The 273,727-nt window shown below is 39.0% G+C and overlaps 6 protein-coding genes and 1 pseudogene across 20 annotated transcripts in view; 2 read left to right on the top strand and 5 right to left on the bottom strand.

The window, feature by feature from the left end:
* Nucleotides 1-24,347, bottom strand: part of DCK (deoxycytidine kinase) — a 24,668-nt gene extending 321 nt beyond the window's left edge. Inside the window, exons 1-7 of the mRNA XM_037529867.2 lie at nucleotides 24,099-24,347; nucleotides 19,924-20,039; nucleotides 11,494-11,687; nucleotides 10,353-10,500; nucleotides 6,252-6,367; nucleotides 5,137-5,227; nucleotides 1-2,423 (exon numbers count right to left, since the gene is read on the bottom strand). The exon at nucleotides 1-2,423 is cut by the window's left edge and continues 321 nt beyond it. Coding sequence (XP_037385764.1) covers nucleotides 2,397-2,423; nucleotides 5,137-5,227; nucleotides 6,252-6,367; nucleotides 10,353-10,500; nucleotides 11,494-11,687; nucleotides 19,924-20,039; nucleotides 24,099-24,189 — 783 coding nt within the window. The 5' untranslated portion in view covers nucleotides 24,190-24,347 and the 3' untranslated portion in view covers nucleotides 1-2,396. The remainder of the gene's footprint in view (nucleotides 2,424-5,136; nucleotides 5,228-6,251; nucleotides 6,368-10,352; nucleotides 10,501-11,493; nucleotides 11,688-19,923; nucleotides 20,040-24,098) is intronic.
* A 13,429-nt stretch (nucleotides 24,348-37,776) lies between these two features.
* MOB1B (MOB kinase activator 1B) lies at nucleotides 37,777-67,024 on the bottom strand. Its single transcript, XM_037529593.2, has 6 exons — nucleotides 66,830-67,024; nucleotides 54,374-54,540; nucleotides 50,911-51,004; nucleotides 42,347-42,480; nucleotides 41,604-41,767; nucleotides 37,777-38,768 (listed from the first exon to the last, which is right to left on the bottom strand). The coding sequence occupies exons 1-6, from the start codon at nucleotides 66,841-66,843 to the stop codon at nucleotides 38,691-38,693; spliced, it is 651 nt and encodes a 216-aa protein (XP_037385490.1). The 5' UTR covers nucleotides 66,844-67,024; the 3' UTR covers nucleotides 37,777-38,690.
* A 26,976-nt stretch (nucleotides 67,025-94,000) lies between these two features.
* On the bottom strand, nucleotides 94,001-94,467 carry LOC119260322 (60S ribosomal protein L32-like; annotated as a pseudogene).
* A 14,162-nt stretch (nucleotides 94,468-108,629) lies between these two features.
* GRSF1 (G-rich RNA sequence binding factor 1) lies at nucleotides 108,630-126,089 on the top strand. Of its 3 annotated transcripts, none has more exons than XM_037529698.2 (10): nucleotides 108,630-108,998; nucleotides 112,474-112,627; nucleotides 114,271-114,426; nucleotides 114,832-114,975; nucleotides 115,850-115,985; nucleotides 117,996-118,180; nucleotides 119,755-119,876; nucleotides 120,894-121,029; nucleotides 121,367-121,442; nucleotides 122,331-126,089. In XM_037529698.2, exons 1-9 carry the CDS (start codon nucleotides 108,645-108,647, stop codon nucleotides 121,414-121,416), a joined length of 1,437 nt encoding a protein of 478 aa, XP_037385595.1. In that variant the 5' UTR covers nucleotides 108,630-108,644; the 3' UTR covers nucleotides 121,417-121,442; nucleotides 122,331-126,089. The 3 variants fall into 3 exon arrangements, with proteins under 3 accessions (XP_037385595.1, XP_054544016.1, XP_037385596.1); XM_054688041.1 differs by lacking the exon at nucleotides 108,630-108,998 and adding an exon at nucleotides 109,022-109,214 and having other exon boundaries at nucleotides 122,331-126,088; XM_037529699.2 differs by lacking the exon at nucleotides 108,630-108,998 and adding an exon at nucleotides 109,126-109,264 and having other exon boundaries at nucleotides 122,331-126,082.
* A 3,197-nt stretch (nucleotides 126,090-129,286) lies between these two features.
* RUFY3 (RUN and FYVE domain containing 3) lies at nucleotides 129,287-209,353 on the bottom strand. 9 transcript variants are annotated; one of them, XM_037529898.2, is made up of 19 exons: nucleotides 195,348-196,132; nucleotides 178,030-178,083; nucleotides 165,374-165,547; nucleotides 163,850-163,967; nucleotides 162,949-163,050; nucleotides 158,921-159,044; nucleotides 157,405-157,466; nucleotides 155,500-155,565; nucleotides 155,161-155,230; nucleotides 151,813-151,905; nucleotides 149,488-149,571; nucleotides 146,125-146,292; nucleotides 145,548-145,645; nucleotides 141,026-141,145; nucleotides 139,644-139,743; nucleotides 136,574-136,638; nucleotides 133,769-133,796; nucleotides 133,005-133,070; nucleotides 129,287-130,564 (listed from the first exon to the last, which is right to left on the bottom strand). In XM_037529898.2, the coding sequence occupies exons 1-19, from the start codon at nucleotides 195,523-195,525 to the stop codon at nucleotides 130,421-130,423; spliced, it is 1,914 nt and encodes a 637-aa protein (XP_037385795.1). In that variant the 5' UTR covers nucleotides 195,526-196,132; the 3' UTR covers nucleotides 129,287-130,420. The 9 variants fall into 9 exon arrangements, with proteins under 9 accessions (XP_037385795.1, XP_054544169.1, XP_054544171.1 ...); XM_054688196.1 differs by lacking the exons at nucleotides 178,030-178,083; nucleotides 195,348-196,132 and adding an exon at nucleotides 209,008-209,127 and having other exon boundaries at nucleotides 129,288-130,564; XM_037529899.2 differs by lacking the exon at nucleotides 178,030-178,083 and having other exon boundaries at nucleotides 129,288-130,564; nucleotides 195,348-196,129.
* On the top strand, nucleotides 208,757-260,946 carry JCHAIN (joining chain of multimeric IgA and IgM). Of its 5 annotated transcripts, none has more exons than XM_037529907.2 (6): nucleotides 208,757-208,861; nucleotides 236,883-236,976; nucleotides 241,653-241,776; nucleotides 245,446-245,526; nucleotides 246,162-246,307; nucleotides 260,751-260,946. In XM_037529907.2, the coding sequence occupies exons 2-6, from the start codon at nucleotides 236,913-236,915 to the stop codon at nucleotides 260,867-260,869; spliced, it is 534 nt and encodes a 177-aa protein (XP_037385804.1). In that variant the 5' UTR covers nucleotides 208,757-208,861; nucleotides 236,883-236,912; the 3' UTR covers nucleotides 260,870-260,946. The 5 variants fall into 5 exon arrangements, with proteins under 5 accessions (XP_037385804.1, XP_037385803.1, XP_037385806.1 ...); XM_037529906.2 differs by lacking the exon at nucleotides 208,757-208,861 and adding an exon at nucleotides 236,127-236,285; XM_037529909.2 differs by lacking the exons at nucleotides 208,757-208,861; nucleotides 260,751-260,946 and adding exons at nucleotides 236,134-236,285; nucleotides 253,507-253,711.
* Nucleotides 256,502-272,011, bottom strand: ENAM (enamelin). The gene is made up of 8 exons (XM_037529897.1): nucleotides 271,958-272,011; nucleotides 268,602-268,670; nucleotides 268,436-268,480; nucleotides 267,370-267,411; nucleotides 264,904-265,179; nucleotides 263,857-263,919; nucleotides 262,075-262,125; nucleotides 256,502-259,369 (listed from the first exon to the last, which is right to left on the bottom strand). Exons 1-8 carry the CDS (start codon nucleotides 272,009-272,011, stop codon nucleotides 256,502-256,504), a joined length of 3,468 nt encoding a protein of 1,155 aa, XP_037385794.1.
* Between the last annotated feature and the right edge of the window lie 1,716 nt (nucleotides 272,012-273,727).

Genomic DNA, 273,727 nt, shown 5'->3' with positions numbered 1-273,727 from the left:
GACAGGGAAAAATAAAGTAGTCACTCTTTCAAAGGTGCATTCTGCTTCCTACAACACTTTCCTCTCACCAATTTTCCACCCATTTGGGGACAAATGGTCATCTTACATTCAAACTGCACTTAAAATTAAGTTTTAGCATCTAATCAGTTGGGCAACAGGAGAAAGTACAGCATACAGCCTGTTGGCTGGGTTTATGGATCCAAGTGCATACACTTAAAAAAAAATTAGGGTATATAGTTCAGAAAAACACCTTTAGGGAACTGTGTTCAAAACTCATTGAAATGGCAATCACACATAATTTACTAAAGTGCTAGAAAAATGTAACCTCTTCGTTCCTCTCACTTGACATACTTATGGCAGAGTAAAATAACCTGATGCACAATTCAAATGTGTTCAAAATTATAATCTCAATGTAGAAAGTATCAAGTACATTAATGTGTCTCTTTCTGATAGTAATGTTTAAATATTGGAGGATTTTGCATATTTGTTCAGTGTTTTTTGGAGTTTGAAAAGTATACTCAAGAGGTTATTGAAAAATGATGTAACTTTTCTAAAGATGAATTCATATGCTTATTTATTAAGCAAATATACAAACAAATGCATTAATATCAAATAAAAACAAAAACCCATACAATACTGAATATAAATATTCTTGGCGGTTACAGATTTGAAACAAAATCTCTTATTCTACGATCAGTGCATGCAGTTTAACCCACTAAATTATCACCTTTGAATATCAAGAAACCAGAAACAAAAGATGATGTTTTAAAGAGGATAATAAGTTTCAAAGTAAAAGTGACTATTTCCCTTATTTGAAAAGCATAGAATTTTTCTAAAATGTCAAGTGAAAAGGTAAACACATTGGAAAAAACATTGCAGATCTAATTAAATAAAATTGAAAAAACTGTTCAATTATACACAGACCTAAAATGAATCTGTGAGATTTTAAGAATTAAAACTATTCACATAAGCACTTAGAGATGAATAATTAAGAGTACCTAATTAATGGAAACTTTCTACCCCCTTCTCTTCTTTATATATATACATTTCCTAACATCATTCAACAAAAAAAAGATAATGCTTTCAAGATACATAACAAATAAAGCAAGACCATTTCTATAAGCAACCTTTCTTAAAGGGAGGTTAACTTAAGAGAAACAAAGTAAACTATGAAATGAAGAGTGATTATGATGTTCACATAATAAAACAGGTGCCCCTTAATCAAACTTTAAAATATCAGACTGCTTAATTAATCATAGGAAAAGAGGACAAAAAATGGAAATAAGAGCTGAGACTAAATAAACTAAACTGCCAAGAAAATAATCTACCTTGTCTTCAGTTGCTCAAGTATAAAGGTAAACTACTCATTCCCATTCAGGGTGAATAGAGAATAAAATGGAAAAACTTATCCCTCATTATTCTATTAAAATTACCTATAAAAATGGGGAGAAAGTTAGGGAAAACTATACTTCCATCTCAAATCATTTAAAGACAAATACAGTTTAAACCAATCTTTTAACCACAATGACATATTCAATTTTGAAAGAATGGTCGGAAAAGGGAGAAAGCAAGTAGTTATTTTAAATTCCATGTAAACGGAATCTTTATACTCATGTATTAACTATTACCTTTTAAGTATAGACTCATTTCTTCTTTAATTCTCAAAAATACCCTGCCAAAGGCCGACTAAAATTTCATCCATACCACAGATGTAGAAACAAAGGGAGAAAAAAATGTTAAATGATCCATCAATATGTTATTACAAACTAGGAACAAAGTCTAACCTGTTCCTCTATAAATGTGTTATAGAAACATTAATAAATATCAGTGAAGTGATTAAATACTAAACCTGGTATTATCTTTCATATAAATTAAGATAGAAACAAAAGTACTGGATCAAAAATACTTAAAATTTTAAAATACTTTTCTAGGGAATCTTTTAAACTTTTAACAGGTGCACTAACTTACACAGGCAACATCACCAAACTATGTAACATTAAAGTTTCCAGTTAAGAAACTGGTCATCCATTGAGAAATACCAGGGAAAAAAATGCAAACCTGCTGAGAATGACAGAGCAAGAGGACAAGAAGATACTGGGTCCTTTATGGTGTAGTTTAGTCTTTACACTGATCCTGGAAATATGTACATTTCCAGAGTTCTTGTTGTGAAAAATAATTCAATGCCTTTGTTTTTAGAGACACCCCCCCAAAAAAAAAAATTCAGAAAATAGGTTATAAACTTTTGTAAAAGATTCATTAAAAAAAAATTTTTTAATAAACAAAAATGGCTAAAAACTTAGACTTCCTAATAAGACCTGTATGAATATGGAGCTGTGAAGACACATAAATCTGAAGTATCTGGAAGTATTTTGCTGTCTATATAGTCTTCAGCAAGATCACAAAGTGCTCAAAAATTCTTTGACCTAGAGGGAGGGAAAAATATGTTAATACAATTTCTTAACTAATTTGAGATACCTAATAATCATCTTCATTTAAAAGCAGATCAGTTGAAGAATTATTACAAAGCCATAGCAATTACATTTAAAAGAAATATTACATAAATACTTCATTACTCAAACATGAATGACCTAAAACGTCATTACAAAAGTTTACAACTAAGATTGATAGTATTCTACAACAGCTATAAGGCTAATTCTATAAACTTTTACTTAAATGCCATAGACTATTGACACATAAAGCTTTGACCTTGATAACATTAATAAATGCAATGGTTCAAGCAACATCGAAGGTCCAGACATGCAGATTTGTAATTTTTCTGAAACACAAATGTGAATCATAAACACTAATATAAATGAGAGAAAGTCATGTAAGCAGTGAATGAACCTAGTCAATTCACCAATATCACAATGTATTAAGACTGTTCTCTATATATCCTAGACTGCACAGTAATTCTAGAGACAATGAGTAAAGTCTTGTAAAAATAACTAAAATAGAAAGTCAATTATAAGCATTTATTAATGGAGATAAAAATAAGTAATATATATATGAAATGATGATTTTTTTAGTCAAAACACAAAAGTGTTATATAAAATTTAAAAAGTGGTTTTACATTCAGTTAAAATGATGGCTGAAGGAGACAGGGAACAAGAAATAAGATGATTTACATCTTGAATTGACAACTGTTGGATAGCCAGAGTCAATCCCCATGGAAATTATCTTTCATAACAGATTTGATCTGGGGAATAGCTGAGTTTGTGGTTTTAATGTTAAAACTTTACTTCAACAAGATATGAAAAATGAAAAGGATACAGAAATTTTTTTGATTCTAGCTATAACAGGAGAATACCAAAAACCTCCCCAGAAGATCAGGTCAATTAATCATTTATGTGGCCCTAGTCCTCCTCCAATGGCGAGTAGATGAGAAAGATAAATGTCTACTCTAAGAAGCAGACAACTAGAGATGCACATTCACAGAGAAACCATCACAAAGTGGAGGGTTGACCATGCTGGACTAGTGGATGAATATGTATGTCTTAACAAGAATTGCTGTGTCCTCACAGATGAAAGAGGTCATGCTGCAAATTCCCCGCACAGGGATCGGGCATGACTGACATGCAGTTCTATAAATGCACATGTTAGATTCGTCTTTTTTGCATTGTTTATGAAAGTTTTAACATAGTTATAATAAGTAAATATTTTTAGGTTATAAAAATTATCTTGTTTTAATAATTAAAACAAGAAAACTGGGTCCTCTCCTGGTGGCACAGCGGTTGAGTGCTGGGTTGCAAAGCTGCCCACAGCCTCTGCAGCACCGGTTCAATCCCCAGCCACCGGCGAGGGTCCCACATGGCGCACAGACCTCTCCTGCCATGCCCACTGCTCCCCTCAGCAGTGTATTTCATCGGTCTGCCTGTTTGTTCCCCGCTCTGGTTCTGGTGAATTCTCTCACCCTCCAGCGCTTCCGACTATACCCAATACTTGTATAAATAAATAAATAAATCTTGAAAAAAAAAAAAAAAAACAAGAAAACTGAATTGTAAGAGAAATAAGTGTATTCATACTATGCCATCTTTTTCAACTTCGAAATACTGTGCACTGTTAATATTTGTTCTCATTTATAAATGAGAAAATAAAATTTAAAAATTAAATAAAGTTATGGTTTACAGTAATACTGAAAAGGCTGATTTAATATTATTCAATTACTTTAATAGTACCATAAGTGAATTCTATTTTTATCATTAATAGTATTAAATGCTCATTTGAATATTTCAGATATGGTTTGATGTACACCAAGGGAAAAACAAATAGTGCTATAGTTGTTCTCTATAAATGTTAAGATTTTCAAACTTCTTGAGATATTTATCTAATTAGTGCCAAGTACTTGTTATAGTAAATAGCAGACATTTTCTGAAAGGAGAAAAGATCAAATTTCTTTCAAAAGTATACAAACAAAAATATGGCTATTTCTTTAGACCTTAGAGCCCCTAATTAATATGGGCACAGGATTTTTTTTTATATAATTACTGCTACCATTCTCTCTCAAGTGAGCATCAATATGTTACCTCCCAGTACCTTTATCAATATGGGTTACACTCACTCAACAGAATATCATTGACTCCCAAGTATCTGCGGAACAGATTAACTATAACCTACACAATGACTCAATGATCAGGCATCACCAATTCTTCATTGACAAAGCCCCAAATAAAACTTAAAACTAAAACTCCTTTAATCTCAACTTCAGCTAATAGAAAAATGAATGAAATCCATATCCCACAACGTCAAATATCGTCGATACTGAATTTAGCTTAAAAAGTTAAATTTAGTTTCACAAGCTATTAATCATTAAAATATCTAAAAAATCGGTGTTATAGGAAAGAAAAAGGACAAAGCAGAGGAAAAGAGGTAATCAAGAACTTCTGTCAATGTGCTTACTATATCACACACTACATTACAAACAAAGGAAGTAAAAGATAAAAGAAGGTTCATATTTTAACTAAGACCACAAAGCTAGAATATGAAGTTAGGATTGGAATCTGAACAATATAAATCCCTTGAAAGCTCTTACTGTCTCTTACTATAATTTTATGTTATCTTTTTTTTAGACAATGCCTTTCCAACAAGTTAGTTTACAGACAAAACAAGTGTTAGCTTATAGTCTTTGTATAAATCTACCTTTTCAACCAGACTATCATGTTTGTCCTTAAAGTCTTCATTAACATCCAGTGTTAATATAGGCACTTCTTGTAGATAATCAAAGTTGGTTCTGTTTAACAATGGAAAGATGAATAAAATTAGAAAAGCAATAAATAAAAGAGAAACACTAAAAACCCATTCCTATATTATCACTGAAAAATGCTGTCTTTTTTTTAATGACCAAAAAGGGCAGGTTTATTAGGGGAAAAAGGAAAGGAGAGGAAGATAGTTGCAGATACAAGCAGAAAGAAAGAGCTGCTGCTTTCAAAGGTAGAGGTCTGTTAAAAAGGGACATCTGCATAGACACAGGCAGTCTTGAGATGCTATCTACATTAAAGTGATACTGAAAGTGGGCCTCCCCTGGTGGCACAGCAGTTGAGCGCTAGGTTGCGAGGCTGCCTGCAGCCTCTGCAGCGCCAGTTCGATCCCAGGCCACCGGTGAGAGTCCCACCAAAAAAAAAAAAGTTATACTGAAAGTACTTCATCAGACAGCCCCATCTTTCTCACCTACATTTACTATATATAGCTTTAAAATCTCAGTTATAAAATATATAGAATTAGGCACTGTGACATGTAAAATACTCAAAACCAAAAACATACCCTGAAGTAGGCATTTTTTTGCATTTTAAAGATAAGAAAACTAAAGTTCAGGGAGGTCACTCTCCAGTCCTGAGATTATCTTAGATTGAACACCAATGAGACTAAATTTGAATTAAGATTTTACTAATGACAAAGTCCATGCTCTTAACAATTATGCTATACTATTTCCTAAGCCTTGATTGAACAAACAAATTTAATCTTATCTTATAATTCCCTCTGAAAAAGAGAAGCTAAGTAATATACACAGATGTAATTCCTACTCTATCACTTAATGTGCAATTCTACAGATCATGCCATCATTATCAGTGGGGGAGATTAGTTATAAAACTTATATACGGGATCTTTTTATAATAAAAAGAATCAAAACTCACACCAAACACTGTAAGATCCTAAAATACCAATAAATAAAATGGCTGAAAATGAAAAACTGTACATGTTCTGGATTAAAATCTGATGATTACTTCTAAAATATTAGTAAGAATAAAAAGTCTTACTTCAGTGTTCTATGCAGAAGCCAGCTTTCATGTTTGTAGTGAAGTTTTTCTAAATATTCAAGAGGAATTCCTTGTTCTTCATCTCTTCCCCGTAAATATATTCTATTCAAGCATTTCTAAAAGTAAGCAATAAGAAAGGTAGGACCATACTCTTGTCTGCTGCCACTAAAATTTTCTTCTTAGTGTCTTTTTAGTTATGCTAGCCAAAATCTCTATATATTGTTTCAAGAAAGTAAGTAAAAATAGTTCATTTAGAAAGTAAAGAAAGTAAAATAGTTCGTTTCCCCTCCTTGTGCTTTTCAACCATTTAGTGGCTCTAAACCATGGAGTGCTTTCAAAACTAAGTCAAAGTAAATCTACAAACTTCTGGCCTCCATATTTACAAAACACTCTAAAAGTTTGTTAAGAAGAAAAAAGGTTCAGGGGCCTCCCTGGTGGTGCAAGGGGCTAAGTGTCACACTATGAAGCAATCTGCAGCCTCTGCAGCACAAGTTTGATCCCAGCTGGCCAGGAAGCAACCCACATGGCGAAGCAGACCTCGCCTGTCCCGCCTGCTGCTCCCCTCAGCAGTGTATTTCAGTCAGACTGCCTGTTCTATTGCACATTATGTCTCTGGTGGATCCTCTCACCCCCCTAACCCCACATCTCTGGCCTGTACCCCAGCTCTTGTATGCATAAATAAATAAATTAAAAAAAAAAAGTTCAAAATATAAACTGCTTCAAAGTTTATTAAAAGTTCTCTTTCAAATAATTAGTGACTCTAATCAAAGAAATCATAAACAACATTGATAAAATAAAGTTCTGAGTTAAACTTTAGAAAGTCTTCACTAGGAATGTTCCTAGTAGAATGAAATTGGGCCTCCCTGGTGGCACAAGGGGTTAAGCACAGCACTGTGAAGCTATCTGCAGCCTCTGTAGCATAAGTTCGATCCCTGGCTGGCCAGGGAGATATCCATATGACACAGCAGACTCTCCTATCTTGCCCACTGCTCCCCTAGTAGAATGAAATTATTAGTAATCTTTATGTTCTTTTTCTTCTTTAAAAAAAGATTTATTTTTATTTATTTATGCATACAAGAACTGGGGTGTAGGACAATGGTATGGGGGAGTAAGAGGATTCACCAGAGACAGAGTGGGAAGCAGAACAGGCAGGTCTACTGAAATACACTGCTGAGGGGAGCAACAGGTGAGACAGGAGAGGTTTGCTGTGTCATGTGGGTTAGCTCCTTGCCCGGGTATCAAATTCATGCCACAATAGCTGGCAACAGCTTGACGGTACTGAGACTTTAATCCTTGTGCCACCAGGGATGCCTATGTTTTTTGTCTATATTTGCGTTAAAGACAGAAAAAAATTTTCATTTGACATCATTAAAATAATCATCTTGTAAAATAAAAACATTCAATATAAATAATCCCTATCAAAGTTTTTTTTGTTGTTTGTTTGTTTTGCATAGAAGAACTGAGGTGTAGGCCAGCGGTGCAGGGGATGAGAGGATTCACCAGAAACACAGTGGGGAGCAGAACAAGCAGATTTACTAAAATACACTGCTAAGGAGAGCAGCGGGCAAGATAGGAGATGTCTGCTGTGTCACGTGAGTTAGTTCCTTGACCAGGGATCAAACGTAGACCTAGCAGTGATAGCGTTAAGACAACCCCTAGGCCACAAGAGAGGTCCCCTGTCAAAGTTTCAATGGCATTCTTCAAAGACATAGACTATTATTGAAATTTATACGGAAATACAAGACTCCAAATATCCAAAGCAACTGTGACCAAAAAACTAAGAATGGTAGTATCACACTCCCATACTTTAAACTATATTACAAAGTTTTAACAATCAAAAACTGTGATGCTGAAACAAAAATAGACATATAGACCAATGGAACATAATTACAAACCCAGAAATAATCCCACACCTATATGGACAGTCTATCACAAAGGAGCCAAGGACATACTTTAGACAAAGGAAAGTCTCATCAACAAATGGTGTTGGAAAAACTGGATAGCCTCATGCAAAAGAATGAAACTAGACCACTATCTCACACCATCACAAAAATTAACTCAAAATGCTGATAAAAGACTGGGATATAAGGCCTGAAACCATAAAATGCTGCAAGAAAATATAAGCTAAACACTCCATAGCATAGGCATAAGTGATATCTTTATGGATTCATCTCCAACAGCAAGAAAAACAAGAAATATAAACAACTGGGACTACATCAAACTAAAAAGCTTCTGCACAGCAGGGAAAAAATCTATAGTGTAAACAAAGATAGCATACTGAATGGGAGAAAATATTTGCACACATATATCTGACAAGGGGCTGAAACCCAGGATCTACAAAAAACTCATACACTTAAGTAGGCACCTGTTCAAAGAAATTATACACATGGTTAACAGGAACATGTAAAAATGTTCATCATACCACCTCACACCTGTGAAAATGGCCCACATCAAAAAGACCAGAAACAGCAAATGTTGGCAAGGTTATAGAGAAAAAGGAATCCTCAGACAGTATGGGTGAGAATGTAGATTGTTTCAGGCCCTGTCAAAAACAGTATAGAGATTTCTCAAAATATTAAAAATAGATCTACCATTTAATCCAGCAATTTCTACTTGTAGGTATATACCTAAAGAACACGAAAACACTAAGTGGAAGATATATATACACCCCTATGTTCACTACAGCACTATTTGAAATAGGCAAGAAACAACCTAAGAACCCAAAGGCAGATGAATGGATAAGGAAGATGTGGTACATATACAAAATGGAATACTACTCAGCTATAAAAAATATGTACTTTTACCATTTGCAACAACATGGATGGAACTACAGAAGATTATGTTAAACAAAATAAGTCAAAAGAAGAAAGACAATACTGGATAGTGTCATTTTGATATGAAATATAAAGAAACCAAAGGGTCAGATAAAGTCAAACCAATAATAAATACTAGAAACCTGACTGGAGAACTGAGACTATCAGAAGGGGAGAGGGAAGTACACAGTGGGGGATAGGGGAGCACAATGAACTATAGTGAAGGACTATGGGTATTCTTGAGCTAGGTGTGGTGTGGCAACAACAGAGATTATCCAATAGGATCACACAAAGGTGATCCTATACCTCTAAACCATATACAATGTATAAACCAATATTACATCAATAAAAAGTATTAGTGAATCAAAAAAATATATTTCCAAAATAAATTTAAAAATTATTGTTAAATTCTGGCTTACTTGACACATTAGAAAATAAACAAAAATCATTACTTGGAATCAGAAACAATTTTTTTTTAAATTCAGTCTCAAGAACGACATAACACTCTTTCAGGTTAGAAGTCACAGTATTTACATTCATCAGAGCCTAATTTGTGACTTAGGGAAGTAACAGGAATGAAAAAGAGAAAAGTGAAAATACAAACACCAAAATCAGAAATTTCTTAATAATTTCATATGGAACTAATTTCATATGTAAACTAATTTCATATGTAGGACTAATTTTATATGTAAACAAAAATACCTGTTACAACTTATTACAAAGACATATCTTCAAGCAAGCTCCCATAACTGAAAATAGCAAGGATCCTCTTAGTCTCATCTCAACTGTAGCTGCTATTACCCACTCATTCCGAGCCACCAGCAACCATAAGAGATTTTTTGCAATGGACCTCCATCAACTTTGCCATTCATTCAGCAAATATGAGCTACTACTACATACCCAGGTCCTATTCTATGCACTGGAAATTCAATTGCAATAAACATACTCAAAATTCACCTCATTGAATACTATATTCTAGGAGTTACTTGAGCAATTATCTTAGTCTAGCTGTAACATATAAGAGAGTCTGCAAAAGTAAGAAAGTAATATTGATGAACAGAACTGAAAAGAACAGAGAAGGACCTGAGTTACTTGCCAAACCTGGGGTTATTGTTTGCAGAGATCATAGAATACTTCTGTGTATACAACTATGACTTTCTAGTTTGTGGGTGGGTAGTAGTAGGATTGAGAGCAGAATTAAACTAAACTGCCTTCAGAAACTATATACTACCAAAAATATTTCTACACATTAAATTTCCAATGCAAACAAATTTTTATTGCATCTTACCTCTGGAGTGGCTCGAAGATAAATGATTCCATCCAGTTCAAGGCTTTGGCCAAAGTGTTTATTCATCCAGTCATGCCAGTCTTGATAAATTGTCCACTCTGTTTCATTCATGCAGTCAGATTCATACAAATTAGATGCAAAAATATACCTGAAAAAGAATTTACATCAACACAATAATCCGTCTCAAAAAAAAAAAATCACAAAGAAATATAAGAGAGAAAATGGTTCTACTAAATGGACATGGAACATTTACCTAAAACCTCTGGGAGAAAAAGCCTTAAAGGGCAGAGAAAGACAGTATTTCCAACTCTAAGAAATATGTTCTTGGCTAGTAGTTTCCAAAAATATGGTGTGAGAAGACCCATCCAGGGGTTCCATGAGAAATTACATTACATCATATACTATAATTCAACCAAAAGAACCTATTATAGAGACTGAATAAAGAAACATAAATGATAATAGTTATTTCAAGTTAAACATTAAAAAGATTTGCAAAAACATGAAATAATGCTTTCTCACTTGTTTTTTAAAATATCTTAAGTACATAATTTATGCATACATAATGGCTATAATATACTCAATTTTATATAGGTAAATAATATCTTTATGTTTCTCAATCTTAATTTTTAATAACATAAATACCAATAAGACACACAAAGCTGGAGAAAGCTGGACAAACCTCTTCAGCCTCCACAGTATTTATTAAGTATGGAAAGGGGTCCTAAGACCAGGAAGTGTGAGAGTCTCTTTTGTGAGCCAACTCTAGAAGTTAAAAGAATCCTTGCACAATAGGTAGGGTGATTCTAAGGCCCCTTTAGGAATATTGGATCTCCTTAATGCAGGCACAAGTACAGATCCAGATTTAATCACAGTAAATAAGAATTTTAAGGTTAAAGGAGAAAAAAAAACCTCCTCTGTAAATTTAAATGTAAATTTGAATGAGCCGCCACATTCCTTACAGTTTACAGGGAAGGGATTATAAGTGCTAGAACATCCCTCACATCATCAGTACCAAACTGCTGAAGATACTGTCATTTTCATCTCAAATCCCCAACTCAGCCTTTTTGATTCCCAGGAAACAGGAAAAAAAAAGTTCTAAGCCAAGATTCCAAACTGACAAGTACAAATAATTTGTATGTACCTGTCACTATACACAGATCGCTCAAAAAATAATACAGGTTCCTCTGCATCTTTGAGCTTGCCATTGAGAGAGGCAAGTTGAGCTCTTATTCTACTGAGGCAGGCATATGACTGGAAGGTAAAAGACCATCGTTCAGGCTTCTGATACATCATCTGAAGAACATTCCCACCACTCTTCTGAGATGTCGTCAGTTCCTATTTTGAATTTGAAAAAAGAAACAAAGTCAATGATAAATAATTTTTTAAGAAGTTCAAAAAGAGAAGATGAATCATTAAATGCATCAGGATGAGCAAAACTATGATGATGAGGTCATTTTCTCCTACTTTTTCCCCACTGTATTTTTCAGGTTAAAGCTAGTTTAACCACTAATTTCTTAGATCTTTTTCACAAGGAGCCACAAACTAACAGCCTATGGCAGAAATTTCTTCTTTGATCCCAACAACTTTTTTTTTTTGTTTTAAAGATTTATTTATTTATGCGTACAAGAACTGGGCTAGGCCAGAGGTGGAGGGTGAGAGGATTCACCAGAGACAGAGTGGGGAGCAGAACAGGCAAATTGACTGAAATACACTGCTGAGGGGAGCAGCGGATAAGACAGGAGAAGTCTGCTGCAAAAAGTGGGTCACCTCCTCGGTGGGGAATCAAACTCCTGCTGCAGTGGCTGCGGATTGCTTCATAGTGCTGATGCTTCACCCCTTGTGCCACCAGGGAGGCCCCCTGAGCCTAACAATACTTTTTAAAAATGTAGTTGCGTGCCTCCCCTGGTGGCGCAGCAGTTGAGAACTGGGCTGCGAAGCTGTCCTCAGCCTCTGCAGCTGCCAGTTTGATCCCCGGTCACTGGAGAGGGTCCCACATGGCGCACAGACCTCTCCTGCCACGCCCACTGCTCCCCTAAGCAATGTATTTCATCATTCTGCTTGTTCTGTTCCCCACTCTGGCTCTGGTGAATTCTCTCACCCTCCCGCGCTTCTGACTGTACCCAGCGCTTCTATAAATAAATAAATGAATTTAAAAAAAAAAAAAATGTAGTTGCTGGCCTCCCTGGTGGCCTAGGAGTGCTACCACCACTACGGCTCACCCACAACAGCCTGTGATAGCCTGAGTTCAATCACCAGCCAGGGAGCTAACTCACACGGCCCAGCAGACTTCTCCTTTTTCACCTGCAGCTCCCCTTGGCAGTGTACTTCAGTCAGTCTGCCTGTTCTGCTCCCCACTCTGTCTCTGGTGAATCCTCTCACCCCTCCGCACCTCTGGCCTGTACCCCAGTTCTTGTATGCATAAATAAATAAATCTTAAAGCTTTTTTTTTAATTTTTTTTATTAAGGCATGTTTCATTTATTTATTTGTATGTTTGTTTTTTTATACATGCACTGGGTACAGTCAGAAGCGTGGGAGGGTGAGAGAATTCACCAGAGCCAGAGCGAGAAGCAGAGCAGGCAGAAGGACCAAAGCACACCGCTGAGGGGAGCAGCGGGCGGCAGGAGAGGTCTGCGCGCCATGCGGGACCCTCCTCCAGTGGCCGGGGAGCAGCCGGGGATCGAACCAGCGCTGCAGAGTCTGTGGGCAGCTTCGCAACCCAGCGCTCAACCGCTGCGCCACCGGGGAGGCCCAATAAATAAATCTTTTAAAAAATATATGAGACAATGGGGATTACGAACACAGACTGAATAACACAAAAGAAATACTCATCTTTTAGATGCTATTTTTTTAAATAATATTTCTGGAGTTATTTTTAATGAGTCTTTAAGTTCCACAGACGAAGTACATATTATCTAGAACAGATTCTTACATTGTGGGAAAGGAACCCCTGAGTCTTTCAGGGAATCTGCAAGGGAAAACAAAAATTTGTTTTCACAATAAATCCAACTTTTGCTATTAAGTCAGATGTTAAAGAGATTACAAAATGTAAAACAATGCCACTTTCCTCACAATTTTTTGTTCTGTGTAAGTTTTTTTTTTTCATAAAAATATTATTTATGTAAGCATGTAGTTCATTGTAATTTTTTTAACATCTTTTTTTTTATAGAGGCATGTTTTATTTATTTATTTGTTTGTTTGTTTGTTTGTTTGTTTGTTTTTGTTCATACATGCACTGGGTACAGTCAGAAGCGCGGGAGGGTGAGAGAATTCACCAGAGCCAGAGCGGGGAGCAGAGCAGGCAGAAGGACTGAAGTACACTGCTGAGGGGAGCAGCGGGCGGCAGGAGAGGTCTGCGCGCCATGTGGGACCCTCCTCTAGTGGCAGGGGAGCAGCCGGGGATTGAACCGGCGCCGCAGAGGTCGCGGGCAGCTTCCCAACCCAGCGCTCAACGGCTGCGCCACCGGGGAGGCCCTCATTGTAATTTTAAAAGAAGTAACTGACACATCTTTAAAGTGTTTCAAATTAAATTCTAACAGTAAATTTGATAGTTCTAACTTAACATAAAGGTTCTTTGATTCTTTAGTAATTACAGACTACCTTATAAATTTGTTTAGTTAAATAAAGTAACATTAGTTATTGAATGATGCTGTCTTATGTCTTAAAGTTATTAAGGACTCACAGGATTAATCTACTCAATAAGAACCAGTTTACCTCCTAAAAACTTCACATATACAGTATCTGCTTTAAGTATTTTTATTAAATATAGTTATATATAATAACATATAAACCCAAATAACTTAAGTCAAACCCGATTTAAAGCACTTAATATTATTGTGAGAATATTTATAAAAATTATAAAAATGGCACTTAGTCAATATAATCAATGAACGTGAAAAATACATATTAAGGTTATTCAAACTATACTGCCCTCTGAAAATTGAGCCAACTTCTTGACAAGTGATTTAAACAGCAAATTCACATAACTAATTTACTCTATAAGAAAAAAAGGCAATGTAGAATAACTGTAAGAAAGAAAAAATCAACAAACAACAAACAACTATGAACCAGAGACACACTATTGGGGGGAGTGGGGAAAGGAGGGGTTGTGGTCAAAATAAGGGGGGTGCAATTGTATGGGGAATATAAAAATAAAAAGAAAGAAAAAAGAAAGAAAAAATGGCAAATGTAGATTAAAGGTCCAGAAATGCTTAACTAAAATGAACATGACTAACTATAATAAGAAAAGAGGTGGGCCAGGATCCTGAAGAATATTTATATAGACTTATTCAACAATTCCATAAATATTAGCTTCAGGATCAACTACATTTAGATCCAAATTTTAAAGTGTTATTTTGGTCCATAATCTATGAATATTCATCCCTTAAGCAAGTTCTCAGAAATGTCTGATTCATGTCAATAAATGTAAAATATGCACTTGGTGTAACCCTAAACTTTTGAGGAAAGGCAATCATACCTTTAAACATAATATTCTGATCATAACTCAATGAAAAATATAGGAAAGAGCAGAGATATATACCAAACAGTCTTTCTCAAAAGTACACTAAAAATAAAATCAAGGCTTTGAGCCCAAATAATAACAAAAATCACAAAGTAATACACATTATTATTTGAAATAAACCTACAATACAAAGTTGGATAATCATCTGGATGGTATGTTAAAGATGATCTTACCATGGGAGTAGAAGGGAGGGAAGACTACATAATATTCTTAAGTACTCTGCCGCACTATTTTGCAGCTTATGAACGGTACAGCAACATTTCAACCACTAGGTGGCAGGTAAAAAAAAATAAAACAGCTTGAAAAAAAAACCATGCTAACCATGCAGGTGCAAAATTAGTTACTAAGTACCAATAACCCCAGTTACCATCAACTGCCAAGAAGTGTGATTAAATGGTGAAATTCAAAGTAGAACTATCCCTGTGTGGGTTGGGTTTGAAACTGTGTTCTCACTACTGACAGTATTCTATGAAAGGACAGTGGATGATACAAAGTATAACCCCAAGGAATGTATCAGAGATGGAACTGGGGAAGAAGGGCTCCAGAATGAAGAAAGAAAAGCCCCTATCTTGAATTTAGTGGCAGTCCAGAAAAAAAAGAAAACATCCAGCTATATTAGGGAACCCACCCATACAATACCAGTGTCACACTCCACAACTTTATCTTCAAAATATTATCCCCACACTATCTGAAACTTCACCTAAAAATATAAGTCCTTATCACACACACACATAGTTCTGAGAATGTGTACAAAAATCCAATGAAGGTAACATCATAGAGACATGACTGGATTACAGTAAACAGTCTCATAAAAGTATGTTAATGGTAGTTCTAATAAAATTATATTCTGACTCTAGCATATGGGAAGAAAACATGTGAGTCTATAGACATGAGTATGAGACCCATGAATCCACTTTTTTTTTTTTGCATAGAAGAACTGGGGTGAATTATCATCACAAGAATTTTTTATGTGAGTTTCTACCCCTGGTGGAGATATTATCTTAGGCAAAGTTACTGAAACCTGAGAAGAACAAACAGGAACTTCTAAAATGAGTAAAGTTCTGTTTCTTAAGCTGGACAATATTTACAAAGATGTTAGCCATAAAAATTATTCTTCAAATTGTATGCAGGTTTCACGTATTTTTCTGCAGTTACATCAAGTTAGTAAAAAATATTGAAAGCAGCAAATAAACAAATTTACCCACTTTCAAACTCTATTTAAGGCTAACACTGTCTTTCCCTAAACACTAGACTAAAAAATATCAATTCTTAAGAAAATGGAGACCATCGTACTGAAAGGGAGAAGATATTTGTACATCATACATTTAACAAAGGAGTAACACACAAGATCTACAAAGAAATCATGCAACTCAACAAAAAGAAACAACCCAATCAAAAAATGAGTAGAACAGCTAAAGAGACACTTTCTCGAAGACATATACAAAGCCATGACACGTGAAAAAATGCTCACGATCATTTATCATCAAAGAAACGCAGACCAAAATCACAATGAGATACCACCTCATTCCTATAAGAATGGCCAATAATAATTAAAACTAGAAACAAGTGCTGGTTAGAGTATAGAGGAAAAAGACCCTTGTACAATGTTGGTGGAGCGTAGACTAGTCCAGCCTCCGTGGAGGTTTCTCAAAATATTAAAAGTAGATCTATCATATGATCCAGAATTCCATTCCTAGTTATCTACCCAAAGGATACAAAAACTCTAATTCAAAGGGATATATACACTCCTATGTTCACCACAGCACTATTTACATTAGCCAAGTTATGGAAAAAATCCAAGTGCCCAAGGATAGATGAGTGGATTAAGATTTGGTATATATGGAATACTACTGACTGATAAAAAAGATCGACTCTTGCCGTTTACAACAACATAGGTGTAACTATAGAGGGTTATGTTAAGCAAAATAAGTCAGAAGGAAAAGACAAATACCAGATGATTTCACTTATATGTGGACTATAAATAACAAAGAAATAAATAAAAACAAATCCTTAAAATGTGACAACAGAACTGAGGCTATCAAAAGAGAGTAGGGCCTCCCCTGGTGGCGCAGTGGTTGAGCGCCGGGCTGCAAGGCTGCCCGCAGCCTCTGCAGAGCCGGTTCGATCCCCGGCTGCTGCCAGGCAAGGGTACCACCTGGCACACAGACCTGCCCTGCCGCCCACTGCTCCCCTCAGCAGTGTATTTTGTTGGTCTACCTGTTCTGTTCCCTGCTCTGGATCTGGTGAATTCTCTCACCCTCCTGTGCTTCTGACTGTACCCAGTGCTTGTATAGATAAATAAATAAATCTTTAAAAAAAAAAAAGAAAAAAAAGTGGAGAGTAAAGGGGAGAATAAAGAGAGGAGGGGGCTCAATGGAACCATGGTGGAAGTATTTTGGTAGTGAATGAGGCATGACAACATATATGTGCAGAGGTGTGTGAACCTACACCGCTGAAACATATACACTATTATAAATCAAAATTATCTCAATAAACATAGTTAAAAAACAGAAAAAGAAAATGGGAGTCCATATAGGAAAATATTTCTTCAAAATTTAGTCAAAGAATTGTGGTACACTAAGCAGGGCCCCATACCTAAAGTTAACTCACTAGCAAATAGATGTGTGATAAAAATATTTTTGGTTATTTAAAACTATATATCCTCAAAGTCTTCAGAGTATCTTACTAGTGAGTCTTTTTTGTATATGTGATTTACATTTTAAGTACTCTTATTCCCATATTTTTCTTGAAAAATATTTTTTTTCAATCCCCTGTCCTCAATTATGTTTTTTTTTAAAGATTTATTTATTTGTTTATACAAGCACTGGGTACAGTCAGAAGTGCGGGAGGGTGAGAGAATTCACCGGAGCCAGAACGAGAGCCAGAACAGACAGACTCTCTCACCAGAGCCAGAACAGACAGACTGATGAAGTACACTGCTGAGGGGAGTAGCGGGCGGCAGGAGTGGTCTGCGCACTATGTGGGACCCTCACCCGGTGACCGGGGATCAAACCGGCGCTACAAAGGCTGCGGGCAGCTTCGCAATCCAGCGCTCAACCGCTGCGCCACCAGGGAGGCCCACCCCGGCCCTCAATTCTAACAAATAAATTTTCAACATATTATTTCCATTTTGAAGATTTCTGTTAAGCTTTTAATTTCAAATTTTAGTTCTTTAGAAAGAAAAATTTTAATAATTATGTCCCCTCATACACAAACAATAAAAAAATTTCTGTAAAAATATGAAATTTCATGGGCCTCCTTGGGGGCGCAAAGGGTTGAGACACAACCTATGAAGCTATCTGCAGCCACTGCAGCACAAGTTCGATCCCCAGCCAGGGAGGTACCCACAGCAGTGGCGCAGCAGACCTCTCCTGAGTCACCCGTTGCTCACCTCAGCAATGTATTTCAGTCAGTCTGCTTGTTCTGTTCCCTACTCTGTCTTGGTGAATCTTCTCACTTCCCACACTTCTGGCCTGTACCCCAGTTCTTGTATGCATAAAATAAACAAATCTTTAAAAAAAATGAAACTTTACTGTTATTCCCTTTTCACTTTCAATGGGGAATGAAAAAGTGCTAAAAAATTGGAATTTGTGTTCAGGGTAAAAATCTGACAAGAATGAAAGTACAAAAAAAAAAGAGGTAAATAAATGGTTTTAAGACAAAAGCCTTGAACAATACTAATAAAATTTAGTTATTGGGTAAGTTTTTGTTTTATTTTTTGTTTGGTTGTTTTTAAAAAAATGCAAAAATCTGCTCAAGGAATTCAATGTGCTATTATTTCTTTTTAATTTTTGATTTTTAAAAGCTGTTTATTTCTAAAATATTTTATTTATATATATTTTTTACATCATTGTTCATTTTTGTACATTTGCATTCTCCTCTCAGGTACAGTCCCCACAGAATTTCCACCACCAATTTACCCGTGCACCATCAGCACAGTCCCTTGTGCTTTGCTCTTCCTGCCCTCCCTCCCCCTCCCTTGCAGAACAACTCTGATTTACAGTTGCCTGCTTTGTTTTGTTGTGTTTTTTTAATGTTGTTATTTTTTTCCCCTGATCCCTTACTTGGTTCCCCTATATTCCTCCTCTAAGTGAAACCATCAGATAATTTTCTTTATCCTTCTGAGTTGTTTCACTGAGCATAATCCCTTCTAACTCCATGTTGCTGCAAATGGCATTGTTTTATCTTTTTTTGATTGCTGAATAGTATTCCATTGTGTATATATACTACATCTTCTTGATCCACTCATCTATTTTAGGCATTTGGGCTGTTTCCAAGTCTTACCTATTATAAATAGTGCTGCAATAACCATGGGGTACAGGTATCCTTTGAGTTGATGTTTTTGTGTCCTTTGGGTATATGTCCTATGAGTGGAATTGCTGAGTCATATGGTAGCTCCATTTTTAGCAGTCTAAGGAACTTCCACACTTTCCATGGTGGTTGAACCAGTTCCCACCAGCAGTGTAAGAGTTCCTTTTTCACCACATCCTCACCAACATTTGCTGTTGCTAGTGTTTTAAATATGTGCCATTCTCACTGGTGTAAGGTGATATCTCATTGTGGTTTTGATTTGCATTTCCCTGAGTATAAGGGATGTTAAACATTTTTTCATATGCCTGTTGGCCATTTGCATTTCCTCTTTGGAGAAGTGTCTTTTAAGTTCTTCTGTCCATTTTTGGACTAGATTCTTTATTTTTGTTGTATCCTGTGAGTTCTTTGTATATCTTTGTTATCAGTCCCTTATCAGTTGCGTGGAGAGTGCAAAAATTTTCTCCCAATCAGTATGGTGTCTCTTTGTTTTGGTTAATGTCTCTTTTGCTGTATAGAAGAAAAGCTTTTAACTTCTTAGATACAATAAAGTACAGAGATCTTAAATAACAGCTCAATGAATATTTACATATATATCCCTCCACTACCTAGGTGAAGATATAGACAAAGGTAGATTTGAACCTTTTTTGGAAAAGGAAAAACAGAAAATGCAAGAGATTAAATACTACTGATCCTCTAAATCAAAGATTTTTATTTTACTTAGTTAAATTTTATTTTCGTACCTCAAATTCATCTTGAGTACTTTGAACATTGCACCACCTAGCAACAGGTTCAGGAACCACTTCCCAGTCCTCACAGACTTGCTTAAGAATATTCACAAATGTTGATTTCCCTGCAGCTATGGTGAAAGAAAAATAAAATTGAAGAAGAAAACATATAAGGAAAAAAAAGTCAAAATAATTATCAGCTTTTACAAAATTTATAACACAATGTCTGTAATAAAAAAGTTAGTAAATAATACAAACCCAAAAACATTCAATTTCTAAATGTTCTCACTTGATTTTTAAAAATCAAAACCAAGAGGGTCCTGCCCACTGTATTAAGCATATTTATTTCCTATCTTTTTTAGCTTAGCAAATTCATGGAACTTGGTACAAGTTTTAGGCAAGATGCTATGGGGGGGGAATAAAACCCTAGACCTAGACTCACTTTCCTTAACCAGACAATCAGAGAGAACTTTGTAGGGAAGTATTTAAATGTGTATATGTTTGTGGATAAGTCACTGAACCAGTCCAAGCCTGCTGCACCATAATGGAGACAATATACAAATAACGCCCTCCTGGAAACTTATTGTAATAAACAAGGAAATTATTACTACAGTGATAATGATTCCAGCCTCTTGCATTTTCAAATTTTTTCTCTCTTTTGGCTCTGTTCTCCCAGCTTATAAAAGTTCCGGTCTTTCCTATCCAAAACCAAAACCAATTTAGAATCCACCAAATAAACTACAAAATACTCATCCAATGCCTTTACTTGAAGACTTTTTTAGAATAGGAAATAATATGGTTATTATATGACACTAATTATTACATGGTACTACAGCTAACAGAAATTATAGAAATGTTTTTGCAAAGTACTTCCTACAAAGTTATAGTGGTATTTTCCCTGCTTTCATTTTACTTTCATGATTCTGTGCACTCTATCCAACCCTTTGGGGAAAAAAAAGCTATATTATGACTTTACTTCTCCCTGATCATTCATTTTTGTAATATGGGGAAGGTGGGGTGGGGAGAAGGAGTAGTTAAGGTGTAATCAGTACATATTAAATTCACTACTTAGTAGATCTGCCTGTTCTGCTCCTCACTGTCTCTGGTGAATCCACTCACTCCCCACACCATTGGCCTGCACTCCAGTTCTTGTATGATAAATAAAAATAAATCTTTATTAAAAACAATTACTCAGAAATGCAGTCCACTTAATGGCAGGAAAAGTACTGAGTTAAAGGTTAACAAGGTGTAGCAATACTCCTAATGACCGCCACACCCTAAAGTCACCAAATGTAGTTGTATTAGACATCTCTGGTTTGCATAATTTATGTGCTGGGAGAGAGAAATACACACACATAAATATACATTTTTTAAAAAAGCAACTTAAGTATGATTAAGAAAAAGTGTCCTCTTCCTTACAAATTGGATCCAAAGAAGACAAAAATAACCTACCTTTGACTTGCAGAATTATATTCAAACTTAGAATATTAAATAGAGCAACAGAAAAGAAGAACCTGGAAGAACTTTAAAGTATCACACTGGGGTGAAGAATGGGAAGACGGGCAGTTAACAAGAATGTAACAGAATGAACAGAGAACAACTGAGAAGCAAAACATAAGTCATACCATCACCACAGAATAGGATAAAAACTTTAAAGCATAAAGTAGGTGGCTATCAGATTTAATCACAAATTTTGTGTGGAGAGGGTAAACATAAGAGATGAAATGCATTCAGGAAAATGGTAAGGTCGAAACACATAAAATCTAAAATCATCACGAGGCATTTCACTAAGCTAGACTGAGGAATCAAAGACAATATGATGTTCAAAAGAACACCCAAGGAACACACTAAAAAAATCCCACATCAGCTACATTCTGAAAGTTCTTAACCCTAGAGCATTCAGCTTTCTTCTGACACTGCTACAAAAAGAAAAAGTTCATACAGTAATAACAGTTACACTTAGTTCAAGCAGAGTAACAACAATTACCTATAATTCCCATTCCTTAACTTTTTGGGGGTTTTTCATACCAACACCTTAAGCTGGAGCAATAAAACAAACAATTCCTCTTTGAGGGTGTGTGTACTTTCATTTCTATTTATTTTACTATTATATTTATCTGTTATAAATATATTACTTTTTTATTATAAATAATAAACATATAAATATATTGTAATATATAATTATAAATAGAATATATTATATATTTCTATTTCTATTATCTTTATTTCTATTCCCTGTAATGCTACCAAACAATGCTCTGTTTGTCTTGCCTTTTTAAATAAGGTACAAGTGCTTTGGATGTGGTATGAATTTTAGAACATTTGCTATACGCATGAATGGACAATACCCAAGTTGGAGCCAAAAAAATTCTATCAAAACAGGAAATGTCAGGCACATACTAGGTTTCCTGTGGTAGGAAACAGAATAATTGTAAGTTCAGGTGTATCTTTCAAAAATGACATGCATGGTATGGTCTGCGCCCACCTGGGTTAAGAACAGAAATTGTAGTGGTCTGTGAAGCAACCCAATGTTTACTTAGATGTGGGGTTGGGAGTGAGGAACTCCAAACCGTCAAGATGGTTTAAACACTCTTTCCTAGTACCCAAATATTTATGAGTTATATTCAAAATCACTAAAAAATTAGAGACAGCACCAGTGTCCACAATTGGGGAATAAACTGTGATATAGCCATGCAAAGGAACATTATACCTAGTCAAAAAAAAAAAAAAAAAGAACAAACAACATAAACATAAAAGTCCTTCATATGGTGGATTGGTTCTTGCAAATTTGGACTTTAAGCAAAACTAAGTCTAAGGAAGGCTGGTACTTAAATAACTTTAGTTGAAATGCAGGATTTCGCATCAATTTTATCACTAACGGACTTTGAATTAAATTACATTATTTAAGCACTTGCTATGCAAGCAACAGGAATGAATCAAAAAGCATGATAAATTTATTTTTTTTAAAGATTTATTTATGCATATAAGATCTGGGGTACAGGCCAGAGGTGTGAGAGGTGAGAGGATTCACCAGAGACAGAGCGGGGAGCAGAACAGGCAGATTGACCGAAGGACAATGCTGAGGGGAGCAGCAGCGAGTCAGGAGAGGTTTGCTTCACCATGTGGGTAGCTCCCTGGCCGGGGATCGAACTCATGCTGCAGTGGCTGCAGACAGCCTCATAGGTTGTGTCTTAACCCCCTGCACCACCAGGGAGGCCCAGCATGATAAATATAAAAGATACAACAAGCTAAATGTTCTGATTCTGTTTATATGACATTCTTGTATTGCAAAATTCACAGGGGCTGACCATAAAGGAGAACAAAGAAACTATGAGTTTTATTCAAAATCATCATCGGAGGTGATGGATATTTATTTGCCAGTTATTTACATATCTTTTTAACTTTGGGGGTACATTTCACACCGCCATATGTGCATAATCAGCTCCACTCATCTGCCACCATCCTCCCTCTCCAATTCCCTCTGGTACAATCTAACAACTATTTTTGCTGTGCTTTGCCAATGTGCTGTTGGCTATCTGTGTTCCACAAATAAGTGAGACCATCATGTCTTTCACTCTCTGACTTATTTCACTTAAGATAATCAAGGCTGCTGGAAATGTTTTGAATTTTGATAGTGGTGACAGTAAAGCATGAAGTCTGTCAAAGCTCAAGGCGGAGGACACCTAAAATGGGATACTTTCTCTTCATTATCAAACGTCTTCTTTTATTTCAGGGAATTCCCCCGTTTTGAATTCCACTTGTCTGACATTAATATACTCACTCCAGCTTTTGCATGTTTACATTTGCACTGTACAGCTTCTATCATTTTCAAAAGGAGCAATTTAACATATGGAATTTACACCTAAAGAAATGACACACACCCCTCAAAAAAAAAAAAGGTAAAACCTCTCCGCTTCGAGCGATTTCATCAAAAAGGATGAAACAGGCCCAAAGCGCGCCTCACAAAGCGGGTAGGCCTAGGTGCGGGCCCAGCCGCCCGCTCGCCGCCTCCACCGAGGGAGGCCCGGGAGGGAGGGCGGATGCTCTGGGCGGGAAGGGATCGCGTCCGCGGCGGCCTCCGCCCCGCAGGGCTGGGCGACGAGTCCCCCAAGAAAAGCAGGCGAGAGGCAGCGAGGTCAGCCGCCGCGACCCCCTCGGCCTCGGGCCCAACATTCCCCGGGGCTCCTTACCGATGTTCCCTTCGATGGAAATTTTCTTGATGCGGGTTCCCTCAGAGCTCGTCGCGGGCGAAGGGCAGCTCCTCTTGGGTGGGGTGGCCATGGCTCCTGCGGCGGCCTCGAGCGCGTCGGGAGGGAGGGCGGTGCGGTGCCTCAGGTGTGCGCGCTGGGCTCGACCCCCGGCTGGACGCCACCCGTCGCAGGCTCTGGCGCTGCCGGGCTGGAGTTTGATTTTGGCGCGCAGAGGTAGCTACAGACGGGGCGGGCCTGTGGAGTGCCCGCCCGCCCGCGCAGAAGGACCGCCCCAGCCCCCGCCGCCCGGCCGCCCGGCCGCCCCGCCGCCCGCGAGCCTTCAGCGGGCCCGCCGGGAGTTCGCGCGCGCGAAAGGCGGGGCTCCTGCGTGCGCTCCCTGGACGTAGGGTCACGCGGGGCAGTGGGCGGGGCCGCGGGGCAGTGGGCGGGGCCGCGGGGCAGTGGGCGGGGCCGCGGGGTAGTGGGCGGGGCCGCGGGGCAGTGGGCGGGGCCGCGCGCGCGCAGGGGCGTGTCTCTTCCCTGGACCCGGGGCAGGAGGAGTTTTTGGTTCCAGAATCTTGTGCACACCCAGGTCAGCGCCTGACAGCGCGCGAGGACGGAGGATGTGGTCTGCCGGGTCTTTCGTAGTGAGGCGGGCCGGGTTTCGGGATCGCATCGCTCCAGGGTGGAGTGTGGAGGTAGACAGAGCCTTGCCTGGGACTGTCGCTGGGATCTGACTCAACGCCTCCGGACGGAAGCATTGTGTAGTGGAAGAATCGAACTTACGACCCTGCGTGCTCGGTCTGTTAGGGGGAAAGGATGTCCTGAGCTAATCCCAGGCAGGCTTTGTGGACCCCACCCCGACTCCAGACCAAAGCCATCAGGACATTGGGAAAGACAAATCCCGTCACCACCAAAGGGAAGGTGGCTGGGACCTGAGGGTGGAGTTAAGCAGCCAGGTGTGGTATAAAAACCAAACACGTGGGCCTTGGGGTTGCTCTCTCGCCTCCTGGCTTCACGGCTCCTGGCTTGCCGCCAGCTCTCAGAGCGCCATTTGGGATTCCAGATCGGCGGATCGGGTAGGACGCATTTAAAACTTTGTCTCCCACTTTTCTCCCTGAGCTGTACATTTCCTCATTTCCCCTTCCCTTGTAAATAAACCTTTATTAACCTTTCATGTGTGCCTGCAGTAGAGCATTGATAAGTCCTTTTAAGCGCGGGTGAGAATCCACATTCAGGCAACCTGTTTTGTATCGGGGCTGCCCTATAACAGTTCTAGAGGGAGACCGTGGGGCCGTCCAGTCGTCAGGAAAAGTCTTGCACTCTTATTGTGTGCCAGGCACTATTTCGAGCACTTTCCAAGAATTATCTAGCAATCCACTGCCCCAGCTGTCACCATTACCACTATGAGTGAGCACAGACATTGAGAGGCTACTTGTTCAGAGTCTCAGTAAGTGGAACTTGAATGGGAATTCAGGTAGGAATTTAGATGCTATGTACCACAGAAATTATTTTTTTTTTTTTTTTGGTGGGACTCTCTCGGGTGGCAGGGGATCGAACTGGCACTGCAGAGGCTGCGGGCAGCCTCACAACCCAGCGCTCAACTGCTGCGCCACCGGGGAGGCCCACACAGAAACTTTTGGTTGGTTTTTTTTTTCCTGCGTATAAGAACTAGAGTGTAGGGCAGAAGTGCAGGGAGTGAAAGGATTCATCAGAGACAGAGTGGGGAGCAAAACAGGCAGATCTACTGAAATACACTGCTGAGGGGAGCACAGGGGAGACAGGAGAGGTCTGCAGTGCCAGGTGATGATTGGCCCCCTGGCAGGGGATCCAGCTGAGGCAGTTGTGGTGACAGCGCTAAGACTTAACCCCGAGGCCACCAGATAGGCCCAGAAAGCATTTCTTTTTTTTTTTTTTTTTTAAGATTTATTTATTTATTTTATACAAGAGCTGGGTACAGGTCAGAAGCGCAGGAGGGTGAGAGAATTCACCAGAGCCAGAGCAGGGAGCAGAGCAGGCAGATGGAGTGAAGACACTGCTGAGGGGAGCAGTGGGCGCGGCAGGAGAGGTCTGCTGCACCATGTGGGGTTCTCCCTGGCCGGCGGGGAATCGAACCGGCGCTGCAGTTGCTGTGGACAGCTTCACAGCACAGCGCTCGACCGCTGTGCCACCAGGGAGGCCCCCCGGAAAGCATTTCTTGATTCTCAATACCCCTCTCTAGTTAATTTGCCCATTTATGCTCTAGGGCAGCATAACTTGACACCCTAAAATACCCCTCTTTGATCATTGATTATTTTGAGTTAAAATTACTTGAGAAACTTGGGGTTCAGATGATGGGGTTCAATGCGTGGGGCTCTTGGGTTCCCTCTGCAAAAGAATTCGGTAGAGGTTCCCATTCATCAACACAGGACAAGTTCAAGGAAAAGAGAAAAAGGAAAAAGATGCCTGCATAGACACAGGCAAGCACTCTTAAGACAAGAACTGCATCTCACCAGAGCAAAGGGTGTCTGTTTATATTGTTCTTTGATGGAATTATTGTGGAAATTATTCACTTGGGGTTAGGTTGGGATGATAATCCTCTCTGTCCTGGGCTGGCTGATGATTTCTGACCCCATGTCAGATTCCTGGTAACTTCAATAACCAGTATAAGAATCATTAATTGGGGCCTCCCTGGTGGCACAAGGGGTTAAGACACAACCTATGAAGCTATCAGCAGCAGCAACCTATGAAGCTATCAGCAGCCAGGAGCTGGATCCCCGGCCAGGGAGGTGACCCACATGATGCAGCAGACCTCTCCTGTCTCACGCGCATCTCCCCTCAGCAGTGTATTTCAGTAAATCTGCCTGTTCTGTTCCCACTCTCTCTGGTGAATTCTCTCACCCTCTACACCTCTGGCCTGTACCCCAGTTCTTGTATGCATACATAAATAAATCTTAAAAAAAAAAATCATTAATCATCCCTACCCCTACCTCTGGTGTTTGTCCTTGTGTGACCTTTCATCCTAGTTTTTTCTACTCTAAATTTTCATCAAAACCATTGGTATGGGCCTCCCCCGTGGCGCAGTGGTTGAGCGCTGGGTTGCGAAGCTGCCCGCAGCCTCTGCTGTGCCGGTTCAATCCCTTGCTCTCCGCTCTGGCTCTGGTGAATTCGCTCACCCTCCCGCACTTCTGACTGTACCCAGTGCTTGTGTAAATAAATAAATAAATCTTTAAAAAAAAAAAAAAACAAAAAATGGGTACAAGAACATCTGACCTTTCCCCTTAGTCTCTCTGGAACAGGAGATAAATCACCCTGATGAAAGATACTCTCTTTGGATAGTGTAAAAGGAGGAGACAGGGAGTATAAAAGGTTTCCTTATCATCAGAGATAGAGAATTGAGGGCCAAGAGGCTGAGTAAACAAACCATGTTTTTTTACTAATTTACTTACTAAACCCTTTGTCAATTCTTTGAAAATTTTTTTGTCTAAAATGTGTAGAAGTTTCTTGCTTTGGTCACTTCTTTTGAATCTCACATTTATATGGGCCTTCTGTATGGATGTGATGAAATTTTTCTCCTGATAATCTCTCATGTCAATTTAATTTTTAGGCCAAGAACCTACAAGGGAAGGGAAATTTTTTTCTGCTCTCTATAATCCATGTAGAACTTCACACTGGAAAGGTTCTTAAAGCAAAATTAAATTTTCATGCCTGTGCAGCTGATACAGTTAATAAATGCAGTGTGAAAAATGCCTAGAGAAATTCATTCTTAATCATTGTAAAGACCTAATAAACCAGACAATAGCCAGTTGTCTAGAATTTCTTATTGTCTATAGAAACCAACATCCCTGTTACTCATTTTTGGAACTACCATCTAATCTGAAATTCATCTAAAGGTGGAGGCAGAAAAAGGGGGATAAATAGTGAATCCATTCTCAGTAATAAAGTGTAGAAATCAAATGTTGATTCCATAAGGAATGCTAGGACAAAAACAGCAATAATCATTCTCTGTAGCTATTCTACAAATATTGCTATTCTATTTTATGTATATTACTTTTGTTTAATGATTAGCAGCAGGCTCATGGAAATGAAAAGGGCCTGAATATTTGTCATCAGCAATGTCAAGGAGTTGGAAAAAGAAGATGGGAAAACTTTCAAATGTTGTATTCCCTACCCAAGCTTGAGGGGAAAAAAACCTATGAATTGGTAAGGGTATTGGCAGTTAGTGAGAGAGGAATTAGTCAGGGTGAGTCTCTGAGACCTTCAGAATGCCAAAAGTGGAACTGAAGCACCTGATCAAGATTTTAGGAGTTGAGGATCCCTAAATGTGGTTTCCACAAATGACAATACAATAAAAAATAACACACAACACACATACACAAAGTAGAATAGTGATTAAGAGTTTTAGCACTGGAAATGAAAGACTAGTTTTACATCTACCAGTCTCTGACTATGAGAACTTTAGTTCCTCTAAAGCTTAAGAATATACCTCAAAAATACAAATAAAATAAATGGAGGAAGCAGGGATGACATCAAGTTAAGCATAATTTCCTATTTTCCTACATAACATGCAGATAAGACAGGAAAGGGTTCAGAGAAAGGCACTTTAAAATGCACCTTCCTAGTTTTTGTTCACAATCCCTTACCTGAAAACCCTAGTAGACAGTTCCCTTTCACAATTCAAAACGTTTGGATTTTTGAAAGGAAATAGTCATGTTACAGGGCAGCCCCAATACAAAACGGGTAGCCTGACTGTGGGTCCTCACCTGCACACTTGAAAGGACTTATTAATACTCTACTGCAGGCACACACAAAGGTTAATAAAAGATTTATTCACAAGGGAAGGGGAAATGAAGAAATGTACAACTCAGGGAGAAAAGAGGGAAATAAAGTCTTAAATGCATCCTACCCTTTCTGCTGATCTGGAATCCCAAATGGCACTCTGAGATCTGGCTGCAAGCCACAAGCCGTGAAGCCAGGAGGCGAGGGAGCGAGAGAGCCCCAAAGCCCACGTGTTTGGTTTTTATACCAAACCTGGCTGCTTAACTCCACCCTCAGGTTCTAGCCACCTTCCCTTTGGTGGTGATGGGATTTGTCTTTCCCAATGTCTTGATGGCTTTGGTCTGGAGTGGGGGTGGATTCCACAAAACCTGTATGAAATTAGCTCTGGACATCCTTACCCCTAACAGTCATATTACATATATTATGTAACTACAGAACCTATTTTAAATGAAACAGACTCCACTTTGTCTCTGCTATAAAACTTCTAGGTGAAAAGTAGACTCAGCAGCCTGACTCAACTCCCTATCAGCAACTGAAGATCCACTCGCTGACTACTCCTTATTGAGTGTATCAGCTCCCTATCTCTCCCTACTGATAATTAAAAAAGAAACAGTAAAGCCACCTGCTCATGATTAATTAAAAAAGAAACAGGAAAGCCACCTGCTCATTGTTAAAAGGCCCCCTCATTGCCAGTCTAACGGGACTCCTGCCAACCAACTAAAAATTCAAAGAAATAACCTACCTGAGCTGAGGCTACTCCCAGCTTAAATCCTCCCTCCCATTGCCTTTCCTGATGGAACACACCTAGAGACCTGCTCCTTGGTTATGTACACAGATCATGATTCTTATTCACAAGTAAACGCTTTATTACAATCTTGATTATTTTTTAGTTACATAACCATCTGTTAAATACACTAATATTTTGCAGTGAAACTTAGTAAGAGTTTTCACACTCAGTGGGCTATAAAGACTACTAACCTGTTAGGTTAGTGTGCATTGAATTCAAGAAAATACTTAATTTTCTGAGCTTTCAGATTTGGAGGTTGCAGATAAAAAGGGTACTGGAGCACCCAGCCAGTCATGAGCACATAACCTTTCATTGCCAGAAATTTTACTACTTCTTCAATTTAGGAATTGCTTTTTTCCTGTTGGTATGCTAGTGTAACTGAAAAATAAGACAATGTCCTGACTGATAACATGCAAGTTTATTATAGAAATGCTAAACGAACTCAGAAAATGAGAACAAAGACAGAAAAACAATGTCCTGCTCTAAGTTATGGTTACATAGCTTATGCATTTGTGCACATCAAACCAATGACATTCTATATATAATGTCGTTAATCAACTTAATAAGCTTAGTTATAATTTTCTCTTTGCAACCTTCATTTACTGCTTAGAAAATAGAAGGATACAGAAGCCATAATAAAAGCAAGAGTGGAGAGTCGGGATGCTCCCAGCAAATCTGTACAATTGAGTGTCTATCTTGAAATTCTTCTGCCAGTTTAATTCTATTTAAAGCACTTTCTATATTTATCTGCATTTCAGCATCTTTTTTGCAACCTTTTATTTTCATTCTCTTTGGTGAAGAACTCTGTCCTGGCTCTCTTAAGATTTTTCACCTGTCTATCTGCCTTTGACTGGACTTCTAGTACTTCCATTTTTAATTTTTAATATTGCTATTTTGAAGTCTTTGTCTGATAGGTCCTCTATTTCTATATTGTTTAAATTTGTCCCAGAACTTGTTCTTCTCATTTTGCTCTTTCATCTTATGTTCAGGTGTTCCCTGTTTCCTCAGGCATACATGTTGCCTTACTTGTTTTTTTTTTTGTGGTTGGGGCTCTGGGGTTTTAGTTTTGTTTCTCAGTATACATTGGCATGAGGTAGAGAAATGGAGCATGGAGCTTAAATACTTCTGCCTTCTGTCCTTTCTCTCCACAGCAAGCTCTATTCGGAGTTTCAGTTGTCTTAACTTCCCACCCCTCCTCCCTGATGCTCCTTACTGCTGGGGATCTTGATCCACAAAGTTAAGAGTCTCCCAGTAAGAGGAGCTATCTCTGGTCACAAGGTTCATGCTCTGGGACTCAGCACCTGAGCATCATCATGTGCTCCATTGTGTGGTTAAGGTTGCAACCAGTGGCTGTCACACCTCCCCCCACCCCCACCCATGCCACTCTGCTTGCGGGGCCAAAACTGCAAGCGCTGCTTAATACTTAATACAGGGGATTCATTATCTTACCAGTCCTTTCCTCTGTTCTTGGGCCCAGGATGAAACCCAGCATGGCTCAGTCAGGCATCTCTTTGGTGACGGGGAGAGCTTTCCTTGCTTGCCAGTCTCAGGCTCCCAATGTCCTGGGTCTGACCTGTACCCAAGCCTGTATGAGTGAAGTTCCTTCAAGTAAATTCAATCCTCCAGATTGCCCCATCATGCACTGGATAACTGACTCCCAGCCCATTCTTGCAACTGGGTTATCCTCTCCTATTCACACCACCCTTCGATTTCTCCTACTCCTTCCCTCAGCAGCAACCAACCTTGTTCCAGTTCTTCATAGGAAGGTTGTGGGACTCTACTGGGGAATTTGAGTCTTCCTTTGAGCAAACTTTTCTTTTAATAGTTGTTTTTGGGGAAAAGGTGACCCCAACCTCTATGCTGCCATGTTGTGGGTGAAGAGTTTCCAGCAAATCTGAAATGTGATAGTAAAGTAACATGAAGGAGCACAGGAGCAAGTCATCAGCCCCAACTAGCACCTTAGCAAAGGAAACTTATTTTAGTGCATACCTGTAAGCGAATAAGGTCAAGAAAATGTGATGCTACTGAGTAAGCTGTTTAGAATAGGTTGTACATCTTTTAGCAAAGATTTCCATCAAATATGATTAAGCCTTAAAAGGAAATTACTTTAGAACCTTTGTGTTAGCAAAATTCACCATTCTACTGCTATATGGTGAGGAATTAACTATTTTAATTTAGTACAATAGAGGCAAAGGCATCTATTGAAATACAATTTTGAATATTTCTTTACACACAACACGTGCTTAGCACATACTGTTTGTGCAGAATAACAGTGTATTTTTATTAAAGCACCCAGTCATAATGCATACCCGCATGGACTCACATTTCTACTCTTAGTCTTTTTCTTCAAATACCAATTAGTGACACTAGGCTGGGCAACAGTAGTTATTACCATCAAAATATTCTCAACCTGATGGCCCACACACAAATACCTCTAAATACAAGCACTTCTAAATAATGATACTCTAAATATACACTATATTCTATAAAATAAACACTTCCTTTTAGAATTTAGGCATCAAGATAAGAAGTCTCCAGTACTTTAATGATATATAATGAAGTCAAAATATTGGGTAATACCTCAGTTCAACAAATAATTTAACTATTTTCACAGTAATAGTATATTTAAAAACAAATAGACTTCAAAGTCAAGCAATGTGGAGTTTTTAAACCCTAATCCTAATCAGTAACTTACACAATTTCTGAGCTTTACTTCTCTAGTATGTAAGACACCGAGTTGCTAACGTCCAAAGTTGTTGTCACATATACCTTCAATATTTCTCTAGGAATATGTTCAGTGGGGAATACCAATACCAAAAAAAACAATAATGCAAAATCAGGATTCATGGCCAAACATAACTATTTATTTTTAAATAAGCATTTAGTTTCTTCCTTTAAAAAAAAACTAGAATTTAAATATTTCCCATCCCATCACATACAAGTCTGTACACATTATTTACATCTCTCAATTAAAACATATTACAGATTTTCTAACATTCAGTTCTTCTTTTAAAATACAATGAAGCAGTTAAATTTTATCAATGATAACTACAATTTGAATAATTTTGGCACAGTTCACAATATAGCGCCTAAGATACAATTCATAAGTCATTTTTCCCCTTCCCTAATTTAATATAGAAATTATCTGAGAGCAGGATCCCTGTCTTTACTTTCTCTGCAAATTCACGCAAGATGAGTGCTGCTCCTAAGCTTCCATTATCTAGCACCAGCAATATTTTTCTGCCTTTGTCCTCAGAAATAATTTCTATTCAAACTTTAAATGTTCACCTCTTTAATGTATTCTCTTTCAGACTACATCTAATGCACTGTTCTGAGATAATTTTAAGTAATAATGTATACAAAAAGTTCAAATAAAAGTGTTCCTGATAAGATTAGTGCCCTCACTGCCCTAGTTATGCATGTACAAAAATAACAAATACAATTTAGTGGCTGTAAAAAACTATTTCCCCTAAAAATAGTTATCTCTGCAGAATAATTTAAGGAGAAAGTGTTCTTAAAATGAAAATGCACTAATCTATTCAACAACCAGCATAATTATTTCAGAAACAAAAATGAAAACATGTACAAACTTGTAATAATATATAAAAATTAAACATTAACAAAATTTTAACTTATCACTAATAATCTGTTTCAGTGACATAACTTAAAAAAGCTATCAACCAAAAATGTTTATGTTTGCCACATCTTCCAAAACTTCAGCTAAAATTTACGTATTTACAGCAGGTATTTCAGAATCACAACAAAGGCCTGCACAATCACCCTAACTGTTATGTTTTCAGAGAGAGAGAGAGGTGTGTGTGTGTGTGTGTGTGTGTGTGCAGGAAGAGAGGAAGATTGGAAATAAGAGTCAGTGTTAATAAGGAATTTACCTCCAAAGGAGGAGGAGATGACAGGCAGGTAAACACGCTGGAAAAGGGTCAGTGATTTTATTATTATCTTTAAGAACTATAATCCAAAGTCTTCTTTTGTTATATAGTATTATAGTATTATAACTGTAAGAAAAAGAACCTTGCATCACATTAGTATAACAGTACTCAATATGTTAATCTTTATTTTCTCTCATCAAAATTTCTGTATCAGTTCAGATACAAATGGCAGACGTGGAACAGCTTTTTATCTTCAAAATGAATTTTTCTCTAGAGCTAGCTTCATTATGAAGGCCTTAAAATTCAAATTGTATACAGTCAGAATTGTTATTCTATCTTAAAATTAAACTTTTCCATTAAATCTTGAAGTAGCTTTACCTCTAAATATCTGGGACCATATGACAGTAATCATATGGTCAATATTAACATTATGACAAAACTCTTGTTTAAATTATTTTAGAAGTATAAAGTATAGATCTAGAATCATAGCATGTTTAAGAACTGGTATATTCTTTAATATCACAGATAAGTTTCAAAATAAGTTGTCTTCCTCTTAGTATTCAGTCACATTTTCAAATTACAAATATACATCTGGTCCCATATTAAAAAAGACACTCAAAAACTTAAAAGTTATAGGTAATACATGGAATGGTTTTACAATTTTAAATATCTGTGATATATAGGCTTTAAATTAAGCATAATAAAATTTGTTTTTATTTCTCTTTCTATAATCGCCAGTCTTTAAATTGTTCATGAGTAAAAATATGTTTTAAAAGGAAAAAAGATGAAGACAAAGGCTGTTGTTTTCTTAAGCAACCACTATTTTCTAACTTAAATTGGCACCATTTCTTACTATTCCTTCAAACTAAAACTACCCTACACCAATCAAGACAGAATTCTGAAATTAGGGGCTTCCCTGGTAGCGCAAGGAGTTAAGCACCGCACTATGAAGCAATCCGCAGCCTCTGCAGCACGAGTTCAATCCCCAGCCCTCCAGGGAGCATCCCACATGGTGAAGCAGACCTCTCCTGTCTCGCCCACTGCTCCCCCCAGCACTGAATTTCAGTTTGCCTGTTCTGTTCCCCAATCTGTCTCTGGTGAATCCTCTCACCCCCTGCATCTCTGGGCTGTACCCCAGCTCTTGTATGCATAAATAAATACATCTTAAAAAAAAAAAGTTCTGAAATTACCAGAAAAGGGTTAAAAATAACATGAGACAGGTGCTTTTTTAATTATATTTAACTGTAAGATAATTAAATTCAAATAAAGTCTATACATCCAAATCATACTATCTACTTCAAAGTAGTGACATCAGGAAACTACTCATTTGTAACTGATGTTACCAATGCTCAAACCATTCTCTTCTGCAAATCTGGAAGCTATGGCATATTCTTTTGACCTTCTCTAACAGTTGAGTTCCAAGAAAACAGCATATTCTTTTGACCTTCTCTAACAGTTCAGTTCTAAGAAAACAGCTAAGTAAAGCTGGCTTGGTGATTGAGACAGGTGGTATCAAACTGTCAAAAGCATTTTTAATGCAACTGAAAGGATGAAATGGGTTTTCTTGCATAGTCATAAACTGATTTTAAAGGCATCTCTGAAAGCTTTCAAAAATACTACACTTTTACAGCATAGCTGGAATAAGTAATGCTTCCAAAGGAACCATTCTGAAGATCAATTCATTTGGATGTTTAAGGTATGACATTTATTTTAAAAGAAAGTCCTACAACTTAATTATATCTCACATTATTTACCATAGCAGTGGTTATCAAAACCTCTCTTAGAGAGGGTGTAGACAAAGGTATAAATCACAAGGAAAATGCTAATATGAAAAATGGAGTTTGATGATTACATGTAAAATATAAATATCCACATCATTTGTACTTCCTAAATATAAGAGATTGTAGTGCTTTATCTTTCCTGATAAGCCATGCCAGTATTCAGTCTGAGATATGCATATCTGTTCCTAGATATGCCTTCTACCTAATATATTTTATGTTTGCCATTTAGAACTTAGAAATAACAAACGTAAAAGGAGACAGTAATCTAAAAGTCTTTCAATTTAAGGTAAACTGACCTCTAAAGCTTCTACCAGCTCATACATGCTTACTGTTTTAGTGCAGTCTAATGCCAGTCTTTGTGGGAAAGAGATTAAGTCAGCAAATGAAAACCAATGGCACCATCTACTGCTACTAAAAGAGTTCCACTGTTACTAATTTCTCTCTACCATCATTATTCCAGCATTTAAAATTATTCCTAAAATTTGCTTCTATCAACATTTAGCCAAGGAATTGTGACAGTAATTCAGTGTTAACTTACTACTTTATATTTTATAGGATGCTTTTATTAGCAGATGAGAAAACTAACTTCTGCTTTATAACTCTATAAAGAGCAAGACAGATCTTTTATCTTGGCTATTTATAAATTAAAGGTATCAGACATTTATAAGAAAGTTCTACTACAAAACTTGTTTGTAGTAGATCCTATTTTATACAGGGCATCTTAATAACACTCATGGGAACCAAATGAATTAAAGCAACATTTTATTAAGTCAGATATTTTTCACAAGCTCTGTGCTTCCTTATAGTCATGTAATACCATGTACCATGCGAGGCCTTGCCCTTGGAGAACTTCTCTACTTCGTTACCATATGTACACATACATATCTCCTTATTTCCTGATACTTCTGTTGAAAGGATACTCCAAACAGGCACCTGAGATTCTAGCACAATGACAACAAAAGCCTGTCTACATGCAGTTGGAAAGTAGGTTCTACTACGAAAGATTATCTTAGAGAGATATTTTTCCATTTTTTACAGTGTATTACTGCATAAGGCTTAAAAGAGCAAGAATAATTTTTCTCTGTTCTCTCTACACTTGGCTGTTACAATCCACTATTAGGTTGATATGAAGTCAGATGCAGTATGGAAGACTTGAGTAATCATGTGCTTCATTTTCCTATATAGACTGGACCCCAAATCACTTGATATCAAGTTTTCTTTTGAATCACCATAGCGGCTAATATTATCAATTTCAATACTAAAAGATTCGTTTTAAGAAAATCAGCTAGTTCTCACTTGAGTTTATAATCATTAACAATGAATGTCCAATATATTTCTCTCTGCCAGGTTACTTCAACAGTAACAGGTTACTGTTACTTCCACTAGTTGGTACTTGTCAAATGATTGCTAGAAAAAAATGGAGAAAAAGGCAGTTCCTAATGATCATTAGTGTAATGGCATTAAATTTGTCACTACTATACTTGCTAATGGAATCAAATGAAAATAGGGCCTCCCTGGTGGCGCAAGGAGTTAAGACACAATCTATGAAGCAGTCCACAGCTTCTGCAGCACTAGTTCGAAATCCCTGGCAGCCGTCCAGGGAGCAACACACATGGCACAGCAGACCTCTCCCCTCTCGCCCACTGCTCCCCTGAGCAGTGTACTTCGGTCAATCTGCCTGTTCTGTTCCCCACTCTGTGTGGTGAATCCTCTCACCTCCCACACTTCTAGCCTGTACCCCAGCTCTTGTATGCATAAATAAATCTTTAAAAAAAAATGAAGTCAGAAACTGATTCCATTTTAGATTCTTTTTTAGTAAATGTTTTTAGTCTGTACAATTTCAGAGCAAGATTTCTACACTATAAGGAAAAAAATATTTATTTCTAACTGAAGGAATTTACAAAATTTACATTGGAAGTCTGAAAAGGCTGTTTCTCAATAAAATCCAAGTGAGAAATGATCATATTTACTTTAAAAACTAAGTTTCTGAAGGCAAGGCAAATAAAATGTGAAAGTTACTACTGAATTAGCACTTTCATTGTTTGATATCACTGCAAAGAAAAAGATTTCCTTTCACAGTAGAAAAATCAGAAGTCATACTGCTTCAAATTGGGCCTATAATAAGTAAAGAAGGTACTGTATCATTTTAAAATGACAGGCAAATACCAGCTCCATTCATTGAATGGAATTGCTGAAAAGTGATCAATTTCCCAAAACAGTCTTTAAATTCCTCATTTAATGTCTATATCCAAAATTAATAACTTATTTTTAACTTCTCATGGAAGCTGATTCCTAAAAGGAAGTCATAAGACTTGTTTATAAGCAATTCATTAAAATCTTTATGTCATTCTATCCAAGCTTTTAAGATAGGACTTTCTTGAACTTGATTCACCATACTTAATCCCATCCCTAACTCCCCAAATTAATAACACACACACATCCCTGCCCCCAAATCAACACAAATCAAACACAAACACAAACTCCTATCCCTTCTCTTCAAAGAAGGGGACTCTGCAGACTTATGGCTCATTTGGCAATTGCTAAGAAACCTCACAGTTCAGCATCACCTCTAAAGATGGCAAACCTATATATAACCTGAATTTTTACACCTACAGTGCAGTTAACATACAGAAAGAAGCTAAAATGCAAAACATATTACATTTCAACATCCTTAAGTTTCAATATCACAGATATAGAGATGGAAAAAAAACCTGCTTGTAAAACTTTAATTTGTTGAACAGAATTATCAATATCAAAAATAATTAAGATACTAATTTTTTTTTTTTGTTCTACATGCACAACTTTACAAATGGTGTTTGTTCCATGTAGTAAAAGATGGAGATCACTGATTTAGGTAAACTATGGCTTTTATCATAGATATTTTAAAACATGCATCAATAAGTGCCCTGGGTAATACTCCTAATAATTATTTCAAGCCCTGTTCAGTTCTATGTCTGTGCTTTGCACCTCAGAAGTGAGCCTGCCAAGGCACTTTTTGAAAACATAAGTCTTTCGGGGACTTCAAAAATCCACCACAATTTATACAACACAGAAACCCCTTCCATCAGCAGTCTAATTAATAAGTATATTCTTTCCACTCACAATGGTATTGTAAATTCCACAAGTAACAAAACCAAGGTAAAGTATATATATGTTCTGTATGCCACTAAGACAAAATTTACTCCTATCCAATGTATTAAGAATGATTCTTGGCTATCTGTAGCAATAGAATATGGCTTAAATTATTCAGATTAAAGGAAAAGGAACCCAAGCAAGTCCCCCAAAACCTAAAACAAAAACAACTGAGATAAAAAACAAAAATCCAAATACACTCCACACAGCTTCATTCGAGGAACAATTTGCACAGCTCTGCATCCTTTTATCTGTCCTTTGAGGTGAGTTTTTCAATCAATTCTTGGAGTGGGGCAAGTTCTCGTCTATCGATAAGGTTGAATTCCTGTGCATGTTAAAGGCAGAAGAAATTGCAAACATGTATTGTTTAATCTCATTCCAAAGCATATTTTCATTAACTTTTTTTTAATTAGCTTTTACATAAACAGTCAAAATTTTTTCAAAAACATTTTTTTTCTATTCCCTAGCTCTGTGACTTAGGCAAATAACCACTTCTGATGTTATATTTTCGTATCTATAATAATATCAGGATAAATCCCCCTACTTCATGGAATTACTGTGGGGACTAAATGTAATACATTAACACTTCACTTCATGTACTCCCTGACACAAGTAAACATTTAGGCACCATTTAAATATATAGTCAACCAAGTAGGGACCAAGATATCTAGCATTCAGGCAAATATCAATATTCTATGAGAACAAAAGAATGGCTATAAACCCAAACATCTGCAAAGTTAGCATGAAAAGTGGTATGAAAATAAATAGGGCCTCCCTGGTGGCATAAGAGGTTAAGCACTGCACTGGAAAGCTGTCTGCAGCCTCTGAAGCATGAGTTCGATCCCCAGCTGGCCAGGGAGTTGCCCGCATGGTGCGACAGACCTCCCCTGTCTCACTTGCTGCTCCCCTGAGCAGTGTATTTCAGTCAGTCTCCCTGTTCTGTTCCCCACTCTGTCTCTGATGAATCTTCTCCCCCCTCCCACCCTCTGGCCTACCCCAGTTCTTGTATGCATACATAAATAAATCTTTAAAGAAAAAAACATAAATAATGTGGAGTTCACATGTGATAAATGAAAATCCTGTAAAGAACCAATAAGAAAGCCTAGATTTAATGTGCCCTTCCTTTAGATATTCTACCTCCTTAATTCTGAAGATCGATTCTGAATAGATTTCCCTAAACTATAAATTATAAGACTAATAAATACAGATTGCCTATATTTCTGATCTGATATTGTGCCATGGTAGGGTATTTTGAAGTCCCGACTTCATTCATTTATTAATGTCCATTATGTTCCAAGAACACTGTAAGTAATAAAGAGAAGCATCTGAAGGTATTTAACAGCAAGCCTAACCTTAAGATTTGTGGGGTCAGAACCAAGAACACAAATGAATACTTATCATATGACTAAACTGTCAAATTTATATTAAGCTAATATATTGTTAAATATAACAAATTCCATTCTCCTACCGAAATGAATATACTTTCATAGGAAAACCGATTCAAATTCAAAATTCTCAAGACTCCTCAGTATTCTGCTTTGGAAAATAGTGACATAGGTACCTGGCCCTCCCTAATCTTCCAACTCCCAGCTCCATGCTGCACTTCAAGGGGTGGATATCATGACTGGCTTACAAATATAAACAATGTCCACATACCCTCACAAAGAACTGCTATCTGGCTACCCCCTTAGTCTAGAGGTATACATACCAGAAATAGGACTGTCCCTTAAAAGAATGAGCCCAAAACATCCATTCAGGACCTGGAAATATACTATGGGGAGGGAATTCTGAGGTCTCAGGTACCCAAACATACACCAGTAAGGGATCTGGATAGGATATGTTCTTGGTTCTATAGATCCCTCACTCTGTGGGGAGGACAGAGCTAAAAGAAGTGTCAAAGCAGGATTCTCTAAATCATGAGGGCCAGGGGAGAGACCCCTCTTACTCAGTCAAGGGGTAATACTGTGGACTACCTTTAAGATTACAGTGTACTGAGTGAAATAGGATCAGATGTGATAAATGCCAGGAATAATCCCCTACTCTTTGGGAGTTGGGAGATACAGTACACTTTAACATCATATAGTAAGGTAAAACTAACCCTTATGGTGCAAGAGTATCCTCTCCTAAACCACCAAAACCTGAACCTGACCCATCATATTCGGCCTAAACTAAAGAACACACAAATGCAAACTTTAGGATAACATCATCTTTGTTTCTACAGGTAACTATAGATGAGACACTATAGTAAAGTAACTGCTCAGACCAATCTTTTCCAAGTTACAATTTCTCCTAAAATGATCGATGCCCTCAGTGTGAGTAGTGTGAACAGAGAGAAAATAGACACATTTTTCTTTAGTGGAGAGGGACATGGGGAAGGCAATTGAAAGTATAAGCCCATATATATATGAAAACAACAGATTCAACCCTTTTATTTCCCCTGCCTACCATCCCCCAACCTCTACCCCCCCAAAAAAGTTGATTAGCTTATCTATTCCACCTCATTTGCAATCATGCTTGTTACTTCTCCAATTATCATATAGCAAGAAAAAAATATCCTCATTCCCCTTAATCTGTATCTCTAAGGCCAATTCTCTAAGGGTTAGAGTGTGAAGAAAGAGAAGGTCAACTAAGAAATCAAAACAAAGACTAATGGAGCTCTGGAATAACAACACTCTTTAAGACACTTTTCCCCCCTTCAGAAATAATGGACAATTCTTTAAGTAAACAATTATTCAGAACATGATTTTTAAAAGGAGGGAGAGTCAGGAAGGTACTATACAAAGCCCATTTCCAGGCCAGGGTAGACACATATTGAGGATTAAGAGAGGTAGGAGGAGTGCTAAAATGCTTAAACCAAATTCATCTACAAGTCTACCAAACTAGCAGGTTTTTTCATTCAACCTCTCCATTATACCCTGTTTAACTGAAGCTAATCTTAAGTCCTCTCAGAGATCTAATTTAGATTTTTATGCTATCAGCTTGGAGGTGAATGGTATTCAGAAATAAAAGGTCAGTCCTTACCATCACAGCAAGTATGGAGAAGGACAAAAACTAGAGAGATAAAGCAAATCTTATTCTGAAAGTATGAATGTAATTTTTACCTCAGAACCCTGTGGATAATTACTTTTACTGAGCGAAAAAGAACTCCCAATCCACTCACCTGTACAAAAAAAATAAAGTGCTTGAAAGATGTGTTGAGATGTGCTTCCTCCTGAAGCTGGATCACAGGATCAAAATGCTGATGATAAATGTGAGCATAAACCCTAAAGAGGCGCTTGAGTATAGTTTTTGCCACAGACATGAAATTCTTTGGGAACGGGACACCTGGTAAAAAGAAAAACAACCTTTATATTAACAAGAAAAGGGAACAAGGCAATAACAGTTCACTGAGAAATGGCAGCATACATTACCAAGACAAGACTGAAAAGAAATACTTATGAATTACTATTTAATATATTTATTGCACTTTTCAGAAATTCTCATCATGAATGAAAATAAACTTTAAAGTGTCTATGGAATAAGAACTGGTCTTCATTATAGCCTTTCATGCCACTGATATACCACTACTTTACTAAAATGAAACAAATAATACCTAAGATAGTAGTAGAGTTAAAACTTACATCTATTGTTTCTAATAACTTTTGGTTGAGTCTTAGGATTTTCTACAAATAATATCATATTGTCTGCAAATAGTTGTAGTTTTTCTTTTCTGACTCTCTTAACACAGGTCAGATTTTGTTACTATCCTAGATACTCTGATCTTCTTGCTGCTTAAAATTATAGGGAGGTTAATCTTAATGTTCATGATAAACTTGGTATGAAAAAGTCAAGACCCTTTGAAATAAGATTAGAAGCATCTTAATAGGTATAGTAATGGATTCCACTTATACAAAGCAATTTTACCAATTTTTGATGGAAACAGGGTCTCATCATCCAACTGGTCTTGAACCCAAGTCATCAGGTAATCAATATACTTTGGTGCAGAGCACTTAATAGGCTTCTTTATGTTTGTTCCATCTGCCCAATGATATTCATATCTGCATTGGAAAGATTAAAAAACAGATTTTTTTATATTATATAAAAATATTTTATATTTTTATATATGTATGTATATTATGAATGTATACACTTTTGTTGATTGATTTTATGGAAGCTACTCCTCCAAATAAAGAGTCTTTGCATTGAGCATTTAAATTTATGCTTTTAAAATGCTACTGCTCAGAGCCACCCAGGTGGCGCAAGGGGTTAAGATGTAATCTATGAAGTGATCTGCAACCACTGCAGCACGAGTTCAATCCCCAGCCAGGGAGCAACCCACATGGCACAGCAGACCTCTCCTATCTCGCCTGCTGCTCCCCTCAGCAGTGTATTTCAGTCAGTTTGCCTGTTCTCTTCCCACTTTGTTCCTGGGGTGAATTCTCTCACCCCACCTCTGGCCTGTACCCCAGTTCTTGTACACATAAATAAATAAATCTTTAAAAAATAATAAAATGCTACTGTTCTATTTTGCATCTATCACAATCCAAACTAAGCAGATTTCATCAAACTCATTTATTGTGTTTCTATGTTCTCTTTATGTTTAATTTTCTTACAGAGTTTTCCTTCATATATGATTTATTTCAAATCATACACTGCCATAGTAGAAAAATAGCTTACTTCCAACTTCTGTGATGATTATCTTTAATTTCTATGGTTGGTTGGTTGATTTCTCTCTTGAAAAACATTTCTCCTTATTCTTTTTAACTTGGGGGTATTAAATTTTGAGTTAAGGGTAGAGACTTACAGGGAAGCGCCAAAGTAACACGAATGAAAAGAATGATTCAGTTTTTTAGTACATTTGGTTGAGGAACTAAACATGCTTTTGAAGAAAACTGGTAATACCCAGTTGGGAATTAACAAAACACTAGCCAAATAAAAATGTCTATAGGATTTGGATGTTAACAGAATATTATCCTTTTGGGATAATATGAAGTGGATCTATTATCCTTTTGGGATAATATGCATTTAATGCACCTACCATGTGAGAAGTACTGTGTCAAGAACAAGGGACACCAAAATGAAAGACACTTTCCCTACTTCTAAGGAGAATAGACTAGCAGAGAAGACAGTCTTCTAAGTAAGCAAAAAATATATAACAAGAATGAAAATGGAGTTATATACACATACACAGACAAACTGAACTTTTAAGGTAAGGAATGTACGACCAAACTCCAAAACATAAAAATCTCTAAACTGAATTAGCATTTAGTTTTTTAGTTTCTGAAGTTACTTCTGCCACTTAGCTTGTCTATTTGAATCAACGGTGTTTTTTATAACTTTGTCCCAGAGTTTGGGCTGACAAAATAATAGATCAGTTGGACTAGCAAAGGGACAACAGAAAATATAGTGGAAAAATACTAAATAGTGTATTTTTTTCATGCATTCAGGAAATATTTTTATGTGTGGACAGAGAAGAGCATGACCATCACAGATTATACTCTATGGGACAGAAAACTCACAAGGTATTTTTAAACAATAAAAATTATCTTAAGGTAGGATGAACAAGGTTGCTTTCTATTTAATTATAGCTACTAACATCTGAATTCTAAGTCTAAACAGGATACACCTGAATAAACATTCTGGCAGCATATCTTACAGCTAACCGTAGGCAAAAGAGATGACTGTCCAGCAGTCTACTTTGAAGGTTGCCAAGAGCAGATATTCTAGTACATTTTGGCATCCTGTTCCACTATCTAAATCACTTTCACAGTCAAGAGACTCTTCCTAATATAAAACAAAGTCCTGAGTGTGACTTAAACCTATTCTTGTTTGATCTTCTTTGGAGACAGAGACCACAAATGGTAGACTTTTTTTTTTTTTTTTTTGTATTTATACAAGAACCAGGGTGCAGGCCAGATCCGCAGAAGGGTGAGAGGAGATCATCAGAGACAGAGCAGGCAGGGAACAGAACAGGCAGACTGACGAAATACAATGCTGAGGGGAGCAGCGGGCAAGACAGGAGAAGTCTGATGCGCCATGTGGGACCCTCGCCGGCCAGCCAGGATCAAACTGGTGCTGTAGAGGCTGCGGTCAGCTCACAGTGCTGCACTCAACTGCCTGTGCCACCAGGGGAGGCCCACAAATGGCAGACTTTTAATCATCATTACTTTTCACTTAAAGAAAGGGACTCATCCATGTTTTCTCCCTTATGTTAAGAAATGCCAACATTTTGCCTTCCCCTCACAATTATGTTTTTCATTTTATTCATAATCATCAAATGTTCCACATTCATTTTTTTTAAAGATTTATTCATCCATGCATACAAGAACTGGGGTACAGGCCAGAGGTGTTGGGAGTGAAAGGATTCACAGAGACAGAGTGGGGAACACAACAGACAGATCGACTGAAATACACTGCTGAGGGGAGCAGCGGGGTAAGTCAGGAGAGGTCTGCTGTGCCATGTGGGATGCGCCCTGGATGGCTAGGGATAGAACTCGTGCTGCAGTGGCTGCAGACAGCCTCATAGGTTGCATCTTGCGCCACCAGTGAGGCCCCATATTCACTTTTAAATATAAAAATTGAAAGCTGACACAGTAGATAAATCATTTTTAGTATCCTAAACTTTTTAAAAAGTTGATATTTAAGAAAATATCAGCTTTCAATATCCTAAAGCTTTTTGAAAAATATTGTATATTGCTTATACTTCTAGAGTTTATTAACTATGATTTCTTGATCTTTTTCTTTGATAATGTTTTTACTTAAGATGACTTCATCCTGTAATTGTAGTTTGCTCCCACTGATTTTTTCATTCTACCTTTGATAGAGTGTTGTCTTTGAAATATATTTCTGTCATCATGGTTTGAACTTAAAAAGTGCAAACTCCAAAATATTCATCACTTCTTGGTTAATAATAATAAAGAGTTAATAAAAACAAAACCCTATGAGCCATTGCTCAATATCACCTTTGCCAAGTACCAGTGCTAATCTATTAACAAATGCCTCTCCTTGATACAATCCTGAGTATCTACTGGTATGGATGGCAAACCATGACAACTAAACAGCATAACAATGGGCAAAAGTTAAGATTCTCCAAAATAGGAAGAAAGACAACAGGTAGACAGAAGTAAAGGTGGAAGTAAGGAAGAGGCAGTAAGGAAAAAAGGAGGAAGGAAAGCTGGAAGAAAGTAGGGGAGGGAAGGAGGAAAACATAGCTTTAAGGTTACACACACAGAGAAAAACAGCTCTCAAATAAAGCTAGAAGAATTTGCTTTCTTAAAAGGCAGTGTTCTCAATTTCTAAATGCAAAACAGACCGTATAACAACAAAATAAAAACATCTATTTTTACAAGAGAAACAAATACCTTAAGTCAACACCAATAATACTGGAATTAAGAAGTGCTAAAAAAGGCATTTCATTTTAAAACCTCCCCTCTTCCTCTAAGAAATCATATCAAAATAACAAGTAACAGAAATGCATACTCTATCTTCGATAAATCTGAGACACCCGTCTCTGAATCACAGCATAAGAAAAAGCAATACCTTTTTATACACAAGTTCAAACAGAGTGAAGGAAGACAAAAAGAAAAAAAAAAAATGCACTAGCAGGTGCAGATCCCAAAGTCCAAAGAGGGTATTTCTCCAAAGTAATTAGTCCCCCTGGGGCATAAAGATTACAGAACATACCTCTGCATTGAGAGACCAATAAGGAGGCAGGAGATTTAGGGGAAACTGGATTGTGAACAGTGCTACAGCTACTCTTCTCCGTAGGCTAGAAAGAAGTGAAGGTTCAAGCGTATGTTTGTGCCTCTAGCAACGCACTGTTAGAACTCATATTAAATACTGTCTACCAGGGAAGCTCATTAGAGAGTCAGTCCCAGATTTTTTACTGGGGTATGGTCTAGTAGACACCCTCTGTATGACATATAATAAAATTCTAGACTCCCAGAAGAAAAGTATAAACTGTATTGCTTGTACAAACATTAAGGCACACTGAGCAGCTCTGAAGTTATGGTGAAATACAAGTTCACAGATGTCATCCTACTTAAGGCTAATCTTATAAGCAGGCTTTTCGAGAGACAGCAGTCAAGTCTTCAAAGTTAACTTTTTTCTGCACAAAGGTAATACAGGGAAACACTGAGGAAATATTTCAGGTTGAAGGTACCTGAAGGGATAGCTCAAATAAATGCAATACATAGATATGATCCTAGACCAGAAAGGATATCTAAGATATTGTTGGCCAACTAAGGAAACATGAATGGTATCTATGGACTAAAGTAAGTTATCTGGAGGATCTGTATGCTGGTTATACCTAATAATACCCTTATTTTTGAAAAATGTACACCTGAATATGTAGAGATGAAGAGATACAATGTGCTCAAAGATTCAGAAAGAATGTTACTGAGTGTAGAAAGAGAGTGACAAAGCAAATGCAGTAAAATGTTAATAGTTACAGAATCTGGGTCAAAGGGATATATAGGGGAGTTCTTTTTGCTGTTCTGGCAACGTATCTGTACACTTAAAATTATTTGAACTTTCAAAGTTTGAAATTGTTTGAAAATAAGTTATTTCAATATGTTTTAAAATGTTCCCGTCGAAAAAATTACCTTACAAAATATCAAAGCATGTTATTTTTAACATCTCTGATGGTGGCAAACTGTCATTCTTTTTAAAAGGACTGGTTTTGAGACAGCAAAACTCATTAAAGATCAATTTAAAGAATAAGATGGAAGATCCCAATTAGGTGTTATTTTGTTTAACATGTGAATTTGGTCAAATGATAAAGTATGACAATGAAGTAATAAAGTTGAATCTCTTGTACCGCAATTAAAAATTAATTAAAATATATATACCAAATTTAATTTTATCTACTTTTGACAATTTCTCCATGCTTTCATGGAGTACCTGATCAATGTAGTCTTGTGTTTTGTGTTTCCTAGTTTGAACTGACATCTAAATGTTCTCTTGGTATCAGACCAAGAATTAATTTGACTTTCTTTGTGTGGCTTTCAGTACATAGTAGAGTATAATGCTTTAACTCATTTAATTTTTTTATTTTATTTTTATTTCATATGATTGATAAGAGTCAATAATTTTAGGGCCTCCCCGGTGGCACAGCGGTTGAGCGCTGGGTTGTGAAGCTGCCCGCAGTCTCTGCTGCGCCGGTTCGATCCCCAGCTGCTCCCCGGCCACCAGAGGAGGGCCCCACATGGCGCGCTAGACCTCTCCTGCCGCCCACTGCTCCCCTCAGCAGTGTACTTCGGTCCTTCTGCCTGCTCTGCTCCCCGCTCTGGCTCTGGTGAATTTTCTCACCTTCCCGCGCTTCTGACTGTACCCAGTGCTTATATGTATGTATGTATAAATCAATCAGTCAATAAATAAATAAATAAATCTTAAAAAAAAAAAAAGAGTCAATAATTTTAATGCCTAAAAACTATTTTTGTGAACATGGTTTTTTCATGCTTAAAAATACAAAACTCGGGCCTCCCTGGTGGCACAAGGGGTTAAGCACCATACTGTGAAGCAATACACAGCCTCTGCAGCACAAGTTCAATCCCCGGCCGGCCAGAGAGAAACCCACATAGCAAAGCAGACTTCTCCTGTCTCGCCTGCTGGTCCCCTCTGCAGTGGATTTCAGTCAGTCTGCCTGTTCTGTTCCCCGCTGTGTCTCTGGTGAGTCCTCTCACCCCCTGCATCTCTGGCCTGCACCCCAGCTCTTGTATGCATAAATAAATAAATCTTTTTTAAAAAATGAATCTCTCGGTCGCTGGTGATCTGGCTCTGAAATTTCAATTTAAAAGTTATCAAAAAGGGCCTTCCTGGTGGCACAACAAGGGGTTAAGCACTGCACTATGAAGCTGTCCGCAGCCTCGCAGCACAAGTTTGATCCCTGGCCAGCCAGAGAGCAATCCACATGACGCAGCAGACCTCTCCTGTCTCTCCCCCTGCTCCCCTTGGTCAGTCTGCCTGCTCTGCTCCCCACTCTGTCTCTGGTGAATCCTCTCACCCCCCGCATCACTGGCCTGTACCCCAGCTCTTGTATGCATAATTAATAAATCTTAAAAAAAAATAAAAGTTCCCAAAAATATTCTGAATAATGAAGCATTCATACAAGCAAGTGATCAGTAATCTAAGGTCACTATTTACAATAGCAATATTTCCAAGCACTAGCATGTTCCGGCAGACTGGTGTGTTGTTTTGCTATTTATACCACATACATATAATGGGGATGGGATGTGATTTTTTTAAAAAGTCAGCACTATAAACGCCCTACAGATGTGTATAATCATCAATTAGTAAGTCTTATAACAAAAAAATAATACAGTACAGCAACTAACAGTACAGGTAATAAATTCTAAGAGACCTGGATCTCAACCCTAGTTCTGCCTGTTTATAAATAACAGGATCTTGCACATGTTATTTGGATATATTATTATCTTGGACCTTTCTTAGACTTAAATTTCTTGTCCTGTGAAATAGGGATAACAATAACGTTCTTATCTCATAGACTTGCTTATGAAGTAAAATACAATAAAGCATGAAAGGTCCTACATTTAGGAAGCACTAAGTGGTAGCTGCCATTACTATTATCAATAATAACAATTTAAAAGTTTCAAAATGTATTGATCCAAGCAACATTTACTGAGTGCAAGCTTGGCAGCAGGCAATGTCCTGGTGGCAAGCAATGTCCTTGCACCAAAAGGGATTTAAAAGAACAAATCTAACAGGTTAAATAAGTAGTGTATAAGTAGTGTAAGTACAATGTAACAAGAAATACAATCATTAAGACAAAAACAATCATTAAGACAAAAAACATTAAGTAGAAAGATCACATGCAGTCTGAAAAAAATCATAAGGTTTTATAAAGGAAGCACCAGATAGAGACATTGAAGGGTTCTGGTAGATTCACTTTAAAGTTCTTTGCTACCAGCATTTTCACTATAAGACCTTTCATCACAAATATTTTCACCATATAACTAACTGGCCATTAGGCAATTTTGTCAGAAAAAGAAAAAAAGTCACAAAAGATTAAAAAAAAAAAAGGGAGGGCCTCCCCGGTGGCGCAGCAGTTGAGCGCTGGGTTGCGAAGCTGCCCGCGGCCTCTGCGGCGCCGGTTCGATCCCCGGCTGCTCCCCGGCCACCAGAGGAGGGTCCCACATGGCGCACAGACCTCTCCTGCCGCCCGCTGCTCCCCTCAGCAGTGTACTTAGGTCCTTCTGCCTGCTCTGCTCCCCGCTCTGGCTCTGGTGAATTCTCTCACCCTCCCGTGCTTCTGACTGTACCCAGTGCATGTATAAACCAAACAAACAAACAAACAAACAAATAAATAAATAAATAAGACATGCCTCTAGAAAATTAAAAAAAAAAAAAAAAGGGACATAATTCAAAGGACACAATGAAACATAGAAAATTAATAACAAAATAAAGGTGGGGCCTCCCCTGTGGCGCAGCAGGTTGAGTACAGCACTGTGAAGTTGTCCACAACCTCTGCAGCACAGGTTCAATTCCTGGCCTGCCAGGGAGATACCCACATGGCATGTTAGATCTCTCCTGTCTCATCCACTGCTCCCTTCAGCAGTGTTTTCGGTTCATCTACTGTTCTGCTTCCCCAGTCTGTCTCTGGTGAATTCTCTCACCCTCCCGCACTCTGGTCTGTACCCCAGTTCTTGCATAAATAAAATAAATCTTTAAAAAAATTATAGATAAATAGATAAAAATAAAAGTGATCTTATTTCTCGCTAAATTTTCTTACTTAAGAGAGGTATACATATTTACAACTGAGTTTCAATTAAAGGTAACGTTTTTTTCTCTTAGAAGACATTAGCATCAAGAGATGGGAAGAAAGATATTCCAAAGAAAAACAGAATGAAGTTTACAGAGCATAAGTAAAGTAATAGTCTTACTTCTTTTGAACATTTCTCAAACATCTGTTGAGTTTCCCTTTATTTTCTGTTTGAGAAAAACTGGTAGGCTTAAGATGCCTCCACCCAATGTGTAAACATCTGTCTCATTCACTGTTGTCATCTTTGATCATGAGAGCAGCTCCTGCAGGAGTGTCCAGTGTGGAGAGAGAGAGGGGGCTATGCCTGAAACAGCAGTGTCTCCTCACTAGGCAGACCCTGAAGGCAAGGAGGCTCAGATTTCCATTTTAAATTGTTTTGAAGTGTTGCTTGCATGAATTCTAAAGGCCTTTTTAAGTCTATTGCAAATCACTACTCTGGGATCACATGGCTTTTTTCCTTTCTATAGAAATTTAGCAAGGTATTTCCAATAATCTAGTTTGGATAAACCAGAGGAGAGATACACAGCAAAAGGAGAAAAGAAAGGATGAAGGACAATATTGAGCTCTCTAAGAAATCTGGACTTAATGCAGCATCGTTGGAAAAATCTCTGAGATGCTAAGTAGAAAAATTTTTGGTCAGAAACTTTCTTCTTATTTTAGAGCTGTAAAATAAAGTAAAAATGAGAACTAATCATGAACCATGTCTTACTTTGGGCCAGCTGACATCACTGGACAACTTTCCTCCGTACAGAAATCTGTAATGGTTCCATAAAGCATGTTGATCTGATTGAAGAAATCCACAGCTACAAAACAAATTACCAGTTATAAGTAACACAGAATGGTTAATATAAAAATTAAATTTTAGGGCCTCCCTGGTGGCACAAGGGGTTAAGAACAGCACAAGTTCGATCCCCAGCAGGCCAGAGAGCTACCCACATGGTGCAGCAGACCTCTCCTGTCTCACCCACTGCTCCCCTCAGCAGTATATTTCAGTCCATCTGCCTGTCCTGCTCCCTGCTCTGTCTCTGGTGAATCCTCTCACCACCACCACCCATCTCTGGCCTGTACCCCAGTTCTTGTATGCATAAATAAATAAAACCTTTTAAAAAATTAAATTTTAACTTTACTCAAACAGAATCTTAGATTATCGGTGTTCTTATCTGTACAAATAGGTTTAAAGCATATACAGAAACCACAATATTTGACTACATTAACGAGGAACTTCTGTTTATTAAGTGACACCATTAAGAAAGACAAAAAGAGGGCTTCCCTCCTGGCGCAAGGGGAGATGTCTCAGCATTGTCAGCTATCACCAGCCACTGCACCATGAGTTCAATCCCTGGGCAGGGAGCTGACCCATATGGCGCAGCAGACCTCTCTCCTGTCTCACCCATTGCTCCCCTCAGGAGTGCATTTCAATGGATCTGCCTGTTCTGCTCCCAACTCAGTCTATGGTGAATCTTCTCACCTCCCCGTACCTCTGGCCTATACCCCAGTTCTTATATGCATAAATAAATAAAAATAAATCTTTAGGGGAAAAAAAGGAAGCCAAAAGGCAAGTAGTGAGAAAAATTATTTGCAACACATATAACCAAGAAAAATCTTGTATCCAAAATATATAAAACAGCCTATAGCTCAGTAAGAAAAAGACACTATAGGGGCCTCCCTGGTGGTACAAGGGGTTAAGACACAACCTATGAAGCTCACTGCAGCCACTAAAGCACAAGTTCAATACCCAGCTAGGGAGGTGACCCACATGGCGCAGCAGACCTCTCCTGACTTGCCCACTGTTCCCCTCAGCAGTGTATTTCAGTCGATCTGCCTGTTCTGTTCCCTGCTCTGTCTCTGGTGAGTCCTCTCACCCCCTGAAACTCTGGCCTGTACCACAGTTCTTGTATGTATAAATAAATCAAAAAAAAAAGAAAAAAGAAAAAGGCACTATAGAAATATAAAACAGCACTTCACAAGAAAGTTTCCAGATGGGAGAACCAACTTTGTATTCCTGGAATAAACTCAACTTGGTCATATGTTCTACTTCTTACGTACAGTTAGATCAAGTTTGCAAATATCTTTACTAGAATTTTTACATATAATTTCATAACCTAAATGACCTAGTTTCCTTCCTTGTAATGTTCATTTTGAGCTTATGAAACTAGTATTTTTTCCATTCTCTTTCATAGTAAGAAAAAGACTGGTGTTATTTCTTCCTTAAGTGTTTGATGGAATTGGCTATTGTGAGAAATCAGAATTTTTTTTTTTTTTTTTTTTTTTTTTAAGATTCAAGAACTGGGATGTAGGCCAGAGGCGCAGGGGGCAAGAGGATTCACCAAAGACAGAGTGGAGAGCAGCACAGGTGGATTTACTGAAATAAATATATTGCTAAAGGGAGCAGTGGGCAAGACAGGAGAGGTCGGCTGCACCATGCAGGTCAGCTCCCTGGCTGGGGATCTAACTTAGGTGGTCGACGTGGAAGCACTGAGACTTAACCCCTAGCCATGAGGGAGGCCCAAATGCTGTACTTTCTATGCTGAATTATTATTCTAAGGAGATGTTCAAACACTTCAACTTAAGTAATTTTTGTCCAGATATAATTGGTAAATGCCAGTGACATTCTGGAAGTTCCTAAAGTTTTAGGCATTTCAGGAGTACAGACATTCAGATCTGGCTATTGAGACAAAGAGAGAAGACAAACAGGAAACAATGATCTGTTTTTATACTCTTAAATCAGAATCTCAGGTAGCACAGAAGATCTACGCTGCCTTCCTTAGACTTTTTAAATAAATAAATGAGCTCTCAAAATGGTACAAAATACAAAAAGAACAAGAATGTGTGTGTGTATAAATATGTATGAGATTTATTCTGAATACTGTCTTTGAAATGTCACAGAACTATATATACATAAGATGGGTCTCATCAATGAAGCAAACAAATTACTTCATTTTCTTAGTAACTAAATTCCTGGTCGAGGAGAATAACTACAAACACTGTTACAGTAAAGTTTCAATAAAATTCTTCAGTTTCCTAAAAGTTATCAGTAGTATAAATACCAACATATAATTCAAATTACAATATTACCAGTTATTACAAGGAAAGTACTGTTTTGCTTTTCCTTAATCAAAGCCTAGACATTTAATATATGCTTTCAATTAAATTTCATTTTATTTTTCATATAAATTTCCCAATTATAAAGCAATTAAAAACTACTTTGTTAATGTTTAAAAACACTGAATATTAAAGATACCACTTTTATTTCCCAACTTTCGCAGGTTTAATTCCCAAAAATATATTTAATTATTCTTCCTAGGGGACTGAGGAATATCTCTTAAATATATTTTACTAATTTTATAAGATTGTGATTGAATTGTCTTTTCTATTTAAAAGCAGAATTCAGGGCCTCCCCGGTGGCGCAGTGGTTGAGCGCTGGGTTGCGAAGTTGCCCGCAGCCTCTGCAGCGCCGGTTGGATCCCTGGCCACCGGGTGAGGGTCCCACATGGCGCATAGACCTTTCCTGCCACCCGCTGCTCCCCTCAGCAGTGTACTTTGTCACTCTGCCTGCTCTGCTCCCCACTCTGGCTCTGGTGGATTCTCTCACCCTCCCGCACTTCTGACTGTATCCAGTGCTTGTATAAATAAATAAATAAATAAATCTTTAAAAAAAAAAAGGCAGAATTTAGACAAGTAATTCAGTATGTTACTGGAAGAAGAAATTTAGCATAGTGGTTAAAGTGTGCATCTGAAATTCTATAGCTTCGACATTTAATATCTATATGAACAATGCAAATTACTAATCCTTCTGTTTTATAGTTTCCCTTTCTATTAAACTGGGATAACAATAGTACCTACATCATAAGGTTATTACAAAGATGAAACAAAATAACCCATGTAAAAAGATAGTACAGTGTCAGGCACATAATTAGTGTTCTATAAATATAAACTGGTAATATTTTTATTTTTTCCCACTGATGATAAACCTATGCTTTGTATTTATTATACATTATAATGAGACAAGAATTTAATAAAATTCCATATATAGAAATAAAATGACATAAAAGCTAAAATGGATTGAGATATCACTATAGTGTAATTAGGTTCGGGAGAGCTCTCCAACATTCACCTACAATGTGGCTACTAACCTAATTTAGAATCTACTGAGAAACAAAAAGGTTACTTACTGTTCACTGCAACCCACTCATTTAGGTCTTCCCCTTCAGGAAGCATGACAGCCATCCGGAGGTTGCCACTGCCAAGTGTGGCTTCTGCATGCTTTAACAGCTCATATTGGTGAGAACCCTCTGGAATATTCTTCTTTGGCTTAAATGTTTTAGAGGACCGACTACCACTATGAATAGAAAATAAAGGACACTTAATATCTAAGACATGGTTTTCCTTTTTAAGACATGATTTTCAATAAAATCTTTATTACTGAATAAAACAATCTTTATTACTGAATAAAACAAAGATATGACCCTAAATGCCCATAAATAACCAGCAAATATACCTTAGCTCCTATCCGCATTAGAGCTAAATTGTACTGGCCACATTAAATCGCAGTAATATAATCGCTGTCACTACTGTGTTAGATAAACAAAATTCCTACAACCCTCTATACATTACCTATTGCAACTCCCAACTAGAAAATGAACTTTTAGCTTTAACTAATTCAGTTTTTCACAATAAATTAACAATTCAAAATCATAGCTTGTATTCTATAAAAACAACAAAGTAATTCTTTGACAATCTTAAATCATTTTATTCCTTTCATCCCTATTCTAAGTCTCTAATCCTACTATGAATAAATTTGTTTCCTTTGCTTAAAAAACATAAAGATAGTATTTCATATCAATAAAACACAAAAATCTGGGCCTCCCTGGTGGCACAAAGGGTTAAGCACTGCACTATGAAGCAATCTGCAGCCTCTGCAGAACTTGATCATTCTTCTCCCCCCCCCCCCCCCCCCCCCCCCCCCCCCCCCCCGGGGGCTGACCAGGGAGCAACCCACATGGCGCAGGAGACCTCTCCTGTCTCCCCACTGCTCCCCACAGCAGTGTACTCTGGTCAATCTGCCTATTCTGTTCCCCACTGTCTCTGGTGAATCCTCTCAACCACTGCATCTCTGGCCTGTACCCCAGTTCTTATATGCATAAATAAATATTTAAAAAAAAAATCTTAGAGCAAGAAAGAAAAACCCAATTATGGGAAGCATTAGTACTCTTAATCCAGAACTCAATTTACAAATAGCTAGCTATAAATATAGTTGGTTTTTTCAAATTTTTAATGAAACTAGTCTTAAAAACAGGTGTAAAAATTTTTAAGAAATTTTTAGCAAATTCTTATCAAATTGTACTATATCCTAGTCATCCCTTCTCAGTACTCCTTTTTCCCTCTTCATATAAAAAAGGAATTAGAAGAGGGTGGGTAAGTGAGAATTCCTTCAAGCTTAACATTACCAAATTCATTCCACCAAAACATTCAGACATTTGAACAGACTTGGGAAAAGGTAAATTGCAGAAAGTACAGAAAAGCAAAAGTTAAGACTTTCCAAATTCTTCTGCTCCCTAGCTTTCCAAGATATAGCAATAGTTCTCAACCACGGCTACACAGTATATGTAGTACTGAGGATCCCGAGATAAACTAAGAATCTTAGTTTAAACTTAGAAAAACTAAGAATCAGTCAACCATATAGCAAATGAAATAACCTGATTTAACTTAAGATTAATGGCATTGCCATTTAAATGTATCTCTCTATCTCTACTCAGGTATTTATAATTAGAGTAAACTAATATTCCTCAACTTTAACACTGCTCTCTCCCCCAGATGTCTCTATTCAACTGCCAAGGTATCTGTTTCCCACTCTGTTTCTGGTGGATCTTCTCACCCCCCATACCTCGGCCTATACCCCAGTTCTTGTATGCATAAATAAATCTTTAAAAAAAAAAAAAAACATTAATCAGATGATGCTGCTACTCTGCTTAAAGCACTTATGTCAGGACTCCCCTGTGGTGCAGCAGGTTGAGCGCCACGCTGTAAAGCTGTGGGCAGCCTCTAAAGCGCCGGTTTGATTCCCAACCGGCCAGGGAAAAACCCACATGGTGTGGCAGACCTCTCCTGCCTCACCCGCTGCTCCCCTCAGCAGTGTATTTTGGTCCATCTGCCCGTCTGCTCCCCACTCTGTCCCTGGTGAATCCTCTCACCCTCCTGCGCACCTCTGGCCTGTTCTTGTATAAATAAATCAATCTTTCAAAAAAAAAAAAAAGCACTTATGTCTTTCCAAAGTACTCAGTGTAAATCCAAAAGTCAAATATTAGACACAGTCAGGCTCTTAACCCACACTACAGTGTGGAAACCCTAATCCAATTTAATCGGATATTGAATTAAACACCAAGTTCTTTCCCACAATCTTCTAAAACATACAAACAGAAATGATCACAATGCATATGAAATTGAAAGCTTATTTTAGTTTCCTGCTTCTTTTCACCTCTATCAAAATTTAGTGACAAATTTCATCATCATTAAAAAAAAGACATTTTACTAATTTGTGTATGATTAATTACAAATATAGCTCCCCGTAGATAATAAAGTGGTACATTCCTTCTGGCAGGGTGTAAATTAAGACATTCCTTTTAATAAGCCCACCTCTAGGCCTGTTGGCCTAGGGGTTAAGTCTCAGGGCTTCCAAGGTAACAGCTGAGTTAGATCCCTGGCCAAGAAGCTAACCCACATGGCGCAGCAGATCTCTCCTGTCTCCCCCACTGCTCATCTCAGCAGTGTATTTCAGTCAATCCACCAGTTATATTCCCTATTCTGTCTCTGGTGAATCCTCTGGCCTGTACCCCAGTTCTTGTATGAATAACTAGATAAATCTTTAAAAAAAAAAAAAAAAAAACAGAATTTTTAAAAGAACTTGCTTTTTTGGTGCTATTCCCATATCAAGGTTTAGGTAAGCTCAGAATAATCAAGGAGCTAGACTGCAAATCAAGAAAACAAGGTTCTATTCCTCATTTTGTCATTTTCTTCCTGATGATCTGGGCTTCAATTTTTTTATTTTGTTTTTTGTAATTCTGGAAAATAACTTTGTACAAAAGGATCTAATTTAGAGATGAGATAATGTTCATAAAATGTTTTTAGTTCCCAGGGAATTGTCAACTCCCTTCTCTTTTTCACATATCCTTGTACATTTGTATTTCCAAAATGCTTTCAAATCCTCCATCTAATGTCCCTTTGTCTGACCATTCTGCTTTAATTCAGGTAGAATTTCATAACCATGCCAATACTCTCTACATTTTTAACATTCTTTCTACAAACATTCAGTGTTTTCTTCAACTGCTACATGAAACTTCTTCTACCAGTATCTACACTACCGTGGAAAGAGTGGTTAACATTCCTCATTTCTTTTTTTTTTTTTTTAAAGATTTATTTATTTGTTTATTTATACAAGCACTGGGTACAGTCAGAAGCGCAGGAGGGTGAGAGAATTCACCAAGCCAGAGCAGGGAGCAGAGCAGGCAGAAGGACCGAAGTACACTGCTGAGGGGAGCAGCGGGTGGCAGGAGAGGTCTGCCCGCTATGCGGGACCCTCCTCCGGTGGCCGGGGAGCAGCCGGGGATGGAACCGGTGCTGCAGAGGCTACAGGCAGCTTCACAACCCAGCGCTCAACCACTGCGCCACCGGGGAGGCCCAACATTCCTCATTTCTAAGCCAAAAGACCAACTAACAAAGTCCTCAAATTCAAAAGCACAAAAAAAACCAAAGCATGTACAAAAGTCCTTATTAATAAGTACAAATTCTTATAGTAACACATTTGTCCAAACACACATATTTCACATGGCATCTTAAAACATTCAGTGCAGGGCCTCCCTGGTGGTGCAAGGGGTTAATAAGCACCGCACTATGAAGCAATCCGCAGCCTCTGCAGCACGAGTTCTATCCCTGAGTTCTATCCCTGGCCGAACAGAGAGAAATCCACATGGAGCAGCAGACCTCTCCTGTCTCGCCCACTGCTCCCCTCAGCAGTGTATTTCAGTCAGTCTGCCTGTTCTGTTCCCCGCTCTTTCTCTGGTGAATCCTCTCACCCCCCTCCCTGCATCTCTGCCCTGTACCCCAGCTCTTGTATGCATAAATAAATCAATCTTAAAAAAAAAAAATTCTGGGCTCCCCTGGTGGTGCAAGGGGTTAAGCACTGCACTATGAAGCAATCCAAAGCCTCTGCAGCACGAGTTCGATCCCTGGCCAGCCAGGGAGCAACCCACATGACGCAGCAGACCTCTCCTGACTCGTCCACTGCTCCCCTCAGCAGTGTACTTTGGTCAATCTGCCTGTTCTGTTCCCCACTCTGTCTCTGGTGAATCCTCTCATCCCCCACACCTCTGGCCTGTACCCCAGTTCTTGTATGCATAAATAAATAAATCTTTAAAAAAAAATTCAGTGCAAATATTCAAAAACATTTTCAGTAACAGAAATCATGCTACCCTCCTACACCACCCTCCTCAGAATAAATCATGATTACCAGTATCTTGTGTATCTTTCCAGAAAGTCTATATAAGCATAAGAATGCTTGTGCCTGTTCTTGTTTTTACACAACAATGGAATACTATAATATAGTGTGTTTTTCATTTAATAGATCCATGTTGTGGTTTATCAAGATAGAAGTAGATCTACTTTATTCTTTTTACAGAATAACATTTCCTTGTGCAAATATTTCATAAATAGGTCCCCTACTTATAAACAAAAATTTAGGCAGTTTCCAGTCATTTGTTACTACAAACAATGCTGCATTTAATCCAAACCCACAGCCTATTACAAAGTACAATAAAAGATCAAATGCAGCCTTGGCAGTAGTGGAATAATCTTTATATCAGATACAGATCTCAAATTAACACTAGGTCAAAGATTCACCTACAATTCTAATAGTACATCTGCCTATAAATATTAAGCAGTAACAAAATAGTTATTTGACGGAATCAGTGACATAGCAGTTTTGAGTTCTAAGTGTTTTGAAATTAAATTCTTACAGTAAAGAAAACTGACTTGGGGAAAAAAGTTAGAATCAGATGGAGCCTACCTCTCCTTATCTCATACCATTTTCCCCCCTTTTATTATTTATTGATGATCAGCTTTAATATAATTTTTCCCCATCTTTATTTTTATAAAGTTTAAATCTTTTTTTAAATTTATTTTTAACCGAGGTAATATTGTGGTACCCCAGGTATTACCACCACAGTGCACCCACCACTGACTGACCCACAGTCCACAACCATAGACCATTGTGCTTCCTTCCCTTTGTTCTTTCATTCCCTCATCCCTTCCCACCTTGGTGTCTCAGTTCTGTCATCAGATATCAAGGGTTAGTTTTTAAGTTTGTCTTTACCTATTTTTTTTAAGATTTTATTTATTTATACAAGAGCTGGAGTACAGGTCAGAGGTGCAGGAGGGTGAGAGGATTCACCAGAGACAGAGCAGGGAGCAGAACAGGCAGAAGGACTGAAATACACTGCTGAGGGGAGAAGCGGGCTGGCCAGGAGAGGTCTGCCATGCCATGTGGGTATCTCCCTGGCTGGCCGGGAATTGAACAGGCACTGCAGAGGCTATGGACAGCTTCACAGCGCTGCACTCAACCTGCTGCGACACCGGGGAGGTCCTGACTATTAATTTAGTTATATTCCACATTAGTGACACTCTTCGGTATTTGTCTTTCTCCCTCTGACTTATTTAACTTAACATTACCCTTTCAGGTCCATTCATGTTGCCACAAATCTCATACCATTTACTGAATTTTCTCTTTTCATCAAAGGTCCAGTCATCAAGAGAATTCAGGATGATTTTTCTTAGGAACCTTCTCTGATATCCTAAGCTGGGTTAAGGATGCTTGCTCTATCTTCACACATTTCACTATGACATGTCTCTATTTTACAATGCATCATGAGCTTCTCAAAGGCAAGGACTAACATTTCTAAGTCATTACTGCATCTCCACACAACTTAAGTGAGAACAGATCTTCAAATAAATGTTTTTGAGCAAAACTGATAAAGGACTCCAGGATAATAAAAAGGTAAGGTAAAAGCAAATATCGACATTTGTTAAGTTTATATTCTCAACTTACTTAAGTAGGTTCAGTCATAACAGATACAAGTAGTAGCATAGTACATATTCTATATGTGCTCAAACTAACTTTAGTAGCACAATTGAACAAATGAAATTAGTCCAGTGCAAAATTACAGTACATAGTTGTGGAAACAGATTTACTATGACACTAACAGTTGAAATTTCTGGGATCCTCAATAGCAAAGTCTCTTCCAAGGTGCTGGGAAGAATGTTTCCATGGTCATGTTTTCATAAAAATTACAAAAATTAGCTAACCACAAATAGCTACGACTACTATCTTCACCCTTCTAATACACTTAATGTGGTTAATGTGGTATTCCGGGTAACAATTAAAAGGGAAATTAAGTTGGGGATATATTTAGGTTTCACAGGATATATTTAGTTTGCAATCACTTCCGTTTATGATTAGATCATTGCTATTAATAGTTGGGGTAAAGGAATGACTTCAAGGAATATTCTTACCAGTCAAGTACTGCCTTACATAATATTATTTACACTAAAGAACAGAGTCATCTAAATATGAGCTCTAGATATAGGAACAGTATACTTCACATATGGAAGAAATTTAGTAGAGATTTCCCCCAAATTTGCAACAGTCTTAAATTTTATATGACATTTAAACAAACTGTGAATCAAACTTTTCTAAGCTATCAATAATAATAATAATAAATACATTTTTATCACCTATACTAGAAGAAAAAGTAAGTAATCTTTCTATTCTCTCTGCAGACAATTGCAATCCTATTTTGGAAATTGTTTACCTAAGAAGTGATCGCTAAGTATGCGACCAAACACAATATAAGGAAAAACGTGTGCAAATATGAACTACGTATTTATATATGATATATATGTAGTAGCTAGAGGCATATTTGTCAAGCAACATATTAAGCTATGGAAAAAAATAGTGAACAATGTGTATGACTTACAGTCCAGAAAGAGAAAAAATATTGTTAAATTATAATTATAAATAACTACAAGTGTGAATGACAACCAGGGCACCTAACCTCCTTAAGGGCTACTGAAGAAAAAAAAACTTCACTGGCACTAGTTCAAGATGATAAAGCAGAATTTATTCAGGAACATTAGAGGAATATAAGGACCATTGCAATGGGATTTTACAGTAAGGAGACTGGGCTCAACTCCAAATACAGCAATGGAAATTTATAGACAAGGAGGGCCAATAGAAGGAAAACTTCTGAGGAGGATCAAGGCTAAGAGAGGACCTAAACTGACCTTACAGGAGTCTCACTGAAGACAGACTGGGTAATCAGACATGACCCGGGAGATGATAAAGAATGAGGAAACAGATCAGATATTGTGGGTAATCAGACAAAGGAGGGTGGGAGATTCTGGTTAAAAACTGACATAGGCAGAGTTCTTGCTAAAACTGGATTTTACAAGGAAGTGCACAAATGGGCCTAAGGGGAAAATTCAAGAACTTGAGCAAAAAAGTTTGACTAATCAAAGAATCATTGTGGGCTCCACAGCTCTCTCAAGGACAGAGATAATGTTATACTGAATCTCAAAGATGTTTCTTCTTCCCTTTATTTCAAATCATTTAACACAATATACAACCATCCATTTACTACCATCTAAAGTTTTTCAAATTTGAAAGCATTTTCAAATCATCTAGAGCTCTTATTTAAATGCATTCCATTCAATATTGGACCTAAAATCTTTTATTTCTAACATCCTTCTCAGTGGTACTGAAGTGACACACTTTAAGGGTCTAAAGCAGGCTTCTCAAGAATTATAGTTATGCACACATATTGACCTCCTCAGTCTTGGGAGTGTTCTAGGACCAGGGAACCAAGAACAGTTTTTCTTCCAAACTCCATATAAAATAAGAGTGGTATTTTCTCCTAATGTTAAATGACACTAAAAAAAAGGCTAAGGGAGACTGCCTGGTGGCACAAGGGGTAAAGTCGCAGTGCTTTCAAAAGCTAGCAACAGCCACTGCGGCATGAGTTCTATCACTGGCCAGGGAGCTCACTCACAGGGCGTAGCAGCCCTCTCCTGTCTCTCCCACTGCTCCCCTCAGCAGTGTATTTCAGTAGATCAACCTGTTCTGCTCCCCACTCTCTCTGGTGAATCCACTCACTCCCCCCCACCCCCGTACCTCTGCCGGATACCCCAGTTCCTGTGTGCATAAATAAAAATAAATCTTTAAAAAAAAAAAAAAGCTAAGATATCTCTATACCTATAGTTATCACCAGACAATACAGTCATGATACCTTACAAATAAGTTCTACTAAAGCAAAACCAAAATCAATACAGCTCAATTAAGGCACATTTTGGTTCCCTCATGTCCAGAATTGTACTTTTGGGTATAGTTTGGCTCTATCTGTAACTTGAAAAGATTTTTTTAATTTCAGTTCCTGATATATTGCCATTTCACAAATTAAAACCCAACATGGTTGACAAAGGATTGATGAAAGGGTTGAAGAGTCTGACCCAGAAGACCCCCTTGGGAGTCCTTGACACAGATTGGCGACACAAGCAACAATCTTCAAAACAATGCTGAGCTCAGGTTGAGATGTCAGTTTTGACAAATGGGTTTGTTGTTCTCTGACTCAAAAGTACAACTTCTAAAGGTTCAAAATAAGAGAACCAGTTGAATATTTGGCAAGATCTGAGGAAAGGTTAGGGAGAATAGAACCAAGCATATGTGACTAAAGAGTGTAACCACAGGGAGTTTTAAACAAAGAACTATGTTAACAGTTAAATCTAGGGCCTCCCTATCAAGCTATCAGCAGCCACTACAGCATGAGTATGATCCCTGGCCAGGGAGCTGACCCACATGGCTGTCTCCATGAGAGACAGAGAGCTGACCCTCTCCTGTCTCCACCTGCTTGCTCCCCTCAGCAGTAAATTTCAATAGATCCTCCTATTCTTTTCCCCACTCTGTCTCTGGTGAATCATCTCACCCTCCACACCTCTGGCCTACACCCCAGTTCTTATATGCATAAATATATCTTAAAAAAAAAAAAAATTTACAGCTTGGAGCCTCCCTGGTGGTGGGTGTAGGAGTTAAGTATCACTGCTATCACCACTGCTGGCTGAGTGCTTAAGTTTGATCCCCAGCCAGGGAGCTAACCCAATTGGTGCAGCAGTCCTCTCCAGTCTCACCCACTACTCCGCTTCACAGTGTATATCAATATATCCACCTGTTCTGCTCCCCACTCTGTTCTGGTGGGTCCTCTCACCCCACCCCCCATACCTCTAGCCTACACCCCAGTTCTTCTGTGCATAAATAAATAAATAAATAATCTTTAAGAAAGAAATAACAGCTTGATTTTCTCCAACGCAAATGTTTCCGTGGATTTCCATCAGTCTAGAAGAGACTTGCAATTATAAAATGCTAGAAACATAAAGAATACTAAATACATTTTTTGACTGTTAACAACTCACTCTTACCCTAAATATCCCTGAATTTTGTTTCTACAACAGGAAAGGCAAAATCTTAAATGAAGAGACTTGCCTTCCAATTCTACCCAAGCCAATAACTAGATCAGTAAACCTGAAATTGATGGCTTTGCCACTCTGGCAAAAAGAGGCACGTAAACAGTCACTGAAAGCATCATATAGATGCAAAAGTCTACCACCTCTTGGACAAACTTCAAAGTTGACATTCCACTGGCGATTTCATGTTGCCAAGATATTTCTTCTGACTATAATCCCCCAAGGCCACTCAACCTTTTATAGAATTCGTGCTCATTTTCCATTAAATATCACTCACTTCTTTCATGAAACCTCCCTCCACTCCAAATAGAAAAAAAAAATACTTCATATTTTTTGATGCCCTGATTATACTTTATCTATTATAGATGACTATTTATAGCCTGTCTACCATCTCTGGCATCCCACATCTTGCACAATGCCTGGCACACAGCAGGTGCTGAGAATGTGTTTAAAGATTTCAGTCTACAAAGTTACAGTAGATTCCTGTGAAGTTTCTGTTTGTGCCAGCAGGGAGTTCAGTTCAATTTGAAGATACAGGAGGACAACTGCAGCACAACCAAAACTGCATCCCAGCCAGGTACATAAATACTGTGCAAATTTAGCCAGAGCATTTGTACAAAAGCTACACAAATGCAGATTATCTGGGTATCCTCTGGGGGTTACCTAACAACCTCAACTTCCCACCCAAAAGCCTCTTTAACCTGCTCTACTTTGTTCCATGTAGAAATCTCCTACCACACTATGTAATTTACTGACGTTTAGAGTTTTTGATTGTTTCCCAGAACATCATAAGCTCCAAGAAAGCAGAAATTATGTGTTTTGTTCATAAATGATACCCAGTGCCTGTATCAATGCCTGGCACAGTGAATGGCTTTTGAAATCAGTAATTTTTTCCTTCTATCTTGCAGTCTGCAGAGTTATGAGTCATCACCTGCACAACCCTATCTCAATTGCTCTTACTCCCTTTCCTTTAGCTCCACCCACTTACAGCAGCCTTCTAAGTAAACGTTTAATAACTGGAGGAAAATATTTATATTTAACTCATGAACTTATTTTCTCTGCTCATCCACTGGTACAGAAATAATATTCAGTAAACCATACCAAATAACAACCAAAAGTTTGTTCTTTCACTTCAGTAATAACCATTTCTATATGGTCTTCATTTCAAATTTAAAACTACTGGTGGACAAAGACTAAAATAAAAAATTTTGGATTAACTTTTTTAGATTGTCAAGCACATGGGCTAAATATGTTGAGAATATATTAACTGCTACATGTAACCAGATGGAAAAAGTGTGCCACAAATAGTGCAAACTCTCTAAAGTGCTAAACAGTATGTTCCTTAAGACAAGATTTTTCCTCTTTGGCCAATATTTTTCAGGAGAAATTATTCATTGCACTTACCCACTGCATTTCTCTAGCTATTAAATATCTATTAAATATTGAGCCCTGTAAAAATATGCTGCTATTGTATTCAGAAAATATATCAAAACCTTCTGCCTCCCTAGTTTCTGGCAAATATACATGTTCTTCACTACTTCAGGCAATTTAGCTTACGAGTTCCAAGATAAGCCCACCAGCAGCAGTCATGGATCATCAAAGACAGCTTTTAAATTATTGAAGAAATCAAACATTAGCAATATTAAACATATTCAAAATGAGAAACTTCCAACTGAGATGCCTGGATATGTAGATTCAAACTAATATAATTAATATAGAAAACAAAGGCTTTTATGAAATCACCCAGTCCTCTCATCTAGCATTACCAATCTAAAAACTCAGAATCAACTTCTAATAAGCCTAAAAACGGGGTTTCCACAAGCTCAAACGTTTCGTTGACACAAGCCAGGTACACATTAGAAATATCAGGAAGTCCAGCGCAGTTTTCTGAGATGGCTTAGTTTTGCTTAAATACTCTAAAGAAATTAATATTCTAAAACCAAGCATGTCAAAATAAGGGCTAATTAAATTCTAGGATTGAGGTGCCAATGTGCTAAATAAAAATTACAAGAGACAGGAAAAGAAATCTGAACAGAAAATAATCTTTAAGTGTTATTTCCTCCACAACAGTATAGGAGTATTTGAAGTGGGTTTCAGTATGCGAGTTCTTATTAGTTTTCCAACCAGAGTCCAAACACAGGCGAATCAAGGGAGGCCTTCCACAAAAGAATTTCCATAAAAACAAGGGAGCCTTCCATAAAAGAATTTTCCAAGCTTTAAGGTTTTTTTTTAGTTTTTCAGTCACCTCCCCCATGCGAGTCTTATCTAATACCTCCATATCCCCTTGGGCTATCCCATCTTTCTGCCCTTTCCCCCAAAACTCGTCTGCAACAAAAGATAAGTGCAATAATGATCAACATTAAATGTGAAGCTAAAGTTGGCACTTACAAATGATTTGCAAATCACCTCCCCAGTGTAGCTAATCAACCCAGGACACACTCCCAGACCCTATTTGGTGGTAGTCTATAAAAAGATAAAAGCCCGAGCCTGAGCCCTTCAAGACGCCCCGGGAAAGCTAGAAGCTGCTCCAAACCCCGAGACCCAAATCTGCCACCAGAGAATCCTGACCCGCCAGCAGCTTCGCTGCGATGTTACAGCCACAGGACTTGTCACATACACACACACCTCCACCCAAGTCCCCATTAACAGGGAACCCGACTAATAGGGCAGAAGTTAAAGGATCCGGTACCGGGGCAAGCACAGCGCTTCAGTGTCTGTGCCTGGCACCCAGAAGCTCGAGGCAGGCGAGGGGGACAGGCACCCCTGGCACGCGCCGGACCCCAATCTTGCCCCAGTGGGAGGCATCCACGAAGAGCAAGAACCCCGGAGAAGAGCGAAAGGAAAGGCTGGGGTGCCGACACCGGCGCCGGGGTGTGTCGGACTTGGGGTACGGGGAAGAAGATCTGCCCGGGCGGCTTCGTGGGGGCTTCCACGGGCGCTCGGAGCCGGCAAGCGCGCGGGGCCGGATCCCGGAGACCCGCAGGGCGGGACGCAGGGGTGAGCCAGGCGGGGGCCTGCGGCCCAGGTCACCCGAACAAAGCCGGCGCGCGCGGGGCCTGGCTACTCACAACAAGAAGCTCATGTTGGCCGTGGCGTGGGCGGCGGGGCCGGCGGTCGCGGGGCCTCCGGGCCAGGGAAGAGAGAGAAAGGCGCGAGGAAGGGATGGCGCGAGGGCGAGCAGACCGCGCGGCGGGCGGTGGCGGGGAGCGCCGGCTGTGGGGCGGCCGCAACTTGTTCAGCTTTGCTAGTTCCACAGGGAGGCAGAGGCAGCGGAAGTGGGAAGCGCGCTCGGATCACTCGCGGGGAGGGGAAGGGCCGGGAGGCGGGGAAAGGCGCTGCTCGCCGGCTCGGGGAGGACCGTCCTGCCGCGCGCTGGGGCTGCGGGCTCGCGGGATCGGGGGCCTGGAACGGGGAGCTCTCGCGAGAGCAGCGCACAGCCCCCCCCCCCACAGCCCCACCCCTCAGTCCCAGCCCCTCGCCACCCCCTGCAGCCCCTCCTCGTGGCCCCGAGCCCCGCTGGTGCGCTGGGGCGGCTGAGCCAATCGCGACCTGTCCGCCCGCTCCGGGTGGAGGCGCAGCGTTGCGCGATGCTTGGCTGGGGCTCAGGGTCGGGAAGGAAGGAGGCTTCGCGTGGGGTGGCCGCCAGAGCGCTGCCCGCTGCGATTGCTCAGCAAGCGATGATGAAAGGATCTGGACGCTCTTTGCTAGCATTTCAAACAGAGAAGGGAGTTAGTTTCATCTAGTTGGAATGGTTTAGGTGAGCTTTGGCTCTCAGAAGGGACTAAATGATTTTCAAGTTCCTTATCTTTTTACGGGCATGTTTTAAAACCTTGAAGTTGGGGGCCTCCCTGGTGGTACAAGGGGTTAGTTAAGATGCAACCTATGAAGCTGTCCGCAGCCTCTGCAGCACTACTGCGATCCCAGGCCAGGGAGCTACCCACATGGCGCAGCAGACCTCTCCCGACTCGCCCGCTGCTCCCCTCAGCAGTGTATTTCATCAGTCTGCTGTTCTGTTCCCCGCTCAGTCTCTGGTGAATCCTCTCAACTCCCCCCACCCCCAACACACACACACACACACACACACACACACACACACACACCCCTCTGGCCTGTACCCCAGCTCTTGTATGCATAAGTAAATAAATCTTTAAAAATAAAACCTTGACCTTGGAGATGGTCGGGGTTGTTGCTGTATAGGCACGCTAGGTTGTCATCAGCTGCTGAGAAAACCGTGGTGACACAGGCAAGACTTGGGGAGGATTCTAAATAGATTGTGAAGCCTTGCCCTGGGCACCTTGGCTCGGAAATATAAGCCCCTCGGAGGCACTGAATCATTTCTAGTTTTGACGATGTTTTGTGAATCTGAGTGCCCAATGGTCATAATCGACTTTGACTCTGATCTGCGTTGCCACTAATGACCAGCCTACCTACCACAGCATTATTAGTTTGGTTACCCATTTATTTTATACAAGACATGTCCTTATTCTTTACTCACAACACCCACAAATCTACAAGTAAATTTTTAAAGAATCTGAACAATGTTTAAACTAAGTGCAGCTCTTAACCCACCTTGGGCTAATAGACTTGAAGGAGACGAAAATATGAACTTATTCTCCTGTGTTTATACATTGTTTGTCATCTAGGTAAATCAAACCATTTCTAAAACAGAAGAAAATATTGGAATCTTGAGGCCCAGGAATAGCAGAGGCCACTGGAATAATTTCAGAGATTTAAAGATTCAAAAGAGGTGGGACAGAGATGTCATAATATAATGAAAATAATGGATTTATGACATAAAATTCCCGTGCTCCAGGTCTCCATATGATACTTAGTAAGGAATCACAGTTCCTTAATCATTGTCTGAGAGTAAGACTTGCGTTTCCAAATTAGGAAATTGTGTTTGGATGAGTGTATCAGTTAACCTGTTAGCGCATCTGTTTCACCTCATTTAAAATGAAGGCCTTGGATTAGCACATGATCTTTAAGATTGCTTCCAATTCTAAAAAATTCCCTAAGACTTACTTCAAGTAACAGGGAATGGAGCCTCCCTTTTGGCGCAAGGTGTTAAGCACTGCCCTATGAAGAAGTCTGCAGCCTCTGCAGCACAAGTTCTATCCCTGGCCAGCCGGGAAGAAATCCACATGGTGAGACAGAACTCTCCTGTCTGCCCTCCACACCTCTGGCCTATACCCCAGCTCTTGTATGCATAAATAAATCTTTTTTAAAAAATTTAAATAATAAATAATAAATGAGAGGTATCAAGTTAATAATAGAGAATGCATTTCCAGGGCCTCCCTGGTGGTGCAAGGGGTTAAGACACAACCTATGGGGCTTCCCCTGTGGCTCAGCGGTTGAGCGCTGGGTTGTGAAGCTGCCCACAGCCTCTGTAGCGCTGGTTCGATCCCCGGCAGCTCCCCAGCCACTGGGTGAGGGTCCCACATGGCGCGCAGACCTCTCCTGACGCCCACTGCTCCCCTCAGCATTGTAATTCGGTCCTTCTGCCTGTTCTGCTCCCCGCTCTGGCTCTGGTAAATTCTCTCACCCTCCCGCGCTTCTGACTGTACCCAGTGCTTGTATAAATAAATAAAATAAATAAAAATAAAAAATAAACCTAAAAAAAAAAAAAAGACACAACCTATGAAGCTATCCGCAGCCACTGCAGCACGAGTTAGATCCCCCGCTGGCCAGGGAGCAACCCACATGGCGCAGCAGACCTCTCCTCTCTCACCCACTGCTCCGCTCAGCAGGGTATTTCAGTCAATCTGCCTGCTCTGTTCCCCACCCTGTCGCCAGTGAGTCCTATCACCCCCCATGCCTCTGGCCTGTACCCGAGTTCTTGTATACATAACAAAAAAAATCTTTAAAAAAAAAATAGAATGTTTTCCCAGAGGTTAAATTTTTTTTTTTAAAGATTTATTTTTATTTATTTATACAAGCACTGGGTACAGTCAGAAGCGCTGGAGGGTGAGAGAATTCACCAGAGCCAGAGCGGGGAGCAGAGCAGGCAGAAGGACTGAAGCACACTGCTGAGGGGAGCAGCGGGTGGCAGGAGAGGTCTGTGTGCCATGTGGGACCCTCCTCCTGTGGCCGGGGAGCAGCCAGGTATCGAACCGGCGCTGCAGAGGCTGTGGTCAGCTTTGCAACCCAGCGCTTAACCGCTGCGCGCCACTGGGGAGGCCCAGAGGTTAAATATTTAAATCAGGGCCTCCCTGGTGGCCTGGAGATTTGAGTCTCAGTGCTATCACCGCAGCCCCCTGAGTTCCATCCCTGGCCAGGGAGCTGGCCCACATGTTGATAATTGAACCTCTCCTGTCTCCCTCACTGCTCCCATCAGCAGTTTATTTCAGTGGGTCCACCTACTCTGCTCCCCTCTCTGTCTCTGGTGGGTCCTTTTACCCCCCACACCTCTGGCCTACACTCCAGTTCTTCTACTAATATAAAAAATATTTAAATCAAACAATGCTTGTCGCATACGGCATATCGTAAACATTGGGAATTCAGAATAAAATAGAGGGCATATTCAAAAATATATTTCTAATTTAATTTCTACTTCACAATTCATGTTTCATGCCACACTCTTCCTAAAATTACAATTTCAAATTACTCTCCTGATCAAAATCTTATAACTTTGATTTACAGAGTATTAAAATTTGTTTTCTACCCACTGATTTTTCTAAGAATTAGAATTATAACATGAATAGAAAAGAATGTGAGTAGATATATGCTTTCAAATATCTTTTAATATTCAAGTTACTTTCTTGTCAAAATTAGTATACTTGTATAAACATAAATAAAAAATTAATTAAAAATGTGATGAGAGCTGTGGAAGAAACAGGAGGATCTTACTTGGACTGAGTAGTTAGGAGAAGTCTCACTATAATGGTGATTTTCCACTGAGACCTGATAGAAGAGAAGGAGCCAGCCTTGGAAAGAGCTAGGGGATGAGTGTTTTCTAGTAGAGGGAATAACAATTACAAATCTGTAAATAAAAAAGAGCTTTGGGCCTCCCTGGTGGAGCAAGGGGTTAAGTATCAGCACTGTAAAGCTATCTGCAAGGACTGCAGCACCAGTTCAATCCCCGGCCAGGAAGCTGAACCACATGACACAACAGACCTCTCCTGTCTGCCCGCTGCTCCCCTCAGCAGTGTATTTAAGTAGATCCACCTGTTCTGCTCCCCACTCTTTCTCTGGTGAATCCTCTCATCCTCCACACCTCTGGCCTGAATCCCAGTTCTTGTATGCATAAATAAATAAATCTTTGAAAAAAAAAAAAAAGAGCTTAAAGTGTTCTCCGAACTGACAGGTTATGTCCTGGAGAGAAAGAACAAAAAAAAGTAGTATCGATAAAGTTGGGCTCAGGGAAAGAGAGGGTAGACTGGGGCTCACAGATTTAGGCAAGAGATTTAAATTTTATTCTAATAACATTGAGAAGTCAGCAGAGAAGTAAAATTATAAAAGTATAAGAAAATAATATGATTGAGTATAATAAACCCATAACATAGCTTCAACAATTATGAGTTCATGATCCAAGTTAACATTTTGAAAGATCTCTCTCCCTTGTGGAGAATGTACTAGAAGGGCCAATATGTAGAAGGGAAGCCAGAAGGTATTTGTATTGTAGTAGACCAATTGTTTCTCAACAATTATGATTTGTTTTAAGGCAGTGTCATGAATAACAGAAAGAAGAAATTAATAATCTCAAGGTAAAATCAACAATACTTAGTGATTGATTATGGGATTTGGGGAAAGGAAGGAGTTAAAGATTACTCCCATTATTTATTTATTTATTTTGGCTTTAGTGATTATTGTATGGTGTGGCCATTTATTGAAATGGGGAAGGTATAACTTACATTTTGGGGATTTAGCTAAAAGTTCCATTTTAGATATGTTAACTTTCGGATGTCCTTTAGACATCAAGGTAATGATGTCAGAATTTTGGGAACTAAGCAGAGCCACACTAAAGGTGTGAATGCAGAAGTCCTCAGTAGGTAGATAGTATCATAAGATGGGGCCTCCCTGGTGGTGCAAGGAGTTAAAACACAACCTGTGAAGCTATCCACAGCCACTGCAGCACAAGTTTGAACTACCCGGCCAAGAACTACCCACATGGCGCTGCAGACTTCTCCTGTCTTGCCCGCTGCTCCCCCAGCAGTGTATTTAAGTAGCTCCACCTGTTTTGCTCCCCACTGTCTGGTAAATCCTCTCACCCACCCTCACCCCTGCATAGGTTGCATCCTAACCCCTTGCGCCACCAGGGAGGCCCCTTGAGATGATTTTTTTAACTTGAACTTACTCTTTATTCAAACTTATTATAAGAAGCTCTTAAGGGCCTCTCTGGCCTGTATCCCAGTTCTTGTGTGCATAAATGAATAAATCTTTAAAAAAAAAAAGCTCTTAAAATTGGAATCACAGATTTCCCTACTCAAAATTATATTATTCCCACTTGACTTATTTCTCTTGGCATAATCCCTTCCAGCTCCATCCATGTTGCCACAAATGGCAAGATTTTATGATTTTTGATAGCTGATTTGTATTCCATTGTACACATCATCTTCCTGATCCACTCATTAAGGATAATTTTTTAGACTAAAGAATTCTTTCCTTGCTTTTTCATAAACTGATTTGCTTGTTTGTTTCCGCCTATATACAAAGATGATCTTTTTTCCATGATTTTTTTGTTGTTGCCATTGTTGAGGGATGCTGTTTTGCAACACTGTATAGATTCAGAGGCACAAAATCATACCTCATAGAGACATTCTTTTATCTATAAAACTAGAAGTGTACTATTAATGCTAGTGAGAACTGCTGAATTGAAATCCTTTTGCAAAATCTGGTCCTTAGTATTTCTTGAGTAGCTGTTCTCTTCTGATTCAGAAATGTGATCTGACTCTGAAAGAATAACTACCTGAACAAATACTAGAAAAAGTAAACCCGTGCAACAAATCCTTAGTAACTTGATGAAATGCATTCTGTTGTGCAGCAGTGTTTAGGTTACATAATATCTAGATTGCTGTAATGATTATTCCATCTAATTAGTTCATTACATAAGATTGTTTTTATAAGTACAGTTGATTGAATATTTCTGATAGGCTAGTCATGTTAAGGTTTTCATATTTTTTGTTTCTATTTAATTTATGCCTAACACTGCCCCAAAATGTTGATATTGGGTATCATATTCCCCTTTTTATAGACAAAGAAATTAATGCTAAGAGGTTATGTAACTCACTTAAGGTCACACAGCTAATAAATGCAATCAGAATTCAGTAAAATCCTTTTCCCTTCCCCCACCCCCTGCATGACCTAAATTAGAATGAGTATTCTAAGTGAATTTTGGCATTTTACTCAACCCCACTTAACACAGCTAATATCCAAACTGCCCTTTATCAAGATTTTAATTCTATGTCTTGCTTCATTAAAGACAAACCAATGTATATCACACATGCTTCTAAAGGATATATTAATTTGACATAATCAAAAAGAATGGAAGCATAGAAGGGTGGTTCATGAGGCTTAGTGTCTCTAAGCCATTCATTTATCACTAAAAGCCATAAAGCATCAAAACACAAAGCTTATTTAATGTGTTATTATTTGATGTATTACAGTGAAAAAGAAATTTTCATTGATGCCTAAGTTAACCCAATAAATACCCTTCCCTTCTAGCTATTCTTTTGAAAGTGAATTTTGTGCAATTAAAGCTGGATTTTAGGAAATGATGAGATGCAAACCATTTATCCTATCAAGTATTATCTATATTAGTCTTTGAAAATATAAGCAATCAAATAAATCAAAATTCAAAGTTGTATATCAATAAGGGAATGTTCATGTTGTATGCTAGGAACTTCACCTATTTTTTTTTTTTTTTTGGTCAGAGGATTGGATCTGTGAGTTTAGAAGTAAATAGCATGTATTTACTCCTTGCATTTAAATTCCTGCTATATTTATAAGTAACATAATTTACTAAAATTTCTACTTCCCCACTCATCACTGCTAACCCACTTTTGGTATGTTTAAATGCCACAACATAGAAATTGATTTTTGTTTTTGAGAAACCAGTATTTTTTTTTATTATTTTTTTTTTCCTAGCAAATTTGTTTAATAATCCTTTTGAGAAAAATCTAATCACTTTACTTTTTTTTTTTTTTTTTTAATAATAAATTTTAGGGCCTCCCCGGTGGCGCAGCGGTTGAGCGCTGGGTTGCGAAGCTGCCCGCGGCCTCTGCGGCGCCGGTTCGATCCCCGGCTGCTCTCCGGCCGCCGGCGAGGGTCCCGCATGGTGCGCAGACCTCTCTTGCCGCCCGCTGCTCCCCTCAGCAGTGTACTTCGGTCCTTCTGCCTGCTCTGCTCCCCACTCTGGCTCTGGTGAATTCTCTCACCCTCCCGCGCTTCTGACTGTACCCAGTGCATGTATAAACAAAACAAACAAACCAGCAAAACAAATAAACAAAGCATGCCTCTATAAAAAATAAATAAATAAATAAATAAATAATAAATTTTATTTTTATATTCCCCCATACAATTGCAAACGCCCCATTCTGACCCCAATCCTTCCCCTCCCGCCCCCACCCCCCAAAAAGTGTCTATGGTTCATAGTTTTTTGTTGATTTTGATTTTCACTTTCTTATATTCATTTTCCTGGTCCCTTATTTAAGTTTTCTAGATTCCTGCTATGAGTGAGTGAGTGAGACCATCCGGTATTTTTCTTTTTCTTTTTGGCTTATTTCGCTGAGCATGATCCCTTCCAGCGCCATCCATGTTGCTGCAAATTGCATGTGTTTATCTTTTTTGAATGCTGAGTAATATTCCATGGTATATATGTACCACATCTTCTTGATCCAGTCATCTATTTTTGGGCATTTGGGCTGTTTCCAAAGCTTAGCTATTGTAAACAGTGCTGCTATAAACATAGGGGTGCAGGTGCTCTTTGGAATTGATGTTTCTGTGTCCTTTGGGTAAATACCTAGGAGTGGAATTGCTGGATCATATGGAAGCTCTATGTTTAGTAGGTCCAGAAATCTCCACACAGCTCTCCATAGTGGTTGGACCAGTTTGCACTCCCACCAACAGTGCAGAAGAGTTCCTTTTTCTCCACATCCTCGCCAACATTTGTTGTTGCTAGTTTTTTTAATATGTGCCATTCTCACTGGTGTGAGATGGTATCTCATGGTAGTTTTGATTTGCATTTCCCTGATTACAAGTGATGTTGAACATTTTTTCATATGCCTGTTGGCCATTTGCATTTCCTCTTCAGAGAAGTTTCTTTTTAGCTCTTCTGCCCATTTTTTGACTGGATTATTTTCTTTGTTGTTGCTGAGTCTCATCAGCTCTTTGCAGATTTTTGTGATCAGTCCTTTATCATTAGTGTTGGGTGCAAAAATGTTCTCCCAGTTGGTGGGGTTTCTCTTTGTTTTTGTTATTGTCTCTTTTGCTGTGCAGAAGCTCTTTAATTTGATGTAGTCCCAGCTGTTTATCTTTGCCTTCACTATCACTGCTTTGGGTGATGTGTCTGTAAAGATGTCTTTGATGTGCAAATCTCGTAGTGTTTTGCCTATATTTCCTTCTATGTATTTTATGAGAGAAACCAGTATTTTAGACCTTTTCAAAAGTTGCTGTTTTCGGTACAATTTTGCACCTCATCATTTCCTAAAATCCATCTTTAATTGCACAAAATGCGCAAAACTCAGGATACAAAAATCATAAGCGATTTCTTACACTTGTTCAAAAGATGATGAATTTCTTGGTTTGTCAAGCTTACCATTGTCCACAATTGTTTTTCTTACAATACTTAAACCATGCACCTATTTTCCCAGTCAACTGCATGGGGAAAAGAATGAGGGAGGGTTTTTGAATCTATTCAAAAAAGACTTTTCCAAAATTGATAGGACATTGCCAAGGTCAAAAAACCTAAAATTAACTCCACCAGCTGTGTTTCGGTTTGCTGCATATAACACATGGCTCAGGGGGCTCAATCTGCTAGGCTTGCTTGCTGCTTCAATCTACTGCACTCTTAAAATTTGCCTGGACTGCCTGTTATGTGCAAGAGGTGGTAACTAAGCACCTTAGAAGTATAAGGGAACCAAACAAATAAATCTCTCCTTTAATCTCAAAAACCCTAGCAACTTGTAAGGGATGGGGGATGGGGCATGGAAGAGTCACTACACAGTATTTCAGATGAGCAGCTTAACTTTTGCCTAAGTTTCCCAGAGAGCAAACTACTGATGTGCTGTCAAAGACCAAGAGATGATGTAGTTTTAAGGAGTCTATGTTTTTAGCCCACCCAGCTCCAGGAGGTCCTCTCAGCATGAAGGACCATATATAGACATGAGAGTATCCCAACAGGCTGCAACTTAAAAATATCCTAAGAATCAGCAGCTGCTACTTTCACCCACTCAAATTCACAGTTGGCTTAATTAAACAGTGCCTGTTCTCAAATACTGCAGCACTTTGGGTTCGGCCCTAGGTATTTATGCTGCTTCTCCTGTCTGATTCCCTTCCTCAGTGACATAAAGCAGAATAGATACAAGAAGGGGATCAGTTATGAGCAGTCTGGGGTTTGTAGAAATGTAAACAATGAAATGTGGAAGGTGGACTTCCAATACATGATGAATGCCTGTCTACATAATCACTAGACTCCGGGGATTCTAGGGAGTTCCTATTCTCGGCCATTTGTTCTCTTATTCAGGGCCACTACCACACCCTCTTCTTAGTATCTCTCTCATGTTTTCCACAGTGTCATAATCACAACCATAGCAACCTGAACAGGCCACAATCCTCTTATAGCAGAAGACAAGAGAGACGGCTTTACAAGAAATAATCCCAAAATATCACTCTTCTTAAGATCTGTATGGTATCAGGGCAAACAGGAAACATCCACAGGAAAAAAAGACCAAGGTCATCAATCCTTGAAATTTAACCAGTTATTACCAAATCCCTTATCTGCAGGTTATTCTATGTTTTCCAAACAATCATTCCATTTGAGTACAGGAAAAAGGGAATTGACAAAGTAAAACGTATTTTGGAAAAAAGATTTCCTATCCAAAATAAAATTTTTAAAGGAAGTGGTCTTATATTGTACTCCTTATAAGGAATCTGAGACTTTCCTGCTTCTCTGCAGGATAAAAAAAATCCTTGGAAGCAGACCTCTCCTGACTCGCCCACTGCTCCCCTGTTCAGTCAGCCTGCCTGTTCTGTTCCCCACTCTGTTTCTGGTGAATCCTCTTACCCCGGACACCTCTGGCCTGTACTCCTGTTCTTATATGCTGTCGGGTCAGGAAGACCACAGTGCAGGTTTTCTGATCCAGCAGACCGGGTAAAGGAGGAGTCAGAGTCCTCAGTGGTTTTGCAGGTTTTTATTGGGATTACCAGGTACACAGCAGGCAGGGGCGCTAGGGGGGCCGGTAGGCTGGCAGGCCTCCCAGCCCCCAGCAGGTCTTCACTCTGGGCTCTCCAGCCTTCTCTCGGCTTCTGCTTCTCTTGCATCTCTCTTGGCTTCTCTTTTGGTTTCTGCTGGCGTCTCTGTGATGCCACCCTTAAAAGCCCAGTCTCAGTCCCGGTGAATCCCATCTACCTATGACCACACCCTATTCCAGGTGTCCACCATCAGGCATGCATTCAGGACTGCAAGGATCCATCATCTATCCTGATGGCGGGAGGGCAGAAAAACCTGACATTTTTCCTTACCCTACAGTCCACCCCCTCAGGGTTTTCTGCCATACAATCTACATATATACAATTTTCATAGCAAACAAACAATGCAGCCATGGCCCACAAAAGCAAATACATCACAACAGAACAACAAAATACAACAGAATACAAATAAATCCAGGCAGGGCCCCAACCTAGTGGCAAAAGACAATTATTGGTACCAGCACACGAACCACCAAATCTGCTGCCGAAGGCACTACTCATACGAAGGAGGGGAATCACTCACAGCATCTACTGTAACACACCAGGAGCCGTCAGGCTTCCTGGCCTTTTCTGGCTGTAGTCTCAGCTACAAGCCACACACAGCATCCACCCCCAGGATGCACTCACTCCTGGATTGGGGATTCTCTATTCTTTGGGGGTAATCGCCCAACCCTCAGGGTTTCTGTCTGCGGTCACTCCAACACTCGGCTGTCATAGCCACCAATGCGACATGCAGACCCCTGCACTCAGGCCAACCCACTGCACAAGCGCATGGGTTGGCCTCTCTCGGGTCGCCTCTTTGGCTTGGGCTCCACCCCAAGCCACATTCCTCACCTGTCCCCCAAGGACAGTTTCCTCAGCTCCTCATCCTCACTCGAGAACAAGCAGGGCATCACCCACAGGTGATTTTATGAGACTCACTGGCCTTCAGCATACTCAGGCTGCTTAACAGCCACTCAGGGCTTCCCAAACTAAGCATCAGTACCAGCTTTTTGCCTTCTCAGTTGGCTTTTCTCCTCCGCCTAGCTGCTGGGCATACACAGGCTGCTTTTGGCCATCAAGGCCCACTGGCCACCCCCAGATTCCCATCTCCTGGGGTGTACAAACAATAGCATCCTCCCCCAGGGTCCCAAAACAACATTAACTTGCCAAAGTTCCTCCGCCTTCTGGCGGGATTGTCAGTTCAAGTTCATCAGTCCAAGTCCATTAGTCCAAGTCCGTTGGCCTCTCCCCGCATCAGCACCGGCGAGCTCCGAATCGTGGTCCTCTTTTCCTTGACGATTCTGCTGCCTCAGAGGTTGTTGGCTGGTCCTCTCGGGCGTCTCCTCCTCCAGGCATGGTCTTATTCGGTAGCTCCCGGACCTTGTCCACCCTCTGTGCCGCCATGGCGCCTCCAGCGCTGTTACAGGCTCACATAGTCTGTTACTCCTTAGTCCCTCCAGGTCTTTGGAGGGCTCCATACCCGTCTGCATGGATCATCTTGCCGACTTACGCCAATTGTAAGGGCAGGAATGGCCACTGAGCAGGTTTTCTGATCCAGCAGACCAGGTAAAGGAGGATTCAGAGTCCTCAGTGGCCTTTGCAGGCTTTTTATTTAGATTACCAGGTACATGGCAGGCAGGGGCGCTGGGGGGCCGGGAGGCTGGCAGTCCTCCCAGCCCCCATCAGGTCTTCACTCTGGGCTCTCCAGCCTTCTCTCGGCTTCTGCTTCTCTTGCATCTTTCTCGGCTTCTCTTTTGGCTTCTGCTGGTGTCCCCTAGACGCCACCCTTAAAAGCCCAGTCTCAGCCCAGGTGAATCCCATCTACCTATGCCCACACCCTATTTCAGGTGCCTGCCATCAGGCATGCATTCAGGACTGCAAGGATCCATCATCTATCCTGATGGCAGGAGGGCAGAAAAGCCTGACATTTTTCCTTACCCTACAATGCATAAATAAATAAATCTTTATGAAAGAAATCCTTGCAAGATCCATTTAGTCAGTGACATTTACTGAAGATCTACCATAAATCAGTTATTGTGCTAAGGGGGAGAATACAAAAAATAATATATCACAATTCTCCAGGACTTCATTTCTAGTCGTAGAAACTTACATATAAACATTCATAGCACAAAATTATTCTCCTCATAATGTTACTGTAAGTAGAGGGCTCTCATAGCTGGTGAAAGAGTCTTAGTTTGAGGAGGAAGAGAATGGTCTAACGAGACTGAAAGGGTTAGTAGACTTTCTCCAGGTAAGGAAAGGAGGATTAAGACAGAGACAAAGCACTGCAGAAAAAGTGATGCAGTATATATAAATCCAGAAACACAAAAAAAGTACATGTATAGTGTAACGCAACCAACCCATACCCGGTAGGTTCTTTACCGGTTCTAGCAGCCATGTTGTCTTCATGCTCTCCGCTGTTATTTGTTGCCATAGTCTGTCGCACTCCGCCACTCTCCACCGAACTCCTCCATCCTCTGCACTGCACCACCACGCTGCACGCTGCTGCGCCACCCTTATAAGCCTCGGCCTTGGCCCAGGTGAATCCCATCTACCTATGCCCACACCCTACTCCAGGTGCCCGCCATCAGGCATGCGTTCAGGACCACAAGGATCCATCATTATGCCTAATGGCGGGAGGGCAGAAAAGCCTGATACTTTTTACTTTACCTTACATATAACAAAGGAATTGTTTAGTGTTATAACCATCTACATTTTAGTACAAACTCTCTTTCATCCAACAAATATTTATTTAGCATTAACTATATGCTTGTTACTTATGTAAGTACTGGAGACATAGTAGGGTAGAAACAGACAAAATCTCTGCAAGGGCAAGAATGGACACTGGGCAGGTTTTCTAGGATCCCATGCAGACCGGGTAAAGGAGTAGTCAGAGTCCTCAGTGGTTTTTTGCAGGTTTTTTATTGGGGTTCACCAGGCATACGGCAGGCAGGGGTGCTGGGGGGCCGGGAGGCTGGCATGCCTCCCAGCCCGCAGCAAGTCACTCTCTCTGGGCTCTCCGGCCTTCTCTGCTTCTCTCTCGGCTTCTGCTGCTCTTCCGTTTGTTCTCGGCTTCTCTTTTGGCTTCTCCTGGCGTCCCTGTGACGCTGCCCTTAAAAGCACAGTCTTAACCCAGGTGAATCCCATCTACCTATGCCAACACCCTACTCCAGGTGCCCGCCATCAGGCATGCATTCAGGACCGCAAGGATCCATTATCTATCCTGATGGCGGGAGGGCAGAAAAGCCTGACATTTTTCCTTACCCTACAATCTTTCACCCCAAGAAGTTTTCATTCTATTGGGGAGGAGATATTCTGAACTGAAGGCACTTTATTAACTCTCTGGTTGTGCTTGCATTTTAATTATCCCTAGTTATGGCATAAAATCTCAAGTCTTAATAAAGGACTATTTTAAAAGATTTAAGGTATATTGGGCCTCCCTGGTGGTACAAAGGGTTAAGTCTCCACACTATGAAGCTATCAGCAGTCACTGCAACACAAGGTCAATCCCTGGCCAGGGAGCTAACCCATATGGCACAGCAGACCTCTCCTGCTTCACCCACTGCTCCCTTCAGCAGTGTATTTCAGGCAATCTGCCTGTTCCACTCCCTACTCTGTCTCTGGTGAATCATCTTACCTCCCTCACCTTTGGGCCTATACGCCAGCTCTTGTATTCATAAATAAAGAAAATAAATCTTAAAAAAAAAAGAAAGGTATCTGGAATCATGTAGGGAAGAAATTCTAAAAATTCAGCATTTCACAAAATACATTACCACCAAGCAGATAATAGTTCCAATGTTCATTGAAACTCAGGTCACTATGATGGCCTGAGTTCTAAGTTCAGTCCCTGGCCAGGGAGCTAACCCACAATGTGCAGCAGGCCTCTCTGTTTCACCCACTGCTCTCCTTAGCAGTGTATTTCAGTAGCTCCAACTGTTGTGCTCCCTTCTGTCTCCCGTGAATCCTTTCACACCTTCCCCTAGCCACACACCTCTAGCCTACACCCCAGTTCTTCTATGCAAAAATAAATAAATTGGGTCTCCCTGGTGGCACAACGGGTTAAGTCTCAGCTGTGAGCTATGGGCAGCCACTGCAGCAAGAGTAGCATGAGTTTGATCTCCAGCCAGCCAGGGAGCTGAAGCAGACCTCTCCTGTGTCTTAGATCTGCCTGTTCTTCTCCCCACTCTGTCTCTGGTGAATCCTCTCACCCCCATACCTCTGGCCTGTACCCCAGTTCTTGTGTGCATAAATAAATAAAGTAAATCTCTAAAAATATAAATAAAATCTTTTAAAAAAACTTGGCTTTATATTACAGAATCACAAACACAGTCCTATAGGAGGTGCTGTGAATAATTAAAGTACAACCTTTAGCCATAAGGTAAAGTGACTGCATGACCAAATAGGAGGTCCAAAATTGAAATAGGTATATGTGTAAAGAAATTAAGATGGACCCACAACTCTGTTCCTGGGGACAACTCTGTTCCCTCTTCTCTACCTTTTCCTCTATCAAGCAATCTGTAGGAACTTTGTCTTCTCTCAAAGTAACTGTCATAGAACTGCGATGATTGCCATTTCCATAAATCTTCCCTAAATCATCACTAACCCTCACAGGATGGTATGGGGGTGGAGGACTACATGGCTCAAGAGGTTGGTTCCTCCCAGGAGACTGAAGTTGTTACTCTAGTAGGACTGAAAGAAGGCTCTTTTGTTCCCTGTGATACTCCAGAGCCAACTCTGGCTGCCTTTCCTGCTATGATGAACCATATGAGAACCTAAGCCAGTGCTGGAAAGAGTACACAGAATCCTTCCAGAAACAAGGATAACTAATATTGTTTTCTTCTGTGTAATTTTCTGCTAATAATCTTACAAGACTCTAATTCTCACCACAACCCTCTGAGGAGATGTTATTCTCCTGGTTCTGTAGATGAGGACATTAAATCACATCTAACATAACACCAGTTGCAAATAGTGGATTTAGAATCTGAACCCAGGTCTAGCTAATTAATGAAGCATCAAAACATCCCAGGGTTTTACATTATTGAAGTGTTGGGATTTTAAGTGGTACAGAAACAACATTATGGGCCTCCCTGGTGGCCCAAGGGGTTAAAACACAACCTGTGAAGCTATCTGCAGCTGCTGCAGCACGAGTTCGATCCCCGGCCAAGGAGAAGCCCACATGGCGCAGCAGACCTCTCCTGACTCACCCGCTGCTCCCTTAAGCAGTGTTTTTCCATTGATCTGCCTGTTCTGTTCCCCACTCTATCTCTGGTGACTCCTCTCATCCACACCTCTGGCCTGTACCCCAGTTCTTGTATGCGTAAATAAATAAATCTTTTTTTAAAAAATTACATAATATTGAGTCACATATTAGGAAAGTTATTCCCTTTAAAATTCATCTTCATTTCAACTGATTATATCAAGGAGAGAGTCTTAGTTGATGATAATATATTTTTAGCACTAGTCTCCCTTTTTAAGAGACAGCATGGGAGGGGGACCTCCCTGGTGGTACAGATGTTAAGTCTCACCACTATCAAGCTATCACCTCCCCCCCCTCCCCATACCTCTGGCCTACATCCCAGTTCTTGTATGCATAAATAAATAAATCTTTTTTAAAAAACAAGAGAGACGGGGCCTCCCTGGTGGCGCAAGGGGTTAAGCATTGCACTATGAGGCAATCCACAACCTCTGCAGCATGAGTTCGATCCCCAGCGGGCCAGGGAGCAGCCCACATGGTGAAGCAGACCTCTCCTGTCTTGTCCGCTGCTCCCCTCAGCAGTGTATTTCAGCCAGTTTGCCTGTTCTGTTCCCTACTTTGTCTCTGGTGAATCCTCACCCCCTGAACCTCTGGCCTGTACCCCAGCTCTTGTATATATAAATAAATAAATCTTTTAAAAAAAAAAAAAAACCCGAGAGAGACAGCATGGGTTTTAGACCAAAAGACTTCAGCAGGCAACAATATCTAACTAGACCTTAACAACATTTTCTTTTACTGAATTTATTTATAAGTTTTTGTATTATATAAGGTATGTGATAGTGGTATTCATGTATAGTAGTAATATAAAACAGAGTCTACTGGTTAAGCTCAGTAACCGTAGCATTATATTATCCAGATTCAGCTACTTACTAGTTATTTGACCTTGAAAAGGCTAATTAACCCTCAGTTTTGTCACTTGTAAAATAATTTTAATGGTAATACCTACCACATAATGGTAATACCAATCCACATATGTGTGGATTCAGTGAGCAGTAGTATATGTCAAGCATTTAGGACAATATTTAAAATATATTGTTAATCAGTAAATGTTAGTTATTAAGGAATTTTAAAGAAAATGGCTGATTAAAGCCAGGGTCTCTAATCTTTGACACTGCTGACATTGTGGGCCGGATAATTCTTTGCTGTGGAAGCCTGGGCTGTGTATTGTAGAATGTTTAACAGTATCCTTGCCCTCTATCCACTAGATACCAGTAGCACCCAGTTATAACAAAGAAGTCTCAGACATTCCCAAATGTCTTCCTGTGGCTAAAATCAGCCCTGATTGAGAACCAGTGATTTAAAGGAAAATACTAGGTAAAAACTGTCCTTAGATATGACAAATATCTAAAGGTATTATGGAAAAAACTGAAGTCTAAGAAATACTACCCAAGACAGTATATTCAAATTGCAATTCTAAAAATCAGAAATGACTACTTTTATTTACTGGTTTATGATTATGCCTAAGTTTCTTCTCAAAGTTAAAAGTATTAAAACAACACAGAAGCGGCTGGGTTAGGGCCTCCCCGGTGGCGCAGCTGTTGAGTGCTGGGTTGTGAAGCTGTTCGTAGCCTCTGCAGCACCGGTTTGATGCCCCGCCGCTGGGCGAGGGTCCCACATGGCGCGCAGACCTCTCCTGTTGCCCACTGCTCCCCTCAGCAGTGTACTTCGTCTCTCTGCCTGTTCTGCTCCCCGCTCTGGCTCTGGTTGAATTTTCTCACCCTCCTCCATTTCTGACTGTACCCAGTGCTTGTACAAATAAATAAATAAATCTTAAAAAAAAAAAAAAGGGGGGGGGCTGGGTTAGTAAGCACATAAAATTCCACTTTATTTTTCTTTGACCTCTTTTTCCTTCCAATCCTGTGCAGCGTGACACTTTCCTCAGCACACATACATATGAGCTGACTAGCAGCATCCTTCTCCAGATTTCTCACACTCTTTCCTTCCCACTCAGGAGTGCTCTTCTTTTTTTTTTTTTTTTAAGATTTATTTATTTATGCGTACAAGAACTGGGGAACAGGCCAGAAGTGGGGGGATGAGAGGATTCACCAGAGACAGAGTGGGGAGCAGAAGAGGCAGATTGACTGAACTACACTGCTGAGGGGAGCAGCGGGCAAGACGGGAGAGGTCTGCTGTGCCATGTGGGTATCTCCCTGGCTGGGGATTCAACTCGTGCTGAAGTGGCTATGGACAGCCTCACAGGCTGCATCTTAACCTTGCTCCACCAGGGAGGACCTGCTCTTTTCTCCCTGCTTTTTGAATGCACATAAAAATGTAATCGTGGCTGTATCAGTTAGCACGTAACCAGTTACAGCAGAAAATAACACTCTCACGTAGTGAAAACATGAAGAAATGTATTGGTTCACAGAAATAAAGTTCAGAGGTTGGGAAGGTTTCAGGACTGTGTTAATCATTGTTCTGTGGTTCTCTTGACTCTGCTTCCTGTTGTGCCTGCTTCATCCTTTGTTTGGTGGTGAATTGGCTATAACAGTTCGGGACCTAACATTCACACCCAATCATGTATAGAAAATGTTGAAAGAAATTTGTCTCTAGAAGCTATCCAACACCTTGCTTGAAAATTGACCCACAGGTTATTCAACTTTATGTTATTTGTTTTTAATAATTAGATGGCTGAAAAATTCTGCCTTTGAAGTTCCTTAGCTTACTGTGTTGTTGATAGATTAAATGCTTTGTTTGGAAGGTTTTAGGGTTTTAAGAATTTAAGAATAATAAATCTACTTAATTAGATCATTCATATAAGAGTTTATTATACAAATACTCGCAGGACAACAAGGTGGAGTGAATGCCAAAACCCCACAAAACTCATGCTTTAATAGAGCCACGTAGTTAGGTGCAAGGAAATCTGGTGAATGATTTTAGACTCAAGACAGCTCTTGAGTTTAGAATAATTTAGACTCAGCAGCAGAATTCATGGTCCTTATTATGTTCTGCATTGGCATAATCTGGCTAAAATGTTTCTACTTTCTTCTGTCCTGCCCCAACGGGCAAATTATTTCTGCATTTGTAATTCAAATTGCCAACATGGGGACACTGATTAATTTAGTCAGTAGTTGACCAGTTTTTGTACTAAACTTTTTACCCAATCTATATCAGAGGCCACTGGCCAGCTTGTGGAGAGAATGTTCTTAGCCTTCATGATTAATATCTTTCAGAGCCTAAGTGAATGTCATTTCAAACTATACAGCGTGGGGGCCTCACGCAAGCTATGAAAGAATCCGCAGCCACTGCAGCACGAGTTCGATTCCCAGCCAGCCAGGGAGCAACCTACATGGTGCAGCAGACCTCTTCTGACTCGCCCACTGCTCCCCTCAGCAGTGTACTTCGGTCAATCTGCCTATTCTGTTCCCCACTCTGTCTCTGGTGAATCCTCTAACCCCCAACACCTCTGGCCTGTACCCCAGCTCTTGGATGCATAAATAAATCTTAAAAAAAAAAACCATACAGGGTGTTCTTACACAAATGAAGAAGTTAATTTAAATAAATGGAAGGACATCACTACTGTATGAAAGCATCAGTGCTCTCTAATTGAACTATAAATTTAATGCAATTATCTACCCAACAAAAATACCCAAAAATAGAGATTTCAAAAATAGATAGGATTTTCAGAAAAACTCAAATGTATGTTTAGCCAGGAAAATTCTAAAATATAAAAGTAATGAGGAGGGAATAGGCTACAAAATAAAATTGTAAGGTTTCAATGCTTGAAAACAAAACTAGATCAATGGAAGAGAATAGAAAGAACGGATATAGACAAAAACATATGTTGAAAAATCAATGTAAGGAAAAGAGATTGTTCAGTAAATAGTGATGGAACAACCAAATAGCCATTGAAAAATCTTGGATCCCTACCTTCATTTCTTATACCAAGTTAAATATCAAATGGATTGTATAAATTGAATCCATAAAAAATATTAGAAAAAACATTGACCAACCAGCCACTTTCTCGTTTTTTCTCTGCCATCAGGTTGTATGCTCCAGTCTCTGTTCAGAGCTCTTGTCTCAGTCTCACAAGACTTTCAGGATCAAGCTATTCCTTGTCAAGAAACAAAAAAAGGGCCTCCCTGGTGGTGCAAGGGGTTGAGACGCAACCTATGATGCTATCGGCAGTCACTGCAGCAGGTATTTGATCCCCACCCAGGGAGCTACACACAAGGCTCAGCAGACCTCTCCTGAATCAGTTGCTCCTTCCCTCAGCAGTGTATTTCTGTAGATCTGGTAGTTCTGTTCCCCACTCTCTCTCTGGTGAATCCTCTCACCTGTGCCCCACACCTCTGACCTGTACCCCAGTTCTTGAATGCATAAATAAATAAATCTTAAAAAAAAAAAAAGAAACAGAAAGAGAATCATGCCATTCCCCAACTGATATGAATGAAAATTGGTAAGAAATCAGATGCGTTGGAGAACAAAGCTGGTCTACAAGGAGAGCAGCATGTGAGATGACATGCATATTTATGCTGTATCAGGACCACTAACCTTCTTACCCTATCACACTGAAAACATCACTATTTGGACAGGTTTCAGAAACTATTTTCTCTTTGTATTCTTCTGTACATAATAGTTTGTCTCAGTAATAATTATATAAATATAGATCTTTGTAAAAATAAAAATTGAAGAATTTTTAATAATTTTAATAGGGAGAGAGCCTTTTCAAGCTTAACATAATTCCAGAAGTCAAATCCATAGCATTATTTAGTGCATGTATTGATAAGTATGATAAATGATAAGACTATTACCAACAATTAAAAATATTAATGACAAAATTTAAAAACCAAGAAATTGGAGGAAATATTTAGAACGTATTACAAATATAGTGCTTATTTCTTTCATTTATATACAACTCATAATTCAATAAAAGACTACACCACAATTTTTTTATTTTTTTTATTTATACAAGCACGGGTACAGTCAGAAGCGCAGGAGGGTGAGAGAATTCACCAGAGCCAGAGCGGGGAGCAGAACAGGCAGACCGACGAAACACACTGCTGAGGGGAGGAGCGGGAGCGGCAGGAGAGGTCTGCGCACCACGTGGGACACACCCTGGTGGCTGGGGATCGAACCAGCACTGCAGAGGCTGAGGGCAGCTTCGCAGCCCAGCGCTCAACCGCTGCCCCACCAGGGGAGGCCCTGCAATTTTTTAAGAAGAGGAAAAGTACTTAATTAAGAATATTTTTCAGGGCCTCCCTGGTGACGCAAGAGGTTAAGATGCAATCTGTGAAGCTATCCGCAGTCACTGCAGCACTCGGTTGCTGCTCCCCTCAGCAGTGTATTTCAGTCGATCTGCCTGTTCTGTTCCCCACTCTGTCTCTGGTGAATCCTCTCACCGCCACCCACCCCCCACCTCTCACCTATACCCGAGTTCTTGTATGAATAAATAAATAAATAAATCTTAAAAATTGCAATTATTAAATAAATGAGGTAGTTCTGTATGAACTGATTTTAAATAAGATCCAAATATCTATCATTTCTTTAAAAAAAAAAGGAAGGATGGTATTTGAAAGAACAGGTTATGAATTTCCTACTGTTGCTATGACAAAATACCACAAATTTAGTGGATTACAACAAAACAAATTTATTATTTTATAGTTTTGGAGGTCGGAATCCAAAAATGGGTTTCTTTGGGCTAAAGTCAAGGTGTCATCAGGGCCGTGCTCCTTTTGGAGGCTCTAAGGGAGAATCCATTTCCCTATCGTTTCCCGTTTCCGGAAGTTATTCACAATCCTTGGCTTATGGCACTGTATCACTCCAATTTTATTCTGTCACTCTTCTTCTTCTCTTTTCATCTTTTATGGATCCTGTAGGTACATTTGGCCCACCCTGATAATCCAGGATAACCTGCCATCTGAAGACCTAATTTCGTAACATCTGCAAATCCTTCTTGCCATATAAAATAACAAATAGTGTTAAAGAAAAACCATTGCCATACAGTAAAGTGGTAAAATCAGAGTTTATTCAGGACTATTGTAATAAGGGAAAAGAGACATCACTATAGAACTGAGCTCAACTCCAAACACAACCCAGACATGGGAACTTATAACAAAGGAATATAGTAGGGGTCAGTAGGTGGAAAATTACTAGGAGGAGACATCAAGAGTAAAGGGAGGTTTCTGGCTAAACTGACTGGACAGGATTCTTACTAAAGGTAGGCCGAGATGGTCAGATATCATCTAAGAAATGATGAAAGAATTTGATTAGATATCAAGGTTAAATAATATCAAGTGTGGGATTCTGGCTAAACTGACTTAGCAGGATTCTTGCTAAAATTGGGCATTGCAAAAAAAAAAATGACTGAGCCCAGAGGTTAAGATGTAGTTAAGAAGATGGCTCAGAGAAGCCTGATTAAAATTTGGTCAAGGAGAGTCTTGGGCCTCCCCTGGTGGCGCAGCGGTTGAGCGCTGGGCTGCGAAGCTGCCCTCAGCCTCTGCAGCGCCAGTTTGATCCCTGGTCACCTGCGAGGGTCCTACATGGCGCACAGACCTCTCCTGCTGCCCGCTGCTCCCCTCAGCAGTGTATTTCGTCAGTCTGCCTGTTCTGTTCCCCGCTCTGGCTCTGGTGAATTCTCTCACCCTCCTGCGCATCTGACTGTATCCAGTGCTTGTATAAATAAATAAATAAATCTTTTTTTTAAAAAAAAAAAAAAAAAAGGAGAGAGTCTTTGTCATAGTCACAGGTTCCAGGGGTTAGGATATGGACACCTGGGGGTATTATTCTGCCTGCCATACCAGGCAAATTGATGAGCCAAAAGCAATCAATTAAGACACTACCATAAGCAATAAAATAATTTATCAAAGTGATAGGGTTTTGGGGTCTTCCTTGTGGCACAGGGGTTAAAGACCGCGCTATCAAGCTATTGCCAGCCACTGCAGCACGAGTACAATTCCCTGGCCTGCCTGGGAAGTGACCCACATGGCGCAGCGGACCTCTACCGTCTTGCCTGTTGCGTCCCTCAGCAGTGTATTTCAGTCACTCTGCCTATTCTGTTCCCTGCTCTGTCTCTGGTGACTCCTCTCACCCCCTGCACCTCTGGCCTGTACCCCGGTTCTTGTATAAAAATAAATAAATCTTTAAAAAAAATAATTATCAGTTGACTAAATGAATGAAATTAGTTAAATGAATTTTTGATGATTTGAGATTCTTATGATCAGCACTGTCCCTTTTTTGTCCATTTTACTTGCAGCTCTTTGGAGTTACTACAGGGTATAAAATAATTTGTTTCTTAAAAATTGTATTTAATATTTGGCAACTTAAAAATAGTTTTCACGTATATTTTCTTAGTTTATTTTTGTAATAACCATGTGTGGAAACTAAAGTAACAAGTTTCAAATTAAATAGCATTCCTAGGATTATGTGATATATTATAATAATAATATCATTCATAAAATAAAAAACAGTACTTTATTTTTATTTTTTAATTTAATTTATTTATGCATACAAGAACCGGGGTACATGCCAGAGGTGTGGGGGATGAGAGGATTCACCAGAGACAGAGTGGGGAACAGAGCAGGCAGATTAACTGAAATACATTGCTGAGGGGAGCAGTGGGCAAGCCAGGAGAGGTCCGCTGCACCATGTGGGTTGCTCTCTGGCTGGGGATCAAACTGGTGCTACAGTGGTTGCAGATAGCTTCATAGATTGGGTCTTAACCCCTTGCACCACCAGGAAGGCCCCTAAAAAACAGTACTTACTTAACCCTTACTATGTCCGAGCACTGTTTTTGCTTTCATGGGTTATTGTTTTTTTTTTCTTTTCTGTATTTGAACTAATTCTGTATTATATCAGGAAGTCCTAATGTGATCCTTTCCACTATGTGGTAAATACATTATTGTCTCCATTGTGTGGATGAGGAAACTGAGCTCTCCAGTTAGTAAGTGTAAAGCTGATATTTGAAACATTACCTGATAAAGTGGATTCAGTGTCCCAAATCATTATGCTACACTGTTAATTTTATAACCTCTTTGCTGCTGCTTCTAATGGTCATAATTTATGGCTGCTGCAGCTTTTTTTCACGCTATGTTCTGGCTAGAATGAGTGCCATCTCAATGCTGCTAATTCACTAATTTTTATCTGTGTTGGAAACCAGGCAAGTAAACTTATTATATTGTGTCTGAAATTGAAAGGAAATGATTGAACATGGATTCAATAATATCTATTATAGAAAACTTTTTTTTACTTGATTCTCTATCATATTCTATTTAATAAGAGTCCTAGAATAGTACCCCTTCTTAAATAACTTTCCTTGAGTTAACTCATGCAATTGACCTGAAAACAAGTTTCTCAAAGTAGGCAATGAGGCATTGGAGTGGTAATAATTTGGAAGTCATAATCCCTTTTTCCAGCCCTTGAATCATCCACCTGAAGGAGAGAAAGACAGACACTGCCTCATTTAATGACCCTACGAAGGAATATCCATAATATAAATTGCTTCTACAGTATTAAGTGACTGAAATGGTAAGTAGATTGACCTTGCCAAAGGAGCAGAGTTCAGTTTCAAAAAAGTTGCTGAGCCTTAGAACAATTGTTGGCAATTGGACTTTGGAAGGATTTCCTCTTTTATTAATGTATATTTCCTCTTCACTATAACTTCTTTTTTATCATTTATTCTTTTATATATGATCATATGAAGGGAATTTGAATTTGCCTACATCTTTGGTAGTAGAGAAAAATCCACTTTACCTTTTGTTCTAATCAAAACAGCACAATGCATGGGTATTTATGTCATTTCTTTCAGAAGAATGTTTAATAATGTGATTGTGGGCCTCCCTGGTGGCACAGAGGTTAAGGTCTCAGCGCTATCAAGCTATTGCCAGCCATTGTGGCATGAGTTTGATCCCTGGCCAGGAAGCTGACCCACACGGTGCAGTAGACCTCTCCTGTCTCACCCACTGCTCCCCTGAGCAGTGTATTTCAGTAGATCCACCTGTTCTGATCCCCATTCTGTCTCTGGTGAATCCTCTCACTGTCCCTCCACCCCGTAACTCTGGCCTACTCCCCAGCTCTTGTATGCATAAATAAAAATAAACGTTAAAAAATAAGTAATAAAATTTTAAAAAAAAAAAGAGGCCCTCCCTGGTGGCAAAAGGGGTTAGTTAAGTCTCAGCACTATCAAGCTATCAGCAGCCACTGCAGCACAAGTGCAATCCCGGGTCAGGGAGCTAACCCATATGGCACAGCAGACCTCTCCTGTCTCACCTGCTGTTCCCCTCAACAATGTATTTGAGTCAGTCTGCCTGTTCTGCTCCACACTCTGTCTCTGGTAAATCCTCTTGCACACACACTCCCCGCCCCAGCACCTCTGGCCTACACCCCAGCTCGTGTATGCATTAAAAAAAATTTAAAAAAAAATCTGATTGTGTTATAGGGCAGGGAGAGGGGCACCCCAGAAACCCAAAACCTGCCTTCTCTAAACAGATTCTGCCATCCGCCACTTCAAGACAAAACATACTCTAGTGTGTAGCACCTTTAATGGAAAGGAACTTTAATACAATTAGTGTGCGATACAGAAAAGACAAAGAATGAAGTTTCTAAATCGAGCGCCTGAAGTTACCCTTCCCCTTGTGGGTAAATGCCCAGCCAAACAGGGTTGCCCAAAGCAGGGCCACAAAGACCCAAAAGCCTGCCACAAGTCAAAGCACCTTCTGGTGGGGACCTATAAGAAAGGGGCAGAAGAGGCCCAGCACATTTGGGGCAGAAGGAGCAAAATCAAGATAAAAGGTGTCATTGTTAACCTCCCCACAATCCTACCCACATCTGTTCAAGACCAAGAAGCAAGCACACCTTCTTCACATGTCTCTCTCTGCACTATGTGCCTCCTGTAGGTCTTTCTGGCTTTCCATCCTTCCTCCCTCTCTAGCATCTTCTCCCTGCTCAGCTCCACCCTTCCTTGGGTAGGGCAGGGAACCTGGAACCTCCCCTTTTCCTGGGGACCACCCAGTAATAATTGCACTCCTTCAGTTTGTCCTGTGCATATTTATTGGGCACTAACCATGTGCACAGCACTTTATAGACGGTAGATCTACAACAATAAACAAAACCAATATGATGCCTACCGTCATTGAGGTCACGTCTGTTGGTGTTCAGTCTCATTACATAATCAGCTTTAATTTATAATTTCTTTTTTTAAAGATTTATTTTTAGGGCCTCCCTAGTGGTGCAAGGAATTAAGCGTCAGCACAGTGAAGCTATTACCAACTACTGCAGCATGAGTTCAATCCCCAGCCAGGGAGGTGACCCACATGTCACAGCAGACCTCTCTTGTCTCACCCGCTGCTTCCCTCAGCATTGTGTTTTGGTTGATTTGCCTATTCTTCTCCCCACTCTGTCTCTGGTAAATTCTCTCACCTGCCACATCTCTGGCCTACACCCCAGCTCTTGCATGCATAAATAAATAAATCTTTTAAAAAATCATTTAAAAAAATAAAGTATAATATAGTTCCATTATCATTTACTACATGTATCCCGGAGTAAAAAATCTTTGCATAAATTTTTAAAGTTTCTGAATTAATATGTTGAATTTGTTGTAATTATTTAGAAGACAGAAAACAATATGGCATTTTGCCTCATAGCTATATTTAAAAAAACTTAACAGGGACTCCCTGGTGGCACAAGGGGTTAAGACGCAACCTATGAAGCTGTCTGCAGCCACTGCAGCATGAATATGGTCTCCGGCCGGCTAGGGAGCAACCCACAAGGTGCAGCAGACCTCACCTGGCTCGCCCACTGCTCCCCTCAGCAGTGTACTTTGATCGATCTCTTTTTCTGTTCCCCACTCTGTCTCTGGTGCTCCTCTTACCCCCCATACCTCTGGCCTGTACCCCAGCTCTTGTATGCATAGATAAATAAATCTCTAAAAAGAAAAAATTAAGGGTTTCCCTCATGGCCTAGGGATTAAATCCCAGCACTATCAGTGGTATGGGCTGAGTTCCAAAGTCTCTCTTCACCCCCCAGCTAACCCATATGGAGAAGCAGACTGCTCCTGCCTCACCTGTTGTTCCCCTTAGCAGTGTATTTCACTAAATCTGCCTGTTCTGTTCTTCACTCTGTCTCTGGTGAAACTTCTTACCTGCCCCCTTAAAAAATCAGCATGAGGGCCTCCCTGGTGGCACAAAGGGTTAAGACTCAACCTATGAAGCTTCCGCAGCCACAGCAGCATGAGTTCAATCAATGGCCAGGGAGCTACCCACATGGCACAGCAAACCTCTCCTGACTGGCCTGCTGCTCCCCTCAGCAGTGTTTTTCAGTCAATCTGCCTGTTGTGTTCCCCACTCTGTCTCTGGTGAATCCTCTGGCCTGTACCCCAGTTCTTGTATGCTTAAATAAATCTTTTTTAAAAAGCAGCTTGAAATACTTCTTCAAACTTTTAAAACCTTGAAAATTCAATGTAAATTGTAATCCCACATCACCGATCCTACCAATATTACAGAATCATTTGAAGAATCAAATAGGCAAATGAGTTTTGTAAATGGTGAAGTACTAAACAAATGGTAATCATTGTTTTTGAGTTTGGTTTACCTAGGGGGAGGAATTGCCAGAAGGCAGTTTCATGGTTTTATTAACATAGTATTCTGCCACACTGATGGCCCGCTGTCTATTGGTTCTCCTCACTGCTCTGCCTGGTGTTGGTTTGTGTGACTCGGTTGATCAGCTGCTCTGCTCTTTCTGCAATGGCTTTGTGGTTCTTGGAGGAGATCTTGCCAGAGATCTCAATGCAGCAGGATTTGTTGTACATTAGCAGCACTTCAACTCCTTGACCTTGTGCATATGGAAATTGCTGAAGCCACGAGACAGAATGTGCTTTGTTTTCTTGTTTCTTCCATAACCAAGATTGGGCATCAACATCTGACCTTTGAGCCTTCTGCGCACACTGTTAGCAAGGCCTCCGTGTTTCCCTGAGTTACAATTAATTTTGAAAAATCGGTTTGATTTATGCCGGATGAACTTCTTAGTTCTCTTTTTGATCATCTTGGATTTCCTGAGAAGTATGAAGACAGCCAAGGCAACCAATGGGAGAGGGTTGCCACCTCCATGGGCAGCACACAGGAAGGGCATGATCATCGTTTTTATTTCATTGATTTGAGTACTTCAACTATAATTATGAGAACATTTTTTGTCATTGTACTTCTATAACCATGCATTTTACCTCCTGATTCATCTTCTAAAGAAAATTCAGAATTAAAACTGGTCACTTACTTTACAAAGGTAGTATGATGCCTAATGTCCCAATGTTACAAATTCTTATAACTCATATCCTCAGAGACACCAACCTCAGATATTTCAACTGCCAAAATCAGTTCTAAAGGCAGAGTGTTAAGTACCATTCTGTACACTTAGCATAGTTTTGCTCATTGAAAATGTACTATTGAAGTATACTTAGAAACTTTTAAAAAGTTAGTGGCACATTTCATTAAATACTTAATGTGCTCTTGACTTTCCCCCTAACTTTTCCCTCAAAGACCTGTTTGAACAAAAATTTTGTGTGAACAAACCGAGATGGTGGCAGGCAGAAAAAAACAAACAAACATTGACTGTGTGTGTTCATGCAAGGTGGAAGATCATGTTGTAACAGGGTGGTCCCAGGGAAGGGGGAGGTTCCCTGCCCTACCCAAGGGAGGGTAGAGCTGAGCAGGAAGAGGAGAAGCTGCAGAAGAGACTGAGGAAGGAAGGAAGCAGGATGGAGCCAGGAGACCTGGAGGAGGCGCGTGGAGCCTAGAGACAAGTAAAGAAACTGCGCTTGTCTTTTGGTCGTGGACTGGGTGACACAGATGTGGGTGAGACCCGTGGGGAGGTGACCATGGCAGCTTTTATCTGGATGTTGATTTTGCTCTTTTCCTTCCGGCCTTGTCCGGTTGTTTGTGACCCTTTTCTGTGGGTCCCCACTGGAAGATGCTTTAGACTTGTGGCAGGCTTTGGGGCCTTGCTCTGGGCCGACCCCATATGGATGGAGTTTTACCCACGAGGGGATGGGTAACTTTGGGTGCTTCATCTAGAAACTAGACTCTTTGCCTCACCTGTATTGTTTCCTAGTTTTTATTAAAGATCCTTCTCATTAAAGTGTCATATGTTTTGTGTTGATGCGGCGGATGGCAGAACCCATTTAGAATAGGCAGGTTTGCGGGGTTTGGGCTGCCCCTCTCCCTGTCCTATAACAATGTTACTTTGGGTTTGTTGTTTTTTAATGTGACTTGGAGCCAGTAGTTCCTAAATTTAGCTGCATACCAGAATTGCTCAGGAATCAACCCCAGATCAATGGAAACAAAATAATATGAGGAGTCATAGAAAAAGATTTATTATTTATGCATACAAGAGCTGGGGTACAGGCCAGAGATGCGGGGCAGGGGGTGGTGGTGAGAGGATTCACCAAAGACAGAGTGGGGAATAGAACAGGCAGACTGACTAAAATACACTGCTGAGGGGAGCAGCAGGTGATACAGGAGAGGTCTGCTGTGCTATGTGGGTTGCTCCCTGGCTGGCTGGGGATCGAACTTGTGCTGCTGGGGCTGCGGATTGCTTCACAGTGCAGTGCTCAACCCCTTGCGCCACCAGGGAGGCCCAGAAAAAGTATTTTGAACAAATTTCAGTCCCTTATGCAATCAAATAAGCATCTCCATGTGTGGGCCACTAGGATCCTCTGGCTCATCTTGTCATAGTATTGTTTTTCTCTTTTCCACTTTTAGTATTCTTTGCTAGTATTTTTGTACTTCCTAGCATCCCCAATGTCAGGATGAAATCAATCTAATGTCATTAACACCATAGTGTGACTTAGTTTAATGCTTACCCTCTCTTCAGAAATGCTAATGCTGGGATTTGAGACTGTATGATTGCTCAGGGTGGGTGTGATTGAATGAGGATAAGCTTTGCTTCCTGGCCCCCACAATGACATTACTTAGGGAATAACTTCCTTTTATTAACTTCCCATAAAGTCAGTCTTATATGCATTACTATACAGAGATGAATTCAGGAAGAGAGTGCAAGTGAAGTCAATGGAAAAATTTGGATAACATCTGGAATCTTTATTTGCAAGTTTCAAGTCCCTACAGAGCTTCCTGCTTTTTGTTTTGTTTCTTTTTTTCCCTTTTAAATTACAGCAACTGCTTGAGATCTTTCTTAGGGAATAGTGGTTTTTTCTCTCTGGAGTTATTTATTATAAATAAATAAATAAATATAAAATCCAGTTATTATAAACTGGATCCTCACTTGGCAGATTTTGTAAGGGGGCCTAAAACATTAGATTTAGAATCTGAATAACCTTTATATTTTTTAAAAACCCAAAGACTTTATGATCCTCCAACATTATATATATATATATGTATCTGGTATTTCCTGTCTGTGACAAATAGGGTTAAAGTCTTTACTTTTGATATGTTTTAGCTGCTTCACTTTCTTTACCTGGCAGCCCTTCCCCAGGGCTGCCATAAAATTTAGAGAAGATACTTCCATGAGAATAGGATTTTCATAGGCAGTCTAAGTAGCTCTGGAAATTGTTCACATGGTATAGGAACTCCTTGTTTCACCTATGAATTATTGCACTAGCACCCTAACTATCTCTGGTCTCCTGTTCACCTGTAATTTCTTCTCCCGATGTTTGCCAGAGTCCAATTGCTAAATGTAAATCTGTTTATATCATTTTCCAATTTCAGTGGGCATCTCATCATTTTCCAGATGAAGTTCAATTTCCTTAAGTTACATGCATCAGTGTTTTTTTTTTTTCCCAATGATCTGACTTCTTCTAGTATCTTCTAACTCTTCATGATTTAGTGGCATTCCTGCCACAAATCATTTCCAATTCTTTGAAATCTCCAGGTTCTCTTATGACTCTGGATTTGTGCAAAAATTTCCCATCTTCCTAGGATAGCACTCCCACATTAATTTTTCTAATCTTTATTGATTGGTTTAAGATCCAACTTTAATATCAATTCTCTTGACATCATCTCTGATCCACAAGAGCATTAATGTCCCTTTTTAAAATCCAATGGTATACTGATATGCTTCATTATATCAGCAATTGTAATGTGTTGCAATTAATGAGTTTCTTATCCATCCTACTTTTAAAAAAAAGATTTATTTTATTTATTTATGCAAAAAAGAACTGGGGTACAGGCCAGAGGTGCTGGGGGTGAGAGGATTCACCAGAGACAGAGTGAGGAGCAGAATGGGCAGATCTACTGAAATACACTGCTGAGGGGAGCAGTGGGTAAGACAGGAGAGGTCTGCTGTGCCATGTGGGTCTGCTCCCTGGCTGGAGATTGAACTCATGGTGCAGTGGCTGGTGATGAGACTTTAACCCTTGTGTAACCAGGGAGGCCTTTTTTGGTTATTGTTTTTTAATAAAACCAGCATTAGGACAACTTTTATATCCCTTAACCTATGTACATAAAACACATACATACATTTAAAAAGAACTACTGGGGCCTCCCTGGTGGCACAGGGGTTAAAGATAGCCCTATCAAGCTATCACCAGCCACTGCACCATGAGTTAGATACCCAGTGGGCCAGGGAGCAACCCACATGGCCAGCAGACCTCTCCTACCTCTCCCCCTGCTCCCCTCAGCAGTGGATCTCAATAGATCTGCCTATTCTGTTCCCCACTCTGTCTCTGGTGAATCCTCTCACTGTCTACCCCCCCTCCGCCACATCTCTGAGTTACACCCCAGTTCTTGTATGCATAAATAAATAAATCTTAAAAAAATAAAAATAACTACTGATTTTAATTTCATAGACATTTATTGAATACTAATTAATTATAAGGAAAAACTGTGTGGTCGTATTTGTACACACAGGAATATACACACACTTATATTTGCATATCATATAGACAATGAATAGTTGGAGAAAAATTTTATTATGATACAAAGCCTAGTTTTTAGATGTCATGGGAAAAACACACTAAACAGGCACTTCTAAGATGCTTTCACATTTATGATTCTCATTCCTTTGATGTCCTTAAGAAAGGCAGGTTACAGTGCTCGCTTCGGCAGCACATATACTAAGAATGGCAGGTTACATTTCAGTCCTAGCCTTTTAGGATGTGGTTAGACAGGCTTTAGAGTTTAAATTTGCTTTGGTGTTTTCTAATTCCATAGAATTTGTTTCCACAGAAAATTTATTTTCCTGGAAACAAAACTGCCTCAAATCCTTATATACATTATAAACAGATACATCTTTTTTTTTAATTTTATTTAAATTTTATTTTTATATTCCCCATACTTTTACAACACCCTTATTTTGACCCCAAGCCCTCCTTTCCCCACCCCCAACCCCCATAGAGTGTCTCTGGTTCATAGTTGTTTGTTGATTTTGATATTTTCTTTCTTATAGTTATTCTTTTTCCTGGTCCCTTATTTAGGTTTTCTAGATTCCTGCTATGAGTGAGACCATGCAGTATTTTTCTTTTTCTTTCTGGCTTATTTTGCTGAGCATGATCCCTTCCAGCGCCATCCATGTTGCTGAAAATTGCATGTGTTTATCTTTTTTGAATGCTGAGTAATATTCCATGGTGTACATGTACCACATCTTCTTGATCCAGTCATCTATTTTTGGGCATTTGGGTTGTTTCCAAAGCTTAGCTATTGTAAATAGTGCTGCTATAAACATAGGTGTGCAGGTGCTCTTTGAAATTGATGTTTCTGTGTCCTTTGGGTAAATACCTAGGAGTGGAATTGCTGGATCATATGGAAGCTCTATGTTTAGTAGGTCAAGAAATCTCCACACAGCTTTCCATAGTGGTTGGACCAGTTTGCACTCCCACCAGCAGTGCAGGAGAGTTCCTTTTTCTCCACAACCTCACCAACATTGTTGTTGCTAGTTTTTTTTAGCACCAGTGCCATTCTCACCGGTGTCAGATGGTATCTCATGGTAGTTTTGATTTGCATTTCCCTGATTACAAGTGATGTTGAACATTTTTTCATATGCCTGTTGGCCATTTGCATTTCCTCTTCAGAGAAGTTTCTTTTTAGCTCTTCTGCCCATTTTTTGACTGGATTATTTTCTTTGTTGTTGTTGAGTCTCATCAGCTCTTTGCAGATTTTTGTGATCAGTCCTTTATCATTAGTGTTGGGTGCAAAAATGTTCTCCCAGTTGGTGGGGTTTCTCTTTGTTTTGGTTATTATCTCTTTTGCTGTGCAGAAGCTCTTTAATTTGATGTAGTCCCAGCTGTTTATCTTTGCCTTCACTATCACTGCTTTGGGTGATGTGTCTGTGAAGATGTCTTTGATGTGCATATCATGGAGTGTTTCGCCTATATTTCCTTCTATGTATTTTATGGTTTCAGGTCTTATGTCTAGTTCTTTAATCCATTTTGAGTTGGTTTTTGTGTATGGTGTGAGGTAGTAGTCAAGCTTCATTCTTTTGCATGTAGCAACCCAGTTTTCCCAGCACCATTTATTGAACAGACTTTCTTTGCTCCAATGCATATTCTTTGCTCCTTTGTCAAATATTAGTTGACCATAAATCTGTGGGTTTATTTCTGGATTTTCTATTCGATTCCATTGGTCTGTATGTCTGTTCTTGTTCCAATATCATGCATTTTTGATGATTATGGCTTTGTAGTATAGTTTGAAATCTTGGAATGTGATGCCTCCATTCCCTTCTTCTTTTTTCAGGAGAGCTTTGGCTGTTCGGGGTTTTTGGTGATTCCATATAAATTTCATCAATAATTATTCTATTTCTTGAAGAATGACATTGAAATTTTTATTGGAATAGCATTGAATCTGTATATTGCTTTTGGAAGGATGGCCATTTTAATAATGTTTATTCTTCCAATCCATGAGCAGGGGACGTCTTTTCATTTCTTTGTGTCTTCTTCTATTTCTTTTAACAGTGTTTTATAGTTTTCTTTGTATAGGTCCTTTACCGCTTTTGTTAGATTTATTCCCAAGTATTTGATTTTTTTTCTTTCGATAATAAACAGGATTTTTTTTTTAATTTCTTCTTCAGTTTGTTGTTTGTGTATAGAAAGGCTACTGACTTTTGCATGTTGATTTTGTATCCTGCCACTTTATCGAACTGATTGATTAGTTGAATTAGTTTTTCTGTGGAGTTTTTGGGGTTCTCTATGTATATTATCATATCATCTGCAAATAGTGATAGTTTGACTTCTTCTTTTCCTATTTGGATTCCTTGTATGTCTTTCTCTTGTCTTATTGCTCTGGCTAGGACTTCCAGTATTATATTGAAAAGCAGTGGTGAGAGTGGACATCCTTGTCTTGTTCCAGATCTTAATGGGAATGCTTTCAGCTTTTCACCATTGAGAATGATCCTGGCTGTTGGCTTGTCATATATGGCCTTTATGGTGTTGAGGTATGTTCCTTGTATCCCAAGAATTTCAAGGGCTTTTATCATAAATGGGTGTTGCACATTGTCGAAAGCTTTCTCGGTATCTATTGATATTATCGTATGGTTTTTATATTTTTTTTGGTTGATATGTTGGATAACTTTGATTGATTTTCGGATGTTGAACCATCCTTGTGTTCCTGGAATGAATCGTACTTGGTCGTGGTGAATTATCTCATGGATACATTGTTGGATTCTGATAGCTAAAATTTTATTGAGGATTTTTGCATCCATGTTTATTAGCGAGATTGGCCTGTAGGTTTCTTTTTTTGTGTTGTCCTTGTTCAGTTTTGGTATTAGTGTAATGTTGGCTTCATAGAACATGTTTGGTATTATCCCTTCCTTCTCATTTTTTTGGAAGAGTTTGTGAAGGATTGGCACTAATTTCTGAATGTATAAACAGATACACCTTGATGTTGCTTATATGTCATTTATATTTCAATTAAAAATAAATACTGAGGGCCTCCCTGGTGGCACAAGGGGTTAAGACACAACCTATGAAGCAATCTGCAGCCATTGCAGCATGAGTTCAATCCCCAGCCAGGGAGCTACCCACATGGTACAGCAGACCTCTCCTATCTCACCCGCTGCTACCCTCAGCAGTGTATGTCAGTCAGTCTGTCTGTTCTGTTCCCCACTCTGTCTCTGGTGAATCCTCTCACCACCCCCACACCTCTGGCCTGTACCCCAGTTCTTGTATGCATAAATAAATAAACCTTTAAAAAATAAAATAAAAATAAATACTGAGGTGGAATCAGAGGGAAGAAATAGAATGAAACACAACAATAACTTTTTCCTTTTAACAATATCTAAGGAAATAATCTTAGCCACCGCTAAGTTTTTCCTATGTGCCAGAACCTCATTACTCTAAATGGTAGTAAATATTATCTCTATATTTATAATTTAGGAAAACAAAGCTCAGAGAGATTTTACACCCAAAGACAGTGACGAAGCCAGGATTTTATGAAAATATCTGACTCTGGAGTTCTGTTTTTCCTTATGTTGTTAAAGTAAAAAAAAGTTATTCTTCCAAATATTATAGCAGATTTACACTTCCATTCATGCCTTTTCACCAGTGTTCCTTGTTTCTGTTGACACGGGATCTTTGTCTATTGTGCTACCTTTTCCTTTTGCTCTCAATTTAGGAACACACTGACTTCAGAATATCCTTCCACAGCAGGTGGAAAACTTGTCAAACTTCCAAGTTTACACAAAGTGATGAAACACTGCATGGGCCATCTCTGAAAGAACACTCAAGAAATGCAATAACTGGATGAGGAGAACAGGATGACTAGAAGACAATGCTTAGAGAAATCTGTGTGTGTGTGTGTGTGTGTGTGTGTGCTTGTTCGCATGTGCGCATGCATGCATGTGTAAGTTTATATAATCTTGCATGATTTGACTTTTTAATGCTATGTTCATGTGTGATCTATTTAAAAGAGATGATTGTTCAGAATGATGCCTATTAATAAAGACATTGTGATTATGATAGTATCTTGTGATATTATAGAAACTTGTATTATAGAAACAAGCATCAATTGATGCTTGAATCTTGGACTCTGGTTGGTTTTTGCATTTTAGGGAATATTAGTAGATGTGATTGTTTCTCAGTAGCTTACTAGTAAAAAAAATTTTACCAAAAACCTTACCTTTGTAAACAGGGCCAGAAGACTCCATTCTCTATCATTCCACTTTCTAAATATCTGCAATATTTACAAATGATTTACATAGTAGTACCAACTCAGCATCCACAGACAATTTGTTTTTTGTGACTGTCTCATTTATGTGGAGCGTATTAGCTCCTTGTAATAATCGTGTAAACATTGATTTCTGAAAATCTCCTCAGGAATAGAATTCACATTTCTAGTCTTGTTAATTTAAAAATATTTTCCATGGGAAAAAATGGGTTATTAATATAAATAACTCTTTCATCTTTACCTAATTGTTTCTTAACATTACATTTCAGTTAAATAACTCATCAGTTATTCTCCTTTCCAGAGAATTATTTTAACAGTGAAGCTGCAGTATTTAGAGGTTTATTGGTCTGTCATGTGTCCATCATAAATAGGTATATTTTATTCCTTCAGAGGGTTTTCTAAATGCAATCTATGGGAGAGACATAAAAATTGTTCATAGTGAATACAGGCCAACTGAAAAAGCTAACCTAAGAAATAAATATCAGTGCAGAAAAAACATATATTTGTGGATCAGTTTTCTTGTCAGATAAAAGATTGAAGCCCTGATAGTGGTGATAAAATGCACCTTTTTGTCTTTCCTTGGAAGTAATGGGTAGCTCCAATTCCTGAAGTTCTCTTATCTACACAACATAATAAACTTCTTCCTTTAATCTTGGATGATGAATAGCACCTTAAATACAGGTTACACAAATGGGCACCATTTTTATGGTCCTTTACTTCAATTCCTTTCCCTTTTGCCACCCTAGGCTTATTGACATCCATGGTTCTTGATTTTTTGTTTCTTTCAAATGCAAAGAGGGCTATAGGGTGGGACCCTTTGAGATGAACTCAACCTCATTGCATATCAGAAGAAAAGTAAGTATGCTCACCACTAAGAATTGAGGGGCACAGACAATAAAATGAGTTCTTTCATTTATTTATTAGTAATCAGTATAATTATCCCCTTCCAGTTCCTCTTTCAGTTCTTAATAATGTGCCCTTTAGAGCTAAGAAAACTTCTTTTGAACATTCTTTCCTAGGAATGGGAAGTGATTGTTTTTCGCCTTCTTCCACCTTACTCTACCCCAAATCAAGAGTGTTTCATTCCACCCATTTAGATTAGCTCTGCTTCAGAAATTCTTGTCAGAGAAGTTAGACTGACAAGAAGTAGCTATTGCTACTCCATATCCAGTAATGTTAAGTCCAAAATGACCATACCAAAAAAACAATATATTTTATTATTATTAGTTTATTATGGAAAAGGCAAAGTTCTTTCCTAATATTTATTTATATTATTTTTGTGTAGAAGAACTGGGGTGTAGGCCAGAGGTGTGGCAGGTAAGAGGATTCATTAGAGACAGAGTGAAATACACTGCTGAGGGAAGCAGCAGGTGAGATAGGAACGGTCTGCTGTGCCACATGTAGGCTAGCCCCCTGGCCTGGGATCAAACTCAGACCTGGGTGGTGATAGTGCTGAGACTTAACCCCTATGCCACCAGCGAGGCCCTCTTTCCTAATATTTAAAGATTATCTCTGTACCTTAGTTTTGATGCCTGTTCTTTTGCATCTACTGGGAATCCACAGACCAACTAATCCTCTTTTTTAACTGGTTACTCCTTTTCCTTATCAACCGAATCCTTTCCCAACACCATTTCAAATGCTCTAATTTCACCTGATTTAATCCAATGGAAAACAAAACCCACTTTGGAGCTATATTGTCTTATCCATTTTTCACATAAAACCTCAAGTTTTGTTGTTCAATTTCCACTTCCTCACATCTGTTTTATTCTGGTTTCTGCCATTATTACCGCAAACAATTGTGTTAGATAAGGTTACTTCCCACATCACTAAATCCAAGGTGCTTTTTTCCTGTTCTCATCTCACTTGATGTGGAAGTAAGATTTTTTTTTAAGATTTATTATTTATGTATACAAGAGCTGGGGTGTAGGCCAGAAGTGGGTGTGTGTGTGAGAGGATTCACCAAAGATAGAGTGGGGAGCAGATCAGGCAGATGGACTGAAATACACTGCTGAGGGGAGCAGCAGTCGAGAGAGGAGAGATCTGCTGTGCCATGTGGGTCACCTCCCTGGCTGGTCTGGGAATTGAACTCAGGCTACAGTGGCTGGCTGGCAATAGCTTTATAGCACTGCTTTAACCCCTGTGCCACTGGGGAGGCCCCTAAGTATGAATTTTAGTAAGGACTTGACACTGTTGAATACTCCCTTCTTTCCTACAGAAACACTCTATTGGAGTAAGAGTAAGTTATTTAACGGTTATTTATAGTGGTAAATAAGGCTATTCTTGTTCCTTCCTCTCTTTCTCCTTGCAAATTCACTTTATTCTACAGAACATTAAATGTTGTAGTACTTCAAGACTTGTTTCTAAGCCTCTTCTTCTTACTCTAAGACTTGGTCCTAGCACTCTCATCCAAAGCAGTGGCTTCATTTATACTGACAATTTCCAAATGAATAGGTCTAGGGCAGGTTTCTTTGGCCTAACAGAAAGTAAATTTAACACAATGTGGGGTTTAATTTGCTTCCAATACATTTATATTTAATTCTAACCTTCCCCAGGGATGAAATGTCATCTCTGTCCACCATTCGCAACTCCAAATAACACTAAGATAACAGAAAATCCCTCTAATGTAGCTTCAAGTTCTATTGATTCTACAACAAAATCTCTCAAACTTCCCCTCTTATCTCCACTGTCATCACCTTAGTCAAAAAAGTCTCTCAATGTAAATTTGTCTAATAGTCTTTATTTCCATAATAAAAGTTTAATTAACACTAATGAGGGTTAAAAGCAGTTGTTTGAGTTTACAATATTTAGTAACACAACTTTTAAAACTTGGTGTATCCTAAAGTTAAAATTTATAAAAGTTGCTATTCTTTCCATAACCTAGCCTCATACACGGACACACACACATACACACACACGTGTGTATGTATATATATAAAACCTAGGGCCTCCCCGGTGGCACAGTGGTTGAGCGCTGGGTTGCGAAGCTGCCCGCAGCCTCTGCAGCGCCAGTTCAATCCCCAGCCGCTGGCGAGGGTCCCACATGGCGCACAGACCTCTCCTGCCGCCCGCTGCTCCCCTCGGCAGTGTATTTCATCCATCTGCCTGTTCTGTTCCCCGCTCTGGCTCTGGTGAATTCTCTCACCCTCCTGCGCTTCTGACTGTAACCAATGCTTGTATAAATAAATAAATAAATCTTAAAAAAAAAAGAAAATTCTAAAAAAAAAAAATAATTTATAAAAAAAAAAAATAAAACCTAGTCACACATAAATGTGTATACACACACACAAAACACTTTGGGGCCTCCCCGGTGGCTCAGTGGGTTGAGTGCGGTGCTGTGAAACTGTTAGCAGCCTCTGCAGCGTGGGTTCGATTCCTGGCCAGCCAGGGAGATACCCATTTAGCACTGCAGACCTCTCCTTTTTTGCCCACTGGTCCCCTCAGCAGTGTCTTTGGTCCATTTGCCTGTTCTGCTCCCCATTCTGTCTCTGGTGAATCCTCTCACCCTCCCATGCCTTTGGCCTGTACCACAGTTCTTGTATAAATAAATAAATCTAAAAAAAAAATCACACTTTGACATTTAGTCTGTAAGCTTATTATTATAAGGTATGCACAGGGCATACATCATACAGTGCCTGGAACACAAAAAGCACTTAATGTTTTCTAGGTGAATGAATAATTGTTCAAAAGTAGTTTCTTTTCTTGATTATATTCTCCCAACTTCCACTAAGTAAAAGTGAAAGCTTTCTATTTTAATGGTGAGGTGTCACTCCTGATTATAACCTGTAAAATTTCATTCTAATATATGCAGATTTACACAGTATGGGCTATGGCTTCTGCTATTAAGAAAATGAATGCAACAGTAAAGATTGCCAGAATTCCCAACATGCTACAAATGTTTTTTTTTTTTTTTAAAGATTTATTTTATTTATTTATGCATACAAGAGCTGGGGTGTAGGGCAGAGTGGGATGGGGTGAAAGGATTCACCAAAGACAGACTGGGGAGCAGAACAGGCAGAATGACTGAAATTCACTGCTGAGAGGGAGCAGCGGGTGAGATAGGAGAGGTCTACTGTGCCATATGGGTTAGCTCCCTGGCCGGGAATGGAACTGTTGTTGCAGTGGTTGGTAATAGCTTCATAGTGCTGAGACACAACCCCTGTGCCACCAGGGAAGAGGCCACACAAATGGTTACTTATAGTAGTAATCTGCTATGAAGGGCTAAACCATTTTCCTTCTAGAAAGGGAGATTTAAGGAAAAAAAAATCTTTAGGATTACTAAATATTGCAGATGAGTAGGTGCTCTTTATTTTAATTCTCCATGTCCATCTAGTCAAATCAATAAGGTATTTTCCTAGTTTTTGCTCTTTTGGATTTTCTGGGAAACACTGAACTTCCTTTTCCCTAAAAGTCGGTCAGAGTAAACAATTCACACCTTAAACACAACCTTAAATACTTCAAAATAACTAATCTGTGTGTCACGGTGGTTTTTTTTGGTAAGTTCTTATCCGTTAAAGATGAATATGCAAAGGGTGTTGACAGGACTCTTGTGGTTTGCTTTAAAATAGTCCAGAAAAGAAAAAAAAGTTTGAGATATGGTGTGGGGATAGATGAAGACTGAAATATGTGATAATTTTTAAATTCTAAAATTTTCTTATACTACTCTTTTCTATTTTTGAAATTTTCCACACAAAAAGTCCTGGCCAAGGATGAATATTGTATAACCATTTCTTGTGCACACCCCTGCTTGTCTACCTGTGGCTGTGCTATGATTTTTTTTATATATATATATATTTTTTTTTTAATGGAGGCATTTTTATTTATTTATTTATTTGTTTGTTTGTTTTGTTTATACAAGCACTGGGTACAGTCAGAAGCGCGGGAGGGTGAGAGAATTCACCAGAGCCAGGGGGAGGAGCAGAGCAGGCAGGACCGAAGTACACTGCTGGGGGGAGCAGCGGGTAGCAGGAGAGGTCTGCGCGCCATGTGGGACCCTCCTCCAGTGGCCGGGGAGCAGCCGGGGATCGAACCGGTGCCGCAGAGGCCGCGGGCAGCTTCGCAACCCAACGCTCAACCGCTGCGCCACCGGGGAGGCCCCTGTGGCTGTGCTATCTTAATAGGAAAGGCTTTAATCTCTTGTTACAAACACTGTCAACATATAATAAGCATCTATGTATTTCACTTTAAAACAAAGTTGAGCCTCCCTGGTGGTGCAAGGGGTTAAGACACAGCACTATGAAGCTATCAGCAGCCACTGCAGCACGGGCTCCCAGGCAGGGAGTTACCCACATGGTGCAGCATGCTCCCCTCGGTAGTGTATTTCAGTCAATCTTTCCGTTCTGTTCCCTACTCTATCTCTGGTGAATCCTCTCACCCCCAACACCTCTGGCCTGTACCCCAGCTCTTGTATGCACAAATAAATCAATCTTAAAAAAAATAAAAAAGAAAGTTGGCTTCGGAACAGATCTCAAGGTGGATGGGTGAAAGTGTTAGCAAACCTCCTCCGATAATATTCCAACGTCTCTTCACAACCACAAATGGCCCTTTAGGCTCTCAAGTCAGGCATGTCCCAGGGACAGTGCCAGGCGTCAGCAGACAGGTGTTTCAAGTCTCCTGCCCAGGCCAGGAAGGCGCACACCTCACCTGCCACCTGCCTCAGTTTCCAATCAGAATAAAAAAACAGCCAGGAGGGCCTCCCTGGTGGCACAAGGCTTAAGCACCGCACTATGAAGCACTCCACAGCCTCTGCAGCACAAGTTCGATCCCTGGCCGGCCAGGGAGCTACCCACATGGTGCAGCAGACCTCTCCTGTCTCACCCACTGCTCCCCTCAGCAGTGTATTTCAGTCAATCCACCTGTTCTGCTCCCCACTCTGTCTCTGGTGAATCCTCTCACCTCCCCCCGGCCCCCATCTCTGGCCTGTACCCCAGCTCTTGTATGCAGAAATGAATAAATCTTTAAAAAAAAATGAAAACCAGCGAGGCGGTCGCTCTCGCGCCCGCCGGCCCCGCCCATCCCCCGGCCGCACCGCCCCGAGGGCGGGGACCGGGCGGGGCAGGGCGCTCCCCTCCGCCTCCTTCCGACTCGCCGCGGCCCCGGGTGCCCGCGGCGCATGTGCCTGGCGCCCCCTCCCCGGCCCTGGATTCCGCTTCCTCTCCGCTCGCGCTGCAGCCGCAGCCATCAGCAGGCCCCGCGCCGCCTCCGGAGTCCATGGCCGGGACGCGCTGGGTGCTCGGGGCGCTGCTCCGGGGTTGTGGCTGCAACTGCAGCAGCTGCCGGCGCACCGGCGCCGCCTGCCTGCCCTTCTACTCGGCCGCCGGCTCCTTCCCCTCGGGCGTCTCGGGACGTCGCCGCTTGCTGCTGCTGCTCGGAGCCGCCGCAGCCGCGGCCTCCCAGACGCGGGGCCTCCACGCCGGGCCTGCGCCCGCCGGGAGACTGGCGGGGCCTCCCCCCACGGCCGCCTCCGCCGCAGCCGCGGCCGCCGCCTCCTACCCGGCCCTGCGCCCCCCTCTGCTGCCGCAGTCGCTGGCGGCGGCCGCGGGCCCGGCGCGGGGCTACGGCCAGGTACGTGGGCGCCGGGAGGCCGCGCGCGCGCGCGCTCGCGCTCCCCTCCGCGTGCTCCTCTCGCGCGCGCGCTCGGGGACCCGCGGCAGCGCCGCACACCCCCTCCCCTCGCCCGTCCAGTGCTCCTATTGGGCCCCGGAACAAGGGACGCGCTCTCAGGCCTCGGGTTTTCTCCTTGTTTTGTTCTCCCCGCGAGTGTCGGGTCGGTTGGGCAGTGTAAGTGTGGCTGGGGGTGAATGTGAGGCCTTGTTTCCCGCCGGCCCATGGTAGGTTCTGAGAGGGTGTGGACGCCCCCACCCCGCGTCTCTGTCGCTTTCCGCCTGCTGGTTGTGAAGTTGGGAGGCCGGACCCGGCGGATGGGGGGGAGTTTCATTGCAGTCGGAGCCCGAGGCCTGGGCGGCCCCGGGGGCGCCGCGCGGCCGGCTGCTGAGAGGGTTCGCGCGGCCGGTGGCGCGGCCTGGCGCGGGGGGCGGTGAGGCGCGCCCGCCCCCGCCCCGTCTGTGGTGCCCGGGGAAGGCGGCCGGCCCCGGCTCACTGAAGGTCACCTTTGCACCTCCACTTGGCTTTGACAGAAGGTCCTTCAGGGCCATGGGTGGCCGCTGACGGGGAGGACAGTTTGGAGACTGAATATTGGGGGACAGGGGGGAAGGGAATGGTGTGTTTAGACCTGAGGCCACAATTTGGGCACCCCGGAGAGAATCTACAGTGTTTTCCTCCTTTTGGAAAAACAGCCAACGTATGCTTTAAGGACTCATTGCAAATATTTTGTTTCTGTAGGAAGCTTTCATTTCAGCTTGTTACGCGGCATCTGGGAAGTGTCAGTGTACTTTCTGACTGCCGAGTCCTTGATGCCTGGGGTCATATTTATCCGAATTCAGTTTGTGCTTCTCCTTGAATTCGTGGAAACTGGGAGGCTCATCAGCGTTACTTAGATTCGTCAGTGTCTGAGCTAATTGATTTAGATCCAGGCCCATTACTTTCTGCTGTCTTTTTCTATAAAATCAGTGATGCTTGTGGAATTTTGGGAAAATGGGGAATGTTAGTTTTATTTAAAAAAAAAAACAAACATAAACTGTCTCTAATAAGCCTTTGTGAACAGACTATTTTCTTTGGCTGATTTTTTTTCTTTGAAATTGATTATAATGATTTCCGTTGAGTCTCTACTAGTGTTAGACACTGTTCTTACATTTATCATTGATTTCTTAAAATTTTGTGTAAGTTTTCATGGCGTTTGGGAACACAAGGAAAGGAGTGTCTTTGTCCTTAGCCCATTAGAAGGCTTGAGTTAAAGCCTAAGTTGTCTCCCCATGTTGATAATGCAGTGCTTGTTGCATTCTTATTAATTAAATATGTATTAGACCCCAGCTAGAGGTTTACTTTTACCATTGACTCTTTAAAATTAGACAAAAGTCATGTAAACAATGGGATGGTACAGAAGAATCGCTGTTCTTAACATAGAGTGCAGTTCTTCAAACACCTATTTGTCTCTCCTGGTTATGGTTTGCTGGACTCTTAGTAAGTTCCAGTTTTTTCTTTGTCTTATAAAATAGAGGTTTTTCTTAAAAAAAAAAAAAAGATTTATTTATTTATTTATACAAGAAACGGGGTGTAGGCCAGATGTGCGGGAGAGTGAGAGAATTCACCAGAGAGAGTGGGGAGCAGAACAGGCAGATTGACTGAAATACACTGCTGAGGGAAGCAGTGGTGAGACAGGAGAGGTCTGCTGCACCATGTGGGTAGCTCCCTGGCTGGCTGGGGATCGAACTCGTGCTGCACTGGCTGCGGACAGCTTCATAGGTTGTGTCTTAACCCCTTGCGCCACCAGGGAGGCCCTAAAATAGGTATATCTCAGGCTCCTGTTACCTCATATTAATGCCTATTATATGATCCACCACCTATACAGTTGACAGACAGGTTGACTCATCTTTCCAAGCTTCCTGCTGACTTGATTTACTTACTCTTAAATGTTTTATTAAAGAACTCCCTTTGCCTGTATTGACCTTACCACTCCAGGTTATCTGCTGTATGGTACCGAGTCCCTTTTGCCCTTTTCTTCTTCTTTTTTTTTTTTTTTTCTCCTAGTTGTATGATGCAGTTTCGTTAAATAGGATTATTGCTGTTTTGCAAGTGGCATACAAGCACTGGGTACAGTCAGAAGTGCAGGAGGGTGAGAGAATTCACCAGAGCCAGAGCGGGGAGCAGAACAGGCAGAAGGACCTAAGTACACTGCTGAGGGGAATAGCTAGCGGGTGCGGCAGGAGAGGTCTTTGCACCCTGTGGGACCCTCGCAGGCCGCCAGGGATCGCGCTGCAGAGGCTGCAGGCAGCTTCGCAGCCCAGCGCTCAACCGCTGCGCCACCAGGGAGGCCCGCAAGTGGCTTTTTTTTACTGCTTATTTCCCTCACCTCTCAAACTGAACACTGTCCATTACTGCTGTCAGAATTCACTTTCAAGGCCTATCTCATATCAGAAAGGATTCCTTTTCTGTTAATGCTGTGTTTTGAATTTTAAAGTATCTTAATTATAACACTGAAAGTATTTTTCTGTGTGCTTCTCTTTTTGGATGGTAAGCTTTTGGAGATGAGGACCTAAAATGGCACACTGTGATTAGGAGGTACTCACATATTTATGCAATTGCAGGGATTCCTCTTGCCCTGTCTTAACTAAAACACTATAACTAGGTGTGATTTGCTACTGATGAATTTAAAAACAAGCCCTGGGGCCTCCCCTGGTGGTGCGGTGGTGCAGTGGTTGAGCGCTGGGCTGTGAAGCTGCCCGCAGCCTCTGCAGCACCAGTTCGATCCCCGGCCACCAGCGAGGGTCCCACATGGTGTGCAGACCTCTCCTGCCTCGCCCACTGCTCTCCTCAGCAGTGTATTTCAGTCCTTCTGCCTGTTCTGCTCCCCGCTCTGGCTCTGGTGAATTCTCTCACCCCCCGCACTTCTGACTGTACCCAGTGCTTGTATAAATTAATAAATAAAATCTAATAAATAAATAAAAACAAGCCCTGAAAAAATTTGTATGGCCATGAACTCATTAGGATATACTTGCTTATTGCTTAAACTGTACAGTTTTTTTTTTTAAAGATTTATTTATGCATATAAGAACTGGGACCCGGGTCAGAGGTGTGTGTGGGGGGATGAGAGGATTCACTAGAGTGGGGAATAGAACAGGCACACTGACTGAAATACACTGCAGAGGGGAGCAGCGGGCAAAATAGGAGAGGTCTGCTGTGCCATGTGGGTCAACCCCCAGGTTGGCGATCCAACTCATGCTGCAGTGACTTCGGACAGATTAATAGTGCTGCGTCTTAACCCTTGCGCCACCAGGGAAGTCCCTAAACTGTACAGTTTTAAGCCAGAACTTCTTGCCTCTGAAACTGTCCTCTGAAAATAACAACTAGAGCTTTAATTTGTAGCAATAAATATTTCTAAGTTTAACAGAGAAATATTTTTACATTTCTTTTTTCTTGGAAGGAGTCTAAAACTACCTACCTGGAAGACCTTCCACCTCTCCCTGAATATGAAGTGACTCCAGCTAAGCTAGGAGAAGTGGATGATGTATATCTCATTCGAGCTCAAGGATTACCGTGGTCCTGCACTGTAGAAGATGTGCTCAACTTTTTCTCAGGTATTTTTTATAGTGTATTTTATTATTTTTTAAAGATTTATCCACTCATCCATATAAGAGTTGGGGTGCAGGCTGGAGGCGCGCAGGGGGGTGAGAGGATTCACTAGAGACAGTAGGGAGCAGAACAGGTAGATCCACTGAAATACACTGCTGAGGGGAGCAGAGGGCAAGGCAGGAGAGCTCTGCTGCACCACGTGGGTCACCTCCTTGTCCAGTGATTGAACCCTTGCTACAGTAGTTGCAGACCGCTCCGTATCTATAGCTGATGCCTAACCCCTTGCACCACCAGGGAGGCCCTATTGTGTATTTTAAATGTGTACTTTTGTCAGAGTAGAAGGTAATCACACAAATTTCAAGTTAGGCTTGCTATAGACATTCTGTCTGATGACTAGAAATTGTCTCATTCTGATTTACTACACCATGTGACACCATGTGTACCGTTCATGATATGTATATCAGGTTTAAAGACGTTGAATGTAACAAAAGTATTTAATGTTAGAACTGGTTTTTGTTGAAGTTTTAATGGTATTCATGAAAAAGCCAAGTATCTTAATAGAAATAGGAGATTGAATAGCTCTTTATATAATGTAAACATTTGGAATACAAGATCGCTTCATAACAAGTGATCAAAATCTCTCAATAATGGTTTGTGAAGTTTGAGAATCTGTGGTTAGTTTTTCAGTTTCTGACCATGATTTTTATTTTTCTATGAGACTTTTAGAATACACCACCTTAAATGTTGTGAACCAGTGTAACAGTATTTCAAGTACCTTAACGTGCATTGCATTCTGTGGGTCATCTATTTTATAAAACCACTTACGTCACCTTACTTCCATTATAAGACGTATACCATATAGGGATGTCTTTCTTTGGTAATGAAAAGGGGACGATGTTAAATTATGGTATAAAATTATTCTTGTAGGAGAGATTTTAGAGTCCTTGTGGTTATAATTGTAAAAAAGGAGGACAGCATAAACCTAATCATTTTTTTTATAGTGCTAGATCGCTCTCTTTTTTTAAAAAGATTTATTTATTTATATATACCAGAACCGGGATACAGGCCAGATGTGTGGAGGGTGAGAGGATTCACCAGAGACAGAGTGGGGAGCAGAACAGGCAGATGGACTGTAATACACTGCTGATTTATTTATTTATACATACCAGAACCGGGATACAGGCCAGATGTGTGGAGGGTGAGAGGATTCACCAGAGACAGAGTGGGGAGCAGAACAGGCAGATGGACTGTAATACACTGCTGAGGGGAGCAGTGGCCAAGACAGAAGAGGTCTGCTGTGCCATATGGGTTGTTCCCCTGGCCGGCCAGGGGATTGAACTCTTGCTGCAGAGGCTGGGGATTGCTTCATAGTGGGGTGCTTAACCCCTTGCGCCATCAGGGAGTCCCAAACCTAATCATTTTAATTTCTCAGTTGACTTAACAGTTGCTGTGATTTATCTTTTTCACTTGGGACCTATAACCTACACATATTAACATTTGGGTAGCTTTGGTGATGGGCTTTTTTCATAAGGAACATGACAGGCATTTTGGTTCTTGCTTTGTTTTGTTGGAAGGTTGCATTCTAATGACTTGAATAATTGAGCTGAAAGTTTGATTTCTGATTTTAACTAATTTTACTTACTTTTAGACTGCAGAATCCGCAATGGTGAGAATGGAATACACTTCCTTTTAAATAGAGATGGGAAACGAAGGGGTGATGCCTTAATTGAAATGGAGTCAGACCAGGATGTACAAAAGGCCTTAGAAAAGCATCGGATGTACATGGGGCAGCGGTATGTGGAAGGTACATGAAGTCATACTCTAGTTTTTTTGGATCATTACATTAGCTTTATACTTTGTGAACATTGTTTTATTTGATCCTATTGGTGAAGTGGTTAAGTATTATGAATATACCCTTTTACTGGGTGTGAAAATGAAGTGCAGAGATAATCTTAGTTTCTTACCTACAAATGAGTATGCTGACCAAGTTTAATCTCACAAGTTACAGTTTTTAAATGAGATATAACAGGCACAGAATAAATATCCAGTAAATGTCATGTTATTTTTTTCCATAGTAGTACATAAAGTTAATAGTATGTAAAATAATAGTTTAAATTCTTGGGTACCACCAAGTGGTAATGTGTTTCATTTTTCATAAAAGCCCCTTTGTTATGTATATGCCACATATCTTTTGTACTTTTCTTTATAGTATATGAGATAAACAATGAAGATGTAGATGCCTTAATGAAGAGCCTGCAGGTCAAATCTTCACCTGTGGTGAATGATGGCGTGGTTCGTTTGCGAGGACTTCCTTATAGTTGCAATGAGAAAGACATCGTAGACTTCTTTGCAGGTGCTATTCAGTTATATTATGTTTGGAGCCTCTTTTTTTGTAACTCCATTGTCTCCTTATAAGATGACTGTTTTCCTAGGTAATAGTATGCAGTTTTATTAAGTTCCTTAAGGGAAGAACTCTTCACTTGGATTTCTGATGTTTATAGTTTATGTAAAGTGTTTTGACTTAGGCTTATCTTTAAGGGTCAGATTTCAAAATGATTTCCTGTGGGATTATTTTATTTTTTTAAAGATTTATTTATTTATGCATACAAGAGCTAGGGTGTCGGCAGAGGTGCTGGGAGTGAGAGGATTCACCAGAGACAGAACAGGTAGACTGAAATAAATGTTGAGGAGAGCAGGGGGTGAGTCAGGAGAGGTCTGTTACGCCATGTGGGTCACCTCCCTAGCTGGGGATCGAACTCGTGCTGCAGTAGCTGTGGACAGCTTCATAGTGCTGACACTTAACCCATTGTACCACCAGGGAGGCCCCATCCTGTGGGATTATTTTACATTTGAAGAAGAAAATATTCTGTCATAAGAGTGATCATATTTATTGTCTAAGCCAAAAGCTGTTTATATGATTTAAAAGCATTATCATCTAATTCCTAGCAGTAAAATGTGCACCATTAGTATTGATGTTAGCTTAAGTCTGTGTTGTCTCTTACTATGTAATTGATGACCAAAAAAGAGAGAATTGTGCTTTAGATTATATTTTCTTGAAATATAGATATCTGGGTGTTAGTAGCTTTTGACTACTTTGGGATTGGCAAAACAGCTCCAAATTTTTATTAATAAAATAGAAGACTTACCAGTATGTGTGTGTGTTAATTTTGAGGATAAATAATTCCTGCTAGCATCATTAATTTGTTGATTATTTTTTGCTGTCCCAGGACTGAATATAGTAGATATTACTTTTGTTATGGATTATAGAGGGAGAAGAAAAACAGGAGAAGCGTATGTGCAGTTTGAAGAACCAGAAATGGCCAATCAAGCCCTATTGAAACACAGGGAAGAAATTGGTAACCGGTGAGTGAAGTACACACTAATGATGCAAAAATATCAATATTGCGTATTTTGGTGAACACGGTTATGAATGTAAAATTACCTAAGCACAGAAAAGTAGAGAGAATAGTATGAGAGCTGTCAAGTACCCATCACTCACACTAACAAATTACTAAGTTATTTTTGTGAATGTAATTTTTTGGTACATGTTTAAAAAGGACATTTTTCTTACATGATTTTGGTATTACTACATCAAGCAAAATTGGCAGTAATTTATTAATCTAATAGTTTATAATCACATTTTCACAGTTAAACCAAAACTGTATTTGTACAGTTGGTTTGTTTGAACCACAATACAGACAGGGCTCACCCACACGATATTTGATTGTTATTTCCAATTCTGTTAAACTAGAGCAAATCCCCATCTCCTTTATTTTATTTTATTTTATTTTTTTTTAAAGATTTATTTATATGCATACAAGAGCTGGGGTACAGGCCAGAGATGCAGGGGGTGAGAGGATTCACCAGAAACAGAGTGGGGAACAGAACAGGCAGACTGACTGAAATAAACTGCTGAGGGGAACAGCGGGTGAGACAGGAGAGGTCTGCTTCGCCATGTGGGTTGCTCCCTGGCCGGCCGAGGATTGAACTCGTGCTGTGGAGGCTGCGGATTGCTTGGTAGTGCAGTGCTTAACCCCTTGCACCACCAGGGAGCCCCCCTCCTTTATTTTTTTATTTTCTCCTTTTTAAATGCAATCGTCATTTGAAGAAATCAGGTCAGTTGTGCTGTACAGTGTTTTATGCTCTATATTTATCTTATGGTGTCATTTGTTCCTTTTTATTCTCTATTATTTTCTAAAAGCTGGAAGTTAGAGCTAAATTCTTGAATTGATTAACATTTTAAAATAGGCAGTGCTGTATACAGCATATCACACCACATAAGAATGCAAAACAAAAATCCACCCAAAGCCATTGTATTTCAGAATTGGTCCAAAGGTCTTTATTTTTTTTTTTTAATGAGAAAAGTATGCACAAAACATACTTTCTGCCTCTCCTGTTTTCTTTTAGCACTAATCTTCTTGTATTATCTTTTGGAACACATTGATTTTTATGTGTGAGCATTAAGGCAGTGAATGAATATCTTCAATAAATTAAGAAGTGGTGTCCTTCTCATCTTTATAATCCTGTAAATGCAAATGATTTTTACAATTCAAGTTTTAATAGCCTAGTTTGGGGAAGCAATGTTGAGGAAAGAAAATTGGTTATAAAATCTTGGGTTTAATTTAGTCCTGTGGCCACTGTAAATCCAAGTCAGAATTCTTATTTAGTTCATGAATTCTCATTAGATTCTTTGTGACGTTCTACAGCAAGTTAGCTCTTCATACATTTGTTGGCTTTTAATATCTTGTACATCTGTGATTAATTCTCACAGAATTGAATTATAAGACTTCAAGAAATTGTTAACCAAAACACAGTACACCAGCTAATTCATAATATAGTAGTTTCATGAAACAAAACAGGGTAGAAAGTATTGTTCATTTTTTTCAAAGATTTATTTATTTATGCATGCAAGAACTGGGGTGTAAACCAGAGGTGCGGGGAGTGAGGGGGTTCACCAGAGAGAGTGGGGAGCGGAACAGGCAGATCTGCTGAAACACACTGCTGAGAGGAGCAGCAGGCGAGGTAGGAGAGGTCTGGTTTGCCATGTGGGTTACTCCCTGGCTGGGGATCAAACTTGTTCTTCAGTGGCTGGCAATAGCTTGATAGTACTGTCTTTAACTCCTACCTCGCCAGGGAAGCCCCTTGTATTGTTAAATTATATATGAAGAAAACTGTTGTCTTAGGGTGGGAGGCAAAGTAAATCAGTGACTATTGTGTTGAGTGTACTTTTTCATGGGCTGCATCCCTGAACCTGTTATGTGTGGATAACTGTGTTTATAAACTTTTGGAAATACTTTATCTCCACTTTTAAAAATGACTTCAATGTAAAAATACTGTATACCATTATGCCTGTTTATTTTTGCTTTGACATAGATACATAGAGATATTTCCAAGCAGAAGAAATGAAGTTCGAACACATGTTGGTTCTCATAAAGGAAAGAAAATGTTATCTTCTCCTACTGCTAAATATATAACTGAACCAGAAATGCTATTTGAAGAACATGAAGTAAATGAAGATATTAGGCCCACAACAGCTTTTGAAAGTGAAAAGGAAATAGGTAAGGACCTGCCACTTATTGAGACTGACTGAGTTTATCTAGTATATTTTGACTTGTACTAGATTATTTCTTATGATCATCTTTTATGAAATAATAAGATTTTAGGATAAGGAAATTAAGTTAAAGTTTTAGTTTCTTTGTAGTATTACTTTGAATATATGCAGAAGGGCTTAATTATTTCACTGGGTTTATTGGTTTTTTTCCCCTAGGTTTTATTTATTTATGCATGTAAGAACTGGGGTGTAGGCCAGAGGTGCAAGGGGGAGAAGGTGAGAAGATTCACCAGAGACAGAGTGGGGAGCACAACAGGCAGACCAACTGAAATACACTGCTGTGGGGAGCAGCAGGAAAGACAGGAGAGGGCTGCTATGCTATGTGGGTTAGCTCCCCTGGTCACTGGCTAATGATAGCTTGATAGTGCTGATATTTTAACCCCTGTACCACCAGGGAGGCCCCCTCATGGGGTTTTTGAAATTTAAACATTTTTATAGGTTTTTTAATCCAAAGCTGGGTGATACAAATATGAAAGGAAGTAAAATACCAACATTTACGGCCTCCCTGATGGTGCAAGGGGTTAAGTCTTAGCACTGGGAAGGTATTGGAGCCACTGCATCATGAGTTCTATCCCCTGCCAGGGAGCTAACCCATATGGTGCAGCAGACCTCTCCTGTCTCACCTACTGCTCCCCTCAGCAGTGTATTTCAGTTGATCTGCCTGTTCTGCTTTCCACTCTGTGGTGAATCCTCACTTCCTACACCTCTGGCTTACACCCCAGCTCTTGTATGCATATAAATAAAATCTAAAAAAAAAAAAAAATCAACATTTAAACTAGTTAGGAAAGATGTGGGTAGAGAGCACAAATGTTTGCTAAAGTAAGGAGTTTTGTTATATATTCAATTATTCCTTTGATTCTTTGAATCTAATTTGAAGTTTGATAAATCCTTTTTAACATGTCCTAGGATTTATTCTGGGAATTTTTTTTGGTTAGTGCCTACAACACGGAAAGTTCCTTTCACCTTTTATGATTTCATTTGTAATCATTTCTTAATCCACAGTGGTTCTTAATCCGTAATGGTTTGAGGCACTAAATGCTTATGGGTGTTCAGGTGATGATATTTGTTAAGTAGGAGAAATTTTCATATAATTTTGGCTTTTATTTTTTAAGATTTATTTTATTTATGTATGCATACAAGAACCTGGGTGTAGGCCAGAGGTGCAGGGGGGCAGGGTGAGAGGATTCACTAGAGATAGAGTGGGGAACAGAACAGGCAGACTGATGAAATACACTGTTGAGGGGAGCAGCAGGTGATACAGGAGAGCTCTGCTACGCCTTGTGGGTCAGCTCCCTGGTTGGGGATCAAATGCTTGCTGCAGTAGCTGCGGATTGCTTCATTGTGCTGATGCTTAATCCCTTGCACACCGCCAGGGAGGCCCCCATTTTGGCTTTTAATATTAAAGTCCTTGCTTAATGGTTCAAGTGGAATTGAGAATTTTGGCATAAATGTCATACCTTATAATGTTAATAACTCTTGAAGCTTTCTGTTCTTGACAGTGCTTTTTATTCCATCTCCCAGAATTGCCTAAGGAGGTATCAGAAAAGCTTCCAGAGACAGTTGATTTTGGAACTGCATCTTCACTACATTTTGTTCACATGAGAGGATTGCCTTTCCAAGCCAATGCTCAAGATATTATAAATGTGTGTGACAGTAAGATACTCCGTTTTAATAAGTTTGAGCAAAAGTTTAACACTGAACTTTTATTCATTTGGGGAAGGTAGAAAACAGCATTTCTGGGGTATCTTTGGACACAGATACTAAGATGGTACTTCCATGTTTGTGGAAGCCTGTTTCATTTATTTCATTGAGAAGAATGGTCTTACTACATTTTAAGCTCCAATAAGGAAAGGGTAAAAGGATTTCATAGATGAAAAACATGCTATGTAGGCTTAGTATTCAAGGTAGTAAAGTTTGATTTTTCTTCAAATTTGTTTAACCCTTTGATTTCTGAGTTTAGGCAGTAGACTCAAGAAGATTTGTTACAAGGCAGTTATGTGCTTTAAAAATATTTTTTATTTTATAATACTATATAAAATGAAAAATAAAAACAGAGGCCTTATTGATTTCATTACGATAGGTCCAAATTCGGAGTGTTCAGTTAATATTGGGGCTTCTGAGTTTTCATTTCAAAAAGCCTAGTAGGAATCATCTTTTCACACAAATGTAGTTTGTACAATTTCATAAAACATTGCATTTGTTGCTTTGGTTAGGCATGATAGCCACTCAGTATGGGAGCTTTGTTTATGTAGTATGGATGAGGCACTGATTGTCTGGTACATATCTGATTAAAAAATGGTAAAAATCAGTAGAAAGTGAAGTATAACTAAAAGAATATTTTTAGAAACAGGGAAGAATATGTATCGGAGGAATAATAAAAATGGTCTTCATTTAATAAAAAGTTGGAGAACTACTTGTGTAGCATTTGTATTTGTAGTGTTTTGTTCTTTCTGAGTAAACACTTGAAATGTAATCTTGAGTTCTAAGAAAACTATTGGAAGAGATGGTAGATGTGTGACTAACTTTGTTGTTTAAAGAGATTTCCTAAAAACACTTCTATCTGGTGTATGTATCAATGTCTGAAAGTAAAATGTCGAGCCGCCAGACTTTTAGAAATTGATAATAATACCATTATGTTCCTTTTGATTTCCTTTGTTTAGTTTTTTGCTCCACTGAAGCCTGTTAGAATCACCATGGAATACAGCTCCAGTGGGAAGGCCACTGGAGAAGCTGATGTGCACTTCGATACCCATGAGGATGCTGTTGCAGCTATGCTCAAGGATCGATCCCATGTTCGTAAGTGTTATCTATAGTTTTCATGGTTGTTTTCATGTGTATTCTTTGCTTACAAATACCTGCTTCTGTTTTGAAATTTGCCTAGAAATTTTACTTGGGAGAATTGTTCTCTGTTAACACTACTAGATTAAATGTAAAGTGTACAGAACACTACATTATGATGAAAAAGTATTTATTCGTCTATTATGCATATTTTTATGCAAAGTTAGATTATTTTTTTGTTTTTAATTAGGGAAAGGAATGGGCAAAGGGTTTGAATTGCTGTGTTGAAATACAAGAAAAACAGCTACATTTTGTCTGCTATTTCAATTTTTTAAAATGAATCTCTCATTCTTAGACCATAGGTATATTGAATTGTTCCTGAATTCATGTCCAAAAGGAAAATAAGACTTCCAGGGACTCCAGATAATAAGGTAACTTGAAGACATAGAATGTGAAAATTATTTTCATTTGATAAATCACTAATTCACTAATTTTGATGTGGTAGGAACTAGTCTCTTTAATAAAGATAAAAGTAATTATGATAATAGAAATATCAATATAATGACTGGAAATAGAATTCATTATGATTATATCATGGTTTTGGGTATTTTCACCATGAAAAATCTTTTTGCACTATTGGCAACATTTATCACGCTCTGTGCCTACAAACAATTTTTTCACCTTTGGTAGCTGTAATCATAATACACTGAAAATGTGCCATACATTGACTTTTCTTTCCATAAAATCTAAACATTTCTCCAGTTTGAAAGTATTTATAAAATGATGTTTGAAATTAAATATATCATTAATACATACATTTAATGTCTTATTCTTTCTCATTCCAAAATGGTATTATGAAAATGGTTGTCCTAGGACGTATATGTAAACTTAACCTGTAACAAATCTTTTAAATGTCTTCATGTCTGCTCCCTTGATTAAATGTTATGTGTTAATGTTTCCCCCCAAAAATGTGTTATCTTTTGTTTTTACATGTAGTGCTATGTTTCTTTGAAACACTTAACCATAATTTCTTAAAAGCAAATAGGACATTCCAGAACTATATAGTTAACATAAGCTGTTTTTGGATATAAAGTCTGCAGTATTATAATGTTAAAAATTTATAATAACTAATGTACAGTGTATTCTGTGGGTGATGGAAAATTACTATCCTCATACTGTGCTGCAAACACTAACAGGTAATTTTCTTCACATTAACTTTCTCTAAATCAAAAAGATAAACTAATAAACTAATTTTAAATGATGCGAGCAGTCCTTTTTCATTAAAGTAAATGTGCATCATTTTTTTTGTTTGTTTTTAGGATGAAGCAAGAAGCATTTCATTTGCACATCTTTCTTGGACATGGGATATAATGTTCCAGATTTTTAGCAGCAACTGCTAGAGAAAGAATTTTGGGGTTTTGGGGTATTGCTTCAAAGAAAAATTCCATAGTGGACTGTTTAGAAAGAAAAAGGAAATATTTCAGTTTGGGATTATGAAATAAGCCACAAATTTAAATTTTTGTTTAAATCATCCCAGATCTGATTAAAAAATCTGGTCCTTATTTTTTATGATTAAATTTGTTTTCATAAAGGATGTTACCCAATTGAAGACTACATATTTTTATTCAGTGCTGTCCTTAAAATCTTTCTCTCATTTAAAAATTTATTTGTGAGGTTTTGTTTTTTGCTTATGAATTGAGAACTCTAATGCAAAACTTAATGGCATAAAGTACTGATTTATTTTAACCAAATATTCACCAAAGCAATGAAAGGTTTCAGAACTTTGAACCAATATGGTTTGGCAGAACAGTTTTTAATTTTAGGTGTATTTGATTATTTAGAAAGGGTAAAGAAAGATTGAAAAAATACCAACAGGTTAGTATAAATGGCAACAGTTTGGCAGTTTTATGTCTTCAAAAATGTTTGCCTTTCTAAGACTTTTGTTAAAGGTATTTAACATTCGTGCCTGTATACTTACGGAGGAAATTCTAATTTCAACTTAAAAGTTGTCTGCCCTCCCCTTTTTGGTAATTTGTTTTTGGGTAAACCATAAGGGTGTTTTGTTAGTTTCAAGACTGTGAAGTGATATGTCAAAACAGTCCTGTCTGGGAAGGACATTAATGGCTTCACTTGATTTTAAACCAGCTCTAGATAGGAAAAAAATCTGTCTCCTCATTTGCTTTTTCAGTGGGGTGGGTAGCACATCCCGTATTTTAGAACAAGTAGGGGTGCCTTGCTTAAATAAAAATAGCATTTAATGTATAATTGTGTGAAGGGTTTATGGAAAAAGCTGTACTAATGTCACATTGTGACAGTAACTTCTGCTTTAATATTAAACAGCTTGTTATTTAAATATTGGATCAAAATGGCTGGCTTAAAAATGTAGTCGTTAATAAACTAACTTTATGTGCACCTGTGTAGGAGAATCCAAGTCCTGTATACTTTCTTTGCCTTGTTCCTGTTCTCAGGGTGACGACTGCCATGTAGTTACCAGGAGATGCAATTCTAGTTCTTAAATTGAATTAACCCATATTTCTAAGGTGATATATAGAAGAGAGATTATCTTTTCTCACTGAATACATATCCATCTTTGATGACCAGCTAAGATATGAAATCACTGTACTGTAAGTAGTCAATAAATGAAGGCTTGTTTCAGGCTGAAGATTACCTAAGAGTATTTATTTTGGAATGTGTGAATCAACTGAATATATTTTTATTATATCAAATCCTATATTATAAGAAGAAATGATTAATTTTCAGTTGTGTTTTTATCATCCTGTGAGAACATAACCAACTTAATCTTCAGTATTATTGCTAAGGTGCAAATGTTTTCATAAATGATTGAGTGTATTGAATTATGAGAACTGGTGTCTGGCTGTATAATCTACTAGAATGTTATTTTTCTCAGTAGGTTTTCATTTTGCTATGGAAAAAATTTATAGGGTCAATTGAGATTGGGATTGGTAAATAGTTAATTCATTTGCAATTACTTTGTTTTACGCTAATGGTCTTCATTTGCACATCTCTGGGAAAAGAAAGAGCATTAAAATGTTCTGCAATGGGTAAACTTGAAGGGTGTATCTTCTTGCTACGTTAGTGGCTGAGTTCTCAGTAAAAAGGAGGCTATTCGTGGATCCTAGGAATTCATATACTTTCTTCCCTTTAGTATGTTGCTCATAATTTAAGCTAGTAAGCAAATGATTGTTGACAAGGCAGTGCTGTTGCTGGAAGAGGAAGGAAAGCACATACTAGAAAAGTCTTTTTATCAATTCAAAGACACATTTCTCTTAAAGTTTGACAGAATTGGATTGTGTATCATTTGCTATTGAAACAAGTAATTAACAGTGAATTTTGTTATATGTTTTTAGGTCCTTTTTTTGTCTTTGTAATCTTTATGGTAAAACTATCAAAAATAGCATAATTGGAGTCTACGGCTAGCTTACCCAAATCCTGCTTTGTCCAACTATTTTTCAAGGAATTGCAAGGAAGAACTCTGATAAATAGCACATGTGCCAAGGAGGAAATTGCTGAAATTTCTGAAAATTGCTGAAATTGTGATCTGAGCTACACACTGAATTAGAGAATGAAGCAGAACTAGTGTCTCTCTCTATGCCTTGAGTGAGGCTCTTGCCAGGTGGGAAGAAGACTGAGTTTGCTAGAGAGCATAAGGGTCTAATTCTTCCTCACTACTACTGCGTTGTGATTAAGCAAGAAGCAGGAGAAAACCGCTCCCATGCAGGTGATGTTTGAGGGCTTGTTGACGCAGCTTATTAGTCACTATGCCCTGTTGACATCCTCTTCCCTAAATAGTCCTTGGCAAATTCTCATTTGGAGACTTATTTTTTCTGTTATGTCCTATTCATTTTTTCTCTAGTTTTTTATGTAATAGATGTACAGTACTGTGTAAGTTTAAAGTATACAGCATGTTTTGATCTATATGTTGTAAAATGATTACCATGATGAATTTATTTGACATCCATCATATTGTAGGTACAAAAAAAGATGTTTTTTCCCTGTGATGAGAACTCTTTGGATCTACTCTTAGCAACTTTCAAACATCATAAGGCAATGTTAACAATTAGAATTATCAGGTTGTATATTATACTCTATTCATCTAATGCTTTAAAACATTCCATTGTTTTAAGATTTCCCCCCCTAAATTATTTGGAAGGATTCACATTCAACTGGAAGAACCTGTGTTATAGAGTAGAATGGGGTTTCTCAGCAGTAAAGTTGATGCAGGCTAAATTTCAGAGGCTTTGGAAAAAAAAATTGCACTAATATAGTAAGAATGAATTATTTTTCTTCTGAATTTAGCAGATCAGAAAATCTCTGAAGTTTGTAGAGGGAATAAAGCTGCTATAAACCATTCTTGTGTAGGTTTGCTGTGTACGTAAGATTTAAACTCTTGGGAAAATACCAAGGAGCGTGATTGCTAGATCATATGGTATGACTATATTTAATTTGGTAAGAAACTGCCAGACAGTCTTCTAAGGTGGCTGTACCATTTCGCATTTCTGCCAGCAGTGAATGAGTTCCCTGCCAGCATTTTGTGTTATGTTTTGAATTTAACAAGTTGAATAGATGTGTAGTGGCATCTTGTTTTAATTTGCAGTCCCATAATGACACAAGATGCTGAAACGTCCTTCCAGGTATTTATTTGCAGTTGCATATTGTCTTTGGCAGGGTATCTTTTTCAGATCTTTCACCTGTTGTATTTTTTTTTTTTTTTTTAAATTGGGTTGGCTTTCTTAGTGAATTCAGAAAGGTTTGGTATGGTTCATAAGACTTATTTTAAAAATGGGGTAACTTTTAAATTGTATTTTATTTTTTGAAAGAGATAAAATTCAAGCAGTATGAAGGCATATACAGTGAACAGTCTCCCATTCTATACTTCTATTGCTTATTTCCCTTTCTCAGGCAACTGTTTTCAGTTTCTGATGTAAACATTTATTGATACACATGTGCAAATATTACTATATATTTCATTTTAAAATATAAATTCTAGCATACCATACATAGTATTCTGTATGTTTTTCTTTTACTACATCCTAAAGAGCTTATATCAGTATGCAAATTCTTACTCAAACAATTTTACACTATGTTGCACATAATTTAATCTGTCCCTTAGTAATGAACATGTAAATTGTTCTCAGGCGTTTGCCATTAATGCTTAAATGGATTACCTTGTATACATTTTTCATTTGTACATACGTAAGTTTTCTGTAAAGGTAAGTAATTAGAATATGTCCACTTGTAATTTATATCTAAAATTTGTTTTTTCTTAGTTTGCACTTTAGAAATTCAAGTGCCTAGTACCCATAACCTCACTAACAGTGCATTAGCAATTTAGTCTTTGCTGATCTGACAGGTGAAAAAAAAGCAACCTATAGTATTCTCTTACAAGGTAGTGTTATTTTCATGTTAAAGGGCATTTGAATTTCCTTTTCTGTGAATTGTTTTCATGCCCTTTCTCTTTTTTTCTATATTCCCCATCTGGTTAACCTCCTGATTATTAAAGCAAATCTAAGACAGCATCTTTTTTTTTTTTTTTTTTTTAAATATTTGTTTTGTAGAACTGGGGTGCAGGCCAGAGGTGTGGGGGATGAGAGGGTTCACCAGGGACAGAGTGGGGAGCAGAACAGGTGCATCTACTGAAACACACTGCCGAGGAGAGCAGCAGGCAAGAAAGATGTCTCTGTGCCATGTGGATTAGCTCCCTGGCCGGGGATCGAACTCATGCTGCTGTGGCTAGCAATAGCTTGATAGCATTGACTTTAACCCCTACGTCATCAGGGAATTTGATAGTGCTGAGTTTTCAACCCCTGCACCATCAGGGAGCTTGACAGTGCTGAGACTTTAACCCCTGCTCCATCAGGGAGGACCCTGAATTAGTTTTGATGTACAGCCATATAATCCAAATCTTCAGCAAGCTATGGAACATTTCCATCATACTCAGAAAATTTCTTAACCCTGTCAATTCCTATATCCTCTCTCCCTCTTAGGATTTTGTTTTCACTGAAGATTAGTTTGGCCTATTCTAAAGTTTAATATAAGCGGAATTACGAGGTAGGTATTTGTTTCACTCGGCATTTTTTTTTTTAAGATTTATTTGTGCATACAAGAACTGGGGTACAGGCCAGAGGTGCTGGGGGTGAGAGGACTCACCAGAGAGGGTGGGGAGCAGAACAGGAGGATCTAGTGAAATACACTGCTGAGGGGAGCAGTGGGCAAGGCAGGAGAGGTCTGGTGCGCCATGTGGGTAGCTCCCTGGTTGGCTGGGGAATCGAACTCATGCTGCAGAGGCTGCGGATAGCTTCACAGTGCTGTGTTTAATTAACCCCTTGCACCACGAGGGAGCCCCCCAGCCGCCTTTTTTTTTTTTTTTATATATATTTTTAAAGGGCAGGTTTATTAGGGAAGGGATAAAACAGTTAAAGACGCTTGCCATAGACATAAGCGGGCATGAAGAGCAGCCCCAGAAGGGACAGGTTTGCTACAAAAGGCCTGCATGGTTGCAGGCAGGAAGGCTGCTGCCCTGCAGAGGGAGAGTTGGTGAAAAGAGGCACCTGCATAGTCACAGTTGGGCAGACTGAGTGCTGCCCTGTCTTCTTTTTTTTAAGATTATTTCTGCAAGCACTGGGTACAGTCAGAAGCGCGGGAGGGTGAGAGAATTCACCAGAGCTAGAGCGGGGAACAGAACAGGCAGACTGACGATACACTGCTGAAGGGAGCAGTTGGCACGGCAGGAGAGGTCTGTCGCGCCATGTGGGACCCTTGCCAGCGGCCGGGGATCGATCGAACTGTCGCTGCAGAGGCTGCGGGCATCTTCGCAGCCCAGCGCTCAACCGCTGCACCACCAGTGGAGGCCCTTGTCTTCTATTCCTTTTTTAAGATTTATTATTTATACAAGCACTGGGTATAGTCAGAAGCGCGGGAGGGTGAGAGAATTCACCAGAGCCAGAGCAGGGAGCAGAGCAGGCAGAAAGACCGAAGTACACTGCTGAGGGGAGCAGCGGGCGGCAGGAGAGGTCTGCGCGCCATGTGGGACCCTCCTCCCGTGGCCGGGGAGCAGCGGGGGATGGAACCAGCGCTGCAGAGGCTGCGGGCAGCTTCGCAACCCAGCGCTCAACCACTGTGTCACTGGGGAGGGCCTCTTCTTCTATTCTTGGTGTAGAAATTGTGCTTGTCAGATGCTTGTTTTCTGATTTGGTAAATTGACAGGATTAAAAAGATTTGTCATACAAAACTAGCTAATGTCTTCACCAATTGTCCTCAGGAATGTTGAGAATAGAGTTGGCAATACATCTTTGAGTTTTCTTGAGTCCTAGTTCTTTATATATTTGGTATCAAAACTTTATTTTCTCTCATTCCTTGGGTTACTTTCCCACTGAGATAGTGTCGTTTGATACATGTTTGATGAACTCCAACCTATTTTTTGTTGCCTGTGCTTTTTGATGTCTTTACAAGTCATTGCCAAATCCAGAAACTCTTCAAAGAGTTTTACAGTTCTAGCTCTTTGACCCATCTTGATTTTTATGTAAGTGTTCATTTTCTTTGAATATGGGTATTCAATTTTCCTAACATTGATTCTTGAAGATTGTCCTTTCTCCATTGAGTGATCCTGGTACCCTTGTCAAAAATTACTTGTCCACATCATGTGAGTGTTTATTTCTAGGCTTTCTAGTTTGTATTGTTTGTAAACCAAATACCATACTATGATTTGCTTTATAATAATTTTGCAATCAGGAAGTATGAGGGCCCCTTAAATTTCTACATGAATTTAGAGATTACATTGAATCTGCAGCTCACTTTGGGTATAGCTCACAACTTAATGATGTGCAGTCTTCTAACTCATGAACATGGCGTATCTGTTAGTATCTCTAATTTCTTTTGGTAATGTTTTGTGGTCTTCAGTGTATAAGACTTTTGCCTCTAAAGTTTATTCCTTGTAATCTCATTTTTGATATTGTAAGTGGTTTTTGTGGGGTAGCTAACAGCACCAATAACCAGAGATTTTGGGGCTTTGTTTTTTTTTTTTTAAAAAGGCTAAATACCTTACGTGCAATTCATAATGAACTTCTCAAGTGGCTTATTCCGCATTCTATGCACAGTTGCCACTTTTCAATTTAATTCTAAACTAATTAAAAAACTTGTTAATTTAGGTTAATTCCCCACATTATCTATAGCACCTAGAATAGTCCTGTTACATATTATATTGGCAAGTACATGTACATAAAAAAACCGGAGAATAAAGAGTCACACACAAATTATTTAAAGAGAAAGAAAGACGACAAACTAGGCTAGGAGTATTATTTTATTTTTCCCTAGTACTCTGAAAACTCAACTTCATAACAACTCTTTCCCAGGCTGTAAACCATTTCCAGGAGACAGGCTTGATCAAATACCATCTTTCCACCCCAGAATTCTGCACCAGTTACAAAATCTTATCTTTTTACGTCTTAATTGGAATCAAACAAGCTAGACATCTACCTGTTCTAATGCTTGGCTCAGAGTAAGGGATTCCTTCTTCAAAAACTACATATTCTAACCATTCTTAGCCATAACAAATTAATTTTACTCTACACCTGACTTATTTTATTAGCTTTATTTTCAGTACTTCCTATCCATAAGTCAAACCCTATCTTTAAACTCACAGTTTCCATCATGACTTGGAGAGGAAGGTGGGGTCTGGGTAAGAGTTGGCTTACTTTGTAGGAAGAGATTCTGAAAACAACAGATTACTTTTGAAGTTTTTAAGTGGAAAAAGGGCAAGTGTTTCTTTTGATAATGAAAGCACTTGCAGGCCAAGACCAGGCACTGAAATTATAATATATTACAATGTTGTTTTAAGTACATTCAGAATTTATATTACTATATAATTTCCTTTCCCTGAGTCTGGGTTCACAGTTTGGTGGAGGTACTTTAAAGAGGTAGGTAGTGAGGTGAGGAAAGTGTTTATGTCTAGCAGCACCTGGGAAGATATGTAATACGTCATCTTGATCTCAGTTAATATTAATCTTTTCCCTCTTGACGTCACAAATGTTAACAGGGAGATTATAATTCTTTTTTTTCTTACATGCTTAGACCCTCTCCTACTATATCCACTCCAGTATTATCATCACTACTCATAAAAATGAATAGTTCCTCCAAAGTTATGTTATCAAATAAACTTCAGTGTGGGGTTGCTTAGATTTAGAAGAGAGAGGCTCAACTGAGTAACCTTTATTCATACAGTCAGTAGGAAATGAGCAAAATTTCCAACACCCCCAACCACTGCTTTTTCTCCCTGGATGGACCTGGTTTATTTAAATCATTCCTATCAACTCTTTGAGTTGATTCTAAGTTCTGTACTCTAGGGGATCCTGATACCTAACAGACATTTTGGTCTAGGTGTTGGCCTTCAGTCTTACGATGGACTAGTGGAATATTGTTTCATCAGATGTTTGTGACAGGGATTGCACACTCGCTCAGGCTTAATACTTGAAGGAAGTGGCAGTTCGTTTGTTGAACAGGCATTACAGAAGGCTCCTCTGCAGTTCTTACACACATTCTGTAAGGAGAAGAGGATGTCAGGTGGCGATATTAAAAGGGCAAAATATAAGGGTGCATGGGATAGAAAAGGGCAAATACAGTAAATATTCAACGTCTCATCAAGTAGTGACTGATGGTTCTATGTTCCAGACAGTAACTAACCAAATACAATCTCTGTCTACAAAGAAGCAGAGCCACAGAATTCAAAAGAACAGACGGTATATAAGTTATCTTTTGGAATACATACTTGTGTTCACTTTTAGGTGATCTAATTCTGTTAGTTTGTAAATACCTAAGCATACTCCAAATAAAGCAGGCAATGGATTGGGAGACCAATCTAAAATTAAAAAATTTGCTGAGGGTCCTCCCTGGTGGTGCAGGGGGTTAAGACGCATCCTATGAGGCTGTCCACAACCACTGCAACCTGAGTTTGATCCCTGCCCAGGGATATCCTCACACGGTACAGCAGACCTCAGACCTCTCCTGACTCGTCCGCTGCTCCCCTCAGCAGTGTATTTCAGTCAATCTGCCTGGTCTGTTCCCCACTCTGGTGAATCCTCTCATACTCCCTCCCTGTACCTCTGGCCTGGACCCCAGCTCTTGTATACATAAAGAAATCTTAAAAAAAAAAAAGATACACTTTTTAAATACAGACAATTTTAGTTAAGAGCAGTTAGAGAAACATTCTGATATTCCAATGGACTACGATGGAGGACAACTGGATGCGCTGGTGGTGGGCATGGTGTGGTAATACACATCGAAGAGGTGTGAACCTGTTTCTCTAAATTACAGTGTTGTAAATCAACATTATCTCAAAAAATGATAAAGATTTGCTGAGCATGAACTGGAAGTGTAATTCCTAATACACTGATGTGCTTAGTGCTTTTCTGTGACGCTCTATAAGCACATGTTTTGGGATATCAGTATAGCAGGATTACCACTTCCGGCATTCTGTTTATGGGAGAAATTAGCCCATTGATTAAACATTTTGAATCTTCCATGGCCAAGAAGCTTGACAGCATAGGGTCATTATTAAAGTGTCACTGGTAAGACTGTGATGGGTGATGCATACAGAGCTTCAAGAGTCCCTCTATAAATGCTGAGAAGAATAATCTCCTACTAGAAAATGCTACTTTCTCACAAACAATTCGTCATCTTAAAGATGCAGTGGAATAGGGGACATTTATTTGAATGCCTAGAAGGAATTTTCTTGTGATAGACTGCAATTACTTTGCATGGCATAGCAAAGTTAGAATTAGCAGTTTCTTCTACTTTGAAACATTTCTACTTCTATGAAGGCAGTTGATCTGTCATCTGACTGCTATCTTGGACTAGGTCATATTATAATTTTGCTTGTTGAAATTCAGTATGATCACAAATGATGGCATACAGGTTGTAATCAAGAACGTAAGTACATTTCCTTATCTTTTCCAGCACTTGTTTCTCATAGCCATTTGTGCATAACATTTCCAAAGCATGTACTATTAGGTACTTTCTTAGATGATGGGAGGTACTACTGTGAGCAAGGTATAATTCTGGTTCTCAAAGGCATTTATTTTTTCAGAATGCTTCCTTCACTCCGCCCACTCTAGGAGAGCAAACTGGCAAGGTACTCATCAGGCAGAGACCTTTGAGGATCTGTGGCAAAAACAAGATCTAGTAGGGGGAACTCACTTTCCTCTCAGTGGTTGTTCCCCCAAATATTTCAAAGATCCTATTTTCATCCAATCTTACCTGCTCTAAGTGGAGTACTGGAAGGAATTAGGCTTTGGAGCCAAAGTCAAGTTGGATCTGGATTTTACCACTCATTATCTGAGTATTTTCAGGAAATGTACTTAACATCTTAGTCCAAGGTTCTTCATTTATAAAATGCTGGTACAGAGGATATAAGCTTCACAAGAACAGAGACTTAGTCTACACTTTATTTACTACTCTTTCTTCGGTACATGGAATAGCGCATTCCACAGAGCAGGCACTGAATATATAGAAATTTATAATTATTTTAAATTCCCTATATTTATTTAAAAAATTTATTTTTATTTATGCATACAAGAGCTGGGGTGTAGGCCAGAGGTGCAGGTGGGAGAGGATTCACCAGAGACAGAGTGGGGAACAGAACAGGCAGATCCACTGAAGTACACTGCTGAAGGGAGCATTGGGTGAGACAGGAGAGGTCTGCCACGCCATGTGGGTTAGCTCCCTGGCTAGGGTTTGAACTCATGCTGCAGTGGCTGGTGTGCTGAGACTTAACCCCTTGTACCACCAGGGAGGCGTTATGTTTATTTTAATGGGGATTTAATGGCATGACTTTCTATGAAAAAGAATAGGTACACAATAAATAATTGCTCTTTTTGCCTTTCTCCTCATTCTGCAGTACACAACAAAGTATATATTACCGGAAGACACTAGTGTATAAAGACATTCCTATGAAGAACCCATTCATTTCTTACCACCCTTACCTGTGTTAGGCTGCCATCTTCCTGGCATAGCTGACACATCTGTGGCTTTTTCAGCAGTAGTTGGTCCTAAGCCACATAATAAGCCAATTAGCTTACCTTAGCTCCAAAATAATACTTTCATAACATTTACTTTTTAGTTACAACATTAACATAACCAATGTGGGCTATTTAGAAAATGAAAAAAACCAATCACATACAATCCCATGACTTTAATATGACTCAAATCATTGTATCATTTTGTTGGAGTTCTTTAAATTTTTAATAAAATAATGTGATTTTATTATAAAAAGAAAATTCAAGTATTTATGTATAAAGTAAAAAGTTAAAAAAGTAACCCATCTCTCTTGGCTTACTTTACCATTGAAAACAGAAAGCAATAGGTTTCATCTTCTATCTTAGTAGATAAATAACAGGTGTGACCGACACATACTAACACTTGTTGTTTTCCTCAGTGAGTTGTCGTATACTATTAAGTTTGTGAAGCATTTTACAAGCATTTATGTCTGCTTATTTCTAGATGATCAATGAGTATTTTCCCTCTCCATTTTATATAAGGGAAAACTAGAGGAAAGAGGCACAGTGAGCTCTCTTGGATCTCACAGTTTGTGAAAGAGAATTTTAAATAGGAAGTCAGAAGTTTTGTTTTATTAGTAAACTACTTAAACACATTTATCTACTTCCCCTGCTGCCTAATTTAGTTCTAGGCATAGTATAGCCAACTACATTATTCATATAAAAATTTTGAGAACAGGAGATTCAGTTACCTGTCCATCCATAGGGTGGGACTGCAGCCTACAACAGAAAATTTAAGACAGTAACAAACAGTAACTTATAATTTGATTCATAACTTCCAAAAGCTCAGAAAAAGCAGTATCATGGTTCTTTTACGTTGCTGGGACCAATATAATTATTAATCTTGACCATAGAGGATTGAAAAATTTGGTTGTTAAATCAATTACCAGATCCTTGGCCTACATGGTTTCGTATTTAAAAACAGATTAGGGGGTTGGGGCCTCCCTGGTGGTGCAAGGGGCTAAGCACCGCACTATGAAGCAATCTGCAACCTCTGCAGCACAAGTTCGATCCCCAGCAGGCCAAGGAGCAACCCACAGGGTGAAACAGACCTCTTCTGCCTCGCCTGCTGCTCCCCTCAGTAGTGTATTTCATCTGTCTGCCCGTTCTGTTCCCCACTGTCTCTGGTGAATCCTCTCACCCCCACACCTCTGGCCTGTACCCCCGTTCTTGTATGCATAAATAAATAACTCTTTAAATAAAATTCTTATTTGAAAAAAAAAAACAAAAAACAGAGTAGAAGTTCTATTGTATATTTCCTTTTGCTGCCGTGAAAATATTCTTTGTTTCCCTATCCAGTGGCCCATGTGGTATGTTTTAAGAGTTACTGTTTCTGATCTATTATTATAGGAAGCTACCCATTATCATGTTATGCATTAATTAGTCCCCTTTCCCAGGTATCATTAAAATGTGAAGTTGAGCTAAAGAAGAAGAGATGCAAAGTTGACTTCCAGGTCTGAGGAAAATGCACCACAGATCTAATATGCTTCCAATTCTCAGCTAAGTGGCAGTGAGGCCAGGTTTTCAGTTGTTTTTGGATCACAATCCCAGGAAGCTTCCATTTTAGGATTGCAGTTCTGGACAGAATCAGCCCTGGAAGCAGCTGTTATGGCATGCAGAGACAGCTTAAAAACAGAAAACACTATAAGTAGAGGCAACCTGTGTATGCCACTGAACTTCTTTTGTGCTCCTGCTTCTTCGCCTGTCAAGTATGATAGATGATTACACTTTTAAAAGGAGAATTAAATTTGCAAGGAGATGATGAAGATGAAACACAATATAGATACATGGCAGCATTGTTTTATATTCCCAGGGTCTAAATCAGAACCTGGCATGTAAGACAATCTTAATTGTTTATAAAGGGCTTGATTTTAGTGTGGAACTAGGCTAACCTTGAAAGGCACCCACATTAATTTTATGGCCTTTCTAATTCTCTTCATGGCCCATGCTGAACTGTACTGTTATATATGCTATATTTCAAGGTAGTTCTGAATCAGATTATACCCTTTGGAAGTAAACTTTAAAGCTTTGGGAGGCAAGGAAGTGCTGTTGAGGCTAAATGCCTGCATAAACAGCCTATGTGTTGGGCTGTGTAATGTATCTTTTCCAGCAGCCACTTTTGCTCCAGATGACATGCTACATCATCCTTAAGGCCAAAGTCTGAATCGGTCAGAGTGCCAAAAATACAGAGTCAAAATCCTTCCGTGTTCATTATTAACCTTTTTTTTTGTTATTATAATAGACATTTTTAGAGCAGTTTTAGGTTTACAGCCAAACTGAGCATAAAGTACAGAGATTTCCCACATACTCTGTTCCCCACATCAACATTAGTACCAGAGTAGTACCTCTGTTAAAACTAATAAACTATTATTTTTTTTAAAGATGTATTTATTTATGCATACAAGAACGGGGGTACAGGCCAGAGGTGCGGGTGGTGAGAGGATCCAACAGAGACAGAGTGGGGAACAGAACAGGTAGACTGACTGAAATACACTGCTGAGGGGAGTAGCGGGTGAGTCAGGAGAGGTCTGCTGTGCCATGTGGGCAGCTCCCTGGCTAGGGATCAAACTCGTGCTGCAGTGGCTGCGGTTAGCTTCATAGGTTGTGTCTTAACCCCTTGCACCACCAGGGAGGCCCCCAATAAACTATTATTGACATGACAGTGACAAAGTCCATAGTGTACTTTAGGATTAATTTTTGGTGGTGTACATATTATAGATTCGTACAAATGTATGGTGACATGTATGTATTACTCTATCTTAGATAGTATTTCCACTGTCCTAAAACAACCCTACGTGCTCTGCCTATCCATCTGTCAATGCATTCGAGGCCCTGGCAGCTGCTGTTTCCATGGTATTGCCTTTTCCAGAATATGATATAGTTTTGCCTTTTTCATTTTCAAAAGCAGGGACACTATGTAATCTTTTTTTTATATTCTCATCTGCTAATAAATTAATGCCTTAAATCAACTTATGTTGAAATAATCCTATGTTCTTCCTAGTGAGCAGATAAGATAAAAAGAGTTAAAGAAAAAAGAATATAAGTTAAGCTGTTTGAGATCCTTAAAAGAAAGGAAATAAGCAAACTGGAGTATTCATTTAAACATAGCTGCCTTTTATTTAGCATATAGAAAGAAACAAGTCTTACTCAAGTACATTTAAGAACCTGTGAGGTGGTATGACTTTTGCATCATTATCCTATGATACCAATCCAGTAAAGATTAAAAGTAATCTCTGAAGTGATGATGTTGAGTGTAAGGATTACCCATGTAGAGTCAGAGGATAGCCTGATCACCTGTCTTTCTTCTGGAATGCACTAAATGGGTTTGGTTTACTGTGTGTTTCTGATTTATTATTTTTCAGTTCTCTTTCAAAATGTCCTTCTGGAATACTGATGTTACAAATCAGTGTTAGTGTGTGTCACGGCCAATGTATATCAAAAGCTCCCTCTTTCCCAAAATAATTTAGTATCTTAGTTAATACTTTATCAACAGATACCTGTGGCTTTCTTCCAAGGGCTTTTTTAGTTTAACATTTTCCTCTTGAATTTTGTGCTTTCCATCCTGCCAAAAGAAAATACCCAGTTTATTAATTATTCAAATGCTAAACAATGATGAAATTGCAGACATTTTCTTCTGTATTGTCTCAGTGTGAGTATAAACATAAATAGCTTTTTTTAATTAGGGAAGGAATTTAAACTTCCAAGTTCTTCCTCACTCTTTGTTCTAAGAAGTTTCTTAATAAATTATTCTGATAGAGTTTGCAATAGGTGATTTTCAGAGCAGACATTTTTTTAAATTCTGGGGATCCAAATGAAATTCAGAATGTATCCTATTTACTCAAAAAATGGGCTCAAATTATCGGTTACTTCTTAGTAAATATATTTTAACAACATATCTTAAAATATATTAAATTAAAAAAATAATTTTCTAACGGAGCTCTGGAAATGGTAAAACCAAGAATGGCCATAAAGAGCAGATTGTAACCCTCTGGATACTCAGTCACAACTTCTACAGCCTAGGTAACTGGAGTTTTCTTTATTCTGAAAGATCAATATAAAGGCTTACACTGCATGCCACCAGTGCTCTTAGGCTCGCAAGCAGTTGCCTACCATTAATTATTGCCCATTAGCTTCCAAAAGTACATTATGTTTTTAAATTACTCAAGAATCAAGAAAGGCTCATCAGAACAATAATTGCCCCCTTGGAAATCCCATTACAAGGTAATTCAAGACTGAGAAACTTAAGACCTCACTGGAAAAATGGGGTAAGATATTTTTATTTTAAAGAGGCATGTATTTTTATTTATGATTTATTTATTTGTTTGTTTGTTTTGTTTATACATGCACTGGGTACAGTCAGAAGCGCGGGAGGGTGAGAGAATTCACCAGAGCCAGAGCGGGGAGCAGAGCAGGCAGAAGGACCGAAGTACACTGCTGAGGGGAGCAGCGGGCGGCAGGAGAGGTCTGCGCGCCATGTGGGACCCTCCTCCGGTGGCCGGGGAGCAGCCGGGGATCGAACCGGCGCCGCAGAGGCCGCGGGCAGCTTCGCAACCCAGCGCACAACCGCTGCGCCACCGGGGAGGCCCAAAAAAAAATGGGGTAAGATAGACCAAGATTGTAAGTGAATCTCTGTAAGCCCTTATAAACAGATTTTATGTTTGCTAAACCTAATAAAGACAGCATGCCACACAGAGTGGTATTTTGCATGCTTTAAATTAGTAGTAAAGGGTACTATGTAATAAATGTCCATTTACCACTCTTTTTTATTTTCTATCAAATTGGCAGTTCATTCCTTAGATTTTTTAAGTAAAAAACTTAAAAATTTGTCCTGCTTTGTTATATATAATGTATACCAAGGAGGTAACCACCCCCCAAGTTTGTTTTTATATACATATAAATTTATTGCATAATCCTTCATATTTGTACAATGTATGATTTCCCCATGAAATTCCCATCAATTTACCCATGCACCACCATCATAGTCCCTGGTGCTCTTCCCACCCCTGTCCTGATCCTTCTCTCTCCTCCTCTCCTACAGAATATCTCTGGCTGCCTGTTGATTTTGATTTTCACTTTATTATAGTTAATTTTGTTTTCTGATCCCTTATTTGGTTCCTCTACATTCCTCCTATAAGTGAAACCATCTGATATTTGTCATTTTCTTTCTTATTTTGCTGAGCATAATCCCTTCCAGCTCCATCCATGTTGCTGCGAATGGCATGAGTTTATCCTTTTTAATTGCTGAGTAATATTCCATTGTGAATATATACCACATAGTCTTGATTGCAAGTTTTTTTTTTTTATAGAGGCATGTTATTTATTTATTTATTTGTTTGTTTGTTTTGTTTATACATGCACTGGGTACAGTCAGAAGTGTGGGAGGGTGAGAGAATTCACCAGAGCCAGAGCGGGGAGCAGAGCAGGCAGAAGGACCGAAGTACACTGCTGAGGGGAGCAGCGGGCGGCAGGAGAGGTCTGCGCGCCATGTGGGACCCTCCTCCGGTGGCCGGGGAGCAGCCGGGGATTGAACCGGCGCTGCAGAGGCTGCGGGCAGCTTCGCAACCCAGCGCTTAACTGCTGCGCCACCGGGGAGGCCCTGCAAGTTTCTTTTTGACAGAAAAAGCATTTCATGTTTTTCTGTATTATTATTTAAAGAAGTTGGCTCCTGATTTTTGGGTTCCAGAGGCTGCCGTCTCCAATGTTAGCTCCACTTCCACTGTAGGTGGCAGAGAGGTTTCTTTCCTAACACTGTTCCACAGAAACTTCTACTCTTGCTCTTTAAAACACTCTATATTATGTTCTCTTCCCTAGTTCTCTCTTATTCTTATTTCCCCAAGAGAAGTGCATGGAGAATGATAACATTGAAATTTCTCATGATTTTGAAAAAGGTATACAGAAGTAAATCCGCATTTAAGTCAATTCTATTAAAGGGGAATTCAGGGCCTCCCTGGTGGCGCAGAAGGGATAAGACACAACCTACGAAGCTGTCCGCAGCCACCGCAGCATGAGTTCAATCCCCCAGCATTAGTTTAATCCCCCCGGGCTGGCCAGGGAGCAGCCCACATGGCACAGCAGACCTCTCTTGACTCACCTGCTGCTCCCCTCAGCAGTGCACTTCAATCAGCCTGTTCTGTTCCCCAATCTGTCTTTGGTGAATTCTCTCAGCCCCCACACCTCTGGCCTATACCCTAGCTCTTGTATGCAAAAATAAATAAATCTTTAAAAAAAAAATAAAGGAGAATTCAAATTAGGGAGGGATTACTATGCCATATTATTTAAAAAAATCAACCAGTAGAAGTCCAAGAAAGATATTTTGTTAAGGTGCCAAATTAATGATTCTTACTTAACAAACTGAAAGGGATAAGAGGATTACTGGAAATCAGGTTGTTAAAAATGCCCCTTTCCAAAAGAAGTCAAGTTAGCATATATTAAAGGGAGACTCAGAAGCAAATGTTCAAATGTTTAACTCCATCTCTACTGTCTACATATTCAAGGCCATTGCAATTAAGTATGTGTTCCAGAAAACTCTCTGAAAATGAAATAAAAGAACAAGGGAATAAATATTACCGTTTTGGGTTCTGGCTTCTGGGAACCCTTTCCAGGGATGTTCCTGTTGTTTTGTAACCTTTTCCCTCTTTCCTGTTTTAGTTCTACCTCAAGCTGGTTCCTGGGACAGGTGAGAGAAAATGATGAAAAGTTGGGATTTTGATATATTCTGCTGAAGAATGCCAACTCTTAAAAAGTTCAGTAATTAAGTTTTAATTCTTGATCAACAGAAAGTTATCAGGTACATATGGGCAACCAGGTTTTCAAGCACTAAATACAACAGAACCAGTAACACTAAAATACATACATATTTAATCTTTCTTGCATGACTAAGGGTGCACTTTAGGATCTCCCAGTGCCTGAGAATCATTACTCTGAATATCAATATTTTATATTAACTATTAATGAAGGATTGCGGTCACCTGAATGACAATTAATAGAATTTACTGTAACTGAAATAAAATAATTGTAAATTTTGGGCAAGATTCAGTATGAAAGTACCAGCACTATAGTCTCACTTCATATCAATTAGATGGTCTCTCTTTATAGGTATATATTCAGTCCTCGATCTCTAGTGTCCTTAGTAACTATGTTTTTATATCCAACAACAAAGTTCTGTTTGTTTAAGCCGGTGACTTCAGCATATAATTGAATCTCATTTGAGAAATAATATGGAAGAAGGATTAAGGTCTTGGAGTCAGAGATGTGCTTTCAAATTAGTATGGCTTTTTATCAGCTTAATTGTGTGATTTTGGACAAATTTATCTCCTCTAACTTTAATTTCATCTCAAGTACTGATAATAAGATATCAACTAATAGGGCCGATAGGAAGATGTTAGGAGAGAATATATGTGAAGTGCTTAGTAAAATATCTGGCACGGGCCTCCCTGGTGCCCTGGGGGTTATGTCTCAATGCTACCACCGCAATGGCCCACTGAGGTGGCCTGAATTCTATGTCCGGACAGGGAGCTAACCCACATGGCGCAGCAGACCTCTCCTGTCTCGTCCACTGCTCCCTACTGTCTCTGGTAAATCCTCTCACTCTCCACACCTCTGACCTACACCCCAATTCTTCTATACAAAAATAAATAATCTTAAAAAGAATCTGGAACACTGTAAGAATTTAGGAAATTCTATTTTTAGTGTGAAGCTACGCATGAATTCTCTTATATTTTATTGATCTGGGACGTTGGGTTCTATTTTCCTAATTCAATGTTTATAAAGGGTATCGGTAAGATTGGGGGAATGCTGAAGTATATAAAACCTCCTAAATTTTAATTCCAGAGAAAGGACATTGCAAAGACAGAATGGAGATGGTTGGAAGTAGTGAGGCTGCCTTCTCTCATTGCCCAGGTTTTGAATTACCCATGACCACCCTGTCGCCTCAAGCCGCCCCTCTTCACCGCTGCCTGGTGAGCTCCTCCACTTCCAACTGCAGACTGTTGATCTTATCTCCAAAGTCCTGCTTGAAGAGACGGTTGTCCAACTCAGCCGACTGGCGGCCTCGCTCAGCCTGGTGCAATCTGGATGTGAGCCACATGAACTTGTGATAAAAAACAAAAGCTATGGTGGGGAGGAAGACCAAGTTCACAACACAAAATAAGACAACCCAAGGAAGAAGACATGGAGAGGCAGAGAGGAGAAAAAAAAAAACTTTAAAGGACACAGGGGAAGCAATTATGGAGGGGGAAAGATGGAAAAAAAACAAATTCTAAAGAAAAGCAAGATGAAGGTGAACCAGGCAGAGGAAAAGTTGATTTTCCATTTTTTTTTTATTCTAGTACTACAGTTTACAGCCATTAGATGATAAACAATAAAACATCACTTTTAGAAAATCCATATCCAAATCCAACCTCAAGTACACAGTAATTAAAGTTAAAATCACTTTTTTGTTTTTATTTCCTAGTAAGTTTGGTACTTTAAAATTTTGTTTACACACATAACTAGAACTTGCAAATGGGCAACTACCTTCTTATGCGGAATTAGAACTTTTTTCTGGTCCTTTCCATAAACCACAAATTACATTAAACCATTAGATATTTTACATCAACTCTTACCCAGGCTTTGGATTATTATATAAGGAAAAGCCTTTGTCAGAGTTTGGCCATCTGTTTCCTTCTATTCCTATCAAGTGGGGTGTGCCTAGCCGGACAAACAACTCAGCAGTGGCCTGCATAAATTCCTGACCATATTTTCTGGAAGATTCTAAAGAATGTTTTCTTCTATATATCCTATAACTTTGCACCTATAAAGAAGCATGTTCTAAAAGGTGAAAACAGTTGGGGCTGTTTATAATAGAATTTGGAAGCATGCTATGTGTAGTCTTTGAAATGTTTTGTTTTGGTGTCTGAATCTTCCTTCTATATGCGCATAGAAAAAGCAACTCATCACCACAAAGGATGATGAAGATAAGACATTAAGGGATTTATTAATATAGGTGCAAAATTATAAGAACTAAATAAGTTCAAGAGCACAGGATTTTCCATGAGGTTGTTAAATGCTCTTTGACTTGAGTTTGGTTCAAGTCTGCAAGGACTGGTAACAGCACACATGAAATCTATCTTACTCCCTTAATTCTGCCTGTTTTTTTTTCCCCCTGAAGAAGAAGGTAAAGAATTTCAAGAGCTGGAAACAAAGGGATTATTTCTGGCCCCATCTAAGCAGCTTAAATGCTGCAAAACATATTAGAATGGAAAAAAACAAACAAACAAAAAAAACAAACCCCGAAATATTTTGTCAAGACTTTTTGAAGGAATGAAGGCTTATATAAAGTCTGTTCCCCACAAATCAAAAGGAAAAAAATCTCAATATTTATAGGATAATTTACAATGTAAAGCCTAGAAAGTGTTAGAACTGTGGTCACTTAGAAAAAGAAGCCCTGCTAATTACTGTTTGTGGATATCTACTGAGAATCTTTATAGACTAAATAATGGTGAAGAACATAAGTGAACATAAGTTTTATCTATTTAGCTATGTCCTACTCTGAAATGGTCTTCTAATAGACTGTTAGTTTCCCAGAAAATTGAGCAAGTCCCCACATTTGAATGAACAAAAACAATCACTCTTAAGTAAAGCTTTCCACTCGAGGGATGAGTCAGGAAACCACTACTCATGTCTATACCTTTTCACCTTTACTCCAAAAGGAAAAGCAGGATATATTTGAAAAATGTATAGTGTATCTTTTTTCAATAGAAGAAAAGTGTTTTTATTCAGAGAGAAATTCTTTTCTCTGATCTACTTAAATAGGAAGTAGATTTGCAGGAAAATGGCAGAGGTAGAGATGACAAATATTAGGAGGGCGTTCCCAAGCTTCCACATTATTATATTATCATAGGTTACCTAATCACTAACTGTATCTCTATGTACTTTAAAGAAATAAATATAAGGATGCGTTTTTTTTTTTTTTTTTTTTCTCTGAAGTCACTAAGGTAAAATGTTGCAAGCAATCTTAGTTACTGAGAATAGAACTGTACTGAAATACTAAGTACTTATCCTTGGCTTGGGAATTAAACTTATATAACCAAAGTGAAAAGAGGTCATGGCCTAGGAGACACAGAACTACTTTAGAAGAGTCCAAGTTCGAACGGTAGTCACCTCTAGCTCATTACATTGTAAAGGCAGAACAGGCTTGCTGATATAGACAATGCACCTAGAATCTGCTGTTAGGGACTGGGTAGTAAAGGCATTAATAATATATGTACAGAGCATCAATTCCCTAGACTTTTCTTTTTAGTGGTCTGTTACTTATTGTTCAACTCGGAAGTAATTATTCAAAGTTTATTAGGCATTTAATTAAGAGCTTATACTAAATTTCTAGCTCTGGGGAAACAATAAAGGAGGAAAAAAACACAGTCTATGTATCAAACTGTTTTTTTTAAAAGTCCAACAAATTCAAAGTCAAGTCAATTTTTGGTGACGTTTCATATAGAATTAGAGTTTAAATGTAATAACTTTTGGATTTGCTTCCTTTTACAGCTAAGTTGTGATATCAGACTTGAGAGGTGACCAATTGCAAAAACTCCTAATGGTGTTTTGGGATCAGTTTATTAGCTGCACTATTCAAGGTCTTTGCCTGTTTCACCAAATCCTTTTCACTAAATTAATAAAATAAAAACAAAAATGAAGTAGATGGGGGATTGAGAAAATGGATAAACAGGAAAGACAAAGATAGCAAAAGAATAAGTCAGTTTACTACTTGAAGAGACAAGTCGTTATTTAGTTCTGTCTGCTTTAAATGCCAAGTCAGAAACTACTAAAAAACAATTTGATACTTTTCAAACTTAACTTATGAACACTAAAAGTGATCTGCTAATAATAATCATATAAAGGCTTATGAGCAAGCACTTAGATAACTTACCAGAGAGACCAATACATTTTTACTTAAAATCAGTTAAACTGGAATCTTCAAGGTTATTTACTGATTTGCAATTAACTTTTGAGTTAATGTTAACAGGCTGTACTGTTCAGAACCCTCCTGGTTAAGAATCATCTGAATAAAAGATACATCCATTCATCCATGTATTTACTAAATGAATGCCTTGTATGTTCAAGACACTGCCACAGGTCCCATGACAGAACTTAAAAAGATCAATTAACTAATAATCTCAAGGAGGTCACATTTTCATCTGAAGATAAGATATATATATAAGGCTATAAGATGACATATAAACTGACTAGTGCTGTAAATGATATGGATATAAAGACATGGGAATTCCAATGTGGACAGATTGACAGATTATTTTTAGCTTATAAGGAGTATCAGAATAGGCTTTAGGTGGGCCTCCCCTGGTGGCACAGTGGTTGGGCGCTGAACTGCGAAGCTACCCACAGCCTCTGCAGCGCCGGTTCGATCCCCGGCCACCAGCGAGGGTCCCACATGGTGCGCAGACCTCTCCTGCCACCCGCTGCTCCCCTCAGCAGTGTATTTCGACAGTCTGTCTGTTCTGTTTCTGGCTCTGGTGAATTCTCTCACCCTCCCCACTTCTGACTGTAGCCTAGTGCTTGTATAAATAAATAAAAAAAAAAAAAAAAAAAAAAAAAAAGGAATAGGCTTTAGGGAGTGGCAGTTGAGCCTGAATGTGTCTGAAAAACAAGGGATAAGAGAAAGGGCATGTTTAATTGGTGGAATTATTAGGAAAGGAATGAATGGGGAGAATGGGAATTATGTCCAGGGCCAGTAGATTAATTTTGTTCAAGTCAAGGAGGGTGATCAGGAGGTATTAAAGTTGGAAAAATAGATTTGCAACATCGAATGACTGTGGGTGTCCTGATTTATTTAATCTTGTTTTCCTGGCCCTTTTTTTTGGCAGCTTCGTCACCAGAAAAAGTGGGGGTTTTAGACAAAAAGAGAAATGAGAGTAGGACAGGGAGAGGATGTGTTTTGAGTAGAATGAACTGTAGGTACTGGTGGGAAATAGCTGGACAGAAAATGAAAATGCAAGACTGGTCTCCAAGAAGTCAGAGCTGGAAACACAAAGAGTTGTGGTATGAGGTGTCAGAGGAAACAAGTGGGCTGTTCAGGGAAAGCAGAGAAAGGGGAGATAGAGAGAGGAGAGAAAAGATTAAAGTTAAAGAAGGGCTTTGAACCCTCATCATCTAGCACCAATGTATTTAAAGGTTTTAGTGATGAACAGTAAAACAACAGAATTAGAAACATATTTAAAAGTTCTTTCATCCATCAAAGTATTGAAATTGGGTTAAGAAAGAGGGTTAGAGTCCAACACAGACATAAGTGACATTTCTTAAATGCATTTTTGATGACTTCTTAGAAAACACAAAATTTCATTGGCTTTCTTTCTACTACCATGCCTGATGTTAAGCCGAAACAATTTCAGATACTTTCTATTTATCAGATGCATAATACATTCTCTTCATCTGCAGCACTGAAAGCTCAATGTGTTTTCATGAAAGAAACAGCACTTTTACCTTTGCTCGAGCTGTTTAATGGTAGCAGCCATCTGATTAGTCTTCTCTTCCAAGCGACTGTTTAGTTCACTTTTCTGTTTTACTCCCAAATCTGAACTCTGTTATGGAAAAGAATTATGAGTGACGTATATCTAACATAAAATCCTGACATAAATCACAAATGCCTTTTGAACCGAAAGAGAAATAGCAATGCCTATATATTTGTATATGGAGAAAACCCAAAAATATGTTTATAATTAGTACTGGTAGGTGATGCTTTATGACCAAAGCTAACATCAGAAGGCTCATCAACCTTTCGTATTGCAGTATAAAATTTAATGGGCTATATGACTCAGTTGGCAAGTTAGGCTAGAAAGTATCAATTATCTTAGAGGGTAAGAAAGGCCTTACATTACAGTTTGAAAAGTGGCCATGGTTTTCCAAAACAGCTACAGAGGATTCCACAATGGTGTGATTCCTACAGTGGCTACTGGTAGCTGATCGCACGATGAGACGTGACTCTTCCTCTTGTATATGAGGTATAATTCGAGAAAAAAAGAGGCCCAGAGACCAGTGAGCCTGTTCCTCTTTCCCCTACCTGTAGCTTGAAGGCAAGCTCATGCTTGAGAGCCCTGAGATCGTCCAGCTGCTGCCGCAGAGACACCAGGGCATCCTGCTTCTCGCAGACGTCCTTCTCCAGCATCTTCATGGCCAGTTCCATCTCCTGTCTCATGCTGATCTGGATCTCCAGTTCTTTCTCAACATCCTGCCCCCAAAGATAAAGATAGTGGTTATTCTTGCTTTCCTCAACTAACGACCAGGTATAAAACTCCACAGAAAAAGGTAGACCAAACTCTTGGGTCTGAATATCCCGCCAAAATATCTATAAATTAGGGCCTCCCTGGTGGTGCAAGGTGTTAAGCACAGCACTGTGAAGCTATCTGCAGCCCCCTGCAGTGCAAGTTTGATCCCCACCAGCTGGGGAGATACCCACATGGCATGGCAGACCTCTCCTGTCTCGCCCGCTGCTCCCCTCAGCAGTGTATTTCAGTCAGTTTTGCCTGTTCTGTTCCCCATTCTGTCTCTGGTGAATCCTCTCACCCCCTACACCTCTGGCTTGTACTCCGGTTCTTGTATGCATAAATAAATCTTTAGGGCCTCCCCTGGTGGCGCAGCGGTTGAGCGCTGGGCTGCGAAGCTGCCCGCAGCCTCTGCAGCCCTGGTTCGATCCCCGACCGGTGAGGGTCCCACATGGTGTGCAGACCTCTCCTGCAGCGCCTGCTGCTCCCCTCAGCAGTGTACTTAGGTCCTTCTGCCTGTTCTGCTCCCTGCTCTGGCACTGGTGAATTCTCTCACCCTCACACACTTCTGACTGTACCCAGTGCTTGTATAAATACATAAATAAATCTTAAAAAAAAAATCTTTAAAAAAATAGCTATAAACTAGCATTCATTGCAGGTAGTAACAGTAAGAAAAACTAGGATAATTACAGTGACATTTACTCAATGATTTACAAATCTGAAAAACTTGGTATGCCAAAAATAGTGCTAATTAATATCTAAAGTACGTATATACTTGAGATACTTCATTAGACAGTAAGGCAGACAACTGATATCATCGCCTATTATAGAAATATAATATGTTGTAGTAGCCAGCATAAAATGAAACGATTCCCATTTTCTTCAATCTGGATAGTACTGACATATTCAAGAGCTCAAGGAGCTGAAAAGATATTTTGGGTATCCAGGCTAGCATCTCAGTTACTGGGAATGGTCAATATGGCTAGCTTAATTTCTATATTCACTTGCCATCAAACTTCATTTCAACTGTTATTATTGCAATATTGTTTGGATGACCAATGATACAGAGACCTGAGTTCCTCTGCAGTCAGGACACACCTACGTCTTGCCTACTTTCTTGGTTTCCTTCCTTTCTTTTCTTAAATATTTATTTATTTATTTATACAAGCACTGGGTATAGTCAGAAATGCGGGAGGGTGAAAGAATTCACCAGAGGCAGAGAGGGGAGCAGAACAGGCAGAGAGATGGAGGACACTGCTAAGGGGAGTAGTGGGGCACAACAGGAGAGGTCTGCACGCCATGTGGGACCCTCACCGGCGGCCGGGGATTGAACTGGCGCTGCAGAGGCTGCGGGCAGCTTCATAGCCCAGCGCTCAACCGCTGCACCACCGGGGAGGCCCAGTTTCTTTCCTTTCAAATAAACATTATAATAAAAGGATATGGAAAATTTACTGTAGGATATTTACTATGTATTGCTTAACCGAGGTTTCCTTTGTACATGATTAGCATGACAGAAAATGAATCAAATTGCTTCTTAAAATGCCGACATATTTCTAGAACCATTCTTATGGAAAATATTTTGTGATCTAATTCCAAATACATAGGCAAAATGACAATTCTTCACATATGTTAAAATAACATTGTTTTCTCAGAAAACTTGAATTTCTATTCTATATACTGTTAATGTATGATAATTTTTAGTACCAATGAGTACTCAATTGTTTTCAGGCTTCTCCCTATTCTTATTTATGGTACTATCTGAAGTGCAGGAAGAGAGGTAAATTAATACACTAATATTTGGATAAAACTTACTACCTTATACATTCATATATACTTCATAATTTCTAAAAATATCTTTTTTAAAAGATTTATTTTATTTATGCATACAAGAGCTGGGGTGTATGCCAGAGGTGTCAGGAGTGAGACCAGAGAGAGTAAGGAGTAGAAGAGGCTGATTGACTGAAACATACTGCTGAGGGGAGCAGTGGACCAGTCAGGGGAGGTCTGCTGCACCATGTGGGTTACTCCCTGGCTGGGGATCGAATTCATGCTACAGTGGCTGTGGATAGCTTTATAGTGTGAGACTTAACCCCTTGTGCCACCAGAGAGGCCAAATTTCTGAAAATAACACTAATATTGGGTGATACTTTATTTAGGTATTATAACAATAATGAATTTAGAAAAACAGCTAGAAGTAAGAGTACAAGTCTACATTAATAATTCTCAGTAAGAAGAGGGGCTGCCAGCTTAAAGGGGGACATATTATGATCTTCACAGGAATGGGGACTAAGATAGGCGTGGGGACTGCAGTTTTAAAAAGTAAGTTCCTGGGGGCCATCTCTGTGGCGCAGACGTTGAGCGCTGGGCTGCGAAGCTGCCCGCAGCCTCTGTAGCACTGGTTCTATCCCGGCCACAGGCGAGGGTCCCACATGGCATGCAGACCTCTTCTGCTGTGCCCCCCGCTGCTCCCCTTAGCACTGTGCTGTGTCAGTCTGTCCTGTTCCCCGCTCTGGCTCTGGTGAATTCTCTCACCCTCCCACGCTTCTGACTGTACCCAGTGCTTGTATAAATAAATAAATAAATAAATAAATCAATCTTAAAAAAAAAAAAAAAGTTCCTGGGCCTCCCTGGTGCCCCCCCCGCCCCCGACCTCCCGCACTGTGAAGCTGTCCACAGCCTCTGCAGCACGGGTTCAATCCTAGCCGGCTGGTGAGAATCCCACATGGCGTGGCAGACCTCTCCTGTCTCACCTGCTGTTCCCCTCAGCAATGTACTTTATGTACTTTGTCAGTCTGCCTGTTCTGTTTCCCACTCTATCTCTGGTGAATCCTCTCACCCTCCCATGCATCTGGCCTGTACCTCAGCACTTGCATAAATAAAATAAATAAATAAAAAGTAAGTTCCATACAGTTTATTTTCTTTCAATATAAACTATAAAAGCAAAACAAAAAAAATGGTGAAAACATATTGGTAGCTGAAGATACTCAGAAAACGGGCTGAGATAGCATTATAGAGAAACGGTTTTATAGAATCGATAAAACTTTGTTAGAACACTACTATTCCTGTAAGGTAAAAAGCTCTTGGACTGTAAAATAAAAGCTACAAGTAGGCCACTACCTTTCAGTGTGTTCCAGAACTATTAGAACTTAAGCAACATTTACCAGTCGTAATTGTGTCTCCTCCTTTAAATGCTTTCTTGCTTCACTTAGTGCTTGCCCTTCTGAAGTTCTGTCTTGCTTAGGACCCTTGAAAAGGCAGATAAAACAGCACATGAAAGGATTTAAAGAATCTATACAGAGTTAGCTAACACTAGCACTGCTATTTAGCAAGGAAAAAAATCATACCTAAGTAGGTCTAACAATTAACAAAGAACAAAGGTAACAAAAGAAATCAATTAAGTCTAGTAAATAAAAAACAATTGTAAAGCTGGATTAGGAATTTCTTATCATTTTGTATAAAGCCCCAAGACAGGTTAACAAATGTAGGGTAAGAAAAATGTCAGGCTTTTCTGCCCTCCCGCCATCAGGATAGATGACGGAATCCTGCAGTCCTGAATGCATGCCCGATGGCGGGCACCTGGAGTAGGGTGTGGGCATAGGTAGATGAGATTCACCTGGGCTAAGACTGTGCTTTTTAAGGGTAGCGTCACAGGGATGCCAGTAGAAGCTGAGAAAGAAGCAGGAGAAGCCAAAAGAGAAGCCGAGAGAGAAGCAAGAGAAGCAGAAGCTGAGAGAAGGCCGGAGAGCCCAGACAGAATGAAGACTTGCTGGGGGCTGGGAGGCCTGCGAGCCTCCCGGCCCCCCAGCACCCTTACCTGCTGTGTACCGGGTAAATCCCAATAAAAAGACCTGCAAAAAGCCACTGAGGACTGACTCCTCCTTTACCCAGTCTGCTGGATTAGAAAACCTGCACTGTGCCCTTGTCTTGCCTTTACAACAAACCAAGTAGTAGAAGTCATAAGAATGAGCCTCTAAAAACAAAACAGTATTCGCTGGAATATATGATTTAAGTAAAAGATTCAAATATCCCTTCTCCAGAGTTCTGGCATCTGATGTTTCTAAACCATTCAGAGATCACAGCTAAAATAAGTCAGTCATCAGAAAATTCTAAGCAGTCACAGCTGTTTTCACAAAGTCCTTGCATTTAAGTCAAACATGTTACTCACAGAAAACTATTCTAGTCCCCACCCAAAGCTTACTCATTAGTAACAGTTTTAATATAAACTGTGGCTACTGGATTCCCTGTTCCAAGGAACATCATAGGTTAGAAGCATGACGATAAAAGGGAGTGGCAGATCTTTCTAAAAAAAGCAATACTAACAGCAGTAAGAGATGCTAGTTAAATCATGAAAGGCAGAATAAAATCACCCACAGCAATCTGGGACTATGTAAGTATAGATGCGGGAAGTTCTCTCAATTTCAACAGCTCCCTAAACTAGTACCATTATAAGTTAGTAATACATGATTGCCAATGTTGACATTGTAATTTTCAGTCATCATAAATGGCTTATGAAGGATAGAAGATTGTCAGGCTTTTCTGCCCTCCTGCCATCAGGATAGATGATGGATCCCTGTGGGCCTGAATGCATGCCTGATGGCAGGCACCTGGAGTGGGGTGTGGGCATATGTAGGTGGGTACACCTGGGCTGAGTCGGGGCTTATAAGGGCTGTATCACGGAGAACAAGAGCAGCAGAACCATGAGAAGGAGAACAAGCAGAAGAGAGAGAACGAGACCATGAGAGAACACCAGAGAGCCCAGAAAGAGTGAAGATTTGCTGGGGGCTGGGAGGCCTGCCGGCCTCCCGGCCCCCTTGCCTGCCGTACCTGGTAAATTGGCAATAAAAGCCTGAAAAAGCCACCGAGGGCTCCAGGACTCCTCCTTCACCCGTCTGCATGGGATCATAGGGATCCTGCATCTATGCCTTCCTGCCGCTACAGCTTACTATTATATATTAAATTATCTCCTCTACTTAAGAAGGCTTGAAATTGTGTAATACATAAAAGGTTTTCAAAAAATCTCTTAGACAAATATAGACATATATGTGCCTATATATTATATAACATATGCCTATATCTGTCTATATTTATATATATAATTTATTACTGTAAGAGATAAAGTTCTAGAAAATTCACTTATATAGTAACTCTTTTCCAGTGGTATCAAAGAGGTGTCACGTCTTTAAAAACAGTAAAACAGTGTCTAAAAATAATATTAAATACAGTACAGATCATAAGCACATAAAAGCAAGAAACTGAATTAGTTTCTTGACGTCTCTAAACAGATGTAGGTGGTAGTAAAGCTATAGGACATCATCCTCCCATAACCTTTATCATCTACTCAGTTTTGTACGGAGTCTGAGTAAAAACAGTGCATTTAATATATGTAACTACTTGCTACTTCCAAAGAACCTTCAAAGCTCCTCCCACTGTTAACGCATTGAGACAAGCTCTTGGGGAGTACTTTGCAAATCCAGTATGAGATTAACCTTCCGATTGGATTCCAATAGATAGGAGCTTTCCTCTTTAACTCGTTCCATTTCTTCTTGCAAGGTAATGATCCTGTTGTTTGCAACTGCAAGCTGTTGATACAATTAAAAAATAATCTTTTATCTTTCCTTTATTAACATTTTTAAAGTATGTTAGATTAAAAAAAAAGACAGCTTTTCTTTCTTGCAGGAACCTTTTTTCAGTACCAGTATATTAACTTAAGGTTGTTTACTTCAAGAGTGTCTTCATGGATAACTTGCAATTATGGTTAGTTAAAACTCTATTTCTACAATGTTTAATAAAGAGGTCACCTCATGCCTTGGGATGAGCTTAAGAATCCCCCATAAGACTCTTTATAGATATTTTTAAAAAATTAAAGAGATGGGCGTCCATGGTGGCACAGAGGTTAAAGACAGAGCTACCAAGTTATCACCAGCCACTGCAGCATGAGTTCCATCCCCGTTCAGCCAAGGAGCAACCCACATGGTGCAGCAGACCTCTCCTGTCTCGCCCACTGCTCTTCTCAGCAGTGTATTTCAGTCATTCTGCCTGTTCTGCTCCCCACTTGCTCTGATGAATCCTCTTACCCCCAGCACCTCTGGCTTACACCCCAGTTCTTGTATGCACAAATAAATAAATCTTTAAAAAAAAATTAAAAATTAAAGAGATGCACTCCAAAGTTTTCACTCCAAAAGATCCATTAAGTACTGATGAGGGGCCTCCCCTGGTGGCGCAGCGGTTGAGCGCTGAGCTGCGAGGCTGCCCGTAGCCTCTTCAGTGCTGGTTGGTTCCCAGGCCGCTGGCGAGGGTCCCACAAAAAAAAAAAAAAAAAAAAAAAAAAAAGGACTGATGAGATTTTTCCTTTCAGTACCTAAAAATATATGGCAATAGTTTTAGCAGTACAGTTAATTTATATCCTCATTCCATAGAAGGGAAAAGTAAAGTGGAAACATTTTCCTTCTCTGAACCCCCTGAACTTTATTCCTACAGCCAATGTGAAGGTGCTGACTGAGGCCGGGAAAGGAACCAAGGGCTCCTCTAAGCCTGGACTGGCTCCCTTTTCATTAACTCGTCACTAGCAGTGGGTGGAGGTTGTGCTGGACTACTATTCTGATGTGGTAAGTAGAGGAGCTAGGACTCTGGCACACTTTTTTAAATGTAAATCTTGGCAGCCCATCTATCTCTGTACCATGAATCAAATCAATACATAAGGAAGTAACTCTGGGCAAGAGTTACTTGCCTAGTAACTCTTCTGTTCTTCAGAGTTAAGTGTCCTCTAAGACAGGTTCTTCTTCTGCGTTAGCAACATCAGAGAAAGTGTCAAATTGTAACTGCAGATCCAAGTACACTTTCTAATTCAGTTTTATCAATAATAAAGTAGATATTTATATAGATTACCTGTCTAATTCTTCTCATTTTGTCATATGAGTTAGGAGTGCAGGAAGGGAAAAGAGACATATTACTATTATTATCTTTCACTGGTCCTCTTAAATCTAAAATATATGGAAAAGCAGACTTGAACAGATCTTCATCTGCTGATTATAGAGGATGCGCAGTGTGCACTCATCTCTAAAAGCATCTTCCTGATTAGTGCTTTAACTTGGTTTTATTATTACTTTTTCAGATTTATTTTTATTTATTTATGCATATAAGAACTGGGGTATAGACCAGGAGTGCAGGGGATGGCAGGATTCACCAGAGACAGAGTGGGGAGCAGAACAGGTGGATCTACTGAAATACACTGCTGAGGGAGCAGCAGGCAAGACAGGAGAGGTCTGCTGAACCGTATGGGTTAGCTCTCTGGCCAGGGATCGAACTCATGCTGTAGTGGCAGGCGATAGCTTGATAGCACTGAGACTTTAACCCCTGTGCCACTAGGCAGGCCCAACCTGGTTTTATTTAAACCAAATTTACTGCTCTATATGTAACAGGATAGTTTTAATTAGCAATAGAAAAGCCAAAGTCTTCATCTAAAAAATGTTATCTAAGAATTTTCATGGAAACATCTAATGAAGATGTAGCTACATAGAAATATGTAGCTTAGCCTTTGACAAATTAGGAAAAAATACATTATTCAAATTTATTATTTTATTTATTTTTAAAGATTTATTTATTTATGCATACAAGAACTGGGGTACAGTCCAGAGATGTGGGGGGTGAGAGGATTCACCAGAGACAGAGTGGAAAGCAAAACAGGCAGATTGACTGAAATACACTGCTGAGGGGAGCAGCCAGCGAGTCAGGAGAGGTCTGCTGTGCCATGTGGGCCGCTCTTTGGCTGGGGATCGAATTAGTGGTGCAGTGGCTGCAGCGAGCCTCATAGGTTGCATCTTAACCCCTTGCGCCACCAGGGAGGCCCCCACATTATTCAAATTTAAAACATGAGGTTATTTTTCTATTCTTATTTTAGGGGAATTTTTAAAGAATTTTCACATATATAATCTTAGATGATATTCAGAGTAATTATTAAGCTGAAGGGGGAAGTACAAATACCCTCATTTCCCAGTGAGGAACTGGGCCTCTTGGAGGTCAAGTGACTCTGTTGCTCAGGAGCACATGACATGCAAGCAAGCATTACTGCTCTTCTGAACAACACTCTTTATGTTATCTACCCTACTTCCCAAGGAGAAAATAAGGCCCTGAGGGTGGAGAGTTTGTTAATATGGCACATACAAGTCAGTACCTAGCACATACAAAGTTTGGTCTAGTATCTAGCACATAGTACCAAAATTTTGGTTGAATGAAAAATGATGAATTTCATGTTATATGCTAAACATTAACTTTAAGCTAGCCCAGACAAAACATTCACACAAAAGAAAGCAAGATACTTCATTAGTCCAGATTCTATGCCTACAGACTTCAACTGGATAACTGAGATCCCTCAGAGAAACCAGTTGACCATTCCCAGTCAGAATAAGGAAATACATTCTCTCTCTCTCTCACACACACACACACACACACACACACAAACACACACGTCTTTCACACTTGCTATCTGTAATTCACTCTCAGTAGTTTTTCTTTCTCACACACAGTTTCTCTCATGCATCACATTTCTTCTGTATTTTACATATAGCCCTCTCTCCATTTTCCCAGTTTTACACATATTTTCTCTTCTTTCCTTTCTCCTACCTTTTTCTTCACTACCCTCTGACACCTTTCTGCCCAACTTAACTGGAAACAAGAGTTAAAAAAAAAAAATAAAAATAAGGAGTTATGTTTACCTAGTAGTAGGTATTATCTGAAAAATCAAGTCCTTTATTTCCAAAGTTCCATAGATACTATTGGTTCCACAAATGCACACCATTAAATTCTATGTCAAACAAAGAATTTCCAAAGATACTTACTTCCTCTGTCAGTTTAGTGTTGGATTTTTCTAATGCATCCACTTTTGCTTGAAGGTTATTTACAGTAGCACTATCAAGAAGGAAAAAAGAAAGTAAGTAACAGAGTCATGTTTATATTTCATGTTCAACTGTAACCATATCTTTGCTTGGCTAACAGTGCCATAGTTCTCTGTAGACATTATTATAAACGGTATTTAGCCAGTGCCCTATATCTCAGTGCCTGGCAAACAGGAATTCTATGTATATCTGTTGAATATTATCTGAATTTATCCTTATTGTCAGTTTACCTAACCCACACCCCCAACAAGACTCCCCGCAAAGTATTTATTCATTCTTTACTTCAGATGTCTGTTGAGTTCTTCTACATAGTTCTTCTGGTCCAGAATTGCAGTAATTTGGCCATCTCTGGGGGAAGGGTAGATGTAGAACAGAGAGAAAATTAAAATAAAATTACATTAGAAATATCAAGATGTTGTTCTGCTCAAGTTTTCACAAACACAGTAATAAAACAGGCAGATCCTGAAGTATAACACTCCTCAGCATATCAACAAGAAGTTTCAGAGGTTTAAAAATGGAAATAAAAACAAAAGTAAAAATGCACCCCTATTAATAAAGCCCTTATGATCGCTTACAAACCTTAATAACTAAGGTTACAGGTACAATAAATCAATCTATCAGAGACATCCAAAGAAGAGAACTTTTCTTGTTGTAACTGATTGGGCTTTATTTTTTAGCTTTGCTAGTATTTATATCAACTTTCCGTTTATAATATGAATTGAATCAAGTTTACACTTAGCTGTTTCAAAAGGTTTTATATATTTGTCCTTAAATGTTACTGATAATTCAAAGTGAATGGTATGAAAAGCTTTCATAAATATCAAGAGTTTATTCTTTTTTTTAATTTAATTTATTTATTTTTTATAGAGGCATGTTTTATTTTTTTTTAATTTATTTGTTTGTTTTTGTTTATACATGCACTGGGTACAGTCAGAAGCGCGGGAGGGCGAGAGAATTCACCAGAGCCAGAGCGGGGAGCAGAACAGGCAGAAGGACCGAAGTACACTGCTGAGGGGAGCAGCGGGCGGCAGGAGAGGTCTGCGCGCCATGTGGGACCCTCCTCCGGTGGCCTGGGAGCAGCCGGGGATCGAACAGGCGCTGCAGAGGCCGCGGGCAGCTTCGCAACCCAGCGCTCAACCACTGCGCCACCGGGGAGGCCCAAGAGTTTATTCTTACACAAATTAATTACGTGTGGGAAAAGGAGGTTCACACATCTAGAACCAAACAATTTCTAGTAGGCAAAAGTTAAATAGCGAGACTTTTCAGTTAAAAGATAAATTAGGATCACACATCTCTACAACTATTTAAAGAAAAAGTGATATAATCTTAGCTCAATGTTCAAGGTTCAGACTAATTATACTATCAAGTGCTAGATTTATAAAGAGTGTGAGGCAGGCTTCTGATCTCAAAGTATTATATAAATATTTTAAAACCTTTTTATTTTGAAATAATCTTAGATTTACAAAAAGAGTTATAAAAGTAGCACAGAATTCATTCCTTCATTCTCCCTGAAGAATGAAGATTCAGCAACCTCTAGTGTCAACATTTTACATAACCCATGATGCATACGTAATATTGCAAATTTTGAGCAAACTGAAAATGCAATCCTTTTGATCAAGAATACCATGCTTTTAAATACTACTTTAAGAGATGGAGCATTAGATTTCTTTTACAATTATGTTTAATTTGTTTACCACAATCCACATAACAGGAAAATTACCTAACTATAATCCTTTTTAGGGCATAGCAGCCACAATAGTCAGGTGTTTTTGCAAAACACTATTAAAGCGGGCCTCCCCAGTGGTGCAGCGGTTGAGAACTGGGTTGCCAGGCTGCCCGCAGCCTCTGCAGCACCGGTTCGATCCCCGGCTGCTCCCCGGCCACCGGAAAAGGGTCCCGCATGGCGCGCAGACCTCTCCTGCTGCCCGCTGCTCCCCTCAGCAGTGTACTTCGTTCCTTCTGCCTGCTCTGCTCCCTGCTCTGGCTCTGGTGAATACTCTCACCCTCCCGCGCTTCTGACTGTACCCAGTGCTTATATAAATAAATAAATAAATAAATAATAAAAAATCTTAAAAAAAAAAAACAAAACACTATTAAAGCTATACCATCAGAAATTCAGCAAATATATAAAGCAGTGGCTGAAAACTTTAAATATTAACAAAAACACCTAATTTTCTTTGTACATACCCTTCACTACCTTTACTGCTGTTCCCATCCTTCAGATACATTGAAAAATCTATAACTCCAACCTATAGAGAGAATTTATAGAATTTAGTATAAAATTAGATGTATTTCTGAAGGCATAACACAATGCCTAACACAAAACAGTAATATAGTCATGGCAATTACTAGACATTTCTGATGAAAATTCAATGCTTTATTTTTTATTATAATTAGGAACTAACAAGGGTTTTATGTAACCAAGGAATCAAGACTAAGTCAATAGGACTAAAGACCAGATCATGACTAAGAAAGCCAACAGACAACTTCATATATGTTTAAGGTTTAAAGTTTCTTTCTCTTTTGCTTATTTCAGGTATTCTGCTACTGAACCCCTAGTCACTTTTGGGAATAACTTTTAAAACTAATTATAAAACATAATGTACTTTCATTTATAGAAGCGTCAGAAAATACAGATATAACAAAAGGAAGTAATATAAATACCATAATCCCAACCGCCCAAAGATGACCACTGTATCGCTCTTCCAAACTTTCATTAATGCACAGGTCTACTTGCCATTTTATTTTCAGGTTATTTCTTTTTGAAAATATAGATCAAACTAGTATACCTTCCTTTTCTACCTTCTCAGAGTAAAATTAAACAGAAATTCATTGCATTTCACACATAAGGGATGAGAAGTATTCATAGTGAATGTACCAGCTTTATTTATTGAGTAATAATGTGTGCCAGGTCCTGTACAGAGTGCAATGCAAGTACGAACTCCTTTATCCCTCACAATAACCAAATGAAAAAGACAAGGATACTCTTTATTAACCTGTATTACAGAAAAGGAATCTGAAATATCAAAAAACTAACTATAAAATACATTCATTTAGAAAATGGAGAAGTCAGAATTGAGTCTAAAAAGTTTGGCTTCAGATACATCACCATTAACTACCATGCCATACTGGGTTTACTATTTAGCTCGTGTGTGTGTATGTGTTGCCTGTACGAAATATTTTTAATAGGATCTCAGTCAAGAATTCGAAAAACAGGGCCTTCTTGGTGGCTCAGGGGCTAAAGACACAGCGCTATCAAGCTATCACCAGCCACAGCAACGTGAGTTCGATCCCCGGCCAGGGGAGCTAACCCACATGGTGCAGTAGACCTCTCCTGTCTCGCCCACTGCTCCCCTCAGCAGTGTATTTCAGTGGATCCTCCTGTTCTGCTCCCCATTCTGTCTCTGGTGACTCCTCTTACCCCTCCTGCACCTCTGGTCTACACCCCAGTTCTTGTATGCATAAATAAATAAAAATAAATCTTAAAAAAAAAAAAAGAATTTGAAAAACATTCATAAGGCATAAATGATCCAAGTTGAAAGGAAAATAATTTTTTATGTTCACACTGTATTGTAATTAAAGGAAATCCCATTTATGACCCAGAGAATTCCTCCTAATTTTATTGGTAAAATCTGATCAATCTAAATTTAGAGATAACAAAATTCAGAGTGACACACTTAGTAACTGAGTGTTCTTCCCGTACCTGAGAGTCTAAATCTTCTCCTTTCATACAGAAATTGGCATCAATGACATTTAGACCGACCAAGAGACCAGCAATTATAGCTCCTTCTTCTTCCATCATGAGGGCATTGGGTTCATAGAATTCACTGTAATAGAAATACATGAAAATACTCCATTTTAGTAAAATTTCATGAATGCAATGATGGTATCATGAGACAAGGGCAAAAATGCTTGTTTCGTGGTTGGATATAACCAACTACGAAATAGCAGAAAAGTAAAACAAGGATGACTTGGATAAATATTTTAGATTATAGGCACATGAATAGACTAGGTAACAGGCAATTGAAAGAAAAGTAATTACAGTGGGATTTTTATTCAAGGGATTATTCATGCTTTTCCTACATTTTTGTATTTATGATGCACCATGGGATAATTCTGCAATCTTTTATACATCAAAATTTACTTTTTCTGATTTATTTTTAATTCTATTTAAGTACTACATTCCTTTGACATGGTGAATAAATATTTTATAAATGTGACCTGTTGCATTATAGTCATTTTTGACTTCTTAGCAAAAGTTGCTTAACAAGCAATATGCAGGGCCTCCCTGGTGGCGCAGGCGGTTGAGCGCAGTGCTGTGAAGCTGTCCACAGCCTCTGCAGTGCTGGTTCGATCCCAGGCGGCCTCGGAGCAACCCAAATGGCGAGCAGACCTCTCCTGTCTCGCCCGCTGCACCCCCCATCAGTGTATTTCATCAGTCTGCCTATTCTGTTCCCCGCTCTGTCTCTGGTGAATCCTCTCACCCTCCTGCACATCTGGCCTGTACCCTGGCTCTTGTATAAATAAAAATAAACCAAACCAAACCAAACAAAAAAACAAGCAATATGCAGAGTAGGTTGATGATGATGTAAGATGTTTAAGGGATCATCATCTTTTATTGTCTAAGAAAGTCAGTTTTCATATTAAAAACAGAAGCAAATGTACACAAGAACCTTATAATTCTATATACTGATGACTTCTTAGGAACTTGATGTATAAACCATTCAGATCATTTGTGGAGATATACACATAATTTTGAAGGATACTAAAAAGTGTTATACTATTAAACTGTCATGAATTTTTTTTATTTAACAACATTGTGAATATCTTCCTATTTCAAAGTGAGTGAAGCTATATATAAAATACTGTTCTGGGGGAAGTGGCTAACAGTGGAGGACAGGCAAGGGAAAAAAAAGGAACCATTCTGGCCAGTTCAAGACTAAGCACATTTACTCTGGTGCTCAGCTAGACAGAGCTAATTCTTCAGATGCCAATTTTAATCACACAATTTTGAAGAAAGACACTGGACTGTGTTCATTAATAGCTTGAACACTAGATCCTACTCCACTTAAAGGCTTGATTCTTGGAAAGTTGAGCCCCTGAATTGTTCCTATTTCTTTCTCCTGATTTGTTTAATTTTCTTAGGCCAGAAAACAGCAACCAATGGCACACACAGGTACTGCAACATTAAAACAATGCTCTGTATTAGGATATACAATGCAATTTCTTGTAAAAACTAGGTTTTTTTGCATAATCTTGCCATCACTTTAAATTCTCTTAGTTGTTCTTCTTAGAAGCAAGCTGTTATATTTGAATTTCTTTTGACAAATATTAATGATCTATAAAATATGCATAGGAAAGTAAACAAATCACAAAAATGCATTTTCATAAGGAGAACTAACTCATTTAATAAGCGCCTAAGAAACAGTATCAGACATCACAGTCACCTTGTATGTCCTACTCTCTATTTACTTCCTCCTGCCCTTCCTCCTGACTTCTATCATGAAAAATGAATTTTGCATAGTTCTGAATGTTAAATGGAATAATATGCAATGATTTTTTCATGTTGGCTTCTTTTGTCCAACATTATATTTGTGAGATTAATCAATACTGTTATGTGTAGTTGCTATATGGTAGTTCATACCATATGAATAGATCAAAATTTACTTAGCTATATACTGTGAATAGACACTGGAGTCTATAACAAACATTATAATAGCTGCCAACAATCTTGTTCATGTCTTTCGTTAAACAAGTAGAATTACTGGGTCATAAGGTACATTTTTCATCAACTTTTAATTGTCAGTTTCTCTACCAATCATTAGCAGTACATTAAAGTTTCTTCACAGCTTCACAACCACTTGATATTGTCTGTCTATTCCATTTTAAGCAATTTGGTGATAGGAAGGTGATGTGGAGGTATCACATTGGTATCTTAATTTGCACTGGTGTGATGGGTCCTTAAGTTTTATATGTACCTTTTGCATATTTATTGGCCATTTAAGTTTCTTTTGTAAATGCCTTTCAAGTCCCTTATTCATCTAATGTTTGTCTGCCTTTTTCTTATTGCATTGAAGAGTTCTTTATATTTTTATTTTCTTTTTAAAGATTTATTTATGCACACAAGAGCTGGGGTGCAGGCCAAAGATGTGGAGGTGGTGGGGGCAGTGAGAGGATTCACCAGAGACAGAGTGGGAAGAGAACAGGCAGACTGACTGAAATACACTGCTGAGGGGAGCAGCAGGCAAGACAGAAGAGGTCTGCCGTGCCATGTGGGTTGCTCCCTGGCCGGCCAGGGGTTGAACTCATGCTGCCGAGGCTGTGGATTGCTTCATAATGTGGTACTTTTAACCCCTTGAGCCACCAGGGGGGCCCCTGAAGAGTTCTTTAAATACTCTGAATATATATCATTTGTAGAATATATGTGCTACATGCGACAAATATCTCCTTTCAGTCCATATGGGATGCCTTTCATTCTTAGTGTTTTTTTTTTTTTTTTAAGATTTATTTATTTATGCATACAAGAACTGTTAGGGGGAAAGGATGTCCTGCGCTAATCCCATACAGGCTTTGTGGACTCCACCCCCACTCCAGACCAAAGCCATCAGGACATTGGGAAAGACAAATCCTGTCACCACCAAAGGGAAGGTGGTTGGGACCTGAGGGTGGAGTTAAGCAGCCAGGTTGGGTATAAAAACCAAACACGTGGGCCTTGGGGGCTTCGCTCTGTCGCTAGCCTCCTGGCTTCACGGCTCCTGGCTTGCAGCCAGCTTTCAGAGTGCCATTTGTGATTCCAGGTCGGCGGATAGGGTAGGACGCATTTAAAACTTTGTCTCCCATTTTTCTCCCTGAGCTGTACATTTCCTCATTTGCCCTTCCCTTGTAAATAAACCTTTTATTAACCTTTCGTGTGTGCCTGCAGTAGAGCATTGATAAGTCCTTTTAAGTGCGTGGTGAGGACACACAGTCAGGCTACCCGTTTTGTATCGGGGCTGCCCTATAACAGAACTAGTGTACAGGCCAGAGACAGAGTGGGGAACAGAACAGGCCGGCTGACTGAAATACACTGCTAAGGGGAGCAGTGGGTGAGACAGGAGAGGTCTGCTGCTCCATATGGGTAGCTCCCTGGCCAGGGATCGAACTCGTGCTGCAGTGGCTACAGATAGCTTCACAGTCTGCATCTGAAACCCTTGCACCACCAGGGAGGCCCTAATTCTTAGTGTTAACAGGGCTTTTTGGTGACAGTTCTTTATTTTAATGTAGACCAATTTACACCTTTTATACATAGTACTTCTTGTACCCTGTTTAAGAAGTTTTTGCCTACCTATATTTTCTTCCAAAAGATACACTGTTTCTTGTTCTCATGTGCATCATGATCCATCTGGAAATATTCTGTGAACTGTATTTAATGTTACATGTCAATTTCTGCCTTCTGGTTTTATGGTAACATGTTAAAAGTCTTTCCTATTTTCTGGAAGTATTAAATTTTAGTCTGCCCAGCAAAGGACCATATATTAATAGATGTCATGGTAGCAGAATGAACACACACAATATAAAAGTAATTATTCCTGAGTATGTGTATGTGAGATGTGGGAGAAGGTATCAGTTGAACTACGTGAAAATGTCTGATTCAACTGTTTCTGATCTACAAAAATGGCAAATTTATATGCTCTCACCTCGTATGATGTAGAACATAGCAAAAAAAGAACAAAATTCAAGAAGAATTCATACCTGAGAAGTTCCTTCTTATTGATCAAAGCTTTCATATATTCTGAAAGTTTCTTTTGCATTAATGCCAAACGAAGCCAGGCTCTTCCTCTGCCTACTGGTGTCCTACAAAGACACAGAAACCAAACAATTAAAAGTAGCACAGAAGGGGGCCACAGTGGACAAATTCCCTTACTCTTGCTAATGGTCCTCCAGTGTAACATGCTACTCACCACCTCTCCCAAGACATTACTATTGGAGGGATTCTGTGTGGGCTAGTGGAACCCAGAGGGTGTGTTTGGGACAAAATCTCTTGCCAAAAATTAATTACTGAATGAGACCACAATTTGAAGACAAGACCTCTGGGATGCCCAAGTGAACTGTTGCATCAGATTAATGTTGGGTAAATTGTCATAAATTTAATGTGAGTCATGTGAATACCCATGTACTAATAAGGTGGACATTATTAGGCTTCTATCTGATTAAACTTAAATCAATCTAATTTGGTAAAAGAGCACTACTCTTTTGCAAGTCCGAAGGCAGGTTCTGGGTTGTCAGCTTCTGCAGTTCACTTGACATTGTTTTAATCTTGGCTCTCAAATTCCACTGAACACATTCTTTTTCTAGTCACCTCCCTGGACTCAATTTCTTGATTCATGAGATGATTCTCACAGTATTTAAAAAAAAAAATAAGGAAATGTTTGATATTTTAAAATAAAGACAATCTCTCCTAGATTAATAATACTTTTCTCTCATGGGTACTTTTAATCTTCTACATTACCAGTTCTCTTATAACAGTGCCCATTCATAACAAAATTATGCATTTTGGATTCTTATCAAAAATTATGATGATCATCATTATTTTTAGGCTCACTCTTCAAGGAAACTATTTTACCTGACAAACAGAATTCACCCTTAAACTTACTTAAGTCCTGGAAGATCTTTGACACTGGCTGTTATCTCTGCAGCTTCTGGAACAAGTTTTTCTACCAGTTCTAGAGGTCCCCAAAAGGATTTATTTTGTCCAAGAAAAGTTTTCTTAGCTAAGGCAATAAAAACAATACCACATTTTAATATTCTTCAAAATGTAAGCAAACCATCAAAATACACACATCTGTGTTCTTCCCTCCCGTCTATTTAGGGTTTTTTTCAGTCTAGATGATTACTTCTTAAATTTTTCATGCTTTCAGAATAGAGAACATTTTGTGAAAATAAAGAAATCTCCTTACTTTCCAAGATTCCTTTTTCAAGAAGAATTTATGGACGAGCTCTATCATATAATAAAACATTTTAACAATATAGCACTTAAAGCTATATGGTATTAGCGAAGAAAGCAGTTCAATAAGAAACAAATATAACCCAAAACATATTACATATATTGGGAAGGGAAGAGGAGAGGAAGCAAAGGTGATCAAGACCAGGTCCTGCCCTCAAAAGCTTATGATTAAGCTGGGGCCTCCCTGGTGGCGCAGGGGTTAAGCACAGCACTTTGAAGCTATCTACAGCCTCTGCAGCATGAGTTTGATCCCCGGCCAGGGAGCTACCCACATGGCGCAGCAGACCTCTCCTGTCTCACCTGCTGCTCCCCTCAGCAATGAATTTCAATCAGTCTGCCTGTTCTGTTGCCCACTCTGTCTGTAGTAAATCCTCTCACCCCCCCGCATCTCTGGCCTGTCCCCCAAAAAATGACTTCTTAAAAAAAAAGTTTATGATTAAGGGGGGAAAGCACGAACCAGGAAATTTGAGTTCTAGCACTAGCTTAGCCCCCACACACTGTGTGACCCCGGGCAAGGGGTATCCCATTTTAGACCTATTTCTACTTGTCAATCAGAACTGCTGATCTGGACTAGATACTTATAATCACTGTTCTAGTTTTAGCATGTAATGATATTTGTTTCCCAAGCCCTCAAGTTCTTAAAGTCAACTATATTCTTGCATCCATATATGTTGCATCCCAGTGGATTAATATTAACTCAAGTCTCTTAATCTTTAGCTCCACAAAAATGTTTTCCTTTTATAAACTCATGCCATTCACAGCAGCATGGGTGGAGCTGGAAGAGATTATGCTCAGCGAAATAAGCCAGAAAGAAAAAGAAAAATATTGGATGGTTTCACTTACAGGAGGAATGTAGAGGAACTAAATAAGGGACCAGGAAAAAAAATAACTATAATAAAGTAAAAATCAAAATCAACAGGCAATCATACACCAGAGACATTCTGTAGGGGAAGAGGAGGAAGAAGGATCAGGACAGAGGTGGGAAGAGCACAAGGGACTATGGTGATGGTGCACGGGTGAATGGGTGATGGGAATTTCATGGGGAAATCATACATTGCACAAAATGAAGGATGATGTAATAAATATACATAAGTATTAAAAATGTTTTCCTTTTCAGTACCTATTGCTAGGAACTAGTTGCACGCACCCTTGCATTCTGAGGCCATGGCCTACCTTTCAAGCCGTGTTTTAGGCAGTGCTCCATCACCACGAAGAACTGTTGAAGTGGTGCGTAGTCTGAGTCCAGAGTCCTCCCCAGGTTCAGAGCTGATTCAATCAAGCCCTTGATGCTCAGTTTGGCCATGTTCATCAGGTTCATGCGTTCGTTGGCCATGAGATAGTTAGGATCTGGAGTCAGAGGGTGAGAGGATGAAGCCTGGTTACTGGAAATAGTGCATGACCAATTCAGCAGGGTTTCACTGTGTTGCCACCTGCATTCATGGCGCAAAAGCTAAGGCTACCGGTGTTCTGGCAGAACCCAGGCAGTGGCACCAAGCTTTACCATTAGTTGCTGTCATATTCTCCACATGTACCTACTGCTAAAAAGACAGAAAGATGCCAGTTTCCCTTAGGACTATTGTCCATAAATCATTAAAATGATCTATTTTATCAAACTTCATGACTTGAGTGCAAAATCTTTTAATATTCTCACCACTGCCTCTGCCACCACACTTATAGCTCCCTGCTTCCACCCCTGTCCTGCCCCTCATTTTCTATGCAGTGTGTGAAGTGCTCTGGAAAACAAGAGAAAAGGCTGGGCGGTAAAGTACTTAAACTTTCCCTTAAATATACTATTTGCATTATTAGCCTTTATGACATTTGGCATCATTATTTAGGTTTAGCATTATTAAATAAACTAAAAATAATCACTATTAGTGTAGGGCAGTAATAGAACTTAATCAGTTCCCAAGTTTTTGAGACTTAGCATAGAGTGTGTGACTCTCACCAACCAGACAGATTAACTGTAAGAGACTAGGTGCACTTTGTCTGACAGAACTCAGTAATCTAAGCGCTTATGGCCTTCATTTATTAGTATGTATATTCTACCAAGAACTGAGTGCTGCTTCTTAAAACTATGATCTTAATTTCTCCTTACAACACACAAGGGTACCATTACCAAGAGTCATTTTACAAGGAAAGAAAACGTGCCCAGAGAGTCAAGCGCTTCCCAGGGCCAGGAACAGAGGAGCAGACAACAAACTCCAAACCCTATAATCTACTTACAAATGAATCAATGTCCTCAAATAATATTTACCCTTCCTGCTGATCTTTCCTTTATATAATTATCTTATTTAATCCTTGTGACTCATTTAATATTGTCCCTTCTTTTCGGATGGTAAAGTTAACCTGCTGTTCAAGGCCAAATAGTTCATAAATGGCAGAGTTTGAATGTGACAGGAAAATGAATGCTCTTTCCTCTATCACACACGCACACTCCCAAACACAAATGTGAAATTTCCATAAAAAGTGAAAAAGGCTGAGAAATCTATATTTTACTTTTTCTTAGGGGGACAAATAAAACTATAAAGGTACTAATGAAAATATAGTACCATAATGCAAATAAGCAACACAAAACATAATTTTATTCAAATTGTCCTAAATAACCTTCCTCACACAGTCTTCATTTACATCTGGCTTTCACAGTTAAATGACCAGAATCAAAAGGCCAGAATTTCAATCAAACTTCTGTATTAAGTTTAAGGACTTGTACATTTACATAGTTTCAACTCTACAAATCTTAGTTTGTTGTGATGATCTGAGGTAAATTTTTAGAGAAATACTTTATTGTGAAAGTCAGAATTGGTATATATTGCCATTAATTCTTTTTTTGCAAATGATCTAATGTTTTGCAGCCTTTGTTCAGGGTAGATTAACTTGTCAAGACTAGAAAAAACTCACAAAGGTTCACTGACATACACAAAAAACTATCCCATGAAAAGCAACCACGAACAACTTTATCAGTCATTAATTTCCAATATTACTGGCATGACCTTGCATAATCACTGGGAGAAGGAAAAAGGGCAGGTGTAAGAGGGTATGCATGAATATTGGTGGAGAACTACTGGCTTCTCCATTAAATGCCTACCAACATGTAACAAGAAAATGTGGAGTTGAATAACTGGTAGTCCATAAGGTATGATTCCCTGTGCCTCAAGCCAACAGATTGTTAATTCAGGGAGCTAATGACAAAATCAAATAATGCTGCTAGTCAAGTTTATTACGTGATTCCAATCTAGTGATAATTGGAGTATGGACAAACACCACACTTTGAGATGTATTTCAAGGAGTGATGGATATATACTGGTCCCAATTATTGCCCCAACGTGTACCTTTTATAATCAGCAGAAATGTTCAAGACATCTGACTGAGCTCTGGGAGTGCATAAACTACAGAAAATAATTACATTTCTAATACTTTGCACTCTATTAGTATAGTGCTCTAACCTATTTGAAGTGAACTGTATCAAAATCAAACATACCCACTCATCCTTTAGAAATATTACTCTCAACTTTGGCACTACTGGCATTTATTTTTACAGAAATTGGCAAATTATTCTAAAATACACGTGGAAATAAAAAAAGATGCAGAATAATGAAAACAAACTTGAAAAAAAATCATTGTTGGAAGGCTCACAATTCACTGATTCCAAAACTTACTGTGAAGCAACAGTAATCAAGGCTGTGTGATACTGTCATAAAGATAGACATACCGATTAATGGAATCAACTTTAAAGTCCAAAAATAAACATACACATTTATGGCCAATTGATTTTCAACAAGGGTGCCAACACAGTTTAACTGGTAAAAACAACAACAATAATTTCAAAAACACTCCCAGCAGAGTTGGATATCCACGTGCAAAAGAATATTACAAAACAAAATGGATCAAAATGGATCCAAGACTGAAGCATGAGAGCAAAAACTACAAGACTTTTAGAAGAAAGCATAGGTCTCAATCTTTGTGACATGGGTTAGGCAATGGTTTCTTAGATACAAAATTCACAAGTAACAAAGGGGAAAAAAAAACCACAAAAAATTAAAAACTTTAGCAATTCAAAGAACGTCATTAAGAAAGTGAAAAGAAAACCCACAGAATGGGAGAAAATATTTGCAAATCAAATTTAGTACCCAGAATATATAAAGAATTCATAATTCAACAACAATAGACAACTGAGTAAAAGAGAACAGGCAGGGGCATCCCTGGTGGCACAAAGGGTTAAGCACAGCACTGTGCTTCCATAAGCTATCCACAGTCTGCAGCACAAGTTCGCTCCCCACCCAGCCAGGGAGTTACCCACATGGCACAGCAGACCTCTCCTGTCTCGCCTGCTGCTCCCCTCAGCAGTGTATTTCTGTCAATCTGCCTGTTCTGTTCCCCTCTCTGTCTCTGGTGGATCTCTTAACCCCCGCACCTTTGTCTTGTATCCCAGTTGTATGTATAAATAAATCTTTATTAATCTTTTATAAATATATCTTTATCTTGTATGTATAAATAAATCTTTAAAAAAAAAAGAGAATAGGTAAAGGATATGAAGACATATTTCTCCAGAGAAGATACGCAAATGACCACTAAGTACAGGAAAAATTCAAGCCACAGTGAGATTACCACTTCATACTCACCAGGATGGATTAAAAAAACTCGAAAGATTGAAAAGGAAAATAACAAGCATTAATGAGAACGTGGAGGAACTGAAACCCTCATGCACTGTTGGTAAGAACATAAAAGAGGGAATGCAACTGCTTTGAAAAAGAGCCTAACGTCTCCCTGGTGGCGCAAGGGGTTAAGCATCGCACTATGAAGCAATCCATAGCCTCTACAGCACGAGTTCAATCCCTGGCCGGTCAGGGAGAAACCCACATGGCGAGGCAGACCTCTTCTGTCTCACCCACTGCTCCTCTCAGCAGTGTATTTCAGTCTGCCTGTTCTGTTCCCCACTGTTTCTGGTGGATCCTCTCACCCCCAGGATCTCTGGCCTGTGCCCCAGCTCTTGTGTGCATAAATAAATAAATCTTTTTTTTTTTGAAGCCTAACAGTTCCCAGATAGGCTAAACACAATTGCCTATGACCAAGGAATTCCACTCTTAGGTATATACCCAACAGAAATAAGAGCACACAAAATTCACGCATGAATGTCCATAGGCATGTCATTCTTAATAGCAAAAAGTGGAAACAGCCAAAATGCCCATCAATACACGAATGGATACAAAAAATGTGGTATCTGTACAAAACAATGTTATCCAGCAATAATAAGGAATGAAATGCTAATACCAACAAGGGGGAAACTTGAAGACAACATTATGCTGAGTGAACGAAGTCAGACACAAGGGGCTTCGTATTTTATGATTTTGTTTATAAAAAACATCCAGAATAGGCAAATTTGTATTGACAGAAAGTAGATTAGTAGTTGTAGGATGCTGAGGGGAAGGGGGAGTAGGGGACACCTACTAATAGGTATAAGATTTCTTTCTTTTTTTACATTTTAAAAGGACAGGTTAATTAGGCAAAGGAGAAAGAAAAAAGAGAGGCACCTGCATAGTCACAGGTGGGCAGTAGAGCTGCTGCTCCTGTTTTGCAAAGGAAAAAAAGGTTTGTGAAAAGAAACACCTGCATAATCACAGGCAAACAGGAGAGGTCCTGGTTTAGGGTTTCTTTTTAGGGTAAAAATATTCTGGGATTTTGATAGTGGGGATGGAGACACAATTTTGTGAATATACTAAAAATTACTTAACTGTTCATTTTAAAAAGCGGGGACCCTTATAGTAGGTGAATTGTATCAAATAAAACTCATTTTAAAAAAACCAAGGCTTAAGGGCCTCCCTGGTGGCGCAACAGTTGAGCGCTGGGTTGCAAAGCTGTCCACAGCCTCTGCAGCACCAGTTGGATCCCCAGGTGCTCCCGGCCACCGGAGGAGGGTCCCACATGACGCGCAGACCTCTCCTGCCGCCCGCTGCTTCCCGCAGCAGTGTATTTCAGTCCTTCTGCCTGTTCTGCTCCCTGCTCTGGCTCTGGTGAATTCTCTCACCCTCCCGCGCTTCTGACTATACTCAGTGCTTGTGTAAATAAATAAATAAATAAATAAATAAAACAAATCTTAAAAAAAAAAAAAACCCAAGGTTTAAGAAATGTAATAATGCATATCTTATATGGACCCTGAATCAAATAAACCAACTGAAAAAGACATACTTGAAACCATCAACTCATTTAACCTAGAGACTCTAATTCTGTGTTTTTCTACCTCTGAAATTCCCTTTCTACCGCTGAGAAGTTAACAACAGTAACAAACCCTTTAGGTTTGGGCTTTGGCATTAAAATAAATAAGCTTATTTGGTGATTTCATGTCCCCAAACTGTTTTACACACCACTAGTCATTTTTGGTGAGGTCTGGTGAAATTACATATATACTGGTTCTTCACACAGATCTCTAAAAACCCTTGTAATTTCCTAAGAGTGATTAAGAGTGGTAAGAGTATCTTTTGTTGTATTTGTTATTTGTCCCCAGTTACTTTTATAACTACCTAATAAAAGGTAAAAGGAACACTTTTTGTTATTCATAACAATTCCCTTTCAAACCACACCGGAATTTATGTTAGTGAGTAACTTGGAAAGCCCTTAAAGACACGGAGGCTGGGAGCTAAAGGAACCAACTGTGTCTAGACAGTTGGAACCGTCACACCCCAGAGCCCAACTACCTGGAAGGGAAAAGGGCTGAAGACCCAGCGCAGTCACCAGTGGGCAATAATGTAATTCATCATGACTACCTAAGGAAGCCTCCATAAATAGTCTGGAGAGCCTCTGGGTTGGTAAGCACATCACAATGCCCAAAGGTATGGAGAAGGCAAGGGTGCTCCACTCCATCCACTCTCCTTCCCACATGCTTTGCCCTATTTAATCCACCTGTTTCTGAGTTACATCATCTTGTAATATACAGGCAACCTAGCAAATGAACTCTTTTCCTGAGTTCTGTGAGCCATTATAGCAAATTTTTAAACTTGAAGAGGGGGTCATAGAAACCTCTGGTTTACAGCACAGGGGACTGCTGGGAATGGCATCAAAGTGAGGCTGTCCTGTAGTGCCAAGCCCTGAGCCTGTGGACTCCATACTAATCCCAAGTACATTTTATCAGAATTGAATTGGTATCAGAGAATTGGTCGGTGTGGGGGAAAAAATTTCACATATTCAGTGCCAAAGGAATTGTGAGCAGTAGAGGAAAAAACTGCCTTTAAGGCATCTAATTCTCTAATCTTTAACAGATGTCCTTTTATTAAGCTTGTCCAAGAATTCCATATGAAATCACACTGATTTTTTCTTTGGAGTCCCATATAATAATATAATCAATTTTACTTCTGAAAAGTTTCCCAAATTTCATTCCACACCACAGAAGACTACCTAGAAGATTTCTGGAAACATTTTGAAGTCAGGACAATAATTAGCCTTCTTTGTTTTGGTACAACCTAAGAAAATTAGCTGATAAATGCAATCCAAGATTTTGCTGTTTTGATTAATTTATCCTTTTAAGTAATTTATCTGGATGCTAGGTGGTAAACAACTATTTATAACAGCCAGATTTCTGATCTAGAAGGGTTAGATCTCCTTGTCTCTCTTACACTCCCTGAGTGATACAGGAGAAATTTCTCATGTCTTTATACGTCACCTGTAAACACTGCAGGACAATACTCCTTGGATGTCTTGTGCTACTACATATCTTTTACTGGTTGTATCAAGACTGTGAGGTCCTGACCACTCTTACCCAGAACATTTCTCAGGGTTGTTTATGCAGCTGATAATCATTAGATGAGACTCCCCTATTGCTTCTTGAAAAGCTATGGATTCCTCAACCTCAAGTGTTCCTCAAGCTACAACACAAACCCACCGGGTGCACAGCATCCTGCTGAGCCACAGAATCTCCCAGGGACTCTGGTGCTAGAGGAACTGACACAAAAATGATGATGTACACATTGCTTGCCTTGTCATAAATAATAAAGACCTCTGTTTCTGAACTAGGAGTCTTGTGTCCTTTGCAGCATGTATGAAAGAGTAACCAGCTAGTTTTTAGATTGTTATTAGGGACCTAACCAAAATATGTTTGTCTTTAACTCACTGGAATATTGTACACCTGTGCTCCAAATGATACACCACCGAAATAGTGATAAAGGAATAAATTTCAAAATATTATATAGCACATGGGGTATATTCTATATGTGAAACACAGAAAACATGGAAAAAGTACTCCAAGTGGTAGTAATAGGTGTGTGAAGTGAGATGACAGAAATAGGAGCAAAATGGGGAATTCTTCCATGAGAATATGGGAAAAAACAGGAAGGCAAGTCGGAGGATAGGTCTCTAAAACTATACTTGCATATTCATGAATCAGACATGGGAGAAAGTAGTTGGCTTCAAACTTTCTTTGGGGATTGTAAATCTGAGGAGTATGCAAAGTGAATCTGGGGGAAGAGGATGAAAATGGCCTCCAGGAGGAACTCTATCTGTTAAGGAAACTGAAGCATCAAGTTAATCTTAACACAAAGTTTTTGCCTTTCAGAGACTGGAAAACTATGCTGAAAAAGGAAATAGAAAGTGAATAATTGTTTGTGGGTAAGAGATAAATTCAGCTTGGTTTTAGATAAAGGATATTTATGTGGAAGCATTCTTTTTTCTTTTTTTTAAAGATTTATTTATTTATTTATTTTATTTATACAAGCACTGGGTATAGTCAGAAGCACCGGAGGGTGAGAGAATTCACCGGAGCCAGAGCTGGGAGCAGAGCAGGCAGAAGGACCGAAGCACACTGCTGAGGGGAGCAGCGGGCGGCAGGAGAGGTCTGCGCGCCATGTGGGACCCTCCTCCCGTGGCCTGGGAGCAGCCGGGAATCAAACCGGCGTTGCAGAGGATGCAGGCAGCTTCGCAACCCAGTGCTCAACTGCTGCGCCACCGGGGAGGCCCGATGCATTCTTAACATAATTTTCATCATAGTTGTATACGGAATTCAAGTTTGGGGGTTGGATGATGATCATATCAATTATTAGAAAAGGAGCATTTACCAGAGGAGATTGTTTAAAGAAAAAGAGAAGAATGCAGGGTTCCTGGCCCAAACTTTAAAGGGTCCCAACAATAATAGGATGGGAACAGAACTCAGAACAGTCATTTCAGGAAGGATTTTTTTTGTCTTATATCTTAGTGGCTAGTGTTGAAATGGATTCACACACACACACACACACACACACAGGCACACACTCTCCCCCCACCAAGAGAGGCAGCAGATGATATTATGCAGTCTTTAAAGCTGAATGTCACAATCCCTTAGAGTGGAGTATTAGATCAATTTAACATGCTCCCCACATAGTAGATGCACTGTTTCATGAAACTTTTTAGATCTTGATGGCATTTAGGGCACACTACCCTCAAATATAGCACCTTGACATATGGAATATCTTAAGTTGAAGGAGTTCAAGAAAACAGCTGAAGCAGGAAGGTCACTCTGAACCACCCTCCTCCTTCTTCCCTGAAGGCAGGAGAAATACCTCCCATGTGAAAGCTAGCTTCCCTTGTAGAAAGGGAGACAAACTTATCATCAGAGACAGAGAACTTAGGCCAAGAAGGTTATAAAAAACTTGTCACTTCTTCACCTTTTTACTACCCTTAGTCCAAGTGTCTTGTCAATTCTTCACAAATTTATTCTTTCTTGGTCTCAAAAGGGCCTTCTTGGTGGTGCAAGGGGTTAAGTCTCAGCACTACGATACCCACCATAGCACAAGTTAGATCCCCGGTCAGGGAGGTGACCCATATGGTGCAGCAGATCTCTCCTGTCTCGCCCACTGCTCCCCTCAGCTGTGTATTTACAGTAGATCTGCCTGTTCTGCTCCCCACTCTGTCTCTGGTGAATTCTCTTACCTCGCCCTCTGCACCTCTAGCGAGAACCCCAGTTCCTGGATGCATAAATAAATCTTCAAAAAAAAAAAAAAGTATGAACTTCTAAGCTTTGATCACTTCTTCAGGTCTTTATTGTCTTGTGAAGGCTCACATATACATTTGAAAATTCAATAAAATTTGTAAGCATTTTTATCACTCTGCCTTATGTCACTTTAATCTGAGGTGTAAGATTTGTGGAGGACAGAGGAAGCCTCTTCCTTCCCTACAATACACATAAATAAGCAATGTGTGTACTGAGTTCTCTGAAGTATATTTTCTTTTTTTTTTTTTTTTTTGCGGGACCCTCGCCGGCAGCTGGGGAACGAACCGGCGCTACAGAGGCTGCGGGCAGCCTTGCAGCCCAGCGCTCAACCACTGCGCCACCAGGGGAGGCCCAGAAGTATATTTTCACAGTGGGTCTTGAATCAAGTAAGTTTGAAGAACTGTGGAGCTGTGGTTAAGGGCACAAGCCCTAGAGCTAGCCTGCGAGAGTGTGAACTCTAATAGAACTCTTCCTGAACTGTGTTACCCAGGGAAAAATTTTTTTGATTTATTTTTGAGATAATTGCAGACACAAGCACTATTGTAAGAGAGAATAATATAGAGATATCATGTGCTTTTAACTAAGTTCCCCCAAAAGTAACAACTTGCAAAACTAAAGTACATATTCCAACTAGGACACTGACATCAAATTACTCAAAACCCAGAATGTTTCCATCACATCAGGGATTCCCTGCATTGCCCCTTTATAGTAATACCCACCTCCAATCATTCCCCTAGCCCTTCTTAATCCAGGACAACCACTCATCTGCTCTTCATTTCTATAGTTTTGTCATTTCCAGAATGTTGTGCAAGTGGAACCATTACACTTTGAAACCTTTTAAATTGGCTTCTTTCACTGAACATAATACTCTACAGATCACCCAGGCTGTTGTGCATCAACAGCTTATTCATTTTACTGCTGTGCAGTATTCTACTGGGGGAGTTACTTTACCTTAGACAGGTTTCATTTTCCTTATCTATAAAATGATAGGGTTTTGAAGGTTAAACAAGTTCGTATTTATTATTTAGAAATGCTTGGGATATACTAAGAATAAAAACCACTGTTAACTATGAAACTTACGGTCTGCCACAATTATATTATTTAACAATTTAATTTAAAATGAATCTTTATTGAACAATTATGTGGCACAATGCTAGGTGCTAAGTCAATCTCTAAGATATGTTCCTTCCATTTTTCAAGATTGTGGATATCAAGTCTTTACTCAAAAGAAAGTATGACAAGGAAACAGGTAAGCAATTTAACAGGTAACATTTCACACAGATGTGTTATTAAACTAATTCAAATAAAATCTTGACTATTTCAACTCTCAGAGATGGGTAGTGACCTGGGTAACTGAAAATTCATAGAATTTTTATAAAAAGTTTGTAATGAGTATAAAAGGAATTCAAAGATAGTAAACTATGTGCTTTTTATTATTTCATTCAATCTTTATAATAATTTTCTAGTGAGTTTGAAAACTTAGACACAAATAGCAAATAATGAAGTGTGATGTCAGATAACTGATATTAGAAGTATGATACAATTTCAACCTAACACATGTCCACTTCATAATCTAATAGACATGATTTACAGACACATTGCATATACAACCAGTCATCACTGTAGGAAATCACTTCACCAGAAAAATCTTCAATCTTGCCAACATTAAAGATGAAACACCAAAGAAGTTAACAGTTCAACTCCACAACCTCCTAGAGTTTATAGCCATTTTTCAGGTAGCTAGAAGCCAATGTTAATACTTCACCTGTTAAAAGGTCAAAAGTTATGACACATCCATAACAACAGATAAAGAGACAGAAATAAAACAGCTGAGCAGTGAAAGTGTCCTGCAGAGATCTAAGAATATGTATATGTACATCATTAGTTTTCTCAAAGTAGGAAGTTGGGATCTTCCTCAGACCCTGTGCTGCTGTGTATGGGTAATAGCCACAACTCATATTTAGTCATGTTACAAGTACTCATTTGCAAAGATTAGGTAATACAGTAAAATTTTAGCATTTCACATAACAGAAATGAGACAAGTACAAAATGATACAAAAAGAATGGAGTAACTAAAAAAAGTGGTAAGTCATTTCTCTCCCCCCATTCTGGTATATTTTTTAATGACCTTACAGAAGGATCTTTCTGTAAATTAGGTTCTTGGCCAACATTATCATATATACTTAACTTGTAATTTAATAAGATCATCCAAGTATTGATATAGTTTACATCTTCTGGGTTTTTATGTGCTTACAGTTCATCTTATTTCTCTTTTTGAATTCACCTATGACAATCATACACTAAAGTTCAGCAAACAAAATGAAAAAGAGGAGGTTGACTTAAGAGTAGGCTTGATTCTTGCATTAGTGTTTGTATTAAAGAAATGGAATTTTGCCCAGGTTGAGTAAGAAGTATTTAAGAAGGGCATAGATTTGTTGTCTTTATGTATCATTTTTCTTTAAGAGTTGGTCTATGAAGGACTCAAAACCATAAACATTTATGGTGCCTGGTAAAAAATAATGATAATAATAACAACTCACTGAATAAATCAACAGAACCCTCCTCTTTTTTTCTCACTTAATACTGATTTTTTTTATTAATTTATGTGTAACTAGTTATTTTGAAAGCAGAATCAAAGATGGAATACAAAGAGTTTAGTTATAAGAAATGAGATCATCATAATTTACTCCTTTCAAGGAAAGTACAGAAGATACTGTGGGTTACTGCTACAGAAAGAAACCTGCCTTAGTTTTTTCTGGTGTGACCACATCTACTGAGGACTGTTCTCTCCCAGGTCTGATACAGAGACCAAGAAGTTTAAGACAATCTCTGCTCTTAAGTGTCCTTTAACTGGGATGATCAACACATAAGAATTAGAAAACAAGTAAAAGCCTTAAGTTGCAAATTCTGCAGGACTTGAGTGAGTGGAGCGATGAATGCGGGTCAAGTCTGTCAGCAGCAATTTGTGGACTCTTGTTCCCATCTAGACTAAAGGGGGCTGGGAGGAAGGTCTGGGTGGAATGCCATACAGGAACGAGGCAGGAGAAGAGACTTAGGGCAACTTGGGCAGTAGAGTTGGTGAATAGGCCAGTCTGGGCAAAGAGGGGTGGACATATATACGCTAGAAGTGTGTGCTAAAGTCAGAGACTACTACCTGCCTGTCAAAATGGGAGAGTGTAAAACAATAAAGTGCAAACAAACTTCAATTTTTCCATTTTATTATAAAATGTGTAAATCACCACGAGGTCCCTAAAGTTAGGTACCAGTTACAGAAAAACAATGGTTGGTCTGGGGAACTGATTAGAACATATGAACTACTTTTCAAAATAACTGCCCCAGAAAGGAATCTTACTACTTGACCAAGTGGAAAGTGCTTACTGTTATGGAAATCTACAAATCAGAGCAACATTCCAGAGCAAATACCTTAGATTCTTGGGATCTGTTTTTCACTTTTGTAGAATTCACAGAAATATATACACATTTTCATAAGTGATTAAAAAAAATGCACATCTTCTCAACAAATAAATGGAAAAAACAGCCATAAAAGAACTCAATATAATTTGGAATGTGCCTTTTGCACACATTACTTAACAAATATTATAAAGGAAGCACATAAACATACATTAATGCCACATTATTTGGAACCACAAGGATAAAGATGTAAATGCAAGACTGAAAGCCCTAATCCTGTATGAAGGACCGGCAAGGAAAATCTGGCAAATGTGTTACTGCTCCTGTTACTGCCATGGAAAAATAAAACCTAAAGCTGACACTTCCTCTTATAGAAAACAATCAAAGGTGGTTAGAAAATTTTAAAACAAAACAAAACAGAAAAAAAAGGAAAGAAAAGAAAGCTGAAAGATGTTGGTGTGGCACGCACCTTCTGTATCATCGCGCATTTGCTCCACCAAATCTGTCAAATCCTCCCAAGAGTCTTTGCAAACGGCAAAAAGAAAGGAAAAGAAAGAAAATGTCATGCAGGCCAAGAAAGAAAAGTGCTATTAAAAACAAGATTTCAAAAGGGTAAGTGAAAGGGAGGTTTTTAGAACTCTTTCTGCTTAACCCAAAGATTAACAGTACCAAGGGCTGGGAATACAACCAAGAGAGACAGGATTCTGCAAAGGTATCAACCATGGTTATTAAGTGTTTCAAAGCTAAGATTATTTATTTCAAAGTTTCTAATAAAAGGAAACAAAGATGCACATCCCATAAAAAAGTAACAGATTTTTTTCCCCATTGAAAATAAAAATTAAGTTCCTTGTATTCTAAATATGTACAACATTGACTGCATTCAACATTTATTTTGATCACTTCAGTAAAGCTGAAAAACATGTAATATTTCTTAGACTAAGGAAAAATATCATGATGCAATCTAGTGACTTTCAAAAACAACCAAAGAGAAATCTAAACACCTTTTCCAAATCCCTCCGGTGCCCCAAACTAAAGGGAAGGATGCTGCTTTAAGGATAAGACAAAATAAATAATTTATAATCAACAGACATGTTTATTCAGTTAAAAGTACAGTATTCTCTCCTCTTAATGAGTTCAATGTTCTTGTACACAGAATATTCCATGTTTGGTAAGAAGCAGGTAAGAATTAGATTACAGATGTGGTAGATATTAACAGATAACAATAGCAGTGAGAACACTACTCTGAAATGTTTTGGGAATCTATAAGCATTTTTAATTAAATGGATTACCCTTCAGTTACTCTGAGGCTAAAATAGAGACAACGGTAATATTCATACATAAACACACAAAATCATGTGAATTCATGTGAAAATACAGGGCAAATAAAGGAAAGTTCTGAGAAGATGAAACAACAAGAGAAAATGGGCAAATACTTTTTCTGTAATTCTTGTACTTTCTTCTTAAAAAATTTAGTCAGGTAACAGAATCATCATCTAGGATAAGATTTTGTCTTTTACTGAACTCTGTCACCACTTTATTAAATTATCACTGTAATTATTTGCTTAATTTTCAGTTGCCATGGTACAGTGATTTTCAAGTAGACTGTAAAGACACAGTCTAGTGTTGAATATATGGTCAACTGTCCTACAAAGATACACAATAAGATGTAAATATATTAGAAGTTAAAATTCAAAGTTAAGGAAACATAGAAGTGATGGGAATCTTGTAATGTGTCATTTGAATAAAGTGGAATTTTTTTGAAAAAGAAAACTACGTAAGGCAAAACAAAACTTCAGACCAAACCTAAACACAGTTTAAGCCTCTACCTGAAATGTAATCTTTGACCGTGCAATCTGGAATTGTCTGGTTAGCAGTAACAAGGCGATCTGCTTGACAGACCCTTACACCTCTCATAGGGAGATGACTTTAAACAATTCCCCCCCCTTTTTTTTAAAATCTCACACACTGCTTGTAAAGATATTTCATTTTTTTAATTTTTTTTTAATTTTTAAAAGAAATTTATTTATGTATACAAGAACTGGGGTACAGGCCAGAGGTGTATGTGTGCGGGGGTAAGAAGATTCACCAGAGACAGAGTGGGGAACAGAACAGGCAGATTGACTGAAGAACACTGCTGAGGGGAGCAGCAGGCAAGTAAAGAGAGGTCTGCTGTGCCATGTGGGTAGCTCCCTGGTCGGCCAGGAATCTAACTCGTGCTGCAGAGGCCATGGATAGCTTCATAGGTTGCATCTTAACCCCTTGTGCCACCAGAGAGGCCCAAAAGGCATTTCATTTCGAACAGCTCTTTGAAGTTCCTTTCTATTTGCTAGCTGGGATGCTGCCCAATTCATAATCATTCAATAATGTCATTAGATCATCACATTTACTCAGATGAGTTTTATTCTTTAACAACAGATTACCTGGTTAGGTAAGACGCACTAACCAGGTGTGTATTAAGACACACTAACCAGGTGTGTATTAGAGGTAATGTATTAAAAAAGGCAAGTACATTTGTATTTCCTGCAATTAAAAAGTCTAGAAGTTAATGATTTAGGAAACCAAGAACAAGAGTACAGCTCAGGGCCTGCCTCCCTAGTGGCTCAAGGGTGAAGACTCAACCTATGAAGCCATCAGCAGCCACTGCAGCATGAGTTCAATTCCCGGCCAGCCAGGGAGCAACCCACATGGCACAGCAGACCTCTCCTGGCTCGCCTGCTGCTCCCCTCAGCAGTGTACTTTGGTCAATCTGCCTGTTCTGTCTCCTGCTCTGTCTCTGGTGAATCCTCTCACCCCCCACACCTCTGGCCTGTACCCCAGCTCTTGTATGCATAAATAAATAAATCTTAAAAAAAGAGTACAGCTCATTAAACCAGAATTAAATCCCTAGCTTCCATCAACATGTCAAACACATCACTTTATACAAAGTAGGAGGAGGCATGATGGTTCAGAGAACAAACTCAAGAGTTAGGTAATGGACTGGCATTACTGGCACTGCCTGGACTGGCATCCTAGTTCCATCCCTACAGATGGATGACCTTTGTCCAGGTAATTTCTTTTTCCTCAATTTCCTCACCTACAAAACAGGGTAAAGAACAGTACCTTTTTTATAGCACTGTTGTGAGAAGTAAAGCATAAACACAGGTCCAAAATCCCTTATCTGACTATTTTCTGGCCAAACCTATTTTAAAATGTGGAATTTTTGGTACACACTGAAGCCAATAAATAAGCCCAACCGGCAGGATCTGGGACAACATTCCACATTCAATCACATTAATATTTCTGCAGAAAATTACTGATTTAATAGGATAAACAGAATTTACTCATGCAGATTAAATAAATAGGTTAAAAAGAGGCTATACATAGTCTTCACCAAATCCAGATCTTGTTTTAGGCACCAAATGAGTTGAGGCAAATTTACGAAAAATGCTTTTGGATTTCAGATTTTTTTTTTTAAATTTTGGAACTGTGGATCTGTGTACGTAAAAGCACATAGTGTCACAAGTAGAAAATATGTGTTGGCTACTAATATTTCATGATAAATTAGTGGTAAAATACATTTTTTAAAGATTTATTTATTTATTTATTTATTTATTTATTTATTATTTATACAAGCACTGGGTACAGTCAGAAGCATGGGAGGGTGAGAAAATTCACCAGAGCCAGAGCGGGGAGCAGAGCAGGCAGAAGGACCGAAGTACACTGCTGAGGGCGGCAGGAGAGGTCTGCGAGCCATGTGGGACCCTCCTCCGGTGGCCGGGGAGCAGCAGGGGATGGAACCGGCGCCGCAGAGGCTGCGGGCAGCTTCGCAACCCAGCGCTCAACCGCTGCGCCACTGAGGAGGCCCTAAAATACATTATTGATAGATATATTTACATATGTCATTTTCAGGTATAACCCCAACAATATGCAACAGGTTTATATTATGTAAGATTATAGATTCATAAGAATGTACTCTTTTAACCACCATCATCAATTGCTCTACATAGCTGCTATGTGACCTTGTGAAAGTCAGTAAAATGAACATTCCCATTTATTTTCTTTAACTAAAAGTCACACTTGCCATGGAACAAAAGACTGCCTTATTAAAGCAAAATATAAAGATCCTCCAAGATATCTCTCTGACTCTCCCATTTGCGTGTCCCATTTAGAACCTTTCTCTGTTGCAACCAGACATTATCTTTTGTTTTGTTTTAAAAGAAAAGTTTAAGTTACAAGTGTTGGAGTGATGGAATCAATTTAATACAGCCCTCCTCCCTTGAAAGATTTTCTCATTTAAATTTGTATTCCACTTTACCTTGGCATGCTCAGGATTTTATCAAAATAAAGAACTGATATTATGCCACTCTTTCATTATTCTGAAGAATTTATAAGACTAAAAAAATTGGACCTTTTGGAATGTGTTTAAAATATTGAAACAATAGTAACAAAAAAAAGCATCTAATATATGAGTCAAAGAGGTAGATACACTATCAACTCTTGGCTCTTTCCTAGAACATTTCATTTTTCTAGGAATAACACTTTACTGTCTTGAGAATTTTTCTCCTGGCTGAAAAAAACTATATAACTTTAATTTGTGTCATAATAATACATATTCTCAAATTATAGAGATGAGTAATTTAAATTAGTAATTTAAATTAATTCAGAAGATTCATCTGGATTTTTTCTGTAGAGAATACACAATTCAGAGTTGTATCAATCAGAACTGTGCCAGACATACACAATAAATGTTAAACAAATAAACAGTAAAGAGGGACTTCCAAAGTTAGTATGGCTATAGAGACACAGTGAGTCTCAGTTTCCACTCAACATACTGACGCACGAGGAAAGGCGTGCACAGCCTAGAAACGCTGAGGGCTGCTGCTGTGATGGTGTCCTGAGGCTGGTAATGAAACACCAGGACCACTCTCCACTTCAAACACTTCAGTTAGATGGTTAAAATGACTGAGCCCAGTCATCTTATTTGTATGGTGTGCATGAACAAAGACATTTTTCAAGTCAAGAGAGATGAGACAAGGCTAGAACTGTACATGGGCCCCAAACTAGGAAGCTTAGCTCATTTGAGGCTCACTCAACTAATTTCTTGGCTATCATTCTGTTTCAGGTCTAAGAATGAATAAGTCAGCAGGTTGATTTATTTAGCGCTGGAAATATTTAGCTCTGTGGTTCTATAAAATATTTGCTCAGTGATGCATGATGACTCCAAGATAACAGCAGTGTTTCTGATGGAAGAAGGGACCCTGGCTTTGAAGTTGAAGCAGATCTGGGGTGGAGCCACTGCTCTACTGCTCTAACGCAGCAATGGGCCCCACATACACAAGACATACTTCATTTTTCTCTGGGTGAGAGAAATGGCAGAAGCTCCCAACCTCTGGAGCTGTGCTTAAAAGGACTCAAAGTGCCCCTCCTTTGTTTATGCAGCTACGATTATGAAAGCTTTCTTCTTGATATATCCCTTCTTAAACAGAATTAATACAGATCAAATTACAGTTAAGCTTAGAGACAAATGTAACACAGCTGAGGACTGGAGTTTTTTATATAGTGTTACTTTTTAAAAGTTTACTAGTTTCTTGGGGGAAACTCTTCCTGAAGCCCCAACTACTGATCACAAATAACTCTTTGAGTTACTTAAAAAAAAAATTAAGGAATTTAAATTACTCAGCACATCACATGTTCTCAATGTTAATTTTATGTTCACAAGAACCAATGTGTGCCCTGTATTTTGGTTTGGTTACAAACTGGATTCATCTAAGTACATGTGCTGTAATTATTTGAAGAAAACAGAGGAAATGGGATTTACAAAAACAAACAAAACCCAACTAAACTAAATATTCACCATGGGGTAAAATATGTCAAAGGAAATAGACCAAATGACAAGTTTAACAGCTGTGGTGCTGCTAAATTAACAATAATATAACTAACATGACATCATAACAAAAACCACCCAAGGGGGCCTCCCTGGTGGCCCAAGTGGTTAAGTCTCAGCACTAACAAGCTATCACCAGCTGCAGCACAAGAGTTGACCCACATGGCGCTGCAGAACCCTCCTGTCTTGCCCGCTGCTCCTGTCAGCAGTGTCTTTCAGTCAATCTGCCTATTCTGCTTTCCACTCTGGTGAATCCTTTCACTCCCCACACCTCTGGCCTACACCCCAGCTATTGTATGAAGAAAATAAATAAATCTTTAAAAAAAAAATCACCAAAGGAACAGTCAAGTTAATTTTGAAAAATACTAAGAGGTCCTCATCTAATAAACCACTATTTAGGTCAAGTTGTATCTTCTCCACATAGCATAGTAAAAACAAAAATATCAGTAAAGACACACATGTGGTCCTATAAAAGTAATATTATGACCATTTGAGCCACTTAATATTTACTGAGTACATATGATGAACGAAGGACTTTACTGAGGCAGTCAGTTTACACAGTAGTTACAAAGATCAAACAGCCACAGACATTGCTCTCAAGAAACCTAAGTAACTATGACATAGGGTAAAAAGGAATTGGTATTAGAAAGATAAGAGAAGACACAATAGATTCCTAAGTCAGGTGAGCAGATAGGTAACCTAGATGGCTAGGGTTGACAGGGCATGCATGGGCTGTGAAAGGATGAGTAGCTTGTTTGTCTTCTTGTCTGAATGGATGCAATGCCAAAATAATGGGTCTGATATTTTCCGTTGGGATGCTGCTGCCCACAGGGCTGGACACCATGGGATTCTCAGACACAGTACATCTCATACACACTCTAATTTTTTAGCTCTGGAAGGAAGAAAAAAAGAAATCCCAGGAGCCTTTTAATCTCAGAAAGCAAACTTTAGGAATCTTAGAAAAGTATGAAATTTCTCATTGAACAATTAAAGTAAAAACCCATTCTCTTCTACTTAGGACACTGTCAGTAGCTTAGTGAATAAAACAAAACATTACCATGCAGTTTATAGGCGCTGCATCAACCACTTTAAAAAACCACAACTATCCTTTAGAAAATACTATTTTTAGTACAATATAGGAAACGACAACTAAATGCAGCAGCAAAAGGCAAAAACAAGTTGCAAAGAAATAGCCAATATGAAAGTTCAAGATACAATCCTAGTAATAAAAATTCTAATGCTTATAGCAGCTCAGAAATGCATATGAAGATTAAAATACATTACTATTTAATCCAGAAATTCTACTTCTAAAAGAGGGTAAAGTATAAAGTTTTCATAATGCTGTGTCAAAACTACAACAGTAACATTTACAAAGGATCTGTCTGTAAGGGATTCAGAGAAATTATGGCACATCCACTGAAGACACTGAGGTGATACAAATTTCCATTTGCTCATGTAGAAAGATATCACAGAATTAAAAAGGCAGGTCACACAATACAGGTATGGTATGATTTTACATGCATAAAATTGTGTGAACTTGTAAATCAATGTTGTGTGTATATATTAAGAGAGAATCTGGTTACTAAATCTTATCAGTGGTTATCAGTAGGTGCTAGAATTTTAGGCAAATTCTATTTTGTATTTTATACTTTCCTGTATTCTGTAGCTCTTATAGATATATCATTTGTGTAGAAAAATAAAGTTTTATTAAAATACATATAGGGCCTCCCCTGGTGGCGTGGCAGTTGAGTGCTGGGCTGCGAAGCTGCCCGCAGCCTCTGCAGCACTGGTTCAATCCCGGGCCACCAGTGAGGATCCCACATGGTGCGACAGACCTCTCCACTGCTCCCCTCAGCAGTGTATTTCTTTGTCAGTCAGTCTGTCTGTTCTGCTCCCCGCTCTGGCTCTGATGAATTCTCTCACCCTCCTGCACTTCTGACTGTACCCAGTGCTTGTATAAAAAAATAAATCTTAAAAAAAAATATATGCACAATATCAAATATGTATTTTCTTTAAAACTCCCATTATTTTTAATACACTAGCATATACATTTTCTTTTGGGAATATTTTATCATGATGAAAAAAGAATTACTTAGGGCTATCTGGCAACAAATCTATTTCACAATTCGCATGATTCTAAGTTCATCAAATCCTTCTATTTGTTCTCTGGAAAAGTTCAAATATCACAAATTGCAAGGGAAGAGATTTAATATTTACTTCCCTGTATACTGAAAAGCACTTCAAAAAAGGCACAGAGGATTGGTGGGGGTTGGAAAAGTCACAATGGAAAACTGTTCCTCACTATATTCTCCAACTCCACCTTAAAGAAGTAGATAAACAATACAGACTCACACCTGAAGAGCAGAGCACTAGTTTTCTTTCCAGCCAGGTCTCACAGGTACTTGGAAATCTAACAACTTGAATTCTTTTTTTTTTTTTTTTAAAGATTTATTTACTTATTTAAACAAACACTGGGTACAGTCAGAAGCGTGGGGGGGTGAGAGAATTCACCAGAGCCAGAGCAGGGAATAGAACAGACAGACGGACGAAATACACTGCTGAGGGAAGCAGTGGGCGTGGCAGGAGAGGTCTGCCACGCCATGTGGGACCATCTCCAGTGGCCGGGGATTGAACTGGCGCTGCAGAGGCTGCGGGCAGCTTCGCAGCCCAGCGCTCAACCTCTGCGCCACCAGGGGAGACCCTAACAACTTGAATTCTAATTTGAGTTCCACCACTGAGTAATAAGTTATCTAACCTGGTACACATTTGGTAATTACTTTAGGACAAATGAATTTTAGGCACTGGAAGCTGATAAACCAAAGAAGAGTTAATGTGAACTCCATTGAGAAAGGCACAAGTTAAGACTAAATGAAAAGCTCTGTTCTAAGAGGTCTAGAAAAAATTTACCAAGAGAGGAAACACAATAAGGCACTGTGATTAATGACCACATACTAAAGTGAACACCAGTGCAGTAGTATTAAGGAGTTGGTCTCCTTAATGAAACTGAAAGTAAATCTGAAATGGGAAAGAGAAAGCTGATTTTAGGGAGAGTACCTTATGGTCAGTTTACAGGCATCATGTAGCTCTTCTGTGGCATAAATAGGAATTGGGATGCCAGTGAAAATCTACTGATATTTCTCTGCCAGAGTTAGGATTTTATAAAATCCTGGAGGCAGGTGAGTAAACTTACCTTGAGAGGGTGATTACCCAGGTTTTTCTTAGTAGAGTAACAAGAAGGGCTGAACTTTGTCAAAAGAACTTTGCCCGCCAGTGTTCTGAGATGGTATTAAAAACTACAACTGTCTCATTTCTCACAAAGATCGCCTTATGCACATGTAATCACAATTTGGAGAATCTGGCAATTTGAATGCAAAGCTAATCCAATTCATGGCAACAAAGTTCCAGTAATCGCACCAAGGACAGACTATAAAAGGAGGCAGACTACAGCAAAATGAAAGGACAGTAACAAGATTCTGTGGAAAAAACAAACAAACAAACAAACAAACAAACAAAAAACCCACAAGCCTAATGACTTAGATTTATTTCTGAAACTTAGGAAAGGAATAAATCAAAGGTGTTACCAAACAGATCTAAGTCGAGACACTGTGGGCAGCCCTTGTGCACTGCAAGCAGTATCCAGACAGCACTGAGAAGAAATCATGACACTCAGAAAACACAGGTCTCTGGTCTGGAAAAACTCAAAAGTCTAATAGAAATATTAAAATACCATTTTTCATGATTGTTATATGTCCTTTGTAGAATATCTGGAAAATAGAGAAATATGAAAAGCACCATAAAAACTACTTAATTACTTTTTTACATTTTTGGTACATTTTCTTTTACTTGTGGATATGTGCACCTACATTTAAAATAAATTGAGACCTACATGCAAATGTGACTTGGGGGAACAGCTTTTTATTTATTTATTTATTTATTTATTTATTTTTAATTTTTTTTTATTTATTTTATTTTTGCACTTGATCCTTTAATTTTATTTTTTTTTTATTTTTTTTATTAGATAATAAATTTTATTGTTATATTCCCCATACAATTGCAGCGCCCCCATTCTGACCCCAATCCCTCCCCTCCCGCCCCCGCCCCCTTAAAAGTGTCTCTGGTTCATAGTTTTTTGTTGATTTTGATTTTCACTTTCTTATAGTTATTCATTTTCCTGGTCCCTTATTTAAGTTTTCTAGATTCCTGCTATGAGTGAGACCATCCGGTATTTTTCTTTTTCTTTTTGGCTTATTTCGCTGAGCATGATCCCTTCCAGCGCCATCCATGTTGCTGCAAATTGCATGTGTTTATCTTTTTTGAATGCTGAGTAATATTCCATGGTATATATGTACCACATCTTCTTGATCCAGTCATCTATTTTTGGGCATTTGGGTTGTTTCCAAAGCTTAGCTATTGTAAACAGTGCTGCTATAAACATAGGGGTGCAGGTGTTCTTTGGAATTGATGTTTCTGTGTCCTTTGGGTAAATACCTAGGAGTGGAATTGCTGGATCATATGGAAGCTCTATGTTTAGTAGGTCCAGAAATCTCCACACAGCTTTCCACAGTGGTTGGACCAGTTTGCACTCCCACCAACAGTGCAGAAGAGTTCCTTTTTCTCCACACCCTCGCCAACATTTGTTGTTGCTAGTTTTTTTAATATGTGCCATTCTCACTGGTGTAAGATGGTATCTCATGGTAGTTTTGATTTGCATTTCCCTGATGACAAGTGATGTTGAACATTTTTTCATATGCCTGTTGGCCATTTGCATTTCCTCTTCAGAGAAGTTTCTTTTTAGCTCTTCTGCCCATTTTTTGACTGGATTATTTTCTTTGTTGTTGTTGAGTCTCATCAGCTCTTTGCAGATTTTTGTGATCAGTCCTTTATCATTAGTGTTGGGTGCAAAAATGTTCTCCCAGTTGGTGGGGTTTCTCTTTGTTTTTGTTATTGTCTCTTTTGCTGTGCAGAAGCTCTTTAATTTGATGTAGTCCCAGCTGGGAACAGCTTTTTAAACTTACATTCTAAACAATATTCTATACCATTAACTATTTTTCCACAGTATCATTTTTAGTGTGCATAGCACAGATGTTCTACAATTTATTGAATTATTTTCCTATTAGGCTATTTAAGTTGACTTTAAAGTTTAGTTATCATAAATCATACCACTGTGATAAATGTGTAAAATTTTGCTTATTAACTCTCATTATTTCCTTAGGATGGATGTCTGATATAATTATTGAGAATTAACTTTTGAAGGTCTTGATTCACATTGAAAAAGCAATTTCCAAAAAGGCGTGCCAATATAAACTCCTACTAGCACAAGTCATGCTCTCCTAGTTTTTACATACTTGCACTCACACTGAATATTATACAAAGATATAAACTTCTATTTTCTAAATAAGATACAGTGAATCAGGAATATGAAATACTTGAAAAAAAAAAACCCCACAGAAACCATAAATTGTGCGTAATAGAGGAAAACTATTCTAAAATTTTTTTCTTTTAAAATGAATTAATTATTTTCTGGTATTATGGTACATTACAAGTTCACTTTAAACAGTACATGGTACAATGAGATTTCTGAAGGAGACAGAAGAAAAATTTTCCCCCAAAGAAATTTCTACACAGTTTCAATCTAGTGAGGCAGACAGTACCCAAGGATTCAAGGGGTGAGAGAGTTGGACTTGTTAGAGAAGGCAGTCAAGGGTCCTTTCCCTCCCTTAGTTAATGTCAGCCTGAAGACTCTCAGGAGAAATAATGTTAAGAATAATATTAGGGTTTTGTTAGAGTACAAAATCAACGGCCTTGCTGGAATAGGGAACTATTACCAAGGAGTTTGGAAAAACATGGAACAAATAAAATTACCCAAATGAGAGCACAAGAAGCTTAGCTAAATAGTAAAAATTAATTACTATTTCATAAAAATCAAAATCAACAAGCAACTATAAACCAGAGACACACTATGGGGGTGGGGGAAGGAGAAGGATTAGGGTCAAAATAAGGGGGGTGGGAATTGTATGGGGAATATAACCAAGATGAAAATACATAAATTGTGCAAAAATGAAAAATGATGTAAAAATATATAAAATAAAAAAATTACTATTTCAAATACTCCATAATCATGAGCACTCTTGCTACCACAGTTTTCAATTCATTTTCTACATTTTTAATTTAGCACATAGAGGTGCTACTTGCCAGCAGGGTCAGTCTCAGCAGTGTGCCGTTTTGCTATGTGGCTGTGTCTGTGCAACTATGTAAAGCTTTTCAAGCACTTTATAAAAAAATGATTGCAGAGAGGAATAAGAAAACAAGCAGATAAATAGCTAAGGTCTAAAATTTACTTGATGACAGTCACCAAGCATTCCCCAAATGACGTATTTTTGGTCTCATTTGAATGCTTATTGGCCAGCTCAGGCTGGCCAACATTGTGTTCAATTGTGTTCAGGACTGCCTGAAATGTCACCAGAGACTGGTAAGATGTCCTTGATTACATGCAGATCTGTTGCTACACTTGTGCTCACTGAATTCTGGTACAGGAGGGCTGCATTGAGGGTTGAAGTTGGAATCCTGGCTTTACCACCTACTGCATCCCCAAACATCAATTTGTAAAATGGGGGTAACACTACCTTGGCTCAAAAGGTTATTGAGGATTAAATGCAGATTTCACTTACGGATTTTTGAGCATTGTATGCCTATATCTTTTTTGGTGGAAGAGATACATTATTAAAAAAGACAAGGGTTGGATTACATAAATAAATGAAAATAGGAAGTCTAATCACATATTTACATGTTACTGGTATATATTATTAATAGTAATAGTTCTATTACTCTATTAATTGGGAGAAATGATTCCTATTAATTCCTATACAAAAGGACTATTAAAACCCACATATTGTATGATTTTGTACATGTAAAGAAATATATGCACTCATAATTAGTGAACTTTTATTCACTGTTTTATTCACTTCAGATTTTAATGTTAAAGAATAATGTGTACAAACAGAGGAGGAAAAAAAATTGCTATTTCATCATCACTCCTAACATTTTGTCCTTTGTGGAGCATGTGCTTTTATTAATGTTTCTGTTTAAAGACATGAAAATTTACTGGAAAGGAAACCTATAAAGGAACTGAAAATAAATACTAAAAAATCTTTCAGTTCTGGTGTTTGGCTCTCTGCAAGTGCTGTCTGTCTACCGCTTGCCCCTAATACCCCATGTCTTCAGTTGATGCTCAGGTAACTCCTGCATATCTTTTAGGTCTTATCTCAAACATTCCTTTAACTGGAAGTCTTCCCAGGAATTGCCTAAGACTAGAGTTTTGGCTCTGCATCTACCCTACTGTAGAAACAACTGCAGTGCACTGATCACCATTTCAGTTATTTGAAGCATCTCCTCAGACATACTTGACAATAAGCTCAGAAAATACCCAGGAATGGGCTTATTCGCTGTGTTGTAGCCTTAGGACCTAGCTTAGGGTGGGATGTAAAATAGCAGAGGGATACTTTAATATATGTTGAATGAAGGGCTCAGGGTGATTTTATGATAAAAACTGCAGTTTTTAAAGCATTTCAGTTTTTTCTCTTGGGTTTCAAACCACACTAAGTATTTTTTTTCCTGGAAAAGTGTGTGTGTATGTGTGTGTGTGTGTATAAAATTTTTAGGATCATGGTTGCCAGGTTAGAAGCCCTGTACTAGACTATGCATGATATGACTTCATACTGTTAAGTATCTCGGTAAACAATCATTTGGCTTCCCCTGACAAAATATCCACCGGGACATGCACTTTTTTTACTAAAACACATGCAATCCTCAGATAGGATGGGACTACACTAGCATACGGTGATATTAATGAATAAAAGTACATCAGTAAATGCCAAAGGAGTTCTCTCCCACAGTCACTAAGTAACACTTACCATTTCATTTTCAGGGGATATTTCCTCACTTATATCACATCAATAGATTACTCCCCAATGGAATGGAGAAACCTGATCTCAAACATACATCCATGCTGTCATATGGGAAATGTGGTCACTTTCAGTGTGATGGCTTTGAAGCAGGATTGTCCTTTGGCAACTATGTAGTAGGTTTACACTTGTTTTTACAGTAGCCTCTAGCATGCTTTACATGGACTATGAAATCATTGAGGGTAAGGGCTATCTGTTTCTTCGTCCCTAGAAATAGACTTTTCATTAAGGGATACCTAATAAATATTTCTGACCAACTGACAGATCAAATCACATTCCTTGCATATAGTACAGTATCATTACTATACTCAGACGTTTTGTGAAAGCTATTTCTTTATACATGACAGTATAAATGCCAGGTATTCTAACTGAAGACTAAGGCAAATGCAATGACAAGGGGGAAACTGCCCTGTTATGCAATAACAGCATGTATGAAGCTTTCCCTCATAGACGGTTGTCCACAGTAAACCTCAAAGACTTGAGCAAAGGTTCTCTTCTCAATGTGTCTATTCAATATATCATTTCTTTATGGTCTGTCTCACTGTCTTTGAGGACATTTTCTAAGTCAAAAAAGGAATCACAAAGCTACAGCTGTCTTTATAACCAAATTCTATCATTTATTAAACTGATTATCTGTGCATTACCTCTCAATGTTGGATTCTCTATTTTTAAAAGGTTAGGAACACAAGTATTTCTTGATAACAGCTTTATTTTTAACCAATTACTTTCTTGTTTATTGAGGCACAAGAAAGGACAATGCTCAGACAGAAATTTAAGCTATTAATGTTCATCTTTATCTAGTAAAGAACTGGTTTAGACTGCCCCAGAAGGTTAGGCATAAAAACAGAAATACATATTAAAATGGTAATACATTTAAGAATGTGGCTTAAACTGTAGACTCAAATTGCTCCATTAATAAAAACACAAATAACCTTAACAGGATGCTTGACATTAATCATTTCATTTAATCCTCCTAATCTACTATCAAGCAATTATCATACCTAACTGCTTGCTATACTCAAGTTCCACCAGTTCATTGGGTGCTGTTTACAATGGACCACCTGCACCCCATATCTGTCTGGTGGTCACCTAGTCTTTTCCCAAGGTCCAGCCCAAGACTCATTTGCTTGATGAAATCTTTTCAGAATCTGGGGCCTCTCTGGGGGTGCAAGGGGTTAAGACGCAACCTATGAAGCTATTCGCAGCCACTGCAGCACAAGTTCGAGCCCCAACGAGGGAGCAACCTAATGGCACAGCAGACTTCTCCTGACTCACACACTGTGTATTTCAGTCAATCCGCCTGTTCTGTTTCCGACTCTGTCTCTGGTGAATCTTCTCACACCCCCACTCCTCTGGCCTGTACCCCAGTTCTTGTATGCATAAATAAATAATTTTTTTTTTTTTTAAAAAGAAACCTTTCCAGGATCTTTTCCTCCCCTATGACTCCTATGGAGTCAATCCCATGGTCTTTCGGAGAAATATATTTTTAATCAGTTGTTGCTGGAGATTTGCTTCTAGTTTTAAATAAAAGTGTATTTTTAAAAAAGGAGAAAGAGAACATCTCCTTGACCATCAATAAGCACTGAAATAATGAAGTGGCTGCTTTTAGGCCCATGTAGTTACGTGTTAAGCTAGGGAGAAACTCTAGTATACACTGGCCTCCACTGTGGCCTGCAGAGTGAGAGGCAGAACTCTGTTTTCAGAAAACAAAACTTCTACTGCTGAGACCATACATAACCAGTCTACATTATTATCTTAAGAGGATACATTATTCTTTTTGCCCATTTTCTTTCAAGGGGCCCCACTGTGTGTCCAGATGTCTTTCCCTTTATGAATTTACCAGGAAATATTCTGTGAATACTACCATCTGTCCAGGCACAGGTGCTCCATTTTGTCAAAAAGGTTAAGATTCACAAAATCACTGTCATGACGACCACCACTTAAATGTTGATAGAAAAACTAAACCTAATAATTGTCACTGATATTAACATTAAAGCAGACACTTCTTGGTCCAAGAGACTGTTCAGACATCAGACTTAGCCAATGGAGCAAGAAATAAAAGCCCTGTTAAGCACAATCTGGTTTCCTATCATTAAACCTACATCATTTTCCTATCATTAAACCTGCTTACCTGTTCTTTGCTTTCTTTTACTATTTTCATTTCTAACCATTTGAAATTATTGCTTCTGTTGCCCAATTTAAGACAAAATTCCAGAATTCATTGTATTTCCCTATTTTTCTCCATATTCTCTATAATTGATTGTAACATGTTGGAAACCTCCTATTTGTCTGTTTTCCTTAATCAAAGCATATGCCACTTATCTCTTCAATTATAGGTTTCATGTATTTTCTGTCACAAATTTCTCCATGAAGAATTTAAACAGCATCACTATAAATGTGTACATGAACCAAAGAGCTCACTTTTGCTCACTCATAGGACTCTTGTTCAGAAAAAAACACATAATCAAATACTAAAATTGTTAAAAATTATTTTTGAGACATGAACACTGATTTTACGAGTAAGGGAACACTTCATATCGCATGACTTTCAAAGTGGGCGAAAATATTTTTGTAAAACAACATGCAAACTAAGGCATTTGCTAAAAGACTTCATGGTATCCTTCTAAAAATATTGTTCTTTTTTATAGATTCCGAAAGATTTGGTGACTGTTTTAAACAGTGCTGGTATTGTATGAAATTACAGTTAATGTTTCCTAACATTTGTGCACATCAACATTTAGAGCCAAAAGAAGCTGTCCAAATGGCAATCAACTGTGAAAAGACTCAAAGGTCTTAAAAATTACTTAAACATGCCCCTAAAGACACCCCAAATGACTGTTTTGTGTTCTGTGATGTTAACTCTCTTTAAAACTTTCTCAAGGTTAAGTCTGACTGGGAAACCAAAACCCCTATCAGACATAAAGGGTGAATCTGAACCATGATAAGATTCCAACACAAGGTCAAGGACAGAAATCACTTTTCCTAACATGATCTACTATGTGCCATTTACCTTATGACTTCTGTCCAGCAGCTATCCTAATCATCAGTTAGATATTTATGAAGACTTTCTCCCATATGACAGCATTTCTGCCTTCACTGTTTAAAACACTAGCTAAGAGGCCACTACATAAAAAAACAAAACAATTTATAGCTATGATTCAAATTAACACTCTGCTTTATGGTATTGGGTTAAGATATTTACGGGCAGAAGCTGAAAACCTCTCATAACTTAGAAAAGATTCTTGGATAAAGTCTTGAGTCAAGAGACCACAAAAGTTTAAACGAGACTGACAGTGCAAATTTCAAATGGGTCATCACAGTTACAACAAATAACATTAAAAAATCAATAGCCAATAGATCCCATGGGTAGGGATTACCTTATTAATCGTGTTTGCATTATGATCTTAAAAGAGTCTACATTCATTAAACAGTGCTAAATATAAAACTGTTTTCTCATCTAATAATCCATATTATCAAAATACATGATAATGTTTTACCAAATGATTTCTAGATGTCATAATCTTAACATCACACCTGATAAGATACACCTTGAGTATTTCAATTCTATCATGTACAATCCTATGATTACAGTCATGTTGTTTTAACTTTATTAATCACTACAATTTCTATAATATTCTAATATATAAATCAAGGTAATAGTTTTTCCATTATTGTTTAGGATCACGTATTATAAGTGACCGCAAATGTTCTCATTAGAGGCATAAAGACAAAGAACTCTTAGCAAGTACCTGCATATTTTGAAAGCACATCTCAGGGAGCACAGAAAAAAAATTTGTTTTGTCAGTAAAGGAGAGAAAGGGATCTGGGTAGTAGATAAGGATGAAAAGTCTTCAGGGTTGTTAATAATTTAGAATATGGGTCCTTCCTACCTCCTCCTGCCTCCCAGCCCATGGAAACAATGAGAATGCTGGTGAGATATGAGTGGACAGAGTCTGACCATACCTTCATGGGTAGGCTCTGGGTCAGGTGTAAGTGAGATGTCATCCAGCTCTCGCAGGCAGAGCCATTCTCCATCCATAGACACTCGGAATTTGCAAAGGTAGATGGTCTCCATGGCAGCCTGTGTGATCTTGTCAGTGGTGGGGGTTGGCATATCGGTCGGAGGCGTCAGAGCAGACATGATGACTCAGCTGGGACCACAACACACACACACACACACACACACACACACACGAAAAAAAATAAAAACTCCTCACCAAACCCCCCAAATCCAAAGCTCTGGAACAAAGCTTTTAAGAAAAGGGGTAGGGAAGGTTAATAAAAAAAAACCACAAGAACCAACTGTTTAAGATAAACAATTCTATACTATCTTTTCTCAGACAGTTCCTACCACTTAGCAAAATAAGATGATTGTCTTCTCTCAGTTTCCTCTTCTTCTAGCTTCCCTTCCCTACCCCCTTCTTTTTCAGCTGAGCTATAGGCTTGAAATCCTGTACAGCCAGCCTATGCCACCATAGCAGGCTTTAAAAAACTGGCCTCTGCATGAATAAGTGAAAAATCCTCCTTCTTTGTGCAGGAAAAAAAAAATACAAAAGAAAAAAACTGAACAAGAAATAAACCTATACTTTCAATTTAGTCTAAAAAAATCTTTAACTGCAGAAATCACTTCCAGGATCTGCTCAGAGCCGGGATGCTGAGTTCTAATAGGATTGGTTGTGCGCAGTAAGCAGGGTGTTGACCAAAATGGCTGACTAATGAACTGAACTGAAAATTCAGGCTCATGTGACCAGCTGCTCTGAACGTAGGGCGAGCAATTCCCAGGATGCTTTATAGATGCTGCTGATGCAGGAAGAGCAATTAGGCTGTTCACTCTCATCCTGCACAACCCACTTCCAGACTGTGCTAGTCAAACTGTGATCAGACATAACACAATGAACATATCCTCATCAATTCCCCTTACTTGGGGATAGGAGAGCTAGCTCATAGAAGGGCAATAATACTAGGAAATGCTCCATAGCAAAGATGATAAAGAAGCAATAGATTAATGAGCGTATAAGTCAACTTTTCCTTTTATTCTTATACATTTAACTATTTTTTTTTTTACTCTGCTAACGGTGCTGTTTTGAGAAAGGCAAAGCAGATTTTCAGTTTAAATATCATACTGTAGGCATTTATCATACTGTGTTCTTTCTCCAAGAACAAAGAACTGACTTTTTAGTCTGCACAGAGGTGCAAAAAAAAAAAAAAGGTTAAAAAAGTAAAATCCTTCCTGATCAGTAGCAATTTCCCCTCTTAATGAGGTTGCTGGTTGCTGTTTGTCAGGTTTCTGCATTAGGCATGGATTATGCATCTAGAAGACAGAGCTATGCTGTATTTTAAATATTCTTTCATTGTGACTCCCTTGGTGAAGCAAGGGGTTAAGTCTCAGCACTATGAAGCTACCTGCAGCCACTGCAGCACAAGTTTGATCTCTGGGTGGTGCAGCAGACCTCTCCTGTCTCGCCCACTGCTCCCCTCAGCAGTGTATTTCAGTAGATCTGCCTGTTGTGCTCGCCACTCTGTCTCTGGTGAATCCTCTTACTGCCCCGCCCCCCCCCCACAACTCTGGCTTACACCTCAGCTAAATAAAATAAATATAAATAAAATAAATATTTTTTAAAAAGATTTTTTTTATTTATGCACACAATTAACTGGGGTACAGGTCAGAGGAGTGGGAGGAGTGGCTGTGGATAGCTTCATAGGTTGCATCTTAACCCCTTGCACCACCAGGGAGGCCCAATAAAATAAATCTTTAAAAAAAAATTCTTCCATCCAGGAGCTTCAGAAGGGCACTTGTCATACTCTCCCAAACCAACCAACCGACTCACTCATACCTCAAGCATACCTATATTATCTATATCAAGCATTTATAGAATGGTGGCAGAAATGTTAAGTATTTGCTCTCTGAGCTACATGAATAACAAAGAGATAGGGATGGTATGGATTTTTCTGTGAAAATGTTTTGGATGATTAAAAACAAAATTTTTTTCCCACTTAAGGGAAAAAATTAAGGGTTAAGGAGGAATATGCAACTTTGAGCAATAATCTCAAGATGATTTATTGCATTCTAGGATTTCTTTTCAGAGGCATACCTTGATTCATTAATTTTGAAAAACTGGAAGAAATAATTTTTTCTTGAAAATCATTAAATATGTCTTCTTAATTTGAGACTGAGCTCAAAGAAACACTAAAAGCCAGATTCCATAAGTAAACAGGCATTTTCATATTGTTGGAAGGCAAAGTGGTACAGTGTAAGCTAAGAATGCATTTATACACAAACACACACGCACACACATATATAATATGTGTATTTATAATTGGGGGAAATCAGCAAGTTACTAAGGAAAATAAAATAGAGGTTTATTCATTTCTACTTAAATCCTTCCAACATTATCTTACACCTGGATGCAAGTTATTTATTTATTCATTCATTCATCCATTCATTTGTTCTTTTGTTCAATATTCACTAAGAGAAAGCACATGGCATACTGAACACTCATCCAGCATGCAGCAGTAAGAGAGGATCATTTCAAAACACAATAAGCAATCATTAAAACTTTAAGTCAAACTTACTCGGAATAATTCTTGGAACCAGTGTAGCAAATAGCCCTACCTATCTGTACACAAGACATCAAAACTCTAGGTCACTGAGACATTCCTAAAATATAGAGCAGTTAATATATGAATAAATCTGCATGTTCTAGGGTTCAATAATACCAGAGTTCAGTCCGTTTCAAACCATGACAAACAATCTTTGCATCAAACACCCAATAAACATTTACTAATCCAGGACAGGAGCTCTGGATTGATTACAACATACCAGCACAACAAGAACATGCAGGTTTCAATAAATGAAGAAACTTGGTTAACATTCGTTCTAAGTCTTCTTATCTCTAGAGAGGAGACAGGAAAATGAACCCTCTTCTCTCCAGGCAGAGAACACAAGGAGTAAAGCCAGAAACAACTAAAATTTTTCCATGGAACGCAAAGTCCACCTGCACTGGTTATTCTTGAGTTTCCCACTGCTATCAGTTTGAGGAGGTGTTAGCAGTGTTTCAGAAATAGGATTTGTAGGTGGGCAGGAAAACCTGTATTTCCACTAAGTTATACCTGTTTTCAGGAAAACACCCTTGAGTCTTCAGCATGAAAGATTATGCACTGTTCATAAGCAATGAATTTACTATTGTGGAAGACTAACAAAAATAACTCTAAATATTGCTTAATTGGTATCTCTGTTACTGGGTTTTTACTAAGTAAACACATCAGCTTTAATATAAGAATAATATTTAGTCATTAGGAAAACATCCAAACCTTGAACTTTTTTTAATTCTTTTTCCCCCCTCACAAACACACTAACTATAAGCTGTATTGAACTATTTTCTCACTTCATTCCACATGCGAATAATGGCACACATTTTTAAGATGGCTGTGGTCCTAAAATAGAATTAAAAGACCTATGTGAAGTTCAAGTCCAAGATGATGATCTGAACTCTAGCAGTTTTAGTGGCTTACACAGCCTGAATTTTCCACTTTATAACTGATCCAAAACAAACAAGATTCACAGTGCTAAGTCAGAAGTCACATTCCTCATAAAACGTATTTGTATTCAGCTGTTACTATTAGAAGACAAAGACAGATTTGTTATCACCAACATCCGTGTTATTCAATGTGGAAAAATTATCCCTTAACAGAGTTATCACTTATTGAATTTCTATTTACTATTGGATGCTTTATTAATGCCATATCAAATTCTCACAAGAATCCTGTAAAATAGATACTATTATGCCCTTTTTACACACAGAGAAAGCAAAGGCCCAAGATCATACAAATAGCAAATGGCAGATCTGGAATTCCAAATTGTTTCTGGTTTAGATACTCCCAAACTCCCTTGGTTTCTTTGATATTCCGTAACTTCAGCACTCTACCCCAAAGATAAAAATTTTACTCATGGAAAATACAAAGAAACAAAATAACAGGTAAGGTCTTCATGAACTTGCAACAGATCTAAGATATGAAGAGGAAATTTTTACACCTTAATGCTTCACAAACCATATCTTTTATCTAGTCAGTTTGATTTAAACATTTAGTTCAGGTTTTTAGTAAGTGGGCATTATCTGAGAAACTGAGAACCCAGCTAGATATTTCCTGCTGTGTGCTGACAAAAGGTAAATCCAATTCTTTACTTGGCTATTCTACTAGCTAAAAACCTTACTAAAGTTCCCTCCACATTTATGCACTCAACTGGATATATTAGGAATACTTCATACATCTGGAAGTGAAAAGATAAATGAAGGGGGAATTATTTTCTAGAATGACTCATTTTAGAACTTTTTTAAATAGCAAACTTCAATGTATAATTTTAATTTTTTAAAAGATTTATTTATGCATACAAGAACTGGGGTAACAGCCCAGAGGTGCAGGGATGAGAGGATTCACCAGAGACAGAGTGGGGAAGAGAACAGATTGACTGAAACACACTGTTGAGGGGAGCAGTAGGTGAAACAGGACAGGTCTGCTGTGTCATGTGGGTCAGCTCCCTGGTCCACCAGAAGATTGAACTAGTGCTGCAGTCGCTGCATCCGAAGATAGCTTCATAGTGCTGTAACTTAACCCTTTGCCCTATAATTATAAGGAAGCCCTATAATTTTAATCCTTAAAAAATATAACCAATATCCATGAAACCAGTGCCCACCTGCAGAAATGGACCAACAACGTACATTCATGAGCCCCTTCTCGCTTGTGAATTTCTGCCTCCCCTCTTAACGCAACTTCTTCTTTACCATATTTTAAAAATATTGTTACAAACATACAGATGCCTAAATAATATATTTAGCTTCAGCTTTTTCAACTTTTTTTTAAAAATAGATTTATTTTATTTTTATGCATACAAGAGCTGGGGTACAGGCCAGAGGCGTGGGGGTGGTGGTGAGAGGATTTGCCAGAGACAGAGTTGGGAACAGAACAGGCAGAATGACTGAAATACATTTCTGAGGGGAGCAGCGGGCGAGGGCGAGTCAGGAAAGGTCTGCTGCACCATGTGGGTTGCTCCCTTGCTGGGGATTGAACTCGTGCTGCAATGCTGCAGTGCCTGCAGTCAGCTTCATAGATTGCCTCCTAACCCCTTGCACCACCAGGAAGGCCCCAGCTTTTTCAACTTTAAATAAAGGGTTTCAGGGCCTCCCTGGTGGTGCAGCGGTTGAGCGCTGGGTTGCGAAGCTGCCCACAGCCTCTGCAGCGCCGGTTCGATCCCCAGCTGCTCCCCAGCCACCTGACGAGGGTCCCACATGGTGCGCAGACCTCTCCTGCCGCCCGCTGCTCCCCTCAGCAGTGTACTTCGGTCCTTCTGCCTGCTCTGCTCCCCACTCTGGCTCTGGTGAATTCTCTCACCCTCCCGCGCTTCTGACTGTACCCAGTGCTTGTATAAATAAATAAATAAAAATAAATCTTAAAAAAAAAAAAAAACAAAAAAAAAAACCAATAAATAAATAAATAAATAAATAAATAAATGGTTTCATACCATATATAACCTTTTAAAACTTTTATTGAACATTTTATTTTCTAAGATTCACCCTCATTGTAGCATGTAGCTATAATTTATCCCTTTCATTGCTGTATTAGAATGTATTATTCTATTGTAGTATGAATAATTTCCTGATTCATTTTTTTGCTGGTGAACATTTGGGCTATTTCTAATGTTTAAAATTTTAAATGATATAGTTTACATACTTCTCAGAAATAGATTTCTTCTGGGCATGTCATTCTTTTTTTCTAAAGTTTTATTTTTATTTATTTATGCATATAAGAACTGGGGTACAGGACAGAGGTGTGGGGGCGGGAAGAGAAGAAGGATTCACCAAGGAGAGTGGGGAGCAGAACTGGTGGAGCTACTGAAACACACTGCTGAGGGGAGCAGTGGGTGAGACAGAAGAGGTCTGCTGTGCCATGTGGGTTAGCTCCCTGGCTGGGGATTGATCTCATGCCTCAGTGACTGACAATAGCTTGATAGTGCTGAGACTTTAATCCCTGCGCCACCAGGGAGGCCCCATGTCATTCTTCTTAACAGCTTATTTCCTTAATAGTTTTCTCCTACTACCTAGTTCCTGTTTTGGCTGTGATGGTGTTTCTTAGATTTATCAGTCTGCGCAACTAAATCAGTTTGTAAAGTTCCCAAGGCTTCTTGGACCACAGCTTTACAAATTAACAAGCAAAATCTCCCATTTCATGAATTGCCTTAAGCAAAAAAAAAAAAAAAAAAAAAAGGTTTCCTTGGGCCTCCCTGGTGGCACAAGGGGTTAAGCACGACACTGTGAAGCAATTCAGACTCTGTAGCACGAGTTCAATCCCTTGCCGGCCAGGGAGAAACCCAGATGGCGTGGCAGACCTCTCCTGTCTCACCCACTGCTCCCCTCAGCAGTGTATTTCAGTCAGTCTGCCTGTTCTGTTTCCCACTGTTTCTGGTGGATCCTCTCACCATCCCCGTATCTCTGGCCTGTACCCCAGCTCTTGTATGCATAAATAAATAAATCTTAAAAAAAAAATTTCTTTATCATGATGATATTGGTAGAAATTTTACAACATTAGCAGAAAGACATTTTTGCTAAATTATGGTTATTCAATTGAATGATCATGAGTTTTTCCCCTGCTCTAGTCCCTCCTCCTGCTTCCTTCCTGTTCACTTCCTTCCCTCTCTCATAACCAAAGTCTATTATGTCCAACTCTGATGCTGAGCTTTCTTCAATTTCAGATATATACACATGGTGGGTTTGTTACTACCTTGTAGATATTTGTTAATACATTAAAAAATGGATGATAAAAAGTGACTATGAAATGATTATACCTGAGAAGCCCAGTTATCATTTTTGTTGGAAACAAATACAAACTGGGATTATTACAATACATTGTCTTTTTGTTTGTTAATACTAACCAGCATAAGATTAGAAATAACCCCTACCTTAATAACTAACCTTGATTTCATGGATCACTGGCAGGAGGCAATGATTTACACATGGAAAGCTGCCCATTACTTTTTCAGAGGACATTAGGAAATTTACCAACTTCTTATCTCACTTTATTCAGTTAAAAAGAAACTAATTCACTATCGTCACAAATGGCTCCATAAGAAGAACTTTGCCTGCTTTCACACTCACTATACTTTTGTTTAAAAATAGCACCTACTAAATATCAGATACTCAATAAACACTTTTTGGTATACAGAGGTAATCTGAAAGCCCTCTATAGTCTTGCAACGGTATATTTCCCTTCTTCTTTTTACTTCAACAATGAAAACCCCAAGTTCTAGAAAATCAAGTTATATTTATATCCCAACAAACAAGTCATTCTAACACAGACTTTATTCATTTGAACTAATATATTCATTCATTTTACACCCATGGACACCTACTCTATGCTAGGGATATGAAGAAAGAATATGGCAGCAGACAATTACAGGGAATAAAGAAATTCCTAAGTTATTGTCACAGAGGTTGCCAGTCAGTACTGTTTACATGTATAAATAACTATTTTCTCTATCAATTGGTGACTTGTGAATTTCACTCATTAATTCATTTTTAGCAAACAGTGCTTTAGTAGATCTAACAAAGAATTAGAGGTTTGCTGTTGTCTGAAAATGAGCCTCCAACGTAGCATGTGTTCCAGCCAAGGGAGGATGTGAAGGAGACAGAGAGAGCAAGTGATTCTGGAGTCTGAATGTCCATGGTAAATCCTAGATGCACCACTGAGAATCAAAGTAACCTTGGCAAATCACTTGTTTCTTTACTGACAAAATGGAGATAACAATACAAGCCAATATTTAGCATGCTTCCTCCTCCCGCTCCCCTGCACGGGGCACAAAGTAAACCATCAGTAAATATCAGTCATTATCATCATTACAATAAGTGCTCTTGCTTTTCAGAGTTCTGGGAAAAAAGACAACAAAACCCTATCAGGACATGAACTGAAATTCAATATGGATGAATGCTTTTGGGAGGCAAATGAAAGTAAAAAGGAAATCTGAGCAAAGGGTATGCTGGGGCATTTCTTGGGACTTGGGGAAGGACAAAGAAAGATAAGCCAGGATTTTACTAAGCATTCCTACCAGATGACCAGATTTTCAAGTTCAGAAAAGGCAGTGAGCGAAAGCAGATGAAGGTGCAGAGTCCCTGGATGTATTCTAAAGAGAATGATATTCTAAAGAGTAACATGCTAAAACAACTTCTGCTTTCTAAATGCCTCTTGCTGTCAGTCTGCCAGTCTCTCCTCTGCTATGGATTATGAGGTGGCAAACTCCCCCTGAGACTGACCCTGCATTCCACTGACACTCCCTCTGACACACGCTGCCCTGTCCATTTGGTATGGAACAAGTACACAGCCAACCACTAAGATGGACTCTGAAGAGAGAAAAATCATCTTGGCCAGTAGCCTAGGTGGGTAAAATTTAGAAAGACAATGAGCTTCAACTATGGCTACCACAGAGGACATGACTCTATCATGACTTACCCTCTCAAACACCATTACTTTGTAACTTTAAAAGCATTCTTTTCATATAATTTCATATAATTTCGAGCCAGTTCTTTTATTCTTCTGGTGCACTACTCACGTACCCAAATTTTAAGGAATTAGATGTTAAGGAATTAGAGGTTTGCTGCTGCCTGAAAAGGAGTCACCAATGTAGGATTGTAACAGGGAACCTCCCCCTTTCGCCAAATCTGTTATAGGACAGGGAGAGGGGCAGCCCAAACCCCGCAAACCTGCCTATTCTAAATGGGTTCTGCCATCCGCCGCATCAACACAAAACATATGAGACTTTAATGGGAAGGAACTTTAATAAAACTAGGAAACAATACAGGTAAGGCAAAGAGTCTAGTTTCTAAATGAAGCACCCAAAGTTACCCGTCCCCTCGTGGGTAAAAGTCCATCCAAATGGGATTGGCCCAGAGCAAAGCCCCAAAGCCTGCCACAAGTCTAAAGCATCTTCCAGTGGGGACCCACAGCAAAGGGTCAGAAATAACCAGACAAGCCCGGAAGGAAAAGAGCAAAATCAACATCAAGATAAAAACTGCCATTGTCACCTCCCCATGGGTCTCACCCACATCTGTGTCACCCAGTCTACGACCAAAAGACAAGCGCAGTTTCTTCACGTGTCTCTAGGCTCCATGCGCCTCCTCCAGGTCTCCTGGCTCCATCCTGCTTCCTTCCTCAGTCTCTTCTGCAGCTTCTCCTCTTCCTGCTCAGCTCCACCCTCCCTTGGGTGGGGCAGGGAACCTCCCCCTTTCCTGGGGACCACCCTGTTACAGGATGTGTTCCAGTCATGGGAGGCTGTAAAGGAGGCAGAGAGAGCAGGTGGGTTCTGGAATCTGAATGCCCATGGTGAGCCACTTCACACTCCAGGAAGAAGCTTCAATTTTTTATTTTAAAGATTTATTTATTTATGCGCACAAGAACTGGGGTGTAAGCCAGAGGTGTATGGGGTGAGAGGATTCACCAGAGAGAGTGGGGAGCAGAACAGGCAGATCTACTCAACTATACTGCTGAGGGGAGAGGTGGGAGAGACAGGTCAAGAAGAGACAATGGTCAAGAAGATGAGCTCTGGAGTTAGACTATTCAGGAACATGAATTCATTCATTGTACAACCACTAAAAAAAGGATAGACACTCATACATGAGACGTTTTAAGCTCTCTGGCACATAAAAATATTCTTAAGTCACATTCTTTATTCATAATTGTTTGGATTACAGAACATTTGCTACTCAATGGAATGTTTTAGGATCCTCTCCTGTGCTAAGGGAGAGAAGCTAAAATCAGAAATACAGGGTAGATTCTGCCTATAAAGAATGAATCTATGATCAAAGAGAAGAGCAAGACAAAGTGCATGACTCAAAGATGACATCTAATATTCTGAAATTGTTGCTTGGTCAGTGAGAAACAGATCTGACTTTTTGATAATGTCAGATCAGAGGAATAGGTAAAACAAACAAAGGATGGCAAAAGAAAAGTTGGCTGGGAAGACAATAGTGGTAATAAAAGCGGGCTCAGAAAGGCAAGCTCCAGGCACACCTCAGGAGCTCAGGCTATGGCATGTCATTTCAGCTCTGTATGAAAAGGATCTACCCGCACGTGATACTCTCATGGGCTGACTCCAGTTCTCTGGTAGTCACTAGTCTATGACACATACTGTCAGAAGATGCGACATTGCTGAGGGCTTTCCCCCTCTTTTTTAAGGGTGCTTAAACCTGCCATTTGACAGATTGACAAAACAGCATTTAAAATATCAGAAAATGGCAGTTGGCATTCTCAGTACAGTTGAAAAAGAGGAAAAGGCTAGATTTTTACATCACAGTACTGTGAATGTGAGCACTGCTCTATTTCCAAAACCTATCATCACAAAAACCAGAAATCACTCTATCATAAAAACTACTTGAATGAAGGGGAATGCTCAAAATTTCGGGTTTCTGATGGTTTAACCCTTCCCCTCTACCTCCCAGTTTGGGCAGATGTTTCTGTATTTATGAAACAGAACAAAGTACTTTGTGTCTTTTCAAAAATTAAAAAAGCATACAACAACTGAACTGACCAATGTGTCTCAACTCCAGGCCAGGTATAACACTTTTAAGAGTATTATTATATAATGAAAAAAGACATCAGACACGAACATGGACGATAAGCTAAACTCAACGAATACAGGCATGACTATAAATAATATATATTAATACTTAACTGTATATTGTGTGTCTACATATATTAAACTGTGAACATGAAGTTGATTTTTCCCCCTTGAAAACTCATTCCTGGTTATAGCATAAATGAGAAAGTTTCTTCCTGACATCATGTATTGTTAGAGTGCATCTGTGAGAGAAAGCCAAATTCTACTAGATGCCTCATTCCTTGCACTTTCCATGCACTCAACCAAATCACCCACTGTTAAGGATAGCAGACTTTGAAGTGGGTAGTCATAGTAACACCGCTAGTCCTTCCCAAGGCCTTTTTCTTCTTTCTCCTCCTCTTACAGCCTTCTCCATCTCAGAACAGCACAATTACAGAAAGAAAGCTGTTTCTTTTGAGTGGGACTGCTGTATTTGGAAAAGAAAAGGCAAGGGCAGAGACACATGCTATCTGTATGGCATTGCCTCGAACGTAAATGTTTGCTGTAGCTATGGGAGTTGAAAGATGGGAAGAATAACTATTAATAGGAACATATTCACTGGTAACTGCAAATGGCAAAGTGCATCCTTCCTTCCATTCTGTCCATCCACAAGATGACTGCTAAAGGAAGGCAATAAAAGACAGTACCAAAACATGCAAGTAGCTCCTGTCATATACCAAAAGGGGAAAAGTCCCATGAAATAATAAACCCATGTCTGTGAATGCATGCAAATGTTCTAGAGGAAAACTCAAGAAACTCAAAAGTGGTATCTCCCTATAAGGCATGGGGGGAGAGGGAGGAAAGGGGTGGCCCAAGAGAGGAAAGTTCACTTTGGACTCAATGTACTTTGTATTATAAAATATCAGCACAAGAAGAATAAATCCATGGTTACACGTAATTTAAAAAATCAACTGAAAAAAAGGTCATGGTAGAAAGTTTTGAAATCTTAACAACTTAGCAGATCATCAGCACTCAAAGACTCAGAAAGGATATAAACCAATAAGGCACACCAGAGACCTTCTCTCGTATTACATTTAAGCACAATAAATATTTCATGGACATTAAATCCTACAAGATTTTACACTGAAATAGTTCATATCACCAGCCCTGAAAAAATATCAGCTGTTTTCACATTTATCAGTGCCCTTACAACAAAGCTACAGCACTCAAATGTAAGGTTAACTGTTAAAATGTGAGTACAGTCAAGATTTCTAAAATGAAAAGACAATACTGTCTTAAAATACAGTCTCCAAAGTTACTACACATCAGACATTTTCGGCAAATACATTAGCAAGAGTTAAAACTTGAGTGTTCGGGAGGCAAATTCTCCTTGGGTGTTTACATAACAAATCACACCACACGTTTACTAATACTGCAAGACAGGTGAAAAGTCGCCAACTAACTTTGTACCAAAGCATTACAGAGTTATAAAGAATTGTCAGAGTACTGTCTTCAGTTTATACTGATACAGTTTATAAACAGATTACAGAGAAACAGAACATTTTAAGGAAGAAAAAAAGAGGCTGTGCTTAAAGAACACACTTGAAAGCATATTCGTTAGAAAATGAAGTGGTGTTGAGAACAGTTTTGTCTTTACCTCTTCTGCTTATACCCATTTCTGCCATAATTAGACATTTCCAATCTGGACAGTAGCACAGATCACTTCAACACACAAAAACTATGGTTTTACTAACTCTTAGTCAATGGTCAGAGCTCGCCTAAAGAACGGGTGACAACGGGCTTCGTCCAGCAGGATCAATGGTCCCTAACCTAGGAGGAACCACCCTGAACCCCTTTGGATGTCTCTTAAAGTACACAGGCTTGCTAGGCAAGGAATCTGGCTCAGCTTCATTCCTTTTCTTATGCTGTTCCTTTGAACAAATCACATCATCATCTGATTCTCAACCCTCATCTGAAAAGTGGCCTATTTGACTCACATCAGATTAACTGTAATAACCATAGCACATGCCCATAGGAAGTAGTTAACTAATGTGAATCTTTTCCTAGGGGATGGGTCCAGGGCAGAAACGGCAAAGCCAGGGTTTCTTGGCAAAGTGGAGCAGTTAAAAGGTTTTGTGTTGGGGCTAAACAAATTTCTGTAGCTCTCTCTCTCTGTTGGGGGAGGTGCGGGGAGGAGAGATTCCCTCATCACCTTAGGCAAGTTTCTCTTCTGTTTCTTAACTCAAACAGTACATTGTGCCTTGTATCCTCAGTCACATGTTAATACGGCAAGATACTGTCTTTCTTAGCCAAATTTAATTCTATTCCAAGAGTCTCCTTTGAATACAAATTGCCTACTCCAGGATGGCGCTCATTGCAAGTAGCAATAAACATGTGTTGACTAAAATAGCACAAAAAGGGGTGCGCTGCATTCAGAGGGTCCCCGTGATAGAGGCTTGAAAAGGAGGAGGCCTCTTCCTGCCAAACAGTGTAATCCTGGGAGGTGCCTTTCCAAAGCCACACACTCCCTTCTCGACCTCGCGCGCACGTTCCTGATCTCCCTTCCCTTTCCAGGGGGAGGATCTGTGATACACACGGGAGTAGAGTGAACGCTCATAAAAAAATTGAGCGATACTACTGAGGCCGCCCGGGAGGCGGCGGCGCAGCTGCCACACCTACTTGGCTGCAACGGAGCCGGGAGCCCTCGGGCTGGGCGGGCCCGCGGAGCCGTCGGGCCTCTGGGCACCGCCCCCTCCTCCATGCCTGGGGGCCGGCTCCGGGCCGGGACCCCGGGACCGGGTCCGGCGAGCACGTGGGGAGCTGGCGAGAGGATCGCCCGGCAGGAGCCGGGCGGGAAGACTGGGCCGGGCGGGAGCCCGCGGCCTGGGGAGACCAGGAGGTAAACAGGCCAGCGCCCAGGCCCCGGCCGCCCCCAGCGCCCCGGGACGGGCGCTGCCCGAGAGCCACCCCCAGAGCCCCCGCCTCGCCTCGCTGGGAACCCGGCCGGCCCCGGGCCACCGCGGCCCCCTCCCCGCCGCCACTCACGGTGCTTGCCGCCGCCGCCGCCCGGGTAACTCAGCAGCAGGAAGGGCAGAGGCGAGCCCGGCGACGGCGGGGTCCTCCAGGCGCGCTGCGGCTGCGGCGGCGGGCGCGCTGCGAAGCCGGCGCCTCCATCGCCCGGGTAGAGCAGGAAGAAGGGGGCGGCCACCGGCGAGTCCGGCTCCGACTGCCCGGCGGGGGAGGCCGGCGGCGGCCCCGCCTCGCGCTCTCGGTCCGCTCCCCGCGCCGGAGCGCCGGGCGACTCCTCCGGCCGCCGCTCCCCGCCCCGCGCCGGCTCCTCTTTGCAACTTTCCGCGCCCGCGGAGGGCGGCGGCGGCGAGGTCTCGGCCATGCTCGCTGCTTCCTCGGCGCCGCCTCCGACGCGCGCCGGCCCGGGCGGGGAAGCGAGGGTCACGGCGGGGAGCCGCCGCCCTGTCCCGTCCGCGCCGCCTTCCTCCTCGGCTGCGGGCCGGCGTCTGGGCCCCGCCGCTCGTCGACGGCCCGCCCCGCCGGCCCGAGCCAGGGGGAGGGACCGCCGCGCCCGACGGCGCGGGGAGCTACCGGCCGCGTCTCCCCGCCGCCCCTCCCGCCCCGGCCCCAGCCCCGGCCCCGGCCTGCGCGCCGCTGCCCTAGGGGCGACGTCCTCCTCCTCCCGCGCCCCCCCCCCCGCTGCTCTCCCGCCGCGCCGCTCGCCCTTTGACCCCGCAGGCGGCGGCGACCCACACCTGGGCCTGCCCCGCCCCCGGCGACCGGCCCCGGCGCTGGAAAAGCGGGGCGCCCCCCCCACGTCGCGCTTCTGTGTGGCCGCCTAAGTTCTTAGGTAGCGCCCGGGCGCAGAGATCTGGGCTGAGGAAAGGCGAAAGCTAATTTAAAAAAGGCCCCTCACTCCCCAGGGTATGGAACGGTCCCCTTGGTCTTTCACACGCCGGAACTTTAACCGTTGACTCACTGTTTGGATTTGTGAGTTTTTTTATGTGAAAAACCAGAGGTGCTGTCTTCCTGCCGCCACCTCTTTTGTTCCCCTTGTCATGTGCGCCGCGTAAAAATCTTGTGTTTGCTTTGACCTTAACTCCTCGGTTTTCTGGTGTCCCCGAATGCATTTTAAGCCAAACAGCTTAGAAATTATGACTAAGCGTCTATCGCAGGTCTGCAGTTTTCACTTTCGCGGTGCCTGTGCCTCGCTAGTCATTGATCAGTGTTGCATTATTTTGAATATTAGAATCGATGATTACTGACCCAGTACTTCCCATAAGTAAACATTTCTTTCTGTCATAAAGACAATTTCAGTTACTTATTCCCCCTCTCCCCGTCCCCTCCCTTAGCCTAGATTCCGTGAACGTGCCCTGGAATTTCCTGGCAGATTTATTTTGTGTTCGGGTTGCAAGCTGCTGGCATAGAATCCATGTTGACTCATAATTTGAAATCACTGTTGTGTAACATTTTGCCCACCTGCTTTTTTTCCCTCTTTGTCTGCTGGTTTTTTCCCGCTGTGAAGATAGTTAACACTTATCTGAAAGGAAAAATAAATCCTTTTATTGTTGTTATTCTCTGTAAATCACAAAATTGCCTCCTGGAATTACAAGAGACTTCTAATACTATTCTTCATTAAGTCTTTTAAACAAGAAGTATTTGAAATGGAGATGTTTACAGGAAGCTAACTTCAAGCAGCTAGACAATTTCATAGTAGTAGCTTTTCAGTTTCTGGTATTTCCCTGACCTGTTGATCCAGTGTTACTGCTTCCTTGATTAAGTAATTATTCTCTCTGAGCCTGGTTTCCTCTTCTGTAAAATGATTATATTACTTATTCATGGAGTTGCTATGAGGATTGAATAAGAAATATAAGGACAGTCTTTAGAACAGGTCTGACTTAGGGTAAAATATTAGCTATAGTTTACCATTTTTACAAGGCTGCATATAACTTGAAAGAATAAAAATAAACTCAATTGAGAAAAACGCTTTTTCATCATATGGTCAGCATTTTGGATGTTTGTTGGGCCTATCATTTTAGTCTTTTCATTTAGTCATTTACTGAGATTTAGTGTCTCGATAAAAAGCATATTTGCCTTGCAGACTGCAAAGACCTCAAAAAGAAAAACTAAAAAGATCCTGGATGTATTTTATTATATTATTTTAACACCTATCTTGAACGAGATCTTTCGCTTTGTTTTGCATGCAGAAATTTCTAGGATCATTACATTCTTGCTAGGTTCTTTCATGGAAATGTTTCACAGTGTTTCTGTAAAGAACTTGACAAGTGCAAATACTATTATCCCATTATAGGTAGAAGAAAAGTGAGCAGAGTCCTCATAAATCACTTTGAGAAAGGCCAATAATCAGCCAAGGAAGTCACCAAGTACAAAATGCTACCTAGTCTGAGTTGCCACCATTTTCAAGTCTAGTTTGCCACAATCCTTATAGGTATTAGAAAGATTGGTATGTTGTGGATTGCAGTGCATTGGGTTTTTGGTGTGCCTCTCTACTTTTTAAAAAACAGTTCTGGCACAGCAGACCTCTCCTGTCTTGCCTGCTGCTCCCCTTAGCAATGTATTTCAGAAAATCTGTCTGTTCTACTCCCTACTCTGTCTCTGGTGAATCCTCTCACCATAACCCCTCCTCATCTCTTGCCTATGCCCCAGTTCTAAGCCAAAAAAAAAAAAAAAATCACTGAAAAAATAAGTAAAATCAGTTCTGTCTATGCTTTGTTATTAATCGGCAGTGTAACAAATACAGAAAATTAGTTGTAATATGAATCCTTTAAATTTTGCAGACAAGGCTATTTATGAGTGTTTTCTTTAAAGGTGGATGGTACTCCAAGTCCCTAATTTCTTATGCTTTTAGCTTTTAGATCAATAATATAATCACAGCTCTGCATAAGCTTTAGTGACTTAAAGGGCTGATTCAGCTGGTACACACATTTAGGGGAGCCAAGATTATAAAAATAAGCCTAAATATGTTGCTCCTTCTTGCAAATGCATAGGGACCTTCCTATACCATTTTAAAGAGGTGCTTTTTAACTTTATCTGCATTTTTAGTTATGCATGTTTGGGTTTTTTTGGAGCCTTGATGATGTTAAGAATGGGGGCACTTTCTATTACAAAACTTTTTGAGCTCAATGACAGATGTACTATTAGTATAAGCTTCTTAGAGCTGTGATCAAAGATACCACTTGGGAAGAGCTGATATTCTTTTGCACTGTAGTATATAGGTTTATCATTATTTAAAAATGACTTTTTGAGCCTTTTGTTTTTCACTGTGTATTTGGAAAGTCTTGTTTGAAAAAAAAATTCATTTTAAGACTTGATGTGAAACTTCTATACTAAAAAAAAAGGTGAAATTTAAAATTGTAATAAATGTAGTAATGTATTTATATAAATTTAACAAAGTCTCAATGTGAATGATTTCTTAAGAGCATGTTCTTCTGAATTACTAGGTTCTGATCACTATTATTTATTTTATCATTTATTTATTTATGCACACAACAGCTGGGGTGTAGGCCAGAGGTGCAGGGGAGGTGAGAAGACACCAGAGACAGAGTGGAGAGCAGAACAGGCGGATCCACTGAAATACACTGCTGAGGGGAGCAGTGGGTGAAGACAAGAGAGGTCTGCCTTGCCATGTGGATTAGCTCCCTGGCTGGGGATCGAACTTGTGCTGCAGTGGCTGTGGATAGCTTTATAGTGCTGAGATTTAACCCATTGTGAAACCATGGAGACCCACTGTTATTGATTTATTAACTATTTTTCCAAAGCATTAATTACAAAAATCCATGTTTATTATATTTATAAAACTATAAGAAACTTTAAAAAGTACAACTCTTAGTGCAATACTCTTATTAAGAGTACAGTGCAGGGGCCTCCCTGGTGGCGCAAGGGGTTAAGTACAGCACTGTGAAGCTATTGGCAGCCTCTGCAGCACTAATCAATGCCTGACGCCAGAACCCTACAGTACACTCTTAAGAAATATACTTATCTAGGGGCCTCCCTGGTGGCTCAAGGGGTTAAGCCTCAGTATTGAGGCAATCCAGAGCAACTGCAGCACGAGTTAGATCCCCGGCCAGAGAGATGACCCACATGGCGAGGCAGACCTCTCCTATCTCGCCCACTGTTCCCCTCAGCAGTGTATTTTGGTCAATCTACCTGTTCTGCTCCCCACTCTCTCTGTGATTAAGCATCTCAGCCCCCTTCCCCCCACACCTCTGGCCTACACCCCAGCTATTGTATGCATTAAAAAAATAAATCTAAAAAAAAAATACATAAGCAATATTTTTTAGATTGAAAAATGCCATTTTGGGGTGGCATTTTCCATTTTCTACTTTTTTGGTTTTGCATACAAGAACTGGGGTACAGGTCAGAGGTGTGTGTGTGGGGGCAAAAGGATTCACCAGAGTAGGGAACAGAACAGGCAGACTGACTGAAATACACTGCTGAGGGGAGCAGTAGGCGAGTCAGAAGAGGTCTGCTAAGCCATGTGGGTAGCTCCCTGGCTGGGGATCAAACGTGCTGTAGTGGCTGCGGACAGCTTCATAGGTTGTGTCTTAACCCCTTGTGCCATCAGGGAGGCCCAAATACAGCAATTTCTTTGTTAAATATTTGCTATTAATTCACATCAGGCAAAGCCACTTCATATGTATAAAACAGGGTAGTACCATGTATGTCCTATTCCAGAATGAATTAATATTTATTCAAGCATTGTGACATCTCAAAGGAATTATGATTGTATATATATATATATAAGCCTGTTTATATATATTTTTCTACTTTCCTAAACAGAAATGTCTTTTTTTAAAAGACTTTTTCCCCATCAACACAGCTTTATACATATATAGCAGGAATTTGACATAGAATATCAAGTACTTTTCTTTTTTGTGTACTGTCCCAGATTCTCTATCGCTTCATGTGTTCACCAGTGCTTCACTCTTCTAAATTTGGAATTTTAATTTCTCAAGCTTTTTTACATGAGAGCACTTTGTTTTCCATATCCATGTTTATTTTCTGTTACCTCACAGCTCTTACCCATTGTCATAGCACCTCTACAAGGCAGCTATGACAGTATCATCAAGATAATGACTCAGAGATCGAACAACTAACTCAAACCCACCCTAGTAAGTTCATTCCAAAACCTGTACTTTTGGTGCTTTATCTTGAAATATAGGCTAGGGTTCTGAAGCCACAAAGTCTGGGCTGAAATCCTGTCTCTACTGCTTAATATCAATAGCTTTATGACCTTTAAGAAAGCTACTTATCTTTGTTAGTTTTCTCACCTTTAAAATACAGATAATAGTATTTACCATTTAAGAGTTCTGACAATAAGAAAGTTCCTCTCTGGTGGCACAGAGATTAAAGACAGTGCTATCAAGCTGTCACCAGCCACTGCAGCACAAGTTCAATCCCCAGCTGGTCAGGGAGCAGCCCACATGGCATAGCAGACCTCTCCTGTCTTACCTGCTGCTCCCCTCAGCAGTGTATTTCAGTCAGTCTGCCTGTTCTGCTCCCCACTCTCAGGTGAATCCTCTCACCCACCCACACCTATGGCTTATACTCCAGTTCTTGTATGCATAAACAAACCTTTGGAAAAAAATTTTTTAAACGTTCCAAAAATGTGTTTAGATGAGAACTTTAGCACTCAGTGTGAATTTTCAATCTAATCTCTTTCATTTATAAGATAAAATAATTTGGCGTGTGTGCTGCTTTGAAGAAGCAGATGCAAGCCAGAGATTAAGAAAATGACTGCTCAAGTTAAGCTGACTTGGGTCCAAACTTGAGGTACCCTTTAGAAAGTTAACCTGGAATTTCAACATCCTTACCTGTGACAGAACAGTACTTCACACATAGATTAAATCAGGTGATACACACCTGGTACATGGCAAGTGTACATAAACATAAATTATTGTTTATCTTGTCATATAATACATCTAATGAATAAACAGTGACAGTTAACACTTCTTTGGAGCTTTCCTTATCTAGTTCCCTCATTTTCTTCCCTGGAATCATCCTAAGTATTTTATTGTTCACCAATCTCAACATCTTTCCTCAAGACTTGAAGTTGCACTTACCTAATAGTCATATAAAACTTTCAACAGATGGAATGTACAAACATAAATAACTGAAGGGGAAATGGGGAAATGGAAGGGGAAATGGAATTTTTACCTTATTTACTATACTAAGGACCAGTAGAATATTAATAGTGATGTAACTGAAGTATCTCTTTGTTAACCAAAGTTGCTCTTCATTGTTCAACATCCTTAATTTAACATTAAACTCATTAAAGTATCCTGCGCAAGAATTATAATTAAATGAAATATCACAACTATTTTACAGGCTTTTTTACAAATAAGATTAACAAAGATGCAAACTGTCCTGTTTGATTTTTTCCTCCACAAATAGTTACGAAAATTTTCTATGCTATTACTTGACAGAAAAACGAACTTTATCAACACCACCTATCCCCAAGCACCTGCATATTCCTCCCACAGTTCTTAGGATGACCTTAAAAATAGAGGACAAGTTAATTGACCAATAACCCAAACAAATTCCCCTGTTGATAATAAGCGTTTAAGGTTAGGTATAATATACTAATACAACCATTAAATCAGTTAACAAAAATTTATTAATCTAAAATTGCCAAAAAAATTAAGGTAAGCAAAACTTTTATTTAAGTTTAATACTCTTTTTAACTCCTGCACGAATGCCAGATAGTTCGCCACTATAACGTTGCTCTTCTCTACGAACTTCACGAACTTGGCCTCTCCGGCGAATTTTCGCTTTTCTGAACTTCTCCCGATGTTTCACTCTGGGATTGCGATCAATCTTCTTTCTCCTAGGTGTAAGTCCTCTATTTTTAGCAATTTGATAGGTAATGGCTCTCTTTGCATTCTGATCTTCTAGAGCTTGTTCTTCGGTACTATTTTCTTTCTTTCTCTTCAGATTTTGCCTGTCCTCCATTTCTTTATAGAATTTCACTGCAGTTTCTTCATCAAAATTGGAATCATCAGAAAGATCATCAACAGTGGTAGCAGCAGTCGCTGAAACAGGTTTTGGCTTAGTCTTGGTGGATTTTACTTTTGGATTCAATTCTTTCTTTCCAGCCTCATCTTTAAGTGAGAGGAGATGACGAATCTCAGAGGACAGCTTCTCATCCACAACTGACAGCTTGTTGATCAAATTTCGGTAGGTAACAAGCCTTTCTATGACTGGATGTCCATGTGCAGGGGCTCTCCTAGCTTTCAAGATCAAATAAAAACTGATATTGGAGCAGTAGTTCAAATAGAGGTTGTACTTGGTCCTCAGGTATTCGCTTCCTTTGCCTGGTGGAATGATCCCTTGCTCGACCAGTTGTAGCAAGGGCTCCAGCTCATCCTTCACCTCTGTCAATTTAACTTTCAGGTCTTCTATCAGTTCTAAGAGTTCTGGTGATTCCTTTCGCAGCATCTTCAGTTTCTCTTTCACGGAAACTTTTGCCAAATCCTTCACGACCCGTGTCTCAGTCTCATTTACCTGAGACGGTGGTTTCGCAAAGGCCTCCACCCAGGTGACCCCAAAATCGTCCTCTTGCAGGGCTTGGGCTAGGCGTCGCTGAATAAGCTGTGCCTCCTCTTCTTCCTCTTTTTCCTCTTCGTCTACTTCTTGCTGACTCTGTCGACCTCGGGATTTGGAACCGTAGTCCGTATCATAGTAAAGTTTTTTCCTCTGACCCCACGACAAACTGGGATCCACAGAGTCCTCATCCTCGCTCTGCACGGAGCTCCCACCACCATCATCATCCTCATCCTCCGCACTTTCTCCATCTTCGTCATCCTCATCTGCAATATCTAGGGGTAGCACCTCCTCTTCCTCATCACCACCCTCTTCCTCATCCCCACTCTCTACTTCGCTCCAGCCCTTAGCCAGGACGGCCCGAGATCGGGCCTCGTGGAAATCATCTACCTTATCTTGGTAGTAGCTGGAATCTCCTGGCGAGGGTGGCATTTCTAAATCGTCATTTTCCTCCGCCGCGCCGCGTCCTGACTTAGCTCGCACAGCTGCCCATTGGGCCGCTCCGCGCCGCCGGGATCTCCCCACCATGGTACGCAGTCAGGTTGTGCACAGACGTCGGTCGAATTTTGCCCACCTCTGACCTCGGGTTCCGAGCAACGCGACTCCGTAAGCTGCCACGCGCTCTCTGACCACGCGAGTTTGCCGGTGCGCCGGTCGGCTGCAGGAGTTTCCACTTCCTTCCGGGCCCCCAGGATGCTCTGCTCTCCGTGTGGTGGCGTGTGAACCAGGACTTCCGCTCTGTGCCTCAGGCCTATGACACGTTAAGAACTCCCTTTAGTTCGGTCCTTTAACGCCAATCAATTCCGGTGCAATAACACTGTCCGTGTAGGAACAAAAAAGGTAGGAAGTTCCGTTCCGCAGAGTCTTTCAGGGGGACGTCCGATCTTACTCTCGCGATGCTGGGTGTGGCTGGGAGCGAGACCGTGACGGAACCGCGCAGCTAGGTCCGCGTGGCCAGTAGGGGGTGATCTGCTGCTACGCTTAGTCGGGGCCGCTAGTCCAGTGAGTTGTACTGCGCATGTGCCGGGCACTTAGCGCCGGCTGCCGGGTGCCGGTGGGTGGGGTTTCAGGTTACTGGGCTTGTTCTGTATTCTCCGCTCATCAGTCTAGCAGTTGAGCAGGTTCTTTGTCTCTTCCACATCCAAATACTGCCTTTCTGGGCACCATAGTGTGAAACCGCGGCGTGGGGCGGGAGCCGGGGAAGGCTCCGGTGCCGGGGCTCGTCTATTCCGACCAGCTTCCTGCCAGGGCTTGGTGGTTCCGCGGGGACGGGTGTCCTTTGAGGGTGTCCTCCTGTCAGCCCCAGGTATCCCTGAGGGGTGCGGGTGGGAAGGCAGAGCCCCGCTCTGGGGGTTGATCCTTTTCAGGGTACCCGGGTTCAAGTGCTCAGTCGGCACTGCGATTTCTCTTTTTAGAGAAATCTAAACCTAATCTTCAACGATTTGCACGACTCACCTTAACGCACACGGGTGGACCCTTTAACATTTACTGAACCTTTAACAAGGAATTATAGTGTCTATTTTGTTTCTATAGTCATCACAGATCCAAAATTAATATTTAAAATATTTAATATATGGCTGGTGGGAACTTAAGCTAATAGTTAAATGCATATTTACTTTTCTTCCTCGCATCACAGACTAGGTTGTGATGACTGAAATTGTAAAAATAAGGATTTTTTTTTAAATGCTTACAGAAGTAGTAATAGTAAAATAATTTATTATGAGAGTGATAATGTGTATATTTTATTTTATTATATTTTTAAAATTTTTTTACATCATTGTTCATTTTTAAACAATGTTTGCTTCCCCCCACCCCCTCAGGTGTAGTCCCCATAGAGTTTCCTTCACCAAGGCACCCATGCACCATCACCTCAGTCCCCTGTGCTCCTGCCTCCCTCCCTCTGATCCCTCTCCCTCCTCCTCCCCTGCAACATGTCTCTGATTTATAATTGGGTAATGTGTATATTTAAAAAAAATTCTCCGCTCAGGTGTCATTCCTATTCTCCCACCATAGATGTATTCTTGGTGTTAACTATCAGTTTATTCAGATGACTTAATCATAGAAACTCCTTGAACTATTTTTGAGTGCAGAAATGAAAAAATGATATTTTTTTGGAAAGAGGTGTATTTACCATCTGCTTTCGTTTCTATGAGAAACCACTTACTTTGAAACCAGTAGGTAATAGATTCTTTTTATAGCTAAGGTTTGTATCTATTTAAAGACACAAAAATCCTAAAAGTGATATGGAAATAAAATATAGAACTTCTACTGAAATACGGAATAAACATAGGACCCTTATAAGCTTTTAGTTAAAAATGAGTTGGTTTGGTAGTCTTCATTACAAAATACAGATTTAAGTGACAGTGACATTGCCCTCTCTTAAACTTTAATCCAACTAAATACTATGAAATTATTTTCAAACATTACTTAAACCCCTTCTTATTTTTTCTCATGGAGAACCGTGTAGCTGCATTTGTTTATATATTAACTGTTCAATGGTAATGATAGCTTTGATGAGGGTAGAGCTTCTGAAAGATGGTTCATATAAAAGTTTTATCTTTAGTTATCCTTTACTTTTTATAGAACCTTAGCTCTTAGCCTACTATCCAGGCTCCTTTTTTATCTGCCCCCAACTTAACTTCTCCAGCTACTGTCCCAGTACTTTACTTGATGAAGTCTATATTGAAGGGAAACTAAAACACTCGTTCTTTCTCGTATTTTGAGAATTATTTCTCAGCTTAGGCTGCCCAGATCAGTTCTTAGATCACTTTCTTATATATAAATATTTTATTTTTTACATTTTTTTAGCTTTATTTATTTATGCATACAAACACTGGGGTACAGGCTAGAGGTGTGGGAGGTGAGAGGATTCACCAGAGACAGCGGGGAACAGAACAGGCAGACTGACTGAAATACACTGCTGAGGGGAGCAGCGGTTGAGTCAGGAGAGGTCTGCTGCACCATATGGGTCTCCTCCCTCGCTAGGGATCAAACTCTTGCTGCAGTGGCTATGGATAGCTTCATAGGTTGTGTCTTAACCCCTTGCACAAACAATGTTTTTAAACAATATTTGCTTCCCCCATACCCCCTCAGGTGTAGTCCCCATAGAATTTCCCTCAACAAGGCACCCGTGCAGCATCACCTCAGTCCCCTGTGCTTCTCCCTCCCATCCTCTGATCGCTCTCCCTCCTCCTCCCCTGCAGTATGTCTCTCATTTATAATTGTCTGTTGTTGCTTTGTTGTGTTTTGTACTGTTATTATATTTTTTCACACTGATGTCTTATTTGGTTCCCCTATATTCCTTCTATAAGTGAAACCATCCAATATTTTTCTTTTTCCTTCTGGCTTACTTCACTGAGCATAATTCCTTCTAACTCCATCCACATTGCTGCGAATGGCATGAGTTTATCTTTTTTGATTGCTGAATAATACTGCATTGTGATATATACCCCATCTTCCTGATCCAGTCATCTTAGATGACTTTCAAGACCAACTAAAGTCATAACTTCTTTAGGCTGTATATTCTGATATTTCCTTCCAGTAACATCTAATAGTTCTTTAACCTTTCCTTGCTGCTGGGGCCTTGCTGCCCCAGCCAGATAAGACACTGGCAAGCAGTTAAGAAAAAGGACTTCACACTGTGGAGCCGAAGCTCAAAGAGCCTCACACCGTAGGGCTGAAGAAAAAGGGCCTCACACCGTGGGGCTGAAGATTAAACATCCCTTTGTTTTTTGTTCTTTGTCATAATAGAAAAAGCTTCTCGGAATATACATTGGGCAATCAATTATACGTCTAAGAATATTGTAAATACATGGCACGGAGAATTACTTGCTTAAAAATTAAACACTAAATAATTTGGCCCACTTGACAATGGGAAATAATTATTGTGCAAGGGCATGCCTGATAAGCAACCCAGAGCAGGCTGCAATTTTCCTTATATGGAAGTTCCGTGAAGAAGCCTTGTAATGATTCATAAAGTTGATTACGCTAGGAGTTTCTAGGTAGAAAAAAGTTCTAATAATTGATTACTGGGAAGCAACGGGTCTCTAGTTGCAGGCCATATAGATAGAGGAGTCTCCTGATACTGTAGCCTTGGGAGATAGGGCTGTACCAAGGACTATTAGCTGTCTTAGGTAGTTGTTTAGGCTGAAATAACAAGTATAAGTTTTAATTATCTATTAACTTTAAAGGTCACCTCTTTTCTCAAAACACGTAGGCACCAAATGTCTATGGGAAAGGAATGTACTGATTATTTCTGTTTTCCTTCTATGCATACGATGATGTAATCCCACCACTTGCCTTAATGTATAAATAAAGACCCGCTGAGACCCTCAGCAGGAAATACTTACACCAAATAGAGTGTCTGTGTCTGCCTCATTCCCCTTCCCCTCAGCCTCAAGTTTGGCCGACACCGTCTCATCCTTTCAGGGACACCTGACCCGACATTTTGCCGGAGCTGGTCTTCGGCATTTCCTATGTTAGGACTTTTAAAATTTTCTCCATTGTGTGAAAACCATCTTTTCTGCCAGATATATCACCATTCACCTCTGTGATTCTTATAATATCTAATATAGTTATTTATATATTTTAAGTATTGATAAAGTATTACAGGAGGAATTAAATTGAGTTATTTTAAATTTCAATAAGGTTTTAGAAGTTATTAAAAACAACCTGAATTTTTAATAAGCTGTCTGCAAATGTAACATGGACTTATATTTATTTTTGGTATAAAGAAATAACAGACTTTAGGAGCAAAAAGGAACCATTGGAAGGTTTTAAACAGGGCAAAATTAGAGATTTGATGGAAAAGAGGTAAGATTATAGGCATGAACTTAGTGTGAGGCTATTCCATTCAGCCAGGTAGTGAATTTTAGTATCTAAATTAGGTCCTAGGAGTAAAGATATAAAAAGTAGATAGGGGGTATCCCTGGTGCCCTAGGTGCTAAGTCTCAGTACTATCACCTCTAAGGCTGGTGTTGGATCCCCTGTCAGGAGTTAACCAATGTGGCAGAGCAAACCTCTCCTGTCTCATCCACTGCTCTTCTTAGCAGTGTATTAAAATACACTGTAAATACCCCTGTTCTGCTTCTCACTCTGTCTCTGGTGAATCCACTGACCTATATCCCAGTTGTTCTATGCAAAAATAAACTTTTTTTTAAAAAAAATAGCTATTTAGGAGATGGTATTGTAGAACTTATTGTCTAGTTAAGTATGAGGAAGAGTTACAGTGATTCCCTGGTGTTCTGGGACCGCTGAGCGGATGAGGACTATTTTCACCTGTAAAATTTACATGATCTGTATTAATAAGTGAGCTATATGCAATTGAATATATAATTTAAACCTATTCAAATTTAAGACCTCTAAAATTACCCTGTGAAAGTAATAAAGATATCACTACTAGCCAAAAATATATTTGAATAAAAAATATACCTGAATAAAACCTCCATGTGTGCTTGGCTCACATTTTTATCAAGTCCTAAAGCTTTAATAACCTGGCTAGTCTGCCTTCCTGCCTGCCCGCCTCTCTCCTTCCCTAACTTCCTTTCAGCTTTTTTATTAAACATGTTACAAAAGTGGTTTAGTAAAAAAACAAACCAAAACCCATGTCCTCATCAGATGTCTCAAATTTTTTATTTGCTTCATTATTCTTCTCTGCGGGGGGAACAGCAGTGGTGGAAGGGGGAGGACCTCCTGCTGGTGCAGGTCTACCATTCCCTACTCTACAGACAAGATTCCTGATGTCCATGTCTGTCATGACCATGGTGTTTGCAAACAAGCCAGGCCAGAAAGGTTCAACATTTATAAAACTGTCTGTTTTAATGAAGGCATTGGTGTTATCTTTCCTGACACCTCATCTGCACATAGAATGAGGGCTAAGTAATCCAGGCAGACTTGTAGATGGAGGCCATAATATGGGTGACTGCTGGGCAGGTGCTGGAGTAATAAGGGTCCCACCCCAATGTGGCCTTACTGTAATGGCTTTAGGTTAGTGTCAGAAGGAGTAGGCACCTTAGTGGCAGCTGAAGAAAGGACTAGATTTTCTCCACTTGATATTGAATATTTTGGGAGTGACTAATTGTGTGTCAGGCACTGTGTTAGACACTTTATTTTTTTAAAAGATGTATTTATGCATATAAGAGCTGGGGTATAGGCCAGAGGTGCCAGGGGGTGAGAGAATTCATCAGAAATAGAGTGGGGAGCAAAACAGGCAGATCTACTGAAATACACTGCCAAGGGCAGCAGCAGGTGAGACAGGAGAGGTCTGCTGCAGGATTGCTCCCTGGCCAAGGGGATTGAACTTGTCCTGAAGTGACTGGCAGTAGCTTCATAGTGCTGTCTTTAACCCCTGCGCCACCAAGGAGGCCCCTGTGTTAGGTATTTTAAATACATCATCTTACCTAACTCTTACATAAGTTTATGAGAAGGGTACCACTATCTGATGCTTTAGGATAAATGTGTTGAAGCATATAAAATATGTGGTCTCAGATTCATATTGCTAGTATTGAACTTTCATTTCCTCAAATGATCTTGTGTTGTCTTACATCCAAATTGTTAATGTTATATTCTCTACTTGGACCATCTACATCCTTTTACTTTTTGCCTGACTTCTCTTTCAGTCTGCTCAGGAGGCTTTTTAATAGTGTGAGTAATGTCTTAGACTCATTCTCAGCATAGACATTACTTTCTCAGCATAGTCAAAGCTTCCTCAAGGAAGCTTCCTTGACACTGTCTGCCTGCTGCCCCCTGACATCTGTGCCCTTATGGCATGTTGTATTTTGTTACCATGAAAATACACATTATTACCTAATACACTGTAAACCTGTCTTGATCAAAGGCTCTTGCCTATTATGTTCCCTTGCCATTAGCTATTTTTTGAAAGAAAGAATACATGAATGAAGGACCATTTGAATTAAGGGCCAGGTAAACAGCATTAGCCTTACAAACCACATACACATATTTACTATAGTGACAACTTTTGGTATCTCAAAAAACACTTATTTGAAATAAATTTATGCGATTGTTCCAATTTTAAAGGAAATTATAAGCCATAAAGATAACTGTATTTCCTACTGGTGCTGTTGGACATGACCACAAACTTAGTGGCTTGTAACAATACAAATTTATCATCCTTCCTGTTTTTGGGTTAGAAGTCTGATATGGTTTCACTGGGATAAAATCAGGGTGTCAGTAGGTCTATGTTCCTCCTGGAAGCTCTAGGATTTCCTTGTCTTTTCCAGTTCGTAGGTGCTGACTTGTGTTTCCCTTCTTTCAACTTCAAAGGCAGCAGTGCAGGCAGGATCTTCAAACCTCTCTCATTCATTGACTCTCCTGCTCATCTCTTTCACCTTTAAAGACCCTTAGGGTTGCATTTGACCTGCCTGGATAATCCAGGCTAACGTCCCCATAGGGTGGTCAGCTGATTAAAACCTTAATTCCATTTGCAAACCACATTTCCTCTTGTCATGTAACATAGTCACAGGTTGTGAGAATTAGGACAGGGGCATTTTTGATGGGCTTCTATCCTGCTTAGCATAATGACTTACCATTTATATCAGTCTAAAAGAAGATGCTACCCTTTTTCTACATAAAGAAAAATATTAATTGATAGGAAAATAAGTGAGTTTATATGTTTCAGCCATGTTCTGGGTACTTTACATTTATAATTCCTTTTATTCCTATGAAGTAAGTACTACATTCATGTTCATCTTTTAGATGAAACTGGAGAGGTTACATAATTTAACCAAAGTCCCAGGCAGTCTGGCTCCAAAGCCTTTGCTCTGTGTTCAGTAGGAAGATGGAAGATGGAGTAGAAATGTCTCTTAAGATGTACCTTTATAGTGTAAAATATTGTGTTCTTTTAGATACTGTAAGTTATTAGAATATGAGATATATTTATAAGTATAATGTTGCCAAGTTAGTTGGGAAATAAGCAATTATTTTGGGCCAGAAAACTTACTTAAAATTCTTGAAATTTACTTGAAATTGAAAGAATTCTTATGATTGTCTTGAAAGAATAAATTAGCTATTTTAAAGATGATTGGATGTTCTCCACCACAGATTTATGCCTTTTGCTTGTTACTTGGGAAACTAGAGTCAGTATTGTGCTTACGTATGATGTAAAAATTCGGAATAGAAGAGTTAGAGTAAGAAAAATTGCATTTTCTTACCTATTTTCCTGACTGAGTCTGTATATGTCTTCTTTGGTGTTTCCTCATATCCTTTTTTTTAAAGATCTATTATTTATTTATTTATTTATGCATACAGGCACTGAGGTGTAGGGCAAATGTGAAGGAGTTGGGGGCAGTGAGAGGAATCACCAGAGACAGAGTAGGGAGCAGAATAGGTGGATCTATTGAAATACACTGCTGAAGGGAGCAGTGGGCAAGACAGGTGAGGTCTGCTGTGCCATGTGGGTCATCTCCCTGGCCAGGGATCAACTCTTGCTGCAGGGGCTGGTGATAGCTTGATAGCGCTGAGACTTTAACCCCTGTGCCTCCAAGAAGGCCCCCTTCCTCTTACCCTTTTTTAGATACTAATTGATATTTATGAACCCCTCTCTGCATATAGAAAATATTTGGTTCAAAATAAATTATAAACAATATGAAGAAAATGTAAAGTTATTTGCCAATGTATATAAAATTATAGGCAGAGATAAAAGTTTATTAAGCAGGGACCTTAATTGAGTTAGTCTTAAAGATTTCTGGGTTTTGACAAAGATTGACAGGAAGGAAAAGGAAATTTATGCTGAGAAAAGTGACAGATAATAAAGATTTTGAAACAGGAATTAGCAAATCATATAAAGGAAACAGAAAGCAGACATATTTGACTAGAGCAGAGGCCTCCTCTTGAAAATAGATTAGAAGGTTAAAGTGGTGAGGGACTCCTGGACTTAAGTGGTTGAAGGGTGCATATTGCTGTTTGAGAGAGTTCCTGGGAAATTTGTTTATTATTGTTTCTCTAGAGAAATACCATGAAATTGGAGCAGTTATTTTTCAAATAAATTTTTGGAAATAGGCTGTTGGTAACTTAGAACTGCCCGAAAAGTAGTGGGGAAAAGGACCACTGCATGATGGTCAAACGACTGACATGTAATATCCCAAATAGCAGTTCTATGAAAAGCCACTGCAGGTGCAGGTTTATTTAAAAACAGACCACAACACAGGTGCAATTCTCCTTATAAACATTTAACCACACAGCACTACCCTAAAATCTATGTGGAAAGCCGTTGGAAATGAGAATCAGGTTTTTTTTTGGTCTTAATTTTCTTTGAATTTTTAAAAAGAATTTGAGATGAAGTTTTTTCCTCATGTTTTGAGTTCTTTTGAAATTTAGTTTTTGCCTGCTGATACCTGTACATACATTTTATATATGTTATGTGGCTAGATGCAGATAAATATTTGAAGAAATCCTATATACAAGAACCAAGATTTTTAGTGTCCAAAAATATTAGAAGAAATTTCTCCATATAAATGTGAAAAATATATTAATGTCTTTTGGTTTTGTGGGAGGGGAAATGGAGCAAATTAGGAGACCTATGCTCCACCTTTTACTTTAGGATGACTAAGATTGATTTTAAAATTCAAAGTAGATTCTAAAATTGTACAATTCAAATGGGGAAAAAAAGTTACTCTTATAAAGAATTGCATGGCGTCATCTACTGTGGTTCTCTCCTTTACTCTGCTGCAGGTCCGGGCCCCTCCTCCCTGCCACCTGTCTGTGCTGTGAAGCCCAAGTTCTTGTCCATCTTGGGTCTTGTACTTAGGTTTCCTTTCTTCTTGGAACAGTGTTTGTCTGACTCTGTGGTTGGCAAAATAATGTCCCTTCCCCCCAAATGTGCATGCCCTGCTCCCTAAAATTTAGGACTATATTACCCACTTACATAGCAAAAGAGTTCAGTATTGAATGCTGCCCGGGAGCACCAAGCAGCCCATGAATGCCTTCCCCAGTTTGGTCATTGATGCCTACATTTGCCAAAGTCAAAAAGATTCCTATTTTTCAGTCACCTTAATAGAAAATTCCCTTTAGTTACCAGTTTCATTCAAACTCCTACCAAGCAATCATCCTTGCTGCTCTGCATGGTGTGCCTCCAATTTCCCTCCTGTTCACTAAATATTTGTCCTTACTTTGGAATGGCTCAAGTTAATGTTTCAAAGCCAAATTGCTGCAGGTGAGAGTCTGTCATTGGCCACCCTGTGGCATTGACCATGAATGTTACAGGGGCAGCATCATAGCCCTGGAGTCTTTGTAATGTCCTCCTGAGGGGGTAGGACTTGGGGCTTTTCCTTCTGGGCCCTACAGAGATGAGAAATCAATGATAAAATTTCTTCTGCACCATAATCCTCTATATGGTAGCTTCTTTTTTTTTTTTTTTTTTTTTTAGAAGTGGGGTACAGGCCAGAGTCACAGGGGGTGAGAAGATTCACCAGAGAGAGTGGGGAGCAGAACAGGCAGATTGACTGAAATACAGTCTTAGGGGAGCATTGGGTGAGACAGGAGAGATCTGCTGCGCCATGTGGGTAGCTCCCTGGCAGCGGATAGCTTCATAGTGCTGCGTCTTAACCCCTTGCACCACCAGGGAGGCCCTATGGTGACTTCTTATCAAAGACTAGAAATGGAAGATTGTACTTAGTACTAAGCATTTGCTTAAGCTGTAATCAATGGAAGATTTCTCTAACTTCTCTTGGAGGTCATTTTTGTTGTTACCCTCTTTGGAAGCTTTCCTCCAGTGTTCATAGGCTCTTCACTTAGTTTATTTTTCTAGTTTGATTCAAGTTACTTTTGTATTATCTATCATCTCAAAGGTATAGCAAGCAGAGCTATAGTATATATGGAGGAGATTTAAAGACTGTGTTCCTGATGACACTAACACTTTAGGATCTATATTTTTGGAACTGACTTGAGCAATGCTTTTCATTTCCAAAACCTGTTTTTTGTATAAGATACAGGAACAAATAGGAACAAGGCAGTGTACATGAACTGCAGAACTTAATCCATTAAAAAGAAAATCAAGACTTTTGCTACATCTTGAATTTAAAGTCAAGTAGGCTATTGAAAAATATCATCCCTTTTAATGTTTAAGTGGCAAAATTTTAGGAGATCAAGGATCCTTTCATATTATGGAAGACTTTCAAGGAGAGAAATCACATGATATTAAAGGTAGAGACTAAAAAGAGATTGAATTCTTATGATAAGTATTCATACTATCTTTATGGGCAAAATGGAGAATTACAGTCTGTGATAGTGTGGTACTCTGTAATTTAACTTGAATTTATAATTCATCATCTGTGATGCTACATCATGGTCACCATCAAAAGTCCGGTTTCTATCCTTCACCATACAGTTGATCCCTTTTCCCATGTTACCTAATCCCTAACCCCCTTCCCTTTGGTAACCTTCAATCTGTTCTGTGAACCTAAAAGTTTGTTGCATATACTGCTGTAGCTAACTATAGTGTTTATTAATAGTGTAGAGGTAGGACTTCAGATGTTGTACAAGTCTTTTTAGCACTATACAGTTGTACATATTTTATTTTTTATTGTATTGTACCTTTTTACTGAGGTAATGTTGGTTTATAAAAATATATATAATTTAGGGGTGTAGGGTTACACCTCTTCAGATGTTATGTTACCATAGCATACCCACCACCAAAGCATACACAATCCTCTCCCATAGTCCATTGGGCCTCCTTCCCCCTCTACTCTTCACCTCCCCCACCTCTGGTACTCTCAAATTGTACATGATTCTTAATGACTTAAATGAGAATTCTAATAGCATGCATATCAAGTTTATAGATACTGTAAAACTGAGAGAAATTACTAATATACTTGGTTTCAAAATCTGGGCTAAAAAAATCTAATAGGCTGTAATATTTTGCTGAGTTTAGCAAGATAAAACTTAGGCACCAATATTAAATCTTACAGTCAAATCCCAGTTATTTAGGTATTAGATGTGAGGAAATTATTAATTTATAGACAGCTATTTTTAAAAGAAAATTTTAGTTGATTGTATACCTAATAGAATATGATAGTATTACATAGCTGCCAAAAAAAGATATTATCTTAAGTGATATTTATTAAAAAAAAATTGCTGTTCTGTTGCGTTTTGAATTGGTCAGATAACACTTGGACTATTGTAAACATATCTAGATGCTATATTTAACAAGCAAAATTGACAATATGAATCCTATTTTAAAAAAAGGCGAATATTGTGAGAGGACTTAAAATTTAGAGATAGTTTTCAACTCCTTGTAAAAATGTTCTCCATTCATTCTTTATTCAGTCAATATATTCTAAGCATTCTTGTGCTTGTTTTTTGAAAACAGAAATGAGCAACAAGGCAATGCGATTCATCTTATAACTGAAAGTTAATATCCTTTTATCAACATTTCCCATTTTCCTCACCCCCCCAGCCTCTGGTAACCACTATTCTAATCCCCATTTTTAGGAGTTCAGTGTTGTTAGTGTTCACAGATCATGCAGTATTTGTCTTTTTTTGACTCTCACAAAATTATTTCATGTACCATAAGGACCTCGGGGTCAATCCATGTTGTCATAAATAGTAGGATTTTTGTCATGTTCATGGCTGGATAATATTCCATTTTATGTATATTATATTTTGCTCACTCATCTGTCAGTAGATGCTTAGGTTGTTGCACATTTTGGCTATTGTAAATAATGCTTCCATGAGCATGGGAGTGCAGCTATTTTAGATAATGATTTCCTTTCCTTTGGATATATACCCAGAGTGGGAATACTGGGAGATACGACAGTTCTGTTTTTAAATTTTTGAACCTCATAATGTTTTCCCTGGTGGCTCTACCTTTCCCTCACATCCTACACAGCATTTGTTATTTTCTGCCTCTTTGTTTATAGCCATTCTAATAGGTGTGAAGTGTTATCTCATTGTGGTTTTGATTTACATTTTGCTGATGATTAGTGATTTTGAGCAGCATTTAATGTACTTTTTAGCCATTTGTATATCTTTGGAGAAATGTTTTTTTAAATCCTCTGCCCATTCGAGGATATGGTGAAAAAGGAACTCTCCTGCATTGCTGGTGGGAGTGCAAACTGGTCCAACTTCCAGCTGTCTCAAGGTTCCTCAGTCCACTAAAAATGGAGCTACCATATGACTCTGCAATTCCACTCCTAGGGGTCTACCCAAAGGACACAAAAACATTGATTCAAAAGAACACCTGTACCCCTATGTTTATTGCAGCACAATAGGTAAAACCTGGAAACAATCCAAATGCCCAAAAATAGATGACTGAATCAAGAAGATGTGGCATATATATATACAATGGTATATTATTCAGCAATCAAAAAAGATAAACTCATGCATTCTCAGCAATGTAGATGGAACTAGAAGGAATTATGCTCAGTGAAATAAGCCACAAGGAAAAAGAAAAATATCGGATGGTTTCACTTATAGCGGGAATACAGGGGAACCAAATAAGACATCAGTGTAAAAAAATAATAACAGTACAAAACACAACAAAGCAAAAATGGACAATTATAAATCAGAGACATATTGCTGGGGAGGAGGGAGAGAGATCAGAGGGAGGGAGGAGCACAGGGGACTGAGGTGATGGTGCACGGGTGAACTGGTGAAGGAAACTCTATGGGGACTACACCTGAGGGGGTGGGGGGAAGCAGATATTGTTTTAAAATGAACAATGATGTAAAAAAATTAATATAAAAAATAAAAAAAATTAAAAATTAAAATAAATAAAATTAAATGAAGTGAAAAAAAAAATAAATCCTCTGCCCATTTCTAAACCTTTTTTTTTTTTTTATATTGGTTGTATGAGTTTCCTGTATATTTTGGATATTAACCTCTTAATACATGATGTGCAAATATTTCCTCCCATCATGTAGATTGCATTTTCATTTTATTGATTGTTTCTTTTTCTGTGCAGATTTTAATTAATTAATTTTTAAAAATTTTTGTGTAGAAGAACTGGGGTGTAGACCAGAGGTTCAGGGGGTGAAATGATTCACCAGAGAGAGACAGAGTGGAGAGCAGAACAGGTAGATTTTACTGAAATATACTGCTAAAAGGAGCAGCAGGCGGGACAGGAGAGGACCTGCTGTACCTTATGTGGGTTAGCTCCCTGGATGGGTGGTAGCAGTGACTGTGCTAAGCCTTAACCTCTAGGCCATCAGTGGAGGCCCTGTGCAGATTTTTAGTTTTATATAGCTCTACTTGCTGATTTTTTTTTTTTTTTGCTTGTGCTTTTGGTGTCATATTAAAATAGTCGTTACCAAGACCAATGTTAAGAGCTTTTGCTGGTAGTTCTAACGTAGTTCAGATTTTGTATTTAAGATCTCATACCATTTTGAGATAATTTTTGAATGGTGGCAGAGAGAGGTCCTAGTTCATTCTTTTGGGTATGAATGTTCAGTTTTTTTTCTAATACCTTTTAAAAAACTGTCCTTTCCCCATTGAATATCTTGTTGTCCTTATCAAATATTAGTTAATTATATACGTGTGAGTTTAATTCTGGGCTCTTGATTCTGTTCCATTTAGTCTATGTATCTGTTTTTATGTCCGTATTGGATTATTTTGTTACTATAGATTTGTTGAATATTTTCATTCATATCTTACAAAAATACTAGAACCTGAGCATATATCAATTTCTATATCCCTGCATGCCTGCAACCCAAGGGGGAAATGTCAAGCTGTCTCAGGAATGGCTTCAAATTTCATTGCAGTTGCTAACTGAGGTTGGGTTTGCATTTTCTGCAACGTGACAAGAACTGACCAATGTGATCATTATGATGATGAAAATAATCACTAATACTTCTATAGTGGTTACCACGTGTCAAAATCTATTCTGACTTCTTCATATGTAATAATAGATATTAAGCCTCATACTAATTGTATGCAGTATGTTATTATCCCTACTTTACAGATAGGGTAATTTATATGTAGAGATTATGTGATTGTCCAAGATTTTCCCGATTGTCACACAGCTACTTAGTGGTAGATTGGGATATTACCCCAAGCAGTCAGAATTCTTTTTCTTAAATATGCTGTATTGCTTCTCACTTTCCCCTTCTTGTAAAATGCCCGATCTTTTTGAGTTATTTTCCTGAAACTCTTCCCCTTCACTTTACTTTGGGGAGAACACCCTGTCCTTTCCTCTCCCAAGAGTAAAAGGAGGGAAAAAAATCTCTAGGCACAAACACTACTATTTCCATAATACCAACAGTTACTGTGATGGCATCCCCTTTTTCCTTTCCAAGTACTCTAAAAACTAAAGGAGGGCGCATAGGAGAGGTAGAGTGATGGTTGATGGTATTTAGTTGAACTTTTTTGCTTCCAGTCAAGGCTTGGAATACATGTCTAACTCTCTTTAGAATTTAGGGCACTTAGGCTTTCTTATCTATCAGCTGTGAATCCATGTTGCCAAAGTGGTGACAAATACAAAATCACTGTTGAGGCTATTGTCATAGTCTAGGAGAGAGGATAGAGGATTGGACTAGGGTGATAATGCAGAGAATCAGTAAAGTTTGGGATGTATCTTAGAAATAAAACCAACAGGACATGGCAGTCAATTGAATATGGGGAAGAGGAAAAGAAAGGATTTGAAGAGGATTTTGACTTGAGCAGGCAGGTGTAGATGAGGAAGACTAGAGACAGAAGAGATCTGAATGGAACTATGAGGGTGGTTTGGTAAAGAATACTGTTTTGTCTGTTTTAAGTTTTAGATACCTATTAGACAGCACGAGGAGATATCAAATAAAAAGTTGTACATAAGAGTTTGGAGATTAGTGGGCAAGACAAACTACAGAGTTACACATTTGAAAGTCTCAGCATATTCTGTATTCAAAGGAGCAGATAAAATTAATTAGGGAGAGATTATCTTCAAGTTTTCATGTGAAAAATTGAAATTTACAAGTTATTATATTTAAATATATTAAATTGTATATAAATATATAATATTTGAATTACATATTATATATAAAATATATATCTATTATAAAAATGTTATATATACTGTAATATGTTCTACAATAATATGAAAACAATATAATACACAGACAGAGATTCATTTTCAAATGTCAGAAGGGAAAACAAATAGAGTGTACTATCTGTGTCTCAAGAGAATAAAATCTGTCATGATTTGAGAATCTCAAAATATAATAAACTGTGCTAGAATATAATAAAATTTGTCCAGAGGATGTGAAGCATTGACATATTTCAGACGGATTTTAAATAAATGATGAACTGAAACTACCTGTTGTATAAGAAATTAAAATAAAACTTGAGTGTGAGTAAAAGATGAAACTACTAACTTGAAGGAATACATGTACGCTTATGTTCATAGCAGCACTATTTACAACAGCCAAGCTATGGAAACAACCTAACTGCCCAGAGACAGAAGAGTGGATTAGGAATTTGTAGTACATATACAAAATGGAGTACTACTAAGCTGTAAAGAAAATATAAATTCTTGCCATTTACTACAGCATGGATGGAACTGGAGGGGATTATCTTAAACAAAGTAAGTCATAAGGGGTCCTCCCTGGTGGCCTAGGGAATCAAGTCTCAGCCCTTGCACCTCAACAGCCTGAGATTGATCCCTGGCCAGGGAGCTACCCACATGGCACAGCAGACCTTTCCTAAATGGCCTGCTGCTCCCCTTAGCTGTATTATTTCAGTCAATCCGTCTGTTCTGCTCCCCACTCTGTCTCTGGTGAATCCTCTCACCCCCCCCCCACAACCTTTAGTATACACTCCCAGTTCTTCTATGCAAAAATAAAATCTAAAAATTAAAAAAATAAAATAAGTTTATAAAAAAATAAGTCAGAAGGAGAAAGACAAATATTAGATGTTGTCACTTATAATTGGAAAATAGAGAAACAAAACAAAGGGTAGATAAAACCAAACAATCTCAAAATTTAGAGAACTGGTAGCATTACAAGGAGGGTAAAACTCTAAAGCATGTACGGTATTGTAAAACAATGTTACAATTTTATTTATTACACTAAAACAAAATTTTTTTTAAGATTTATTTATTTATTTTATACAAGCACTGGGTACAGTCAGAAGCGTGGGAGGGCGAGAGAATTTACCAGAGTCAGATTGGAGAGCAGAACAGGCAGACTGACAAAGTACACTGCTGAGGGGAGCAGGGGGCGGCAGGAGAGGTCTGCGCTCTATGTGGGACCCTCACCCGGTGGCTGGGGATTGAACTGGTGCTGCAGAGGCTGTGGGCAGCTTTGCAGCCCAGTGCTCAACCGCTGCGCCACTGGGGAGGCCCAATAAAACAAATTTTTTTTAAAAATCAGAACAAAAAGATAATAGTAACCTTAATGTACCTTCAGACTTTTTCCAGATGTGCCTATCCTGGAACTTTTTGTTATATGAATCTTGGATATGAATATGCAAAAAATAAACCATTTTTGGTGAAGAATTTAGAATATAGTACTAAGCTTTCAGTTATTCGCACATAAAGTGTTCTATTATTATGTTTTATAATTTTTTAAGGCTAAAACTGAAGAAGAAATGGTTTAAAAAATTAAACCAAATGTGTTATATGTATCTAGTTTGTTATTGCTAATAAGTTTGTGAAACAATGCACCTGTAGCACAAAATTGTAAAATAGAAGCCTCAGCTAAGTTTTCAGTGCAGCCTATTTGTTATTCTTCTTTAAAAAGAAACAAACAAAACCAACCTTTATTAACCTCTTGTTCTTTCATAAATAGTAATGCTGCTAGTTATGTCCTCTCTACCTCCCAACCTAGACTGCCAGTTTTTATATTTTAGTGTACAACAAAATGAAGTGGAAAGCTTTAAAAAAAATAAAAAAACAACATTCTATGGTCCCCATCTGCAGAAATTCTGATTGGGTGTAGCCAGGAAATCCATATTTTGATTATTAGTATTGGATTAATACTATTAGTATTAATACTAATAGTATTAGTATTGGATTAATCACTTCTAGTGATTCTAGGGAAGGCTATCTCTCATCAAACTTGAGAAAAATATTGTTCCTTGATCCTATGTTACAGATACGGATAACTCTTCAGGTGACAAAGTGCCACTTGGATCTCCACACCCTTTTTTTTTTCAGTCATTTCTTTTAGATGCATAACTTGCATAATAGAAATAGCCAAGTGTGAGACTGAAAAAAAAAAAAAGAAACACCAAATATAGAGCTTTTCTTTAGGTTAGTAATTATGACTCAAATAAACTTTGCTTTTTTTTTTTTTTAAAGATTTATTTATGCATACAAGAGCTGGGGTACAGGCCAGAGGTGTGGGGGTGAGAGGATTCAGCAGAACAGGAGAATCTACTGAAATACGCTGCTGAGGGGAGCAGTAGGCAAGTCAGAAGAGGTCTGCTGTGCCATGTGTGGGTAGCTGCCTGGCTGGTCGGGGGGATTGAACTTGTGCTGCAGAGGCTGCAGACAGCTTCATAGGTTGCGTCTTAACCCCTTGCGCCACCAGGGAAGCCCAAATAACCTGTGCTTTTATAAAAATAAACTTTTTGGAGGGAAACTAATTTGTCCCCTGGGATTTATATCATTTACTCTGGGCAGGCAGTCTAGTTGTAAGTTTATTTTCAAAGAAAAAATGACTTTTTAAAAAGTGTCCAGCTAATTTCAAATGATTTTTTTTATTGATAGAATTAATTGGTTATTTAGAATCTACTGTTAAATGAGGCACTCTTAACGTGGGTGATATTTGTTTTGACATCCTGACCACACGCTAAATGAATGTGCCTTCAGATATTTCTTTTTCTAATAGATACAACTTATCATGTGTGAACAGTACATTTTTCTTAATCCAAAGTAGTTTCTAAGTTCTGTAACAGTAAACATTAAAATGAAAGCAGTCTGATAGTGTATTGATAGATTTTGTGTGTTCTCATGTGTGGCACTTCACTCTTTTTTTTTTTTTTTAAAGATCTCTTTATTTATTTATACAAGCACTGGGTACAGTCAGATGCATGGGAGAGTGAGAGAATTCACCAGAGTCAGAGCAGAGAGCAGAACAGGCAGACTGACAAAGTACACTGCTGAGGGGAGCAGGGGGCGGCAGGAGAGGCCTGCACGCCATGTGGGACCCTCGCCGGCCGCTGGGGATCGAACTAGCGCTGCACAGGCTGCTGGCAGCTTTGCAACCCAGCGCTCAACCGCTGCGCCACTGGGGAGGCCCTGGCACTTCACTCTTGCTAGATATTCAATACATATTGATTAAAAGGGTACAATTTTCTTTTTGTTTTTTGTTTTTTTATTTTTTTTTTCTTATTTAGAGGAGTGCAATTTTATGGTTGTCTTTAGCAACTTTTTCAATCTTGTATTTTCTTTGCCTAAGTGTGAGATCTGTTTGCCTATTTATGATCCTGAAGTATTTCTTTAGTACCTCTTAAAATTCTAGGAGACCCTGTAAAAATTAGAGAACTGAGAACCAAAAGTAACATAGATTTGATGCTGTTGTATATAAACGTAACCAACTGTTCTTAGAGGTAAGCTTGCTTAAGAGACAGGAAATTCTAGCATGTTGGGGTGGGGGTAGCAGGATGTTCTGCCCAAAAGCTCAGTTCTGTTGTTATTGTTGGGTTTTTTTGACACTAATTAATGAAAAAGTTGCAAGAAATACTGCAATGATTCAATTTTCTGTTGCGGCACCACAAATGAAAATCATTTCATGGATTTGCAATTCTGACAGGTGTCACAAGATGAGCAAAGGACAAGGCCTGCCTTAATATCATCATATTAGGATGAGGGAAAGATACATCTAGTATCCACCTGTTTTTAATTCCAATTCCATGTTGAGCTTATTTATAAGCTTATTCCTAAAGTAAACTTACTACTTAAAGTAATAAGAACATATATATGTAATATATGATAATTTAAATTCAATAGCTTAGTTAATTAAGAACTAAAAGAAAAAGTTGGCCAAAGATACAATTGGACCTTAAAGGAATTAGTTTTTTGTCCTTCTCTTCCCTTTGTTTGTTCTAGGCACAACAAATGTCAGATACTTGCTTTGAAAACCAGTATGAACACACAGTTAATACATTTAAGACTTCCACCCATTTAAACATTCTTAGTGGACTCCTGCTTTGAAAGTATTATTAGTCTTCTGGTTAATAATACAGAGTTAGTGTTAAATCAAAATTAATTGCATTAAAGCACAACTTTGGGGAAATGCTCATGAAAAATTTATATCTGAGCCATATATTTCTTTCCAGGGCAACATTTAAATTTCAGATTTAAACCGCAGTTCTGATTGTTTTCAGTTTGTTAGCTGCCTGGACTGTTATTTTAAGAAAGCAGAAGCACCATCATTTGCACACTCCTTATAGACCACACTACCTTAACCCTGACTTTTTAGCTCCAGTTTTTCAAAAGAAGTGAAGTCAAGATGAAGAACCATTTGCTTTTCTGCTGTGTCCTGGCCATTTTTGTTAAAGCTGTTCTTGTGACAGGTATGTGGAATTTTGAAAAAGATCTCAGATAAAAGGAAAAATAGAACAGGAAAAAGAAAAGTCTATTCTTCAGATTTAAACATTTATGTTTGTGCTTTGGTTGACTAGCTAGCTGGCACCTTTTTTCTAACATGCCTTATCTTTATATGGGCAGTGATCTTCATACAGACAAGACTTAGTGTAATTATTTTTATTCTTTTTTCTTATTTGCCTATGACAACTTTGAGAATAAGAAAACCAGTATTTCTGGATAAGTATAGGTAAATAAACATATTGAAACTTGAAATTCAGTTATCCTCTTCATATATCTTTTAAATTAACATTCTAGAGGAATGAAATAACAGTTATTATAAGTATAACATAAAAATATTGGGATTTGATTTTCTCATAGTGACTGGTGTTACAGCTAATAACTTTCCCAAATATGAGGCTACAGATTAACTCTAATTCTTTAACTTCTTTAGCAATGTTTAATGTTATATAGGTTGCGTATAACTTGATAGTTGAACTTTGGTTATTTTGTTTATTGATTTTTCAAATAACTGTTGAAAATGGAATCATTCTAAATGTAGAAGTATAACACTTAAAAATTTTCATCTAGGGCCTCCCCGGAGGCGCAGCAGTTGAGCGCTGGGTTGCAAGGCTGCCTGCAGCCTCTGCAGCGCCAGGGTCCCACATGGCGCGCAGACCTCTCCTGCAGCGCCCGCTGCTCCCCTCAGCAGTGTACTTCGGTCCCTCTGCCTGTTCTGCTCCCAGCTCTGGCTCTGGTGAATTCTCTCACTCTCCTGCGCTTCTGACTATACCTGGTGCTTGTATAAATAAATAAATAAATAAATCTTTAAAAAAAAATTTTTTTTTCATCTAGAAGGGAAAATGAATTGGCAATGATATGATATGGTTAGGTTGTTTCTAACACAGAACTTATTCTTATTTCAGACAGTAATTAAAAGAATTGATGTAATTAAGAGAAATTTAATTAAGAATAGTTATTTTATACATATTTTATTCTAATTTAACATTAAGAGTAATTAACTTGTAATACTATGTAAAATTATGAAGAGTAGTAAAAACACGAGCAGTATACACACATGTATAAATATAGGTAAATACATATGTATATGGCCATGTTTATATAACATATAGGTTCTATAACATATATCACATTTATGTAGCTACATATATAATAGCTGTCTTTTATTGAGCACATATGTTCCAGGCATTATGCTAACCACTTTACACATACTATTCCATTTAATTCTTACATTCACCATGTGAGGATAGGTATTATTATTATTGTTTTTAAAGATTTATTTATTTATGCATATAAGAACTGGGGTGCAAGCCAGAGGTACAGGGGGGAAGGGTGAGAGGATTCACCAGAGACAGAGTGGGGGAGCAGAACAGGTGGATCTACTAAAATACACTGCTGAGGGAAGCAGCAGGCTAGACAGGAGAGGTCTGCTGTGCTATGTGGGCCTGGCCAGGGATTGAACTCTGTACTGCAGTGGCTGGTGATAGCTTTGTCTTTAATCCCTGTGCCAGCAGGGAGGCCTTATTATTATTTTTTTTATATATATAGTTCAACCCATTGAGATTTACAGAGGTGAAAAAACTTACCTTAGGTCACCCAGCAAGCATGTGGTAGGTAGAACCCAGCAAATCTTATCATTATAGCTCACATTTTTAACAACTGTTCTAGTCTAGTTGTATAAGAGAATCAACTTTTAGTCAACTCATTATATTTATATCATTCTGTATTATTAAACCTATTTTATTATTTGTTTGAACAGAATTAAATGAAATTTAACAAGCTTTTATTGAGCACTAACTATGACTCAGATATTTTTGGAATGAAGGCACAGTTCGTAATAATGGGTTTATTAGGGAAAATACTGCCTGTCAGTGAGAATGTTAGAATCCTGTAAGGTTGGTGAATTGCAGGTATTTGTATATTTCCTGGCAAGTATATTAGGTATATAATGCTTACTATTTTATATATAATAATATATAGTAATGATAATTTCCCCCTAGGTTTCTGGTAAGGAAACCAATCATGTACTATGAATAAAATACAGATATTTCTATGTAAGCCTCACTAGTCAAGTTACATATTCAACTCAACCTATATTTTTGGGCAGGAATTATATGCTCCTTTGTGTTTTCCTGAGAAAAACATTTAAGAGGCATGACTATCAGATTAGGCAAGAGTACATCTTTTAAGCTACCTTATCTTTTCGAAATATTAAATAATTATGTCATTCTTGAACTGAATTCATTATGTTTCTTTCTAATACCAGACTTTTATAAGAAGTTATTAAGAACTCAGGAAAAATAGCATAATAGTGAATTAAAAGTCCTGTAGACAATTATAAATACAATAAAAATGATCTTGAAGTATTTTTGTAATGACTATTACCATTAAAATTGACAGACTAGTTCATAGTTATTTGTTGATTTTGATATTTTCTTTCTTATAGTTATTCTTTTTCCTGGTCCCTTATTTAAGTTTTCTAGATTCCTGCTATGAGTGAGACCATCCGGTATTTTTATTTTTCTTTCTGGCTTATTTCGCTGAGCATGACCCCTTCCAGCGCCATCCATGTTGCTGCAAATTGCATGTGTTTGTAGGAAAAAATAAAATAAAATAAAATAAAATAAAATAAAATAAAATAAAATGACAGTAATTTCTTTTGGTGAAAAAAAAAAATTGACAGACTACAATTAAGTCCTCTCTGCTCTGGGATCATCTTTGTAATAATTAGACTTACAGTTATATATATCTGTATTACTTAACCTTTATAACTTGAATTCATGTGCTAAATATTTGTTTTTTTGTCAATTGAGGATGAAAGGATATCTTAAAGATCATTTATTTAAAATTATAGGATTAAAGACATTTAACATTATTAAATTAATTAACATGATTAAATGAAGCTATTATCAGCTCTTCAAATATGTGCTAACTGATTTAAGTAAAGATAGTAAGAAATTTTCTTCACTATTCTTTGTAGTACTTATTAGTCATCCATGCATTCATTTATTGATTTTTTTCTATATACAGGTATATTATAACTTATACCTTGTAATATTTTTTAAAGTGTTATTTTAAATATAGCACTTATCTTCTTATTTAAATCAGTATGACAGAATTTGATACTATGAAAAAGAAGCAAAAATAAGTTTAGGAAAATTGTAGTGGAGAATATTTAAAAGTGTTACAAAATGAGATTGCCATAGGAAAAACATGCCTGTTCTTAACTCTAAGGAAAGGGTAAAAAAAGTGTAAATGGAAGTTCAGGAAGGATATGACACTTCAAATTTTGTTTATAAAGATTAATACTTCTTTTTGTTCACTTTTGAATGAATGAGTTCGGTCTGGAAGAAATTCAGTCTATATTTTTGTTTTCTCTCTCATTTTGGCAGTTGGCACTGATTTTTGCAAGGTTACATCATTCAAAGATGATGTGCCTTTTTATTTTATTTATTTTTTTAATTACTATTTTATTTTATATAATTTTTAGATCATTTTTCATTTTTGCACAATGTATGCATTATCATTTTGGTTATATTCCCCATATAATTGCACCCCCCCTTATTTTGACCCTAGTCGTTCCTCTCTCCTTTCCTTCCCCCACCCCCATAGTGTGTCTCTGGTTTATAGTTGCTTGTTGATTTTGATTTTTACTTTGTATTAATTAGTCTTTTTCCTGGTCCCTTATTTAGGTTTTCTAAATTCCTGCTATGAGTGAGGCCATCCGGTATTTTTCTTTTTCTTTCTGATATTTTGCTGCTCATGATCCCTTCTAGCTCAATCCATGTTGCCTCAAACTGCATGTGTTTATCTTTTTTGATTGCTGAGTAATAGTCCATTGTGTATATGTACCACATCTTCTTGATCCAGTCATCTATTTTTGGGCTTTTGGGTTGTTTCCACAGCTTAGCTATTGTAAATAGTGCTGCTATAAACATAGGGATGCAGGTGCCCTTTGGAATTAATGTTTCTGTGTCATTTGGGTAAATACCTAGGAGTGGAATTGCTGGATCATATGGAAGCTGTATGTTTAGTAGATCAAGAAATCTCCACACAGCTCTGCATAGTTGTTGGACCAGTGATGTGCCTTTTTAAAAAAGATTTATTTATTTATGCATACAAGAGCTGGGGCACAGGCCAGAGGTATGGGGGTGAGAGGATTCAGCAGAGACAGAGTGGGGAGCAGAACAGGCAGACTGACTGAAATACACTGCTGAGCGGCACAGCGGGCGAGTCAGGAGAGGTCTGCTGTGCCATGTAGGTAGCTCCCTGGCCGGGAATCGAACTCTTGCTGCAGTGGCTGCAGATAGCTTTATAGGTTGCGTCTTAACCCCTAGCGCCACCAAGGAGGCCAAAGATGATGTGCCTTTATTGAAAGCATCAAATGAAAATTAGCATTCTTTCAGCCTACATTCATATAGACTGATCCTATGAAAACAAAGAAAATTCCTTTCAGAGTACGTTGTATTTCCTTCTCTATAATGTGAAATTCCACTGAGCTATTTTCGATTAGGAAAGAGAACAAATGGAGAAAGTAGAAATGGATTCACCATAACAATGTCATTTTTCTCAAGGAAAAAGATAACTCAGTCTATAAAAATACGTTTGATTGAATTTTTTTTCTTAACATGTTTTATCTTTCAAGCCCAAGATGAAGATGAAAGTACTGTTCTTGCTGACGACAAATGTCAGTGTGTCCAGGTTACTTCCAGGATCATCACTGCAGAAAGTGCTTCTGAAGATATTGTGGAGAGAAACATCAAAATTTTGTATGTGGCATTTCATATTTCCTTTTTCTCATGTTGTAAGCAGATACATATACTCTCTGATATTAGTAATCTTTAAAATGTAATTCCAGTATATTTTTATCCTACTTTTTGATGTGTAGTACATGGAGTTGTATCCGGTTAATGGGCTTGAACCAATTATGTAGAAACTGGGGGCAGGACCAAAGATTTCCAGACAGTCTAAAACCAGTCAGCCAGATCAAATTATAACTGAAGGTTTCTCACCTAGTCATTAATATACTCTGTTTATATAAACAGTTATTTCAGTTTGAATCAGAACTTTCAGTTGCCTTCATCCATTCAAACTCAAATTTAAGATAATACTTAATACTGAAAACCTTATTTTGGAATATATATGGACTATAGAGTATTTGACATTGTACTCAAATGTTTGCATTCAGGTAAGGTAGACATATCAAGTTTACCAACTTGATTCAATCTTCAATTATAGGTTGAAGTTCAGATGTTCATTTCATTTCCTACATAGTTCTGAGTTATAAGCTATGAGAGTCTTACTCAATATAAAAAATGCAAATCATGTTTAAGGATTCCTCTAGGATTCAATCAGTAGTAAGACTTTTTTGTGAACCACTCTTACCTCAAGCACTTTTCCCCAGTCAAGGACTTCTTATGAAAGAGAACATAACACTTAATTCTATTTAATCAGTGGGAGATGTATAGTTATGTTTAAGAAATAGTTTCAAGTTCTGACTGGCTTACTTAATAGCTGTGTGCTCTTATATGCAAGTTACTTATCCAGTCTAAATTTCAGCTTTCTCATCTTCAAGTAGGGCAGAAATAATATGGATCTCCTAGAGTTGTAAGATCAATTGAGAAAATATATTCCTTTCATATTCCCAGCACATTTTCAAAAAAATTTGATATTTTTATATTTATCCAACCAATGTGCCAGTTATCACAATCTTAAAATGTCTTTTGGTGGTTCCCCTAACGTTTTCTTTTTTTTTTAAGATTTATTTATTTTTATTTTTATTTTTTTAAATTTTTTTTATTATTTTTTTTTATAGAGGCATGTTTTCTTTCTTTCTTTCTTTCTTCCTTCCTTCCTTCCTTCCTTCCCTCCTTCCTTCCTTCCTTCCTTCCTTCCTTCCTTCCTTCCTCCCTCCCTCTCCCTCCCTCCCTCCCTCCCTCCTTTCCTCCTTCCTTCCTTCCTTCCTTCCTTCCTTCCTTCCTTCCTTCCTTCCTTCCTTCCTTCCTTCCCTCCCTCCCTCCCTCCCTCCCTCCCTCCCTCCCTCCCTGGGTACAGTCAGAAGGGCGGGAGGGTGAGAGAATTCACCAGAGCCAGAGCGGGGAGCAGAACAGGCAGAAGGACCAAAGTACACTGCTGAGGGGAGCAGCGGGCGGCAGGAGAGGTCTGCGCGCCATGCGGGACCCTCCTCCGGTGGCCGGGAAGCAGCCGGGGATCGAACCGGCGGCGCAGAGGCCGGCGCAGCTTCGCAACCCAGCGCTCAACCGCTGCGCCACCGGGGAGGCCCGATTTATTTATTTTTATACAAGAATTGGGGTACAGGCCAGAGATGCAGGGGTGGGGTGGTGAGAGGACCCACCAGAGACAGAGCAGGGAACAGAACAGGCAGACAGACCAAAGTACACTGCTGAGGGGAGTAGTGGGAGAGATAGGAGAGTTCTGTCCCGCCATGTGGGTTTCTCCCTGGCTGGCCGGGAATCGAACATGTGCTGCAGTGGCTGTGGATTGCTTCATAGGTTGCGTCTCAACCCCTGTGCCACCAGGGAGGCCCTCCCCTAACATTTTCATTAGGATAAATTAAAAATGCCTTAGCCTAACCTATAATGCTTAACATTGCATTGTCACTTTTTTTTTTTCAATTTACGCTTGAAAATCCAGCCACTCTGTAGTGCCTTTATTTTCTCACATTCACAGTGCTTTCTTCCTCTTGTTTTTGCATGTTCTAGCTCCTCTGCCTGAAAAACTCCCTCCAAACTCCCTGAGCCTTGTGAATGCTTCCTTAATTTGAGTGTCTTAGCTTTGACATCCGTTCCTCCAGCAGGTTCTCTTCAACCACTCAGACTCCATACCACATAGTTTCCTGCAAGGAAGAGAGCAATTGGAGAAGCAAGTGATTTGAAGGGATGGCATCCATGGCTTTGGCACCTTATTCATTTTGAAGAGCACCCCATGATTCTTTAACTCTTATTCTTTTATGATGTGAATCTTAAGAGATAATATTGTTACTGAAATCAGGTAGTTTAGTAACTTCATGTCCTTTGGCAGGTGTATGTTGATGCTTTCCTGATATCATTTCTGAAAGTCCTGTTACCATTGCTCTGTCATTATGGCATTATTCCCAACTACATCACTACTAACCATGTGATGCTGGGCAAGGTACTTAACTAATTCAAGTCTGTTTCCTAAACTCTGAGAGATAATTATGTATGTATACATGCATGTGCCCATGCACATACACACACACACACACACACACACACATTTCTGAACCTTTATTACTGAAGCCTTTACAGTCTAATAAAGAATAGATGCATTTGGGCCTCCCCAGTGGCGCAGTGGTTGAGCGCTGGGCTGCGAAGCTGCCCGCAGCCTCTGCAGCACCGGTTCGATCCCCGGCTGCCAGCGAGGGTCCCACATGGCACACAGACCTCTCCTGCAGCGCCCACTGCTCCCCTCAGCAGTGTATTTCCTCGGTCTGTCTGTTCTGTTCCCCGCTCTGGCTCTGGTGAATTCTCTCACCCTCCCGTGCTTCTGACTGTACCCAGTGCTTGTATAAATAAAAAATTAAAAAAATTACTCTTAAAAAAATAGATGCATTCATTTATCAAACATTGAGTGCTACTGAATACCAATGAGCATTGGAGCTGGGGTTACAACAAGTTATATAAAACAGAGTCCATAGTATCAAAGAATTTACTTTATAGTAAGGTACCCAACTGGGTACTTTAAACAATCAAAGGGACAATTACAATATAGTGTTTGTAAATGTTATGACAGGAATAGGCATAGAATGTTACAGGAACTCTAAGGAGGGACCTCCAGTCTAATCATGGTAGGGTGGTGAGTGACAGGAGAGGCAGGAAAAAGGGCATGTGGTGGAAGTGAATGGTAACTGTTAGCTGGATGAATGGGAGTTAACCTAGTAAAATTGTGTGGGGAGTGACAGGTTTAATAGGTGAGGCAGATCATTCCAGGAAAGGGATATAGTGTTGCTGTGAGGATTATATGAGATCATCATGTAACATGTTTAGCATAGTACCAGGCACTGTAATGTTAGAACTGTTATTTTTGTTATTGTTAAGGCTGGTGATGAGAAAAGCAGGGTTAATTTGTGGAATTACAAACAGTTGTTTACAATTGGTATGAAGTGTAAAAAGGTGATAGATGAGGTTGGAGAATTAGAGGCATTGCATGCAGTGTCTTTTATGCCTTCTTAAAGCTACCCTATTACCTGGAAGAGCTAGGGACTTTCCAAGGAAGCAAAATTGTTGACAGAGGAGTTGCTGTGAAGTTTATTTTAAATGGGAAATGTTTAAAATATAGCAAATTCCTCATAGAGTGCCAAGTGCTAAATGTCCTAATTAAATAGTAAGTAGTCCTAGCAATATACCTATTCCAAAAGTCACAGTATTTCCTAGTTTAATTATTATTTTTTTTTTCAGTGTTCCTCTGAACAGCAGGGAGAATATCTCTGATCCTACCTCACCAGTGAGAACCCAATTTGTGTACCATTTGTCGGACTTGTAAGAGATTTTCCTTCACATTAATATAAATAAGGAAGTTAGTAACCTAAACTTGTTAGTAGAAATGTTTTTTTAAGTATGTCAGCACTCATTTACCAATATAATTTGAATACATTAACTCCTATGTTAATTATTAGGTATCATAAATTTATTAAACTATCAAAGATAAGACTTAGCTATAAATTTTACTAAAGAAATTGCCGTTACTACAGAGAGTGCCAATTTGTCTTAATAGATCAATAATTAGATATCAGATGCTTTGATATGTAGATGATTCTTTGGAAACTATAGAATCCAATATCAAATACTTTCTTTAAAAAAATTATTCCTTTATTATCACTATAAATAACATTTAATCTTAGTATACAGTTGGGAATAAACCTAACAGAGGAAAAGTCTCTGTAAGGTGTAGGCAAAACAATGGTATTATTGTATCATTAATTTTATTGCTTTCTTTCAACTAATTTTCATATATTAAAGGTTGAAAAATTCTACAAACTACTTTTTAAGGTAGGGTAGCTGAGGTCAGGTCAGAATTATAAGAACTAACAGATTTTGAATAGACGTGTATAGTTGCTCAGAATCTGAGGGAGCATTATATGGGCATTGTCTAATGTATATCTTTCTTTCTTCAGCTGTAAAAAATGTGATCCTACTGAAGTTGAGCTGGATAATCAGATATTTACTGCCTCTCAAAGCACTATCTGTGAAGAACCCGAGACCTGTTATACTTATGACAGAAACAAGTGCTACACACATAAGGTCCCATTTACCTATGGTGGTAAGACCGTAATGGTGAATGCAGCCTTGACCCCGGAATCCTGCTATTCTGACTAATTTAAGTCATTGCTAACTGCACAACTGCTTATCTTTAAAGGTTCTCCATTTATATCTAAAAAGTTAATGTATTTACTACTAATCAATTTGAAAACATGAATTTTTTGATAATGTAAAACACACTCCCAATAATTACTTCTCAACTGTGTATTTACTTCCTAAGTATTGAAAAATGTCACTTACTCTTGCCTGAATTGGTGTATATCCTTAAGAATACATTTTTTGGCATTTAAAAAAGGATAAGAGGGGGGAATTAAAATTCAAAGAGTAAAAATTAGGAGGCATAGTTGAGGAGAAAATTTAGTTTTTCCCCATCTTTGCCTTAATTTCTCTGTGAACCCACAAAAGAAAGTTCTTTGTTTTTCTTTTTCTTTTTTGGCTTTGCCTTGGAGAGCTAGAGCTTTTGCACATTTAATTCTATTTTTAAAAAGTAGTACTGTGTTGAGAAAATTTATATGCAAACAAAGGCCAATTCTATGTCTTCATTAGAAGAATAATAATTAGAAAACATGTTCTGAAAATATAAAAATAATTTATAAGGGATCACTAATATTTGTGAACTCAGTCAATTAAAAATTACATAATTAAAGGCATAATGAAACATGTATTAAAAAAATGTATTTTGACATAATACAGATTTAATAGCTGGTGATATAGATTTTTCTTTTTTGGTAAAATTTTTTTTTAATAATCAGGATAGTGAAAAAAAATACCCACTGGAAATCATCTATGTTGTAACTGAATTGAACAAGTATGTATCCCAAAATATGTATTCTCTAGCACAGTTTGAATAATTAAATAGATTCATAAGCATATGCCTGTGTGAAATAATTTATTGGGTAAAAGTTCGCTTGTGTTAACTTTGTTGTATGTTAAAATTTAAACTTAAAATGAAATAAATTAAACTTAAAATGAAATAAAAAGGCAAGGTCCTGCCTGACAAATATAGTGTTTATCATGACACATAAAATTTCCTTATGGCAGAATACTGTAAGTGCCAACTGGCCTGCATATCTAAAGACACTGTGGGAAGTAAATGCTGAATCTGGGTTTAAAATAATGGGAGGCTGGTTAGTAAAAGTCAATTTCTTTAAGAGGCATTATTCTGTTTTCCTTTTTTAAATGATTATGTAATTGTTAATTTCTTATCCTCTGTTTATACCAAATATTCAGTGTATTTTTTAGAGATAAGATTAAGACAACTCTGGTGCTTCAGTGGGAAGCATAGTTTTGATATGCCAGAGACATCATTATTGGCTAATTTTCAATCTAGCATGTGGTTTCAGCTAAGTCTTTGAATTTTATGTAATTAGTAAACATTTACTGCATATTTACCACATGAGAAGAACTGCGCTAGATAATTTGGTGATTAAGCTGCCCTCAAGATACTCACCTTCAGCACTCTCTGCCTAGAACTGTTGTTGTTTTTTTTCAGGAGGCTCACTGATCCTTTCTTTAAAAAATTGTAAGCCCTATTCCCTTATCTTGGTTTATTCCCCTACCACCCTTTTCACCCTCTAGATTTACGTTTTTATCATGTTTGCAGTCTATCTCCTATTTTCTCGTATCATCCACAAGGGTAGGCATTGACGTTTTTCCTGTTGAGCACATGCTGTATATATTATTATTATTTTTTAAAGATTTATTTATTTATTTATGCAAGCACTGGGTACAGTCAGAAGCACGGGAGGGTGAGAGAATTCACCAGAGCCAGAGCGGGGAACAGAACAGGCAGACCGACAAAATACACTGCTGAGGGGAGCAGCGGACACAGCAAGAGAGATCTGTCACACCATGTGGGGCCCTCACCAGCGGCCGGGGATTGAACCTGTGCTGCAGAGGCTGTGGGCAGCTTCGCAGCCCAGCGCTCAACCGCTGCGCCACCAGGGGAGGCCCACATGCTGTATATATTATGCAGCTAACACTGCTGTATAATATAGAAGAAAATTGTTAAGGGAGCAGATTCTAAGAGTTCTCATCATGGGCATGGTGCCTGGCACATAGAGATGTTCAACAAATATTTGTTGAGTGAATAAACATGAGCACAGCATAGTTGAGGAGATAAGACTTATGCATAAATAATTAGTCAGTGGGCAGAATCATAAAGGGAAAAAATGACTTCCAGTGTGTTAGGAGAGTTTATGGGAGACTTTCTTTTTTCTCCCAGTTTTATTAGGAAATAATTGACAATCACTGTGTAAATACCTTGTAAAATGATTATCACAATAGGTTCAGCTAACATGCATATTCTCATATAGACACAATAAAAGGAACAGAAAGAAGGAAAGGAAAAAGGAAAAAAAATTCTCCTTTTGATGAGAACTCTTGGGATTTAGTCCCTTAACAACTGTTCTGTACATCATATAGCAGTGCTAGCGGTAGTCATTATGTTGTGCATTATATCCCTAGTACTTATTTATCTTATAGCAGCAAATTTGTGCTTTGTGACCACCTTCCTCCAGTTCTCCCTCCCCTCATTCTGCGTCTCTGATAACCACAAATCTGGCCTCTTTTTCTATGAATTTGGTTTTATAGTACACATATAAGTGAGCTCAAACACCATTTGTCTCTGTGTGAACACATAAAAAAATTTTTTATTAGCACATTGGAGACCCCTATTCCAGCATTATTGTTTCATTAAATGCTAGCAGAAGAGGACTGCAAATTATAGTCCTGCAGGTACACCTTCTTTCAGAAGTTCAGTTCAACTCTAAGACCATTATATTAATAACAATTTAGCATTTCCCGTATTCTAGACAGTAATCTAGGATTTTGTAACTATGAACTCATTCATTATAAACCCAGAGTATCTCATCTTCATTGAGAACTATTAAAAAAAGATTAAAACATTCCTGTTTCATTCACACATTTTTCTTGCATCACTGTACGATTTAGCAGGGAATCAATGTAAATGAGGCAGCCGTGAAAGGAATCTTTGCAGGGAATGTGTGACCTGTGGCTCTGGTATCCAGCCTTTGTTTGTGTGAGGTCACGCTCTCAGTCAGTGATGATGAAGTGTAGCAAGGATATTAAGACAGGTCAGTTCCTGGGAGACAGGACTCCTCTGATGGATGAATGACAAGTGTTTTCCCCAATAAATCTCTTGTATCTGATCTCATCTTGGGTCTGCTTCTGCAGGGTCTGACTGAACATAGCTGTCATTTATGAGGTATCTGATTTAATGATAATGACGATGATCTTGAGTATTCTTCACCTACCAGGTGATTCACCTATGTTCTTTCATTTAATCCTCATAATAGCTCTTCGGGTACTACTTTCATATAAGTGAGAAAGCCAAGTCAGTGGGTAACTAGCAATTTGACTGGTTTACTCTTTTAGCAAAGGGCATGAAAACTCTGAATCACTCAGCTATAACCTTAACAACTATCATTCGAGGCTCTTTGGCAATCATGCCCAATATAATGTCAATTTTCTTAAAAGTTCATGTGGCATTTGAGGTTAATGTGACCAATTTATTGACCTGTAATAAGTCAATTTTGCTTGTACCTTTTTGTCCACTCTTTTAATTTGAATTAAATGAATGATATTACAAAAAACAGGAATGAGTGGGTACTATTGGTGGGAATGTTTGCCTTTTGCATAGTTCTGTTAGTCATTATCAGTCATTGTCTCAGTGAGTACACTCAGCACCAGCCAGAGAAAAATTATGTTAATTAGTAATGAGAATAATTAATGCTTCTTTGTGCCAGACTTGTAGAAATGAGTAGATTCAAGCCAAATATTCAGTTCTCACTTTAAGAGCATTCCATTTTAATGGTTTTACATAACTTGATATTCAAAACGAACTATAATTACACTTCTGCAATCACAAATGCACCGAGGAATAGAGTTCTAACTAGACATGCTCGGACTCCCTGGTTTAAGAGCAGTGGGACAGGAAAATTATCCTTTAATGGATTTTCCAGGTATTGGCTTTGGAGTGGCAATATTGTGTAATGGGTAAGTCCATGACCGTTAGTTGGAATACAGACTAATTAGTGACTAAATGACATTGGACAAATTCATTCATTCTAAGATTGTTTCCCCCTTTGAAAAATGGAAGTAAAAACAATGATCTCATTTTTAAAATGAAAATAAGGATACACACTGTAATTTATGTATATCACTTACTACAGTTACAGCACTCTTTAACCCTCTGTAAATTGCAGTTATTATGTGTTAAATATCTTTGGTTCTTCTCTCTGCCCAGTAGACAAGTTAGAGAAAAATGTAAAATTCATTAGGCCAATAAGTCTCAAACTTTAGCATGAACAAGACTCACCAGGAAGACTAGTTGAAACAGATTGCTGAGCCCCACACCCAGAGAGGCTGGTCTGGTGGACAAAATGCAGCTGGAGCAACTGCGGGTCTCAAAAAATTCCCAGGTGCTGCTGCTGCTTGGGAATTATGAATTTCTAGCTCCACCTAGCGGTTAAATTATGAAATCTATATTAATTTTAATGTTTCATTTAATCCTCACAAAGGACCAAGGCAATAAGTACCATATTCATTTTAAAAATGATGAAACTGAGATGCAAAGAGATGAAGTAATTTGTTCACAATCTCACAAGTAGTATGTTGATCCCAAACTGTCAAAACTCCAAAGTCAGTGCTCTCATTTCAGTGTGTTATGTTGTCTAAAATGTTTTCAGACCATTCGTCCCAGTAATCCCATTTCTGAGAAAATTATCAGATGGACAGAGGCATCAAGATATTTATCACAACTTTATTTATGATAGTGAAAATTCATAAGAAACTTTAAATTCATCGTCAAGGGAATTATAATATAGTTATACTGCAAAATATTTTATAGGCAATGAAAGTGAAGTTTTAGATTATTTTTAAATTTAGTGGAATTGATTATATGCTTCCAAACACAAATAAGAGAAAATAGGCCAAAATATTAACATTGGATGCTAGGATTATGTGTTATTTTTCACTTGTTTTCTTTTACTTTTCAGTATTTGCCAAATATTCTACAGTTATAATTAGAAAACATGAATTTTATTTAAAAATCAATTAAATTTTGTGAAATTCTGTTTTTATATTCATTTACAAAATGTACTTAAAGAAAAAGTGACATTTATTGGCATCTACTCTGTGCCCAGCATAGAGCTAGATGCTACAAAGGATACATAAGAAGAATAAGAACTGGCCTCAGTTTTTAGGAATGTTCTTTCTCCTTCTGCAGGCAGAACTAACACAAGAAAAAGTTATTACATGATATGAGACATTGTGTACTTAAACATAAAAGACAAAGTGCTATGAGCCTTTTGGGAAGCCTGGAATGTTAGCGTTAAGATAAGCGTGGGGGAGATATTAAAGAGGAGTTTCTCATTTGGAAGTAGATCTTGCTGGAACTACATAAGCCAGGCAGAGACAGGAAGAAGCATAACACAAATGAAGGAACAGAGACAGCATGGGCTTGCTTCTCTTTCTTTTTGTGTTCTTAAATCCAATCTTTCATTTATGTACATTATCTATACACATCCTCTTGAATTAGTGATATTCAGCTTTTTCAGTTGTTACTTTCCTTGTGAGTATGTTGTCATTTTGTATTTACAGGAAATAGGCTAGCACTCTGACACTCCAACTTTGGCCTACCAACTAGCTTGATTCATCATCACATGGGAGCATGTTTCTGCTACACAGTTGCCCTTCTCCAGATCATTTTAACAAGATTCATGTTGTAGGGTAAATGGAAGTGATCAGGTTTTTTCCGCCCCCCCACCATTAGCATCAATGATCAACAACTATGGTCTTGCACGCGTGCTTTATGGTGGGCCTGGAGCATGCTGTGGGCGTGCGTGAGTGGGTGCATCCAAGCTGAGCGACTGAAACATATAAGGGCGGCAGCAGAGAACAGAGGTGCGTGGAGGTAGAGGACCGTGCAGTGGCGTACAGTAGAGACCAGTGAAGAGACTACAAGAGAAAGCCAGAGAGCTCAGAGAGTAAAGATTCCCTAGGAGCTGGGAGGTCTGCCAGCCTCTTGGCCTCCTGGACTCCCTGCTTGTCCTGCACAAATGGTGTAGAAAGATCATTAAAAGCCTCAAAAAGCCACTGAGGGCTCTAAGACTCCTCTATCCATATGCCTAGATCATAGAGAATCTGTTTTGTGCCTTCCTGGCACTACACATGTCTACATTAAAACTTTAAAAATTCTGGTAGAGCAAGCAACATGGTCATTACTCTGATAGTAGTTAAAGGAGGCAACTCTCAGCATGGTTGACAATCAAGGGACTGACAAAGTCCTCCCCAAACAACATTTTCTACCATTATCCTTCCCTAAATGTGCCATGATTAGACTCACTCTTTAAGGGCATGGTAAATGACTAGGGAATGCTAATGCTACATATCAGCCAACTCTTGAGAAGGAATCGTACCAGTTCAACTGCAGCGAATAACTTCTTACCAGTGCAGAAAGGAATGAGACCTGGCTACTTGGGTAAGCTCAGAGGTTAGCACTGATGCTTCTGATGAAGCAAAGAGGTGGAGGATGCTGGGTCTTTAGGCAGATGAAATGGGGTGCTATGAGGGTAGAGGAACTTGTTTAGGGAGGTGATGGGTCATTCAGAGCAACTTCATTATTTTCATAATTATGTCTGTCTTGAGTTATAAAGCTCCCTTCCTTCTTGCTTCTTTATCTGAAGAATTCTGCTCTGCCAACTTGGAATTTTGTTTGTTACCAGCTGAAGCCTGTTTTAAATCTTCTTGGTTATAAATTCAAAGTGAGAAAAAAAAGGCTCAGTGGCTGATGTTACTGGGCTCGGAGTGAGGTAGAGAAGCAAGAGCAGGTGGGCAAAACCAAATGCTATTTTCTGTTGTGAGATGGTGATTATCTATTTTCCACCATGTACACGTTGTTTCTGAGGTTTTATTGGGCAGCTGCTCTGAGTCACAGTGAAACCTTGGAGGTTTTGTGAAGGAGGGATGTGGCTGTTGATTTTAATCCCAACATTTCTGGTTCTCTTTTGGTTTTTAGAAATGAATTTTGGTTTCCTGAGTATAAGGTGAATATTCTTCAGGGCCCATATGGTCATGACTGAAGTAGACTGGGGTGAAGGAGGAGAAAAACAAATAGGCAAAAATATGTCAAAACAAATAAAAGTAGCTCCAAGGTCATGTCTTCTGAATTTTCTTTAGAGATGTATAAAGACTGATGCAGTGACTAAAGTAGGACATATTCAGGGGAGCCAAAAAGAAGAATTTCCATGATAATGGCTACTAGACTGTTCTCAGAGGCAACCAGAATCTGTGTATTATCATCATCCTACTCTGCTTCCTGCTTAAAATGAAAAAGTGAAAGATTTCCTCCAGCTAACTGATCAATGCCCAACTGCCCTGTAGGGTAAGTGAAGTTGATGAGGCTTTTGACACCATTGGCCTCTGTGGCTATCACCTGAGGCCTTGATCGTGTTACTGTAGGAGGCACGTTAGTGTGAGGCACAAGTGCCTGATTATGAACACCTGATCATGTGTGTGTGTGCATGTGCAAGTGTGCACATTTGAGCCTAGGAGGGAGGGAATAAGCGGGCAGTGTCACACTGGGGAAGGACAGCTAAGAGAACATGCTGCGTGACTACAGAGGCAAGACCACGAGAGAAAGCCAGACAGCCTAGAGAAAGAGTACAGATTTGTGGGGGCATTAGGGGGCTCAGTTGCCTCTTGGGCCTCTCGCCCCCCTTGCCTGGCCTCCCTGTCTTGCTGGCTTTTGGGCTGCCACAATATGCCCTCTAGAGAAAGCTATTTTAGGCTGTAAAACAGAAAAACTCTTAAGGTAGGTGTGGTTACCCTTACTGGATTATCACCTGTGTTAGTCATCCTTGGGTGTTATTTTCATTTTCTTGCTTTACTTTATCATCTAAAGACATCATCAGGATGTTTCCAGCCATCTTAGAATCAGTTGGTGACTGTCTCTAGGTTAGGAACTCATGCTCATGGAGTGATGGTAGTGGAATGGGGTTCTAGGGACAAAAGGGGAGCCACTTTCAGAGTCTGTCATCATAATGATGAACACCTTAACCTTTGTGCTGATTTTAAATGTTTTTCCATAATATAGGAAGGTCATGTAGAATGATTTCTTTACTACAAGAAATTCAGACTTGTTCATATTTGCAGAAGGATAATTATACTAATGAGGTGAGGAGTTATTTTTTCAGGGACATTTTCCCTCCTTTTTTTTTTTTTTACTGAAATTGAGATGTTTTTGTCTCATTGTTCTTTCTCACATTTTAAATTCCAGGTAATTTGAACTGTGGTACTTCATAGATGCAAAAGTGTCAACCTATCTTCCAAAAACACACAATCCATGCAATTTGATGTAATAATAAAGTGAATGATAATCTTACAATGAATATCTCATATATAGATTGAGAAATCATTTGGAAAAAATGTGAAATATAACAACCTAATTTTATTTTGATGAGGATAATTCTTGAGACAGTTTCATATAGTACACTTTAATGGTTTTTCGATGTGTGATTAAAATATGAAACTGATGGTGGTGGATTTAAGCAACTATCGGATAACCTCATTAGTCCACCTGTCAGATCCCTTCTTGTCATGAGATTCTGTGAGGCAAATGCTGCCGAATATAGAAAACTGCAGTGTGGTGACTCATTCTGTAGCCCAGAATGTTTACCGCAGAAAAGCACCCTGCATTATTTTCATGGGAGTGTTGAGGCTTTTAAAAAATCAGTCAGTTAATGTTTATTGGGTATGTACTATGAGCAAGACACTGCGCCAAGAATGTTAGAAGACTTAAAGAATGAGACTTTTTCTTTCTCTAGAAAGGAATATAAAGATAGTAGACCAAAATGCCACTAGTAAAAACAAAACAAAAAACATGTACCAGTATTCTAAGCAAGGCAATATAGAAATACCTAATTTACAAAATAATTTACACTATTTAATCAAGATATGGAAAGCATGTCTGCAAATAATTCTACCAGGACATGAAATCCTTATGTTTGCAATAGCATATACAAGTAGAATCATTTATAGCAAAATAATCATTGAATCTTTCTCTTATTTGGCTAGGGTAGTGTTTCTTAAAAAGGGTACTCTTTACATCCTGCAAATTATGAGTTAGTGAGGAGTTGTGGCAAGTCTGACTCCATTTATTGGAATGCTCGGTGTCAGAGTGACAGTCCTTTCTGCCCTACCTTCCTAAGCCTCTTCCCCAGGTTGCTGGCCTGTTTTTTCCCATTCCCTCCTTGAATGTGTTCCTCTGACTGAATTGTGTTTATCTGACAAAGGCCATAAGAAAATGAAAGCCAAATAGGTATTACTGTCTACTATTTCTGAAATCTATTCTACAATGATGGTTAGATTGGGCCAAGGAAAAAAATTAGGATATGACTTGGAAAGTAGATAAAAAAAGGAAGAAAGACAGGCAATCTGAAGGTATAAAACTGGTAGACTAATAGAGAAGAGTCCAAGAAGGGATTGATTTGACAAATGATAAACCAGGAGGCAGAGTAGAAAGTTGGAAAGACATGGAAAAGATAAATATAAACTAATGATAGTTGAAAATAGTATGTAGGAGGTGACAGAGCAAAAGATAGGAAAGAAAAAAGAAAGTAAAATAATGAATGGTTAATATAAGAAGAAAGAAGAAATGAGGTAAAGCAAGAGGTAGTAGAAGAAAATAAATGCTAAAAGAGATCATTAACTATAGGGAAAAAATGTACAATGCATCACAATTACACTGATATGTAGACCTCCATACATAAAATGGAAAGTTTATCTGCCTTTTTGTCTTGCAAAACCAGATAATTTTGCAAGTATGGAACTTTGAGAGGAAAAGGAAGAATCAACAAGCAAAGGGAAATAACCTAAACAAGTGGCTTCCATGTACCAAGGCAGGGGTAGTTATAGGCTTCCTGCATTAGCTAATTAATTAATGTTTTAATTTTTTTGGTCTGTGCTCTATGTATTACCTCAGATCTAGTTTTTACATAAGAGGCCCAACCTCATTCTCATCACCGGGGCCACTACTAGTGCTGGAATAGGCAAAATCTTAAGGATCATCAAGAAGGTCAGACACTTACTTGAGTTGGGGGTTTGGGGTACATTGGGAAAACTGTAAAATATCAGGTATTTTCTTTCCCCAAATAATGCTTAGTTGAGGCAATCCCTAGGCCTGAAGTAGTAAGCAGTCTTGTACATGGTGCTGTGGATTGGAGCCTATTTGAAGGGAATCAAATGGAGTGTGTTCACCTGCATTAAGAGGATCTACATTTATACTCTGAAACTCTGCCTGAGTAGCTAGCCCAGGGATTTCAGTAGGCATGATTGGATCCCCATCAAATGGGCCATGCCTTCCAATGCTAGTTGGAGTTCCAGTGCTGGAGGAGTGATACTTTGCTAAGTTAGAGTCAAAACATGGTAACTTGAGGACGCTAGATGGTCTTCGTTGCTGCCTTTCACCCTCATTTTCTGGCATATCACTTTCGATTCCTTCTGGCTTGAGGCTTTCATCAACGGTACTGATAACAAGCTGCTCTGGAGTAAGGTCTACAGTTCTTTCATTGAGCTGGTTGCCTTCAAATACTTGTTCCAAGACCTTGTTTCCATCTCCTCCAAGATCATTTTTGAGACAAGGTGTATTCTTTGATTGAAGGGAATTGGCTTCAGATAAGGGCACAATTCCCCTTTGGCCCAGTTGATTCTTTATGGAACATGGTGTGTTCCTTCTCAAAGTGGACACATCATCTCTAAAAGGACTTGGGTTTTGACTTTCTCCAGGCAGTCTTTTCTCTGAGTTGTTTCTTTGGCCAGATAGGATGCTTGTTGGGGAGATGGTATGCCTAGCATGCTTAGTATGACTATCTTCTGTATGCAGAAGGCTGGCATCTTGGTTCTCCTCTGGCGCAAGACCATAGGAGGGAGTGTAGTCTTGAAGAGCAAGTGGATTATCCTTTTGCCCCATGGAGCCACCAGCACAGCAGGGGCCTCTGTGGTTTAGATGAAATACATGTGCTTCTTTCTGACCTGCTGGGTGATTTGGAGGAATTGAGTCTGGAAAAGCCAAGTGTTCTCCCTCTGGTAAATTTAACTTAGTAATTTGCATCTCATAATTCATATTCTCTCCTTTACCCCATCTTGGATTTTTTTGAAGTCCAGCAGGAGAGTTGCTGGAATAGAGATGGTTCTCTCTCTGGTGTGGTGGAGTAGCAGGGGCTTTGTGTGAAGTTGGTGGCTGATCCCAGAAATTTCTGTTAAAATATGGCCCTTTTTCTTTCTGCTCTTGGGTCTGAATCCTGTGGTCCCAGGAGTTCCAGGAAGGAAACAGAGTACTTTCTTCTTGTCCAAGGCCATTATTAGCATAGTAACCCCTGCTCTCCACAGGTGGTGGAACAGAGGGAGCTGTATTATATGATGGATAATTCTCCTCTGGATTCCAGGAGTAAAATTCACGATAAGGAAAGTCCTCTCTGGGTTTTGATGGGTTATCTAAGGAATAGGGAAGGTATTCCTTTGGTTGATATGAACTGTATTGCTTGCCTTCATAGTGCCTAACTGTTGGCCCTTCTTTAAAACTTGACTCTTCCATACCCCATCTACTTTGTCCTGGGAAAGTTTCATCTCCAGTTGGATCAGCTGGGTCCTCTTCATTATAAGGAATCATCTCTTTTGGGTCTGGAGTATTCATGGGGTACAGTGGATTTTCAGGTTGTCTCATAGTATTGGGAGAATCATCTCTCTCATTCCATGTATTGCGTCTAAGGTATGGTGAGTTTTCCCTGGGATCATAGGGGTTATAGTCAGGGTAGTAAACACCTCCTCTAGAGCCAAGGGAAGGATGAGGTAAGTGTTCTTCCTGCCTGCCAGGTTCTTCCTTAAAAGGTGGAGATATTTCTTGATGGTTCCAAGTACTTCTTCCAGCAGGGAAATGTTCTCTTGCGGGGGAAGGGATTTCCTCAGGGTATACAGGATGATATGCATTTTGCTTTAATTCTGGCCCATTAGTTTCTGATTCATATGGGATTCTTTCTGGCTCTAAAGCAATTCCTTTGGGCAAATTCTGACTTTGGGTCTGGCCATCAGAACTTGGTGCTCTTCTGGAATCTCCTCTAGGAAAAAATGAGTTATGTTGATCAACAGAATTAAAATTTGGGATTAGCATATTACCCTCAGGGTGAGGCTGTTTATAGTTAGATTTACTAACTCCATAATCTTTATTAACTCCATAATCTTGAGAGTTTCTCCAGGGGCCAGTTGGATCCTTTGTAGGAATGACTATTCTTTCCTTTTGACCTAGTGGCTTCTCTCTTGGATATTGAATTTTTTCATTTTGGCCAACAGTATCATGTTTGGGACCCAGAGGGGCAACATTGGTTCCCATGGGTTGTTTATTTGGAGCTGGAGGCTTTCTTCTGAAATTTACTGGATTTCCTGCATGATTGGGAGAATTGCCTCTTGCAGTGTTAGCATAAGCTTTGCGATAAATTGGAGTTCCTGGACGAACTACTTGCTTACTTTGCAAAGCATAGGAATTCCATCTAGGACCCCTTTGAATTTGTTGATTTCGGTAAAAAGGTCCATTCTGTCTGTGCCCCATGATGGTACCAGTGGGACGCCATTGTCTTCCTGCAGGATAATTTCGGATGTTAGGATTTGGATATGGCTGATAAACATTTGGCTGACGTGGTCCATATGGGATTTGATTTCTTGGTACTCCCTGGCCTGAAACATTAACTACAGGGGGTGGGATGACTCCATTTTGAGCTGTAGGGTTGCTTCCAGCATTTGGGCCATGGCCACTATTTCCAGTTGGGCTGGTGTCGTTTCCACCCTGATTCCCTCCAGGATTGGGTGCATTTGGTTGGGTAGAATTAGTTTCAGGAACTGTTGAATTAGATGAGGGTTCTGTGGCTGGGCTTTCCGTTTTAGGAGGGTCTTTTTCTTTGGGTTTTTCAAAATCTTGTTCAAACATCTCTTCTGAATAATAAGGAGGACGGCCCCCAAATCCCTGATATCCAAAATATCCAAAGTAAGGATTCTGTAGGAAAGAAGATGGAAATCAGTAATAACTCTGTTTTCCACTAGGGTGTTGACTAGAAGTTATAATGTGATAAGGAAATCTTAATAGCCACATGCTACTTTTAACCCCATTGTCTATGCTTTCTGTCTTGAAATTTGATCTCTCCTTGCTTTCTGTGCCCCTACTTCCTCTGGTTTGCTATTCTGACAATCTTTCTGCCCATTATGTCTCAGTTTTCTCTTCTTAGGCCTGGACCCTAAATTTCAGTTGTTTTGTTTTTTTAAGGATGCCATCCTTTATCCTCCTCATTTTTTTTTTTTTTAAGATTTATTTATACAAGAACTGGGGCATAGGCCAGATGCCCTGGAGGGTGAGAGGACTCACCAGAGACAGAATGGGTAACAGAACAAGCAGACTGACTGAAATAGACTGCTGAGGGGAGCAGTGGGCGAGACAGGAGAGGTCTACCTCGCCATACGGGATTCTTGCGGGCGGCCGGGATAGAACCCGCGCTGCGGAGGCTGCGGACAGCCTCACAGTGCGGCACTCAACTGCCTGCACCACCAGGAAGGCCCCATAGCCTCCTCATTCTTTTGTTTCCATTTAATACACCTGCCTTGTGCAATCTGCTGCGGCCAATCTTTCAATCTGAATATGCACCAGTGACTCAAAAAGGCATAATTACTGGCCCATGACATGACCTCATGAGTATCCCTAACTGAATGTACCCAGAAGTGGCCTTACCTCCCCCAAAACTTTCTTCCCCAATATTCAATATCTAATATCCCTAGCTATTTATCCAGTTGCCAAGTTTCTGATCTCCTCTTTATTTTCCCAAGACAATTAATGACTGAGTTCTATAAGATACAAATTTTCATCCTAGTCCCCTCCTCCTCCTAGCCTATTGCAAAAAGTTTTCTTACAGGTTACTCTGAATATAATTTTACTTTGCTCTAATCTTGGCTCTCCACTGCCATCAAAACAGTAGATTGTGGTAGGTGTATGGGAAAAGTTCTGTCACTTTTCCTCTTTAAATACTATTAAATTTACCCTCCTCTTAGAGGATTAAACTCTAAACCTCATAGGGTAACACAGAAAACAGTATAGCATTGTACTAAAGAGTGGGGCTCTAGACAGATATGGGTTGAAATCCCTGTTCCATCAGTAGCAATAGTTTGACTCTGGGCCAATGTCAGGTTATAGTAAAATAATATGGAGATAGTAAAATAATAACTACCCTGTAGATTGTCATGAAGATCAAATGAGATAGCATATGTAAAGCTCAGTGGCCTGTCTTAAGCACCAAAGTTACATATTGTGTATTAATAATGTTAATAATAATAATTTTTACAATCATCTGCTCATAGCTATCACATTCAGTCTTCTCCTCTTTATGCAGTTACAAATCACAACTACTCTTTGCAATACTATTCACAATGGCCAAGATGTGGCAACAACTTAAATGTACATTGCCATGTGAATAAAGAAGATGTGGTATATACATGCAATGAATATTAATCAGCCTTAGAAAAGAAGGAAATTCAGCACTATTCAATAATGTGGATGAAACTTGAGGACATGCTAAACAAAATCAGGTGAGTCACAGAAAGACTAGTACTGCAGGCTTCCACTTATACAACGGATCTCAAATAGGCTATTTCAAGGAATCAAAGAATGGAATGGCAATTACTAGGGGTTGAGAGAGGGAAATGAAGAGTTACTAATTAATGGGCACAAAATATCAATTAAGCAAGATGAATAAGCTCTAGAAATCTGTGCAACTTTATTCCCATATTTACACTTCAAAATTTGTTTTGATGTACAATGGTTCAGCCCCTATGGAAAACAACACAAAATTTTCTCAAAATATTGAAAATAGATCTACCACATGATCCAGAAATTTCACTCCTAGGTATCTACCTGAAGAATGTAAAAACACTAATTTAAAGGGATATATGTACTCCTGTGTTCATTGCAGCACTATAGTTATGGAAACATTTTAGGTGCCCAAGGACAGGTGAGTAGAATAAGATGATATGTTATATATATAACATTGAATATTAATCAGTTTTATAAAAAAAGATAAACTCTTGCCATTTGCAATAACATGGATGGAAATGGAGGGGATTGTGTTAAGCAAAATGATGACACAATATAGAACATTTTATTAGTATATCACTCTGACATGCATCTCTGTGTGTATACTAGTGTGCATACTTAAAAAGAGAAAACAACTGGAGGGGGTTTCAGAAGATGTGGGTTCTAGGTCGAGTTTATCCATTAATTCCATTGGTGAAGCAGAATTGTAATTTATCTTCTCTGGGCTTCAAATTGTTTGCACAATAAGACAGGTGATTACTTAGTTCCTTTCTGGAGATAACATTCAAAGAGAGTTTTAATTCCTTCTCTGTTTACTAGCTGTACTAATTGCTCTGTCATTCTCTAGAGTCAGCTGCAATCTGGAACAAAGCTTTTTAGGTTAGCCTTCAGAGAGAGAGAGAGAGAGAGAGAGAGAGAGAGAGAGAGAGAGAGGTATAGATGTATTTCAATACATGTGTCACAATTATCTTATGTTACTGGGCTTGATTTGCTTCACTTTTCTTAAATCACAGGCACTTGAACTACAGGCTCATGTACTGAATTTTTTCTTAGACAGAAATCAAAAAAGCAGAAACTATTGGATTGTAGTTCTTACCAAGGAATGTAGATTTACTTGTACTTACCCCCCCTTCTTCATTGCTGACTGGTGGGCGTCCAAAACCTGGTGGTACCCTCTGAAAAGTGAAAAAGACAATGAACACAAGAGACTACCATTGCTGTCATTTGTTTGTAAGTCTTAGCATCTCTCAAAATAGTTCAAGTCAGTGATTGTGTGTTAACATTATTAGCTTTTGAGTCATTCGTTCTCCTAATCTAGATATTAATAGTTGTAACATAACCTATGCTATTAAATATAAAGGCTTTAGGTGGCTCTTAGTTTAATTAAACACCACATATGGCTCTATCTCCAAGCAATTGCCTTGCCCAGCATCTCCAATACACACACACTCACACACACACACACACAGACACACACACACACACACAGAGAGAGAGAGAGAGAGAGAGAGAGAGAGAGAGAGAGAGAGAGAGAGAGATTTGAGAGCTATTAGGATCCAAATATCCACACTGGAACATCTGATAATGGAGATTAAATAATGTTGTTATTTTTAAAGAGTCTATTTTGTATTTAGGGTGACAAACTGATAATCATTCCTGGATTACTGCCATGACATTTTTATTTGACCGAGTTTTATTTTCCTAACCAAACTTGGAGACTGAGTTTCTGCTCAAGGGCCAGTTTAGAAAAGCAGTTCAGCTCCCACAGACCTTGAAGAAATCCTTTGAATATGAGATTAAGAGCTAGCTCAGCATATAAGAATCATATTCATCTGCTTTTTAAATCTTCACCTGATACTGTTTGTTTCCTTAGTACAGTATGGCCCATGAGGGAAATTAGTCTTTTAACGGAAAAAAGTAAGGGACTCTCACTCCTTGAAATTAGTTATTCCTTGTTGATAAGTCTTCTTGATTATAGAATTATAGATAAGAAAAACTCATGCCATAACTGAATAAAGAGCCATCAAATATGCCTTATTTTGTTAGTTTAACAGCATAGATATTACTATTCTGTTTGTTCAAATATTTTTATGATTTTTTTTTCTTTTAGCTGTAAGATTTGAGTTACAGAACAGTAGGTTTTTAGCTCCTGAGACTTGTACCAATACTGCTTCCTTCTTTTTCTTTTTTTTTTTTTTGCCATTTAAAAATTTTATTTATTATTTTATTTCATATATTTTTTACATCATTTTTCATTTTTGTACAATGTATGCTTTTTCCTCATGCTTATAGTCCCAGTACAATTCCCACCCCCCTTGTTTTCATCCTATTTCCTCCTCCCACCCCTGTATTGTGTCTCTGGTTTATAGTTGCTTGCTGATGTTGATTTTCACTTTATTATGATTCATATTTTTAATGCCTCTGATGCAATTTCAACATTATGTTTTATTTTAATGGTTTTAATTTTAACTATAAATTTTATTTTGCAAGATTCTTTATAAAATGTCTCTGTAGCTAGAAATAATATATGATGGAAAGATCTTAGTCTAATCACAGTTTATCTTATGATTTTTAAACTCCATTCTCCTCAGTTTCCCCATTACATTAAATGATGGTAAGTTTATATTTTCTAATATCTCAGGGAAGTGGGAAATAATGAAGTAGCACAAGCCTTTAAAATTAATCCCTAAACTAAGCTGTTATTAGCTGTGTGATGATTTAGGCTGTGTTCATGGTACTAATTTGAGAAAAATTTTGTTTAAAAATTTTTTTCACTATAATTACTGATGTGAAGATTCTGTTTTGTGCCCTCTATTGATTGGTATATGGCACTCCACTTAGAATGTATGGATTCATACTAGTTTGAGACATTATTTTCACTTCTAGCATAGGGAAGAAAAACTTACGTGTGGAATTTGCCATGGTGGCTGCTGATAAGGAAATAGCCCATTGCCAAATGGTGGGAAGGCCTAGAGAGAAAGAAAGAATTATTGAGATGTGGAAATGCGTAGAATAAATGAAAATGAAACAAACCTACTAAAAACAATTATTTGGAATTTGTGTGTCTATATTTCATTACATTATATTATATTTTTAAGCAGAGATGATAATAAAAACAGCAATTAGTATTATTGAACAATTATATGTAGGTTTCTTGTTAAGTATTTTACATTGGTAGACTCATTTAATCCTGACATAACCATGGAAGATGTATGCTATCACTATTCCCAATTCACCAAAGATTCTGAGGCTGAGAAGTTAAGTCATTTGCTCCAAATCTTTGAGCTGATAAATGATTGAAACCAGGTTTCAAATTCATGAACACCTTTTCATCTGATTATTTTTCTCTAGAATAATGTCTAATAATAAATGTTAATTCATTAAAAGACTTTTAGAATGAGATTTTGAGAAAACAATAGCACATCTTGTTGCTTTATGTTAGGATTTTAACTTATGCCACTCTGAAGTACTTCAAGCAGTGTTATCTTTTAGGGCAATACTTTTGACCATCATGGCATAGATTTGGAAAGGACTTAGAGATCATTTTGTTTGCTCAGGGAACTGGAGTCTAGAAGAGTGAAGTGACCTGCTTTCAATCACACTATTAAGGGCTGGAACAGAACTGAAATCTCTGTTCCCTGACTCTTCTGTTGGTGCTCATGTTATAATACCATGTTATCTCTATTTTAAAAGGAGTCTCTTTTAAGGCAGTAGTGTTTGGATAATTTGTAACCAAAGATGAAGTTGGTTTGCCAAGAAGTTTAAGATCGGTGGTGACAGCAGCATCACCTTGGAAGAAAGTGTCAAACTAAAGATTCTGTTTTGTACATAAGTAGTACCTACAGTAAGGAGCATTGAAGAAGTGTGTACCTACAGTAAGGAGCATCCCGAAGTGGCATGGCTCACTGAAGCTATCTGTGACTCTGATTTAGAATTTTATGGGCAAGCCTCACCTGAGGTGTCTGAACTTCCTCTTGGGGTTGAGTTGGGGCAGGTGATGGCTGCTTTAAAGGTCGCTTTGGTGGTGGTTTTTTTGGCTGAGGCTGGTTGGGTTTTGGGGTCTCTGGGTTTTGATCAGTCTTGCTTTGGCGTTTGGAAGATGAAGGAGATGAAGGTTTCTGTGGGCGTCCCATCTTGGGTGGTGGCTGAGGCCACATGGGCATCTGGTACTGAGGGAAGAGCTGAGGCATTTGCATGCCATTTCCATACATGGGGCCTAGATGTGCCATCTGAAAGAGTAGCAAATAACAGTCACATCACACAGGGCTGAGATTCAGGCTCTTTCCACTCTTTAGTTTCTGTCTCTAAAACTCAGACAAGGAGCTTGAAAATCCTATGGAACTTGACTGGGCAAAGGAATCTTTAACATCTTAAGCTAGCATTTCTTTAAATGTTGTCTTACAGAAATAAATTTCAGTCTTCTGGAGAAACAAGCAAACCAAAAGTCACAATTAGATTTTATTTTATTTTTTTTTAAATATTTATTTATTTATTTATACAAGCACTGGGTACAGTCAGAAGCGCGGGAGGGTGAGGGAATTCACCAGAGCCAGAGCGGGGAGCAGAGCAGGCAGAGTGACGAAGTACACTGCTGAGGGGAGCAGTGGGTGGCAGGAGAGGTCTGCACGCCATGTGGGACCCTCCTCCGGTGGCCGGGGAGCAGCCGGGGAATGAACCGGGGCCGCAGAGGCTGTGGGCAGCTTCGCAACCCAGCGCTCAACCGCTGCGCCACCGGGGAGGCCCACAATTAGATTTTAGTTTAAAAATTTGTAGCAGTTCAGGTTAAGAATTTGCTGATGATTTTCTAATTCTGAAGCCTCATTCAGGAGAGAAGTATTCAAGTCAAGTGACAGAGGAACTCATGTCAATTTTAAAATCCCTTTGGCTTGTTATAGTCTAGAAAGGGTGGGGCGGGGGGAAATAAAAAGAAGATAGAGGAAGTGAGAGTGTTAAAAAGGAGAGAAAATGAAAATTTGGTATGTAAATGCTCTCTTGTTTCTTGACTGAAGGTGAATTCCCCCAGTTAGTTTTTAATGATCAGAAACTCCACAATTACAAGTTTGACAGGGAAGCAGAAATAATTATAATCTAAAAATGCTAGTTTATGAATTGATCTCTTACAATGTCAGTTTTCATTCACACATTCCTTCCCTGGTTTAACACTCTCTCTATCTCGTCACTCAATCAGTCTCTCACTGTCTATTGGATGATGGACACTATGTAGATGCCTGTGTGGATTGATGGAAGGTGAAATTGCAAATCTCACATGAAGATGCAGTATATTTTTTTTAATTTTATAGAGGCATGTTTATTTATTTGTTTGTTTGTTTGTTTGTGTTTTGTTTATACATGCATTTGGTACAGTCAGAAGCGCGGGAGGGTGAGAGAATTCACCAGAGCCAGAGCAGGGAGCAGAGCAGGCAGAAGGACCGAAGTACACTGCTGAGGGGAGCAGCAGGCGGCAGGAGAGGTCTGTGCGCCATGCGGGACCCTCCTCCGGTGGCCGGGGAGCAGCCGGGGATCGAACCGGCGCCGCAGAGGCTGCGGGCAGGTTCGCAACCCAGCGCTCAACCGCTGCGCCACCGGGGAGGCCCAAGATGCAGTATTTGATGACAATTAAGTTGGTGAAAATTTCAAATCACAGACAAAAAACTGAGAACAAGAGCTTGAAAGAAAGGGTCAATAGTTGAAGTATAAAAAATTGACAATAATGATAATTTTAGGTGAGAGGTTTTAAAAGAGAATGACTTAAATGAAAAGGATTAAGAGAAAATTGATTAAGCCCTTGAGGCCCCCACCCCCAAAATAGTTCTCATGATTATGTCCTAAAAGTCAATGATATATATTTATCATATATATGGAATAGATATCATGTATATGGAATAGTATATATATATATTATCATTGTGCTATCATATAATTTTATCAGGGAAATATGCCAAAAGATGCGATATTTGATTCATTATAAGTTAGTTCTAAGAATTAGTACATAGTGGTAAATATAACCTAAATTTACTTAAATAAATTTTTTTGTATAATTTTAGTGTTATCTCTCAAAGTAATAAATAAAATTTACCATTTCCATGTAATTACTGTTATTTTTTGTTCTAATTACTTTTGAATATATCTTCAGTGATATATTGATATATTGATCTCAGAATCAATTTCTCCTGGACATAAAGAACCCTTGCAATTAATAAATGATTTAAATTTGCATAAAAGAGTAACAGTAATGAATAAAAAGAAAATTTGGTGTAAGGGGTCAGATAAACTGATTTTTACCCCCTTGAAGTCTTTATGATGATTATATCGTATATATCAAAACATGTAGATACTTAGCGATGTCTTCATTAACAAAAACAAATCTTATAAGGTAATTACCTATATATAAATAAGAAATAATATAAAGTGGGACTTACATGTGGAGAGTTCATAAAGTTGAACTGATTATACCGCATCATCTGTGACCAAAAGAATCCATTAATGTGACACAAAGTGAAAAATTTTCATTGAATCAATCCACAAATCATAAGAAATAAGTTGAATTTATAATCTTAAGTTATAAGTCATAGTCTCTTTTACTAGTTATATATAAATTTGAAAGCATGCAATTAAAAAACTTCTTTGATGAAATGTCAGAAGGAGAAAGACAAATGCAGGATGGTCTCACTTTATGCAGAATATAGAGAAACATGATGAAGGGTCAGACAAAACCAAGCCACTAATAAACTCTTAACATCTAACTGTAAAACTGAAGCAAACGCAATGGGAGAGGGGGAACCGAATAGAATGTGCTAGAGGATTGTTGGGGCACTGATGGTGAGCTGGGCGAGGAAGTGTACATTTGTAGAGATTTGAACCTATAATCCCCAGAGCAGACACAATGTTGTAAACCTATTTTATCACAATAAACATAATTTGGGAAAAAGAAGAAAATTTTATTTTGAGGAGAATAAATACAGAATAACAGAGAATAAACTGTTAATCTACTTTGAAGTTTTTGAATGTTCTACTCTAGAAGTTCAGGATTTCACAACATGATAACTCTGAAAAGATGTATCTCCTTTCTGATGTGTGTTTAATTTGGTTAATGACGCTGCTTATGAGTAATGTGAAAGATATTTATATGCTTATGTCTCTAACAATCCTTAGTACAAATGGCTATGTTTACCAGCTTAAAACTGTGGCAAAGTATCTAACACTGACTATAGTTTAACACAAATTCATGTTTAACTCAAAAAGGAGTATTGAGGTAAATAAGGAGGATGATGCTGGGGAAATTACTACATTGCTTTGATCTGAGAGTTTCTTTCAAATCTTCCTTTACATCTTTCATAAGAAACTTTGCATACCAGAAAGTTTTCCAGAAACTTTGCATATCATAAGAAATTTTGTATATTGAAAAAAAATTCCAGTATTCTCCAGCATTTTTGGTAACTCAAGACAGGGTTCTGGAAAGCCTTCCCAGAGATTATACATACATACCTCCTCACTTTTACTGCTAAATCCAGGCATTCTGGGCATTTGCATCTGGTAGTGAAAGAATATTGGTGACAAATTCAGAACATCAATTGAAATAAGGCTGATAATTGACCCAAAGCTATGCAGAAATTGATCACAAAGAAAAGTCCTAATTAAAAAAAATACTCACTGGCATAGCAATGGAATTACCAAGAAGACCTAGAAAGAACAGGAGAATCTTCATTTTCCCGCTTGGTACCTGGAATACAAAACTGGATTTAATTTTTTTTTAAAAAGATTTATTTATTTATTTATTTATACAAGCACTGGGTACAGTCAGAGGCGCGGGAGGGTGAGAGAATTCACCAGAGCCAGAGTGGGGAACAGATCAGGCAGAGTGATGAAATACACTGCTGAGGGGAGCAGTGGGTGGCAGGAGAGGTCTGCGCGCCATGTGGGACCCTCGCTGGTGGCCGGGATCGAACCGGCGCTGCAGAGGCTGCGGGCAGCTTCTCAACCCAGCGCTCAACCGCTGCGCCACCGGGAGGCTCTGGATTTAATTTTGGATTGTGAAATAATCATGCTTACTGCTCTGAGCTAACCTAGGCACTGGTCCTCCTGCATGATAAGGAAAGTACAGGAAAAAAAAATAAGACTTTTGCCATTTTTACATTACATTAAAAATTGCTAGATAGTTATTTTTGTAAACTGGAATACTTTTGTAAACTGCCAAAAGGGTCAGATTAAAAAGGAAAGATAAAAAGGTAATAGGGAGGTAGGAAAAGGAAGGAGAGAGGGAAGTGGGGGGTGGGAGAGAGAGAGAGAGGAGAGAATATTGATATTTGATGAGATTGCTCAAAACACTAGAATGTGGAACTTAGAAATTTGGAGGTAACCTAAAAACAAAACAAAACAAAAAAACAACTGTTACAGGGCAGGGAGAGGGGCAGAACCCAGAACCCTTAAATCTGCCTGCTTTCTTTTTTTTTTTTTTTAAAGATTTATTTATTTATGCATACAAGGGCTGGGGTGCAGGCCAGAGGTGCGGGGGAAGAGGGGTGAGAGAATTCACCAGAAACAGTGGGGAACAGAATAGGAAGATCTACTGAAATACACTGCTGAGGGGACCAGCGGGCGAAACAGGAGAGGTCTGCTGCACCATGTGGGTAGCTCTCTGACTGGCTGGGGATTGAACTCATGCTGCAGTGGATGCGGCTAGCTTCATATGCTGATGCTTAATCCCTTTTGCCACCAGGGAGGCCCCTAAACCTGCCTTTAAATATTCTGCCATCTGCCGCATTAGGACAAAACATATAAACCTTTAATGGAAAGGAACTTTAATAAAATTAGTGTGCGATACATAAAAGATAAAGAATATAGTTTCCAAATTAAGCACCTAAAGTTACCCATTCCCTTGTGGGTAAAAGTTCAGCCAAACAGGTTTGGCCCAAAGCAAGGTCCTAAAGCCTGCCACAAGTTTAAAGCATGTTTTAATAGAAACCCATAGAAAAGGGTCAGAAACAGACAAGTCTGGGAGGAAAAGAGCAAAATCAAAATTAAGATAAAAACTGCTGTTAACCTTCTCACTGGTCTCTCACCTTACATCTGTTCTAACCAGTCCAGGACTAAGAGGTAAGCTCTGTTTCTTTACATGTTTCTTTGTTTCGTGTGTCTCCTCAAGGTTTTTTTCTTGCTCTCTATCCTGTTTCCTTCCTTTATTTTCCTCTCCAGCTTCTTTTTCTTCCTGCTTAGCTCCACCCTTCTTTGGGTGAGGCAGGGATCCTGGAACCTCCCTTTTTTCTGGGACTACTCTCTTACACAACCAAATATTGATGATTTTGGTTACTTTAAGAAGTTCTAGTTGCTTGGTTTGTTTAAGAAGCCCTAGTTGAGGGGCCTCCCTGGTGGCGCAGGGGTTAAAGACATAGTGCTATCAAGCTATCACCAGCCACTGCAGTGTATATCAGTGGATCTGCCTGTTCTGCTCCACACTCTGTCTGGTGAATCCTCACACAACCCTCCCCCTGACTCCGCCCCACCTCTGGTTTACACACCAGTTCTTGTGTGCATAAATAAATCAATCTTTGGGGGAAAAAAAAGTTCTAGTTGCTTGGTTAGTTTAAGAAGGCATAGTAATGTCTGACTATATTCCCTCAGATAATTCAGAATATTTTAGTATAATCTCAGTTTTGTTGAGATAACACTCCAAAATCAGTAGCTATTTCTAAGGTGCTATAGACAACATTCCATTATATACACACTAATTAAATAATCTAGAAGCAGTCACAATTCTATCTGTTTATTCTTTCCTCTATTGCTGTTTTGATAACTACTCTTATTACTTTATCCTTTAAAAAAATCACTACTCCAAAAGAACTAGTAAGAGAAAAAGGTCAAAATAGGCAACACTCAAAATTTATCTTTGTTAGATACTTTGACTCAATATATAGATGAAAAGATTGAAACAGACAACGTTGGAGATAGTTTTCATGTATTTCAACAACCTCACTTTAATTACTCAAGTCTTATATGATTTTTTTTTTTTTTGTGGGACCCTTGCCAGTGGCCGGGGAATGAACCGGCGCTGCAGAGGCCATGGGCAGCCTCGCAGCCCAGCGCTCAACTGCTGCGCCACCAAGGGAGGCCCCTTATATAAATTTTGAAGCATTTACTTGGCTAATTCCATAAGAAAATTCTGTTGTTTTTGCATATACAATAGAAGAAAATAAAGAATTTTATCAGAATAATTATTCTGATATTCTGATAATAAATATTCTAATATTCTAATTTTCATGGAATGTCAGACACAACACAATTCCTAGCATATAGACATGTATAGCATATATGGACACATATAGAATATATTCCTAGTTTATTCCTTTTGTTCCCTCTTCTTTTTTGTGGGCATTAAATGCTTTTAGTAGTGAACTGAGCCAATGCTCACCCTTCTGTTTGTTTCCCAAAAGGACAATATAAATTAACTCCAGCATTTTTCTGAAGTGTAGGCATCATTAATTACCTTTTTGATATCACAGAAATTAGGAAAGTGTGATTAAACAAAGGAAGCAGTAATATGTAAATGCCTTTTCTGCTAATTAATAATTCTCAGAATCAATACATTCTAGAGAATTAAAAATAACAACAAAAACTAATTGTTTAGTATAGGTTACAACAACACAAAGAAGCTAATGAGATGAGTGCTTTTTTTCTTTTGCAAAAATAAAATGCAGCTCATCTTTTTGTAAGATTGATGTGTTAGCTGACTTTTAAGGTTCCTTCAATGTCTAGAATTTTATAATTGGATGGAAGTTAATGATTAATTATTTTCATGAATTGAAAATGACAGTGGAGCACAATGATTGCATTGAGCAATCATTGATTGCATGGAGCACAATGACTGTGTAAGTTCTTACTTCTTTTCTCCCATCTGAGAGCAAAGGTGCTGTTTGTTTCTTCTGACATATTTTGTCATCTTAAGTGTATTTTTTGCAATATTTAGATTATGTGACCTGTATGTATTAGAAAAAAAGAAATAAAATTACTCACCAGGTTCTCTAGCTTAGGAAAAGAGGTTCCATGCCTGCACAGAAGCAGCAACATTTTTTGGCCAAAATTTTCATAAGCCTTAAAAGAAAAGTACAGATCTGGCATGAAAATAAACTCAAATATAGAAATAAAACAAATGAATAAGCTAATAGCAAAGCTTAAAGTCTAAGGCAGCACATCACATTAATGATTTTGTCCAGTTATACCCTTTTTAGAATGTCTTCAAAATCAAGCATAATCTATTGTCTCAAGAGTAGAAAGAAAGCTACATCAGAAAGAAAGTGATCAGGGACTGTAAACACTTCTAATGAATGTTGACAAAACTTGACTGCTCAATGGAGAAATGTACAGAAGGACAGTATTAAATGAGGCCTTACTAAAACTTACAATAAAAACCAATACACCAAATAAACCAAGGAGTTTAAAGTTTTATCAGAAGATGAATCTACAAGCAATGACTATACAACCAACATCAAAGCATGCAGTAAGGATTTCAGTCAACATATATGAATTCAGTTTATTATTTGGCTCTATTTATATTAATTATTGCTAATACTCACCCAATGCCAGCTAGCAGCTCCAATATATAAAAAATAACTTTTACTTGAACTTCACTAGCCTATCTTTGAAATATATTTTTAATGGTCTACAGTGGAAATGACTACAAATTGCTGGTGCCAGGGAGATTCTCAAAGAGTAAGACACATTTATTTCTTAATAATAAAACAAAAATTCTTCACAAAGATGTCATTTTCTGCACCAAAAAGGCTTAAAATAAAAAGATTCCTCCTTGCCAGAAAAATCAGGATAGCAAGGTCACATTTAAGCATTGCTGAAGACTTCCACAACCAATCAGCTTTGAGAAAAATGGTTTTGCCATCACAAGAATTTAAGGCAAAAAACCCCCCAACATCCAGTGTAAAATTTGTAATGTGTTATTATAGGAGCTGTCAAATCAAGTCTCTTATTATGTATAATAACAGTCCAGGAAAATGAGCTTACAGCAGTAACATTTGGAAGATGCTTTCCTTGATGAATTTGGGGATTTTCAAGTATAGAAACTTTGTTTATGCAAAGATGTTTAAGGAACATAGGTGAGTAATAACATGCTATTGTTGTAAATCATTGACCATCATCAAGAGGCAGGCCAGAATATATGTATTTAATTAATACATATTTAATATATAATTAAATTTAACTAGAATGTTATATCCATAGGCAACAAAGTGATTTGATTTGGCTCATAATATATAAGGCTACCAGGATATTAAGTTCTTTTTAAAAAATTATATTTATAGACATAACACTGGGTTACAACAGTCTATGTTTTAAGGTACAGTTTCACACCTCTACAAATGTATGTTATCACATGGTGCCATGCCCATCACAAAAACCCCAATAATCCTCCACTAAAGTCATTGGGCCCCCTCCTCCCTTACCACCCTTCACTTTCCCCCATCCCTTCTAGCAGCCTCAGTTCTACAGTCAGATTTCAAGGGTTTGTTTTGTTATAATTCTGTCTGTTCCTTTACTTTTTTAAATATTCCACATGAGTGAAATCATCTAGTCTTTCTTCTTCAAACTAATTTCATACTATTCTTTTTTGAAGTCATACAGTTATTTAGTCCCCAGGGATCCAGAATTGTAGAAGAGTTTGTCAAAATAGCAAATGAACTCTTGACTAGTCATGATAATACAACGTTATGAAAATATGAGTTGAAAAATTCACTTAAGGGGTTATGTTATGAATGTTCTTAAAAATGTGACTTT

The sequence above is a fragment of the Talpa occidentalis genome, unplaced genomic scaffold (assembly GCF_014898055.3).
Source record: "Talpa occidentalis isolate TD23 unplaced genomic scaffold, MPIMG_talOcc4v2.1 talOcc4.6, whole genome shotgun sequence".
Taxonomy (NCBI): Eukaryota; Metazoa; Chordata; class Mammalia; order Eulipotyphla; family Talpidae; genus Talpa; species Talpa occidentalis.
Note: the sequence above shows the minus strand (reverse complement) of the source record. Positions and strands in the feature narration are given on the sequence as shown.

What these genes read in the sequence shown, in the direction of transcription:
- MOB1B (XM_037529593.2), bottom strand. An exon ending in TGAGTGGGTTGCAGTGAACA is followed by an intron (nt 51,005 to 54,373) that starts GTAAGTAACCTT and finishes TTTGTTTTGTAG; the next exon opens with CTGTGGATTTCTTCAATCAG. An exon ending in GTGATGTCAGCTGGCCCAAA is followed by an intron (nt 42,481 to 50,910) that starts GTAAGACATGGT and finishes TTTCCAATGCAG; the next exon opens with ATATGAATATCATTGGGCAG.
- GRSF1 (XM_037529698.2), top strand. Translation starts at nt 108,645, where the DNA reads ATGGCCGGGACGCGCTGGGTGCTCGGGGCGCTGCTCCGGGGTTGTGGC. An exon ending in AGGGAAGAAATTGGTAACCG is followed by an intron (nt 115,986 to 117,995) that starts GTGAGTGAAGTA and finishes GCTTTGACATAG; the next exon opens with ATACATAGAGATATTTCCAA. An exon ending in ATGCTCAAGATATTATAAAT is followed by an intron (nt 119,877 to 120,893) that starts GTGTGTGACAGT and finishes TCCTTTGTTTAG; the next exon opens with TTTTTTGCTCCACTGAAGCC.
- RUFY3 (XM_037529898.2), bottom strand. Translation starts at nt 195,525, where the DNA reads ATGTCTGCTCTGACGCCTCCGACCGATATGCCAACCCCCACCACTGAC. An exon ending in ACACTAAACTGACAGAGGAA is followed by an intron (nt 151,906 to 155,160) that starts GTAAGTATCTTT and finishes TTGTATCAACAG; the next exon opens with CTTGCAGTTGCAAACAACAG. An exon ending in ATTAAACAGCTCGAGCAAAG is followed by an intron (nt 141,146 to 145,547) that starts GTAAAAGTGCTG and finishes GCTCACATCCAG; the next exon opens with ATTGCACCAGGCTGAGCGAG.
- JCHAIN (XM_037529907.2), top strand. Translation starts at nt 236,913, where the DNA reads ATGAAGAACCATTTGCTTTTCTGCTGTGTCCTGGCCATTTTTGTTAAA. An exon ending in TAAAGCTGTTCTTGTGACAG is followed by an intron (nt 236,977 to 241,652) that starts GTATGTGGAATT and finishes TTATCTTTCAAG; the next exon opens with CCCAAGATGAAGATGAAAGT. An exon ending in GGTCCCATTTACCTATGGTG is followed by an intron (nt 246,308 to 260,750) that starts GTAAGACCGTAA and finishes CTCTTTATGCAG; the next exon opens with TTACAAATCACAACTACTCT.
- ENAM (XM_037529897.1), bottom strand. Translation starts at nt 272,011, where the DNA reads ATGTTGCTGCTTCTGTGCAGGCATGGAACCTCTTTTCCTAAGCTAGAG. An exon ending in TTAGCAGTAAAAGTGAGGAG is followed by an intron (nt 267,412 to 268,435) that starts GTATGTATGTAT and finishes TTTTGGTCACAG; the next exon opens with ATGATGCGGTATAATCAGTT. An exon ending in CACCATGGCAAATTCCACAC is followed by an intron (nt 262,126 to 263,856) that starts GTAAGTTTTTCT and finishes TTCACTTTTCAG; the next exon opens with AGGGTACCACCAGGTTTTGG.